General features: G+C 37.7%; 2 protein-coding genes, 1 non-coding gene and 2 pseudogenes across 5 annotated transcripts; 2 read left to right on the top strand and 3 right to left on the bottom strand.

The window, feature by feature from the left end:
• Positions 1–39,705: 39,705 nt before the first annotated feature.
• Positions 39,706–39,812, bottom strand: LOC127485015 (U6 spliceosomal RNA). Its single transcript, XR_007912222.1, has one exon. It is a non-coding gene; the product is annotated as a U6 spliceosomal RNA (small nuclear RNA).
• Positions 39,813–108,724: 68,912 nt separating this feature from the next.
• Positions 108,725–111,554, bottom strand: NAP1L3 (nucleosome assembly protein 1 like 3). The gene has a single exon (XM_008273001.4). It carries the CDS (start codon positions 111,081–111,083, stop codon positions 109,560–109,562), a length of 1,524 nt encoding a protein of 507 aa, XP_008271223.1. The 5' UTR covers positions 111,084–111,554; the 3' UTR covers positions 108,725–109,559.
• Positions 111,555–111,947: 393 nt separating this feature from the next.
• On the top strand, positions 111,948–155,839 carry FAM133A (family with sequence similarity 133 member A). 3 transcript variants are annotated; one of them, XM_070067142.1, is made up of 5 exons: positions 111,948–112,065; positions 112,471–112,539; positions 116,505–116,539; positions 136,901–136,994; positions 154,852–155,839. In XM_070067142.1, the coding sequence occupies exon 5, from the start codon at positions 154,955–154,957 to the stop codon at positions 155,702–155,704; it is 750 nt and encodes a 249-aa protein (XP_069923243.1). In that variant the 5' UTR covers positions 111,948–112,065; positions 112,471–112,539; positions 116,505–116,539; positions 136,901–136,994; positions 154,852–154,954; the 3' UTR covers positions 155,705–155,839. The 3 variants fall into 3 exon arrangements, with proteins under 3 accessions (XP_069923243.1, XP_008271224.2, XP_051683375.2); XM_008273002.4 differs by having other exon boundaries at positions 136,898–136,994; XM_051827415.2 differs by lacking the exon at positions 116,505–116,539 and having other exon boundaries at positions 136,898–136,994.
• An 18,125-nt stretch (positions 155,840–173,964) lies between these two features.
• LOC100340022 (26S proteasome regulatory subunit 4-like) lies at positions 173,965–228,267 on the bottom strand (annotated as a pseudogene).
• Positions 202,587–202,667, top strand: LOC138847755 (U2 spliceosomal RNA; annotated as a pseudogene).
• Positions 228,268–288,358: the final 60,091 nt, after the last annotated feature.

Here is a 288,358-nt window from a genome sequence, read left to right as displayed (position 1 = left end):
TTTCTATAATTGGGTTTTGTCCTTACCAACTGAAGAGTTTTAACTGTCTCCACAGGGTTGAAAACAATTACTGAGGGCTTTTCAATGTAGGTAGACATTGGAGGGAAAATTACCCAGTGATTTGGGGCTTAGTGAAGATAGGCCAAAAACAGGTGCTCTGTGGGACAGCTGTCACCTACAGAAGAATACCCTTGTAAGCATACCTAACGACTAGGTACTATCACGGGATTTTTCCAGATGCATACTCACTAAAGGGGAATATAGACAGATATATTTATAGAAGTGAGATGCTGACTGTTTCCATTTCAAAATAAGCCAAATCATAAAAAGAACTGAAGTAATTATTTTCTCAACATGTTAAGATCATCTGAAGCTTAGTCATTTCAATTGCTAAACAAGGTATGCAGACAATAATTTCATTAATTCATTCAATTAAATACCTCTTACAAAGAGATATTATGAAAGGTGCTGGAGACACAATAATGGATACAAAGACATACATCCCCTCCCTTCATACTGCTCAGAAGTATCGGGAGCCAGGCACATGAATAGATTCAGTATAGTGTGTGCCTGTAAGGTAGGGCAAAGATCTTATGGCAGTACTTAGGCAGACATTCAACCCAGCCTGGAGCTGGTTTGGAGAGATTTCCTCAGAGAAAATAACTTGAGTTAAGGTTTGGAATATTAGTAGCTTGCCAGTGTTTGGATGAGAGAGCAGTGTATCTGGGCAGAGTAAATAGCAGAGTTCAGGGATGGCATAAACAATGACTTGAAAGTCACAAACCCAAGGCCATTTAAAGCTACGTTTTAAGAAATATCATGGAAATTAATATGCTTTCTTTTTATATGCCATTTTACCTAAAAGTCAAATGAAGAACAATGCCAGTTTTCTGAGGAGTCTCAATAATTAAAGGTCTAACACACTAAAAATGAATTTGCAGAGGTCAATCTATAACTACAGTACATGAGATAGGATCAATGTTTTGTTCTTATTTTAAGAACATACAACTGATTGGGATGCAAGGCTGGATATCAGTAGCCCTAATTCAAGTTGTGTGTGTATGTGTGTATGTGTGTTTGTGTGTGTGTGTATTTACTAAAATTGTCGTTGTGTGCTTGTCAGCAATTTGAATTCACCACAGGATAAAGTGCATTGATCAGCCAGGCTACTTTAAAAATCAGTCCCCTCTATCTCCTTATTTGTCTCCCTCTCTCTTATTATATATAAAAGTTATAAGTCAGATTTTCTGTTTCTAAAGATGCATATAATACAGTATGATATCATAAACAAAATAACTGAGAATATGAAGCAAAGGAGAAATTAAAGCAATAAAGTAGGCCACAACTAAGAGTGTGAAGTTAGCCAACAAGAGCATTCCGTGAAGCCCTATATAATAGGAAATGATAGGCCACAGTATTGACTCTAAGATTTTTGGCATGCACAGTGAAGAAATAATATACAATTACATGATTCACAGTATCTACTGGGCAAGAACAAATCATTGTTCAGTAAAAGCACCACTTGTCTTATTCTTGATTTCTTTCATGGGAAGACACTGCACATTGAGTATATAAAAAATAATATAAAAAAGCATGGATAAATACACAAACTATCTTAAATTTCCAATGGATTTGTGACTATCTCAAACTTTTTTTCTAAGTAGGTGACTTTCTTTTCATGGGGTGGGTCCAGTTTCACTTTATTGAGTTCCAAGAGTTTGGTGATTTTCTATGAGACTTATTAAAAATCAAAATTTAGTATCCGGTGCTATGGTGTAGCAGGTTAAGCTTCCACATGCAATGTCGGCATCCCATGTGGGTGCCACTTCAAGTCCTGGCTGCTCTATTTCTAATCCAGCCCCCTGCTAATACACCTGAGAAATCAGCTGAAGACAGTCCAAATGCTTGAGACTCTATACCAATATGGGAAACCCGGAAAAACTCCTGGCTCCTGCTTTCAGCCTGGCCCAGCCCCAGCAGTTTCTGCCACTTAGGGAGTGAAAATGTGGATGGAAGAGCTCTCTCTCCCCCTCCATCTCTGCATTTCAAATAAATAAATCTTTTTAAAAAATAGAATGCAAAGTTGATTAGCATTACTGCATAATACTATTTCTGTGACAACAAATGTCAATGCTTTTATGCATTGGAATTCTTCCCCCATGATAACCTATATTTCTCCTATCACTTAGCAACTATCATCCTACTTGCATTGTAACTCAAGATTTACTGTGTGTGATTACGTTGTAGCACAGAAAAGGATGAAATAAAACGATGTGATATTTGTACATTGCCTAGCGATTTTTCTGCAGGATAGAAAGAAATTTAAGTAGGGGAATAAAACATATGGTAGGTGAAGCAATTCTGTTGTTGCTTTCAACCATAGTAAAGGGCATCTCATCACTATTAGGCACCAAAATTGTTAACTCCTATGAAAAAGGAAGAGGAGTAGGTGGATTGCAGAGAATGACTTTACATCTATATACCACACAAGAACTTCTTTAGTGCAGCAATCACTATGTTATAAGCACATTATCTCCATAGAAGACAAGATGATTCAGAAAATCAAATTTTTTACTTGAAAGTTTTTTTTTTCCCTTTCTTAAAATGTTCTGTCTACTTGAACAAATATTTTGATTCAAAGGTAAAAGGATACCTACAAACCTACTCCTAACACCCAGCAGGGCAAGCTGCAGGCAACAATCTGTCACAAATAGAAATCCTATATTAAAATAAGTGCATTTCACTTGTCAACTTTGTTCTGTGGCTTCTGTAGAGGGAATGGCCATATGGCCAGGGAGTCTTCAACCCTAAGAAATCTATACCTGTGAAAGTGAAACTTAGCTAATTAAAATGAGCAAAATGAGAACCATAAAACAAAGAAAGATATTTGTGCCCTGAGTTTTAAAACTCCTTAGAGTTCTAAGTATGCAAGATGATGTAGGTGCCTTTGCAACAGGCATTTGGAGGACTAGTTGTGAAGAAAATGTGAGAATAGGCCCACTGTTGCCCAAGGTAATTCTCAAACCCCTTGAGGTATGCTGAATGTGTTCCATTTGAAAGGGACGCCCAGGAATGCTTTTCATTCACCGCTTATATAAATTTCCTGACTAAACAGCAGAGTTGCAATATTCGGAAAATATATCTTTACCATGTTTAACATGGAAAACAACTTTTAAATATCCTTTTGAACAACTGATACATTTCTGTGTCTAAAGAACATTAAAGATTAGATTTTAAAGGTGACTCTTTACAGAAAGGTGAAGTTACAATGAATAAAGACAACTACCAATCAAGTCCAAAACGATAATTCTCAAAAAAATTCTCCTGATAGTTGTTCAAGGTGATAGGGACGTTCTCCGCTGATAAGTTGTTACAAAAACTGTTCTAGAAGGGACTAATTATGCAGTGGGTTATATTCATCATTAGCAATTTGTCTTCCATGAGCTATTCCATGTTCCATACCATTCCTGGTAACAAGTTACATGCTCATGGAAGCAACTCTCTCAATGAACTAACTTGAACATGATTATAAGTTGTCTTTCATTCCTGTGGTATTGTCTGGATTCAGGCAATACTAAGGGATCCCTGAACTGACTTCTGTCTTAAGCTCCTAAACACCTTGAGGGAACTAGCAAAATGTACCTGGCTGATTACTATTGCTCCCGTTGATTTAGAATAATAAGAATTTCAAATACTACTATTAAACTTGAATTTCTACCCCTGATATGAATTGCAGATACATCCTCTGGTTTTTTAAAACAGATGAATACATTTCCTACTGTGACTCATAACCTTTTGACTTATGTTAACAACATTGAGACTGGCTGGCATTAGGTAAACCTGGATGCCTGTCTTGTTTCAGTATCAGTTTGAAAGCAACCAGGTTGTCTAGGGGAAAAAAAAGGAAGGAACAGATGGGCTTTTCAGAAACCTCATGATCTTTCCTCTCATAAGGTTTCCCCTTGAGACAAAGGATAAAAAGTAATCCAGAAGAAAACAAGAATCACTATGAAATAAAACACACTATTACTATTTCCAGTTAGAAAGAGTGTATCTTTGTGAAACTGATGCATTACCAAAGAAGTCTCTGCAGGTACCAGGCTTAGTAATGAATCATGTAATGTGGATATTGATTTGGACTCAAATAATTACATCTAACTTGCTTTCTCTAGTTGACACATCTCTTCTTTCCCTGAAGGTAATTCCTACTGTGATAGGACAGAATTTAGGCCTCCAGGAAATAAAAGGATCCCTTTGCCTGCAAACTTATCTAGCAGTTCCTTGCATTCCTTTTGGTTTGGGACTCACCACCTTCTTTCAAAACAATTAAATGTGTCTGGTCCAGCTATTCTTGAATGACCCCTACCACTTCATGAAACTCCCTTTCCCATGAACAGTTGGGCAATATCCAAAATAGACCACTAGGAGGCAACTCATACATAATAAAGTCCCTGCTAAACTGTAGAACAGTTACCCAATTCCTTAGGTATCTCAAGGGAGTGCTCTTTCATGGAACTGCTCAATGCTTTCTGGAGTCACATCAAGGCTCTGAAACAAGCCTGAACTCTGTTTTTATATACTTTAAGATGTATCTCAAGGTCCTTTTTCCAGTTTTTCTAAACTGACTCAAGGCAGCATAGAGGGCAAAATTCCTTTTTGGCTATGTCATGAAACCAGGAGTCTGACAACTCTACAATACCTTTGCATAATTTTCCCCACAACCTTAAGGTATGAAAAGTATCTCTGGGATAAAGTTGGTTGGCATTAGAAATTGGGTGTGTAAGTGTCTACAGTTCCATGTAAATGGGGGTTACCATATATGGAAGAAAAGGGCACTAAAACCATCTAGTGATGCAAGTCAATACCCTAGAAATAATCCTTAACAGCCCCTATAATCCATAGTCATCTCTCATCACCAATACCCATTGATTTCACTGTAGAAAGCAATCTTGATTCTGTCCACTTCTCTCTGCCTCTGCTTCTAGCACCATCGTCCAAAGAACCATCCCTAATCAGCAATACAACCTCAGTACTTGTCTCCTAACATCTATATTTATTCATTAAAATCTATCCTCTATATTTCAACCAGAGTGATATTTTAGAATTGTAAATGTTTTAATGACTTCCAGTTTTTCTTAGGATGAAAATCAAAATCCTTAATTTGGCTTTTAAACGCCCTTAACAACCCTGCCTAGCTCCCTAAAATCCTGACTCTCCACACAGTTTTCTGTGCTCCAGACACATACGAATTCTGCCAGTTCTTTCAGTCCTCATGCTCTGATATTTCCCAGAGCTTTTGTACATTCTATCCCTTCTGCCTAGATTGCATGCCTGCACACCTTCTGTGCTTCATCTTTTTAATGTCTGCTCAGCGTTGAACTTTCTTCTAAAATGTCAGTTCTTTGGGGAGGTCTATCCTGAATCCCTTCCCTAAGAAAAGATCATGTCTCCTTGGCATATTTTTTTGACAGGCAGAGTGGCCAGTGAGAGAGAGAGAGAGAGAGAGAAAGAGAAAGGTCTTCCTTTTCCGTTGGTTCACCCCTCAATGGCCGCTGTGGCCAGCGTGCTGCGGCCGGCGCACCATGCTGATCCAAAGCCAGGAGCCAGGTGCTTCTCCTGGTCTCCCATGGGGTGCAGGGCCCAAGCACTTGGGCCATCCTCCACTGCACTCCTGGGCCACAGCAGAGAGCTGGCCTGGAAGAGGGGCAACTGGGACAGAATCTGGCACCCCGACCGGGGCTAGAACCCAGTATGCTGGCGCCACAGGCGGAGGATTAGCCTAGTGAGCCGCAGCGCCGGCCTCTTGGCATATATTTGTAATTATTTAAATTGATTGTTCATTTGCCTCACTAGAATATTATCTAAAGGCATGAGCTGTATTTTAATCACCATTTTATGTCTAGGAACACATAGTAGGTGCTCAATAGGAATGTGTGAATGGATTAACAGAAGAATAAAGGGATGGAAAACAAACAATGATACTCAAATGTGACCCATAGGTGCTGTGTGATAGTCTCCGTTGAGTTACAAATGAATACTCTTTTAGGAAGATGAGAGGCACAGACAAACTTCCATTAAGTTCACCAGGAAGCATAGATTTTTAAAGCAAAGAAGGAAAGCAAACATTACTGTTGTTATGAATTGTTGTTATTGTTACAAATGAAGACAATGAGGGAAGAATAAAACGCTCTGTCATATTTAAGAACTAGCAAGAGAGCAGGTAGAATATTGTTAATGTTAAGGAGAAAAACACAAAATTAGGTAGGTTCACATTTTGGAAGATTTTAAATGCTAATTAGTGAAAACACAGCCTACTGAGAATCAAATGTCATACACAAGCAGGTAATACAACTATGAATTGCATTGGAAATAGAGAGCAGATGGAGTCAGTTGGTTTGAATGTGACTGGTTTAAAATAGTCACTTATTCAAGACAGCCAAATACTGGAAATAATCCAGGTGTCCATCAAGAGGAGAATGGCTAAATAAATCGTGCTTTCTGTATGTGATGTAATGAAATACTATTCAGTAATAAAAATGAATGGCCTATTAATGTAAAAAAGCATTTGACAAAATTCAATACCATTTCCTGATTTAAAAACACTCAACAAATTAGGAACAAAAGGAAATTACCTAAATATAGTAAATGCTATATTTGAAATGCCCACAGCTAAGATCATAGTCAATATTGAAAGACTGAAAGTTTTCCTCCAGGATCAGAAACAATACAAGGATGGACACTTTCATCACTTCTACTCAACATAGTTTTAGAATCCCTGCCCAGAGAAATTAGACAAGAGAAAGACATAAAATCTTACATATTGAAAAGCAAAAAGTAAAATTATCTGTTCATAGATGTCATGATCTTATACATAGAAACCCCCAAAGATCCTACAAGTGAAACTTTCAGAGTATTAAAAGAGCTCAACAGCAACAGGTCATAAAATCAACATGCAAAAATCAGTTGAATTTCTATAAAAGAGCATTAACAATGAATAAGCAGCAAAGAAAATTAGGAAAATAAGTTCATTTATAATAGTATAAAAAACAACAAAGTACTGAAGAATAAACTTAATCAAGGAGGTGAAGGATTTGTACCATTAAAGCTAAAAGTACCCTGCTGAAAAAATTGAAGAAGACATAAATGAATGGAAAGACTTCTATGTTCATAGATTAGAAGAGATAACATCATTGAGATACTGATACTTTCCAAAGTAATCTAAAGTTTTAATGCAATCCATATCAAACTCCCAATGGCATTTTGGGTATAAGTGAAAAGAGAAAACCATTCTAAAATTAATCTATGTGTTAGCTTTTCATCCATATAACAAATACATGAGAGCAGCTACTTAAGAAGAAAGTTTTGCTTCAGCTAACAGTTTGGAGGTTCACAGTCCAAAATCAGGCAACACCATTGGCCAAGCATCTGATGCAGGCAATAGATATAAATAAATCTTTAACAAAAAAATGATTATTGAATTCCATCCGCCTTTTTCCCCCTGAAGTGGGCTATAAAACCTAGATGATTTGAAGTATGTCATAAGACCCTCATACCAAAGAGGTCCTCTATATACCTGAGGAAAAAGAATGAAGACAGAGAGATACAAAGAAGTATTTGAACAAGTTCCTCCTTCCAAGTTTATTACCAATTAGATCATACACATTTGTTCCCTAATCATACTTTTATGTGACTCTTCATAAAAATACAGATTTCCCAATTCATTTAGATCTTCATTTCTGAAGGCTCCCATGTCACACAAAACTTCTGTCATATATACATTTGTATGATTTTTCTTTTATTATTCTTTTATAGGCATTTCAGTCATAAACCTTGTGATTGGTTAGGAAAATATATTGCTTTTGCTTTTTCTTCCCTACAGAAACCAGAACCATATTTGGAGTTAGGGGATGGAGGGTTAGGGTTATGAGAAAGGATTGACTCGGAAGTGCCTTAAGGAATTTTATGAGGTAATAATAATATTCTAGTTCTTGGAAGGGGTTGGGTTAATAAGTTTTACATTTTATCAAAAGTTGATAATAATTATACTTAAAATAAATGCATCCTACTATGGAAATTTTAGCTTATATAAGGAAATAAAAACAAGTATTGAATTATAGTTAATGAAATGTATTCTTTGGAGGAAAGTGTATTGAGAGCTCCAACTTACCTTATATGCATTAAAGAATACAATACATTTTTTGGGTAGATAGTGGAATAGAGAGATGATTAGATATGTGAGAAAGCAAATATAACAGAATATTAACTGGAGAGTAGAGATGATCTGTACATATATGCTTATTATATAATTCTTGGAATTGTTTCTGCATAGTAAATTTTTTTCTTTATGAAATGTTGGAAAAAATACGGTTGTTTCATCCAGCATCCCCTGAAGGCTCACCTATGGGTCCTTATTTTATTTTATACAGACCTCTATCACAGTATTTACCAAATGTTATTACCTTTACTTCTTTGACCTCAATATTTTCACTATTCTACTGGAAGCCCATTGAAGACTGAGACCATGTCTTATGTCTCCGTATTCCTGATATCTAGCACACAATTATCCAGTGAATATTTCAAAATTGTATTAAACAAATCCTCAGAGAAGTGATCAGTAAATTACTGCACAGTCACTTAAATGACAAACATTTCTTTGGTTAATATAGTTTTCATTCATTGAGTGCTTACTACATGTTGAGTACTGTGATACTTTACTGGTGTTTCCTTATTAAAGTTTCAAAACAACTTACGACTGAGATTATTAAATTTTATGGTTAGAACAACTGGGGGTTTGGGAAATTCAGTGATTTATCAATGTAACCAGTAAATGGTGGATTTGGGGCTCACTTTATCGGTAACTCTCAGTTCCTGCCTTTCACCTTTATAACCTGTAACATTTCTAGTCAGTAATTCATATTTTCTGCCTTCTTAGAGCACTGTACTATGCACTGGAGAAGCCAGGAGAAATAAAAACGGTCCACGGACAAATAAATGTGTGTGTCTATCCAAGTTCTTATACCACATATAATGCACAGCAAAGCTGTCTTCAAAATTTCAAGGAATGTAGGAATGATGAGATTATGTGACCCTCCCACTACACACACACACACACACACACATTTCATATGCTTCCCAACTAATTGCTCTCATCAGCCAGTAAAATAGAATTTTAAAAAAGCAGGCTTCTCCCCTCTAGCTGTTCTGTAGCATTTAGGGTGGGCACTTGAATACATTCTTTTATAAATGATTGCTTTGCCTAGGGAGAGAGATTAATTGGTTTCCATGGTCAGCTACCTTCTTAGACAAAAATCTGTCAAGCAAGGAAAATGGGGAAAGCAAAACCCTATGTGTGCATCTTTTTTAGACAGTATTGAGTATCTTGGTTGAAAAATTTTGTGTGCATATGACAAATTTCTTAGTCAGCTTATTCTTCACAAAAAGGGATTTCAAAACTGGAATACAGGCTATTACATTCTGGAGTATCTAAGGGGCTAGTTTATTTCATTATATTAATTTGTATATTATGATACATTATAATAATTATAATAGGTAGAACTTATTGAGCATTTACTATGGACTAGGTATTATTGTACAGGTTTTGCAGGACTCAGCAATGTGATTTTCACAACATCCCTGTGAGGAAGGCACTGTTACTATTAGTCCCATATTACAAATTAAAACTTTTTGATGTCAGAAAAGTAAAAAGGACTTTCCCAGTATCACAAGGGAAGCAACTGAACCCACATTCCACCTAGTCCTAAATAATGTCACAGTCTATATGCTGAATTGTTGTACTACACAAAGAGATTGATTCACTACCATCCAGGACCAGTGCTGTGGTATAGTGGGCTAAGCTTCCGGCTGCAGTGCCAGCATGCCATATTGACACCAGATCCAGCTCTCTGCTATGGCCTAGGAAAGTGGTAGAGGGTGGATGAAGTGCTTGGGCTCCTGTACCCATGTGGGAGACCCAGAAGAAGCTCCTGGCTCCTGGCTTCGGATCTACCTAGTTCAGGCCATTGAGGCCATCTGGGGAGTGAACCAGTGGATGGAAGACCTCTCTCTGACTCTCCCTCTCTCTGTAACTCTATCTTTCAAATAAATAAATAAAATCTTTAAAAAAGCATTCAGCAACAACAAGCAAAATGGGAGAAAATATCTGCAGATTATATGTCTGACAAGGTAATTTTATCCAGAATATTTAAAGAATTTTTTTAATCACCATGCTATACATCATACCTCTAAGAGCTTATTCATCCTACATAATGGAAAGTTATAGCTAAATCTATGGATCTTTGGAATAAGTAGGTGATAGCTAAGAAGCATGGAGTTTCTTCTTGAAGTATTAAAAATGTTCTAAAATTAGATTGGGGTGATGGATATGCAATTTTGTAAATATATTAAAAAGCTCCGCACTGTATACTTTAAAATAGGTGAATTTTAATGTTGTGTGAAATGCATCTCAAAGCTGCAATAAAAAGAATGCAAACAAAAATATCATAAAGGTTTCTTCAATTCTCACTTTAATTGACCACTTAATCTTTTTTTTTTTTTAAGATTTACTTTATTTAGTTGAAAGACAATGTGAGAGAGAGAGAAAGAGAGAGAGAGAGAAAGAGAGAGAGATCTTCCTTCTGCTAGGTCACTCCCCAAACGGCCACTATAGCTGGGACTGAGCCGAATGGAAGACAGGAGCCAGGAACTTCTTCTAGATCTCCCATGTGGTGCAGGGACCCAAGTACTTGTGCCATCTTCCACTGCTTTTGTCCGGCACCAATATGAGATAGCAGTGCTGCAGATGGTGTCTTTACCCGCTATGCCACAGCACAAGCCATTCTCCCTCATTTTATAAAGCCACCAGTAATTAAATCATGGGGGCTATACCCTGAGGACTTTGTCTAATCCTAATCACCTCTCAAGGGCCCCATCTCTAAGTACAATAGTCTCATTAAATTTCCACACTCTTAAAATCTTACAATGGGGATTAAATTTCAATGCATGAAGCCTTGGGAGCATGTCACTTAGTATTCACTGAAACTAGGCTGTATTGTTATAAGATGCTATAGTTTGCTTATAGTGTGAGTGTGTCCCTCAAGGTTTCATGTATTGAAATTTAACCCTCATTATGAGATATTAGGAGGGTGCAACTTAATGAGACTATGATGTTTAGAGGTGAGGCTTTTGGGAGGTGATTAGGATTAGACAAAGTCATCAGGGCAGAGCCCCCATGATTGAATAACTGGTGCCTTTATAAGAAGAGAGAGATGAAAAGATAATGCATAGTATCAGTGAACACTAAGTGACACACTAATTTTTAGAGAAAAGAAAAACTGTGGTTCCAATTATCATAATGCTTCATGCACTGTAGAAGCATGGAATATATCTTCAATTGACAGATGCCCATTGTAATTTATATTTGAATATAGATGATTGAAAATGAACAAAAATCAAGAAGTTATAAAGGATGTGTGCATACTATTTGTAAATTATAACCTTTATAATCCTTAAAGCCTCTCTCTCAGGAATAATTATATCTATGGTGCACCATAAATTAGATAACCTTGACCATAGAAACCCTCTTCTCTTTTTTCACTTCATCCCCTTCCTCCATTTTCCTTTACAATCATTGCTACTTATGGGGTGCTTCCTATCTAACAAACACTGGCTAAGCACCTTATTGACAGCATCTCATCATCTCATTCTGCAACAGCTCTATGAGGTAGACACTATTATTATCACCATTTCACAGATGAGATGTGATTCACCTCATTGCCTAAATTCACACAGCTAACAAAGGATGAAATTGAGAATCAATTCTAGGCCAACTGACTTCCTAATAAATGTTTTAGCCATGGCCTTTCCTGTATGAGAAAACGATACCTTTTGGCAAAGTCACTGGCTGTATAGTCTTTACAAAGGTCTGCATTGTATTTCGCCTGTAGGAACAAAATTGGACAAAATCTGTTCAACCTCATCGTCGTGAACAGTTCCAAAAAATCCTGCTGCATCGTGTGTTTAACCTTTCACTTCCCTTTTAAGAATTGTGATTTTTTTTTCACATACACACAGAAGCTCTGCATTTCTGTGTCAGCAAAGCTTATCATTTCCCTTCTCTAAGTTATGCCTCAAAGAAATCTTCTCCAAAAAGATTTTGTTAAACAGATTACACTATTCGGTTAGTACTTCCCTAAACTCAGCATGTCCCCAGATTTTGAATTTATTAAATAATATATTGTTTAGGAATATGGGCTCTGGAGATCAACCACCTATATTTGAATTCTAACATTTAATACTTTGTATCTTTGAGTAAATTGCTTTAAACTTAAGCCCTTGGTTCTCTGATCTGTAAAATGAAAACAATCGTAGCACCTATCTCATTGAAGAGGGTGTGGTAATATCAAATTAGTTATTTACATAAAGCATGCAGCCAAGTTCTTGGCATATTATGAAGCTCATTAAATTGTAGCTGTTATCTGTCTATTCAAAAAATGAATCTTTTTCTCCACATATTCTGATCTTTCCATTCCCCTTTGGTTTTTGTCCTTCAACTATCCAAGGAAGTATGCAGCCAATGTAAAGGCAACAGCAACTGGAGAACACAGGAACAGATTATCTCCTGAGTTGAAGTAGTACGCTGGGCACTTCACCCATGCTTGACGAAGAACACATTTTCCACAGAGATTTCCATTAAACAAATATGCTGTCCTGCAGCTGTCGCTTTCTAGACAAGTAACAGTAGATACTTCAATAAGCACAAGACTTAACTAGATTAATAAAGGAAATTATAGTGATGACTCCCAACATTAGGACAAGAACACAATTGCTTCCTAGGTCTTCCTTGACCCTTGCAATTTTCATGTCACCGAGATAACTGAACTTCCCTTTAAAGTATATTTTAAAGTGCCACCCTTCCTCCCACATCCTGAATTCATTATCTAGAATAGACTGATAATCCTTCCTGTACTTTTGATAAAATTCCCTAGTCAGCAGAAGTAATGTTAATGAAACATGAAGAGTCAACATTAATTAGAGTTAATGAAAAATTAAAACTCTCTTCTAATTACTATGTGTGCCTGACATTTTGCCCTCCGTGAAATATACAAGAAAACTAATTAATGAGTTGAATGTTGTACTTTTCTTTGACTACATTCTTAAACTGGACCTGGCAAAGACTGCAAACACATCCAGATAAAACATTACCTTGAGAGCAGTTTTCAGCATGGTACTCTTTCTTGCCTGGGATGCATGCATATCTACCTGAGTAATGCTCATTGAGGGGTGGGCACATGTATGTTGGGATAGCCGTGGCCTAGAGAGTCCCTCAGTCTATACATACTGGAGGGAAATCCTGGCTTAGCCTCTGCACAATTATTGCACTTTTACTTCCATTCCTTTGAAATCTGCAAGATTTCAATTTGAATAGTAAATTGGATATAATATATGAAAATGTGTTTTTTTCTTTTTCCCCTTTTTTTGTATAGGCATTTTGATAAGTGAAGCAAAAGACTGATTATATTTTCTCTAGATTTTTTGTTTTAAGTATAGATAATAGAGATTAGCATGATTTCTGTCATAATTATCAAGGGAATTCCACTGAGCATACTAAGATTAAGTTATTCACCAGTAGGTTAGCTAGTCCATTGCCATATTTTTCTATTATAAAAGAGAGTTATGAATGTATTCAGCTAATGGTCTCAAGAGCAATTCTCTAAATATGACCTAAACATATTCCCTTCAAGCCATCCCTCACTTAGCACATATCATGCTTATTTAGGAGACAATGACATACACTTAACCAAGAAAAAGTTATCATTTTATTTATTCTCTTCTTCTTTGTATATAGCTTAAATTCATTTGCATTATCATTTTTAATTTTTTGAGCTTTTGCTGGTAGTGCCATTCATTTGAATTTATCCTTAATTTCCCCTAAACTCATAACAAAGTCTAAACCTTTTGATGTAAAATAAAAGCAAATCTAGGCTTAGGTAATAAGAAACTTTTTTTCAAAAAACTATCATAATAGGAAGTTTATCTGATAATCTGCAAGTGTCTCAAACAAAAAATATAAAAAAACTTGGCTTTTCTTTTAAAGGGAGAAATACTCAGGACTGCCAAGAAGTTTTGAGGGGAAATTACTCAAACAAATGTGAGTGAGAGTGAGCAAATAACACATTCAAAGTGGTCTCACAGGAACTGTTTCACATTATGGTCATAAGCCCGTTTCAATTCTCAGGATGCATTGTGTTAGGGTTTTCTAAAAGAACCAATAGGATGTGTGTGAATATGTGTGTGTGTGTATGTTTGTGTGTGCACACACAAAGAGCAAGAGAGAGAGAGAGATAATGAGAGAGAGAGCACGCAAGAGAGAGCGCTTAATGAATTGGCTTTCATGATTGGACAGGCTTGATAAGCCCAAAATCTTCACAGTAGACTGACAGCAGGCTGGAGACCCAGGGAAGCACTGTAGTGTGAGTTCAATGACAGTCTCTGCAAAACTGCTTCTTGCTCTGGGGAGATCACTCCTTGATCTGGCAAGGCCTTCAATTGATTGAATGTGGCCCATTCACATTATAGGGAATAATTGGCCTTACTCAAAGTATGTAGATTGGAGTGTTAATCTCAAACAAATAAAAACAAACAAAAAACATTCACAGAAACATCTAGAGTAATCACAGTTTGTATATTTTATCAAATATCTTTGATATATTTTGATATATATATGATATATATTTTATTTAATATCTAGGCACTATAGCCCAACCAATTTGATACTTAAAATTAAGCATCACAAACTATTATAAGGGAATGTTCAGCATTTTAGTGCTTGTTCAGAAAGGGGCAAGCCAATATTTATCAGTCTGTGGAAAGAAGAGCAGTATGACGAATATTCCGTCAAGATCAGGGAAGGCAAGAAATACAAACTGTGAACATTTGGTCACTTATTTTCTTTCAAACTTCAGTCTCCAGGATATATGTTTGTCAACTTCAGTGCAACTTGAGTAAGCTCTTGAGAAGACTGTTTACTGTAAAGATTTATTTATTTATTTGAAAGTCTTAGATTCAGAGAGTGAGGGAGGGAGAGAGAGAGAGAGAGAGAGAGAGAAAGAAGGAGAGAGAAAGGCCTTCCATTCGTTGATTCACTCCCCAGACAGCTACAACTACTAGGGCTAGACTAGGCTGAAATCAGAAGCCAGGAGATTCTTCTGGGTCTTCCACATGAGTGGCAGAGGCCCAGGCACTTGGGGCATCTTCTACTGCTTTCCCAAGACATTATCAGCGACCTGGATAGGAAGTGGAGGAGCCAGGACAGAACCTGCCACCCACATGGGATACTGCTGCAGGCAGCAACTTCACCCACTACTACACAATGCTGGCCCACCCAAAACTATTTTTACTATCAGAATTAGTAGGATTAAAATTTTCTAGCTTTATTTCCTGATGGATTACATGAGACAAAAGCATTGGAAGAGGTCACTGAGGAAGTATTTTGAAGGGAAGATACTTCAGTAGGTTAGGCAAGGAAATTGAAGCAGAAAGTAGATAGTTTCAATTACACTAAGAGGCTCAAAGTGCCTCAAAAACTCATAAACTAGCAGTGACACTGGATGAGCAATTTCATTAAGGATCACAAATGCTTATTTATTCAACCATAATTGTGTGTTTACTGTGGGCTGGCACTGTGTAAAGCAATGACAATCTATATAAAGATTAACAAAATGAAGACTCTTCCTTTCACCTTGTAAAGGTTACAATATCACAGGAAAAGAAACGTAAGTCAAATAATCACATATTTTCTTGTCACTGTGTGCCTCAAAAGACTAAATTGCTTTCTTTCATGTATGTGGTTGTAAGCATAGATATAAAGGTATAAATATGATATGTTTTTATAAATATATGCCATCAAGTATTTTATTGCAAGTCAGCTAAGATATCAATATAACCACTAGTTTTGAATAATAAAACTGTTCACATGACTAGAAGGAAAAAACAAACATTAAGGAAACAATTCTTTTAGATACATGATATTTTCTGTCTTTCACATGGAATATGCCCTTTGCCTAGAATACTTTTTCCCAGCTATATCTACCTGACAAAATCCTACTCATCTTTCCAGACACAATTTTCTGGAAAGATTTCCTTTATCATTATACAAGCAGTCAATTGTTCATTAATCTGTGTTTCCATAGCATTTCTGCATACAGAAGTTTTTATTACTTTTCATGTTAGGTTTTATTTATTTGCTTCTATACCTATCTCACTAAACTGCCTGAGAACAACAAACATGTCTTTCTGAACTTTAAATTAAGCCTTTCTCACTTTCACCTGATACATACTAAGAAATATGTTGAATGAGTGAACAAACGAATCTGTGTGTTCTGAAACTGAACTGCACTGCTGCTGGTATGTTTACAATGTTTATCAGTCAGAATCAGATTATGGTGTACAAACATCAGCTTAAAATAACAAAGGTTGGGGCCGGCACCGTGGCGCACTAGGTTAATCCTCCGCCTGTGGCACTGGCATCTCATATGGGAGCCAGTTCTACTCCTGGTTGCTCCTCTTCCGGTCCAACTCTCTGCTGTGGCCCGGGAGTGCAGTGGAAGATGGCCCAAGTGCTTGGGCCCCTGCACCCGCATGGGAGACCAGGAGAAGCACCTGGCTCCTGGCTTCGGATCGGCATAGCTCTAGCCGTGGCGGCCATTTGGGGAGTGAACCAATGGAAGGAAGACCTTTCTCTCTGTCTCTCCCTCTTACTGTCTGTCAAATAAATAAGTAAAATCTTTAAAAAAATTAAAAAAACAAAGGTTTATCGGTCCCTCACACTACATACTCATGTTGGATATGTAGGGAGGATCTTCTAACCATAATCACTCAGGAACAAAATTTAGAGAGAAGCAGTTAAGAGGAAAAGAAATGTTTAAAGGGTTTAAATGTTGTGCCTAGAAGGGAGACTTGTTACTTTCACTCACAGTTCATTGGCAAAATTGGCTAACAGAGCAAACCCAAACACAAAAGGGCCAAGAGAGTGCAATCTTATCACTTGCCTGTTAGAAGATAGAAAATATTTAGTAAGCAACACTAATAAGTTCTCTGCTCACCAGCTAGCAATGAATGCATTGCTTGGATTCAGGGAATATACTTGTATCTCTAGAAAATACATGTTTAAAAGTCCTCAGAGGAAGTAAGGAAGGGGTAAACCATGAAATACTATATTCAAATTTAACCTAAAAGCTCTATCTTTTCTATAGTACTGTAAAGTGATGTAATATTCTCTAATATTTATTACCATCATTTTTGGAATCATGTTTTTTACTGCAGTTCATGTCAATTTGGTGGGTGATACTAACTTTGCTAGAGTTTTCAACTGTAGTCGATAGCTTACAAAAATATTGCCAGAGTATCACAAAGCAAAGTATCACAAAATATCAATATATTATGAGACTGATCTAACAGGTAGTTAACATAATGTACTTTTTTTTTTTTTTTTTTTTGACAGGCAGAGTGGACAGTGAGAGAGAGAGACAGAGAGAAAGGTCTTCCTTTGCCGTTGGTTCACCCTCCAATGGCCGCCGCTGCAGCCGGCGCACCGCGCTGATCCTGGCAGGAGCCAGGAGCCTCAGGGACTCATTTAGGGCTTGAGTTTTCCATACAGTGTTGGGGTCTAATCTACTCAAACAGGTTTCTTCTACAGAACTTTTAACAGGGGAAATAAGAGTTCTACTTAGATCATAGAAGTCAAATCCAAGGTAACACAATATCTGCATCTCCCATTAAGTAGTTAGTACCATATCAAATAACCGAAAAAAGTGGAGGCAACACTTTCTCCCCAAAATATTTTACAGATATGGTAATACAATGAGGGAGTGTAATACAGTTAAAAGGATCCCAGTTGTGGTTCTAATAGACAACATAAAGAATTATTGAACTATAACTCAAAATGTGATATAAACATCCATGAGCCTATACTTACCCACATGATTAAATAAATAATTGGGATGAGAATAGACAAACCTCCCATACTGAATTCTAAATCACTTATATAGATACTCTGCCATAAAGTTGGGTGAACATAATTCCCACTTCTTAAACATGGATAGCACAGATCCACACTCATAAAAGTGGCATTATTTACACCAGTGGAAACAACTGAAAAGTTCATCAATAGATGTATGGATAAACAAACTACGGTATACACACACAATGGAATATTATTCAGCCTTAAAAAAACAAAAAAAAATTCTGATAGATGCTACAACATGGATTAATTTTGAGGATAAATTGCTAAGTGAAATAAGTCTGTGATCAAATTAAATATCGTCAGTGCTAAACCATGTTGATGCATTGACTACTGAAATGATGTGACAAGAATGACACTTTACTTCTGACTTCCAAAACACAACTCTAGTCAAGTCATGAGACAAACATAAATTAATCCTAAAATTAAAGGTATTCTATAAAATACATCAGCAGTGGTCTTCAAAATTGTCAAGCTCATCAAAACAAGGAATGTCTGAGAAACTGTTATAACCTAGGGAGGCATGACAACCAAAATAATGTGATGTGCTGGATGGGGACCCTGAAACAGAGAAAGGATGCTAGCAAAGACCTGCGAAAATTCAAATGAAGTACGTCTCCAGGTATAATGCATCAAATGGTTCTATTAGTTGTGACAAACAAGGAACTGGGAATGAGGTATATAGGGACCCTTTGTACTAAGGTTGCAACTTTTCTATAAATCTGAAATTGTTCTAGGATTTAATATTTTCTTAAAAGCAGGAAATATAAATGTGTCAGTGGTATTTTTAGCCAGGAGAAAAACATGTTTTCACATGCTATGCCTACTGTCTTCAGATTTAGTAGCTAAATTCAGTATAATTTAGGAAAGAATAGGCATCTTTGTTTAGAGTGTTAAGGTACACTTGAAATAATATGATTTGACTGGCTCCTTTCTATTTTTCTAGCTCCTACATCTGTGTTACCATAATGAATATATAAACTTGGTTCTGAATGTGCTCCATTTTTAAAATGAGCAAGAATGAGGGTTTTGTGTTACAATAGTAGCTAATATGTACTTCAAAAAGTACATGTAAAATTGAATTAAATACAAATTTGTTTATGCTAAAAATCTAAAATTGTGATTTCCATGAAGTTTTTATTAAATGTACGCATGTGTGTGTATGCAAGCAACTTAAAAATTTTGCATTCTTTATTTTTTTTTTAGTTGAAAAGTGAAGCGAGAGCAAGAGCAAGAGAGAGCGAGCTTCCCCCATGAGTAGCAAGCTGCATGTTAGCAGGAAGGTGGAATTGAGAGCAGAGCATATTCTTGAGCCTAGGTACTCTAATATGGGATGTAAGCATTGCAAGCAGTATCTTAACTGCTATGTCAAAAGCCTGCCTTGGGGGCTGGCACTGTGGCATAGTGGGTAAAGCCACGGCCTGCAGTGCCAGCATCCCATATCGGCTCCAGTTCAAATCCGGCTGCTCCACTTCCAATCCAGCTGTCTGTTATGGCCTGGGAAAGTAGTAGTAGAAGATGGCCTAAATCCTTGGGCCCCTGCACCCACTGGGAGACCAGAAGAAGCTCCTGGTTCCTGGCTTCAGATAGGCTCAGCTTCGGCCATTGCAGCCATTTGGGGAGTGAACCAGCGAGTGGAAGACCTCTCTCTCTCTCTCTCTCTCTGTAACTCTGACTTTCAAACAAATAAATAAATCTTTAAAAAAGCCTGCCCTGTTTTATTATTTCAATCTTCTCCATAGACCTATTAGGTGAATGCTACTACGGCCATCATAGAGATGGGGTTAAGTGCTGTGTTAGTTAAAAATTGTTCCCTCAGGGCCAGCGCCGTGGCTCAATAGGCTAATCCTCTGCCTGCGGCGCTGGCACCCTGGGTTCTAGTCCCAGTCGGGGCGCCGGATTCTGTCCCGGTTGTTCCTCTTCCAGTCCAGCTCTCTGCTGTGGCCCGGGAGTGCAGTGGAGGATGGCCCAGGTCCTTGGGCCCTGCACCCACATGGGAGACCAGGAGAGGCACCTGGCTCCTGGCTTCGGATCAGCGCGGTGCGCCAGCCGTAGCGGCCATTAGAGGGTGAACCAACGGAAAAAAGGAAGACCTTTCTCTCTGTCTCTCTCTCTCACTGTCCACTCTGCATGTAAAAAAAAAAAAAATTCATTCCCTCCCACCCTGAACAATGATGTCAGGTACTAAATCTCAGCATTTGCAAATGTTACATCCATGAAAATAAAAAAAAAATTTTTTGTGGAAATGATTAGGATCTCAAAATATTGAGAAGAGGGTATTGTGCTGCATTATCCAGATGGGCTCTAAGCTCAATCACAAATGACCTACTAAGAGCGAGGAAGATGGGGCTGCTGCTGTGGTGCAGTGGGTTAATGCCCTGGCCTGAAGTGCTGGCATCCCATATGGGTGCCGATTCTAGTCCCGGCTGCTCCTCTTCGGATCCAGCTCTCTGCTATGGCCTAGGAAAGCAGTAGGAGATGGCCCAAGTCCTTGGGCCTCTGCACCCGTGTGGGAGACCCGGAAGAAGCTCCTGCCTCCTGGCTTCAGATCGGTGCAGTTCCGGCCATTGCAGCCAACTGGGGAGTGAACCATCGGATGGAAGACCTCTCTTTCTCTCTCTGCCTCTCCTCTTACTGTGTAACTCTGACTTTCAAATAAATAAATAAATCTTAAAAAAAAAAAAAAAAACAGAGGGAGGAAGGAGATTTGTAACAGACAAAGCAGACTATGTGACCATGAAGGCAAAGATTTCAGTGTTGCAGCCACAAGCCAAGGAATGCCAGCTTTCATCAGAAAATCAAAGAGTCAAGGAAAGAATTTTGTCCTACAGTTACCAGAAAGGAAAACAACCCTGTCCACCCCTTGATTCCAGCCCAATAATACTGATTTTGGACCTATCCACTACTCTTGAGAATAAATTGTTGCTTTAAACAACTGAATGTGTTAATAATTCATTACAGTAGTCACAGGAAAATAACGCAAGGAAATCTAATAAGTGAGGGAGCTCAAATTTGTATATTTAGTAAGTGGAGGAGTTGGTTTAGCTACCATGCTTTCCACCCCCAGAGTCTACATGTTTAACCACTATGCTTTACTCTTTCTTAAGATAGCTAGAGCGTAGTTTATAAACTGGTAAATCACTTGGCTAGGGTCCACATACTATTTTTCCTAATCTCAGAGCTCCTACGATATTTAGATTGTTCAACAAATAGGTACTATTTTATTTTCAAAGTACAAAGAACAGGGGCAACATTCTGATGCAGCAGATTAGGCCACCACCTGTGAGGTCGACATCCCATATAAATTCCGTTTCCAGTCCCTGCTTCTCCTCTTCCAAACAAGCGCCCTGCTACTGTGCCTGGTAAAACAGCAGAAAATGGCCCCAGTGCTGGGCCCCTGCCACCCACATGGGAGACCCAGATGGAGTTCCAGGCTCTTTCCTTTGTCTTGGCCCAGTGCTAGCTGTTGGAGCCTTTTAGGGTTTGAACTAACAGGTGGAAGAGCTCTGTATCTGGCCCTCTCTTCTCTGAAACTCTGCCTTTCAAATGAATCTTTTTTTTTTTAAACTACAAAGAAAAGACATTGTCATAAGAAAGAAAGCTTTTATAGAAATTTTCACAAAAGAATTTCCACTTTCACCTACTCCACTCCTGGTGTTTCTAGATTTCCATACTGCAGTATTACATGTTCACTGATTAGGCACAAGAAAGAAGTCAGTTTTCTTCTCTCATAACCATAGATGCATGAAGCACATTAAGTCAAAATGTCAACTTATCATCTAATAGACACCCATACTTAGAATTTTACTGAGTTATATAAACCATCATATTTACTCTCAGCAAAATGACGGTAAAGATTGAATGTTTCTTTTTCATTTCCAAAAATATAGCTTATTTAATAAATATATCTTTGGCTGACTCTAATGAGCTTATAGAGAATAAAAGATGTCAGCAAATGCCCCAAATTTCCATCAGCTTCTCACTGAAACTGATGTGAATAACATATTAAAATCATGTTATGTAGCTATTTTTAATGTCAATCATTACCACTGTATCATTACTTAGTTTTTTCAAAATTATACAGGCTTCTTACATACTGTTATGTTTTCAGTGTTTGTCTCCTCCAAAATTCATGTTCAAATTTAACTACCATTGCAACAGCATTAAGAAGTGGGACATATAAGAGTAATTAGGGGGCTGGTGCTGTGACATAGTAAGCTGGGCCTGCACCTGCAGCGTCAGAATCCCATTTGTGCAACGGTTTGTGTCCCGGCTGCTCCTCTTCCGATCCAGCTCTCTGCTATGGTCTGGAAAGGCAATGCAGGATGGCCCAAGTGCTTGGGCCCTTGCACCCATGTAGGGGACCTGGAAGAAGCTCCTAGTAGCTGGCTTCGGATTGGCCCAGCTCCAGCAGTTGCGGTCATTTGACGAGTGAACCAGTGGACAGAAGCCCTCTCTTTCCGGCTCTACCTCTCTCTGTAACTCTACCTCTCAAATAAATAAACAAAATCTTAAAAAGAGAGGCAATTAGACCATAATGGATCCCTCATGGGTGGGACTCATGCTGTTATAAAAGCGTGAGTTTGGCTCACTTTTTCCTTTTTGCTCCTCTGCCTTCCACAATGTGAGGACACAGTATTCCTCGTCTCTGGAGGACATAGCAAGAATGCCTTCATCGGATGTCAGTACTTGATCTTGGACTTCCTTCCCAGCCTCCAGCACAGGAAAACATAAACGGCTGTTCTTTTTAAATTACCCAGGCCCAAATATTCACTTATAGCAACAAAAACAGACATATATATATATATATATATATATATATATAATCATATTGTATTTCTGTGACAATTCTTCTTTTAGGTTAAGAAGTGAAATAACACAATTTGAGTGATTAGCCCATTACTACCTTTATTTTGCCAATTTTCTAGACATACCGATTTACATGTTGTGGATGATGTTAGACTATTCAAGCTTAAGTAATCTTTGAATGTCATATGGTTAGGAACATACAAAATTAGGACCTACCACATGAACTGGCCATCCCACTCCTTGGAATTTACCCAAAGGGAATTAAACTGGAAAAAAAGAGCTGTCTTTACCTCAATGTTTATTGCAGCTCAATTCACAATAGCTAAGACATGGAATCAACCTAAATGCCCATCAACAGATGACTGAATAAAGAAATTATGGGACATGTACTCTATAGAATACTACACAGCAGTCAAAAACAATGAAATTCAGTCACTTGCAACAAAATGGAGGAATCTGGAAAACATCATGCTGAGTGAATTAAGCCAGTCCCAAAGGGACAAATATCATATGTTCTCCCTGATCGGTGACAACTAACCAAGCACCAAAAAGGAAACCTATTGAAGTGAAAGGGACACTGAGAAACAGTGACTTGATCAGCCCTTGTCCTGACTGCTGATGCACAATTTAATACTTTATCCCTTTTAGTATTTTTTTGTTCTAGTTAATACTATTGGTTGAACTCTGTAATTAACACACAATTATACTTAGGTGTTTAAATTTTAACTGAAAATTGATCCCTGTTAAATATAAGAGTGGGAATAAGAGAGGGAGGAGATGTACAATTTGGGACATGCTCAGACTTTCCCTGAATGATAGAGTGAGAAACGTGCATGGTGATTCCAATTCAATCGCATCAAGGTGGCATGTACCAATGCCATCTCACTAGTCCAAGCGATCAATATCAGTTCACAATTGATCACACTGATAGGTCTAAGAGTCAAAGGGATCACACAAACAAGACTAGTGTTTGCTACTACTAACTGAGAGAATCAAAAAGGGAGAGAACGATCCAATATGCGAAATGGGATACACAGCAGACTCATAGAATGGTAGATGTCCTAAACAGCACTCTGGCCTCAGAATCAGCCCTTAAGGCATTCGGATCTGGCTGAAGAGCCCATGAGAGTATTTCAGGCATGGAAAGCCAAGACACTCTGGGAAAAAAAAAAGAAGACCTAAATGAAAGATCTCTGTGAGTGAGATCCCAGTGGAAAGAACGGGGCCATCAAAGGAGGAGTTACCTTTCTCTGAAGGGAGGAGAAAACTTCCACTTTGACTATGACTTTGTCTAAAGAAGATCAGCATTGGTGAACTCAAAAGGCTTCCATAGCCTTGGAAACTCATGACTAGAGCCTAGGGAGATTACTGATGCCATAAACGAGAGTGTCAAATTGTTTAATCAACAATAGGAATCACTATGTACTTACTCGTCATGTGGGATCTGTCCTTAGTGTGTTGTCCAATGTGAAGTAATGCTATAACTAATACTGAAACAGTATTTTACACTTTGTGTTTCTGTGTGGGTGCAAACTGATGAAATCTTTACTTAATATATACTGAATCGATCTTCTGTATGTAAAGAGAATTGAAAATGAATCTTGATGTGAATGGAATGGGAGAGGGAGCGGGAGATGGGAGGGGTGCGAGTGTGAGGGAAGTTATGGGGGGGGAAGCCATTGTAATCCATACACTGTACTTTGGAAATTTATATTTACTAAATAAAAGTTTTTAAAAAAGAGGCATTTCGATAACTAGAACAAAAATAAGTAGAGCACAATACAGTTTACTAATAGACAATGGAATCTAAAATTTATATCTTCATATCAGATTTCTTTTTTGTGTGTGTGACAGGCAGAGTGGACAGTGAGAGAGACAGAGAGAAAGGTCTTCCTTTGCCGTTGGTTCACCCTCCAATGGCCGCTGTGGCCGGCGCACTGCGGCCGGCGCACCGTGCTGATCTGAAGCCAGGAACCAGGTGCCTCTCTTGGTCTTCCATGTGGGTGCAGGGCCCAAGAACCTGGGCCATTCTCCGCTGCACTTCTGGGCCACAGCAGAGAGCTGGACTGGAAGAGGGGCAACCGGGACAGAATCTGGCGCCCCGACTGGGACTAGAACCCGGTGTGCCAGCGCCACAGGCAGAGGATTAGCCTATTGAGCCATGGTGCCAGCCCATATCAGATTTCTTAAAACATTTTTATTTATGGGTAAAGGCATGTACATAAATGATTTGTATAAAGAATAATGGTCTAAATACCTGAAATGCCTTTAATCATCAATGACAGGTTTAATTATCTTCACTAGACTATCTAACTGGAGCAGAGAAGTAGACTAACACAGCTAAAACATAGTTAAAATGATTTCAGCAACAAAAAGTGAAATTAATTTTTCTTTTTAAATACTTGCATTGACAAAAATTCTGTTAACCAGGATATATATTCCTTGGAATTTTAATATATTGAGTTTTATTATACTTTTCACACAATATCCTACATTTATCAAAATATTATTGGCGATAAACAGCAAATGAATGACTGCTAATTTCTTTAGACCCTATCTCCAAGTACAATCACATTTTGATGCAGTAGTAGTTAGTACTTCAACATAAGAAATTTTGAAGTAATACAACTCAAGTCATGATAGCTGTCAAACTCTTAAATAAAATGAGGTCAAAAATTCAAAACATATACTTGATTTATTATGAATATATTGGTTTTAATATATTTGGCTTATTGTTACCTAAGGTATAAGTTATTTACTTTATAATTGCAATTTAGCAGCACCTAGTTAAAAATTTAACACTTTCTATTCCAACTATTACTGTACTTGCATTTATATTATTCCTATTTTAATCTTTTGATTTAAAATAAATTTAGATTTACAAAAATAGTCTATAGTGTTCCCAAATAATCTTCACCCAGCTTCCTCCATTATTAATATATTCATAGTAACATTAACATCATCATAGTACAATTATCTAAAATAAGAAATTAAGATTGATTGAACACTATTAATTACAAACTTTATGCAGATTTCACCAGCTTTGTCATTAATATCTTTTTTTCTGTTCCAGAATCCAATCTGGGATCCCACATTGCATTCAATTGTCGTTTATCTTTGGTCTCATCTAATCCAGCACAGCTTCAGTCTTTCTTTTTCATGACCTTGGCTCTTTTGAAGAGTACTAACCAGTTATTTTGAAGAAAGACTCTCATTTTAGATTTGTCTAATTTTCACTGATCCCTTCAGCTTGTTCATTTTGTGTAAGAGTATAACTGAAATGAGTGTGTTTCATGTTCAGGGCAGCTTAACGGTAGGTTTATGATGTCACTAGGTCTTATTATCATTGGTGCTATTAATATTGATCTCTTGGTTAAGGAATTTTTGCCAGTTATCTTCTCATACAAGTCTATATATTGCACAATATTATTATCGACAGTACATATTTAAAGAAACTGTGATTACTAGGAGTTGACTAACTTGTCTAAATACACAGTTTGTAAATAATGGAGGCCGTGTGTGGGTGTTTGGCATAGCAGTTACAATGCTGCTTAGGAAGCCCACATTCCCTATTTGAGTACATGGATTCAAGTCCTTGCTTTGCTCCCAATTCCAGCTTACTGCTACTGTGTACTCTAGGAGGTAGCAAGTGATGGCTCAAGTACTTGGGTCCCTGTTATCCATGTGGGAGTTCCTGGCTCCTGGTCTTGGCCTGGCCTAACTCTCTAGCTTGGAGGCATTTGGAGAGTGAACCAGCAGATGGAAGATCTCAGTTGTTCCTATCTATTCTCTCTCTCTCTCTCTCTCTCTCTCTCTATATATATATATATATGTGTGTGTGTATGTATATATGCATATATATATATCTGTATGTGTCAGTCTGTCTCTCTGCCTTCCAAATATATAAAAATAAATTTAAAAATAAACAAAAAGAAGTGAATTTCAAAAAAGAAACAAAGATCAAATTTGCATTTGAAGAGTCTAGCTCTTAAGCCTCCACTTTTAATCATCATTCATACTGCCTTCCTAACCTAAAAACAGTGGTTTACCTTTCTTCAAAATTCTTTTCACTTAGTCTCCACTGTTATTTCCACTCAGCTCATCGCTGCCAGTCAATCATGAATTATGTTACTTGAAAAGTCTTCCCTTTCAATTCAGATCAGCACAACAGACTGAAATTGGGTTTAGAGGTGGTTTCACAATAGATTATGAGATGAACTCAAATATCCATCTGTGTATCCTTATATACTCTACTGCGAAGGATCCTATGCACATACACACAAATGTATAAAGATAGATTAGGAAAGAGACATACAGACAGACTCAGAGTCACAAGCTGCATAACAACATTTCAGTCAACAATGGACCACATATGCAACAGAGGCCTCATAGGATTATGATGGAGCTGAAAATTCCTATCTAGTAATGTCACAGCCATCATAACATTATAGCACAATGCGTTAGCCACTTGTTTGTTGTCATGCTGGTATAAACAAAGCTGCTGTACTTCCAGTTACATAAAAGAATAGCTCATACAATTAGGTATAATATGCAGTGTTTGATGATATTAATGACTATATCATTCTTTTATGTATATAGTATACTATACTTTTTATTATTATTTTAGAGTACAATGCTACTTATATGAAAAGTTTATTGTGAAACAGTATGCCATTTTTGCCAGCAGCCTCGTTATGCATCTTGATTATGGCATCTCTTGATGTCATGAAGAGGCCTTGTGGAATGATTGACCTACATCATCCAGATGTTCACACAATGACAACATTATCTAGTGACACACTTCTCGGAAGTTATCCCTATCATCAAGTGTGGCATGACTTAATGTGTGTGTATATTTCTCATTGAATTCCAGAGGTAGATTTGAGAATCCACCCATGAACTTAACCAATAATTTGTGATTAGACAGTGGCCTTCACATTCCTTTAACATTAAGACTCCTAACCAGAATCTATTCCTTAACTGATGGCTCACTTACCTCTGAAAATCTGTGGAGAATAGGGTACTAAGAACAACAGAAAAGTTTGGGTTTTTGTTGTTGTTGTTCATTGTGCTTCAAATTATAGATATGTTCTAAAATAAAGATATAAAGGCACTCAAAATCCCAGAGATTTACAAGATAAATGAAATGGTTTTGGTTTGGACATTTTACTGAAATAGATGTTTTAAGTCATTTAAGAGAGTTATGGAGAACAATTAATGTTAGTACTTATTGAATACTTTATATTAAGTAATGATAATTCCTTAATACTAGTTTCCTATGGCTGCTGTCAACCATAACAAATTAATGGAAATTTACTGCTTTAAAATAGCATAACTTTATTATATTACAGCTCTGGAGATCAGAAACCAGATCTGGGTTAAGTATTGCCAGAACAATATTTATTTCTGAATGATCAATGGAAGAGTCTGTTTCCTTCCCTTTTCTACTTCCAATGGCCCTCTCCCATTTCTAAAGCCAGCAGCTGCAAGCTAATCTCTATCCTCAATTCCTTGTCTCCTTACTCTTTAACCTCAGCTCTCGATCACTTAAGATCCATTATTATTGGATTTAGAACCCACCCAGATAATCCAGAATAATCCCATAACCTGAAGATCATTAACCTAATCACATTTGCAAAATATTTTCTATCAAATAAGACAATAAATTCATAAGTTACAGAGATGGGATGCAGATATCTTTGGGGAACCATTATTCTGCCTTCCACATAATTTAGCAATTAGCAACTATAAAACATTATAAATTGAGAGAGGAGTGATTGGATTTAATGAATCCTAAAAGGCTAGTGATTTTTAGGAATGCAAACAAGATATGCATCAACAGTAGCTTTTGTTCTCTGAACAAAAGGCTTGTTAAATTGCAGTAAATTTCCTAAGCAGATTCTAATTTAGTTTGAATTTTAAAAAAGGCCAAGACTCAATTACCAGCTATATGACATTCTAAGTACATTAACCAACCTTCCCAGTGAGAACAACTGACAGTGATGGATAACATCTCTTCCTAAAGACCTTTTATTTATTAAAGGAGCATGTAGGAAATAAAGAATATTCAAGCCAAACTCCAAAAAACTTTATCACAATTATAAAATAATCCCTATTTAAAGCAACAATAAAATGGTCTCAATGTGAAAGAAAAATCACAAAACACACCCAAGAATAAAAACAACACTGAGTAAGAGCAGGAAAAAAATAGCAAATTCAGATATTCAAAGGATTTGGAAATTAAAAATATAAAATAACTAGGTTAAATGCTTAAATAAATACATGAAATTTATGAAAAAATGAATAAAGACTAAGAGACCATAAATAAAATAGACAAACATATTTGAAAAAGGACCAAATTTAACTTTTAAAATGAAAAAGAGAAGAACCTCCAGTAATTGTGGGTTGAATAATTTGGTTTAGCCCTCTGGCTGAAAATGCATACTAAATATGCTTCTAAAATGTTTGGAGATTAAAAAGTATTTTTTTTTTGTCCAGCATTTTATTGAAGATTCCCAAGCCAGGGCAACCCCTCAGGACCTCCCGAGTAAAGAATTTATTCTATTGGTTTCAGAGTGCAGAGATCAAGTAATTTACACCAGAAATACCAAGGATGGAGATGCTCTAGCTTCTGATGAAGATGCAGGCAGAGGTCCAACCAATTGGAAACTTAGAAAAATATAAATGTTTACTATATTATAAAAAGAGAGAGATAAAATAAGGGCTTTCAGTTCTGGACAAATTTATACAGACCCAGTATTCCCTGCTTTCCTCTCGTTAAATACAACTAAAAGCTGGACATATACTATAATCATGTGGATTCCGAAAAATGGAAAATCAAAAGGAGATTGACTAGAGAACTCAGGACCTTGGGACTGACATAGCAGTGGGTCCGCTGGGTTTTCTTTTTATCTCTCCCATATGCTGGCTGCTTGTTGAATTCTACCACCAAGAATACCACCAGGTTCAGACAAAAATACGTCCCAGGAAATGCCTGTTTTCTCTAGCCAAAGAACTGGGAAACAGCACAGCAGGACAGAAACCTTTTGGACAATACCTGCACAATGGCAGATCCCAGCCCCCATCAGGTGTCAGATAAAATGAAGCAGAAAGTCTAGGTCCCAATGCCCAAGTGGTAACAGGCAGCAGGAAAACACTATCCTCCCCTGAGCAGTAGAGATAAAATAGGGAAGTCTATATTCCTGGGAACTCAGCTGGTGGCAGCAAATAGCCCAGGGTGGCATTTTCTTTCTTTCTTTCTTTCTTTCTTTCTTTCTTTCTTTCTTTCTTTCTTTCTTTCTTTCTTTCTTTCTTGACAGGCAGAGTTAGACAGTGAGAGAGAGAGAGACAGAGAGAAAGGTCTTCCTTTTTTCCGTTGGTTCACCCCCCAAGTGTCCACTACAGCCGGTGCGTTGTGGCCGGCGCACTGCCGATCCAAAGCCAGGAGCCAGGTGCCTCCTCCTGGTCTCCCATGGGGTGCAGGGCCCAAGCACTTGGGCCATCCTCCACTGCACTCCCGGGCCACAGCAGAGAGCTGGACTGGAAGAGGAGCAACCGGGACAGAATCCGGCACTCCAACCGGGACTAGAACCCGGGGTGCTGGCACCACAGGCAGAGGATTAGCTTAGTGAGCTGCGGCGCTGGCCCAGGGTGGCATTTTCTACCCGTTCTCCCTACAGCAGTGACAGTGGAGAGGAGGCAAGCGGTAATGTCTGACTTTTTTCTCCCCGTCAGTAGTGTCAGGTGGTCTGAGGCAAAGCCTGGATAGAGCAGGGAGTTTGATATCACAAACCCCACAAATGTCAGTCAGTAGCCAAGGGAATTGTTTTCTTCTCTCACAGAAGTAGCATCTATAGAGATGGGGTGGGCAGTCTTGTTTCAGTACCTCATAAAGAAGTAGCATGGGAGTACTGTCCTCTCCTACTGCCAAGCATTACTGAAGGTTGAATGAGAGGTCTGGACTGGACTGATCTTCCCCAACCAGAAATAGCTGATGACCCAGGGCTCTACTCCTATGATACACGTTATAGCAGGAGACTAAGTGGGGAGTCTGGACTGGTACCCACTTACAATGTTACCAGTGTTACCAATTCCTCTCACAAATGCAGGGTAAAAGAAGGATGTCAGAGAGAAGGGGTTTGAAGGAAATGAATCTTTATATTTGCATAGGAAGATTGGGGAAGACTAAGGAAAGATTCATACCTGAAAGTGACTAGTAGCAACAGAATGACAGATTTGGGAACTGAAGTATAGCACAGAAAATCACTGTAGTTTCCAGAATGGCCTCCAAGTGGCACATGAACAAAGAAGACTGGAATAGCACTTCAAAGGATTCTAATATTGAATTTTCATTTGAAATAGAGCCCCCCAAAATCAGCTAGGATTGTAAACTACATACCATAAGGTGAATAACTGCTAAAATAGAATATGTAAATAGAATCTGAAGTCTTATATAATGACACACACAATGTCTAGGATACAGTCTAAAAGTATCATGCCCAAAAGCAAGAAAATCACAACTTCCAAAAAACAAAATAGGTCAACATGGGAATGACTTAGATGTTGGCATTACGTGACAGACATTTTTAAGATGTTTCAGTAAGCAATTATAAATATTTTTGAACTTGAGGAAAATAGAAAATCTTGACAAAGAACTGGGTGACATAAAATAGAGCAAAATACAATTTATAGAATTAAAAATACATTACTTGAAATAAAACTCACTGCATGAGCTCAACAGTAGATTGATGGTGAAAGAGAAAAGAATCTGTGAAGTTGAAGACAGAACAACACAATTTATCCAGAACAAACAACATGGAGAAGATAAATAGACTGAAAAAATTAACAAAACCTTATGATTCTGTGGGAAAATAACAAAAGATCAAACATTTCAATCATCAGAATCCCAAGAAAAGAGAATGAAGAAAATAAATCTAAAAGAATGATCAAAGAAATAGTGGCTGAAAACTTCCAAAATTTGTTTGTCTCTGTCTCTGTCTTTGTCTCTCTCTCTCTCTCTCTGCCTCTCTTTCTTTCTCTGTATGTAACTGTAACTTTCAAGTAAAATAAATAATCTTTAAAAAATAAATAATAAACAAACAAACTTTATTTATTTATTTGGAAAGCAGAGTTAAAGGGATTGAGGAGACAGATGGCAGCAATGGTGGAACTGGGCCAATCATAAACCAAGAGCCAGGAGCTTCATCTGGGTCTCTCATGTACTTTGGCCATCTTCCGCTGCTGTGTATGGTGCATTAGCAGAGAGTTGGATGTGAACTGAGCAGCTGGGGCTTTAACTGGCACCCATGAGGGATGCGGACATCGCAGGCAGCAGCTTTCCCCACTATGCAACAGTGCTGGCCCTGGAGTTAAGTTTTCTTCTGTGTGTTTTTTTTTTTTTAAGATTTATTTATTTACTTGAAAGAGTTTCACTGAGAGAGGAAAGGCAGAGAGAGAGAGAGAGAGAGAGAGAGAGAGAAGGAGAGAGAGAAATCTTCCACCCACTGGTTCACTCCCCAATTGGCTGCAACTGCCAGAACTGGGTCGATCCGAAGCCAGGAGCCAGGAGATTCTTCCAGGTCTCCCACGAGAGTGCAGGGACCCAAGCACTTGGGCCATCTTCTACAGTTTTCCCAGGCCATGGCAGAGAGCTGGATCAGAAGTAGAGCAGTTGGGACTTGAACCGGCGTCCATATGGGATGTCGTCACTTCAGGCAGGAGCTTTACCCACTATGCCACAGTGCCGGCCTCCTGGGGGTAAGTTTTTTGTACCATTGAAATTAAGTTAGTGATTATTAAAGTATGATGATTTTTAGTAGAGATTGTAATTGTGTCTCCCAAACCAATCAATAATAATATTATCTTTTCTAAAAATACAGTGAGCAAACAAAAGAATTGCAAAAGTACACTGAAAAAATACCTATATAATGTAAAAAAAGACAGAGGAACAAGAAGTTGTAGGAAAACTGGCATATGTAATACTGACAGGAATTACATTCAAATGACCTAAAGGAAGAAATTTACATGATGTATTAAAAAATTAGACAAAGAAAAGCCATTATGCAACCACATGCTGTCAAGAAGAGACATACTTTAGATTTACACATGCAAATAATCCAAAAGTAAATGAGTGAAAAATATATACTAAGGAAACCGTAGTAAAAAAATAGTTGAAGTGGCAATATTGATAGGTAGGTCTATTCCTGCAAGGAATATAAAATGGGACAGCCACTTTAGAAAACAGTCTGGTACTTTCTCAAAATATTGAACACAGAGGTATCACATGACCCAACAATTTTTAAGCGCAGGTATATTCCTAAGAGAGTTAAAATATATGTCTACACAAAAACTTGTACATGAATACTTATAGCATTATTATTCTTAATATTCAGAAAGTAGAAGCAGCCCAAATGCCCATCAATGGATGAATGAATAAATAAAATGTGATATATCCATACAATAGAATATTATTTAGCCATAAAAATAAATGATGTATTGATATGTTACAACATAGAGGAACTGTGACAATATTAATGCTAAATGATAGAACACAGTTACAAAAGACCACACACTATATGATTCCATTCATATGTAAGTCAACGGGAAAGTGTATAGAAATAGAAAGTAAATTAGTAGCTACCTGTGGCTGAGAAAGTGGATGTAGTACTGGGGGGCTGGTGCTAGCTAACAGACACATCATTACTTTGTGAGGTGATACTCATAAAATGTTCTAAAATTCATTTGATGATGGTTATACATATATGTGAATATATAACAAACCACCAAAATGTATACTTTGTCATTTTATTGAGGCTTCTTTTATTTTGTTTTGTTTTCAATTTCTGTTATACTTCGTCAAAACAATTGCGCAGGGAAAAAACACCTGGTATGTTTCTCCCAAACTGCCACCTTCCTCTTCCTCTGATACTTTCAGGCCAGTGATCGAGTCAAATTTTTCATACATATGGGGTAAAGAATGATGATGTTGCACCTGGACTTATATTACCGAACAAAACTTCCTATGTAGTCCTCTAAGTCTGAGTTTTTCATGTGAATCACATGGCAGAGTGAATATTATTCACATCGATCCTAGAATGACTGAGTCTAAGAGAAGAGAAGCCTATTAAAGATTACAAAATTCCAAAGTCCTTCTCACAATGAATTCCAAGCAAAAGGCCATGTAGTCTGTCAAGGCTCATTCTCATTTTGACAAAAAAAAAAAAAAAAAAAAAAAAAAAAAAACCTCTGTACTCTTCTTCTTTTTGCCTATATTTTAGGAGTGCATTAATACATTGCACTCAAAAGTATATCAAAACATTATGATGCCATATCAAGAGGAAGGGAAGAAGATAGCATACCATACAAGTGCTTGGACTCTACAGTCTGCTTGGATTCAGATCCCAGCGTATCCACTCACCATCAATGTAATGTACAAACACCCTAAATCTCAGGTTTCCCCATCTGTAAAGTGAGGATAGCAATAGCACCAAGACCATGAAGTTATGCAAATGCATGCTTAGATAAAGCATTTAGAGATAATCTTGGTACACAGAAAGTACCCAGTAAGAATGATCTAAAGTACTTATCATTATTATTATTATTATTATAAATAAAGGGATCATGCCTTGAACACAAATTAATTTTTCACTAATTATTTCTGGTAAGGATTAAAAAGGTGATTTTGCTTCGTAGTTCTTAAAAAAAAATTTTCTTCCTTAATTGAACAGGTATTTTTTATATACTTTCTAATCTTAAGGAAGAGAGAGAGAAAAGAATAAATCTTCTAGCCTTGATTCTCACAGCAGGATTAAAGTGCATGTTTTATATTAACATCAAGAATCCATGGATCTATACTGATCTCATATACTTTAGGTCATAACCAGCTCCTTTGACCAGTCAAATAAAAATGACATAATCTTTAAAATTTATTTTATGTGTTTGAAAGGCAGTGGGACAGAAAGAGACTGAAGAGATGAAGAAAGAGATTTTTCCATCTGCTGATTCACTCCCCAAACAGTCACAACAGTGGAGGCTGGGCCAGGCCCAAGTCAGGAGCCTGGAAATCCTTCTGGGTATTCTAGGAGGGTTGCAGGAACCCAAAATACTTGGGCCATCTTCTGCTGCTTTCTCAGGTACAGTAGCAGGGAGCTGGATTAGAAGTGGAACAGCTAGGACTCAAACTGACACTCTGATGTGGGATGTAGACTTAACCCACTGCAGCACAACACTGGCCCCAAGTGGCAGTCTTGAGCTGCCCATAATTATTACTCAGAAATGATGAATAGTTAAATAACTCCGATTGAATACTAAGATCTATTTTCTCCCATGCATTTCTTTAAGTCATCTCCTTCCGTCCTTCAGCAATGATCCAAGGTCACCATCTTCTCTTACATGAATTATTGAAAAAAGTTCCTAATTGGTCTTTTTGGAAACAGATTGAATCAGAAAAGACACCAATTATTGACAAATCACTGTGTTTCAGGAACAGTACTAAGTGCTCTGCCGTTATCAACTTCTGTAACTTCCATCACAACCCTATGAGCCAGGTGCCATAACCATCTTCATTTGACCAATTGTGAATCTGAAGAATTAGAAGGTGTTTAGCTATTTTCTCTGTGTTAATTGTGGGGGAGCAATTGCTTTAGGCCAAAGCATATGCTCTTATAAGCACTGCATGCTACCGACTGCGCCACTGGAGCATCCAAAAGCATATGCTCTTAAACCCTTTGCTATAGCTCTATTCCCCAAACTCCCTTCCTAGGTTCACACTGAAGCTGCAGTGATGTTTCTAAACCACTATTTTGGCCTGATTAGCTCTTTGCATAGATCTTTCTAGTAGTACATTGTTAACCTCAGGATAAAATCCAAAGTTCTGATTATTGCATGAAAAACAATATAATCTGGTCTCTGCCTACATTTCAAGCCTCCTGTAATGCCTCTCCACACACTGGGGACTACTTATGCTGAACACTTTTGGCTTCCTTGATAGTGCTATACCTTCTTGACTCGGAACATTTGCTCATGTTGTTCTTACTGCTGCGTGTAACTTACTCCACTACTCTGCCCCACAAAACTCATTATCTCAAAACAGAGGTCAAGTGCAAGTTCATTTTCTGGTTATCCAAAGCTGTGAACATCACTATCCAAAATGTTTTAGTCAATCCTCTATTTTAGAATCTGTCTTTTCACAGTGAATATTATTTATTCATCCACACTGGACTAGGAAGACCTACAGGGCTGAGCATATTTTATTAGCATTTGCATCTGCTATAGATTATACGATGCCTGACATAGAGTAAATAAATGTAAGTGTTGAATTCAAAGGTAATAAAACAGTTGATTGTGTAGGCCTACTCAATTACTTCTATTTTCACTCTTCTCTTTCCTGAATGTAGTCCCATTACAAGTAACTCTAAAATATCCTCATCATGAAAACATGCATTTTCAAAAGCATATCATCTAAGAGCAATCGTCACAGACTACAAACATATCCAAGTTTAAAATCTATATACAACTTCAAGCGTAACAAAGTTCCTAAGAGTGATGTTGTTAATTTCTTCATCCTTTTATCTGGGTGCATGTAGATGCAGTAGACAGCCTATATGATGGACTCCAATATCCTCCACCTTCTGTTGCCGTTGTCCTTGTTCCATCACCTCCAATTGAGTGTGGGATGGCCCCAATGACTTGACTCTAAGGAACATAAGTGGTAGAGTGGTGGGATGTCACTTCCAAGGACACATTATATAAAAATAAAAGTCTGCAACTTTCTGCTTTGATTCTCCTTATTTTCCTGTCCCTCTTTTTCTAAATCAAAGAGTCATGCTGTGAGCAGGCCCTTGGAACTGATATCTTCAGGTACTAGCCACATGAGTAATCTTGGAAGTGGGTCATCTCCCAGTTGAGCTTAGAGGGAATTGCAGCCATTGTTGACATCTTGATTGCAGCCTTAGGAGAGACCCTGTGCCAGGACCCAGATTCTTGCCAAATGCTTGTTACTGTTTTCACCACTAGTTTTTGTGGTAACTTGTAATGCAGTGTTCTAATACATAAAGCAGAAACCTAAAGACTAACAATCAGTAGGGAGGAGGCTGGAGGGAAGAAGAATGGAGTTGAGTAGTCATGAATGCAGATAGAGTAATGGAGAAGTGCCAAATGGGTCCTGTGACTATGACATCTTCTTGAAGAATAATTTATTTTGTGACAACTTATAAACTCTAAATTCTACCAAATAGAGATTCATTCACTTTCTCTCATTATAATACAATGTTCCCAAGAGTGGGATGGCTGGGTCATATGGTTGATCTAGTTTCAGATTTCTTTTTTTTTAAAGGTTTACCTAAAATGTAATGTTTTGGAGTGAAATTGACATTTTGAGATTGGATGATTGCTTACAGATCTTGTCTCTATTGTTGAGGAACAGTGTTTCTTTTTTTTCTTCATACTATTTGTTGAACTCTTATTTAGTGTAAGGTTAATCTTATGAGTACAAAGTAAAAAATAAGAGTGAGAATAGGAGAGGGAGGAGGAAGAAGGATGGGAGCTTGGGTGGGAGGGAGGGTAGGGTGAAAGTATCACTATGTTCCTAAATTTGTATATATAAAATTTATGAAATTTGTATACCTTAAATAAAATTTTTAAAAAAGACATTCTAACCAGAAAAAAAGATTTATTTATTTATTTGAAAGGCAGAGTTACAGAGAGACAAGGAGAGACAGAGAGATCTTCCATCTACTGGTTCACTCCCCAAATGACTACAATGACTGCGGCTGGGCCAGGCCAAAGCTAGGACCTGGAGCTTCTTCCAAGTCTCCTATGTGAGTTCAGGGGCCCAAGGACTTAGGTCATCTTCTGCTGCTTTCCCAGGCACATTATCAGGAGGTGAATTGGAAGTGGAACAGCCGAGGCTCAATCTGGTGCCCATTTGGGATGTTGCCACTGCAGACGGCAGCTTAACCATCTACATAATAGTGCCAGTCCCTATTTTCAGATTCCAAGGAATCTCCACACTGTCTTTTGTAATGGTTGTATGAGTTTAGATTCCTACAAACAGAGTGTTAGGGTACCTTTTATCTCTATGTCCTTGCTAGCATTTGTAATTTTTTTTTAAATTTTTGAATGATAGCCATTTTAACTGTGGGTAGGTGAAAACTCATTGTGATTTTTGTTTGCATATTCCAGATAGCTAGTAATCCTGAGAATATTTTCTGTGTCTACTGGCGATTTGTAAATGAAGCCAGTATATGAAAGAGGTATCTGTACCCCCATGTTTATAGCAGCTCAATCCACAATAGCTAAAATATGGAATTAACCCATATGTCCATCAAATGGTGACTGGATTAAGAAAATGTATATATACACAATGGAATACTATTCAGCCATAAAAAAGAATGAAATCCTGGCTTTCACAACGAAATGAATGCCATTGTAGACCATTATGCTTAATGAAATAAGCCAGTCACCAAAAAACAAATATCATATGTTTTCTCTGATTTGTGGTATTTAATATATAAAGTACAAAAAAAGTAATGCACATGAGTGAAATTGACACCTTGGTATTTGATTGTTTATGACCCTTGTCTACACTCCTGAGGAACAGTGATCTTTCTACTTACTACTTGTTGAATTCTTCATTTAGTGGAGGATTAAGCTTATGACTCTAAAATTAATTGAAAGTATGTCATCACAAAAATTAAAAGAAAAATAATGAAGGAGGAGGGAGGGTGAGAAGTATCATTATGTATTTAAAACTGTACATGCAATACATGAAATCTGCTTTATATGAATAAATTTAAAAAATATAATGTTCAGGGGCAAGTATTTAGCCTAATGATTAAGATATTCACATCTAACATTCAAGTAGCTAAATTTGATTTTAATTCCTGGCTCAGGCTACTGACTCCAGTTTCCTACTACTGTGGACCCTGGGGGGCAACAGATAATGGTGGTTACTGACACCCATGTTGGAGACCTGGACAGAGTTCTTGGCTCCCAGCTTAGGCGCTGGCTCAGCACTGCACATTAGGAGTATTTGGAAGCTCTCTCTGTGTGTGTTCATGTGTGTGCCTCCTAAATAAATACATTTTAAAATGAAACAAATAAAATTCAAAGCTATTCTTCAGGAGCCATAAGCTATTTAAAATTTTGAAACAGAGTAATATAATTACATACTTACCAAAATGAGGTCCAAAATAAACCTCAGTATAGAGATGGGGAATAGAGGATTTGAGAGTGTGAAGATATTTGGCATGGGCAAATGCCACGACTGAAAACAAAAAGGGGGCTAAGTAAATGAAGAATGAAAGGAGAGATTACCAAGTGATGGGACAAAGTCTTCACTATACCCATGAATCAGCAAAGGTTGTTTTGATGTGCATTTTCTGGCTTCTCTAGGATAAATTTTCCTTTGATTGTGAGCAATATAAAGAAGGAAGCAATTTTATGTATGCATGATATTTGTTTATGTAAGGAACAATTGTTTAAAGGAGTTAAGGGTCTTATTCCACATTCAAAAGTATTCCTAAAAGTGGCTCAGATTCTGTTGACAACAGTTATTTCCTCTTGCATTGGCCAAAATCTGAAACTCCATATGGCCTACAATATGACCCACAGGATGAAAAAATCATTTGGGACCAATTTTTGTCTCTCTTTAAAATTGTATATCCCACATTCTTCTTGATGTCATTTCAAACATATGTTGGTAAGAAAATGAACATCTTTATGATTATTTTAACTAGTAGGGCACAATATAGTGCAACATTTCTATGACTGGAAATACAAATAAAATTTGCACTTGGATTTTCAACAAGCAACCAAACATGAAATTATCTCAATTAAAATTCCCAGAAATAATGAAATAATTTTCATCAGGAAGAATGTACTTACCTAGTGAAGAGCTAAATATTTTGCATGTCATCCTTGCACAGGGGCCATGCTAATCTTCTCTGTATCATTCTTATTTTAGCATATGTGCTGCCAAAGTGAGCAAGAGGGCTAAATATTTTGAAGTTGAGCATCCAATGTATTGATATGGGACACACACTGTTCTGTGATGGACATATTCTTATTGACCTTGAGATGTGACTGTCACTAAACCCTCAAATGTGAATCTGTTCTTCTTTACCCTTTTTTCTCTTTACAGATAGAAACTAATTTGTCAGCATGCCAGCTTTAACTAGCTGAGATGAAGCTAAGCTAATTTAATAGGAACTGTTCAATAGCTTCGACCGAGCTGACACTGTCAGTTAAAGTGGCTGTATGCCCCACTGTCTTTCATTATTCCCAATTCTTTCTTCAGAATGGTTGAACACCAAGTCAAATAATATGCTTAGCAGTCAATAGGCCTGACTTTTTTTTCTCAAGGACATTCTTTTGGTGCCAGAAACTGTCAAGTGGAAAAACATGTACTGTGAAGGTGAGAGGACACTAATTAAATATACATAGCTCTAGCCAAAGAAGCATGAGGCACAGCCTGCTGAATGAAAACTCCACTGCCTGCTTGACTGAGGTCACAGCTGTTGACTTGCATAAGTTCCTAAGTTGCTGTTTCTCTTGGATGTGATTTCGCATTCCTGTATTTACATTAGGCACAGACCATCCTCAAGGAATACTGCACAGTTTCAAGTACAAATATTCTGGCTCAGTTAGGCACGTTTCATCCTTGGGTCATTGAACTTCGCTACCATTTTAGCTACATGTGCTGGTTTTAAAGTATAAAAACTATTCTGACCTGTGCTAGACAAGTAATGTGAGTAAGAAACAAACTTTGGTTGGATAAGCCAGCAATAGAGGAGTTGTTACTTGGCAGTCTATTGGAGTGATGCTCTATGGTCACGTAAACTTAGTTTGGAACTCTTAATAAGATTTTAATGTGGGCCTGCATCTATGCCTCAGTTTCCCCAGCTTAAACATGCTAATGGTTACAATTTCCTTACCTCTCAGTGTTATTGTGTTAACTATGAATACTACTAGCCTGATTTTATACTGTCACTATGTATATAAGTATGAAAATATTTCATTGTATCCTACAAATATATATAATTATTTTTCAGTAAAAATAAAATTTAAATAAATAAATTATAAATGCATTAGTTACATTGGATGTAAAAAAAAGACATCTTCAGGATAAATATTTGTAAATATTCTCGTCCTAACTTTCTAATGTGACTTAGTTTCTGTATTTTAGACAGTTCACGTCTTCTTTATTATTTTTAACTTTTTAAAAAAAATTTTTTTTGACAGGCAGAGTGGACAGTGAGAGAGAGAGACAGAGAGAAAGGTCTTCCTTTGCTGTTGGTTCACCCTCCAATGGCCACCGCTGCCAGCCCACTGCGGCCAGCGCACCGCGCTGATGCGATGGCAGGAGCCAGTTGCTTATCCTGGTCTCCCATGGGGTGCAGGGCCCAAGTACCTGAGCCATCCTCCACTGCACTCCTGGCCACAGCAGAGAGCTGGCCTGGAAGAGGGGCAACCGGGACAGAATCTGGCGCCCCGACAGGGACTAGAACCCGGTGTGCCGGCGCTGCAAGGCGGAGGATTAGCCTAGTGAGCCGCAGCGCCGGCCTTTTTTTTTTTTTAACTTTTATTTAGTAAATATAAATTTCCAAAGTCCAGTTTATGGATTACAATGGCTTCCCCCCCCCAACTTCCCTCACACTCGCACCCCTCCCATCTCCCGCTCCCTCTCCCATTCCATTCACATCAAGATTCATTTTCGATTCGCTTTATATACAGAAGATCAGTTTAGCATATATTAAGTAAAGATTTCATCAGTTTGCACCCACACAGAAACACAGAGTGTAAAATACTGTTTCAGTACTAGTTATAGCATTACTTCACATTGGACAACACACTAAGGACAGATCCCACATGAGGAGTAAGTACACAGTGACTCCTGTTGTTGACTTAACAATTTGACACTCTTGTTTATGGCGTCAGAAATCTCCCTAGGCTCTAGTCATGAGTTGCCAAGGCTATGGAAGCCTTTTGAGTTCGCTTACTTCAATCTTATTCTGACAGGGTCTTAGTCCAAGTGGAAGTTCCCTCATCCCTTCAGAGAAAGGTACCTCCTTCTTTGATGGCTCCGTTCTTTCCACTGGGATCTCACTCACAGAGAACTTTCATTTAGGTCTTCTTTTTTTTTTTTTTCCCAGAGTGTCTTGGCTTTCCATGCCTAAAATATTCTCATGGGCTCTTCAGCCATATCCAAATGCCTTAAGGGCTGATTCTGAGGCCAGAGTGCTGTTTAAGACATCTACCATTCTATGAGTCTGCTGTGTATCCCACTTCCCATGTTGGATCGTTCTCTACCTTTTTGATTATTTTAGTTAGTATTAGCAGACACTAGTCTTGTTTGTGTTATCCCTTTGACTCTTAGACCTATCAGTGTGATCAGTTGTGAACTGAAATTGATCACTTGGATTAGTGAGATGGCATTGTACATGCAACCTTGATGGGATTGTATTGATCCCTGGCACGTTTCTAACGCCACCATTTGGGGCAAGTCCGATTGAGCATGTCCCAAATTGTACATCTCCTCCCTCTCTTGTTCCCACTCATATATTTAACAGGGATCACTTTTCAGTTAAAATTTAAACACCTAAGAATAATTGTGTGTTAATTACAGAGTTCAACCAATAGTACTAGAACAAAACAAAGAGAAAATACTAAAATGGATGAAATATTACATTGTACATCAACAGTCAGGACTAGAGCTGATCAAGTCACTGTTTCTCATAGTGTCCATTACACTTCAGCAGGTTTCCCCTTTGGAGCTCGGTTAGTTGTCACCAATCAGGGAGAACATATGATATTTGTCCCTTTGGGACTGGCTTAATTCACTCAGCATAATGTTTTCCAGATTCCTCCATCTTGTTGCAAATGACCGGGTTTCATTGTTTTTGACTGCTGTATAGTATTCTATAGAGTACATGTCCCATAATTTCTTTATGCAGTCTACTGTTGATGGGCATTTGGGTTGGTTCCAGGTCTTAGCTATTGTGAATTGAGCTGCAATAAACATTAATGTTCAGACAGCTTTTTTGTTTGCCAATTTAATTTCCTTTGGGTAAATTCCAAGGAGTGGTATGGCTGGGTTGAATGGTAGGGTTATATTCAGGTTTCTGAGGAATCTCCAAACTGACTTCCATAGTGGCTTAACCAATTTGCATTCCCACCAACAGTGGGTTAGTGTCCCTTTTCCCCCACATCCTCTCCAGCATCTGTTGTTGGTAGATTTCTGAATGTGAGCCATTCTAACTGGGGTGAGGTGAAACCTCATTGTGGTTTTGATTTGCATTTCCCTGATTGCCAGTGATCTTGAACATTTTTTCATGTGCCTGTTGGCCATTCGGATTTCCTCTTTTGAAAAATGTCTATTGAGGTCCTTGGCCCATCTCTTAAGTGGGTTGTTTGTTTTGATGTTGTGGAGTTTCTTGAATTCTTCATAGATTCTGGTTATCAACCCTTTATCTGTTGCATAGTTTGCAAATATTTTTTCCCATTCTGTCGGTTGCCTCTTCACTCTCCTGACTGTTTCTTTTGTAGTACAGAAACTTCTCAATTTGATGCAATCCCAAATGTTAATTTTGGCTTTGACGGCCTGTGCTTCTGGGGTCTTTTCCAAGAAGTGTTTGCCGGTTCCTATATCTTGCAGAGTTTCTCCAATGCTCTCTCTCTTTTTTTTTTTTTTTTTTTTTGACAGGCAGAGTGGACAGTGAGAGAGAGAGACAGACAGAAAGGTCTTCCTTTTGCCGTTGGTTCACCCTCCAATGGCCGCCGCGGCCGGCGCACTGCGGCCAGCGCACCGCGATGATCCGATGGCAGAAGCCAGGAGCCAGGTGCTTTTCCTGGTCTCCCATGAGGTGCAGGGCCCAAGAACCTGGGCCATCCTCCACTGCACTCCCTAGCCACAGCAGAGAGCTGGCCTGGAAGAGGGGCAACCGGGACAGAATCCGGCACCCCAACCTGGACTAGAACCTGGTGTGTCGGCACCGCTAGGCGGAGGATTAGCCTAGTGAGCCGCAGCGCCAGCCTCCAATGCTCTCTAATAATTTGATGGTGTCGGGTCATAGATTTAAGTCTTTAATCCATGTTGATTGAATTTTTGTGTAAGGTGAAAGGTCGGGGTCTTTCTTCATGATTCTGCACGTGGAAATCCAATTTTCCCAGCACCATTTATTGAATAGACTGTCCTTACTCCAGGGATTGGTTTTGGATCCTCGATCAAATATAAGTTGGCTGTAGATGTTTGGATTGATTTCTGGTGTTTCTATTCTGTTCCATTGGTCTATCCGTCTGTTTCTGTACCAGTACCATGCTGTTTTGATAACAACTGCCCTGTAGGATGTCCTGAAATCTGGTATTGTGATGCCTCCGGCTTTGTTTTGTTGTACAAGATTACTTTAGTTATTCGAGGTCTCCTGTGTCTCCATATGAATTTCAGCATCATTTTTTTCCAGATCTGAGAAGAAGGTATTCGGTATCTTGATTGGTATTGCATTGAATGTATAAATTGCTTTTGGGAGAATGGACATTTTGATGATATTGATTCTTCCAATCCATGAGCATGGAAGATTTTTCCATTTCTTGGTATCCTCTTCTATTTCTTTCTTTAAGGTTTTGTAATTTTCATCGTAGAGATCTTTAACGTCCTTGGTTAAGTTTATTCCAAGGTATTTGATTGTTTTTGTAGCTATTGTGAATGGGATTGATCTTAGAATTTCTTCCTCAGCCGTGGCATTGCCTGTGTATACAAAGGCTGTTGATTTTTGTGCATTGATTTTATACCCTGCTACTTTGCCAAACTCTTCTTTGAGTTCCAATAGTCTGTTAGTAGAGTTCTTTGGATCCCCTAAATAAAGAATCATATCATCTGCAAAGAGGGATAGTTTGAGTTCTTCCTTCCCAATTTGTATCCCTTTAATTTCCTTTTCTTGCCTAATGGCTCTGGCTAGAACTTCCAGAACTATATTGAATAGCAGTGGTGAGAGTGGGCATTCCTGTCTGGTACCAGATCTCAGTGGAAATGCTTCCAACTTTTCCCTATTCAGTAGGATGTTGGCCGTGGGTTTTTCATAAATTGCTTTGATTGTATTGAGGAATGTTCCTTCTATACCCAGTTCGCTTAGAGTTTTCATCATGAAAGGGTGTTGTATTTTATCAAATGCTTTCTCTGTGTCTCTTGAGATAATCACATGGTTTTTCTTCTGCAGTCTGTTAATGTGGTATATCACATTGATTGATTTGCGAATGTTGAACCATCCCTGCATACCAGGGATAAATCCCACTTGGTCTGGGTGGATGATCTTTCTGATGTGTTGTTGCATTCTCTTAGCCAGAATTTTATTGAGGATTTTTGCATCTATGTTCATCAGGGATATTGGTCTGTAATTCTCTTTCAATGCTGCATCTTTTTCCGGCTTAGGAATTAAGGTGATGCTGGCTTCATAGAAAGAATTTGGGAGGATTCCCTCTTTTTCGATTGTTCTGAATAGTTTGAGAAGAATTGGGGTTAGTTTTTCTTTAAACGTCTGGTAGAATGCAGCAGTGAATCCATCTGGTCCTGATCTTTTCTTTGTTGGGAGGGCCTTTATTACTGTTTCAATTTCTGTCTCAGTTATGGGTATGTCTAGGTTTTCTATGTCTTCCTGGTTCAATTTAGGTAGGTTGCATGTGTCCAGAAATCTATCCATTTCTGATAGGTTTCCCTGTTTGCTGGCATACAAGTCCTTGTAGTAATTTCTGATGATTCTTTTTATTTCTGTGTTGTCTGTTTTACGTTTCCTTTTTCATCTCTGATTTTATTGATTTGGGTGTTTTCTTTTTTTAGTTAGTTGGGCCAATGGTGTGTCAATTTTGTTTATTTTTTCAAAAAACCAGCTCCTCGTTTGGCTTATTTTTTTGTAATGTTTTTTTGGATTCAATCCTGTTGATTTCTTCTCTGATTTTAATTATTTCTCTTCTCCTACTAGATTTGGGTCTGGTTTGCTGCAGATTTTCTAGATCCTTGAGATGCATTGAAAGCTCATCTATTTGATGCCTTTCCAATTTCGTGATGTAGGCACCTATTGATATAAACTTTCCTCTTAACACTGCTTTTGATGCATCCCATAAGTTTTGGTATGTTGTGCTGTTATCCTCATTTACTTCCAGAAAATTTTTGATTTCTCTTTTAATTTCTTCTATGACCAATTGTTCATTCAGGAGCATGTTGTTCAATCTCCATGTGTTTGCAGATGCTCTAGGCATTCCTGAGTTGCTAATTTCGAACTTCATTACTTTATGGTCTGAGAAGCTGCATGGTATGATTCTAATTCTTTTGAATTTGCTGAGACTTGCTTTATGGCCTAGTATGTGGTCAATCCTAGAGAAGGTTCCATGTACTGCTGAGAAGAATGTAAATGCTTTATGTGTAGGATGAAAAGTTCTGTAGATATCTGTTAGATCCATTTGGGCTATAGTGTTGTTTAAATCTACTGTCTCCTTGTTGATCTTCTGTCCTGTTGATCTGTCTATTTCTGAGAGTGGAGTATTGAAGTCCCCCAGTACTATTGTATTGGGGTCTGAGTCTCCCTTTAAGTGCCTTAACAAATCTTTTAAATAAACCGGTGCCCTGTAGTTAGGTGCATATACATTGATAATCGTTATATCTTCCTGTTGAATTGATCCCTTAATCATTATATAGTGCCCTTCTTTGTCTCTCCTAACAGTTTTTGTGGTAAAGTTTATGTTGTCCAATATTAAGATGGCTACATCCACTCTTTTTTCATTTCTGTTGGCCTTTCACTTTCAGTCTGCATGCATCTTTATTGGAAAGATGTGTTTCTTGTAAGCAGCAAATAGATGGGTTTTGTTCCTTAAGCCAATCAGCCAATCGGTGTCTTTTAACTGGACAGTTCAGGCCATTAATGTTCAATGTGATTATTGATAAGTAGTAACTTTGCCCTGCCATTTGCCAAAGATATTTTCTTACATATGTTTTGGACTTCCTGTGATCTTTTGCTGTGAGGTTTCCTTCCTTTACCTTCTTTCATATCGATGACCGTATTTCTGTGTTTCTGGGTGCAACACATCTTTAAGCATTTTTTGCAGGGCTGGATGAGTGGCGACAAATTCTTTCATTTTCTGTTTCCTGTGAAAGGTCTTTATTTCACCTTCATTCACAAATGAGAGCTTTGCAGGATATAATATTCTGGGCTGGCAATTTTTCTCTCTTAGTACCTGGGCTATATCTCGCCATTCCCTCCTAGCTTGTAGGGTTTCTGATGAGAAGTCAGCTGTGAGACTAATTGGAGATCCTCTGAGAGTAATCTAACATTTCTCTCTTGCACATTTTAGGATCTTTTCTTTATGTTTCACTGTGGTGAGTTTAATTACAACGTGTCGTGGTGAGGATCTCTTTTGGTCATGTTTATTAGGGATTCTATGAGCTTCCTGTACTAGGATGTCTCTGTCCTTCTCCAAACCTGGGAAATTTTCTGCTGGTATCTCACTAAAAAGGCATTCTAATCCTTTTTCCCTCTCCATGACTTCAGGAACTCCTAGAAGGCAAATATTGCCTTTTTTAATAGTATCCTGTAGATTCCCGACAATATTTTTTAGATTTCTAATTTCCTCTTCTTTTCTTTGTTTGACTGTATACTTTCCTGTTCTCTGTCTTCTAAGTCCGATATTCTCTCCTCTGCTTCACCCATTCTGTTTTTAAGGCTCTCTAACGTGTTTGTCATTTGATCTATTGAATTCTTCATTTCATTATGATTTCTTATCACTATCCCAGTTTCATGTTCTACTAGTTGTTTCATTTCATTTTGATTCCTCCTTAATATTTCACTTTCGCGAGAAAGATTTTCTGTCTTGTCCATTAAGGATTTCTGTAGTTCAAGAATTTGTTTTTGAGAACTTCTTAATGTTCTTATCAATTTTTTGAGATCCGCTTCTTGCATTTCTTCTATCTCATCATCTTCATAATCTTGAATTGGGGTGTCTTTTTCAATTAGGGGCATCATAGTGTCTTCCTTGTTCTTGTTACCTCAGTTTTTGCGTTTGTTGTTTGGCATTGTAGAGATATTCTTTGGTTTCTTCAATGTGGAGTTTTTTTTTTGTTATACTATGACTCTAGATTAAGTGGACTGTGTGCTTTTGATGGATCCTTAGAGGCTGTGATAGGTGTGGCCAGAGTGCTCTGTTTGGTTCTTCAGGGTTAAGGGTGTGTCACAGATGACTCACCCAGGTTGTTCTCTCTCTCTCTCTCTTTTGACTCAGAAGGGAAGTAATTCCGCACAGCTAAGTGGAATTGAGGGTAGTTGATGTATGAAATCTGGCCCCTGTGGGTATTCGTCTGCTCTTTCTACCCCAGGGACCGCACAAAGGTTTATGCAGCCCTCAATGTGGTCTCAAATTTCTCCGCAGTCTCTCACTGGGTTGCCAAGGTTACCGAGTTTGTGTACTCGATGAGTTCTCTTGCCCAACCTCAGATTTTCACAATCTCAGTTCGTTAGCTCCACACTTTCACTAGGTCCTAACCTCCTGTTATTTCTCCCCACAAGAGTCAGGTTTTTCTGCTTGGCTGATGGCGGGCGCCACTTTATGTATATTCAAAACGGCACCTGCTCTTTGTTTGCTCTGCTTTGTAAGGTGAGTGGAGAGAGAGGCTGGTGTCCATGCCGGTTCCCCTTATTTACTCATTTTTTTCTTTCCTCCAGTCAGCCTGGTGAGCTTTCCCCAGTGGGACTTTCGTTCCCTCTAGGCTCTTTCTGCCTTTCCCTGCCAATATCTCGGGTTACCGAGGTTTTTGTCTCACCTCCCCTTCCAGCGCTGGCGCGCAGACTCTGCGGCTGTCCTCCACGCCGTGGGTGATCTTGCTCTCCCTGTAGGTCCTCTGTGTCACATCCACTAGATCTGGGAGAGTTTCCTCTGCAATTTTTTCCCGAACCTTTTCCTGAGACTATAGTAACTCCACTTTTATTAAACTATCTTTTCCCTCACTATTCTGCCATCTTGGCTCTACCCCCCACATCTTCTTTATTTTTATATGCTAACAGTTTGGTTAGGACTAAATTTCTAAAAATCAAAAACTAAAGATCTACAGAACCATATATTAATCTTAACATCAGTAAACACAATTAAATGTCTTTTTAAAATATTTTATGTGTTTATTTGAAAGGCAGAGTTACAGAGGAGCAGAGGCAGAGAGAAAGAGAGAGAGAAAGGGAAGGAGGAAGTGGAGGAAGGGAGAGAGGTCTTCCATCCGCTGGTTCACTCCCCAGATGGCCACAACAGCCTGAGCTGTGCCAATCTGAAGCCAGGAGCCTAAAGCTTCTTCTGAGTCTCCCATGCAGGTGCAGGGGCCCAAGGGGCCATCTTCTGCTGCTTTTCCAGGCCATAACAGAGAGCTGGATTGGAAGTGGAGCACCTGGACATGAACCGGAGCCCATATGGGATGATGGCTCTGCAGGCAGCGGCTTTACCCACTACACCACAGCACCGGCCCCTAAATAACTGTCACATGTACTAAAAGCAGCTAATTGGATGTTTCTAGGCACCAAGTACTACGGCAAATTTTTTCATGGATTAATTTACTAAACCCTCGCGACAGTCATGTAAGGCAGGTACTAGCCTCATTTAATAAATGAGGAATCAGAGAGTTCAATAGCTTTCCAGCAGACAAATGGCAAAAGGCAATAGAACAGGAATCAAACCAAAAGAGGGAACAGTTAGAGCCCTCATGCATAACCACTCTATCTTAGTGTAAGAGATACTTGCTTGAACAAAACTATGTAGATGATTGATATGAAAAGACATAAAATATAAGACAATAGGTGGTATCATGAAGTCTACTACAATGAGATTTCAAGGCAGATATTGTAATGCATAAAAAATAATAATACAATAATGCAACAAATATTTTCTTAAGCATTATAGTATCTGTCACATTCCTGCTTTGCCCTCACAATTTTGCACAATTTTGTTTAAGTCTAAGTTTCCCAAGTCACGAATTTTTTTTTCAGTTTGTTTCTTTTTCAAAAACTACTAATAGTTACAAACTTTACATACTGTCAAAATGGTATCCTTTAGGTATCTGGTTTGGTACATAACAAGCCGAAGAAACAGAGAGAAAAGTAGTTTCAATATTATAAGGAAAAATGTTCCCACATACACTGTACTTTGAAATTCAAGTGCCATCAATATGCTTGCCTCCAAAAGATTACAGTGTATATATAGTATTAATCATACACCTGCAGCTTCAATACAGTTCTGTTTATTTTACTGTACCTGAAGAAAAATACAATATTTCTTACATTTAATAGCTGAAGGATAAAGAGAAAAGGGGAGGAAGAATTTCAATAAGATTTTAAGAAAATTCCTGAAAATCATGAGCTATAACAGTTTTTTTTTTAAATCTTTTAACTCCAGTAAAAAACAAATCCATTCTTTTTCTGGGTGAAATCTGATGATAGCCTGTATATATTAAAAAAAAGCTTAGTAGATGATAGATGTACCAAGCATGTCACTGAGATTCATGAACATCAAAATGGGACTCAGATATAGAAACCTTATAGTAATATTTTTCTTCAAGAAGAAGGTATAGTTATACTGCACATGAGAAAGAAAACAATCAAAATTAAAGAAGATATTAGAAAGATTTCTCAGAAAACTTATGTCAACAAGGTTTGAAAGGTTAGATGAAATGAAAAATTTCCTGGAAATATATAAATTCCCAAAGTTGACTTAAGAAGAAATAAAAACTGTGAAGATTCTGATAAATAAAATACAAATGAAGTAAATAGCTTAAAATATTTTCATAGTGTGTGTGTTTGGCTCAGAGGTGAACTCGCTGCTTGAGATGGCTGCATCATGTATTGGCATACCTGGTTCAAATCTTGGATACTTAGCTTCTTATCCAGTTTGCTGTTAATACATGCCTTGGGGAGGCAGCAGATCATGGGTCAAGTACCCAGAGTGTTGAGAGACCCCAATTGAGTTCTTGCCTTTGGCCTGGCCAAATCTCGCATCTTCTGGTTCACTCTGCCTGTGCCTGAAACAGCCAGGGCTGGGCCAGGCAAAAGTCAGAAATTTGGAACTTGAGCTGAATCTCCCACATGGTGGCAGGGATCCAATTACTCTACCACCCCAGATGTGCATTCACAGTCAGGAGTAGAGTTGAAATTTAAACCCAGGCACTCTGATGAAGAGAACATCCTTAAAGTTATTAAGAATATCTATAAAATTTTACGACATCATATGAAACAAAAATTTCAAAGTACTTTTAAATCAAAGCCAAGATATACATGCCCACTATTTTATCACATCAATTCAACATTGCTCTGTAGGTCCTGGCCAGTCAAATAAACACACACACACACACACACACACAAATAGTTAAAATCATGAGGATGCATGAGGATTTGGAAGGAAGAAAATAAAAAGCTTATTATTTATAGATGGCATGATTTTTTGTATGAATAAATCAAAATAATCTACAAGCTACCAGAAATAACAGAAGAGATTAGAAAATCAGCCAGATATGTAATGATAATTCACAACTGCAACACACTGTCTCTCAGGAACATTCACAAACTACATATAAAATTTTTCAACTAAATATTAGTATGGAATAGGCATTTGGCACAGTAATTATGATGCAGCCTGGGACACCTGCTTCCCATATCAGAGTGCCTGAATTTAAGTCCTGGATCTATTCGCAATTCCAGCTTCCTGCTAATGCACACTCTGGGAGGCAGGAGGTGATGGCTCAACTACTTGGATCTATGCCACCCACATGGATGACGTAGGTTGAGTTCTTAACTTTGGCCTTTCCTGATCCTGGCTGTTGCAGGAATTTGGGGGTGAATCAGGACATGGAAGATCTCTGTATGCTCAGTCTGTCTTTCTCTCTCTCAAATAAATAAAGATGGATCAATAAATAATTTAAAACATAGATTAGCAAATTGAATCAAGTAATATATTTTAAAGAGATCAAATTAAGTGGTTATACCCAAAGAATGCTAACATTTAAAAATTAAACAATATAATTTTCCATATCAACAGACTTAAAAAATATATGATCCTCACAATAGACTCAGAAAAGCATTTGTACAAATTCTATGCTCACTTATGATTTTAAAAACAGAAAGCAAAAGAAATCTCTCTAGAGACTATCCCTTACCCTGATAAAGGGCAACTATAAGAGCATAGAAGCTAACTTCATACTTAATGGTGAAAGATTGAATGATTTCTCCTTCAGATCATGAAAAAGGAAAGGATGCTGGCTCTCCACATTTATTCAGTATGGTGCTGAAGGTGGTATATAGTACAGTAACACAACAAAGAAAAAAGAAAATGCATGAAGACTGAAAAAGAGAAAATAAAACTAGTCACAGACAATATACCAAACAAAAGTTACTAAATAGGTGAGCTTAGCAAAATATAAAAATAAAAGGTCAAAATACAAAAATCCATTATATTTCTATATGTGAATATTGAACAAGTAGAAATTGAAATAATAGTAGCTTACCATAGCACCCAAAGTGTGAAGGTCTGACGTATAATTCTAATGAAATACATGTAAGAGCCGTATGTCGAAAACTATGAAACACTAATGAAAGAAATCAAGAAAACCTAAACTAAAAGGAAGATATACTATGTATATGGATTGGAACACTCAATATTGTTAAAATGTAAATTCCACTGAAGTTGATCTACATTTCAAGTACTATTCTAATAGAAATCCTGAGATGTTTTTTCGTTGGAATTGAAATGTTGCTTCCAAAGCTGATGTTGAAAAGCAAAGGAATTAGAATAAAGCAATTTTCAAATGGACAAAGATGGAAAACTCATACTATCTAATTTTTAAGATTTTCTATAAAACAATAGCAATCACAGTATGGAATTCGTTAAAAGATCAATTACATAGATAAATGGAACAAAAAAAAATTCCAGAAAAAGACCCATACATACGTGTCTAATCGATTGTTGACCGAGGTATTCAAATGGTATATTAGAAAGCCATATTCCATAAAATGAACCTTTGCTCATATACTGCACCACATAAAAATTTAATTCTAAATGAGCAATAGATGTAAATGTGAAACCTAAACTATAAAACTTTTATATGAATATACAAGAGAAAATATTTATGACCTTGATATAGGCGAAGATTTTTTATGTATGATGCCAAAAGCAAAATCTGTATGAAAAATAAATGGATTTCATCAAGATTCAAAATTTTTGCTCTTAGAAAGAAAAGACACAGAATAGGGAACATACTGGAAAACATATATATATCTCTTAAGTGCATGATATCTAGAATATATCAAATATTTTAAAATTTAATAAAATGTACTACACACAAAAAATGGGGAAATAGTTGAACACTTTATAAAAGAAAATAGACCAATATCAAATAAATGCATGAAAAAAATGTTAAATATTATTAGTCATTACAGAGACATACTTAAAACTTCAATGAGATAATCAGTATACATTTGCTAAAATAAAATTTATAAATAAAATGCCAAGCAAGGATGCAGAGCAACTGAAACTCTGTCAAAGATAAAGCAGTGAAAATAGATTTTTATTTAGTAACTGCTAACAATAAAGAAGAAAACTGAGCTGCATTCCAATTTATGCAGAGGTGACTGGGTGTTTTAAAGTGAGAATGAAGTAGTGGCTATCGAAGACATCAGGGCTCAATTTAAAAATTACAAAGAGCTGGTCAGTGTAATTTATAGATTAGGCCAGCTGTGTCTGCCAGTTGGAAACTGTCAAGTTAGGATTCCATTGGGTCACAGAGACTGGAAGAAAAAAGACTTATCTTTACTGATGATTACATTTCAAATGAATAGTTTTTTCAAGGATGCTTTTGAGTTGTAGGATACATATATGTATAAAAGATTCACAATTTTAAGTCCATTTCAGTAAATGCTCTAAGAAAAGGAGGTCAAGGACCTATCACCAGGTGTTAGCAAAAACAAACATTAAATTCTTCTGGCAGTATTGGGTTTCCTCAGGCAGGCATTTTATGGAGGGGCTGAGGTCGTCCTAAAGACACAAATTTACATCGCTAGAAGTCATGCTATAGAGCTGATCATCACTTAGCGTAGAGCTTTGGATGGAGTTATATGTCCAGAGTACTGCAGTTCTCATCTCTCACACATAACTGATGGGAATGCAAAAATATAGCCTCTATGGAAAACAGATTTACAGTTTGTTTTATAAAGTTAAACAGACACTTACCATACAACTCCTCAGTCCTACTCCAAGGAATTTATCAAAGATATAAAATTTATTTTCATAAAGAAACTTCATATGAATATCTTAATGGCTTTGTTCATAATTGCAAAAAATAGAAACTGGTGAATAGGTGAACAAACCGTATGTTACATCCAAACAATGAAATTCAACTCAGCAAGGAAATAGAATGCTCTACTGATGTATACAACACCAGACACAGATCTCAAATGCATTTTCCTAAGCTAAAGAAGTCTGAATCAAATGACTAACACACAATTTCATTTATATAGCATATTCAAATATGCAGAACTGTAAGATAAACAAAGGATCAGTTGCTTCCAGAAGTTTGAATTAGAAGCAGAAATTGACCATTAAGGGACATGAGAGGCATTTCAGAATGTGACTGAATTGTTGAAAGTGATTGTTTTACATACTGATTTTGTTGCTGTTTATTGAAACTCATAAAACTGTGCACTCTTTGAGAATGGAAGCTTTTATTCTATGTCAATTAAGCATCAATAATCCTGATTGAAAAGAGACTGATTTATGAATGTCGACTTTCCATTTATATATATGCATAAGCAAGAAGGAAGTATAATTTTTAAAATTACAACACTAAAAATAGAAAAATAAAAATAAAGTACTTGCAAATAAGTCTTACATATATTGCATGAAAAATATTTTAAAAGCATTGAAATGTATTACAGAACACAAATTAATGGGAAAATATAACATGCTCATGAATTGGAAGACAGCATTGTAGATATGTTTGTTCTCTAGAAATTGATCTATAATTGGATTGTAATATAACCTCACTCAAAAACCAACAGGGTATTTCTGTAGAACTTGACAAGTTTACTCTAAAATTTAAATAAAAATTGGAATGCTAAAGATAGGAATGATAGCATACCAGATGATATGTATAATTATGATACTATAATAAGCAAGTCACTGTAATATTGTCACCATAATTTTAAATATTTCCAATGGAATGTAATGAACACCCAGAAATAAATTCATTGTTATTTGGATATTGGTTTATGACCAAGATAGTGTTTATTGTTAAAAAATATTTATTTATTTATTTATTCATTATTTATTTATTGACAGGCAGCATGAAGAGAGGGGGGAGACCAAGAGAGAAAGAGTAAGAGACATAGAGATCGATCTTCCATCCACTAGTTCAGTACCTAAATGGCCATAATGGCCAGGGCTGGGCTGAAGCCAGGATCCTGGAACTCCATCTGGGTCTCCCACGTGGGTGGCAGGTGCCCAAGCACGCAGGCCATCATCTTCTTCTTTCCTAGGGACATTAGCAGAGAGCTGGAATGGAAGTGGACCAGCCAAGACATGAACCACATTATAATATAGGATGTAAGTGTCACAGGCAGCAACTTAACTCACTATACCACAATGCCAGCTCCACAAGGTAGTGTTTAATCTTTTATTTAATTTTCATTTTATTTGAAAGTTATAGAGACAGAGAGAGAAGTACCTTCCATTCACTAGTTCACTCCACTGCTTGCAACAGCCAGGACTGGACCAAGCCAAAGCCAGGAAACTGGAAAACAATCCAGGTCACAAACCTGGGTGGCAGTGATCCAGGTACTTGAGCCTTCATTTTCTGCTTTCCAGAGTGTGCACTTGCAAGAAGCTAGATGAGAAGTGGCACTCTATTTTGGGATGTATACATTGTGGCACAGCAGGTTAAGCCACTGCCTGGGATGTCTGCATCCCAAATCAAAGTGCTTGGTATCAACTCTCACCTCCACTTCTGAGACAGCTTCTTGCTAATAAAGCACATGGGACATAGCAGATGATATTACAAGTTCTCAGCTTCCTTTCACCCATGTGAAAGACTCTAATGGAGTTCTGCTAATGAGAACATTTACAGTGTGAAGAACGAAATGGAAGGCCTCTCTCTCTCTCTCTCTCTCTCTCTCTCTCTCTCTCTCTCCCTCTCTCCCTCTCTCCCTCTCTCTCTCTTCCAAGCAAAACTTTTCTTAAAAAGAATTAGTGTTCTTGAAAGATAAAGGGGATAATAGCATACTATTGATAATATATATACTTTAGAATTTTCTCCAGCAGACAAAAACAGCAATAATCCAATCTGGGAAATCCCAAAATGGCATAATAGGGAGGGAGCTTACTGCTTTAGGCTAGGGGAATATTGTTAAAAAAAAAAAGCAGAGACTTCCATGGTCTGGGAAAGCAGTAGAAGATTGCCAAATCCTTGGGCCCCGCACCCCTGTGGGAGAACCAGAGAAAGCTCCTGGATCCTTGATTCAGGTTGGTGCAGGTCTGGCCATTGAAGCCATTTGGAGCATAGACACAACACAAGACCCTACCAGCCAAGAGCCTCAGCACCAGCTTTGGAGAGTGAAGTGAGCAACTAGAATGCTGCAGCCAAAGCCACTGGTGATATTGCTGTGGGGAGAGCCTAGTGAGTCCAGCCTGGAACCCTGTGGGGAACAGAGTACATGCCAACCTATAAGGAAGAAACGGGAATGTTCCTCTCTCATCATCTCCCTAACAATGGAGACCTGCAACTGGCTGAGAGGTGGCAGGTGCCATTTTGGGCATATGTAACAGCTGCGCAAGCTTGTGTTCATATGCCAAGCAACCAGCCAAGAGGAGATGCCTGAGTCTGGCTTGAGGATTGATGGAGGCTGCACACCCATGTAGGACTGTGAGGTGCCCCCAGCTTCCCAACACATCACAGGCTCTGTAGCTTAAACTTAAACTGCCTAGGCAGAACACCCACAGGCAGCTGGATCTGGGAGCATGTCTGCCTCTCTGTGGACAGGATGGGCTGGCAGGGCAGAGCAGATCCTTAGTGCCCTGTGACTGTCTGAGCCTTGTAGACTGGGACTGTGGAAACACTATGGCTGTGTGGGAGGGTATAGGGTATTGATGGGTCTCTGGGAAATTGCTGTGTGCAGTTCTACACAAGCAGCGCTCCCTGATTGCCTGATGTGGGTCATTGAAGCAGGATCCTTGATCACACTGAAGACTGCACAGATCCTTTGTGTGGTTCGTGTGACAGCACGGATGAACATTGAACCCATTGAGGCTAGCACCTGGGCATTGATTAACTTGGAGGAGAGGAGAGATCAATGCCAACAGAGGTCAAACTGTGCCCTCTAATTAAAAAAAAAGAGGCAAACTACTACGCCCAACTTGGGTGTCACCTTGGATACTCCCCCAACCCTAGAGCATTGAACAGAGCTCCCTGTCCACACCAGCACATGCTTCTGGGTATTCACTGAAAGAGCAGACACCAAACTAAGCCTCCGAGGCATAGTTCACAGATAAAAGCCATCAGAGAAAAAAAAATCAAGTATCTCCACAATTGCCTAAAAATCAATGCAGAAATTCAAGAAACAAGAATAAGGAAGAAAACATCATGCCCTCAAAGGAACACAAAAAAAATTAAATAATAGAATGTGAAGATTTAAAGAATGATGAAGTGCTGGAAACAGAATTCAAAAGATTAATCATAGGATTACTCAGAAACAATCAGAAGTAAATTCATGAATTAAAGAAATCTATACACAACATGAATGAAAAATTTTCCCATGAAATTGAGATTTTAATGAGACATAAAAATGAAATACTAGAAATGGAGAAATCAGTAGATAAATAAAAATGTAGTAGAAAGCCTTAACAAAGGATTTAGTGAGGCAGAGAAAGAATATCTAAGTTAGAAGAAAAATCTCTGGCAATTTTACAGTAAGATAAAAAAAAAAGAAGAAGAAATGAGGAAAATTTAAAACAGTGTTGGAAATTTGAGGGATATTCTGAAACGACCCAACATACAGGTCTTAGGGTTCTGGAAGGTGTGGAAAGAGAGAATGAAATAGAAGGGCTATTTATTGAAATAATTACAGACAATTTCCCCAATTCAGAGAAAGAAAGAAACATACAAGTACAGGAAGTACATAGAACTCTGAATAGGCATGATCAGAAAAAAGGTTCACCCTGACACATTGTAGTCAAATTTTCCACAGTAAATCATAAAGAAAAGATAATAAAACATGGATGAGAGAAATGCCAGGTCACTTTCAGAAGATCTCCAATTAAACTCACAGCTGACTTCTCATTAGAAACCCTATAGCCTAAGATAGAATGCACAGATAGTTCATGAATTAAGAGAATAAAAGCTCATATTTATGAACGAATGTGAAATAAATAAGTAAATCAATATAAATAAATAAATAACAGAAATTGAAAGATTTTGTTACCACCCAGCAGTCTTATAAAAGATGCTTAAGGAGGTGTTACACACAGAAACACAGAAAAATAGTCACCACTGTGAAAAAATGTGAGGGCAGAAAATCTCCCAGTAAAAGTATAAAGGAAATCCAAAGTAACAATAGAAATATTTATGGAATAATGGTAGGGCCAAGTCATTATCAATAGTCACCTTGAAAGTAAATGGCCTCAACTTTCCAGATTAAAAAAAAACATAGACTGGCTGAATGGATTAAAAAATAAAACTCAGCTATTTGCTGCTTATAAGAAACGTATCTCACCAAAAATATGCACACAGACTGAAAGCAAAAGGATGGAAAAAGATATTCCATGCTAAAAGGAACCAAAAAAGATCTGGTGTAGCCATCCTAATATCAGACAAAATTGACATTAACACAAAAACTGTTACAGAGACCAAGAAGGACACTATAATGATTAAGGGATCAATTCAAAAGGAAAATGTAACTATTATAAATGTATATGCACCAAATTACACGGCACCTGACTATTTAAAGGAAATGTTAAGGGATCTAAAGGGAGACATAGACTCCAATACAATAATACTGGGAGATTTCAAGACCCTACTTTCAGCTACTGACAGATGAAGCAGAAAAAAAATCAGCAAGAAATAACAGAGTTAATGGACACTGTAGAACAAATGGACCTAACTGATATTTATATAACTTTTCATCCTACAAATGTAAAATATAAATTCTTCTCATCAGTGTATGGAACTTTCTCTATGATAGACCACATGCTAGTTCATATAGCAAGACTCAGCAAATTCAAAAAAAATTGAAATTGTATCACACATCTTCTCTGACCACAATTGAATGAAGTAGGAAATCAACAATTCAAGAATCTCTAGAACATGTGCAAACACATGGAGACAGAACAACATGCTCAAGAATGAACAGTGGGTCATAAAAAATCGAAAGAGAATCACAAAATGAAGACAACAATACAACAAATAAAAACGTACAGGATGCAGTAAAAGCAGTGTTAACAGGGAAGTTTAGAGCAAATGGTGCCTATATCAAGAAATTGGAAAGGTACCAAATAAATGAGATACCAATGCAGATCAAGGACCAAGAAAAACAAGAAAAAAAACAAACCCAAAATTTGTAGAAGAAAAGAAATAATTAAAACTATAAGTAAGAGCTGGCGCCACAGCTCACTAGGCTAATCCTCTGCCTTGTGGCGCTGGCACACTGGGTTCTAGTCCTGGTTGGGGAGCCGGATTCTGTCCCAGTTGCCCCTCTTCCAGGCCAGCTCTCTGCTGTGGCCAGGGAGTGCAGTGGAGGATGGCCCAAGTACTTGGGCCCTGCACCCCATGGGAGACCAGGATAAGTACCTGGCTCCTGCCATTGGATCAGCGCAGTGCGCCGGCTGTTGCGTGCCAGCCGCAGCGGCCATTGGAGGGTGAATCAACGGCAAAGGAAGACCTTTCTCTCTGTCTCTCTCTCTCACTGTCCACTCTGCCTATCCAAAAAAAAAGTAAAAAAAAAAACTATAAGTAAACAAAATTGAAAGAACAGCAACACATAAAAAGAATCACTGAAATGAACAGCTGGTTTTTTGAAAAAATATAAAATAAACAAAATTGATACACCATTGGCCCAACTAAATAAAAAAGAGAAGACCCAAATCAATAGAATCAGAGATGAAAAAAGAAATATAACAGATATCACAGAAATAAAATGAATCATCAGTAGTTAATACAAAGAGCTGTATGCTAACAAATCAGAAACATAGAAGAAATGGATAGATTCCTGGACACATACAACCTACCAAAATTGAACCATGAAGACATAGAAAACCTAAATAGACCAATAACCAAGATGCAGAAGAATCAGTAATAAAGACGCTCATCACAAAGACAAGCTCAGGACCAGATGGATTCACTGCTGAATTCTACCAGACATTTAAAGAAGAACTGATTCCAATTATCCTGAAGTTATTCAAAACAATTGAAAGGGAGGGAGCCCTCCCAAGCTTCTACTATGAAAACAGCATCATCTTCATTCCTAAACCATAAAAACATACAACAGAAGAGAACTATAGATAAATTTCCCTGATGAACATAGATGCAAAAAATCCTCAACAAAATATTAGCCAATCAAATCCAACAAAAAGTCAGAAGGATCATTCACCCAGATCAAGTGGGATTTATCCCTGGTTTGTGGAGTTGGCTCAACATTTGCAAATCAATCAATGTGATATGTCACATTAACAAACTAAAGAACAAAACCATGTGATTTTCTCACTAGATAGAGAGAAAGCATTTGATAAAATACATCTTTTCATGATGAAAACCTTAAGCAAATTGGATATAGAGGGAACATCCCTCAAACCAAATCAAGGTAATTTATGGCAAAACCATGGCCAGGATCTTATTGAATGGGGAAAAGTTGGAAGCATTCCCACTATGATGTGGAAGCAGACATGGATGCCTACTCCCACCATTAGTATTCAATGTAGTCCTGGAAGTTTTAACCAAGGCCATTAGACAAGAAAAGAAATCAAAGGGATACAAATTGGGAATGAAGAAGTCAAACTATCCCTATTTGCAGATGACATGATTCTATAAATAGGGGATCCAAAACACCACTAAAAGACTATTGGAACTCATAAAAGAGTTTAGTAAAGTGTCAGGATATAAAGTTAACACACAAAAATTAATAACATTGTATACACAGACAATACCATGGCTGACAAAGAACTTCTAAGAGCAATCCCATTCACAATAGCTATAAAAAATTAAATACCTTGAAATAAATTTAACTAAGAAGGTCAAAGATATATATGATGAAGATTACAAAACATTAAAGAAATAGAACAAAACATAAAAAATTGAAAAAATTTTCCATGTTCATGGATTGGAAGAATTAATATAATCAAGATGTCCATATCAGAGAAACAATTTACAGATTCAATGTGTTCCCAGTGAAAATACAAATGACATTCATCTCACATGTAGAAAAAATGATGCTGAAATTCATATGGAAACACAAGAGACTCTGAATAGCTAAAGCAATCTCATACATAAAGCAAAAACAAATCCCAAGGCATCACAGTACCACATTTCAAGGTGTACACGTGGCTGGCGCTGTGGCACAGTGGGTAAAGACACTGCCTGCACTGTTGGCATACCATATGGGTGCCAGTTTGAGCCCCGGCTGCTCCATTCTGATCCAACTCTCCGATATCGTCTGGGAAAGCAGTAGAAGATGGATCAAGTGCTTGGGCCCCTGCAGCCAAGTGGGAGCCCCAGAAGAAGCTCCTGGCTTCTGGCTTCGGATTGGTACAACTCTAGCCATTGCAGCCAACTGAAGAGTGAATCAGTGGATGGAAGACTCTCTCTCTCTCTATCTCTCTCTCAATGCCTCTCCTTCTCTCTCTGTGTAACTCTTTCAAATGAATAAATAAGCCTTTAAAAACAGACATACTACAGGGCAGTTATAATCAAAATATCCTTGTACTGGCAAAAACAGATGGGTAGACCAATGAAACAGTATAAAATCTCCAGAAATCAATCCACACATCTACAACAAATTTATCTTTGACAAAGGAAATAAAATCATTCCTTGAAGAAAGGACAGTCTCTTCAACAAATGGAGCTGGGAAAACTGGATCCCCACATGCAGAAGTACGAAGCAAGGCCCCTCCCTTATACTTTACACAAAAATCCACTCATATTGGGTCAAGGATCTTAATCTATGACTTGATACCATCAAAGTATTAGAGAAAATTGGGGAAACCCTGAAAGACATTGACACAGGCAAAAACTTCTTGGAAAAAACGCTAGAACCACAGAAGCCAAAATTGACAAATGGTATTACATCAGTCTGAGAAGCTTCTGCACTGCAAACAAAACACTCAGCAAAGTGGAGAGGCAACCAACAAAATGGGAGAAAATACTTGGAAATTCTGCAACTGATAAAGCATTAATATATAGGATATATGAAGAACTCAAGAACCTCAGCAACAACAAAACAAACAATCCAGTCAAGAAATGGGTAATGGGCTGGTGCTGTGGCATAGTGGGTAAAGTCATCGCTTGCGGTGCCAGCATCCCATATAGGTGCCAATTCGAGTCCTGGCTGCTCCACTTCTGATCCAACTCTCTGGTATGTTCTGAGAAAGCAATAGAAGATGGCCCAAGTGCTTGGACCCCTGCAGCTAAATTGGAAACCTGGAAGAAGCTCCTGGCTCCTTGCTTTAGATCGGCCCAGCTCCTGCCATTGTTGTAGTCATTTGGTGAATGAACCACAAAAGGAATACCTCCCTCTGTGTCTGTGTCTGCCTTTCTGTACCACTGCCTTTCAAATAAATAAATAAATAAATAAATCTTTTTTTAAGAAAGAATTGGGCAAAGGACTCAAACAGGCATTTTACAAAAGGGGAAATTAAAATGGCTAACAGACACATGAAAAATGCTCAGGATCACTAGCCATCAAGGAAATGCAAATCAAAACCACATTGATGTTTCACCTCACCTCAGTTAGAATGGGTTTCATGGAGAAATCAACAAACAACAAATGCTGGTGAAGACATGGGGAAATAGGTACCCTAATCCACTATCGGCAGGAATGTAAACAGGTACAGCCACTGTGAAAGATAGTATGGAGATGCCTCAGAAATCTGAATACAGTCTTACCATACAACCCAGCATTCCCACTGCTGGGAATTTACCCAAAGAAAATGAAATCAGCATATGAAAGTGTTATCTCTATCCCAATGTTTATTGAAGCTGAATTTACAATAGCTAAGATATGGAATCAACCCAGATATCTGTCAACTGAAAACTAGATAAATATATTATGGTATACGTACAATATGGAATACTACACAGCAGCTAAAAATGAAATACTGTTGTTTACAATAAAATGGATGCAGCAACTGAAATTATTATACTTAGTGAAATGAGCCAGTCCCCAAAAGACAAATACCATCTCATATGTTATCTCTGTAATGTGGTAACTAAGAGTACCTAAAAACTAATCTGTAGAAGTGAAATTGACACTTTGAGATGTGATAATTTTGAATAGCCTTTGTCTCAACTTTTTTTTGACAGGCAGAGTTAGACAGTGAGAGAGACAGAGAGAAAAGTTTTCCTTTCTGTTGGTTCACACCCACCCCAAAATGGCTGCTAGGGCTGTCGCGCTGTGCTGACCCGAAGTCAGGAGCCAGGCACTTCCTCCTGGTCTCCCATGTGGGTGCAGGGCCCAAGCACTTAGGCCATCCTCAAATGCCTTCCTGGGCCACAGCAGAGAGCTGGACTGGAAGAGGAGCAACCGGGACAGAAGCAGCGCCCCAACATGGACTAGAACTGGGGGTGCCAGCACCCCAGGCGGAGGATTAGCCAATTGAGCCACGGTGCTGGCTTGTCTCAACTTTTGAGGAACAATTTTTTCCCCATACTATTTACTGAACTCTTTACTAACTTTAAGGTTAATTGTTGTGTATAGAGTTAATTGAAAATATATCTTTGTAAAAAATAAAAATGGGGAAAGGAGAAGGAGGAGGAAAAAGTGTGGGAGTGCAATTGGGAGGTAAAGTAGGTTGGGAAGAATCACTATGTTCCTAAATTGTATATATGAAATGCAAGAAGTTTGTGTACCTTAAATAATAGTTTTCTAGGTTAAAAATAATCCAATCAGAATTCTTATTTAGCATATGAAAATATCTCTATTTCAAAAACTAGAGTTAAAAAAGAAAAATGCTGTGATTATTATATCTTATTTTGATTTTCATTTATTGAAAATAATAATTCACACTTGAAATTTTTCATTTGTAAATAATTTCCTGAGATTGAGCAATTAGCACAGTAGTTAAGATGATAATTGGGGCAACTTAATCTTGCATCAGAGTGCTAGGACTCCATTCAGGCCCACTTCTCATTCCAACTTCCTGCTAATGCACTTGCAAGGAGGCAGCGGGTGATGGCCCAAATAGTTGGATCCCTGCCACTCACAAGAGACCCAGATTGAGTTTGCAGCTCCTACATTCAAATTAGCCCAACCTTAGCTTTTACAGGCATTTGGGAAATGAAACAGCAGATTGGAGACCTTTTTATTTCTCTTTCTCTCTCTTTTTCTTTCTCTGTCTTCCAAATAGAATTTTAAAAATCTCCTAAAAATAACATCAGCTTGAAATCTGAGTTTGACAGCTCACATATCAGTCTTATATAATTAACAAAGTAAATTAGAGGTTGTGCATGGCTTGTTAAGTGGAAACATCATAAATTTGCCTTTGTGATTTGATATTATTAAATACAGATTTAAATGCACTTTATATACTAAATTTTGATAATAGATGTATCTAAAATAAAATATTTAAATTGAAAAATCAGTGTTCTGTGATATATCTACAGATAATGACAAAATGGTTTATTTAATCCCTAAGTGGACACAAGAAATTAGATAATAATCATTCAGCATTCAGCACATAATGAATGTCTATAATTTCAAGTTGCTCTAGGTGCTGAAGATACAGCAGTGAAAAAAAAACATAGAAAGTTCTTTTTATAGAGCTTATATTCAATTGAGGATGAAGAATATGTGATGATAAGTGTCAAGATGAAAAATAATATAGACTAATATGATGAACTGAGAATGACATATACATGGTCAAGGAAATTCTCCATGAAGAGGTGACACTGGAGAAGTCTGAATAAAGTGAGAAAATTATCATATTGATGTCTGGGATATAATGTTCCTGGCAGACAGAAGAGCCAGTGCAAATGCTCAAAAGCAGGAGCACGTTCATGGATTCAAGGAACAAGAAGGCATGTCGTCCTAATGGATTTAGACCGAAAAGTATGGGAAACTAGGAGTATTACATAACAAATGTGAATGTTTATGATTACAAGTAACAGGAGAATGGGGACCTTAGAATCCAAAAACAAAACAAAAAAAGCAATGTTTCCTAGATGTTCCTTCACAGAATGCTTATTTCCACTTGATCCTATAAATCCTCAAAGGCAGGAACTCTGTCCTACTAATTTCCCATAGTACATTTGCGATACCAAACACTTCATATATACAATAGATGAGTCAAATCACATGAAGAGTGTATCTAGACTTTCAACTTCTAGAGAACAGTTGATAATTAAGTTCCAAAGTCATAAACTTAGGTTCCAAATATGGACATTGTATTAGAAGTTTAGAGTCATTAAGGATGATGAATAGGATGCTTTGTGCTCCATAAAAGAAATAAGGACTTCAAAATATATGACCAAGATAAGAGGATTTTTTTCTGTAATCCACAACATAAATGTGACACATTACTATATGACTCTCCTGCAGGAAAATATTTACCCAATTTTCATGTTACTAGAAATTAATATTAACTTATAAATATGTTATGAAATTAAAATAAACTGAAATCTTATCCTTGAACTCCATGAATGCAGAGGAGTGCTTAACATATGGAGTCTGTGAGGCTTACCTGAGATTTAGAACATGTTTCTAGATCTCTGAAAAAAATACATGTACATCCTTGTTAAAAAAATTTTTTTACTGATATTTAGACACATAAAATTCATGTGAGTTTGGTTACGCAATAATTATCTTGAACTAGATCATCTCTGAATAAAATAACACCTCAAGTCTCTACAACTACAAAGCTTTGGACAGTTGTTCAAAGGAGACAATAATGAGGTTTTCAAGCTGTTTTGATAGACTATACTAAAAGGAGGTCGGAGTGTAAGAAAAGGTGGGCGAAAGTAAAGGAACTAGGAAAAACAAATAGAAAGGAGACAATGTGAGACAAATTTGGTGCCTGAACTGACAAACAACTTTTTAAAATATATGGAAATATAATATTCAATTTTAAATTATCTGTGATTTAGTTCATTGTAACATCTTTCATTGATAGTCCTGAATCTCCTTTTACTTTATACTTTGTTTACTTATTTATTTATTTTGGAAAGCAGAGACACAGAGACAGATAAACCTCTGACCTGCTGATTCACTCCCAAATGCCCACAAAAGCCATGGCTAGCTGAGGCCAAAACCAGGAGCCAGGAACTCAAGACTAGTTGTCCACATGGATGGCACGTGAAATTATTCGGTTCATCATCTGCTGGTTTCTAGGATGCACAGTAGCAGGAAGCTGGCATCTGAAGTGAAGCCAGGACTGGAATCCAGGTGCTCTGACATCAGGCATTCCAAGTGGTGTCTTAACGTCTGTGCCAAACATCCACCCCTAAATCTTTAATAAAAGCCCACAAGAAAGAGTTATTTCAAATGAGTGATATCCATGGGTGGGATGATATGCTAACAGTATTCCCTTCATTCAAGTTGAGGACAGACCGAATGAAAGGAAGACACAGAATGGAGAGTTAGAATTCATTAAAGTTGAAAATCAGAGTCAGAGTTGACAAGGAGAAATATCAGTCTCCAGGAACTTACAAAAATTTTGGCAAGGAACATTACATTTTCCATAAGATGAACAAAGAATATTTTAGCTGATCTAATCTCAGTTTAATGGGCAGAGTGGTCCCAGCTGACATCTGGGTTACAAATATTCAAAAGAACAGATTTTATTGCAACAAATGTTTATTACATGCAAGTCCTTGTGCAGGAGCCTTCAGGCCACAAAGTTGACCCTGTGCTGAGGGAATAGGAAATGCTGTGTTTCCAAAGACTGTGATTTTAGTATTGTACTTTCATAGGATAGGACTTGGCAAAGCTTGCTTTGAGAGTGTACTTGAGGCCGTAAGACAAACAGTATCATGATCCAAATGTAAGCAACTCAGTCACTTTGTACCTGAATCCTAATTGTTATCATTCACTTTGAAATGTGAGTTACAACAAAAACTTCCCTTATAGCTGTGTAACTATAGCCTCTTTACATAGGAAAAGTTATAATTTTATATTATTTTCAGAGGAATTATAGTAAATTCTAAATTTTCTGGGTGTTAAAAAACTGAAGGATTGTGACTTATCCAATAATGCAAAGAAATGGAATTAATAGGTTTAATGGTATTTAGTATATTGGATTGGCTATTCACATATGAGATTCAAAACAGTTCACTTTTTATTGCCCCAGTTCCCTTAGACTGTCACAAACTACCTTCTCCAACAAGAGAATGTAAGATACTAGATTACAACTTTTTAGAAAATTGAAAGCATAAAGTTTTACATTTATTGAGAAACAAGAGAAGTATGACATCAATAGCTTAAAACATAATTTTAAAAAAGCATTTTATTTTGAAAGCAAAGGAAACACCAGATTCAGTGAGAAGACATATAAAGTACAGGAAAACCAGAGATAATTAATATAGACAGAATAGATAATTAATAATGACAGATATAGAGAAGATTTAAAGAGTGAGAAAAATATATACACTTTTATGTCAATTAATTTGAAATTTCACATTAACTCAATTGTTTTCTAGAGAAATTTAAACTGTTTCAGAAGAGGTATGAAATCTGAACATCATAGTTAATATACTAGAAGTAATCACAATCTACCTGTCAAAATTACACCAGTGATGGGCTTTTGTGCAGTGGTTAAGATGTCACTTGGAATGCCTGCATCTCATATTGGAGTATCGAGGTTTGAATCCTGTCCTACTCTCAATTTTAGCTTCCTGCCACTGAACACCCTGGGAGGCCCCAGGTGACGATTCACGCAGTTTGGGTCCTTGCTATCCATGTGGAAGACCTGGCATGGGTTCCCAGCTCCTGGATTTGGCCCGGCCCAGCCATGACTACTGTGGGCCTATAGGGAGTAAACCAATAGATGGGAGATGCCTCTCTCCTCCTCCTCCTCCTCCTCCTCCTCCTCTCTTTCTCTCTCTCTCTCTCTCTCTCTCTCTGTCTGCCTCTCTCTCCATCTCTCTCAGTTTCTTTCCTTTTCAAATAAATAAAAGTAAATTTTAAAAATCATACCAGGATCAGACATCATTATTCCTGAACACAAAAACGATGAAAATCTATCCATTCATTTTATGAGACTACCAAAACACTCCTCTTCCCCCCAAAAAAGAAAGAATAGAAGAGAAGATGCTGAGATTAAAAGAAAAAAATATCGGGACCAGGTTAAAGCAGGTAAAGGCCCTGGCCTGAAGCGCCGACATCCCATATGGGCGCCAGTTCAAGACCCGGCTGCTCCACTTCCTATCTAGCTCTCTGCTATGGCCTGGGGAACCAGTAGAAGATGGCCAAGATCCTTGGGCCAATGTACAGGTGTGGGAGACCCAGAAGAAGCTCCTGGCTCCTGGCTTCAGATCAGCGCAGCTCCGTCCGTAGTGGCCAATTGGGGAGTGAACCAATGGATAGAAGTCCTTTCTCTCTGTCTCTACCTTGCTTTGTAACTCTTTCAAATAAATAAAATAAATTTTTTAAAAAAGAAAACAATAGTTGAATTTCATTTAGAAGCATAAATGAGAAAATATGAAATGCATTATGACTAAGTTTACCATATGAATATGAGTGTTTAAAAATTAAGAAAATGAAAGTTAGAGGGTAACATTCACACAAACCTCTTAATCTGTGCTGAAGCATTTAATAAAATTCTATACAATTGCTAATTATAAAAGAACCACAGGAACGAAAAACAAACAAGCAATCAACAAAGATAAGTAATAAAATATAAAGGCACTTCCTAAATATGATTAGTGGCACCTAGAGGAAAACCACTATTGTTAACATATACCTTAAAAGCATTCCCTTTAATACCAAGAACAACACAATAAAATTTTTCATGTTCAATAGACTTAACATTGTACAGAAAGTCATGGCTAATGCACTCAAAGATAAACTGGATGTTACAAGGTATAAATATGGGGAAAGAGGACAAGAAGCTACTTATTTGTGGAAATTATGATCACATTCCTGGAAAGTTCACGAAAATTAGTTGAGAAGCTGAAGAGCAATTGGAAGTAAATAAAAATATTTAAAATGTGTAAGTCATTAGTTCTCCTATATGCCAGGAATAATCAATTTGATGACATCATTGAAAGAAATCTCCATAGAAATGAATTGACACATAACTACTGCGGGGTTGGCAATGTAGTGCAGTGGACCAAATCACAGCTTGTGATGCTGACATTCCATATCAGAATGCCAGTTCAAGTCCTGGCTTCTCTACTTCTAATTCAGCTTCCTACTGATATGACTAGCTTTGGTGGCAATAGATCATCCAAGTACTTGGGATCCTGCAACCTATTTGGGAGACCAGGATAGGGTTCCTGGTTCCTGGTTTTGGCTTGGTCCATCCCTGGATGTTGCAGGCATTTGAAGAGTGAACCAGCAGAGGTGCAGACAGCTCTTTTTTTTTTTTTTTCAGTTTAATTCCCTTTGGGTAAATTCCTAGGAGTGGGATGGCTGGGTGGTATGGTAGGACTATATTCAGGTTTCTGAGGACTCTCCAAACTATCTTCCTTAGTGGTTTTACCAGTTTGCATTCCCACCAACAGTGGATTAGTGTCCATTTTTTATTTATTTGTCTTAAAGATGAATTAATTTATTTGAAAGGCAAAGTGACAGAGAGATGGGAGGGAGAGACTGACATGAGGAGGGAGGGAGGAAGGGAGAGACAACACAAATGACAGTTTACAGATAAATAGTTGCATACTGAAAACAAAACTGAACATAATAATGAAAATGAACTACCTCCAAAAACATGGGCAATTGCAAAAACATAGTATTAGACCCAAAAAAAAAGCAAGCCACAGAAGAATAAACAGATGTGATGTTTATTTTTATGTGTCAACTTGGCTATTGGGAACATGTAATTAATATGTTATTTTCGCATATATAGACAAACTATAATGAAAATCAAGATAATGACACAAAATTCAGGTATGGTTTACCTCCTGAGGATAAATCGGAGTATAAAAATCAGACATAGGCACATAGGGCCTTACAGCATAGTAGACCCACATGCCCACATATCAAGTAAATGGATTTTTTTCCATTATTATTCTTTAGCCTATATGGACATATTTTATACACAGACACACACGTGCATGAACATGCGAGTACACACACATTTTTCAAAAGAAAAGAAAAGGCATTAAAATAGTATGTAGGATATCTTTTTTTTATAATTCTAGGATAATCCTGGGATAGTGAAGATTTTTTTAAACTAGACAACAGATCCCAGAAATTGCAAAGGAAAGAATGCATGATTTGACTATACAAAGGTGTTATAATCTTTATATGATAAATGAGTAATAACATTAAAAGACAAGTGACTTCTCTATATCCATTACCACGCCAACAAAGGCCTAATATAAACAGAGCACATTACAGCTTAAAGAGCTGTGAGACTCAGACATATTTGGGAAGAAGCTCTGAAGGAACCTGAAAGACAACAGGGAACACAAAAGCAAGGATACAAAAGGGATTTGAAGCCTTGACACCTATAGCTCTGTGAAGCACTGCCCCACTCTTAGCCATATTAACAAAACTTCACACTAAAGATCTATTTATCTCATTTTTTAAAAAAAGATTATTTATTTATTTGAAAGACAGAGCTACAAAGAAGCAGAGACGGGTTGCAGGGGAAGAAAAGAGGTCTTCCATTCACTGGTTCACTCCTCAAATAGCTGCAATGGCCAGAGCTGAGCCGATCCGAAACCAGGAGCCAGGAGCTTCTTCCAGGTTTCCCACGCAGGTACAGAGCCCAAGAACTTTGGCCATCCTCTGCTGCTTTCCAAGGCTGTGGTAGAGAGCTGGATCAGGAGTGGAGCAGCTGGATTTCAAATCAGCGCCCATATAGGATGCTGACACTGCAGGTGGCAAATTTACCCGCTACACCACAGCACTGATCCCTATCTCATTTTTTTTTTTTTTATTACACGATACCTCATACCCTGGTTTCAGTAAAAACTTACAGGACATGCTAAAATACAAGAAGAAACATAATTTCCGGAGACAAAGCAACCATCAGACCAGATTCAGATATGACATACATTCTGAGATTATCAGAAAGGGAATTTAAAATAGCTGTAATTAATAGGTTACGGGTTGTAATAGAAGAACGTTCATGACATTCATGAACAGTCCAGTACTGTGAGCAGAGAGATGGAGACTTTTATGAAAGAATCAAAAGAAAATACTATAAATCAGAACCATTATAACAGAAGAAAAAGAAAAGCCTTTAAAAGCTTTATCAGTAGAGTGGAAAGGACCAAGGAACAAATAAGTAAGCTTGAAGACATATCAGTAAAATCGCCCCAAACTGTAATGTAGAGAGAAAAATTTAACAAACATCTGTATAGAACATCCAGGGAATGGATACTGTAATGCAAGTTTTAGAAAGAAAAGAAGATATTTGAAGTGATAATGTTTGAAAACTTTAAAATAATTAATGATGGGTACCAAACTACAGATTCAAAAAGTCAAAAAATTCAGACTATCAAAGAATTTACCTAAAACCAATCCAATCACACCTAGGCATATTGTATTGAAAATTATGAAAACCAGAGACAATGTCTGGAAAGAAGCTGAGTGGGGGCCATCTTAATTTGGAGGAACAAGAAAAAGAATCACAGTGGACTTTCTGTCTGAAACATAGAGAGAGTTGTCAAATACTGAAAACAGTGAAACAAGAGACAAGTGACAGTCTGGAAAAATTGTTTTCAATATATGTATTACATTTTTATAAAGATTTATTTGAAAGTCAGAGCTACACAGAGAGAGGAGAGGCAGAGAGAAAGAGAGAGGTCTTCCATCCGATGGGTCACTCTGCAATTGGCTGCAATGGACAGAACTGTGCCGATGGGAAGCCAGGAGCCTGGAGCTTCTTCCAGGTTTCTGACATGGGTGCAGGAGCCCAAGGACTTGGGCCATCTTCTACTGCTTTCCCAGGCCACAGTAGAGAGCTGGATGGGAAGTGGAGCAGCCAGGTCTCTAACCGGTGCCCATATGGGATGCTGGCTCTTCAGGCCAGGGAGTTAACCTGCTGCACCACAGCGCCGGCCCCTATATGTATTACATTTAATCCAAAGTTCAATATCCTTAACAGATGTCTACAAATTGTTGATAAAAAAAAATAAGCAAACTACATGGACAAGTATCCCAAGAAAAAATGCAATTGGCAACTTAAAATAAGAAAATATGCTCAATCTTATTAGCAATCAAGTTAATTACAAACTACAATAATACGGCAGAACATTTTTGTCATTCCATTGATTGGCAAAAATGTAAAAATACAAAGGCACCTCAAAAGTTTTGTGGAAAAATGGAATTAAAAGATAAATTCATTTTGGCACAAAACATTTTTAAATTCATGCATTGTTTCCATAATAAGCTCTATCAATTAACTTTTTGAAGATTCTTTACATGCATGGATTTCAAATTATTTTTGTTACATAGCTTATATTTTAATTTCATTCTCCATGATTTTTTGCAATATCTTCACATATTTTTTTAATTGGGCAGAAATGGTAAAGTCAATCTTAAATCTATATGTCATAAAGAAATGTTTGCACTCAACCGAAGGAATTATTTACAAACATATGAACTGAAACATTTTTTGTAAGAAAACAAAGAAGTAAACAGCAACAACAGCAAAATCTAAGTGTTCTGGGGCCAGCACTGTGGCACAGAGTGTAAAGCCTCAGTCTGCAGTGCTGGCATCCCACATGGGCACTGGTTCGTATCCCGGTTGCTCCACTTCCAATCCAGCTCTCTGCTATGGCCTGGGAAAGCAGTAGAAGATGGCCCAAGTTCTTGGGCCCCTGCACACACATGGGAGACCTGGAAGAAGCTCCTGGCTCCTGGCTTCAGATCGGCACAGCTTCAGCCGTTGTGTCCATCTGGGGAGTGAACCAATGGATGGAAGACTTTTACTCTCTCTGCCTCTACCTCTCTGTAACTCTTCCTTTCAAATAAATAAATAAATAAATATATTTTTTTAAAAATCTAAGTGTTCTTCAAAAGAGGAATGAATTTTGGTATATTAATATTATGAATTAGCATGCAGTAGTTAGAAAAAATTGAGGTATATCTGTATTGGCATGGAAAATTATTAATGGAAAACTAGGTTACAGAACACTGTACCAGACAATGCCATGGCCGAGGAAGAACTTCTAAGATCAATCCCATTCACAATAGCCACAAAAACAATCAAGTACCTTGGGATAAATTTAACCAAGAATGTTAAAGATCTCTATGATGAGAATTACAAAACATTAAAGAAAGAAGTAGAAGAGACAAAAAATGCAAAATCTGCCATGTTCATGGATTGGAAGACTCAATATCATCAAAATGTCTATTCTCCCAAAAGCAATATACAGGTTCAATGCAATACCAATCAAAATACCAAAATCATTCTTCACAGACCTAGAAAAAATGATGCTGAAATTCATATGGAGAAACAGGAGACTGCGAATAGCTAAAGCAATCCTTTATAATAAAAACAAAGCCAGAGGCATCACAATTCCAGACTTCAAGACATAATAATCAAAACAGCCTGTTACTGGTACAAAGACAGATGGATAGACCAATGGAAAAGGATAGAAACACCGGAAATCAATCCAAACATCTACAGCCAACTCATATTCGACAAAGGAGCTAAAACCAACCCCTGGAACAGGGAGAGCCTCTTCAACAAATGGTGCTGGGAAAACTGGATGTCCACATGTCGAAGTATGATCCAAGACCCCTACCTTACACCATATACAAAAATCCACTCAACATGGATCAAAGAACTAGATATATGCTGTGACCCCATGAAATTAATTGAGAGCATAGGGGAAACCCTTCAAGACATTGGAACAGGCAAAGAATTCCTGGAGAAGACCCCAGAGGCACGGGTAGTCAAAACTAAAATAAACTAATGGGATTACTTCAAATTGAGAAGTTTCTTTACAGCAAAAAAACAGTCAGGAAAGTGAAGAGGCAACCAACAAAATGGGAGAAATTATTTGCAAACTACACAACTGATAAAGGATTAACAACTAGAATCTATAAAATGATCAAGAAACTCCACAGCAACAAAACAAACAACCCAATAAAAAGATGGGCCAAGGACCTTAACAGACATTTTTCAAAAGAGGAAATCCAAATGGCTAACAGACACATGAAAAAGTGCTCAGGATCTCTAGCCATTAGGGAAATGCAAATCAAAACCACAATGAGGTTTCACTTCACTCCGGTTAGAATGGCTTACATACAGAAGTCAACTAACAACAGATGCTGCGGAGGATGTGGGGGAAAAGGGACACTAATCCATTGTTGGTGGGAATGCAAACTGGTAAAACCATTATGGAAGACAGTTTGGAGAGTCCTCAGAAAACTGAACATAGTCCTACCATATCACCCAGCCATCCCACTCCTTGGAATTTACCCAAAGGGAATTAAACTGGAAAAAAAAGAGCTGTCTGCACCTCAATGTTTATTGCAGCTCAATTCACAATAGCTAAGACATGGAATCAACCTAAATGCCCATCAACAGATGACTGGATAAAGAAATTATGGGATATGTACTCTATAGAATACTATACAGCAATAAAAAAAATGAAATCCGGTCATTTGCAACAAAATGGAGGAATCTGGAAAATATCATGCTGAGTGAAATAAGCCAGTCCAAAAGTGATAAATATCATATGTTCTCCCTGATCGATGACAACTAATCGAGCACCTAAAAGAAAACACATTGAAGTGAAATGGACACTATGAGAAACAATGACCAGATCAGCCCTTGTCTTGACTGTTGAAGAACAACTTACTATTTTATTCCTTTTGGTATTTTTGTTGTTGTTGTTGTTGTTCTACTTAATACCATTGGTTGAACTCTGTAATTAATACACAATTATTCTTAGGTGTTTAAGATTAACTAAAAAGTGATCTTTGTTAAATATAAGAGTGGGAATATGAGAGGGAGGAGATACACAGTTTGGCACATGCTCACTTGGATTTACCTCCAATGGTAGAGCTAGAAATATGCCAGGGGATTCCAATTCAGTCTCATCAAGGAGGCATGCACCAATGCCATCTCACTTGCTAAAGTGATAAGTTTAAGTACATAATTGATTAAAATGATAGGTTAAGTGTCAAAGAGATTTCACAAATAAAACCAGTGTCTGCAAATAATGAAGGATATAATTAAAAGGGAGAGAATGATTCTGCGGGGGAAGCAGGATACACAGCAGTCTCATAGAATGGCAAATGCTCTAAACAGCACTCTGGCCTCAGAATCAACCCTTGGGGCATTCAGATCTGGCTAAAAGGCCCATGAGAGTCTCGCAGGCTTGGAAAGCCAAGACACTGTGGCAAAAACTACCTGAATGAAAGATCTTGGTGAATGAGATCCCAGCAGAAAGAACGGGCCATCAAAGAAGGAGGCACCTTTCTCTGAAGGGGGAAGGAACCTCCACTGTGATATGGCCTTGACTAAATAAGTTCAGAGATGGTGAGCTCAAGAGGCTTCCATAGCCTTGACAGGTCATGGCAAGAGCCTCAGGTGTTTACTGACATCATAAATAAGAGTGTCAATTGTTAAATCAACAACGGGAGTCACTTTGCACCTGCTTCCCACGTAGGATCTCTGTCCTTAATGTATTGTGCTATGAGAATTAACGGTAAAACTACTAGCCGAACAGTACTCTATATCTTGTGCAGTTGTGTGGGTGCAGTCTGTTGAAATCTTTGCTTAGTATATACTAAGTTGATCTTCTGTATATAAAGATAATTGAAAATGAATCTTGATGAAGAGTGGGATGGGAGAGGGAGTGGGAGATGGGATGGCTGCAGGTGGGAGGGAGGTTATGGGGGAAAAAGCCGCTATAATCCAAAAGTTGTACTTTGTAAATTCACATTTATTAAATAAAAAAGGCACAAAAAAAGAAAAGTGTATTGGAAGCAAAGTAGCAGGCACATGAACAAGGCATTCCAATATACAATGTAGATATCTCCAGCAGTGACTTAATCATATGCACTGAATTCTCACGCTTTATTTTTTTTCTTATATATGTGACATAAATCATCTATAAAATTGTTAGACATGTTATTTGTATAATTAGGCATAAAATTTATTTACTTATTGTTTTTTAATGATTCTGGAACTATTTAAAGTTTCTATTTGTCCTTGAATGAATATGGTATTTTTTTTGAATGGTGTTCATTTCCTCTAGTTTTTTCAAGTTTGGCATAATGGTTTTCATTAAACTTTATTTAACCTTTTTTTTTTAAAAAAAGGAATACTGTGTACAAGATGTTCCCATTTGTGAGTATATATATATATATATATACACATATATATACACACATATTTGTGTGTATACCTATACATGAATATATATATATATATATACATAGGAAGATGTAATCTATCTGTTTATATATTTAATTTTACATGTATGTGCCCATAGTTATATAGGTAAAATTTTGTAAGAGTACAAACCAGCCTTAACAATGGCTACCTCTTAGATGATGGCAAGCATTGGGAAAAAGTGGCAGGTAGGGTTGAACATGTTATAGGGAAAGGCTCATTTTACTCTATAGGCTTACGAATTGTTTGACTATATTACAGTGCAAATAAGTTGTTATAGTACTTGTCTAACAAAATCTTTAATTAAAATAATAAAATATATATTGCTTTTGTAGAATTTGGAATGGAATCAAAGTGCAACAAATGCCATGGACTTTAATAGTGTGAAATGGTTGTCAATGAAAGCATTCGATATGTGATTTAAAATTAAATCTGAATGATCAATCATGCTTTCTCCTATAAGCAAGGAAAGCAACAAGATTACATTTTTATAAGCAGACTCTTTCCTGTCATGATTCGCTAATCTGTCATCCCCTTTTCAGCCAACACCATCATTAATGACTAGACCAATACGCTTGTCAATGAAACCAATTAATCTTAGCTCACACAACATGACTGCCCTTAAAAGATTCTGCATGCATTTTGAACTAAGATGCAGTGCTTTGTCTCTAACCAACCAATCCTTCAATATGAAATTGTCCTCTTCCTACTAACTTCTATCTCAGCATCCAAAATTCAGTTTAGCAACAGGTAAGCTAGGTCACGTAAGATTTTTATTACCTCAAATTTTTACATGAGTCATAAATTCATAGCCAATCATACTTAAGCAATTCTCAAAAATAAAGAAGATTCTCTCTCTTGTAACTATCTCGGCTCCTACTCTCTGCCAGAGCTCTAATTGCTGCTCAATAAGTAAAAATTAGTAAGGAATTCTTCCTAAATATTCTGCTAAGCGATATGTTCAAGGCTTTAAAAATATTTTTTCTTTATTGTAAAAGTAAAACATTATCTTAGCTAAATTATTGAAACTTGTAAATGTATAAAGAAAAAAATAAATTATTCAATATTTTACCATTCAGGCACAATCCCTTATAAAAATTGGTACGTATTTTGTGATCTTCTTTATAGAGTCAGGATCATATTAGTGATACAACTTTCCATAAGCTGTCTTGTTATTGTATAGAAATAGACCAAAGTTAATTCTCTCAGTATTACAAATGATTAATCATGAGCTTTAATAACTACACGGTAGTCCATTATACGTATGACAAGCAGCTAGCAATAGAAGATGGATTTTTGAGGAAAGTAATATTTCTGCTTTATCCTAATGGAATATATTGATCTGGTAGGGTGAATTGTGGGATTCAAAGAAAGGGAAAAGTATTTGAAAACTATTCCAGAATTACTTAGAAACAAGATAAGCAGCATTTTCTGAGAAATGCAAAACAGAGTACAGAGTTCAGGAAGGAGTGACAGGAAATAATGCCAGATAGATGGACAGGAGCCAGATCATAAAGGGAAAAAGGTAATGTTTACTATGTTAAGCGTTAGGCACGATTTTGGATGTGTGTGAATGGCTTTATATCCTCAGCTAAAAGTTTGAAATTCACCAGTAAGGCAATCAGGGGTAAGGATGGAACAGTCAGTGAGAGACTCTGAACTGGGAGGTTACATAATCAAACTGATAATTTAGAGAAATTCCTCCAAGAATTGTTCATGAAAAAGTTTTAAAATATGATATATATTAAGTGTAACAGATTGGAGGCTGCTATTCATGAGATTTTTGTGAGGTGCTGGGAGAACTACTTATTTATAGAAAAAGATATAAAAACAGTGCAAGAAGGATTGCAATGTAGGGAGCCTTAGGGCAAAAGGCTTTCTATGAGTTGCTTCCTACCAAAGAGGAAGAAAGAGAGGTAGAGTAGCAAGGGCACTGAAAAGGAAGTGGTCCAAAGAGGAATTTGAGAAGTTGTACTGAGGATCAGATTCTGCTAACTCTTGTAGCATCCCTAAAGGAAAACTTAAAAAAATGGGCTTTTATGGTCAGATTAAAGTTAGTTTAAATATAATCCTGTCATCGAAATTCAAGGCAAGATCAAGCCAGCCAGTTTTATGCAAAATAAAATCTGAATATATTATGATTAAAAATATTTAAAGAAATAGAGCAATAAATAATTCTTAAAAACATCCAAAAGTCACAGCAATTATTTCTAATAGAACCATATGCACTTCCTTCTTTCAACTTTTCTGTATTTTCCAATGAACAAAATTTTTTTTAGCACACGTGAAAATACATTCTCTCTGAAAAACATCTAGACTTAGGAGTCAATAGTGTATAAGCTACAGATTAGGTTAAGTATAGGGATGAGACAGTCTTAACAGTAAATTCGGTGAAAATCAACCCAATAACAACATTGAGGAATATTAATATTAAGGAACTCAGATGGAAAGAAAGCATATTACCAGAAAAAAAAAACTGGGGATAATAAGCAGTTAGAGTATTAGTAGGAGTGATTCCTTTTATCTACCTAGGGAAGAGAAAACTTTCAACAAGGGAATGATTAAGGGTACCAATTTTTATTGAGCATCTGTCATTTAAAATTAATTCAGAAAACTGTCTATCAGATTTGTTGCTTTTGGAGTCACTGGTGACATTTCCAAGAGCAGCTTAGAAGACTAAGTGTGGAAGGGACAAAAATGTCATGAATTGAAAAAGAAGGTTCATATTTTAGGAAATGTGGCTGTATTTTCACTAGGCATTAGTGAAATGAGGCAAGTTATACAAGGCTGCCACTTGAAAGCTATTTCATTTACTTTCACGGAAAAAAAGTACTGATAACTTTCTGTTGTTATTTTAAGCTATAATTATTTTCAAGAATATAACTAGTATTGCTCTGCATTGACATTATTATAAGGATTATAAAGATGCATTAAATGAAATATTAAACAGTCTCACACCAAACCTGATCGTACGAGAAATCCAACCAATATTTGTTTTCAAAAAGAACTGTATCAAAACAACAGTGATACTATTGGAAATATGATGGGTTTCTTTCCATTCTGTAGTGTTCAATTTTTCTAAAATCTATTTATATTTATATTTTGTTGTTTTTGTTCCTCATAAATATTAACATAAAAAAACTCCACCAAAAGTGAAATCTAATTAAGTTCTATGAAATCAAACAATGTATCTCATTGAATATTGGAAACTACTATACTGATATACATACAAAAAATCTAGGATGTAATGTCATGTTTCATACATAAAATTATTAATAAATAAATGAACAAGTGGAATAAATCTGTGAGTGAATGGATGAGACAGTGGAAAGTTGAATGAATGACAAAGTACATGAATTTGCATAAAAGCATTACAAAGGAGGTTGTTGTCCTACTTCCAGACCTGGCACACAATAAATCATGCAAGCTTTCTGAACCTCTAATACATCACTTGTATAATGGAGATAGTAATAAATATCTTATATACCTCTGAGGATGGCTTTGATGGTAAGTTAATCATTTCAGAAACACTTACTTCAAGCCTGTGTCGGACTTGAACCCTGGCTACCACCTAGGAATAGTGGTCAACCAAATAAATATCCACCAGAAAAAGCTGAAAGCAGGACCCTTATTCTCAAGCCTAATGGAATCATAAAGGGAAAGACTTTCCACTTCCCCTCCCCTGGAGAGAAACATATGGAAAGTACACTCTTCACCCACTCACTTGCTCCTCTGCAAGGAGAGGTAGAGCAACTTCCTTAATTGGTGATTTGAAGAGAAGAAAGTGAGTATGATTGGTTCAATGCTTTCTGGGGTCTGATTTTCTGTGGAGGTGCTCTCCAGAAAATACATGGAGGCTTTCAGTTATCTGACTATGACTATGACTGGGTCAGTAAGTTTATCTTCTGCAGGAGTGAAAATATTATGCAGCCCATTACAGCAGTATATATAAACCATGTCCTGTCCTCCAATGTTATCATGGATAGACATTTTGCTCTGTATCCCTCTTACTCCTTTTTTAACTCAGATGTGGAAGAAAAGTATGTTACTTATCCCCAGAGGATCCATTCCTATTCCCTACTCACAAAGCCAATCATTTGGGAAAATGTAGCAGTGTAGCAGAAACTTCTTTCACTTTGCTTTTTTAACCTTTTCTAAAATCCTGTTCAACCTTTCTGCCAAATAGCCAACACTTGCCTTAATTACTGGGAGTAACTGTGTTACTTAACTAGATGGGGGAGCTAAACTTTTTTTTTCACCTTCTCCACTTCCAGCTGATCTTTTGTGCTCATTGAATTGAGTCTTGGTCACCAAATGCATTACTTCTGATGGATAACTAACAGTGTCTCCAAGACATGGTAGATCAAGTCTGTTCAGGCAGCTCTTCTTCTGTAACAATTGAGTAATAAAATGCATTAAAATATACAATTGAAAACTTTTTGTAGGGCATACCCTCTTGTGTCTATTATTGATATGCTTATTCCAGTTTTACCCATAGCTCCCTGTATCCTTCCTTCAATACTTACACAGTTCACAGATAGAAATAATGAATACATATTTTCTCTTTATGTTAGATATACACTTGATAGAATAAGAGAATATCAGGAACTACTAAAGTGATTTATTTACATTATTTAAGGGAAATTGATTCTTGATCTCATAATTGTGTAAGTAAGGAAATGCAGGTTCAGGGAAATAAACATTCCAAGATCATTTAGTTTGAAAGTGACAGAACCATGAATTGAATTCATGTTTTTGCCAATGCTTATGGTTTTAGGTTCTGAAATGACTTTTGGGTTTTTTATTTTTAGTTTAATATTGGAAGCATTTTTCCTAGTATTTAATGAGTATTTTCAAACCTTTGGAAAGTTGAATTTTACAGTGAACACCAACATAGCCACTAACTAGGTTCTAGAATTAACACTTTTTCTACACTTGCTTTACCCAGTATCTGTGCACTCACCCATTCTTTTGTCTGCCATCCCACCCAATTTTATGTTTTTGATAAGGAGTTGTAAATGGCAGTATACTTTCCTCAAATATTGCAGCTTGTATATAACCAATTAGAGTTAGTATTTGTTTATACTTTTTTACATACAATGATATTCACCAATATTAAATGTACTATTGTAAAAATACCCTCAACACACACACACACACACACACACACACACAGAGAGAGAGAGAGAGAGAGAGAGAAGCATATAAGTATGTAATCCAAACCCCCATCAAGATTCAAAATGTTACTATCACCCTATGCCATAGTTTAACTATCCCCTAAGGCTTCATGTGATGACATTTAGTCCCCATGATAAGATATTAGAAGGCGGAAACTTAATCCAATTATGGTGTTTAGAAGTGAGGCCTTTGGAAAATGATTAGCATTGCATAAGGTCATTAGAGTTTTCATGATTGAATACTGGGGGGTGGAGAGACTGGACAGATACACATACACATGGTACATTCCCTGTCTCTTGCTATATAATACACTGTGCTGCCTTGGGATGCTGCCCGCAAAGTCATTGCCAGATTTGGTTCCTAGACCTTACTCCTTCAGAACCATGAGCAAACACAGACCTATTTTTCTTTATAGTAAGTAACCTGCCTCAAGTACTTTGTTATAGTAAAGAATAGCAGACTAATACAGCCTAAAAAGTTCCCTCACATCTGGTTCTGTTAAATCCCCATCCCCTACACCCAGAGGCAACTATTGTCCTGGTTTGTTTCCACTACGGATGAGTTTTGCCTTTTCCGTGATTTTATATCAATGTATTTATATAATACGTACTCTTGTTACGGATTCTTTCACTCAACATAATGTTTCTACAGTTTATCTATGTTGTATCTATAGGCAGTTGGGACCTTTATACTGCTGAGTTGTATTCTATTGTGTGAATGAACCACAATTGTTTATCCACTGTCTTATTCTTGGGCACCAAGCTTGTTTCCATATTTTAGCTATTGTGAATAAAACAGGTGTAAGCTTTTTGTACAAGTATTTTTGTGATATTAGAAGCATTTTAATAATCAAAGCTCATCTGAGAAAATGACACGCAAACAGGCTTAGCACATATGTGAGAGGGAGCAAAAAATGAGTTGAAAGTTAGGAAAGATGGTATATTGGTGTTTAAACATGGGGTGAGCTGTGACACGAAGACAGTTAATCAAGCTGATGCATGAGTCAGTCCTCAGTCTTTGCATTCCTTCTATCTAACTATAGAAACTTCACCTTCTCCAAGTCTGTTTTCTCAATCTGTCAAGTTGGGAAAACAGTACTTCTTCTCAGGTGTGTTATGCACATAAAATGAGATAATGCATGTAAAGTAACTCACCATTGTTTGCTTTTATAAAATTAACCATTTTTAAGAGTACAAGAGAGGGGCCGGCGCTGTGGCACAGTGGGTTAACACCTTGGCCTGAAGTGCCTGCATCCCATATGGGCTCTGGCTCTGGTCCTGGCTGCTCCTCTTCCAACTCAGCTCTCTGCTATGGCCTGGGAAAGCAGTAGAAGATGGCCCAAGTCCTTGGGCCCCTGAACCCACATGGGAGACCTGGAAGAAGCTCCTGACTCCTGGCTTCGGATAGGCGCAGCTCCGGCCGTTGCGGCCATCTGGAGAGTGAACCATTGGACTGAAGACTTCTCCCACTCTGCCTCTCCTCTCTCTGTGTAACTCTGACTTTCAAATAAATAAATAAATCTTTTAAAAAAAAAGAGTACAAGAGAATGACCTTCACGATGCTATGTTGATGAACTAGCTATATCTAGTTCAAATTTGGGAGCATTAATATCTATTAATTGAGCAATCACTTCATGATTAATCTATGAACTTTACTAATTAGTTTTTGAAATTTCACCTTCATTTAGGACTACTTACTTACTATATCCCAGGCCCTAACATGTCACAGTGAATAAGAAAGATACAACCTCACCCTTCATGACTCTTAGTAAGAGATACATAGAGCAATTTTTTATAAATGAGAGCAATGTTAATTAAACAAGCTTAGCAGATGTTTTGGAAAACACATATCTGATGGACATAATGTTCAAGTCTCTCAAAGGCTTAATTTTGTCATTTGCAGAAAAATGGATAAAACTGGAGGTATATCATGTTGAGTGAATCAGCCAGACACAGAAAGAAAAGTATTGCATTTTTTCCCTTATATGTAGAAGTTAATATTAACAAAATCCCTCAATCTGAACATAGAATGTTGATTACTAGAGACTGACAGAGGTGGGAAGGATAAAAGAAGTTTGGAATAAAAAAATAAGGGAAGCAGGGTGTGATACATTTGTTGTGACAAATGAACCAATATGAAATGTTAATAGGAGAAAAGAGAGAGAGATGGGAACTCTTTGTATTACTACCCCGCAATTTTTGTTTTGTAAACTTATAACTATTCAATAAAATGTTAAAAATTATATGCAATCCCTTAAAAAAGAGTTTCATAAAGTGGCAGGATATAAAGTTAACACATAAAAATCAATAGTCTTTGTATACACAGGTAATGCCATGGCTGACAAAGAACTTCTAAGATCAATCCCTTGCACAATAGCTACAAAAAATTAAATACCTTGAAATAAATTTAACCAAAGAGGTCAAAGATGTCTATGATTAAAATTATAAAACATAAAGAAATAGAAGAAGACACAAAAAATAGAAAAATCTTCCATGTTCATGGATTGTAAGAATCAATATCTTCAAAATACCCATACTACTAAAAGCAATTTATAGATCAAATACTATCCCAATGAGAATACCAGTGATATTCTTCTCAACTTAAGAAAAAAATGATGCTAAAATTCATATGGAAACACAAGAGACTCTGAATAAGTAAAGCAATCTAATACAACAAAAACAAAACATGAGGTATCACAATACCAGATTTCAAGACATACTATAGGGCAGTTATAATTAAAACAGCGTGGCACCATTAAAAAATAGACTGTAGATCAATAGAATGAAATATAAACTCCAGATATCAATCTGCAAATATATAACCAACTTTGACAAAGGAGCTAAAAATCAATCCCTCTAGCAAGGACAGTCTCTTCAATAAATGGTGCTGGGAAAATTGGATCCCTACCTGCAGAAGTATGAAACAAGATCCCTACCTTATGACTTAGACAAAAACCCACTCAAAATGGACCAAGAATCTAAATCTACCTGATACCATCAAATCACTAGAGAACATTGAGGACAAGCTGCAGCACATTGGCATAAGCAAAGACTTTTTGGAAAAGACCCCAGAAGCATAGGCAATCAAAGCCAAAATTGACAAATGGGATTACATCAAGCTGAGAGGCTTCTGCACTGAAAAAGAAACACTCAGCAAAGTGAAGAGACAATTGAAAGAATGGGAGAAAATATTTGCAAACTATGTAAGTGATAAAGGATTAATGATCTGATTCTATGAAGAGCTCATGAAACTCAACAACAACAAAACAAACAACTAGTCAAGAAATGGGCACAGGACTTGAACAGCCATTTTTCAAGTGAGGAAATACAAATGGCTAACAGACACATGAAAAAATGTTCAGGATCACTAGCCATCAAGGAAATGCAAATCAAAACCCCAATGAGGTTTCACCTCACCTCAGTTTGAATGGCTCTCATACAGAAATCAATAAACAACATATGCTGCCAAAGATGTGGAGAAAAAGGTACCCTTATCCACTGTTGGTGGGAATGTAAACTGGTGCAGCCACTGTGGAAGACAGTATGGAGATACCTAAGAAATCTGAGTATAGACTTACCATATTACACAGCTATCCTACTTCCTGGAAATTTACCAAAAGGAAATGAAATCAACATATGAAAGAGTGATCTTTTTTTTACCCCCATGTTAATTGCAGCTCAGTTCACATAGCTAATATATGGAATCAATTCAAATATCCATCAGCTGAAAACCGGATAAAGAAATTATGGTATATGCACACTATGGAATACAACACTGTGGTAAAAATTGAAGTCCTGTCGTTTGCAACAAAGTGGGTGCAACTGGAAACCATTATACTTAGTGAAATAAGCCAGTCCCCAAACGACAAATACCCTAAGTTCTCCCTGATCTGTGGTAACTAATAGTGTACCTAAAAGGAAATCTACAGGAGTGAAATTGACATATGGAGACTCAATGATTGTTTACGTACCTTGTCTTGATTATGGGGGGACAATGTTTTTTTTTTCTTCATACTATTTGTTGAATTCTTTACTTATTTTAGGGTTAATCTTATGAGTTTAAAGTTAACTGAAAATAGATCTTTTAAAATATAATAATTGTAATAGCCAAAAGTAAAGACTCTATCAGGTAATGTGAAATAATAAATAAATATTATTTATTTATAAATAAATGTTATAAATAAATATTATTTATTTCTCAGCCCATCTTGATGTTTAACAGTTCTTTGTCCAAGTAAATTGATTCTAGCAACTAATAATAATTTCATTTTAGTTTAGTTTTTTAAAGACTTATTTATTTATTTGTAAGGCAGAGTTTCAGAGAGCCAGAGAGAAAGAGAGAGAGAGAGAGAGAGAGAGAGAGAGAGATAGGTCTTCCATCCACTGGTTCACTCCCCAAATGGCTGCATTGAACAGAGCTGGGCCGATCTGATGCCAAGAGCCAGGAGCTTCTTCTAGGTCTCCTACATGGGTGCAGGAGCCCAATGACTTGGGCCATCTTCTGCTTTCCTAGGCTATAGCAGCAAGCTGGATCAGAAGTGGAGCAGCCGGGACCCATATGGGATGCTGACACTGCCAGCAGCGGCTTTATCCTCTGTGCTACGTGCCAGTCCCTTATTTAGTTTTTAAGTCATGAGTACATAAACACACTTAACTTCAATACTCTTAATGACAAGATTACTTTGAAATAAAAAGTCAATATGGCATACTATTCTGTTTAAATGGAAATATTGTTTTAGTAAGATTTAATTGTTTTAGATTTAGAATGTACAGGTGGGCTAACAGCCTTATTTATATGCCTCCACAATATTGCTTTTTCCAATATGCATCAAGAAGCATGTATATTCAAGGTGAAGTGAAGAATAATCCTATGTGCAGTGTTCAGAACAGAAAGTAATTCCTGGCCTGTTTTTTTTTTTTTTTAACTTCTAAGAGCTGCAGCTACCAATCCTGTCTCCACCTCACCTCCTATACTTAGTCATGGCATGCAATCACCCAGTACATATTTCCATGATGATTTAATAATATAGCCTCTTTTAGCCATTGTAAAATTTTACCAGAAAGATGTCAGAATATATCCTCACTTAATTAATACAATATGTTATAAGTTCTTGTCACATAAGAAATGCTCCATAAATGTTAAGTGAGTACATATTAGGTTTGCAAGAAATACTTTTAGAATAGAACCAAATGTATGGCTAACACTAGCTATTCAGTGTATCACGAAATTCAGTTGATCAAATTATGTCAAAATAACATTATGAACTCTTAATCATAATTTAATCATTATTTCAATTTCTTTTCTTTCTAAAATTCAAAAATGTAATGCCACATAAATTTTGAATATATAATTTACTATAATAAATGTTTTACTACAGTTTAACATTCTTAGCAATGGATTTTGTACTCAGTTACATATCAATATTTTAAAAACATGCTAAATTCAACTTGGTCAAACTAAAATGCACAAGTATGACTCAGAAAAATTGTAACAAAAGGCTGACAGTTTAATGTCATAGAGTATGCAGCAGACTTACGTTCTGGCAATATAAAAAGAACTGTGTGGCAACTACGTATGAATGTGCTGCTGGTTGTGTCCAATTTACTTGAGACTTGTGTGTTATGGGGTGTAGATGTGTTCATCTCTTTAGAAATCAAGATGACAGACATTACTGTATGCATATTCTTCTTCCTTATATATTTGTATTTCAGAATTTTAAGAGCAGTGAATAAAACTGTTGTGTTGAAATATTTTGTATTTCTTGACAGAGAGATTTCTAAACTTTAAACCTCAAAATGAAACTTGTTAGAGAGTTTTGAGACAATTAATATTAGCATATGAAACAACAGGGAAAGTGTCCAGTATATTATATGTAGATGAGAATATATCTATTTTTATAATTAAAATTTTTGATAGTACTTTCCTGATTAAATGGGAAAGTATCCAAAAATAATGTGTATAAAATCTCTGTACCTTTTTTAAATTTCACATTCTCCCATCCTTCAGAGTGGACACCACTGAACTATTATATACCAATAAAGTTTCTGCTTCCAAGGTTGAACTTTTTTTTTTTTGACAGGCGGAGTTAGACAGTGAGAGAGAGAGAAAGAGAGAGAGACAGAAAGAAAGGTCTTCCTTCCGTTGGTTCACCCCCAAATGGCCGCTATGGCCGGCGCACTGCGCTGATCCGAAGCCAGGAGCCAGGTGCTTCTCCTGGTCTCCCATGCGGGTGCAGGGACCCAAGCACTTGGGCCATCCTCCACTGCCTTCCCGGGCCACAGCAGAGAGCTGGCCTGGAAGAGGAGCAACCCAGACAGAATCCGGCGCCCCAACCGGGACTAGAACCCGGGGTGCTGGCGCTGCAGGCGAGGGTTAGCCTAGTGAGCCACGGCACTGGCCTCAAGGTTGGACTTTATCTCTAGAATTTTTTTAAAGATTTGTTTTAGTTATTTAAAAGCCAGAGTGACAGAGAGGGAGAGGCAGAGAAAGACACCTTCCATCCACCGGTTCACTTTGCAGATGGTTGCAATGGCCAAGGCTGGGCCAAGCCAAACCAGGAGACAGGAACTTAATACAAGTCTTCTACATGAGTGGCAAGGGTCCAAGTACTTGGGCCACCTTCCACTGCTTTCCCAGGCACATTAGCAAGGAAATGAATCAGAAGCAGAGCAGCCAAGGCTGGAACAGGCATTCTAATATGCAATGCGAGCATTATAAACCACAGCTTATCCCATTGCCTAACAATGACAGCTCCATCTCTAGAACTTTTAGTACACCTATTTTGTAGTTCACAACACTGATGAAGATTTAATGCAATAAAATGCAAGCACAAAATATACAGAATCACCAATTTTGTCCCTGGAATTGATATAAGCAGAGAAAATTGCCAGATTTGTGTTATTCCCAGACTGTGATACATTGTATACTAAAAACCAGTTCAATAAGTTCTTATCTATTTTATTCATTAAACTAAACTTTGACATGCTGGTTTTGCTCTAATATAAAGGAGTGCAAAATACCAATAACAATAAATTTGCTTTAACTGATAATTAAACTGAATTAGTTGCTTTTTTTTTCATTTTCTGTGGTCATTTTTCACCAACTAACCATCAGAAACTTCATTTTCAATGTTGAACCGTTGTATGATTTAACTACCCTGTACATGTCCTTCTGTATCAAACTGTAATCTGGTTATTATTTTCAATGTACACTTTTAGTAGGGAATTGTAACTAGGTCACCATCACTTTTTGCACAGGTATTCAAAAAATTCACAGTTATTCCTTATTTTAAGTATAAGTGGGCCAAAGCAAGCTAGTTTGTGAATAGAAAAGTAAAGCTAAGATACACACACACACACTTTTGGTATCTGTATGAATACATTTAGAGAAAATATATGGAGAAATGACTGAAATTCTTCTAGGTGAAATGTGGTGGTAACATGCTGCAACAGAATTATTGTATTGGATATTGACTAAAATAAATGAGTCCTTGGTTAAGATTTCAAATTTTATCATATAAACATTTCTATTGCAATAGAGATCATGGAAGAAGAGCTGACCTTTAACAGTGACAACTGTCAAAAGAATTCTTGATCAGCCCTCACCCTGACTGTTGATGAGCAACTTAATATGTTATCCCTCTTAGTATTTTTTTTTTGTTTGTTCTACTTAATACTTTTGGTTGAATACTGTAATCAATACACAATTATTCTTAAGTGCTGCAACTTAACTGAAAAGTGATCGCTGTTAAATATAAGAGTGGGAATAAGAGAGGGAAGAGATGTGCAATTCAGGACATGCTCAAGCTGACTTACCTCAAATGGTAGAGTCAGAAACATACCAGGGGATTCCAATTCAATCCCATCAAGGTGGCATGTACCAATGCCATCTCACTAGTCCCGGTGATCAATTTCTGTTCACAATTGATCATAATGATAGGACTAAGAACCAAAGGGATCACATAAACAAGAATAGTGTCTGCAAATACTAGCTGATAGAATCAAAAAGGGAGAGAATGATCAAACATGGGAAGTGAGATACACAGCAGACCCATAGAGTGGCAGATGTCCTAAACAGCACTCTGGCCTCAGAATCAGCCCTTAAGGCATGCAGATCCAGCTGAAAAGCCCATGAGAGTATTTCAGGCATGGAAAGCCAAGACACTCTGGCAAAAAAAAAAAAAAAAAAAAAAAAAAAAAAAAAAAAAAAAAAAAACCACACACACAAAAACAAAACAAACACCTAAATGAAAGATCTCCGCGAGTGAGATCCCAGTGGAAAGAACGGGTCATCAAAGAAGGAGGTACCTTTCTCTGAAGGGAGAAGAGAACTTCCACTTTGACCATGGCCTTGTCTAAATATGATCAGAGTCAGTGAACTCAGGGGGCTTCCATAGCCTTGACAGCTCATGACATGAACCTAGGATGATTACTGATGCCATAAACAAGAGTGTCAATTTGTTAAGTCAACAACAGGAGTCACTGTGCACTTACTCCTCATGTAGGATCTCTGTCCTTAGTGTGCTGTACATTGTGATTTAATGCTATAACTAGTACTCAAACAGTATTTTTCACTTTATGTTTCTGTGTGGGAGCAAACTGTTGAAATCTTTACTTAATGTATACTAAACTGATCTTCTGTATATAAAGAGAATCGAAAATGAATCTTGATGTGAATGGAAGGGGAGAGGGAGCAGGAAAGGGGAGGGTTGCGGGTGGGAGGGACGTTATGGGGGGGAAGCCATTGTAATCCATAAGCCGTACTTTGGAAATTTATATTCATTAAATAAAAGTTAAAAAAAAAAGAATTATCCAGAACATGAGACAAGTGCAATTTATCTCTTGGAAATTTGAAATGTCTATATATTTCATTTTATTCATAGGCAAACAAGCTAGCAATCTTTGAAGAGACTCAGCTGTATGACTTAGGGAAGGTGCTCTGATGACCAAGTGAACTGATCATTGAGAGACTGACTCAACATAAAGCTTTCTGGACACACTGGAAACTGGTGTAATTTTAAAAACAAATCATATTGTAAACAAGAGAAGGCAGAATAAAATACATCATGTTTGCTATTGCAGACTTTGTTAAGTTACATCAAAGCATCCTGCAATGATCTTTTTCTAAAATACTCCTAGAGAGTCTTTAGTATTTAGTACAGATTCCCGCACAAAATCCTAAGTGATTTAATGACTAGGACTCCAAAGTTCTAACTCTGCTCATGTGTATTCCTATGCATACCATGCAGACTCCCTAATTATAACCACTGTTAGATTTTACTGTTTGTTGGCTTGACTTCCTAACCCACAAAAGAGGTTTTTAGAGCAAAGGCAGAATCTTATTCTACTTTTCATGCCAGAAATCAGGCCCCATTCATAATATCAGAGAAGCACTCCACAAATATTTCCTGAATGACTGAACGAAGCCATTGCACTTAGTATTCTGTGTCAAAACGGGATTTAAAAATAAAGTATTTTCTATTATGGCCAGCGCCACAGCTCACTAGGCTAATCCTCTGCCTGTGGCGCCAGTACTCCGGGTTGGGGCGCCAGTTCTGTCCCGGTTGCTCCTCTTCCTGTCCAGCTCTCTGCTGTGGCCCGGGAAGGCAGTGGAGGATGGCCCAAGTGCTTGGGCCCTGCACTGCATGGGAGACCAGGAGGAAGCACCTGGCTCCTGGCTTAGGATCAGCGCAGTGCGCCGGCCATAGCGACCATTTGGGGGTGAACCAACGGAAGGAAGACCTTTCTCTCTGTCTCTCTCTCTCACTGTCTAACTCTGCCTGTCATAAAAAAAAGTATTTTCTATTGTGCAAAGTTCAATATTGAGTTGGATTTTCACATTATTATGAAAATAACAGCAAACAATACAGAAACAGTAATAATAATCAACACACAATGAAGTGTATTTACAAACAGTAAAGCCCACTTCCTCACTCAAGTAATTGTGTATTAACAGTTTCTTATGTATCCTTTCAGACATTTTGGTATTGCTATTAAACTCATACAATTGCGATTTGGTTCCTACCTCCGTAATTTGATGCTGAGCTCATTAAATGCAGGTTCTACAACATGAATTTTTTCCATATTTCTACATAGTGGCTAACTCTATACTGGACACCTAGTAAGTATGCAATAAAAATAACTTCATGTGTGATGGTTCTGTTGACTCTGTTAACAAAGACAAGTTGAAAATCATGCAAAATATTATACCAAACCAAGTTACGATTGCATGCTGAGTAAAAAAGTATAAGGCCTTGATGACATTAGTTGAGAAACCCCAGAGACATGCACTAGATTCTTTTAACAAATATCTGCAGAGGAAGTACTTGACTATATCTTGTGGAATTGCAGAAGCACAACCACCTTTGAGACAAACATTATCACTATCTCCATCTCACAGATGAAGAAACAGATTTAGAAAGATTAGGTATTTGTCCAGTATTAAGCAATTAGCAGGTGACCAAGCTGGAATTCAAATTCATACAAACTCCAACGTTTGTGTGCCTTGAAGGATAGAAATAGATTTGAAAGTTAGTATAAAAGAAATATTAAAACAAGTTTAGCAATGGATTCAGTTGGGATGTGTGTGAAAGAGAGGCACTCAACATGATTTTAAGTTTTCAAACCTAGATTTCTCAGGAAACAATGTGAGAAAATTTCCAAATAAGTATTTTAAAATACATTTCAATAGTGTATACCTTCCCTATGCAAATGTGAAAACAAAAATGTTATTACTTATCACTTAATTTTAAATTTATGAAACAAAATAATCACTTAATAGCATTACTTTATTTTCCCTGTATTATTCTAGTGCTTATTAAATATATTGTTATATTTTTTACCTACAATAGAAGTGATTATACCCTTAGATAAAGTTTATCTACTTAAGAGACTCGCAAGAAGTGGATTAAATGATTATTCCTTGGTCTCAGTGGTTAAAATCTTGTCAGGCTCACACAATCATGACAGGATCAAATGTCTGCCAGTCAAGTATCTTTCCTGTGGATTCCAGGCATTCAGCTTCATGTTAACTGTTGAAATGAATGAAAATACCAGAAATCCACAACACAAGTATGAAGAATTTTCTTGTACCAATATACTTTCTGGATCAGTGATTCTTGGATTTAGTGATTCTTAAAGTCTTTAGTTTTTTAATAGGTTATCCAGTCGTTCTTAAAAAAATTACGTATACCAATCTCAAGTCCAGCAACATTGAAAGAAATGTAACTACAGAGAAATTACAGGAATATTGTGACTTCCATAGTGAGTGAGAAATATGAAACACAATTCAGATTATAAATGTTCTTATAAAAGTATATGGTTACCTCTGACCTGTGAAAGAAGCCAGAACCCTTTCACTCTAGCAGATAATCCTTTTACTCAATCAAGAGTACTCTTCCCTTCCGTAGGAGGTATCTCCATGAATATTTTTCTCTAAATATGAAGTAATTCTCCATTTACAGAAAGCCTGTCACTTGCAGAGTTAGTTAAGTGAAACACACACACATACACATGCCAAGATATTTTCTGAAAATTGTTTCTCTAACCTGGAAATATTCAACTTGCAAGCAAATCTCTATATAGATTTGTACTCTAGAGACTTTGCAAAAGGTTTTAAGATACAACTCCTAAAAACAAGATTCATCATTTTCCCAGCATATCCCTATAATGTGGACTACTTCTATGAAACAGAATATACTTATCACAGCAGTATTAGAAGACTAAGAGAAATATGCTGTTGTTATTTTCACCGTGACACATATCTGATAAAAGGAATAAAATATTCAGCTGTCTTTTATAGTCATGGGATAGATCAAATCTGAGGGTAGCAAGGATCCATAGTTCAAAGCCACAGTGCCAACTGCCCTCCACTGAGTTGTCTTAAATGGCCACAGCAAATAAGTCCTGCTGGCCACATCCTTTAGTCTGAGTTGATAGTAAGCAGAAAATATATTTTGACATAGAAACATTTTAAGGAAAATATTTCATAAAGATATTTTGTTTAACATGTATGTTAGTTGCTTAGAGGAAATCTCATATCACGGCATTTCTGCATTTTCAAGTAAATGACCAAAATCATGCTTTGGGGCTGTCAAACTAATTTTGCATAAATAATATTCTTGGATGTCTAGAGCTCACTGCTAATAAAATTTTTCTAAAAATGTTTGTATACATGTGTCTGTGGATAGCAGAAATTTTAAAAGCTTATCCATGCATGCATTTTGATTTTTATTAAAAATAAACAAGCTATGATCTACTTGAGTAGCTGGAACATAATACCACTAATAACTTTCTCTTTGCTTAGAAATTCCCCAAGGACAGGGAATGTTTTATGATAGGTAATGATAAAGTTGTCTACTTTGAAAAATTATATTTGCAATTCCCACATATTTGATCAGCATTTTCACATAGAATATCTTAGGTATGCACTTTAAAATAATACATTTCATTGCTTCTTTTATTACCATAAAAAATTCTGCCTAATGTCTACCTAGATTCATCACATTTTCTAAGACATTAACTTCATTCATTGAAAACCCATCCTAAAGCTGCCAATCTATGTGTGTAATCTCTATAGGTAGAGGAAGACTAAATGAGCTAAATTTTCCAGAAAATCATTTCATATTTAAGATGAATAAATGTTTAAGATGAAAATAAATCTTACCAGGCAATAAGCTGGAGAGAATATGGATAGAATTTTATTGATTTCCTTAGTCTACTGAATAATAATAATAATAATTGAAACCATAAGTTATAGTTTATTGATCATTTGCTATGTTGCAGAGAACCTGTCCTAAGTATCTTGCCCATTATATCAGTTATTCCGCATAGCTATTGATAATACTACAATACTGATGGACCTTAGAAACATGCTAAGTCAAAGAAGCCAGTTTCAAAAAGGCATATTATGTGACCCCATTGATACTGCATGTCCAGAATAGGCAAATCTATAGAAACACAGATTAATTAGTGGTTGCCTATGGCTGGAGTAAGGAGGAGGGATTAGGGGAAAATAGGGAGTCAATGTTAATGGGTACAGTATTTCTTTTGTAAAATTTTATTTATTTGAGAGAGAGAGAGAGAGAGAAGAATTGAGAGATTTCCCATCTGCTGGTTTACTCCCCAAATGCCCACAATAGCCTGGGCTAGGGCAGACAGAAGACAGGAGGCAGTTTTTCAGTCCAGGTCCTCACATGGGTGGCAGGGACCCAAGTAAATGAGTCCTCACCTCAGGACCCAAATAAATGAACCAGCATGCTCAGAGTGTGTATTAGTATGAAGTTTGAAGGGAGAGGACAAAATGGATTTGAACCCAGTCACTCCAATATGGGATGTGAGCATCCCTAGTGGAGACTTAACTGTTTGCTGCACCAAATGCCCATCCCAGGTACAGCTTTCTTTATGGGGTGATGAAAATGTTTATTATGGTAATGGTTGTAAAATTCTATGAATATACTAAAAACCATTGACATGTATACCTTAAAGGTAAACTATAATTTTATGAATGGTATCTTAATAAAACTGTTATTTTCAAAGGAATAGAATAGCAAAACAATTTAATAATAGCTTTTGTGGGTTGGGGAAGGGAGGGAAGTTCTTGATTTTCCCTCTGTGATCTTGTGGCAGAAAATGAGGAAAAGGAGAAAGAAGTATTGGTTTCTTTTGCTTCAGTATTATTGAAAAAACAAAGTCATTGCATTGTCTCAAGGATTTAACAACTATAGCAAATATATCCAATTACTGATAAGATAATTGGAAGTCTTAGAATGTAGAGTATAAAAAGTATAAAATATATTCAGTATCAAAATTTATTCTATTTTGATTTCCATGCTTGGGATAATTGCAGTTGTTTATGTATTTTCTTCCAATGAAGGTGCTGCTGTTAATTAATTTTGTATCTTTATGAATTTATAGATATCTCTGTTGGATAGTCATTTCTTCAGCTGGGATTTTTAGAAACAGATCAACTTGATTGATATACTTACCCAATTTAGAAACAAAAACAGTCCCTCCCCCACCTCTACCCCAGCCTGAGACTTCCCATTCATCTTTAGAGATTATATGTACCAAAAAGCAGTAGCCAAACCAAAGTTGACTTAGCCATCTGTCCAGGAAGAAAGATACAAGAGAGCACATGACGCATAAAAAGAGAAGAGAGGGAGGAGTAGATAGCTAGAGAGAAAGTAAAATACTTGGGAGAGTGATAGAGATGAGCTGAACAAAAAGAGAATCAGAAGAAAAGATGGTTTTTGTGTCTTGTAATTCAAAATCCTTTTCTTGGCTCACCGAAGGAAATTCACATGGTCCACATATGCCTGAATAGCTGAGAAATCTGTTACTGCAACTACTTGATCTAGAACACGGTGGCTAGATCTCTTGTGACAAAGGTAGGGTTTTGGTTGAAGGAAACACATTTTTCAAGACTTTTGACTCAGAGTGGGAGATTCTCCTTTTTCTCTGATCCCTAAACAATGGAAACCTTGAGTACTGGTAAAGAAGGAGAAGTTCAAGAGGACTGTCAGTGGGGGAATAAGTTACCACTTGAAACATGCATGCCATTCCGTAGAACTGTAGGACTGTCATTAAGGGACCCCTATTAAAATCATAGACAAGGGAGCTCTGATAGCCAGCTCTAAATTTTTCCTTTTGTGTCTGGACGTTTCCTTCTGGTTTCCCCAAACCATCAATAAAATCTTGTAGTGAGACATTAACTGTGATTTGGGGGGAATTACTTCTTAATGTGATGTGTTAATTCACAGTGTTTTAATTCCTAATGTAATGTGGATTCGGGTAAGTGACAGCAGCATGATGTGTTTTTGAGACAGTACAATATGACCAACAGAAAAGACAGGAACCTTTAGGTGACAAGTAGATGCACTTTTGGAACATATAACGAAGCATGCATTCTCTATTGTTTCTCATTGTCAACTGTTTCTCAGAAATACTTTGGAATGAAAACTTGAATGCAGGTAGGTTATTGCTCAGGTTAGTTAGGTTACCTGGGGAAAGGAAGGCTGAGAGTAAGTTATTTGGGTAGTAAAGGGCAAAGACACTCGGAGTTACTGAGCGGTTAGAAATGTTGGGGTTAAGGGAAAGCAATGTGGTTTTGTAAATCACCCACAGTTGTTTGACCTTGGATAGTATTTAGATGCGATGAGTCTAAGACTTCTCATCTATAACATTAGGAAGTAATTAATCGCTAATATTGTGTTAGTTCCAGCATTATTGGTATAATTATTTGCTCTTAAGGTAACCCCTGTGAGGAGAACACTTGTGTGTATGCTTTTAATATGTTATTTTAAAAATCTGTCTCCAATATTGTATAGCCCAGATATAACATCTGCACAATTCTGAATCTGGTCTCTGACTGCAGGTCTTCATGATCATCTCCTATAATATACTCCTATAATATATATATCCTATATCTCCTATAATTCTAACATATATATCTAATATATATCTCCTATATCTCCTATAATTCTAACATGTTCCTGTTTTTCTCACTATATTTTTATCACAACAGAAAAATATTAAAAGTCATGAATAAAAATCACTTAAAATCCCATTACATATGACTATTATCAACATTTCCCGGTACTATACATTCCTATATTTTAGTGATTTTTTTCATTAGACAATTTAATTATCTTTCAAAGTCAGTATACCTCTACATTATTACTTTAAATGCCTACATGTTTTTCAATTTTATGGATAAGCCATAGCATAAAAACTGAGTCCCTTATTGCTGGACATTTAAATTGTTTTCCAATATTTCAGTGTTATAAGCAATACTGAATGGGACAGTATTATAATTGTTTTTACTCACTATAATTTCCTTAGGATAAATGCCTTGAAGATTCTGTCAAAGAGTATGCACATTTTTAAGGTTTTTTTAAGTATTACCAATGAAAATGACTACCATCATAACTTTCCTCTATTCCAGCATGTGACAGTGCATTTTCTTCACATGATGAAACAATCATAGAATTTTTGTCATGTTAATTTTGTCAAGAAACAGGAGAGTATCAGTAGCACTTTTAATCTCAATCTAAACAATTTATTTTGAATTGTAATTGCATATTTAATCTTTTTATTATTAGGTGAGAATTCCATATTTATTGGCATATTTATTGCATATGTGTGATAAATTTCTTTCATAAAGTTTTATTCTAAGTTTGTCATTCATCTTCAGTATTGTTTCATAAATGGTGTTAGTATGGTCCCTAAATGAGAATATCAAAACAGATTCTAAAATTCGATGAGTACTATCATCCAGTCTTCTCTCTTCTACCTTCCTTTTTTTTTTTTTTTTTTTTTTTTTTTTACAGGCAGAGTGGACAATGAGAGAGAGAGACAGAGAGAAAGATCTTCCCTTTCTGTTGGTTCACCTTCCAATGGCCGCTGCGGCTGGAGCGCCGCGGCAGGCGCGCCGCAGCCGGCGCACCGCGCTGATCCAATGGCAGGAGCCAGGTACTTATCCTGGTCTCCCATGTGGTGCAGGGCCCAAGCACTTGGGCCATCCTCCACTGCACTCCCTGGCCACAGCAGAGAGCTGGCCTCGAAGAGGGGCAACCGGGACAGAATCCGGCGCCCTTACCGGGACTAGAACCTGGTGTGCCAGCGCCGCTAGGCGGAGGATTAGCCTATTGAGCCTCGGCACCGGCTATTCTACCTTTCTTTAGGTACAAGTTTCAGAAGAATTAGCATTGCAATATGGCAAGACAGGCGAAGAAAAGATTCTTAGACACCATCAATTCTTGTATTTTAAAAAAGCACCTAATGCATTTTTTGGTAGATGGAAATATATTAAACTGCCTTAAGTAACAAAACTTGGACTTTTTGGCATTTTATTGTACATAAATCCTTTTGGTTATTTATAAAAATTTATTAATATTAGGACAATTGGGAGATTTGAGCCATATTTTATGTCAAATAAATGTTCTGCTCCAAACAAAATAGCTAAATGTTTTCTTTTCTTATAAAATATAATAACTAAGTTTTGTCCATAATTTGTGATTTCATTTCCTCATGAAAATATCCTTTTAAAAATTAGTTAATTAATTAAACAATTATTTGAAAGGTCTAGAGAGAGACAGAGAGAGATCTTCCATCCACAGGTTCACTCCCCAAATGTTCACAACTGTTGGGGTTGGGCCAGGCCAAACCCAGTAGACAAGCACTCAGTTCAGGTCTCTCATGTGGGTGGCCGGGACCCAAGTACTTGAGTCATCACCTGCTAACTCTCAGGGGGCTCATCAGCAGGAAACTGGATAATAAGCAGAGTCGAAAGGATTTAAACCTTGGTACTTTGGATATGTGAATATCAAGAGCATCATCTTAACTCTTTCCCCAAATGTCTGTCCCATCAAGAAATACCTTAAAATGAAAATCAAATTTCTGGCTTAACCCTTTCCAAACCTGTATCTTGATAAATAGCACTTGTTTTGTTCAGTCTTGTGAAGCAGTTATCATTGATAATTTTACTATGGGAATATTTAACAATACACAAAACTTAAACCTAAACATAACATTTGAAAAGACATAACTTATTTCCAAAACTGAAAATCAACCAGGAATTTCTATCAGCTTGAGAAATTTTCTGATGCTTTTCATTGTGCTGCTTACAGATTGTTCTCCCCACCCTAATATTTTAAAAGATTTATTTATTTAGTTATTTAAAAGGCAGAGTGAAAGAGAGGGAGTGACAGATCTCTCTGCAACAAACATGTCTGGGCCAGGACAAAGCCAGTAACCAGGGACTCCATCTGGGTCTCCCATATAGATGACAGGAACCCAAGTACTTGTTTTTTTTTTTTTTTCTTCCCAGTTGCAGTAGCAGGAAGCTGTATCAGAACCATGGAGGAGCTGAGGCACGAACCAGGCACTCTGACATAGGATGTGGGCACCCCCAAGTAGTGGTTAACCTACTGTACTATAATGCCAGCCCCTAGAGAGTGTCATTTTAATACAAACAGAAAACATTCAGAATCTATTTTCCTAAGGCTTCTTCATCCCTTCTGATTTGTAAAAATTGTTATGTTCATGATTTAGTCTTTAAGCCCAATAAAATACAGTTTTTCATGAAAGAATTTCAAACAATTAATTGCCAATACGCTGACAGTTATTATACTATGAAAATTCGACTCTCCCAACATTTAAAAGTACATTACACTTTTTGAAATGCTTTCCTTGCATCCTGAACCCAGCAAAAAGTAACAAGATTATAAACAAAAGTGATTTATGTATTATTTTTACACATTTTTGAATTTCAATAGAAAGACTGAAGAACTGAAGAATTCAATTTCAGCAGATCTAACAGTGGGATATTTTACCTGAAGTTGCAAATAATGGTGACAGTTGGCTGGTGCCGCGGCTCACTTGGCTAATCCTCTTACTGCGGCGTCGGCACCCTAGGTTCTAGTCCTGGTTGGGGCGCCGGTTCTGTCCCGGTTGCTCCTCTTCCTGTCCAGCTCTCTGCTGTGACCCGGGAAGGCAGTGGAGGATGGCCCAAGTGCTTGGGCCCTGCACCTGCATGGGAGACCAGGAGGAAGCACCTGACTCCTGGCTTTGGATCGGTGCAGCATGCCAGCCGTAGTGGCCATTTGGGGAGTGAACCAACAGAAAAAGAAGACCTTTCTCATTTCTCTCTGTCTCTTTCTCACTGTCTAACTCTGCCTGTCCAAAAAAAAAAAAAAAAAAAAAAAAAAAAGAATGAGAATGAGGCAGGCATTTGGCCTGGTGGTTAAGATGCTGGCTGGGGCATCTGCATCCCATATTGCAGTGACTGGGTTTGAGTCACAGCTGTTCCATTTCTGATACAGCTTCCTGCTAATGCACATGCTGCAAGGCAGCAGATGATGGCTCAAGTAGCTGACTACCTGCCACCCGTGGCTGAGACCCAAATTGTGTTCACAGCTCCTGGTTTCAACCTGGCCCAGTCCCAGCAGTTTGCGAGCATTTGGAAAGTAAAAGCAGGTGAATGCCTGTCTATCCATCTGTTTCGAACCTTCTTTCTGTATCTCTTCATTTCAATTCATAAAAATAGGCAAATAAAAATTAATTTTAAAACAATGAGAATAAATCAGCAATTCCCAGGAATCAGGAGACTGGTTAGTATAAGGGTGTTTCTCTGTCATAATGGAACAATTCTAAATCTCAGTGGCAGTGGTAGTTAACATGAGTCTATACATGTGATAAAATTGCTTATGAATACTTACATACTCACACATACGCACAAACACATATGCACGCACACACACACACACACATACAGAGCAGCTGAACGACTGAGTGCTGGTAAAATCTGGTGAAATTTGAAAAAGGCCTGTAGATTATACCACTGTGAACTTCCAGATTTGGATATTGTACTATGGCTACATAAGATATTATCATTGGGGCAGCTAAGTGAAAGGTATACAGAACCTTTCTGTACTATTGTGGTTATCTTCTGTGAGTTTTTGTGTCAAAAATATTAAAAAATTAGTGATTAAGAATTATTTTATTTATAGGTGAAAGTGGGCTAATTTATCCCTTTGGCCAAAGCCAATATTCACAAAGATAGAATTTCTGGAACACTATTCAGTTATGGAATTTGTTAAGTACTGTGCAGAAAAAGTTTTCTGAGACCAATACACTTAGATATCACCATATATCCCCTCTTGGATAGCCCTTTTAGTGGCTTTATGATTCTCAGTTCTGCCTATGCATCAACTTCATCTGCATAAAATATAAAAGTGGTAATGATCTTAAACGAAGCAAATAAGTAGCCACAATTCCAAGCCTCACACTGGAAAGAATATCTTCCAGTTATAGTGGAATTTGGATCAAATAATACAAGATTCTATTGATGCTTGCTTTCTTAAATCTCCGGCAGGGCACAGACCCCTTTAAGTGTTCAAGCACTGATCATTTGACTTAGGGCTGTAGCAGACAGTGAGAGCAGCAAGGAATGATCTCTTCAGGAAATTCCAAAACACAGAAGGGAACTAAGTAAAGAAGAAATTACACCAGCATATCAGCTTCATTTTTTGAGACCTCCAGAGACTGCTTCAATGTGAGGAGAGACAAGCAACGATTATACAGAGTTTGGCCATGGAGCAGAAATAAACTACAAGATCACTACAGAATCCCTGTCACGCAAAGACTGAGTCATGCTGATGCACAGCTCATTTCAAAGCTTATAATGGTACGGGAAGAGGAAGGAGAGAACACCTTAAATTGAGGGAAGAAATGGTCTCCCAACAGAAGACATGATAATTTGGAGACAGAATGACATGAGACAAATCTGAACTGAATCTTCTGAGATGCCCAGACTCATTTTCTCCCACGTCTTTACACATTGCACTTCAGCAGTTGCCCCCATTCAAAGGTGAAAAAAATGTTAAAGCTCAAACTACTCAACAATAAGAAAGAAAAGAGAATAAACAAAAGGTACACGACAGGAAGAAAACATTGAGAAACAAACTTTTTCTTTATTTTTTATTTTTTTATTTTTTTATTTTTTTTTTTTTTTGACAGGCAGAGTGGACAGTGAGAGAGAGAGACAGAGAGAAAGGTCTTCCTTTGCCGTTGGTTCACCCTCCAATGGCCGATGCGGCCGGCGCGCTGCGGCCGGTGCACCGCGCTGATCCGATGGCAGGAGCCAGGTGCTTCTCCTGGTCTCCCATGGGGTGCAGGGCCCAAGGACTTGGGCCATCCTCCACTGCACTCCCTGGCCACAGCAGAGAGCTGGCCTGGAAGAGGGGCAACCGGGACAGAATCCGGCGCCCTGACCGGGACTAGAACCCAGTGTGCCAGCGCCGCAAGGCAGAGGATTAGCCTAGTGAGCCGCGGCGCCGGCTGGAGAAACAAACTTTTAAAAAACATTCAGGAGATAGTTAAGATAGTTAACAAATATACTTTGTAGGGCCAGCAATATGGTATAGCCGGTAAAGCTGCCACCTGTTTACAAATAATTAGGAACTTCATATTTTTTAATTTTCTTATCTAAAGACAAGATATGTCTTTCCATTTAATTCAGCATTTTGTATCCTTCAGTAGAGTTTTAAAGTAGATTTGTGGTTTTTTTTGTTTTAAAGATTTATTTATTTATTTTGAAAGAGTTACACAGAGAGAGAAGGAGAGGCAGAGAGAGAGAGAGAGAGAGTCTTCCATCCACTGGTTCACTCCCCAAATGGCCACAATGGCCAGAGCTGCGCCTATCTGAAGCCAGGAGCAAGGAGCCAGGAGCTTCCTCTGGGTTTCCCACATGAGTGCAGGGGCCTGAGCATCTAGGCCATCCTTCACTGCTTTCCCAGGCCATAGCAGAGAGCTGGATCAGAAGAGGAGCAGCCGGGACTCGAACGGGTGCCCATATGGGATGCTGGCACTGCAAGCTTTACCAGATTTTTTGATTATTTATTTGAAATCAGAGTTACACAGAGAGAGAAGAGACAGAGGCAGAGAGAGAGAGAGAGAGAGAGGTCTTCCATCCGATGGTTCACTCCCTAGTTGGCCGCAAAGGCCAGAACTGCGCCAATCCGAAGCCAGGAACCAGGAGCTTCCTCCCAGTCTTCCCACATGGGTGGAGGGGCAAAAGAACTTGGGCCATTTGTACTGCTTTCTCAGGTCACAGCAGAGAGCAGGATCAGAAGTGGAGCAGCCAGGACGTGAACAGGCATCCATATGGGATGTCAGCACTGCAGGTGGCGGCTTTACCTGCTATGCCACAGCAGCGGCCCTATATCTTCCAGATTTTCTACAGTAAACAATTTATAGGGACTGGTGCTGTGATACAGTGGGTAGCTATGGCACCAGCTAGCATCCTATATGGGTGCCGCTTCCAGTCCCAGATTTTCAACTTCTAATCCCGCTCCCTGCTAATGTGCCTGGGAAAGCAGAGGAAGATGGCCCAAGTGCTTGGGTCCCTGTACCCACATAGGAGATCTGGAAGAAGCTCCTGGCTCCTGGCTTCAAATCAGCCCAGCTCAGGGCATTGCAGCCATTTGAGAAGTAAACCAGGGGATGGAAGATCACTCTCTCTTTCTGTAACTCTGCTTTTCAAATAAAGAATTTTCAAAAAGAAAATTTATAACCAGAATATTTAATAATATAACTTTCAGTGAAGCACAGAGCAAAGAAAATATGCTTAATCACTCCAGTTTACATAATAGAAAGTAAAAGATGAGGAAAACACTTCCAAACACTAACATTCATTAACACCACTATGGGAGGTAATAGCTTCATTTATAATTTTCTTTATCAATTCCTGTGTCTTTTAACATTCAAAATAATAGAAAAATCTAGAAAAATTATTGTGCTCATGAAAACTGTTAGTTCTGCATTACTTCATTCAACTGGTAAAATTTTGTAATGAACTATTGAATAATAAATAAGTCACATCTTTATAGTAAAATAAGGAAATCACATCCAATACAAATTGAATTAAGTCTTCCCACTTCTGTGCTTCAGTCAAAACACAAACAGGGACCAGTTTTTCAAGTACATTTTTCTCCAAGTAAATTTTATCTTCAGTGGAGAGTTCTGATTATTTTCACAGTTGCTATCTAATTGCTACATGACAACAAGTTATCATAAGAATTAAACTACACAGGCCTGCGGCAAGGCTCACTTAGCTAATCCTCCACCTGCGGCGCCAGCACCCCGGGGTTCTAGTCCCGGTTGGGGTGCTGGATTCTGTTCCGGTTGCTCCTCTTCCAGTCCAGCTCTCTGCTGTGGCCCGGGAGGACAGTGGAGGATGGCCCAAGTCCTTGGGCCCTGTACTGCATGGGAGACCAGGAGGAAGCACCTGGCTCCTGGCTTTGGATTGGTGCAGTGCGCCGGCCGTAGCAGCCATTTGGGGGGTGAACCAACAGAAAGGAAGACCTTTCTCTCTCTCTCACTAAATCTGCCTGTCAAAATAAAAGAATTAAACTACTCAGAAATGAATAAAAAATTGGTTGCTTTCTGCGTCTTTCTGTTGCTTTCTGCATTGAAGAGAGGTAAATCTAAATGCTATGTATTTTAATAAACATTCATTTCTGACAATTTAAAGATTCATTGTACAAAAATATCACAAATCATACAATTAAAAATAATGCATAATTATGCTGAAATTATTATACTGCTGATTTGTGCATTTTGCTTTGCCAAATGATATTTTTTTCTAAACTTAGATGTTCAAAGTATTTCCTAGATTTTGAAAACTCAGCTTTTATATCTCATAAATATTTGAGGCAGGATCTCAGCTATTCAGTTTGTGCCCATTCTTTGCTCACACAGACTCTCGTTTCAGGTGATTCTTATCTCTGAATTAGACAAGCATGTTAAGATCCAGCAATTACTCATAAATTAATATGGCTGTTTCACATGAGCTTCCACTTTCAAGCACTGGCATTTCAAAAAAGCTAAAGGAAATAAATAGGCTTTCAGAACTTTTTCACTTTAGATTGTACTATCCTATTTAAAATTTTATAATCTTAGGGCCGGCACTGTGGCGCAGTGGGTTAATGCCTTGGCCTGAGTGCCGGCATCCCATATGGGCGCTGGTTCTAGTCCCTTCCGATTCAGCTCTCTGCTATGGCCTGGGAAAGCAGTAGAAGATGGCCCAAGTCCTTGGGCCCCTGCACCCACGTGGGAGACCTGGAAGCAGCTGCTGGCTCCTGGCTTCGGATTGGTGCAGCTCCAGCCGTTACAGCCATCTGGGGAGTGAACCAGAGGATGGAAGATCTCTTTCTCTCTCTCTGCCTCTCCTCTCTGTGTAACTCTTTCAAATAAATAAATAAAGCTTTAAAAAAATTTCTCACAAATGCTTTAGTATCTGGTAAAAAATAGTTCTTATAAAAGCAGTAGAAGATGGCCCGAGTCCTTGGGCCCCTGCACCCCTGTGAGAGACCTGGAAGAAGCTCCTGGCTCCTGGCTTCGGATTGGCTCAGCTCCGGCCGTTGCAACCATCTGGGGAGTGAACCAGCAGATGGAAGACCTCTCTCTCTGTCTCTACCTCTCTCTGTAACTCTGTCTTTCAAATAAATAAAAATATATCTTTTTAAAAAATTTGATATTATTGGCTTTTAGAGGGGCTTTTTTTTTCCCTCTGGTAAACCTGACATTGCTTACAAAACCTATATTCTGAATGTTCAAAGAGGAAGGGATCATTAGTTCCCATATTCAGCATTTTTTAATGTATGTATATATGTATACATAGACTTGAAAGGCAGAGAGAATCCTCCATCCCCCGGTTCACTTACCAATTGGCCACAATGGCCAGGTCTAGGCCAGCTTCAAAACGGGAGCCTAGAACTCTGTCTGGATCTCCCCCTTGGGTGGCAGGAGTCCAAGCACTCCAATGGTCTTTGCTGCCTTCCCAGGTGCTTTAGCACGGAGTTGAATTGGAAGTGGAGCAACGAAGACTCCAACCAGCCCTCTGACGTGGGCAGCATCACCATATGAGACTATACTTTTAATACCTTAGTTTTGAAATATTTGTTTTGTTCAAAAGATATATGAATACAAACATAGGTAACTTTATTTATTTATTTTTTTGACAGGCAGAGCGGACAGTGAGAGAGAGAGACAGAGAGAAAGGTCTTCCCTTTCTGTTGGTTCACCCTCCAAATGGCCGCCGCGGCCGGTGCACTGCGGCCAGCGCACTGTGCTGATCCGATGGCAGGAGCCAGGTGCTTATCCTGGTCTCCCATGGGGTGCAGGGGCCCAAGCACTTGGGCCATCCTCCACCGCACTCCCGGGCCACAGCAGAGAGCTGGCCTGGAAGAGGGGCAACCGGGACAGAATCCGGCGCCCCTACCGGGACTAGAACCCGGTGTGCCGGCGCCACAAGGCTGAGGATCAGCCTAGTGAGCCGCGGCGCTGGCCCAACATAGGTAACTTTAAAAAGTCAGCCTATCCTCACCATTTTAAGAATTTTTTAAATCCTAATCCAATTTTCTCCTTTTCTATTACCCTTTTTTGTTTCTCAACTTTACCATCACCTCGTAATTCAGATCCTTATTCAAAAACTACAGGCACAACTCCACATTGCCCTCATATAGGCGCTGTTTATTCAAATGCAAGTGAGGTTTGTATTTTTTCCCAAAAGCTAGCAATTTCTGATCTGATTCTGCTACTATTTTATCACATCGTCCTTGAAGCTTTTTGACGGAAAACACACTATCACTAGTGAGTATGGCTAGTGAGGTACCAGCAGGTGTGGCATACTCTTGAAGTGTGCATCATTTGACAGTGTTGTCACTTTCTTCATTCAGCATAAGTTTCTTCCCTTACCTCTTCAGCAACCTTTGCTGTTGCTGCTGCTTATCAAAGTCCTGTTTGGAGTTAGCCACATTAAAGCAAAGAACATTTAGGCTGACAGCCAGGAATACTCAGGGCCCAACTCAACTCAGGACAGGAATGGACTAATTGAGGATATAGCACTAGCAACAGCAGCCTCCTCATGGGAATTCAGCAAAGCGGGCACCTGGCCTCAATTCTGAGTCACAGCAAAAGGAAACAGAGCACCAGGAGGAAGGTGTGGAAGGAGACTGCACTATGCACTTCTCAACCCCCTCCCCATTAGCTTCATTCCCTGGCAGTTTCTCCTTCTAATATCAGTCACTGGCTGAACAAGTGTGCTAGACACACATGCAGCCCACTGAATGTGCCAGCCCAAAAGTTTCCCGGCTCTACTCACCCTCCTCAACCGTAGAGGTGGTTGAAGAATCCAGCACAGACCAATTGCACTTCTGGAATCAAAATATTAATTGATATATAAATCCTTGGCACCTGTTCCCCTCAGCCCCCACACCTACTCTAAACTATAGCAGTAGCTGCTTTTCCAGTTAGCAATCTATTTGAATTTACCTTTAAATTTGAGTCAAGAATTCATGATAAAACCTGATCAAAAGATGGGCTGGGAGAAAATACACCACCCCACAAACATAACAATTCCTTAGTATACCTGTGCTTCTGAGTTTTTATTTTCTGAATTTCTGCTATTTTGCAAGTATTCTATAATAATTTGAATTCCTTTTAATATGGGCAACACAGAAAAGTAAGTTGGTAAATACTTTGGTTAGAGTTCTTTGATGGATAAAAAAAAAGTCTCGGAAATAAAACAGAAGCATTCTCACAAAAAGTGCACTGATATTGCTACAATCAAAAACTTGCTTCCTGAAATTATATAAACCATAAACAAGCTGAAGATGCAAACAAATCTAATTGTTTAATATGTCTTGGTTTGTAAATATTTTTATACTTATATACATAGAGGGAGAAAACTCCTGTTAAGCAGAGAAAAAAGCAAGAAACTAAACTATATATATGGTGGGATTTGGAAGACTATTTTATGCCTAGAGGTCTAGATATTTTCAAATGTGGTCTGCCTCCCACCAGAGTTCTTTCCTGTAATGTCATGAAGAAAAGTATGTGGCAAATATGAAATAAAGCACTTTCTTATCTGTTACGCTTGTGCCTTTGTGCTCAGTGCAAAGCTCCCTGTTAAACTGCTCCTCATATTGATTTCAAATCTCAGGATCTAATTATCCTGGGACCAGCTGTATGGTGTCACAGAACAGTTGAGAGCATATCACTGGGAAGATAAAAGCTAAGGTAGTGTCACCTCCTCCCAAATCAAGGTAAAGGAGGGCCCCGAGGCATGTGAAAACAACCTATATAACAGGCCTTTCTGCGTGAGACACTCTCTATCCCCTCCCTCTCCTGCCCTCACCTCCCTTCCCACCCCAACCTTCCCTTGCCCTGACCCCCATTCCTCCTCTTTCGCTCCTCCCCAACTGCTTCCCTTTTCCTCCTCCAGTACCCCTTCCTTCCCTCCCTTTTCCTCTTCTTCCTCCTCCCCTGTCCCATTTCCCTGCAATAACCTGAATGGGTATACTCCAACAGAAAAGCTAAGATCTGAGAATTATTATCAGAAGCTTAACAATAGTTATTTTTTGTTAAAATTTTCTTTCCCTCAGTATGTTCTACTTTTTTCTATATTAAACATCAGATTTTTTACAAGAGAAAAATGCTAGTGTTTTGTAGCATGGCACATTTTATTTTAACATGTATTTTGGGTTGCAAAAAAGGACATGAAAAAAGTATCAAATGATGTAAAGTGATCATTTTTAGAGAAAGGTAAGGAACATATTACAGAGAAAATGCATTAAATTTACAATTATACAATATAAGATGAGTAAACTTTTTAAAAAATACTATTTCACATTAACACTTCAGTGGTAAACAATAACTCCAATATGATTAAATTTATAGACGACTCTGTAAAATAAACAAATTCACAGAAATCAAACATGGCCTTGACAGACATTCTTAAAAGTATGGTCATCTTTTTTCAAGCAAATTTCACAATGCACTCTTCTAGTTAATATAAGTACTATATTTCTATAGCAAAGTAACAAAGGCACATACAGTGCAAGCAGATTTAAACCCTCAGTCTTCTGGGCTGGAAGAGAAAAAAAATGCATTGGTACATTAGGAACTTTTTTTTCAAGCAGGTATTTGTCTCAGTTAACAATTCTGACAATTTTCACAGCCATAATCAAATAGTAACATGACAAAAAGACTTCACAAAAATTAATACTCTGTAGCACCAAACTAACATGCTTTAGATAACTGACATAAGTTTACATATTTTCAAGAATATCACAGTTTAACAAACTGATACTTAGAAATTTTTGCAACAATTTTTAAAATCAAATACCAAGAAAACATGAGAACACAATACTGTAAGGGACAATAGTGCTCAAGTTATAGGTCAGGTTTTTTTTTTTTTTTTTTCTAAATGATATTAACCTGCTTCACTTCTGCTTGAACTTTTGCGATTCTTGAAAAAAATCTTTCAGCCAGCCTTTTTATTTTCGATACTTCCTGTTTCCATAATCTCTGCCATCATGATAGTAGGTACCATTGACTTCTCCAGTATAGTAGTAGATTGATTTCAGGATAACATTATCATGTAAAATTTGACCAATTTCGAAGTCCTCATCAAGGATGGCATCTTCCCGTGGTTCCAGCTTCCCGATATTAGGGATCTCAGGAGGGCTAAAGAAATTGAAGAATGATGCATTAGGAACCACTCTTGGTAAGATTTCAGTTTCTCCAGTAGCAGTTGTGCGGCTGTGGGTGGTTGTCACGGTAACGTCCTTTCCTCTTCTCCAGTCTATCTTGCAGCCTTTGCAGTCTTCAATTTCCCATCCCCAAGAGAAGAAGGGATCGTTGTGATCTGGTTTTGACTTTATTATGTATGTTTTCATGAGCAGCTCATTTCTAAAATATGGATTTGGTAGAAAATGAAATTCAAAAGTGTAGCTTATAGGCTGGCCAGGTTTTGAGAACTTCAGGCTAACATCAGACAAGAACTTCAGAATGGGCTCGTCATATTTCTGAATCATAGGCCCCAGCCTGTCAACATTCTTTAAAACATTCAGCCAATAATCAGGAATGCCTTTAGGATCTTCTCTTTTAGGCTTTCCCTTCCTAGCTCTTTTAAGATTCACTCTTTCTTTAGGCCTTGTCTCAGGAAGTCTTTTATGAGTCTCTCTCGCAGGAGCCCTTGCCTTCGATTTTGCTGCTTTGGGCTGTTCAGCATTTTCTGCCTTTACCTGGGGGACTGCTTTAGAGTCTTCCTTTACTTCAGGCAGTGTCTGCATACAAGCTTTAGAATCTGCTTTTTCCTCTCCTTGGGCCTTTGCCTCAGGGATTTCTTGGAGAACATCCTTTTCTTCAGTCTCTACCTCAGGAAATTCTTCAAGAACTTCCTCTTCTGCAGCCTTTACCCCAGGAACTTCTTTAAGAGCTTCCTTCTCTTCAGCTTTTACCTCAGTTGTTTCTTTGGGGTTATCTTCCTCACCCTCTAAAGGAGGCATTTCACTAGGGCTGTCATCCCGCACCTCCTCATCACTGCTGAACTCCTCGTCCTCGGAATTCCATTCACATTCTTCCTCTGTAGGCTCATATTCTGCATTGATGATCTGAAATCGCTTATCATATAGAGGCTTATTGAGTTCAGCATATTTTCTTTCAAGATCATGAATTGCCTTTAAGAACAGGGCATCTACCTTGTCACATTCATCTTGAATATTTCTGAGTGCCTGCACACGATTTCTAACTGCCTGAGGTAGCCTATCCACGAAATTTCTACGCAGTGGAGCCCGCTGAACCCCTCTGGAAGGCTCGGGAAACCTCCTCTTTTTATATAAGCGGCTGCGGCTGCTGCAACTGCTGCTGTTGCTGCTGCTGCTGCTGTTGCTGCTGCACCTGCTGCTAGAACTGCTCTCAGATTCTGCCCCAGAATCACTAGCCGAGCTAGCCATCTCCTCTTCAGCAACCCCCTCGGCGACAGGTTCCAAGACCATTTTAAGATCCGCTTCAGCCATATGGAAAGCCTGTAAACCTCTTAAGTGGTGACTACCGCAGAGAGCGCGCGCCCAGAGATGGGCAGAAAATGACTCACGGATGCTTGCGGCAGCGGCGGCGGCCGCGGGGAAGGCAGCAGCAGCAGCGCACGGCGGGATGGGGCTGGGACCGAGGCTCCGGCGGCGGCGGCGGCGGAGGCGAGACGGCAGAGGCACTGGCGGCCTGGACGAGAGTGGCGGCGGCAAGGCCTCTCCAGGCAGCAGCCACGGCCGACCTAAGCGTGCCGCAGTCGAATGGCGCAGTATGAGACCCCGAGATCTCTTCTCGCTTGGGATCGCGAGCCCCCTCCCCTTCACACTTAGACTGCCCGTTAATTTCCTACCCAGCGTGCCTTTAGTTGGCTCCTTATTTGCTGGACAACCTTGATTGACAAACGATATGTCCAACGAAAGGCCAAACGCAACGGTTCCCCCCGCAACACATACACCAAGGCTCCGCCCATCTTCCCAGACGCTCTTTGGTGGGTGAGACTCGAACCCTTGGAAGCCCCCCCTCCCAAAATTTATCTTTGTGATTTTATAATTCACAAAAAGCGCAGACACGAGGTTAAAAAAAAAATACAAGCCATAGTTTTTTAACCACATAAGAAGAGGAGTGTCTTCCTTCTATCCGCCCATCCTGAATTCCCGCTTGGTTTGTCACGGGCCTCTTGACAAAAAAAAAAAAAAAAACGTTTTGAAAAAATTGGATGAAAATTTTCTAAATGGAGTCAATGGGTAGTGTGACTATGGATGATTTCTTTCTTAGGAAAAGCGTTATTCCTCTGCTCTGTGAGCATCTACTTTTACACTGGGAGAAAAAGGGGCAGTCGTTTATTGGGACGGGGGAGGGGCTAGACAGCAGGCATATTGCATTCCACGTAGCAGATTTAATAAGTGCTGTCTGTGATGTTTGGCAAGCCTGGTTTGTATCCATCTACAAGGTTTGCGAACCCATGTTGCCGTGAGTCAGTTACACCATTTTTATTTTATTTCTATTTTCTAAGCTGGCATATAATATACCCCAACCTTGTTGCTAACGCGCCACATAGCCCTTCTCAAGGCTTGCAATAACCTTGTAAATAAAAAAGGGGTATTCAATATTGCTAATATTAAAAAGAAGACTGTTTGTTTTATACTTTTGTGCAGCAGGTTTCAATTCCAGGAACAGCAGGATGGGGGGGAGGGGGAATTTGTGCTAATGAAAGTGCATCCTCTGTCAGCATATAAAATGTAATCTGCCACCAGTTTCCTTCTAGTATTGTAAAATTCCAGCCATATTAAAGTATGACTTACAAGTCCAGTAATATGTGAACAAACTTTCGCAAAATGAAGTTTAAAGATAGATATGTGTTGTTTTTATTTACAGGATTCTTTTCTGCTACAGAACAACTCCCTTGGTAAACCCAAAAGACCAGTGTTTACTTTTCACTGAAAGGTAAGGAATGCATTTAGCCCATTTTTATGAATGACAGGGATAACCCATTTGTATTTGAGTAAAAATTCACAGGATAGTATTTTAGAGATTTAATTGGATGATATCTTGATATTTCTATGGGAACAGAAAAATTCACAGAAGTGATTTGGCATACTAATGTACAAAACAACTACTTAACCACATTCACTATATAAACTTGGTCATAGAATACAAGTAACAAGACATAAAATGTGATGAATTATTCATTTTGAATGAAACTATGTTAAAGTGAGATAATTTTATATTACATTTTTATAGAATTTGTGCTTTGACATTTAGTTACACATTTTTTTTAAAGTTAGGGAATGCTTTTAAATTTTGTAAATGCATTTACTTTTACTCCTTAGCGCTGATTGTAAAAGTATATGAACATTGTAAAGATAAAACCCCAGTAGAGAAAAATTCCAATGATTGGAAAAACACAATCTTAACAACAGAATGATAACTGTTGCTAGCATTTTGGGTGCAATTCCTTCTAGAGATTTCTTGTGCATATTTATAAACACCTGCATATATATGTATATAATTTTGTCTATGTGACATTTTAGTATGTTTTGTAACCTGCTCATTCATTTATCATTTAATTATGACTATACGGTTCATGGAAAATGATCAACATCTAATTTTTAAATAGAGGCATATTCCATGGAAATAGTTGTCTTAATTTATTTCATCTAATTCCTGTTGTATGGTAACTCTTTCCACACTATCTCTCCACTTATATCAATACTTTTTTACTTGTAAAAAATATTGCTCCTAGGCAACCAGAGCAGGTGCACTTATGAAAATTTGTAATAAGATAGATTACTAAGCAGGGGTGCTGGACTAAATTAAATTGTGTGTTCATTTTAGCATTTCATACGGACTGATAAACTCTCTCTAGAAAGATTATAACCATTTACAGTCCCACCAATAGTGCATAAGAGCTCATTTAATCATTCAACTAATATATTTTTGTGCTTGTCACGTACCAGGCACTCGTTGTAGTGGATGCCAGTATAATAGTGAGTAAAACTTAACTGGATGCATATGTTTTCATTTCACAATTTTAATGAAAGCATTTTCTATAGAACAGTCATTTAAATCAATGGGTTTTACCATAAATATTATTCTGCAGCTTATTATTTTCACGTAAAGTGATGGATATCTTTAAACAAATTCTCTTATGTTGATGGCTTTTTTATATATGTTAAACTTTGTACCATCAAAGATTAGTCTTAGAGTTAGTGATAAGATAGGAATCCAGATTACAGTATTTTAATGATTTTATATGCATGTTAGATGTTGTACTATTGGGAGTTGGTATTTAGGAGTTAGTGATGTTAAAGATCCAGATTTTTGAAGTTCATTTTTGTCAGCTAATTCTTTGAGTATCATTTATTTGAGAATATGTATACTCCATACTTATTTGAAATTCCAAATTAATCATATTAACTGATTTGCCTGGGTCCATTTCTTAATTCTCTCCTTTTTGTTCCATAGGTCAGAATTTTTACGCACAAAACTAATTAGGTAGTTTAAAAATAAGCTTTTATTTTGTGGAAATGATACATTAAAAATGTATATATTAACATGATATCATTAAAAAAGCTAGATAGAATAGTTAACTACTAAGAACTACAAAGGAATAATTAAAAATAACTATAAATACATGAAGAAGTGATTGCCATTCACATTTTTAGATGAACAACGCCAAATACATTTTTCAATATTATGTATTTGTATTTCTTATATTAGTAGTAAGACTGAATGTTTTTTCATGTTTATTGTTCACTGAATATTATCTATTCATGTTGTTTGATTGTTTTCCACTGAATTAGAAATTAAAAGGCGGTGAAATTCTAAAGGTACAATGACTTTGACCATGATAAGGCAACCATGGCTGCTATCAACCAAGACAAAATCAAATTAGTCATAGATAACTAATAATTACATTTATGTAATTACATTTATGACCATTACAGTCTGGGAGACAAAAAATTCAAGTAGCCTTGAAAATGTGCCCCGAAAGGGTGTGTGTTTTTCTAGCTTAAACTTCAAGGGGGCAGTTAAGTTCATCTCCTGTTTGTCAAGAATTATCATTCAGGCACTGGCAAGAGTTTGCAAGAAAGGGATGGAGAACAGTCTTAGGAAGTGAGTGGGATGACCTCACAAACTGCTAGAAAGATTAGGGAATTTCTTTACTGAAATTGCAGCACTCTTCAGTTCGTAAGGTCAGCATTTACCCTGGTATGGTATGTGCAGATACTTCAGTTCAAAAGTTCAACTTAAAAGTTCAACTGTGGTTGTACCTCACTTGTGGATGTATTTGGGACCTGTTTAATAAGTGCTTCCCAATTCCATTTAAGTGCCTTGAACCAATGCTATTCCACTTTATTTCCTTTACACACTTATAAAATACCTCTGTTTCAACTCATGATATTGCACAAGTGTGACTCAATTACAGATTTTATTATAAAGTTATCTACTTGGAAGGTTGTTTGGATGCTTTTCAAAGATTAGTACTTAATCACTCACACTGATACTGGAAAAGTTTGGAGAAAGAGGAAAAAAATGTGTAGCAAACTTATTCAAAAATAATGATAATGAACTAATGTGATTTTTCAATTTGGATGTATTTTATTTCCTAACTATAGACTATGAAAATAATTGCATGTCGAGACTGATTTCCAACCACAATATTTTTGTGTAAACACTGCCTTATGTATCTCACAACATCTTTTTATTTTTGTAGATTTTTGTCTATTAGTTTATTTAATTTTATATAGTAGGTCCCTAAAACAAAATAAACTTTTTCTTCATAAAATCAATTTGTTTGATTATGCCATAAATTTTCTATTGTGAATATAAGTATTAATTCTAACATATCATTTGCTTAATTTTCTTCATAAAGTTATAGTAGGGATCCTCAAAAGGCTTGTGGAAAACATGTGTTATGGAAATAACTGTGCATGAATTTCAAAACATTTTTGCACCAAAATACTCTCTTAATTCCATTTCAATGAACTTTCTGAAACACCCTCATGTGTAAATTACTTGCATCATGATATATTCTCTGTTCCATTATTTAATGCTATTTTGGGGAGAGAGTTGAATGTTCCTTCTCCTACATGAGATGTTTCTTAACACAGAATCTCTGAACTTACTCAAGCTGAGCATAGTTCTTTGATATGTTTGTACCTTCCCTGATATCAAGCTATACATGATCCCCTCCACCTTCCATCCCTGTGACACAAATACACATGCGAAATACACAATAACAAGTAAAGCAACATATTCTTTTGCCGGAGATATCTAAGAAATTAAATATAGCAGATTCATTCATTTTTAAACTCTTTCCTTCCCCTACCTTCCTTCTTTCTCCTTCTCCTTTTTCCTCTTCTTTTTTTGTTTTTGGTTCTTCTACAAAGGTTTTATATGAATACATAAGTTAATTGTCTTAAAAATAATTTTACTGAAGTATAATAGACACAAGATAACTGCTAGTAAAGTGTGTTATTTTGTAAGCTTTGAGAAGTGTATATATCTGTGAAAGCATCACCACAGTCAATAAAATGAAAATTTTCACCTGCCCCAAAAGTTTCATTATGCCCCTTTCAGTTCCTATCCTTTTTGTTAGGCATCATAGATCTCTTTTCTAATCCAATAATTCGCATTTTTTAGAATTTTATAAAAATGAAATCATGGAGTATACTTCTCTTTTTGCCTGTCTTCTTTCACTGGCATTATTATTTTAATATTCACCTATGTTGCCATGTATATTAATTTTTTTTTCTTATTTGTTGCTGAGTAGTTATCCATTACTTGGACATAGCACAATTCATTGATGGATATTTGTGTTCTGAGTTTCAGGCTTCTATGGATAATGCCGCTATGATCATTTGTATACAAGTCTTTGTACAGACATATGTTTTCATTTCTTTTAGAAAAATACCTAGGAGTGGAATGGCTGGATCACATGGTAGGTGTATGTTTGAATTTTAAGAAATTACTTGTTTCCCAAAGTGGTTGTTTTCCATTTCTACCAGTTATGTCACCTTTACAAATATTTTTTACTGAACCTGTGGATTTTCTTAGAACCCTTTTAACGTTGCCTTTGCTGTTTTCAGAGAGTGAAAGTTTATATACATATATATGTATATATATATAATTTTTACTTATTTGAGTGACACAGAAATGCACACACACACACACAGACACACACACATACAGGAGAGAGAGAGAGAGAGAGAACCATCTTCTCATTCACTCCACAAATGGCCACAGTAGCCAGAGCCCAGAAAAAGTTAGGAGCCAGAAACTAAATCCAGGTCTCTGAGGTGGGTGGCAGAACTTTAATTACTTGAGCCATCACCACTGTCTCCCAGGTCTGCATTAGCAGGAAGCTTGAGTCAGAAGCAGAGCCAGGAATTAAACCCAGGGTACTCTGATATGTGACACAGGCATCTTATTGGATATCTTTAAGTTTTATCCCTGAAAATTTGTAATTCTGATGAAACCATTTGTCTTCTTTTTTCTTCTATATAATTTAGTGTTATCTGTAAGAAATTTTTGCCTCCCCAAGGTCACAAAGTTTCTTTCCAGAAATTTCATACTTTTAGGTTTTGCATTTAGATCTCATCTTTACTTAATATGATACAAGTAGGGATTAACTATTCAATTGTTCCAGCTCTATTTGTTCAAAAGACTGTCCTTTCTCCACTGAATTGCCTTTTCTCATTTGTCAAAATTTAGATGTTCATATATGTGTTAGTTTTTGTTGGGCTCTCTATTGTGTTTCATTGTATATTGATGCTAATGACTTAATAATAGGTAGCTACCAGTCGTTAGATTTGAGAAGGAATGAAAACCAAATTGTGGGAAAATATAATTTCATTACAGTGAAACAGTTACAGCAGCTAGATTTTCATTGTTTACCTTTTTATTTCTGCTCCCATATGTCTGAGAGAAAGGGGAAGATGACAGCAGTAAAACTCTAGGAAGTACATGCAGACAAGTCATATAAATATTCTGTTTTGTGGAGTTGCCAATGTGTAGCTATCTACAGCCCAGCCACCTGAATGGTAGTAGCATTATTCGGAAGCAAATAATGTCTTAGTTGTTCTCACATCTGATACAAAATATCTTGCTAAAATGGAAATACAAAGTAGTCTCAATCTGCTAACAAATTATGATTTAAAAAGGAATAGTAAAATGTCAATTGTTTGGGGGTGGGTATTTGGCTCAGTGGTGGTTAAGATGCCTCATGAGATGCCCACATTCCATATCAGAGTGCCTGGGTTCAAGTTACAGCTCTGCTCCTGATTCCAGCTTTTTGCCAATGCATACCCTGGAAGGCAACAGATGATAACTCAAATGGTTGGGTCACTATACACCGTGAGAGACCAGACTGAGTTCCCAACTACTGGCTTGGTCTGCCCCAGCTCTGGTTGTTACAAGCATTTGGGAAATGAAACAGCAGATGGGAAATCTGTGTCTGTCTACCTGTCTCTGACTGTCTCTGCTTTTCAAATAAAGAAATTAAATAAAAACTTAAAAAAAATTGTTGTATTTTGCGTTGTTTTACAAGGTAAAGAATACTTTATTTAATACTCATTTCTATAATAAAGATGTACCCAAATGAACAGAATATGGTTTGTAGCTATCCTGTTTGAATTTTTTGAAAAGAAATATTTGAGAATTACAGTTCTGTCAGTAGTCCTAACTGTATAAATCTTAAAAAAACAGTTACAGTTAATGTAATGGCAGATAAGGACAATCAGTTCTTAGTTTAGATATTTGATGTAATGATAATTTTAACATTTTTAATTGAGTAAAAATTGTATATAGTTGTGACTTAAACATGATAAATACATTGTAGAAAAGCTGAATCAAGCTTTTAAGAGATGCATTGTCTCACATACATATCATTTTTTTTTTTTTGTGGTGAGGACATTTAAAATCTATTGTCAGGAATTTTCAGTTATATAATATATTGTTATTAACCATAGTCATCATGATGCAGTCAACCTCTTAAACTTATTCATTTGGTCTAAAAGAAATTTTGTGTACTTTGACCAATGTCTTCCCTATCCCCCACCCTCTGGTAACCACAAATTTATTATCTGTTTCTGTGAGTTCACTTTTTTATTGTCCACATAAAAGTGAGGCCATATGGTATTTGTTTTTCTGTGCCTGACTTCTTTTTCTTAGCATAATATACTGTATGTTCATCCATGTTGTCACAGATGATAAAATTTATTTAATTTTTAAAGGTGAATAGTAGGCCGGCGCCGCGGCTCACTAGGCTAATCCTCCGCCTTGCGGCGCCGGCACACCAGGTTCTAGTCCCGGTCGGGGCGCCGGATTCTGTCCCGGTTGCCCCTCTTCCAGGCCAGCTCTCTGCTGTGGCCAGGGAGTGCAGTGGAGGATGGCCCAAGTCCTTGGGCCCTGCACCCCATGGGAGACCAGGATAAGTACCTGGCTCCTGCCATCGGATCAGCATGGTGCGCCGGCCTCAGCGCGCTGGCCACGGCGGCCATTGGAGGGTGAACCAACGGCAAAGGAAGACCTTTCTCGCTCTCTCTCTCTCACTGTCCACTCTGTCTGTCAAAAAAATTAAAAAAAAAAAGGTGACTAGTATACTATTGTGTATATATACACCACATTTTCTTTATGCATTATCCATTGATGGACACTTAGGTTGATTCTCTATCTTAACTATTGTGAATAATGTGGGAGTGAACATAGGAGTGCAGATATCTCTTGACATACTAATTTCATATTCTTTGGATATATACCCAGTAGTTGGATTGTTGAATCATATGACAGTTTTTTAGTTTATTGAAGAATTTCAATACTGTTTTTCCATAATGGCTAAAGCAATTTACATTCCTTCCAGCAGTATACAAGGAGGTCTCCATTTTCCACATCCTTGCCAATACTTGTTATTTTGTGTTTTCATAATAACCATTCTAGATGGTAATATCTTATTGGGATTTTAATTCACATTCCCCTGATGATCAACGAGGCTATTCATGTGTTTTCCTTTGAACATATCTATTTACGACCTATGTTCATTTTTAAAAGTGGATTTTTCTTACTATTGAGTTGTTTGAGTTCCTTGTATATTTCAAATTTAAGCCCTTATTAGATACATGGATTACAAATATATTCTCCCATTCCACAGGTTGTTTCTTCACTCTGTTGATTATTTCCTTTGCTATTAAAAAGCTTTTTAATTTGTTGTAGTTTCATTTTTTCTATTTTGGCTTTTGCTGCTTGTGATAGTGTTAAACTTAATAATAGCATGCATTGTTCAAAAATGTAAAACCACATCACTTGGAATACTTTTACATGGACACTCAAAAATCTTTTTCTTGTAGAACTCATCTGAGGAATTCTACACTAAAATTAAAGCAAATATTTATAGCTACAAATTTGAAAGTATCTTATTTAATTCTAAAAAGGGAGGGAAAATAAAAGATTTCATTAATTAATGATGCTTATACATGCATTACTGCAAAAATATTTCTAAGCTTTTTGATTTATTTGGATACAGTAAAAATTTACATTGGCATTTTCTGAAAATATTATCCTGAATACTGAAATATATTTAGTTAATTTTATTAGCTTCCTCTTCTGAGGAAAAGTTAGTGTTGTGCTTCTGAAAATATTTCTGCTGGTGGGAACAAATACATCCACAGTTCTTCAGATATGATAGTCATTTTTGTACTAAACAGCATATATACAATTTACAAAACCTTTCCTTCAAGTTAAAAAGAAGAGAATGCTAATAATAATGAAATTTCAGCATTTGATTTCCCTCTGTAACATTATGACATAATTGATTTAGTACAGGCTCTGAAGTCAGAATTCCTGGGCTCTAATTAGATACTGGACAATTTATTTGCTAAATGGGGTTATTTGTGGCACATAAAACACAAATTCAATATCATTTTAATATTTTTATATTATTAGGATTTTGTATGACAAAATCTTTCTTGTTATATAGTCTCAAGTCACTCTCATCATTTTCTTCTGCTTATGCTGTCAATTACCTTTTTTTTTTTTTTTTTTTTTGACAGGCAGAGTGGACAGTGAGAGAGAGAGACAGAGAGAAAGGTCTTCCTTTTGCCGTTGGTTCACCCTCCAATGGCCGCCGTGGCCAGCGCGCTGAGGCCGGCGCACCATGCTGATCCGATGGCAGGAGCCAGGTACTTATCCTGGTCTCCCATGGGGTGCAGGGCCCAAGGACTTGGGCCATCCTCCACTGCACTCCCTGGCCACAGCAGAGAGCTGGCCTGGAAGAGGGGCAACCGGGACAGAATCCCGCGCCCCGACCGGGACTAGAACCCGGTGTGCCGGTGCCGCTAGGTGGAGGATTAGCCTAGTGAGCCGCGGCACCGGCCCGTCAATTACCTTTTGTAAGCAGTACGGGAATCTATAAATAGAGATTTTTGAATTTAATTACCGTGAAGTTGGAAATTTCATGGATGTGGCAACTCCTTGATACTACTACTACTACTAATAATAATAATAATAATCCTTACTGTTCAAAAGGCCAAATAGCTACTTATCCTGTTTGACATCATATGTTTATAAAATTTCTCCTCTTAAAAGAAGAGAAAAAACATACTTTAACATAAATGTATTGTTTTAATATTTTATGTCATATACATTCCCATTTCTTCATCAAAAACTTTTAAACCTGAATTTTAAAACTTTTAAATCCTGAATCAGACAACTATTGCTTTGTAAACCTCAGACCTGCTGTATCATGTTTATTTATGACCACATTATTTTTTATTACATTATGGAGGTGAAAAATATAAGAGTTGTATACAATTAACTACATGTACCTTAAAATATAACTCCAAATTTGTCAAATAATGTCTTCTGTTCTTGATAATCAAAAAAATTTTTTTTTACTTTTTAAATATGTGTTAAGTTTAGTGTCTTATGCCTTGTGGCTGATTTTTTTTTTTTTACGTTTTATTTATTATGAGAAATAGAGGCTGACTGACAGAGAACTCCCATCCTCTTGCTCACTTTCTAAATGACCACAATGACTGGGTCTAGCCTAGGTTGAATCTGGGAACTACAAACTCAGTCCAGGTCTCCCACATGGGTGGCAAGCTCCCAACTATGTGAGTTATCTGCCCCGGGGTACATTAGCGGGAAGCTGGAATTGAGTGGAGCTGAGACATGAACCCAGGATTTTGATATGAGAGCCAGTGTCTCAAGGTACATCTTAACTGCTTCACAAATGCCTGCCCCATGTTAATTTTAAATATGCATCTACTATTTTAAATTTAAATAATTATCTTAGTTTTTCTTATAATGATCCAAAATCTAACAATTGTGTGAAAATTTGTCCTTGTTGGGATGGGAGGGATTTTAGAAAACATCTGGTTCTATCTCCTTATACACACTGGGGAGACTGAGGCTTTCCTGTGGATGTATATTCTAGGTGTTTTCAGGTATTCATCACTAAAAACAATTCCGGTTAATACATCTTTACATATATCATTAAATATTCAAAATTAATTTTCATTAAATGTTACATTTTAGAGACAGATTAAAGAATAACAAAGGTTGCTCAGGTCCTCTAATAATAGATTATTATCCTAAGCATTGTTTAGTATGTGTTCACAACTGTCACTGAATAACACCAATTAGCTTAATCATTTTCAGTGTAGCCTGGGACCAAGTGTTATGCTTTTACTGTTTGATTTTAATGAACCCATTGAGGATTTTATTATTATCTTCATAGTATCTGCATACTGTCCTATGTAATGTTATAATCATATCAGTAAATAACTTGCTCAGGGTCACAGGTGATTTGACTCCAGATGCTGGGTTCTTAAACATTCTACCATATCATCCTTAATGAAAAAAGTGAACTAACTCCTGGACAGAAACACTGAAACTGGAGTTAAGGGACAACCATGGTCATTATTCCCCTCTCCCCTCTCCCCCTCCCTACTTCTTTCCTTCTCTCCTTCTCTTTCAAATAGTTTTTTAAAACAACAACAAAAACACAAATGTAAACAAAATTGCAAAACCATTCTATCGAGCAGGTTTATATGTCTTCTCTGAAAACTGCTTGTCTATCTCAAAGACTAATTTAGTAGTCTGTATTTAAAGGTAACCAAATACCCCACTAAACACTGTGTCATTATCTGATGAAATGATTTTGTGGCCAGACTTTTCTGTAAGAAAGATGCAATCTGAATGAAAGACCATTACGTAAATGATTATATTACTTGACCAGTATGCTTGCAGCAGCCACCAGGCTGCTTCTTAGCTTCTCATATCTAGGTACATATAGACTTTTGAAGCATTTTCCTGAAAACACTTATTGTGTCTCTGCTGTAATAACAAACATTTAGTCATATTTCAAACCTACATGTAAGTGCAGGCCATATCTTTTACCCTCTGGTGACCATGGGAAAATTTCTCAACTCCATGTACCTCAGTTTCCTCATCTTAAAACGAGGATAACAACAAAAACCCACCTTACAGAGCCATGGTGAGCTCTAAGTTACATACCAGTGTAACATGGGAAATACTCAATCAGTCCTTACTAAATGCACATTCTTCAGGAATGCTTACCCTTTCCTTCATGGCTAATCTACTCAGATTGTTTTAGTCTGTGTATGTTTTAGGAAAAGCATTAAAACAGAGTCCCATAGGTCATTTCTTAAGTGTGCTCATACTCATCCATTCTCTCAGTGCATTTTAAATTTCCCTAAGACAGGGACCAAGTTATGTTCTAGTGTATAGTCTGCTATTCTCAAACAGAATGCTTCTCTGTACAAGAACACACTTATTACTAATAAACTAACTTCTTGAACAAATGAACTGGTTTTCTGACAGCTGGACTGTTTTTACTTGTTGTTCAAGTAAAAACCATTTAGCCTTTAATTATGTCCTAATCTTATCTATCAGTTATCCTCTAAATGTGCCAGATTTACTGGTGCATAACTGCCACATACTCAGTCACAAACTAAATTGTCAGGCTTATATAATTAGTGTTTTAACAACCCTCTTCTAAATAGGAGCACCTCACATACTTCATTAATAGCTAGGAGGCCATGCAGAGTCTTCAGAAGAAACATCTTTGAATCTAATGAATATTCATATTTAATATTAAATTAAAATGTCTGTTTACTTAACTTTCTGTTTCATTAGTATTCTCTTTTAGAGATTAATATTTCAAGAAAGTGATTATCTGAAAATTGCTTTACATGTAATAGGTATATAAAGGAAAATATATATCAAAATACTAGTGGTTCTTTGAATAAATTATAAATTGTATATCTTGAATTTTCAAATAATAAACCTATTTCTAATTAGACTCATTTTAGAAAAATGGATAATGAACAAAATTTGGATTGTTATGTGATCAAAATTTATATAGAGTGCTGAAATAATGCTGTAATTACCACTTTTACAAAGTAGGAACTTTATTTTTTAAAAAATATATATTTTATTTATTTGAAAGGCAGAATGACAGAGAGGGGTAGAGACAGGGAGAGAAGATCTCCTATCTACTGGTTTATTCCACAAAAATCGCAACAGACAAGTTTGGGCCAGGCTGAAGCTTTATAAAGGCAGGAACTCCATTCTGGTCTCCCATGTAGGTGGTGAGGACCCAGGTACTTGGTCCATCCTCCACTCCTTTCTGAAGAACATTAGTAGGGAGTTGGAACAGAAGCAGCTGGATTTGAACCAGTGCTCTTAAATGGGATGCCAGCATCACAAGCAGCAGCTTAACCCACTGCACCACAGTGCAGCCATCCCCAGTAGGATGTTTATTTCACATGACCAGCACCCATATAGGTTAGTCTGAGGTATTATCATACATTTTGTGTCATGCAAATTGCACCACTTTCAGGGGTTTCATTCTTTATTTTGATTGATATTTGAATTTTTTTTTAAAGATTTTATTTATTTATTTGAGAGGTAGAGTTACAGAGAGTGAGAGGGAGAGAGAGAGAAAGGTCTTTCATCCGCTGGTTCATTCCCCAAATGGCCGCAACGGCCTGAGTTGTGCCCATCCGAAGCCAGTAGCCAGGAGCTTCTTCCAGGTCTCCTACTCAGGTGCAGGGGCCCAAGGACTTGGGCCATCTTCTAGTACTCTCCCAAGCCATAACAGAGAGCTGGATGGGAAGAGGAGCAGCCAGGACTAGAAGTGGTGCTCATATGGGATGCCAGCACCGCATGTGGAGGATTAACCTACTGCACCACGGCACCAGCCCCAGATATTTGATGTTTTTATTATGTAATTTTTGTTTTCTAAGCATGGTATTTTGTTGGGATGACTCTAAAGTTATCAGAAGCAGTACTGCCCACTTTTTCTCCATTATGTTCACAAAAAAATCTAAGTACTATAAATTTATTTCATTCAAATTATTTCCTTTACTCTTATTTAAAAGCTCCTAACCTTTTCCTTATTAACTTATAAAGCAATTTTTAATGGCAAAAATGACTTTTGCTCTCAGAGACTTTTGTTGCCTAGAAAATGAAGATCATGAGAGAGCCAGCTATTCTCCTGAAAACCTTATTTTTACACTTGCAAGAAAAACTTGAGCAAGGACCTACAAATATCTGTCTGGATTTTGTGATATCCCTCTTTTCCCTAGTTTTTTGATTATTTGAAGAAATTTCAAGCCATGAAATGTTGCCTGATAATAAAAATCACTAGGCAAAATGCACTTTTTCTGCAAATGATGTGCACCTAATTTAGCTGCAAATGATGTTCGCATGCTTAAAAATTTATAATATGCTTACTAAGAGATTCTATTTAGTTCAGCAAAGCTTATGCTTACTGGACTGAAATTTGAAATCATTGGACCAAAGTTATTATGAAATAGTAAAAAAGTTTAATGGGATATGCATTTCAGAGAGAGAGAGAAAAAAATGACAACTTATAGAGCATTCTAGTAACTGTTACCTTCTATACTTTGTTTCATTCCAGCTGTCATTTTACTATTCAGAATCCTGCCATTTCTCATCAAGCTTATTTACCTCACCTTCTTCATTTATTTTCCTACCTCAACTTCTCTTGCTTTCCTTCCATCCTATGTACTGTTGTAAAATTCACCTTCTTTTTCCTTTTTTTTTTTTTTTTAAATATTTATTTATTTGAAAGGCAAGGTTACCGAGAGAGAAAGAGAGAGAGAGACAGAGAGAGAGAGAGAATCATCTATCCTCTGGTTCACTACCCAAATGGCCACAGTACCCAGGTCTGGCCAGGCCAAAGCCAGGAGCCAGAACTCTATTCAAGTCTCCTGCTTGAGTGGCTGGGGACCAAACACTTAGGCCATCTCCTGCTGCCTTCTCAGGCACATCAGCAGGGGGCTGGATTGGTAGCAGAGCAGCCAGGACGCAAAGCATTGCAGATAGTGTCTCAACCTGCGGGGCCACAACACCAGCCACTAAGAGTAACCTTTTTAAAATACCATTTTCATCATACCATACCCTTCTTGAAAATTTGTGATGACTTCTTATTGAAAAAACAACATGGTGTAGGGAAAACAACATCAATTTTGAAGACTTAAAACTAGAGTTCACATCTTGACCATAGCACGTAGCCTCTACTAAGTAATTCTATGGAATTTAGATTCCATAGTCAAACATGCATATTTGCTACTTGCTAGCTATGTAATCTTGGGAATTACTTCATCTCACTTAATCCACAGTCTCCTTAACAGTAAAATGTGGAGAATAATACAGAACTCTGTCAATTAGGACCTTTTAGTTGCAAGAAATTGATTCTGGGTAACTTATGCAAAATTTAGTTCATTAGAAAAATAATGGGGTCTCACAAAATCTATGGGAAGCTGGTCTGAAAACAGGAAGAAATAGAAGTAGCTCTGGACACAAGGAAACAGGGAACAGAACAATGCTCCATAATTACAAGAGTCTAATCATGATACCAAATCTGAGATAACTAGAACTTCAGTCATTTTCAAACTACATGTCACTTGGGTACAGGAGGCTAAGGCTATAGTTGTAGTCCCAATCGACTCAAAATAAGCGTTCTATGAGAAAGAGAAAATGGATGTCCAGTATCCCACACACAACAAATACTCAGTATGCATGTAAAACACCAATCACATAGGTACTTAGTAAATGGCAATTTGAAGTTAGACTCCTTTAACAGGCATTCATGATTATCCATTTCCTAACTTCAACTTGTCTTTTTATACTAAAATTTATAGCAGATCCTCTGCCTAAAGTGAATTCCTACATCTGCCTTTCTTACTCAGTCCATTTCCCCATGCCTGAAATGCTATCAGCTGCTCTCACATTTTAATTTTCAACATCTCATCTAAGACTCAGCCTAACTCTTTTTCTGTTCCCTGGATCACTGATTTTCATTTCCCTCATTTACTTAGGCATTTTGTATTGATATGTTTTTGAATAGTCGTCCTATATTATTGTGTAGCCATTCATGTCCCTTCTTTCTCCCAGATATTTTGTAAATTCTTTGAGAGGAGAGATTGTGTATTATATACTCCTTTGTTTCTGTGATGGCACTTAAACCAGTATTATGCACATAGTGGGCAATCATAAACTCATGATAAATGAATGTGAATCTTAAATTTAAATCAACACTAATTGAATGATCACTTGCTATATACTCAACATTGTAGTGGTTGCTTTTGGGTATATAAAATAAAGACAAACTTGAAAGTTGCCTTCAGGGGTGGATGCTTGGCCTAGTGGTAAAAACCCCAGTTGGGACACCTGCATTCCACATCAGAGTGCCCTGTGTTCCAGTCCTGACTTTGCTACCAATTCCAGTTTCCTGCTGATGTGCACTCTGGATGGCTGAAGGAGATGGCTCAAGTAGTTGATTCCCTGCCAACCTCAAGGGAGACTTGAGTTGGGTTCTACTGTTGTGGGCATTTGGGAAGTGTAACCAGTGGATAGGAGCTTTTTGTCTCTCTGCTTCTCAAATAAATAATTTTTAAGTTGGTTTAGAATTAGTTCACACTCTAGGAGAGAAAAAAACTAAAAATGTGCACATGCACACACACACACACACATATAGAACCATATACAAAATTTGTATATCAGTACTAATAATATAAGATGTAAAAATCGGGAATTAACTAGATATATGTGGGATATAAGCAGATTGCCCTCTCTGGGTTAAAGTGTGTAAATTGGAAAATAATTTTAAAAAGGGTATTGGAGAATATTAAGGTTGGGAAAATCTTGAAAGAGAATGTGGATCATGTATTTTGTGCACCAGTTAAGACACCTTTTCAGGGACTGGTGTGGCAGAGCAGGTTAAGCTGCAGGCTGCAACATGGGTATCTCATATTGGAGCGCCAAGTCCCTGTTGCTCTGCTTCCTATCCAGCTCCCTGCTAATGCACCTGGTAAAGTATTAGATGATGGCCCAATCGCTTGGTCTCCTGCCACCTATGTGGGAGACCTGGATGGAGTTCCAGGTTCCTGGCTTTGACCTGATCCATCTCTGGTCATTGTGGCCATTTGGGGAGTAAAGCAGCTAGTAGAAGATCTCTATCCCTTTCTCTCTTTCTCTATCTCTCTATTTCTTTATGTGTTTCAAATGAAAGAAGGAAAGTTATAAATTTAGATTTTCTGATAGGAAACAGCAATGATTTTAAATGCTTTTAAAATTATTGATAAATATTTAATATTTATTTATATTATATTTAATGTATATCAAATATATAACATGTTTATATATTATATATTAATATTTAATATTTAATAAAATAGTTTATTAGACAAAAGAACACTACTGTCCTATCAGTAATGATAAATATTAATTGACTTAGGAAGATGATCATAATATAGTATTTAGTCATGAATTCAGGTTTTAAAAAATTATGTATATGAACTTGTTTCTAGAATAAAGTCTAAATTAAAATATCTGGACGTATTATCAATAAGATGTTGTTAAGTGTGCTTAAATGAAGGCAACATACTCCATGGTTACTTTTTGTTTATCTCTAACACTTCTTCAGAATGTATTTTTGACTAATGAAAAATATTTATACTTAAAGGCATTATAGAATTTAAGTGACAGTAGCAATATGAAAAAATATAACTTGAGATAGATTGCTAACGATATATAAGGATCTAAAACCAGCAAGACAAACTTGATTAGAAAATGAAAAGAGTACATTTAAAAGATGTTATGATGAAAAATTTGTTTGACTAGATTTCTAATTTAGTGTGGGATTAAGGTAGAGAGTCTGAAAATACTGAAGTTGCAAGTAATATAGAAAATATATAGATGTCACTTATGGGGAAAATTGAGAATGAACATTTATTGAGGCAAGAGGATAGGGAGTTAACTTTTGCAAGGATTAGTATGAGAAGTAACTGGATATATGAAATTGGAGCTGTAATAAGGCTTGGTAGTCAAGGGTGGAGATGCAAGCTTATGTGTAAGGACTGTTAGTATATACAGAAAAATAAAATGTGTACATAGGGTGGCCCTAATGAAAGCCAAGTATGGGCCTTAAAGAATATTCACCAAATTTTTTGATTTACTATATCCCTGTGGAAGTTTTAAAACGACTTTACTGTACATTGAGATTTAATGCTATAACTAGTACTCAAACAGTATTTTTCACTTTATGTTTCTGTGTGGGAGCAAACTGTTGAATTCTTTACTTAATGTATGCTAAACTGATCTGTATATAAAGAGAATCGAAAATGAATCTTGATATGAATGGAAGGGGAGAGGGAGTGAGAAAGGGGAGGGTTGCGGGTGGGAGGGACGTTATGGGGGGAAAGCCATTGTAATCCATAAGCTGTACTTTGGAAATTTATATTCATTAAATAAAAGTTAAAAATAAAAAAAAGACTTTGCTGAAATATAATGTCCATACCATAAAACTTAGTCATTGTAAGTAATTGTAATTTATAGAGTTGTGCAACTAACATCATAATTCAATTTTCGAATTTTTCTGTCTTCCCAAAATGTTCTGTGGTGCCTATTATCAGTTAATCCTTGTTCCAACACACAGGCTTAAGCAAACACTCATCTGTTTTATGTCTTTACAAGCTTCCATTTTCTGTAAATTTCATGTAAATGGAATCATGCACAATGAGGCCTTTGTGTCTGGATTCTTTCACTGAGCATAATATTTTTGAGTTCCAGTTATGTTGTAGTATGGATCAAGTCTGTTCCTTTTAACTGAAGAATAGTATTCCATTGTATGGATATATCACATTAGTTCATCTATCACTACATAATGAACAATTGGATTATTTTTGTTACAATTAATAATATTTCTATGAATATTTGCATATATATTTTTGTGTACATATATGTTTCCATTTCTCATGAGTTTATTCTTAAAAGTAGAGTTGCTGAATTGTATTGTAAGTTTGTGTTTAACTTTTTTAAAGTCTTCCAAAATATTTCACGAAGTGGCTGTACCATGTTACTTTCCAACCAGTGTGCACAAGTGGTCCATTTGCTCTACATCTTCATTAACATATTTTGTTTATAGCCATTCTAGTGGATATGTAGTATTTTCTTCTTGGAGTTTTGATTTGCAGTTCTGTAGTACTAATGATATTGAACATCTTTTCATGTCATTTTTTAGTCACTTGGGTAACTTTGTTGATGAAATGTTTATTAAAATTATTTGTCCATGATTTTAGGGACCCAAGCATTTGGGCCATCTTCTGCTGCATTCTCAGGGGCATTATCAGGGAGCTGGATTGAAAGTGAAGCAGCTAGTACTTGAACCAGTGCCAATATGGGATGCCTGAATTACAAGTGGCAGTTTAACTCACTGTGCCACAATGCTGTGCCCTATTTTTTCCTTAATAATTATTGAATTACAAGAGTTTTTCAAATATTCTGGATATGAGTCCTTTATCATCTCTATGATGTGTAAATATTTTCTCTTAGTCTATAGTTGTTTGTTTTTTTAATTTTAAAGTAACTTTTGTGGAGCAAAAGTTGAAGTTCAATATATCAAGTTCTTTTTTCTAAGAATCCATGATTTTAGTATGATATCTAAGAAATCTTTGCCCAACCTCAGCACATGAAATTTTATCCATTATTTTCTTTTAGAATTTTATCATTTTAACTCTCTTTTAAATTTTTAAAGCTTTATTTTATTTTTATTTATTTGAAAGGCAGAGTTAGAGAGAGAGAGAGAGAGAGAGAGAGATCTTCCATCTGCTAGCTCACTTTCCAAATGGCCACAATGTCTGGGTCTGGGCCAGGCTGAAGCCGGGAGCCTAGAGCTTCTTCCAGGTCCCCCACTTTCAGGTACCCAAGCATTTGGGTCATTTTTTACTTTCCCAAACTCATTAGTAGGGAGCTGGATCAGAAGTGAAGCAGTCGGGTCTTGAACCTGAGCCCATAAGGGATGCCTGCATCACAGTGGGAGGCTTAACCTATTAAGCACGATGTCAATCACAATAATTTTAACTCTTTACTGTGAAATAAATAAATATTCTTAAGCATGTATATCCAGTTTTCCCAGCACCAATTTAAAAAAAAAATCACCCCCCCCCATTGAATTGTCTTATTACTTTTGTAGAAAATCAGCTTACCACGAAGGGATTTATTTCTGAACTTTCACTTTTGTTCCATTTATCTGAATGCTTGTCTTTGTATCTGTATCACATTGTCTTAACTATGGCTTTGTGGTAAGTTTTGAAATTTGGAAATATATGAGTCCTCAATTTTGTTTAACTTTTTAAAGATTGTGTCTGCTGTTCTGGGTACTTTGAATTTTTATATGAATTTGAGGACCCACTTGTCAAATTCTGTCAAGAAGCCAACTGAGACTTTGATAGGCATTACATTTAATCTTACCAGCCAGTTTGAGAAGAATTGCCATCTTCACCATTTTATTCCTTTCTAAAAGCATGAAATGTCTCTCCATTTATTTACATATTCTTTAATTTCCTCAAGTCATATTTTGTGCACCTGTTGTTCCTACTCCATGGCCAGTGATTTTTCAAGTATAAATGATTCTCAATAGATATATGGTTTTGATCAATTTTCAGAGTACTGAAGGAGTCTACAATATTTCAAGAATAGTATATTTTCTGTCAATAGCGTAGGTATCAAAATGATAGGTGGAGGAAGGAAAAAGACTAAGGAAGAGACATAAGGGGAGGTGAAGTTAGAGAAACATTGAGACCTTTTTGCTGAACTAAGAAATTTGAGTGTAATAAATAGACATTAGAGAATGACAAAATCAAGAATGTGCTTAAAGGTAGATAACTAGGGCCGGCGCAGAGGCTCAATAGGTTAATCCTCTGCCTGCGGCGCTGGCACACCGGGTTCTAGTCCCATCGGGGCACCGGATTCTGTCCCGGTTGCCCCTCTTCCAGTCCAGCTCTCTGCTGTGGCCCGGGAGTGCAGTGGAGGATGGCCCAAGTCCTTGGGCCCTGCACCCGCATGGGAGACCAGGAGAGGCACCTGGCTCCTGGCTTCAGATTGGTGCAGCACAGGCCACAGTGGCCATTGGAGGGTGAACCAACGGAAAAGGAAGACCTTTCTCTGTCTCTCTCTCTCACTGTCCACTCTGCCTGTAAAAAAAAAAAAAAAAAAAAAAAAAAAAGGTAGATAACTAGAATTAGTATTGTGGAGATAAACTAATCAGAGAAAAGAGTAAAGAATATATGTGCGAGTCAGGCATTCCTAGTGCATAGCATTTACATAACAATTTGAATTACTAATAGGATCCTCCCAGAAGATAAATGTGAAAGAGAGAAAAGGAGGAGAGAGAAAGAGAGAGAGAGAGAGAGAGATATGTTTGTCACTAATATATATATTCCTTAATTTCAAAATTTACTTTTGAATTTTTCTTAAGTTACATGGCTCCCCCTCATGCCCGCATGACATCATAATAATTCTTATATTGGCAATTTTAACAATCTGAAATTATATCAGTGTGACAATTTATCTTTTTGTGATGTGTTCCTATATAATATCACTTTTGATTCTCACAAAATCCATAAACAGATCAACTTTCCTCATTTTACCATTTTGAAGACTAATTTCTTTGGTTACATAACCAGCATATGAGTTGCAGCGTCAGAACACAAAGCTTTTCTCAAGGAAGCACGTATCTATGTTTTTAGTACTAATTTTATTGTTGTTTATTTTTTTAATTTGACATATAAGAATCTCCCATCCACTGGTTCACTCCCCAAATGCCCACAATAGTCAGGACAGGGGCCAGGCTTAAGCTGGGAAACTGGAACTCAATCCAGGTCTTCCACATGGATGATAGGAACTCAACCTCTTGAGCTATCACCTGCTGTCTCCTAAGGTATGCCTAGGGCAAAGAATTGAACTCAGGCACTCCCATATAGGATGCGGGTATTTTAAGAGTTAGGCCAAATGACAATCCCTAATTATAAAAAATTAATGTTTTAAATAACAATCTTTTAACAAACTTTTATAAACTTGAAATAACTGTTAGTATTTGCTTCATTCTAGTTGCTTTTGGGAAGTATTTACATTAACTAAAAGGCCTGAATGAAGACTGGACACGAATTAACTAAATAAATATATTATAAGTATAATCTTCATTAAAATGTTGATTGTTTTCCAGTACAATAAGACCACCTGTATTTTAGACTCTTTTAAAATCCTAGGGATTATTTTCAGAAATGGAAAAATATGTGACTATAGAGATGAATAACATTGGGTAGGTAGAACAGGGATCATTTTACTGTATTTTGAAGGTAAAACAATGATAAAAAGAAATTGGGGAAGAAAAAAAGATGAAAATTGCAATATGACCATCTTTCATGAAAGGTGATATTGCACATTTGTTATTTCTAATGATCTTATTTGGGATGTCTCTTAACACAGTGAAACATCTTGAGAATATTCTCAATATTCTTTGATTACTATAACCCTTACAATGCAAAATGTCATCCATAATATTTTTACGGTGTAGGTATTACATTGAACTTTCTGAAGAACTCTTTAAAAGTTTCTTGTATTTTAAAAGTTCTTAGTGCCTTATAAAATCAAAACAAAGAGGTCTGAAACTCAAGGTGAAATTAGGAGAAATTGAAATCCCCAGTGAAATAAACTGCCAGTAAAATTAACACAAAAGACTGCTTGTGAATAGCTAATTTGATTTGGAAACACCCAGAGTTTCAGTTGAGTTTCATGGAGGTATGAATAGACAATGATTATAAATTGAAACGGCAAAATCTAATCAGGAAACTGAATTATCAGAAAGAATCTCTACATTAGGGAAAATTAGAGAGCTAGTTGTGGATTTCCAGCACTGACTAGGAAAAAGTTTGCCCTGATTAGCAAACTGAAATACTCCAGTTCCCATACCAATGGTGGAGATCTGTAAATAGATCAAATTAAACATTGAGGCAACAATCATTCAGAATATCTACTATCTCTCTTTTTAAATAATTCTAGGCTCACTAAGGATCTCTGATGATAATTTGTTTTGTGTGTGCATTCTCTAATAGAGACAGAATATGCTGTTTATCAAACTGAACATTCCTATTTACAGTATTTCCCATAATAGATGAACATTCTGATTTATACTAAGATATCTTGTGATTTTAGTTACTGTGAATTAGCTTCACTAATCCTGATACTACTGCACACTGACACAATGGTAGATAGTTTTTACATGAAAGGAAGCATATATTGTATAAAAGAGCATTGTCCATCCTTTTGCAACCAATAAAAGAACTAGATGATGATAGAAAATATGCATGTTTTCCTATTCTCTTGTTTCTTGGTAAAAAAAAAAATGTTCCTTATGACAATAGTTTTCTGATTACAGTTTATATAGTCACTTGAGGAAATTTCAAAATTATAAATTCCTAGAGTTGACTGCCAGAGATTCTGATACAATTGGCTCAGGATGGAGCACGGGAATCTATAAAAGCCACCCTGTGTGGTTCTGATCCTGAGAGTGAACTAAAACTTGAATAACACTGGTCAGTATAGGACAACTTTGATATCTTTCATAGTTCTGTAACTCTAAAAGTTTCATTCACTGCTTGGCAAAATTTTCAGGATTCATGCTAGGATTCTGTTAACTGGCAAAATGTTTAACATTGTAACCAGTTCCAGGTCTCTGACTGATCAGAACTGTGTATTCATTTTACGAAGATGATGGAAGAAGTAGAAAGCAGCTTGTTAAAAATAACTGATTGGGGGCAAGGCTAGGAGAGATAAAGTGGCTGCCAGCTTCACCCCACTGTGTGTCCCAATGTAAAGGATAGAAAATAATATCCTCTAAAGAGGCTGCCCTTGTCCAGTAGCAGAAAGAAACAGGTAAGTGGCCAGGAATGACAAGGAATAGATTGGGAGACATGATTTCCCAGCAGCATCTCCCCATCACCACCTCAAATAAAACAAACTAAGTGTAAGTGATGTTCTTCTTGTGTAAGTGCTGGAAGTACAACTTTGTGCCCTCTCTCCAAGACTGATTGCTGCCCTTAAACTCTTCTGCTAAGAATTGTCCAGCTTCCTCAAGAAATAACCAACTATTTAATTGAGGATGTGCAGTTGGAGAAGAGTTTAGGAGATAGGGCAGTAGGGTGATGAAGGTGTGTGTGGGGGGGATTGTGGGAGTGAGAGAGAAAGTGAGGAAGACAGAGGAGTGAAGACGGAGGAGTGAAGAGGGCTGTGGGAGGGATAATGTTGGGGAGGTGGGAGGTAGAGCAGGAAGTATAGAGAGGAGGCAGGAAGCAGTGGTGGGGCCAGACTACAGTGGGGAGGTGGAGAGTGAAACCGGGATCAGGAAGTAAGTGCAGGGTGAGGAATGTTTTCAGATTCCAAGGTTTATACATCTTCATTTGGTTTTTCCATCCTTAGTGTGCATAATATTCACCTAGGGACCATGTTAAAAATGTAAATTCATGAGCAGTCTCCTTATTATAAGTCTTCCAAAGCCTATATTTTAATGAGTATCTCAGTTAGAGAATAGTTAGTCATCATTTGAAAAACATTTTTTTCAGATCAGCGGTCCTCAAGGTTTTTGATCTCAGGATTCCCTTAATTATTTCAAATTACTGAGAGAGTTGGCCTTTGATGCAGTGGTTAAGACATTTTTTGGGGTGACTGAATCCCATATGGGACTGAAAGTGGGGGATGGGGGTTTGAATTCAAGCTCCACTCTTCATTCCAACTACCTGCTGATGTGCTCCCTGGGAGGCAGTCAGTGATGGCTCAAGTAATTTACTACCTGCTATACATGTGGGAGATTCAGATTTATTTGTGAGTTCCTAGCTTTGGCCTGGCTAAGTCATGCCTATTGTGAACATTTGGGGAGTGAGCTAGGGGATGGGTGATCTCTCTCTCTCTCTCTCTGAGCCTTTCATGTAAATAAAACAAAATAAATAAATTACTGAGGAACCAGAAGAGTACCTGATATGGTAAATGATACCTGAAGACGCTGGAGCTATTGATATTAATGGTATTGAAAACTAAAACCAAGAAATATTTCAAATTTTTATTCACTCTCTTGAAAACACCAAGAAAAAATCATGACATGTTAACTAGATAACATTAAAAATAACATTATTTTCAAAAGTAAAACTATTTAGTAAGTAGTATTATATTATATTTTCACATCTCTTTATTGCCTGAAAATTATTTCCATATATCTGCTTCTATATTCAATGTGTTATGATAATGATGTTTTGGTTGAAATATGATTATATGAAGAAAATCAAGAATCACACAAGTAATGTAATTAGTAAAAGTAGAACTTTGCAGACCCCTGAAAGTATCTTAAAGGCTCTCATTGGGTCCTGATACCTAACTCTGAAGTACTGTCTTATTCTGTTACTGCTATCAGAAATTCTGTTGAACAGTCCTTTTCATCCTTAGATTGTTTAATGTGGAGAAAATTATTTTTGCAAAAATTACCCTAAATCACCCTTATGTGAATTTACTTCATTAATTTTAAGGAACTATGGAAACAAACTAGAAATGTTGGGGCAGAATTTTGTTGAAAGAAATTGGGGTTTGGAACACTGATTCGACTGAGGGGAGAGGAATTTCATTAGGTAATTAAAAATAAATACATTAGATGTCCAATTAGAGGTAGAAAATATATGAGACCTGTAGTTATTTACAATTGAATAAGTAACTAATGGTGAGAAAGTGTCCATCACAACTTTTGAATCAAGTGACTTAGTTAGCCTGAATAAAATAGCCTTTTGTTCCTGTCAGCATAATTGTTCAAATCTGCTCACATTATTTATTACTTTAAGTTTTACTTCTGTAACATAAAACTTACTGCCAAGTTAGTGCAAAAATTGTAATAAACACTATACCATTTCTCATTTCTCTTTGGTTCAATCAGAAGATCCTGAAAAGAGAACTGGAAAACAGCTGGAAAGGTGAAAGGAAAACCAAGAAGTGTGTGTAATCCTGGAAATCAACTGAGGGATGTGTTTCAGGTAAGAGAGCCATCAACTCTGTAAAATATGCAGATTGATGAGGTTAAGGTGAAGAATTATAATTTTGTCATTAGATTTAGTGGCATAAAAGTCATTATTGATCTGAAAAAGAAAAGTTCCAATAGAGTCGTTGTGATGAAAGTCCCCATTGGTATGGATTCAAGGGACACTGAACGAGCCAGCGGTGTGGCGAAGCAGGTAAAGCTACTGCCTGCAGTGCCGGCATCCCATATATGTTCTGGTTTGAGTCCCAGCTGCTCCACTTCTGATCAAGCTGTCTGCTATGGCCTGAGAAAGCAGTGAAGATGGCCCATGTCTGTGGGCCCCTGCAACAGCATGGAAACTCCTGGCTCCTGGCTTCGGAACAGCCCAGCTCTGGTTGTTGGCTGCCATTTGGGGGGTGAACCAGTGGTGGAAGACTTCTCTCTCTCTCTCTCTCTCTGCCTCTGCCTCTTTGTAACTCTGCCTTTCAAAGAAATAAATAAATCTTTTTAAAAGTGGGAGGAAAGAGCTGAGAACTGTACAAATAATTCTTTCCTGGAGTTTTGCTTAAAAAGAAAGGAGAGATGTGGAGCAACATATGATACAGGAAATGGAGTTAAGAGAGGTGATTTCTCTTGGTTTTTAAGTGAGAGAAATAATAATGTTTGTGTATATAACTGTTGGGTTTTTTTGGTTTGAGTACTTTGGTAGGAAGCACAATAGATATGGATCCTTTCCATGTGAAGGAAAATGGCATTAAGTGATTACACACATAACTAGCTATAATTTTGAAAAACATTAGGTTCTACCAAAGCTTAAAGATCAGTCCTAACAATTTCAAGGACATTAAAAAGGTCTTCACTAAATAAATTGAAGTTGTACTTAGGGAAGGAACAGTATGTGCAAAGACCATGGGTGGAGGGAATATGGAATATTAGAAATATGTAAAGATAGAAGGCCATTGTAATTGATGTGCAGGGAAGGGGAAGGATGAGTGTAGCAGAAGTTAAAGCGAGAGAGGTAAGTAGTGACCAGATTATTTATGTTGCAGCCCATAGACTCAGTTAAGTTCTTTGGATTTTTTTAAAAAATATGTATTTTATTTGAAAGGCAGAGTTAGAGAGAGAGAGATGGACAGATCTTTCATCTGCTGGCTCATTTCCCAGATGGCTGCAATGGCCAGGGCTGGGCCATGCTGAAGCTAGGAGCCAGAAGCTTCTACCAGGTCTCCCACTGTGAGTGCAGGGGCCCAAGCACTGGGGCCATCTGCCACTGCTTTCCTAGGCACATTAACAGGATTGGAAGTGGAGCAGCCACATAGTGGACGTAACACACTATGCCCAGCACCAGCCCCAAGGTCTTTGGATTTTATGCCAAGAACATTGGGGATCCTTGATTTCATGGGTTGGTCACAACAAAAGTGAACCAGCCAAAACTGAAAGTAAAAGATGGAAAGTAAAATTGGGATAGTAATTGTGTAGAAAATATCTATTCTGCAGGCATGACTTTAGGCCAAATCTATATGTAGCTTCATAATAAATTACTTCCCAATATACTGTTTCCTGAGGATTTAGCAACTGAGAGATTTCTAACTGATTACATCATACAGTAAGAAGGTCCAATTTGCAAAGATGGCCAAGAACAACAGATTATGTCATTCCCTATTTAATATCTTAATCTCCTCAAATTACCCTTTTTATTCTTTAAAGTGCATATATTTTCAAATTTTTTATTACAAAGTGTTGAAACACCTAGAAAACCTAAAAGGCTATTACAGTAAATATTTGTATGCCCATAGTATTTCCTTCCTCAGTTTTTCTGTGCAAGTTAAAAGTCAGAGACTTCATGATGTTTTCCATGCACATATTTCAGTATTCATCTCCTAAAATAAGGGTTTCCTCCATAATCTCAATACTATCATATTTAAACTACTTAAAAATAATTCCCTGATACCATATAATATCCAATGAATTGTAGATAACTTAGTTATCCCCCCCAATTTTTTAATCAGCTTTATTGAGGATAATGTTCACATGAAAATCATTCCTTTTTAGTGTAAAATTCAATGATTTACCACATGTTTATAAAAATTGTACAGCCATAATGATACAAATTTAGAATATTTCATCGCTCCACACATACATGTTTTATATTGAATGAGGATAGAATTAAGATTTATATATGACATTTAATTATTCCTCTTAATCTCTTTTTTCCTAAAACAATCTACATTTTCCCACATAAAATTGCTTTTTAGGAGACACTTACTGTTTGTTTTATAGAATCTGCTACCATCTAGATTTTCTGTTTGTTTCCTCATTGTCATTTAAGTTGTTTCTTTATTGAACCTCCACCCCTCACTCACAATATTTTCTTTTTTTCCCTCCTTTCATTTCTTTATTGGACATTTGTGGAAATATCTTTTGAAATTCTTTGCCTATTTTTAAATTGAGTTAATTTGAAATTTTTTCTTTTCCTTTTTATTTATATGAGGAAAACAAATTTTATTTATTTTATACATAGTTTTAAGAGCATCATGATACATCCTACTTTATCCTCCCACCCTCCCTCCTTTTATCCCCCTCCTCCTTCTTTTATTATTTTTCTTTAAATTTTTAAAATAACATGCTTTCAATTTATAATCACAAACTTAATTCTCCACTAAATAAAGACCCCTAACTTACACACTATACAAAAATGAACTCACAATGTATCAGGAATCTAAATCTTAGACGTGAAACCATCGAATTACTAAAGGAAAACCTAGGGGAAACACTGCAAGACATTGATTTAGGCAAAGACTTCTTGCATAAGATCCCAGAAGCACAGGCAGTAAAGGCAGAAGTAGACAAATGGGATTATATCATCCTAAGAAGCTTTCCCACATCAAAGGAAACACTCAACAAAGTAAAGAGGCAACTAACATAATGTGAGAACATATTTGCAAATTATACATCTGATAAAGGATTAATATCCAGAATATATAAGGAACTCTCAGTTTTTTTCCATTAAAATCCTAGATAGACTCATCTGACATATTTGGAATAAATACCAAATTTGTTAATTTTCACCCTTCTCTAAAATGTAAATGTCATAAAACCATGGATTTTTGTCTATCTTGTTTAGCATCAGTGTCTGGCTCACAGTAAGATCTCAAAAACCTTTGTTGCAGACCCATTGTCGTGGCACAGTGGCAACTCTACCTTTCAAATAGATTAACTCACAAATGAGTAAATCTTGGAAAAAAATAAACTTTGTTGAGGAAGAGATAGAGAGCCATCTTCCATCCCTTTGCTCACTCCACAAATGGCCACAATGGCCAGAATTGGGCCAAGAGAACCCAGGAGCCAGGAACTCCATCAGGTATCCCACATGGGTGACAGGGGCCAATGCACTCAGGCCATCTTCTATTGCTTTCCCAGGAGCATTAGCAGTGAGCTGAATCAGAATTGGAGCAGCTGGGACTGGAACCCATAATCTGATATGGGATGTCAGTATCACAGGCTTCAGCTTAACCTGCTGTGCCACAACACCAGCTACTAGATTCAACTTAAATTTAAGATTATTTTTCAATTTTATTTAAAAAATTATAAAGATTTCATTATTTTGAAAGTCAGAGTTACACAGACAGAGAAGGAGAGGCAGAGAGAGAGAGAGGTCTTCCATCTGCTGGTTCACTCCCCAGAGGGCCGCAATGGCCGGAGCTGCACCGATCCGAAGCCAGGAGCCAGGAGCTTCTTCTGGGTCTCCCACATGGTGCAGGGCCCAAGAGCTTGGGACATCTTCTACTGCTTTCCAACGCCATAGCAGAGAGCTGGATTGGAAATGGAGCAGCCGGGACTCGAAGCAGCGCCTATATGCAGGCAGTGGCTTTATCTGCTATGCCACAGTGTTGGCCCTGATTTTTTTCAATTTTAAATTGTATTATTGTCAAAGTTTTAAGGCCGTGATTTGTTTTCTAATCCAGTCATTCAAATTGGTGAAAAGCGATTTGTATTTTATCTGTGTGTCATAAACATTGTGAGTGTCTTTCTAAATTTTTAGATATCAAATTTATTTACATGATGAGAATTTCAGGATGAGACATTTTGGAACTAGTTGTGTCAAATAGCTTACAAGATTTTGATTGCATTCCTTATCAGAACACTAAAGAAATTTCTTTTTTTTTCATTTCTTTTTTTTTTATTTTTAACTTTTATTTAATGAATATAAATTTCTAAAGTACAGCTTATGTATTACAATGGCTTCCCCCCCATAACGTCCCTCCCACCCCCAACCCTCCCCTTTCCCACTCCCTCTCCCCTTCCATTCACATCAAGATTCATTTTCGATTCTCTTTATATACAGAAGATCAGTTTAGCATACATTAAGTAAAGATTTCAACAGTTTGCTCCCACACAGAAACATAAAGTGAAAAATACTGTTTGAGTACTAGTTATAGCATTAAATCACAATGTACAGCACACTAAGGACAGAGATACATGAGGAGTAAGTGCACAGTGACTCCTGTTGTTGACTTAACAAATTGACACTCTTGTTTATGGCATCAGTAATCACCCTAGGCTCTTGTCATGAGCTGCCAAGGCTATGGAAGCCCCCTGAGTTCACCGACTCTGATCATATTTAGACAAGGCCATGGTCAAAGTGGAAGTTCTCTCCTCCCTTCAGAGAAAGGTACCTCCTTCTTTGATGACCTGTTCTTTCCACTGGGATCTCACTGGGATCTCACTCGCGGAGATCTTTCATTTAGGTGTTTTTTTTTTTTTTTTCTCCAGAGTGTCGTGGCTTTGCATGCCTGAAATACTCTCATGGGCTTTTCAGCCGGATCTGAATGCCTTAAGGGCTGATTCTGAGGCCAGAGTGCTGTTTAGGACATCTGCCATTCTATGGGTCTACTGTGTATCTCACTTCCCATGTTGGATCATTCTCTCCCTTTTTGATTCTATCAGCTAGTATTTGCAGACACTATTCTTGTTTATGTGATCCCTTTGGTTCTTAGTCCTATCATTAGGATCAATTGTGAACAGAAATTGATCATTGGGTCTAGTGAGATGGCATTGGTACATGCCACCTTGATGGGATTGAATTGGAATCCCCTGGTATGTTTCTAACTCTACCGTTTGAGATAAGTCAGCTTGAGCATGTCCCGAATTGCACCTCTCTTCCCTCTCTTATTCCCACTCTTATATTTAACAGCGATCACTTTTCAGTTAAGTTTTAGCACATAAGAATAATTGTGTATTGATTACAGTATTCAACCAAAAGTATTAAGTAGAACAAACAAAAAAATACTAAGAGGGATAACATATTAAGTTGTTCATCAACATTCAGGGCAAGGGCCGATCAAGTCATATCTGTATTTCATAAGTAATCTGTATGCTCATACTCAGGACTGTTGAGGAGTCTTAGGTTAGAATTGACTTTATCCAGAGATGAAAATGAGTTATATGCATTTGGGGTAATCAAGGAAATGCACAAGGGTCTTCAGATTCTTCATTTAAGGAATTATATGGGCTGATTAATTCTGTGTCAATATGTGAAAACAATTATGAATAGTCTAGGTAAAAACAGCTGACTTCCCAGTGTGGCCTTATTCTATATTACTGAATACTACATACAACAGCTGCTTGCAATGATATTGTAAATAGGCAAAAATATCTGCCAAGCTAGGTTTGGATGATGTGGTATTATCAAGTTAGCTAACTCTGTGACTCAAAATATTTTTAAAGACATGTGTACAGCATGGTAGTCTGGACAGTGCCAAGGCCTTTATCCTTTAGATCTTTAGGGATTTGCAATGCAGTAATAAAAGGAAATGACAAATGATAATATAGGAATATAAATGGCAAAAACATATACCACCATGCAAAGGAACACGAATAAATAGTAAGTAATCTGGAATATAAGAGTAAGAAACTTAGTAAAGTTTATAGAATATCCAGGTTCATTTTTGTTGTTTCCATCTCCTTTTTGCTGATTACAGATGTCACTGTTCCTTAAGCATCCCCATACCTGTAGGTGTGAAGCGAGAAGGGAAACCTTGAATCAGTTCATTTTAATGGCTCTGAAAATCAGGTTAAGTAAGAAAATAAATTTAAAATTACTTAATTGCTGTTACTGAGTTTTATGTACATTTCCATTTCCCAAATTATCCTCATCGTTGTCAGAGCTATATCCATCAACATGGCAATACAGAATACCTTGACTGGGCTGGACTCTCATCTGCATGTCAACCCTACAACAGGGATTTATGCTTCATATAATGGATTGATTCAAAAAATAGTGGAATATGCTTAGATTGCTCCAAATTATAGAAACTGATCTTATCAACCAATTTAAATTTACTAACATTATCCTGTCTTCTGCACTTGCAGGGGATAATTTGGCCTGAGATCTTTTGAATATGAGGTGTAGATATATAGCTAAAAATAAGCATTGCATTTTCACTATAGTCCTCAGCAAAAATTTACATTCACTTTTACCATTATTTAACAGTACAGTGTGATTACTATTCTTTAATAGCATACCAATCTGCTTGGGATCTGATCTTGGCTTTATTGCCTCCTAGCTATGAGATCTTGAAAAAATTACTGTACTCAACCTTTCTGATACTGAATTTCCTTTTCTTTCAAATAGGGAGCACAAGAGTACATACTTCACAGAGTTGTTGAGAATTAAATGAGATAATCCTTGCACACCACTTGAAAAGTATCTGTTCATATAAATAGCTATCATCATTGTTATATTATTAGTGATAATAACCAAAGGAGTATCAACTCTTCACATTTATGTAGACTTTTATAGTTCTTAAATAATGCTGAAAGAATATTTCATTTGAACCTGGAGATAGGATGAGATTATAAAAGAGAGTGATTATGTATCAACCCCATTTTGATATGAGACCTGAGACACAGAGACAGATCTTATGATTTGTCTAAGAGTACACAGCAAGTAAATATGGAAGCTAGGACCTCAAGTCCAATAATAATGAACTCTAATGATGATTTGCTCCATCGGTGAAGTTAATATAGTCTAGTGTATTTCCTGAGTTGCTTTATCTCCCTTCATCCAATCAACTCTTCCTTAGTGCCGTTTCTGGAATTGGGAACTGTGTTATCTCCAAGTGAGAATGAGTACTAAGGGTTATCTACACACATTTTTTCCAAATAACGTAAGTTATGAAAATGCAGTCCCTTTTGATTTCAGTGTAATAAAAATAATGTTTTTATAAAATTGTACAATTTGTGATGCTTCTTAATACTTCCTACTTGCTCCAAATTATAGAAACTGTAATTACTGTAACAAATCTGTAATTAGCCATCTGTAATTACTGTAACAAATAAATCTATAAAGCTCTGGCCTTTGAATTTTAGGGAAATGTAAATATGTAGTCATTTATAGTGTGAGATGGTATGTGACTCCTCTAAGTGTACCTAGTTTCAATAAATAACAGTGGTGCTATTAGCTATTTCACAGTCAGTATGTTCTTACACACATGTCAAATGATCTGTTCTCAACTTTGAGAAATATCCCAAAAATTCATGTGGGGGCGGCATGTTGCAGAAAGTAGTAACTGAGGCACCGATACATGTAAAACCAAGCAAGTGTTTACACCAGACATTATAAATAGATGGATTTTGAACTGTGTCATCTGGGGAAATAGTAAGGAGTGCTCTTGATATAAGCTTAGGGCCTTATCTTTTAGAAGTTGTTAGAAAAGTTGACAAGTATATCTTGGTACAACTGGATCCTAGGGAATAATTGACAGACTTCTGATTACAAATCACTTTAGATGTACAGTACATTGCCTGGAGAAGCATATCATGATCTTCTACTATAAAACATATCACTTGAGTTTAACATTAAAAGTGGGTAAATTTTTAAGCAATAAAGGGAAGGTGAGTTTTATCTCACTTTGAAAGTTTGAAATAATATTACATTTGTGTACTGGTGAAATGTGAATGAAATTGGGTTTAGTTGTTTAGTGCTGAACATAGATTTAATAGGCTTTATGATGTGAGGGATCTTGTCAAGGATTTCCACAAAATTTTCATTATAAAACATTTGTTAAATGGAATCTGAACAGTGGGCAGAATATAGGGGGCAAATCTTATTTTTTGAGGTATATTTTTACAGCAGTTGTCATGTCACACAGATGGAAAAAATAGTCATTTAGCTTTAATTCATGTAAAAGAACCCCTTCAAATGAGAAGCTGCGATTTTCAGGGCTCTAGGATATATCAGTTACCTCATTTATAGCCACACAATATCAAAACACAATATTCTGTTCTTAAATTACTTTACTTTTAAACTTTTGATTAAAATATAATACCTATACATTTTTATCACATATAGTGCAACATTTCAACACATATGCACAATATAAGTCAGTCAAACTGGCAATTAGCCTTTGCTGTTTCTTGTCTTTATTGACACAGTGTTCCAGGAAAGAATCTATTGTCAGAAAAATGAAGTTACTAATGTGTATCTGTAATATATCACATATGTTAACAATATTAGTACCTTCTTGGCAAATGCCTAGTTGAATTTGGTACTTATGTATACATTGGTTTTCTACAGAAGATCTACTAAAACATTAACACTGACACTATCTACACTATTGTTATTTCTCAGTTAGGATAAAGTGCTAAAGGGACAAAACAAAATTCGTGAATTTTATTTCTTATAAGAACATTTGATCTTTTCTTTAGACAATACTGATTGCTTTTTCAAACAATTACAGAAATATATGCAAGAGTGGACCATTCATAATGCCTGAGACATAACCATAACATGGACTTTGTTGATGTCACGTTCTAGTCAACACAGTGTTCTATATACCTTCTCTATATAATACATCTCTATAGGCCTGGTGTTGGGTACTTAGTTAAAACTTTATACGTGATTGATTTAAAGCATTTCATGTACTTCTTTAATTCTAGAAACAATAATACCCCAAAACATGGAGCATATCTAGCATCCGGATCTTGGTTTCTTTATTCTATAAAAGGAACTAGGGTGTCTTATAGAAATGGCTGATTGTCAGGCTAATTTAGGTTATATACAAAGTGATCCCAGAATATTTTTCAAGAGCTAGAAAATAAGAAAGTGCAAAAGTAATGAAATGATGGGATATATCAGTGGGTCATGAAAATTAACTAAAAGAACTACCAATGGCCAGAGCTAGAACATTTGAGCGGAAAAGTAAAGTAGTCTTAGAATATTACCCAAAATATAAATCAATATCATTAATGAATTTTTACAGGTAATTATTGAATATATTAATGCAAATAAATAGACTCATCTCTTGTATAGATGAATTACAAATAATTTGTGTAGGTACTCCTCCATCAATGAGGTAGAACATAGCTCCTCATTCATTATGTGTAGGCTGTCCATAGTGACTTCATTCTAAAGAATACAGTGTGCAAGGAAGAGTAATATTACACGGGAGGAAACAGTCAAGTGCTACTTCATTCAAGTGATCAGGGATAATAATATTAGTGATAAGTCATATTAGTGGTATGTTCTCTTGGTATCATTTGATAAGAATAATATTTTACCTCTGCGTTCTTTCTCCCAAGAGCTTACAAGCTAACTGTGTGAAAGAAAAATCAGACAAACCCAAATTGAAGAACATTAAAAAAAATCAATACCTGAAGATTGTTTTTCAAAACAATCAAGGCCATAAAAATCAAATTATAAGAAACTGCCATAATCTACAGACATGTAGGAGACATGATAACTAAATGTAGTGTGGAATCCTGGATGGCCTACTGGGACAAAAAAAAAAGATAAGAAGGACAATTTTAGCTAAAAACTAAAGAACTTTGGACAAAGAATGGACTTCAGTTAATAATAATATATTAATATTGTCTTATTAGTTTTAGCAGATGTTCTGTATCAATGTAACATATTAACCATAAGAGCAACTGAGTTAAGGGTTACAGGAATCCCTTTAACTGTATTGTAAATTTTCTTTTTTTTTTTTTGATAGTTATACCTTTTAATATGTATTAGAAAAATACATACATAGCACATTAAACCTGTGACTTCACAGCTATTACTACTTAGGGTGAAGCGGATGTAGATGACAATGGGAGACCTCAGAACACCTCAAGAAAAAAATACTGAGTAAATACTACAGGAGGGCAATTTGGAAGTTATCTCTGAAAAACAAACATATGCATTCCTGACTTCACAATTCCATTACGAGGAATAATCCCCCTCACCCCTTCTCTCTCTCTCTCTCAGACACACACACACTCACACACACTTTCACACAGGTATATGGATATTCCTGTGTATTATTTTGTAATAGGAAAAACTAAAAACAGTCTTAATGTCCACCCTAGAGAAATGGATAGTAAAATGCAGTAGGGTGATATGGTGATCCATACAGCAATTACAGAGAAGGGAATGATCTACACTTAGCAACATGCATAGATCTCAAACACATTGTTAGGCAAAGCAAGCAAACTGCAGAACAATTCAATATGCCATACGCATTAAACACAGTATTTCCAACGAACTTATCTATGTAAGAATGTTAAAACAAAGTCTAAATGAAGTATAACAGCAGGGAAGGGACAGGGTGGGGAGGAGCGGGAGGGGGGAGTAGTCGGTAGCTGAATGAGGCTTGTCTTGTCCCTTGTCTGTACAACCTAATTGCTTAAAAGGAGAATGGATTCCTGCATTACTTAGGTAACTGGAACCGATTCAACTCAAAACTGTTTAAAAAGTTGGTTTAGTATTTGAGGTGATGGGTGTGTTAAGCAACTTCATTTAGTTATTCCACATTGTATTCCTAAGTCATTATCACTTTATAACACATAAATATGTAACTATAATCTGCCAATTTTCAAGTGTAAAAATATATTAAAAATTGGTTTTAAAAGGTTACCAAAAAATCTAAACAATCACCATGATTTATTTTTCTGATTATGAAATCTAAAATGTACTACTATATTAAAATAAATAAGGGGTGAAGTACTCATTTCTTTAAAACAAACACTTGGATAAAATTTATACTTGGAGCTTCTGCCTTCACACAGCCATTCTTGTCTATCACTTGAATCTGTAATATTTTGTTGTTACTGTAAGCTTTCTGGTATCATTCTTAAGAGAGTTAGAGAGTGATTACTTGTTACTTGACAATCCTGTAGGATACCAAAAGGAAGTGATATTTTCAATTCTATACCGCTCCCTTAGAATGATGGGTACTCCAAGACTCAATTATGATGGGAGGTATTCACATGAGGTTTCAACACAGTTTTCTAGTATGTTTATCTCACTCAAGAACAATAATTCTTCCTTCAGAACAATCATATTAACAACTATTATAGGATGTGTTCATGTTTGAATTTTATTTAGCAGAAAGAATGTCATATTGCACACATTTGCTAGACCGAAATACTTAAAGGAAATTGTGAAGTATCATTAAATTTGTCCATAAACCCTCTATCTTTTATTTGGCCCGTGCTGTGAATTGGATTGCACTATGGTGGTTCTGTGTGAAATGGTAAAGTAGTGTGTGGTAATTAAATATATTGTTAATACATATGTGCAGATTATTATTTTATAACTCAGTGGACTCATTGCTCTCTTAAATCTTCTAAGCAGCTTCTTGAGAGAAATTTATTTCAGTGTCATAGCACTTAACTTACATGAACTTGTGTGAACAAAGAACATTAAAGTTTCCTTTTTAAAATAGGGATCTCATCTAAGTGTCCAGACCTTTGTAGAAGAATTGGTGAGTCACATTAAGTCTCAGAAAATGGCCAATTTTTTTAAAGATTTATTTCTTTATTTGAAAGGCAGAGTTACAGAGAGGAGGAGGAGGAGGGGGAGGAGGAGGAGGAGGAGAGAGAGAGAGAGAGAGATCTTCTGTTCACTCCCCAAATGGCTGCTATGGCCGGAGCTGTGCAGATCCTAAGCCAGGAGCCAGGAGCTCCTTCCAGGTCTCCGGGGGCGCAGGAACCCAAGGACTTGGGCCATCTTCTACTGCTTTCCCAGGCCATAGCAGAGAGCTGGATTGGAAGTGGAGCACCCAAGACTTGAACTGGCTCCCATATGGGATGCTGGCACTGCAGGAGGCAGCTCTACATGCTACAGCACAGCGCCGGCACCAGAAATATCCAATTCTTTTGAAAAAGATTTTCAATTTAAGTACATGTGTCTTTGAGAGTTAGTCTACAATCACACATCTCCCTGAAAATTCAATGAAATGACTTGTAAAATGGTGACATCTCTGAAATAACTAGCTTTGGTGGAATTTGCAATAGAAACATTAAAAGATTCATTGAATAAGCCTAAATTCATACTGACTTTTACTTGAAGAGTATTCATTGACAAATGTATAAATTCTTTGGAGAAGGAGAAATTGAGATGAGGACTATTATAAAACAAGACAATATTGTGAATAGTTTGCATTGGATTTGACTTTTTCTTTTCACCTCAAGACTTTAGAATCTGATATTCCTTCTGCTTGAAACATTACATAAGCTCTCACTATTTTAATATTTTCATTCTTTTTAACCCCTTCATCTGGCTAACTATAACTTATCCATCAGGTCTCTGACTATGTATCAGTATCACAGATTTGATCTTCCCTCCTGAATTAGGTCTGTCATTATATATTTCATAGCATCTTCTAATTTTTCTTCATCTTTCCAATTACTGTTGTAATTATCTACTCATTCATTTGAATTTGTGTAATGACTATTGCTATAACTAAAGCATAATCTCCATGTCATATAATATAGTGTCCAGAACATAATAGATGATCAAAAGGGGATTTTTTAAGAATCAACAAATATTCTTATAGCACTCAGATTACCAGGATTTCTGTCACAATGTATGTCTAATCTTGCAGAATATTAGCATATTTCATGCAAATGAATAGAAATACAGAGAATCACATTTCTCTTTGTTCTATAATCGAAATAGAGAGGCAAGCCATAATACTTTCAAACCAAAGAGTATTTAAGGAATACTTCATTGGGGCCAGCCTTGTGGTGCCACTGGTGAAGCCACCACCTGCAACACCAGCATCCCATGTTGGTGTCAGTTCTGAGTCTGGGTTGCTCCACTTCCCATCCAGTTTCTTGCTAATGTGCCTAGGAAAGCAGTAGAAGATGACCCAAGTATTTGGTCCCTTGCCATCCATGTGGGAGAGTTGGATGAAGCTCCTGACTCCTGACTTTGGCCTGGCTCAGCCCCAGCCTTGCAGCCATTTAGCAAGTGAACCAATAGATGGAAGATCTCTGTGTGTGTGTGTGTGTGTGTGTTTCCCTCCCTCTTAGTAATTCTGCCTTTCAAATAAATAAATCTTAAAATGAAATACTTTGTTATTCTTACTTTTTCTCTTTTCTCAATGAGCTTCATCTTTAAGTAAAGGAGCAAATAGATTCTCAGTTCTGACAGATTGCTATACTTACCTGGTGTCAGCAATCTCTTTCATTCCCTTCTGCTGTTGTTCCTAATTTTATTTATTAATCTAAAACATTCCTGTGTTGTATTAATCTTTTCAGATGATCTTGGCACCCACAATTGAATGAAAACAAAGGCTATTATATGAGAAACATTTACTCTCTCTCAGCAGCCTCAAAAAAAAAAAAAAAAGAACTACAAACATACTCTTTCTTTAATTCTTGTCTGTGCTCCTGCCACATCAGTTATTCCCCCTCTTACCTACATTTTTAATTTTTTTTTCTTTGTATTTTCTACTTCTAGATGCCCTGTGAATATGCTGAAGTTTCTGCCATGCTAAAAACAAACAACAACAAAAAATAATTTTCTTTAACTCTGCATCTTTGTCAACTGACTCTGTGTATTCTAGACCTCCAGGTTTTTACCTCCCATTAAATCTTTAAGCCACTGTCATCTGGCTTCTGCTTTCACTTACTGAAATTGTGAACGTTGTCAGTGAACGTTATCAGCTAAGTGTAATAGATATTTTCAGATCTTTGTTTTACTTGACCTATCTGTTACATTAAGATTACTATTGTCTATGACATAATTTTTTTAAAAAAGATTTATTTATTTATTTATTTATTTGAAAGTTACACAGAGAGAAAAGGAGAGGCAGAGAGAGAGAAAGAGAGGCCTTCCATCCACTGTTTTACTCCCCAATTGGCCACAATAGCTGGAGCTGAGCCAATCCGAAGTCAGGAGCCAGGAGCTTCTTCCAGGTCTCTCACATGGGTGCAGGGGCCCAAGGACTTGGGCCATCTTCTACTGCTTTCCCGGGCAATAGCAGAGAGCTGGATCAGAAGTGGAGCAGCTGGGACACGAACTGGCGCCCATAGGAGATGCCAGCATTGCAGGCAACAGCTATACCCTTGACGCCACCGCGTGGGCCCTTACATAATTTCTTTCCTTTTTCTGCATTTTCTAAGGGTAAATATAATATCTGCTTGTTTTTTTTTTCAAATAACACTGTAAACATTACAGAGTCATGAGAATTATTGTCATTAACTTACAACTTTATTCGCCCTGTGTTTCTGTGACTCTCACTTTTGCTTCCTCCTCCTAGTCTAGTTCCTGCAGCTTTGGCTGATTTCCTAGTGTTCTTTGTAGGCTTTTCTTTTGCTGTCAGCCCCTTGCATGTTGGTGTTTAATTGGATCCAACGTCAAACCTCTTTTCATTTAAATTCCTCCTGCTGGGTAATGTAATTTTCTCTCATAATTTCATCCATCACTCAGTGACTGGCAATCCTATATCTCTGTCAGGTCACTTTCTGGAATTCCAACAATTATTTATCTAATTTTGAATAAATTTATGGAGATTCATTCAGCTGTCTCACAGGCACTTTAAACTCTATACAGGTCCAAAATGGAACCTAGCATGTTTTCTCAAAATCCATGTCACTTCCTATATTACTTAGCCTTTGGTGTTGCCATTTATCTAGTGTCTCAAGCCAGACCCTTGCTCTAGATCCCTGTTTCTCTCTCATTCTTCACGTCCAATTGGTTACCAGTTTCAGTAGAAATCTCACCATGTCTCATTTATTTTCCACTCTTATTCACAATGTTACTGTTTTAGTTCAGACTCTTTCACTCTCATCTATATGATTAAGTAAGTAGTTTCATTGCTTTCAGTTGTACCTGATTCCAGTCCACCTTTCACTCTGTAAATGATCATCTCTTAAATACTCAAATATGACCATGTCACTCTCCTGCTTAAAGTTAAATCTCCCCATAGCTTTACTCCAAGTCCCAAAGACTAAATTTCACACTCCTTACCATAGCATCCAATGCCTTTGTGATCTGGCCTTTGCCTGGATTTTTAACTGATGTCAGGATTGAGTCTCAAAGAACTGAAATTAGAATGGATTATGCTATTCCAAGTATCAAGTAGCAGAAAGAATCAGCAAGTTGAATATGAACTAAAGTCCTCAAGGACTTTTGAAGGTCAAGTCTGGGAAATGATGATACTTGACAGGTCTTTAGTGTACAAGTAAAAATGAAAATGACAGAAAGACCTAAAGAAGAGCTGGACAGAACTAAGCGGGAAGGTGAATAAGATCAAGAACACAAATCGTATGCAGGAAACTGTCACCAAGAGTCAGTGAAATGTCTATAGCACGTAAATGTCAGTTGCATTAAGCTCATGAGGGGTAGGTATGTTAGGTTGACTTAAAGGGTCACACTGAAGATGCAGTCTGAAAATCTGTGATATGTCTGACTGTCTTTTTCTTATATTTAAGGGAATTTGTTGTCTCTCCTATCAATAATAGGGCAAAATTTAAGATTTTTAAATGACCCAGGAGTGCATCCATAATAAGGCTTCTTCTTGTTTATGTAGCCATACCTCTTTCCCCTACCATCTAGCTGTTTGACCTCCATCAACACTGAATAAATTTTGGTGCTGTTTCCTATTCCTATTTTTTTCACATGTCATTTCCTATGCCAGGAATGTCCTTCATTTTCTCATTTACAGGTGCATTTCTGTTCATCCTTCAAAATCCTTCACAAACATCACCACATCTTAGAGGCTCCCTCTGAATGCTTCTGTTTCCCATAGTTACTCAGACATCTACCCATCTATTCATGTGTTTGTTTGTTATTGAACAACCATTTGTTGAGTGCTCAGTATGGGACAGATGCTGTGTTATGTACTGTGGTGAATAAGATGGGTCAAACATGGTCTTTTACCTTCGTTGAGCTTACATTTACCAGTGAATACACACACAAATATATACACAGACACATAATCAAATAAAATCATTACCAATTTAATAAGTGCTATGAATAAAAAATGAGGAACTAGAGTACAGAAAGATCAGGATGAGTGGCAGACAGAAAATCAGCCTACTTTAGTATCAGGTTGAGCCGTATGAATTTGTTGGTATTTGAACTATTTGTCTCCTTTAAAATTGACCAGTTTATATATAGCTCAACAGTAGCCCTTCTGAAGAATTGACATTTAAGCTGAGATCTGAAGAATGAGGTTGAATTGACCATGTTGGTTAAGCTTGGCATTCAGCTTATTCCAAGAATCAAGAGAAGATAAGGCGATGGAATTGAGAAAAGGGGTGAGTGACTATAAATGAAAGTAGGAGAGAGAAACAGAGCAGATAATATGGGATGTATAAAGGAGTTTTGATTAATGTTCCTTAAGATGTAAAGCAGCTGGAGTGTTTTAATATCCTCTGATTGTAATGTGGGACTAGAATAGAAGGAAGTACAGGCAGAAATAGGACTACCAATTCAGAGGTTGATATAATGAAGAGATATAATAATGTTGTGTTATGTGTTTAGGGTTTGGAATCAAGCTGCCTTGGTTTAAACTTGGTTCCACCATTTATTAGTCCTTTTAATTTATGCAAGTTACACTTGAATAGAGATAATAATAAGATCAATGTTATAGGTTTTTTTAAATGTTTATTTATTTTCATCTAGTGAGAGAAAGGAAGAGAGAGGCAGACAGGCAGAGATAGAGTCCTTCCATCTGCTGTTTCACTCCCCAAATGCCTGCAACAAGGCTGGGTCAGGCCAATACCAGAAGCCAGGAATTCCATCTGGATTTTTCACATGGGTAACATAGACTCAATTATTTGAGTCATCCATTTCTGCCTCCCAGTATACATTAGCAGGAAGCTCAGTGACAAACAGGCTAGCCTGTACTGGAACCAGCTATCTGATAGGGAATGCAGCATTCCAAGCAATAGCTTACCCTTTGCAGAACAGTGGCCACTCCTTGTATGTTTTATTCTAGGAATTGAACAAGAATAATTCATTGCAAAGAACTGAATGCTTCCTGACAGATAATAAACACTTTAGATATTAGAGATTAATAGTTCAAGTGAGAGATGATAATACCCTTGACTATGTACATGACAATATATTTGGAGAAAAGTGAATGGACATGAGACACACTGTGGAAATTTAAACAGGAGAATTAGTAATGGATTAGATGTGAGAGTTGAAGGGAAAAATATTTTTAAGATTTTGACTACCAAAAGGAGTAGAGTAGATTGTTTTGCACTTTCCCAAGCTGGAGAATGTCCTCCTGGTACAGATTTTAGCTCTATAATTTTTTAGATATATCATATTAGGCAATAATGAAATGAAAATTGGTAAATATCATATGATATAAAAATAAATACTTATTAAACATATTACATACTTGCCAGAGCCCTACAGGAGGTAAATAAGACATTTTAAGTTAGTGTTATGTTCATACCACAGTACGTATAATATGGAACAATCTTAAAGTATGTGTGTTTATAAATCTTAAATGTTTGTTCCCAAAGCATAAGATTTTGGAAATCTCTGCTGTACTATATTATAGGCAGTGATAATTAAGCTTATGTGTTTATTTTGTCTTATGTTAAAGTAGTTGTGTAACCATTCCATCTTTCTTTCACAGAATGGAGCCTGCTTGGTATACCAGCAGATAAAGAGAATAAGGAGAGTGTCTATCCTTATTCTGCTTTGCAACTGATAAGCTACTCTGGGAACCATAAGGCATCATGGGGAAGCGAGATAATCGAGTGGCCTATATGAATCCTATAGCCATGGCCAGATGGAGAGGCCCAACTCAATCTGCAGGCCCAACAATACAAGATTATTTGAATCGGCCAAGGCCCACCTGGGAAGAAGTAAAGAAACAATTGGAAAATAAAAAGAAAGGTTCCAAGGCATTAGCTGAATTTGAAGAAAAAATGAATGAAAATTGGAAGAAAGAACTTGAGAAAAGCAGAGAGAAATTGTTGAGTGGAAATGAGAACTCATCCAAAAAAAGAGAAAAAAAGAAAAAGAAAAAGAGGAAATCTTGTCAATCTTCGTCCTCTCCTTCATCAAGCTCTGATTCTTCAAACAGTTGTTCAGAATCTGAGGATGAGGAAAAGAAACAAGGAAAAAAGAGAAAGAAAAAGAAGAGCCGTTCATACAAATCATCAGAAAGCTCTATGTGTGAATCAGAATCAGAGAGCAAAGAATCTGTGAAAAAGAAAAAGAAGTCAAAGGATGAAACAGAGAAAGAAAAGTATATTAGAAACCTCAGCAAAAAAAGAAAGAAGACTCATCCTGAGGATAAACCTTTGTCATCTGAGGCCTCATCAGAATCAGATTATGAAGAGGAAGTGCAAGCAAAAAAGAAGAGAAAACATGAAGAGCAAGAAAAAGCAATGGAAAAAGTAAAGAAAAAGAAGAAGAAACAGCACAAGAAACACAGTAAGAAGAAAAAAAAGAAGTCTGGTTCAAGTCATAAATCAGGATGACATCAAGAAAAAAAGTAAGATTTCCTTTAAAAAAAAGTCTAAAGGAAATTTCAACTGTGAAAATTAGGGCATAGTTACCAACACGCATGAGTTTCCCTGTGTTAGTAGAGTTGTTCCTGGACTCAAATGCCAGTAAAAAGCCACTGTGCCAGAAAGGGCCATAATTGTTGCCTGCAGCTTAAATATAGGATTTTGTTTGTTTCTTTGTCTTTCTTTCCAGTGGTTAATTCCTCTGGAAGGTAAAAACTCTGTTGTCATGTTAGTGGATAAAATGTTTGGAATTAAAATAAAATGTTTTAGATAATGGATTGTTTTGACCAAAAAAAATTGATTCTAAGGTTAAATGTATCTAATTTTTTTTGCAGACATCTTCAAAATATATTCAGACAACTGTAGTTCACATTTCTGAAGCAAAGACTTAATATTGATATATCAAAATCCTTACTGTTATAGATGTTCAGTTTATTTTACTTTTTTCCTTAAAAAAAACTTTTGTTTACATGGGGAAAGGGCTTGGGGGGTAGGGAGTGTTTGCTAATTACTTTGGCTAGCTGAATAGTGTGCCTTGGATCCTTGCACATTCTATTTTTGCCAGTGCAGCAGCCATCCATTCTTTATTCAATGAAATTCTGGGATGTTATTGTGTGCTGCTTTATGAACAACAAAGATAACAATTTACAAGCATGAGTAAGCCCCCATATTTCTGAAATTTACCTCCACTTCAGCACTGTTCTCTGTGCAGTACTGAATAATATTTAGTATTAGCATATTACATGATTTGAATTAACTTTGATAACATTTTCAAGGGGAATCATTTTAAATAGTCCCTGGTATTTTTTGATTAATAAAGATTCTGAAATTTTTTTGCACATTTTATATGGTTTTAATTTTCCAGCAATATTCTTTGTAACTAGTAATCCCTTTTTAATATAATTTATGCTTAGTATACAAGTGTCAAGTTTGTAGTTTCTTAATCATGCTGTATTAATTTCATTACTGTTTAATGCACACTTGACAAAATATTTAGCATGTAAAAAGAAGGTTTTCAAAAACCTTCTAATGCCTTCATATTGAAGCTGGTTTACTGAAAGCAAGTTGAGTGCCATCTGTCTAGTACTCTCTGTGTCTTGTTACATAAAACTACTGCCAAAATCTTAGTAAGTGTGCTGTTAAAGTTTGTTGTCTTAAGCATTGATACTGAATTGAAATAGAGGTTAAATATAGATGATAATGACGTCATTAATCTTCCTGTGTCTATATTTTACTAAGATTTGGTGCCTTGTGTCTGTTACTGATTCATATTTAACACTAATCTTAAAATAGCTAGAAAATTATTTTTACTTTACATTTTATATATATCAGAGTAACATAAATTATAAATTTATTTCTCAAAAATCACCTATTACAGAGGATGTACTAATTATAATATCATAGGTACGAACTATTTTGTCATGATGAGAGGCTCAATAGCTATTGTTTTTTAATTAGCCGATTTCATCTCAACTCCCTTGACTCATAAAATTATAAATATAGAAAACATGGTGAATAAATAGCATAATAACTCCCCAGATTTTTGCAGTGTAAATACCCAAATCTCCCAGTAAAATTCTTGGAGCATTGCAGTAACACCATGTTGGATCACCTTGGAGCTTCATAACTTTAACTATTTCCTAAAAATATATCTATATGTATATGTTGATAAAAGCTACAATGTTTTAGGGGTATTTTGTATCCATATAGAATTTTTCAAAATTATTGTTAGTTAAAATGTTTTTAAAAGCTTATATTATTTATGGAATATGGCAAAGACATTTACAGTCCATCATTAATCTATGTGCTCCTGTTCACTTCCCAACCCCCTGTGGTTAGGCAATGCCATTTGACTACTTCTAGCAGAGAGATTGTAAACAGAATTGATGTATTATTTCCAATCTGGAGCAGTACAGCGTCCTGCATGACCCTCCAATTCTCTCTTTACCTGCCACAGTCACCTGAAAGCATTGTGTGGCATATCTAGAAGATGGATACAAGGTGACTCTAAGTCACTATTGGAAGAGACTCACACTAAAAAGCTTGATGGAACTTGCAGTGGACGTTTTTGTACAGTGAGAAATAAACCGTTATGTGTTAAGCTACTGAGATTTGGTGTCTTTTTTTGTTACAGCAGCACCATGTAAGCTAATCTGAACAATATCAAAAAACTCTAGAATGCCTGTTTCATTATCTACATAAAATAGTTTACTTTTCTTCTACCACTTCTTCCTGTAACAGAATTGCTACATTAACCCAGAAGTAGATATTAATCTTGTATTAGAATCACATTAACCCAGAAGTGATAATTTATGGCCTAGTAAAAGGAAATGTGAATTTTATTTGCATTTGTTTTCGATAATGACCGTGGAAGAGGGTGCTATAGCATAATACTTTGTGATTATCAGTGATGCTGACTGTCTAGGAAATTAAACTACTCCATTATTCCTCTGATTATAGCCAAAACAGTGTATCAATAAATGCTTTAGAAAGGAAATTTAAAAAGCATTCATGAGGACTTGAAGAAGAGAAATACAATTTTTTAGGTGTAAGTATAGAACTTACAATACAGAAAAGTGCAACAGAAGTATGTAGAGGACAATAGATATGTAAATTTAAGGGAACATTTAATATGTATCTTCCAGATTAAAAGCAAAATAATCTTATTCTCCTGTGAAAAGCATTAAAGGATTTGCTTTATGTGATTAGTAAGAATAGCTTTAGCCAGAATATACAAATAGCTTTGACTGTGGGAAGGGAAGTAGTGAGAAAGTCAATAAGAATGAAGAATGAGGATGAGAAAATTGATGCAATCTAGATTAAGAATTTAATTGTGAGGTCATTGTTGTGGCACAGCAGGTTAAGGCACTTCCTGTAATGCTGGCATCCCATATGGGAGTTCTGATCCAGTTCCCTGCTAATGTGCTTGAGAAAGTCACAAACGACGGCCCAAGTACTTGGGCCCCTGACACCCACATGGAAGGCTAAATGAAGTTTGAGGCGCCAGGTTTTGGCCTATACCAGCTCTGGCCATTGCAGCCATTTGGTGAGTGAACCAGCAGATGGAAGATCTGTCTCTCTCTCTCTCTCAAATAAATGAATACATCTTATCAAAAAGGGAATTTAATTGTGAGCACAGAAAGAAAAAAATTAAAAGATCTCAATCTAAAGGTGAAGATTTAGATTGTAGATATGGAGAATAAATAAAATTGAGGTTTCTGGTTTTATATTTTCTGACAACTCCCTTGATAATTACACATTTATTTTGAAAAGAAAGTTGTGCACTTGACATTGTGCCATTCCTGTCATCATTTTCTCTCTGGCTGTGTTTATTTTTACAAAATGTAAGTATTTAATCTAAGATGTAGTTTTGTAGCCACTTTATATCATGAAAATTATAACCATACATTAAATAACACCTATGTACTTTACAGCTAAACTGCTTTTCTTATTCCTTCCTGATCTACCCCCCCCCCAAAAAAAAAGAACTTTTTTCATCACATGGATTTGACACTTTTTCTTCACTCTTTTATGGCCCTTACCTTAAATTTTCTTACATTATGAATTTTGTATACCTACGACTCCAGTTATGAGTGCTGGCTCTTAGCTGAAAACTGAGTTGAAATCTATTTTCTGCCATTCCTTGATATTAGACCCTAAAAACATTTTCACCTCTATGTGACCCTAATAAATCAATTTCCTCATGCTCAAATAAGGACAGGTATTTGGCATAGTGGTTAAGACACTACTTGGGATACCCAAATCCCCTATCAGTATGCCTGGGTTGCAGTGGATATGCTAAATTTCCCTCCAGTAAACCAATAATCTCAATGGTTTAATCAAGAACTTGATGTGGTATATTGAGGTCTTTTCCCAGGAACTGTTTATGAAACTCAAATGATTTTCATAATTAATAAGTTTGTCATTAGAATTTGCTGCTGGTTACTGTTAACATTTTATTGTCCAGATGGTCAAGGTAAATCTTTTGTTTCCTCTAAATTGAGCTGAAATCAGGTTTATAGTTATTTTCTATACTGCAAAATGATCAGTCCGTCTACCATCTGAGAGATAACCTAAAAAGCTGGAAACATTCTACGGAAACATACTATGAAATATCATTAGAAGCCAAGCTATTATCCATTAAAATAACTACTTATATCTCTTAAAATGGTGGCATTATTATCAAATATTTGCATATGCTTTATTTTTCAAAAAATCTTGATCACATGGCCATTGAAAATATGAACTTGTAAAAACCATACAAGGAGAAAATCCTGCATTTAATTTGTACATCCTACTGTGTGACAAGTCCAAAGACTATGCATTTAGTATTCACAACCTTCAGACCACATCTCTTGGTAGCTTTAGACTCTGTGAAATATGGGCCAGCGCCGCAGCTCACTAGGCTAATCCTCCGCCTGCGGCAACGGCACACCAGTTTCTAGTCCCGGTCGGGGCGCCGGATTCTGTCCCAGTTGCCCCTCTTCCAGGCCAGCTCTCTGTTATGGCCCAGGAGTGCAGTGGAGGATGGCCCAAGTGCTTGGGCCCTGCACCCCATGGGAGACCAGGAGAAGCACCTGGCTCCTGGCTTCGGATCAGTGCGATGCGCCGTCCGCAGCGTGCAGGCCATGGCGGCCATTGTAGGGTGAACCAATGGCAAAAGGAAAACCTTTCTCTTTGTCTCTCTCTCTCTCACTGCCCACTCTGCCTGTCAAAAAATAAAATAAAAAAATAAAAAAACTAGACTCTGTGAAATTTAATCGAATAATTTTAGACAACACTGCTGACAACTTGTAAAAGCTTTTATTTTTGTGACTTCAGGACTACAACCACATAGTACTTTGACAAGAAACCTGTTTCTCAGAAATTTCTAAAGAGCAATTTCTAAAAACTTTTAGTTTATACTCAAAATATTTTCTATCTCTTCCCCCCCCCTTTGTATGGTATTGCACCAGCATAACAATTTCAAATATGGAGTGTGCTCAAAAGACTACCCCTATTCCATGAAAGACTATATTGTAAGCAATCTAGTCCTATATGGAACAAAAAACTTAATTATCTTCTGCCAAACCTCGTGACAAGATTTTGGTTACATATGTTTATTTTTAGTTTATTTTTAAATAGATGAAACTTGCATATTTAAAGAAGTGCTAACACACTGACATAGGCAGAGAGGTGGCTAGCAAGGAAGAGCTGAGTTCACTGGTGCTTCCCTGCAACCTTGCCTGCATTGCAGCCCCCTCCTGCACCACCCATTCCGTGCAATGGAAAACAGCTTCTGCAGTTTCACTACTTAGAACTGGCAACAGCTAAAAATAACCAATCTGGCTGCAAGCTGCCTCCTTGCTATGACCTTGAGCTAATGTAAAGGTCGTTATAATAAAATTACCATGGCTGACACTCCCACTCCTGGTAAGCACCTGATGCCATGGCACTTCTGAGATTTCCAAAAAGTACAAAGAAATGGGTAGCTTTCAAGCTCCACGCCAAATTTCACCCCTTTGAATATTCAGTTAAGATTCACTCCAATCACTACTCCCTATGCCTACAGATCATATAAATGGATGGACCCAAATGTTGTGTGTAGCTCTTTTCTTGAGAACACCCACACTCCTTGAGTGTATACTTTCTTTTTTCTTCCTTTTTTGAAGATTTATTTGTTTGAAAGGCAGAGTTACAGAGAGGTAGAGATGAAGCCACGGCTCACTTGGCTAATCCTCTGCCAGCGCCGGCACCCCAGGTTCTAGTCCCAGTTGGGGTGCTGGGTTCTGTCCCAGTTGCTCCTCTTCGAGTCCAGCTCTCTGCTATGGCCCCGGAAGGCAGTGGAGGATGGCCCAAGTGCTTGGGCCTTGCACTCACATGGAGACCAGGAGGAAACACCTGGCTCCTGGCTTTGGATCACCGCAGCACACCAGCTGTAGTGGCCATTTGGTGGTGGTGGGGGTGAACCAACGGAAGGAAGACCTTTCTCTCTGTCTCTCTCTCTCTCTGTCTAACTCTGCCTGTCAAAAAAAGGAAAAGATTTTACCAGTACAAGAAAACTTAATAGAAAATGAAGAAGCACAGTTAAACCCCATTACATCTATCACAAATGAACAGTAGGGAACACAGTGGATAAAATCCATGACTTATATAAGTCAAACAATCTAATAATATACAGTACATAAAACCAAGATACAAGCAGAAAAATTAATATCCACCAAAATATGGAAATTTTTATTTTTAGAACAGATTTATTTACTTACAATTTGAAAGGCAGAGCATCAGAGAGAGGGAGAGAGTGAGAGATCATCAACCCCCTGATTCTCTTCCCAAAAGGCAGTATAGCTGGGGCTGGGCTAGGCTGAAGCCATGAGCCAGGAACTCAATATAGGTCTCCCCATGGTTGGTAGGGAACCAAGTACTTGAACAACCATCTGCTGCCTTCCCAGGCTCATTAGCACAAAGCTGGATCAGAGTGGAACATCCAGGACTTGAATTGGCCCTCCAATATGGGATGCTGGCAAACATTGTGCTGTGCCACAATGATGGCCTCAAAAGTTTGAAAATTTTAAAAATACATTTAATGGTTAATGCTCCTGTCTGACAGCCATGTATTTCTAGACCTATCCAATAATCTTATATGACTTATTTATCTAAACCCAATGGCCTTTTGTAATAAATATTACATATTTAAAAATCAAATACTTTTTAAAAGATTTGCTTATTTATGTGAAGGGGCGGGGAGAGAGAAAGATGCAAAGCGACAGCAAGAGATTTTTCACTCCCCAAATGCTTGCAATAGCCAGTGCTAGGCCAAGACAAACCAGGAGCCAGCAGCTGCATCCAGATTTCCTATGATGGTGACAGGAACCCAAGTTCATGTGCTGTCATCCATTGCCCCCTGCCAGACTCATTAAGGGGAAACTGGTTGGGAAGCATGGAGTAGCTGGAACTCAAACCATGCACTCTGACATGGGATGTGGGTACTCCAAGAGTGGCTTGACCTGTTGCATCAGAATACCTGCCCCAACAATCAAATTCTGCAAGTCAATTAACAGGATAAGATTTTAGTATCCCCAGTAGATATCTATCTATGTGCTGGTACAGAGTAATCCCTTAGATAATCGCCTGAGGCTATCTGGGATATATCCACCCTGCCAAGGAGAATAGGTGTACTAAGAGCACTGTCCAGGGAATTGTAACAAATAGAGATTCAATCATTTAACAAAAAACATACTCAAATTAGAATTTGAAAAGGGTTCATTTACAAAAGGGCTACTTAAAAGGTGTTGGGAAGAGTGCAGGAGGATGACAAGTGCTAGTGCAGTAGTTTAGAGATAGTAACTAGGAGCTCTTACTGCTTGTACGGCCAGAGGAGCTGTAACTGTGAAGGTGAGAGTTGTTTAATGAAAGACTACCTTGAGCTGGGTATAGTCAGAGTCAGCTTGCACTGACATTTCAACAAATACATACCAGGAGGTCATTTCCCTCCTTTCTTCTGAACATTGTTCTTGTTTTCCACTAGCTGAACCCGAGTGGAAATCAGAAGTCATGGAATCTCATTAATGCAGTTTGTATGTTTCTGACCTCTGCTGTTGGTTGATTGGACACTCAGAAATTGTGGTAGCATAGTCAGTTCAGGTAATGGAAAGGCCACATTGTTGAGACCATGTATAGCTTCTACCTATAACATGTGGGTCAGCATCCAGGGCACAGAGCAGGTTGAAGAAGGTGAAGAGTAGAGCTGGAGGGGCAAATGTGAGGAAAACACAGCACTGCTCACCTTTGTTTCACTTCAACATCTATTCTTATCCTTCAACTTGAGGAGAGTTTCATGTCTCCAACCAAGAGGCTTTGTGAAGTTCACTCAAGTTAGCATATCTCAGATGATGTTACTTTGATGGTACTTTACCCAAAATATTAGCCACTACTGTTATTATTCATTAAAGTAGTGGTAGAGTATGGGGAAGGGAGAGGAAAGGAATATAAAACAATCTGCTACATATTTTTCCCCTGTGACTATCAGCAACTGTAGCTGCCGTTCCTCTGCATTCCATGTCCCCTTTACCTTCTGCCAGCACTTATAGGGGTGGCACACTTTGGAAAGTCAAGTATAACAAACCCTCTTTCTTGACAGATATGAGTACTTTGGGTCCTGCCTTTACTGCATTATTGCAGTGTTTAGGTAATTAGGATAATTGGGAACTGAATAACAAGAGTCACTACAGTGAAACACCAGGATTTCAAATATAACACCTTTCACCAAATCATACAGAGGCAATCCAAATTCGCCCGAAAGTTGGAATCAATTATCTGGTCTAATTCAATGACTTCCTTTATTTGGTCATTGGTTTAGTGGCATGAAGAACCCAACAAAAGTCCATGGGGTAGTCTCAGCTTCCTATAAATCATACCTATGACCTTGTTTCCTGATGGAAGTATTCTTTCCGTAACATTATAATTTCCAAACCCAAGAAGACCAAAATTTGGTAATGGAAGCAAAATTTTTTCAAGTAAATTGTGAACTGTAATAGTAGGAAAGGCCACTAGGGAAAGCCATCTAGGGAGTGAACCAGCGGATGGAGGACCTCTCTCTCTATCGCTACCTTTCTCTGTAATTCTTTCAAATAAATAAAATAAATCCTTTAAAGAAACAACAAACAAACAAAAACAATATAATGGGCCAAAGTGATATTCTGGGGGATATCAAGATGTTCAAAATCTTTCTAGATTATATTTTGACTGAGAACAAGAGTTCACAATCTTGTATTGCAGTATATATCATTATTTATGCTATGTAACTATCAACTGCTTCTGATTGTCTTTACTAATTAGTAGCTCCATTCTAAATTCTAGGGTCTGTGTTGATTGCTTCAGTGAAGATATCATATTTGAGACCATGGTTCTCATTGGTATTACCTCCTGAAAACATGTGTGATAAATGACATTATTATTACAGGAATAATTTATTCTTCATCTATGAAGTCTTTGGTTTACTAACTGGAAGGTAGCTCACACTCTACTTTTTCTACCATAATACCTTCTCTGTATGAAACAGGGAGCTATGATGGAGATCCTACCAATAAATGAATATACTTATTCCAACTCTGTAGCCTGAAAGCAGCAAAATAACCACAGAATGGCTCCAAATTCCAAATTATCATGTCGTGAAATGGATGTGGGCCTAGACTGCCTCTCTCACCTGATTTTGCTAATCCCCTGCTTTGGCCAATGTACTACAACGGCCTCAACCCAAATTCCAGATAAGTAGCTATTAATTCCCAGAAGGCCAAGGTATTTTCCTTCCCCAGAGGCATAACAACTTGGGTTAAAGCCTGCAGGTTTCACTGGAGAATGACTCATTTAAATTTTATTGTGTAGGCCTGTGGCTGCATAACAACATCCCTCCTCAAAGTTTCAGAGTTTACTCTTAGTTGAAGGGCTTTGACCTGAATGATATTGGGGAAATGGAGAAGAGGCCATATATCTCAATGCGGTAAGTCGTTAGGTTTCTAAATGGACTTAGGGTTTTTCCACTTTTATTATTAGCAAATCACATGGTAGGTCACAGATTTATTTAATTTACAGGGACCCTGTGACCAGCTGGCAATTGCCACAGTTTTCTTCAGGTAAAAATATTATGACTATCATTACATCTCCTGAATTTTGAGAAATTGTAAACTCCTTGTCTTTAATAGTTAAATGCTGCTATTGACTTCTACCACAACAGGATCCTATTATTTCCAGTGACATTATGGAACTCATTTCCACTGCAATATCTACTGTTCCCAAGTTTATCCACTACAGTGCTGAGAATATACTTATAATGAACTTGTGCCAATATCCCCATTTCCCTGGACTTTTGGATTCTTTCTTCTACTGTGGCGGTTCTTAGGCATCAATGTGCATCCGAACCACCTGGATAGTTTGCTAAAACATACGTGACGGAGGACTTTTCCTAGAATTTCTGGCTAAGTAGTTCTAGGGTGGTACCCAAGAATTCACAATTATAACAAGTTCCCAGATTAGGCTGATTATTCTTAAAAAGGGACTACTTTTTGAGAACCATCACTCTAGTATATGCCAGGGAAATACTACCATTTTTACCTCACTGTAGGCCATTGCTGAATCCAGAATTCATTTGGGCAACATAGTACAATGTTAATGTTACTCTCAAGATATTAGCCAGAATATCAAATATTGAATCCTAAGTGAATATATCAAATGCAATGCATTCAACCCATTGAATCTTCACCCCACTCTCTACACTCAATTATGGGCTTTGGCGCAATAAAAGGTGATGATTCACAAACACGAACAGTTTGAGTTTGTGAAACAATCAGTCCTGAAGCTACAACTAAAAGTGTTTTATGCAAAGAGGCTGCCTCTACTGACAAGAGAGATTAAGGGACACAGTCCAAACTCCTTTCACAGAAGGAACATCAGGAGTATAAATACTCTGGGCACTCCTTGCTCCCTCTGTCTTATTTTTTCCAGGGTTCTCTTTTTCTAAATTCATTGGAAGCCACAGCACTGGAGACTACTGATGAAACCCATAACAGCATCTCAGGGAGATGTGGAGAGTGGAGCTGGTTGGACAAATAGATATTGAGCACAGATATCCATGTATTGGTGATCAGTCTACTCCTGTGGAAACTTGAGCCATAATTGGTCTTCTGCAGTCTGCTCTGAAGTCTTATCCATCTTGTTTCCAACATCATGAATCCTACTTGACACATCACCAGTTCACAACTTGACTGATTGTGTAAATCAATCAAATTCCTAGCTGCTTAATGTTGTTCCCTGGGGTTGGTAGTCATTAGCACTATTCAATATGTGTTTATGGCTCTTCTGAGCACATGATAAGATTGCACTTGTGTACCTCCTTCGAGTTTGGTGTCACTATGTCTTCAGACTAACGCAGATGCTCTCATCTGCATTCAAAAGTTTCCATAAACAAGAGTAGGGGCTGGCACTGTGTTCTAGCAGATTCTCTCTCTCCCCGTTGCTCCTCCCTATCTCTGTAACTCTGACTTCAAATCAATAAACAAATCTTTTTTTCAAAGAGTTAATAATAATCTCAACATTTATGTATAGAAAAATTATTTGTACGTCTACTTTGAGTGCTTATTTTATTTGTCAAAAAGATTTCTTAAAAATTAGATTTAAGAAAGAACCAAGAAAATTAATGATGGCGATGGAGACTGAAAAGAATTTAAGCCTCTTAAATTTTCAAAAGAAAACTAGGCTAACTAGGAGCATTAAAAATATGTTCGAGGGGGCCGGTGCTGTGGTGCAGCGGGTTAACGCCCTGGCCTGAAGTGCCGGCATCCCATACGGGCACCAGTTCTAGTCCCGGCTGTTCCTCTTCCCATCCAGCTCTCTCATATGGCCTGGAAAAGCAGTAGAAGATGGCCCAAATCCTTGGGCCTCTGCACCAGATTGGGAGACCTGGAAGAAGCTCCTGGCTCCTGGCTTTGGATCGGCACAGCTTCAGCCGTTGCGGCCAACTGGGGAGTGAACCAGCGGATAGAACACCTCTCTCTCTCTGCCTCTCCCCTCTCTGTATAACTCTGACTTTTTTTTTTGGACAGGCAGAGTGGACAGTGAGAGGGAGAGACAGAGAGAAAGGTCTTCCTTTGCCGTTGGTTCACCCTCCAATGGCCGCCGCGGCCGGCGCGCTGCGGCCGGCACACCGCGCTGATCTGATGGCAGGAGCCAGGAGCCAGGTGCTTTTCCTGGTCTCCCATGGGGTGCAGGGCCCAAGCACTTGGGCCATCCTCCACTGCACTCCCTGGACACAGCAGAGAGCTGGCCTGGAAGAGGGGCAACCAGGACAGAATCCGGCGCCCCGACCGGGACTAGAACCCGGTGTGCCGGCGCCGCTAGGCGGAGGATTAGCCTAGTGAGCCGCGGCGCCGGCCCCTGACTTTCAAATAAATAAATAAATCTTTAAAAAATATATATATATTTAAGATGATAGTTGAAACTATAAAATTTAAAACTCTGAGTTACAATAAAAACTGCAACATTTACAAAAGAAAGGAAAACTAAATTTTAACATAGGTATACAATAAAATAGTATAAACAATTTCATATTTTGCCTAGAAAGTTTTCCATAGAAATGGTAACCATCAGTGAGTAGGAAAAGCTGATTAGGGAATGGAATACAAAGCACAATTATTTTGTTATGTTTTATTTCTTAAACAATGTGATGGGTATAGGAGTATTTATGTCATATCATTTTACCTAACTTTTAAAATATTTAGCATATTACATAATAATAAACAAGACCTGCAATTATGAAAATCTCTGTCTCATTTATCATTATGTCTTTATTAACTGTTGAACAAAATTTTTGATATTTTGCTGATTAGCAAAGTAACTGCTGCTGGTATTGATGCTTCTAATAAGCTTTTGAATAAATATGAATCCAACCATATTGGGCTTTTGTTCTGAGTTGTGGTTATAGCTATCTTTTCCTTGTGCACAAGACACACTGTGCTATCAACCATCCAACTCATATTTATGCATATTTATAAAACATTTTTATAAAACTAACCTTGATATAGTCAGATCATAGTTAATTGTGACACAATCAATATGAGACTTAAAAATGCTTAGTGATACCAAATATACCTTTTAAGACATTCTTTATGTATCATTACCTAACCTTATTTCAAGCATTTAATTTAAAGAAATATTTTTCAAAATGTGATGGTAAGATTGAATGTATCATAATCACATGAGGTGCTTGTTAAAAATAGATTTTGGTGCAGTCGGTTAAACCTCTGCCTGCAATGCCACATCCCATAATGGAGTGCTGTGTTCTCAAGCCCCAACTTCACTCGTGATTCCGGCTTTCCTTTTAGTGTTCACCCTGGGAAGCAGTAGGTCGTTGCTCAAGTACTTGGATCCTTGCCACTCTTGTGGGAGACTTAGATTGAGTTCCTGATTCTTAGGTCCAACCTGGTGCAGCCTTGACTGTTGTGGAAATCTGGGGAGTGAATTAGTACATAGAAGTACTCTCTGTCTTTCTTTCTATGTCTTTGCCTTTCAAATAGATAAAAATAATTGAAAATTAAAATTAATAGACTTTGGAGGTGCATGCTAGACTTTCTGGATTAAACTGTATATGTATATGTCAGAGATTATTCATTCTTAACAAAGTTTTAGGCCAAATCTTGAAGACAGATTCTAGTTGAGAACTGGTTTGTGAAATGAAATGGAAACTAGTGGTAATGTTTGTTACATATTGGGGTTTTCGCATGAGAGTTACTGAAGCAACATGTTAATAAAATTGAACTTAACTAGGAAGAACACTCATTCATTACAGACTGGTATATAGTGTACATGTCAGATATTGTTATGAACTAGGAATAGAATGGTTATCATGACATGATCCTAATATAATGTAAATCGTTAGTTATAATAAACTATGATTAGTGAATTTATAGTGATAAACCCAGAGTAGGGACACCTAACCCAGCGACAGGAATTCAATAATGACTTTCTGGAAGTGGTGATACTTGAGCTGAATCATAAAGGATAGGTAGAAGCTGTCTCAGCAAAGGGAGAGAGTTATATGATATACACATTCTGAGAACAGGACATGAATGGAACATGTTGAGGCGTACTTATGGAAGAATGAAGCTTAAATCCTGGAAAGTTATGGGCAATTTTCCAACAGTTTTTGCTCTCTAACCTCTCCTTTAAAACTGCCACCTTTTTTCCTACTTTTTTTCCCACCTTTTTGCTACTCTTAGACTGAATTTTTAAAACTAATATCTTGGACACTGGCCATCTCCAGGGAGAGATTTGACACCTCATTCACGGTTTTCCCACTCATTTCTTCCCCATTATCCTTAGAAAATGTGTTCTCAGAAAATTCAAAATCATGGTGATGATTCGGCTACCAATCTAGCCTTCATTTCTGATGTCTGTGTCATACTCCACCAAATAGTCTCACAATACTCTTATAATTCCCTTTCATGACATCATCCTAGACCTTGTAAATATATGGAAGAATGCAAACACCGAATTCTTGAATTCTGAAACTGCTCTCTCTTACCACATTCTCATATCTTTCCAGTTCTTCCACTCTTGTTTCCAACTATTTGACCTTCCCTATCTGCCTGTGGTCCCTTCCAATTTTCTCAGTCTATCATGTCCTTCCAGACTGCTCTACCTTCTTATTCTAGCTGAGATAATTTGTCAGCTAAGCACAAAGCCCCTCAATTAGTGTTTTTATTCACCTAAGAATTTATCTGTTTTCAAAAAGACTTGCTTTTGTCATAACTGTTATATGAATATGACATAGTTTATATCTTGAAGGAGTTGAGTCTCATTTTAATAGACATATATGTAAATAGGTTGATACAACATATCAAGGTAAATTGTTTCTGCTGTTGACTAGATGCTGATGTCAGTCAGTTTTATAAGTCCAGCTATTATCTCTCTACTGTGCCTTGGACAACATTTTCAAGCTGCTGTTGTTTAACTCAATTTTTGCGTTCTCAGGGTCTTCTAATTCAAAATTCCCCAACTGAACTTATGTCCCTACGTAATGTTTTGTAGTTCTCAACTTGATGAGGTCTAGCTGAACAGCCATTAGTTGCCTTAACTTGGCTTTCTAAAAGTCTTTAAAGTTAATGAATTACCTCTGAAAATTTCATTAACTTTTATGAGCTAAACACACTTATATCTCATAGGGCTGTCGAAAGGAATAAATGGGTTAAAATATCTGTAAGGATCTTGAAACAATGCCTTATATATAGCAAGTACTACATAACTTATTATTTTAAAATGTTACTTTTAGATAATCAGATATTTTCATTTTTTTGACCAAGTCATTATTTAGGAGTGCACCATGTTTGGTTTTAAACAATTGCTCTCTCCCAATATTACTAATTTTATTTTTTTCTTATCAGAAGCCTGAGACATTTCTGTATTGCTAATTTCATGCAACATAGTTTAATAATTGTCAATTTTGTATGCAGAGATTCTTGAAAAGATGATATAATTTTAGTTAATGAGTTATACAATTTGAGCACAACTAATTCTATTTTAATAATTTAATTTTATTCGCTCTGTACTTTTTTTTTTTGACAGGCAGAGTGGACAGTGAGAGGGAGAGACAGAGAGAAAGGTCTTCCTTTGCCATTGGTTCACCCTCCAATAGCCGCCGCAGCCGGTGCGCTGCGGCCGGCGCACCACGCTGATCTGATGGCAGGAGCCAGGTGCTTCTCCTGGTCTCCTATGGGGTGCAGGGCCCAAGTACTTGGGCCATCCTCCACTGCACTCCCTGGCCACAGCAGAGAGCTGGCCTGGAAGAGGGGCAACCAGGACAGAATCCGGCGCCCCGACCGGGACTAGAACCCGGTGTGCCGGCGCCGCAAGGCGGAGGATTAGCCTATTGAGCCGTGGCGCCGGCCGCTCTGTACTTTTTTTAAAGATTTATTTATTCATTTATTTGAAGGTCAGAGTTACACAGAGAGAGGAGAGGCAGAGAAAGAGAAAGAGAGAGGTCTTCCATCCAATGATTCACTCCCCAGATGGCTGCAACGGCTGGAGCTGTGCCCATCCGAAGCCAGGAGCCAGGAGCTTCTTCCGGGGGGTCTCGCACTCAGGTGCAGGGGCCCAAGGACCCGGGCCATCTTCTAATGCTTTCCCAGACCATGGCAGAGAGTTGGATTGGGAGTGGAGCAGCCAGGTCTCGAACCGGCGCCCATATGGGATGTTGGCACCTCAGGCCTGGGCATTAATCCACTGTGCCTCAACACTCACCGCCCCCCATACTTTAAAAATTTTATTTCATGTTATTTTTTATATATTGATGAGTTAAACATATCATACTACAATTTTGTTTCTCTAATTTTATTTTACTTTCTAATAGTTTCAAAAGACTTGTGCTTCATGTATTTTTGTATTTCTTTATCATTTAGCTCAAAGCATATGACCTATTATTTTCATTTCTACTTCAGTTAGATATATTAACATGATTAGATGTATGAAAGCAATTTGTTGGGATAATCATTATAGTTTGCTGCAAGGTTAAATTATAGTGTGTTCATTTATGTATTTTTGTATTTGTATATGGGCACTCAGTGCATCTGTAGGACTGTAATCTGTTTTTTTGTTATGTGCAAGCTGGGTCAAGTGTTTGCTCTGGGAGGACACCTGCATTACATGCTTTCCATTTGCTCCCCTTCTGCAAAAGTCAGTTGACTCTCACACTTTAAATTTCTCTCACTTCTCTTTCTTTTGACTGACTCCATCTGTAAATTTAATTACATCTGTGTTGTCTCTTTTGCCAAATATCAGCATATTCATTTTTCTGGAAATAGTGCATTGATATCTTTGGGGATCATCCTACCTTATCAGATTATTTTAAATAAACTAACAAGTGGAGGAATAGGCTGGTGTATTTACTTTCTGGTAGCTGATTTTTCTATTTTTCCTGAGGTTTTAATTGTAATCAGTGGAGGTCATAGACCAGAGTTGACTTACTGTATCCTGGAAAGCACTAGATGTCCTGGTGGTTAGTTTCTTATTTTTTAATTTTTAAAGTTTTTGATTAACATGTAATACTGTACATCTTATGGGGTATAACACAATGTTTTAATACATGTATTAGTATAAACTGATCAAATCATGTAATTAGCATTTCTGGTTTCTTTGTGTTTAGATCCTACATGCTCTTCTCTTATAGTTCTTCATACAGTTCATAATAAATTATTGTTAACTACAATTGCCTTACTGTGCTGTGTAACACTAGAATTTACTACTTTTATCTCATGTTGGTACCTGTTATCCAACATCCCTCTACCTCTTCTCTCCACACCCTTCCTGGCCTCTGGTAACGAGTATTCCAATTAAGTTTTTTAAAAAGTGTTTACTGAATGCCTCCAATGCACTTGGCATTATGATGTACAAGGCAAAAATATGGAATGTTGTTATTGACCTTAAAGAAATGATAGAGTTTTCAGCAAAGAATAAAAGCTCATTAAATTTTGAGATTCAGGAAATCTGGGCTTTTACCCTTTTATAAAGAATGAGTTTTCTGAAACATGGCTTGATTCTATTGTCCTGTAGCTGTAGCTCATTAACAGGAGTTCATCAGAATGAGAACAATGTGACTCCCGAAATATCAGCATATTCAGAAAGAGTTAATATTTCTGACTGACCTTAAAAATCTGTACCAATTAGAACAATATCAAAGTCACTTGCAAACTGCTACTATCGAAATAGCCTTATTTCAGCATTTCCAAAAGGTTATTTGTGTGAGTCTGAGAGTGAACATTGAGGAAAGAATGAGATCTAAAAGAAAGACAGCACACATACAAAATAATTTTTATAAATATATGTGAGCATACTTCAAAAAGTTTGTGGAAAAGTGTAATTAAAAAAATAAGCATTTTGGTTTAAAGATGTTCAAATCCATGCGTATGAGCAGATTTCCAAAATTTAACAGCAAATGTGTATTATGAAAAATCTATGCATGGATTTGAAAATTGCCCAAAATATACTTACAGATTAACTATATTTTTCTACATGAGTTTTGAAGTACCCACAAGGAAAATGGAATAAAAGAGAAAGAATTATGTGGACATAAAAGAATGGGAAATTAAATGACCATATAAAACATTCTTCCAAGGCTGAAAATTAGTGGCTTTAGCTGTATAATAGATAAGTGTAAAGGAGACAGTGCCAGTTATTTTGATAACAGTTCACAGAAGAAATTAGTCATCTATTTTCAATATTGTAAGAGAAAACTTCCATTATTATGAATACTTCAGGAAGATTTTTCTAGTATTGTGTTCTGAGGTAATGAGGTTCCTTTTTTTAAGTATATGTGCTGCCGAAGCGTGCACGATATTACTCTTTAATATGACAAAGAGTACTATCTTTGATAGTACACTGCTAAGGACACGGTATTTGGAGATAGGTGGTCTGCATTTGAATTGATTCCAAATTCTCTGTGAACACTTTGCAAGTTACTTAATAGCTCAGTGCCTCGGTTTCCCAATTTGTAGAATGAGGTTAAAAATACTACCTGTCTCATCACATTGTGAAGATTGAGTTTTTATATGTAAATTTTTTTAGAATATTCCCTGCTATATAGTGAAAACAACGTAAGGTTTTTCTTTTTTTATGGTAAAGAGCACACTTTTTTGGGATACAGCGTGAGCAGTGACCAAAGGACATCTCGCACTCAAAAAGATACATAGGATGTTTGCTCATCAAAATCAACTGGAACATGGGTTCCTCCTGGAAGCTTCCCCGTCTGCACCTCCATCAGGGGTAGGGAAAACTCCAGCCATTATCCTAAAGGCAGCTCTGGTCCACTGGAACGCCTCAGGGGTGCCTTCTTGTTTTTTATAAAGAAATTCTCTTTAGATTTTATGAAGTCTTCATTTGTTACTTTCATTCCGTGTTCTCTCAAGGCCATCAGACCAGCTTCTGTACAGATTGCCTTGATGTCAGCCCTGGAGAGGTCATCGTTCGCCATTATCAAGTTGTCCAGTGTTAACGTCAACGGCCAGCGTCATCCTGCTCCTGTGAATCTGAAAGATGCGCTTCTTAGTCTTTTCGTCACGCAGCAGGAACTCCATCTTCCTCTCAATGTGCCCTGGTCTGGTAAGTGCTGGATCCAAGGTTTCTATTTGGTTTGTGGTCATAATAACTTTCATGTCTCCTCTTGAATAAAATCCGTCCAGTTCATTCAACATTTCCAGCAATGTTTGACTTTCTCACTGTCAGAATTTGAGTCATATATTTTCCCCCAACAGCATCAATATCATCAGTAAACACAATGGATGGTGCATGTTCTTCAGCAACGTGAAACAATTCCTGTAGGAGCTTGGGTTTGTTTTGCCACTGCTTTGGTCAACAAAGTTTTGACCCTCCTGAGGGGCTTTAACCCCAGCTCTTCGTAATATTCTGGGTGGGTGAGAGGAAGCTCCACAGATTCCTTAATTTCCTGCATTTGGTTGTCCAGTTGTCTAATATCAGCATAGGTCTCCTGAGGGGCCTTTTCCACTTTCATCACTGAGACCAGAGGATCTGTGTCATCCATCAGCATTCTTATCATAGCATGCACCTTGTGGTTGAGCCGGACCAAGCAGCCTGGTTCCAGCAGATCCTTGCCCACAAAGGAAAGGATGCTGACTTAGTGTTCTGACCCCACAGATGTCAACATGATGACGTGGTTGTCATCGATGTTCTGCAGGGTTCCTACTGACATTGAGGTCCCTATTAGGTCATCCACTCCACCTTTGCTCTTTCCTCTTTCTGCTTTTCTTCTAATGATTTCATTTGTTCCTGGTTTCTAATGAATTATTCCTCCATGAGAAGATAGTCTTTAATAATTGTAGCCAGCACTGAGTGTGAGGTGTCACCAGAGCCAGTTTGATGGCAGCATCTGGTCTCTTTGTTTTCTTCTTCTTTCTCCCCACTCTGGATGGCACAGGAGGTTAATATCTCTTTTTCTTGTCCTCATACTTCTTCTTCCCACCTCTAGGACCATGACCATCACTCTGAATTTGACCTACCTTGACTCAGCCACTCAAGCCACTGCTGTCAGAGTCACAATGTAAGGTATTATTACTGCAACCAAGTATCATAACAAGCAGGAGGTTAAGTCAGTTTATGTTTCTTTAGCATGCAGGCAAAATGCCTAGTAATCTCAATTTAGGAGACAATGTAAGGCAGCAGGAACTATCTTTGTATTTTTAGTCATGACCTTTGAGTATATGTGTGTGTATGTGTATGTGTGTGTGTGTGTGTGTGTGTGTGAGAGAGAGAGAGAGAGAGAGAGAGAGAGAGAGATACAATTAATAGACTGAGAGATTTTTACCAAGGTCTACTGAAAGATAAATTTCATAAAAATAAGGCCAGCACGGCGGCTCACTAGGCTAATCCTCCACCTGCGGCGCCGGCACCCCAGGTTCTAGTCCCAGTTGGGCGCCAGATTCTGTCCCGGTTGCTCCTCTGCCGGTCCAGCTCTCTGCTGTGGCCTGGGAAGGCAGTGGAGGATGGCCCAGGTGCTTGGGACCTGCATCCCATGGGAGACCCACATGGGAAGAAGCACCTGGCTCCTGGCTTTGGATTGGCGCAGCGCCAGCCATAGCAGCCATAGCAGCCATAGTAGCCATAGCAGCCATAGCAGCCATCTGGGGGGTGAACCAACGGAAGGAAGACCTTTCTCTCTGTCTCTCTCTCACTGTATAACTCTATCTGTCAAAAAAAAATTTATGAAAATAAGGATTTTGAGTTTTGTTCATTTTGTTTTGTTATTCAGTGTAGCAGGAGCTCTAAAAACAATGCCTGACACACAGTAGATAGCCACTAAATACCTGTTGAATTAATCAATGTTACAAGCAATTCTTAGTACTATCCCAATGCCACACACCCCAGAAAAATAATATTAAATAATTCTTTTGACATTGTGGTTGAGAAACAGTAGATGAAACTTACTTAAATGAGTGAAAATAATGAATTAATAACATTTGCCCATCAACCTAAAAATCTATCCTACCCAAAGCCTTCCTGTTGTCCTTTGATATTCCAGATAGGCCATACATTCTAATATTTGGCTACTTCTCTAGGTGATGTGAATGGTGCTCTAATTTAATTAACTGAAAGAAATAAAACGGAAATTATGCAGATATCTGCCCATTGAACACAATCAGGCCTTGAATTCATAATTCCTGTATTTTTACCTAAGTATTTTTCAGAACTTGGGCATGGATCAGAATTTCCTGTAGGCCATGTTAAAATATAAATTGTTGCACTTTAGTGGGTCTTGAGTGGAGCCTGATAATTTGCATTTTTAACAAATTTCAGGGGCTTTTGCTGCTCTCATACAGAGATTCCTAAGGAGTCACTAATCTAACAGAAAAGTTTGGTGCCAGCATACACCAGGTACTGACTTGTTTGTTGAAGATACAGTGGTAAACAACAATAAATTATATGTCCTCATGGAGCTTTAATATACTAAGGGATATAGACAAACACACAGTGTCAGGTAAGAAACATGCTATGAAGGGGGAAAAAGGATAAGGGCTTAAAAAATGTGTGGGGATGTTTTTGTAGACAGGGTAGTCAGGGAAGATCTTTGAATTGAGTAGCATCTAAGTAAACTGAATGAATGAAATTCCTTAAACCACTCCAGAATTAATCAATTTTTTTAACTTTTATTTAATAAATATAAATTTCCAAAGTACAGCTTTTGGATTACAGTAGCTTGTCCCCCCCATAACTTCCCTCTCACCCGCAACCCTCCATCTCCCGCTCCCCCTCCCATTCCATTCACATCAAGATTCATTTTCAATTCTCTTTATATACAGAAGATCAATTTAGTATATATTAAGTAAAGATTTCAACAGTTTGCACCCACACAGAAACACAAAGTGTAAAGTACTGTTTGAGTACTAGTTATAGCAGCAGATTTAATCAATTTTTTTATTATTCTAATATCACATTTCATAAATTGATGTCCATTTCAAAAATATAATTTGAATTCTTATGTGATAATTAACAGATGAAATACTATACATTTTATCTGTTCAAAGCAAAGGAAAACACATTTCCTCTATATATTTAAGATATAAATTAGATCAGTTATTTGTTCTCTGCTCCTGTATGTGGTGGCAATAATAGTTTTTATTGTATATAAATGAATGGATTCTAATAGGGTCAGACATGAGCTGCACAACAAAACCAGGATATTTTAGGCATCTCCTGAATAGTTTAGGAGACTCAAAAACATCAGCTTTCCTCAAATTGTTCCTCAACATTCTTGGCAAAGGGAGACTCCTGGATTCTCCAAAGGGGTGAATGGACTCTGGTCCACTATACTGTGTTGAAATGTCATTTTCCCCTGGCCCCAAGATGGCTCTCTATACCTAGATGTTTCTTCTTTGTGCCTCAGTTTTATTGATTATTTGAGTCAGCCCTCATTTATGATTTCTCAATCATGTGGTGTGCAATCCACTGCTTCAGTTCTACCTTCTTAAAATAAGCATAGGTAAATATGTGTGATTTACTAAGTATGCCACTGAGAAACATTTGTGTACGTCACAAGGGGCAGGATTCCACTCTGTTGTCCTGTATAAGTTATTTATTTCTTTTTTAAAAAGATTTATTTATTTGTTTATTTGAAAATCAGAGTTACACAGAGAGAGGAGAGGCAGAGAGAGATAAAGAGAGAGGTCTTCCATCTGATGGTTCACTCCCCAATTGGCCGCAACAGCCGGAGCTGCGCTGATCTGAAGCCAGGAGCCAGGAACTTCTTCCAGGTCTCCCACGCAGGTGCAGGGGCAGAAGGACTTGGGCCATCTTCTACTGCTTTCCCAGCCCATTGCAGAGAGCTGGATCAGAAGAGGAGCAGCCAGGACTAGAACTGGCACCCATATGGGATGCCGGCACTGCAGGAGGCAGCTTTACCCATTACGCCACAGCGCCAGCCCCATAAGTTATTTATTTCATCTAAGCCTATTCTTAAGTTTCAGAAATGAAGGTAAAGAGCTAGAAGATATTCTTTAAAATATACAGTTTCTTTGAGTAAGAGGATCCATGTATTTACTTATCTTCCCACAATCTGTATTGTGATTTGCTTCTGGATTGAACAATCTGCATGTAGGAATCAACCACATCTACACATAGACAAGGTAAGAGTGAACATTTTGATAGTTTTTCTCCACAGTCCTTTTCCCAAATGTCATCTTTTATCTTGATAAAAATAGGGGACCTTAATGAATTATCCAATACAAGCTCTGTTCCACGAATCTGCCCATCTAACATGCTTTTCTTTAGACCATTTCCTTTTATCATCAACCTACAGCCTTTTCTTTAGCTTTCTTCCCTTCTTGCCTTACCCAGTATTCACATGCAAGCAAATGTGCCTTTTCTCTGTTGGACTCCAGCTTTGTCTAGATTTCTCTTATATTTTCTGTTACTGAGACATTTGTTTTTTGCTCATTATACCATACAAATCCAAAAAAAAAAATCTTGCCTCGGTTGTTATTTGTCAGTGTTCTGCTTAGCTTACCAATTATTTCCTTATTTTTATGACTGATATTTTAAAATGCAACTATCTGGAGTGTTAAGATCCATATCAAGCAGTTTTTTAAACCATGTAATCATTTGAAAGAGAAATCCATTTGTCTTCTTATGTAGCTAACAAAAAGAAAAACATGTTTAAAAATAACTTCTAAAAGGTACTTGTTAGAACTAGTTGTTAGGTGCAATTGACTGAGACTTAAAATTCATTATTTTTCATTCTGGCTATTTCTTACATCAGTTTTCTGAAGCTTGGTAGTAACCCTGTTTCACAATTTTTAAACAAAAAACAGTTTCCTCAATTTCCCTTAATAATCTGAATTTCAGGAATTTGTTTAATTTTCTTTGCTTTTCCTTTATAATAACACATGTGTCTAAATTCTGTCAGCTCCAAAATTTTGTGCAGTTTGACAGTTACTCAGGCCGGGAAGACATTATGCAAAAATAAGTTTTTGCCTAAATGAGAAGAGCAGTTCTGCAGGATATTTCATGAAGTTAGACAATAACTTATGTTGCGGATCAAGTATGCAGATATATGAAAATATGAGACTAAAAATTTACATTCATATGTCTTCCATGTACTTCCATATTAAGTTGTTCACTGCCTAAGTAGAGGAGACATTATATGTGTACATACAGATAAAATTAATTTAGAAAAATATGTGTTTCACATTCTAAAATACCACCTGGGAACACATGAATATAGACAGAAAAAAAGATCTTTGTTAAAGATTTTCTTAGCCGGCACTGCGGCTCACTTGGCTAATCCTCTAATCCTCTGCCTGCATCTCCGTCATTCCGGGTTCTAGTCCCGGTTGGGGTGCTGTTTCTGTCCCGGTTGCTCCTCTTCCAGTCCAGCTCTCTGCTGTGGCCTGGGAAGGCAGTGGAGGATGGCCCAAGTCCTTGGGCCCTGCACCTGCATGGGAGACCAGGAGGAAGCACCTGGCTCCTGGCTTCGGATCCACGCTGTTCGCCTGCCATAGCGGCCACTTGGGGGTGAATCAACAGAAAAGGAAGACCTTTCTCTCTGTCTCTCTCTCTAACTCTGCCTGTCAGAAAGAAAGAAAGAAAGAAAGAAAGAAAGAAAGAAAGAAGGAAGGAAGGAAGGAAGGAAGGAAAGAAAGAAAGAAAGAAAGAAAGAAAGAAAGAAAGAAAGAAAGAAAGAAAGATTGATTTTCTTGTGAGTGTTCAGCTTAGTGGTTAAGCTCATATCCCATGGAGAACCTGAGTTTGATTCCTAACTCCACCTCCTGACTCCTGCTTCTGCTAGCACAAAGGAAATGTTGAAGGCTCAAGCGTTTGGGTTTCTGTCATTCATGTGAAAGACCCGGATTGAGTTCCCAGCTCCTGGCTTTGGCCCAAGCTCAGCCCTGGCCGTTAAGAGTACTGGGGCAATGAACCAGTGGATGGGAGTTTTCTCTCTCTCAAGTAAATAAACCTTTAAAAAACAAACAAACGATTTTCTGGCCTTTTAATGGTGCCTGATGCCAGGATTACAGAATCCTTGGTTCATGCTTTTTGTTTATATGACTGAGCAAAGGACATTACTTCAATACTCCATGTGTATATAAGATACCCAGGCATATGTTGGAGGGAGTAGGGTAGGATGAGGCAAGACTACTCATGATTAAAAAGGTAGCTATCATCTAATCCAAACAATATTTTGACACAAACATTGACTAAAATTTAAGTATAAGCCAAATCTTTGCAGGATGGAATATCTTGAGTCAGGGGAGGGTGTTGTAGTGAAGCAGAGTAAGCCTCCACTTGGGGTGTCAGCTTCTACTATGCGAGTGCCTCCTTTGAGTCTTGGCTACTCCATTCTTTTGATACAGCTTCATGCTAATGGACATGGGAGGCAGCAGATGATGGTCCAAGTGCCACCATTGTGGGAGACCCAGATGGAGTTTCTAGCACTTAACTTCAGCTTGGCCTGGTACATGCTGTTCTGAACATTTGGGTTTTGGGGAGTGAACCAATGTTTATGAAAAATCAATATATCTCTGTCTCTCTCCCCCTCTCTCTGTCTCCCCTACCCCCCGACACTGATCCATTCAGGTAGATAAAAATAAATAAATCCACAATTTTAAAAATGCATTGCGTCAGGGGCTGGTGTTGTGGCATAGCCAGTAAAGCCTCTGCCTGCGACACTGGCATCCCATATAGGTGCCTGTTCGTGCCCCAGCTGCCCCACTTCCAAACCAGCAATCTGCTAATGGCCTGGGAAAAGCAGCAGAAGATTGCCCAAATGTTTGGGGCCCTGCACCCACATGGGAGACCAGGATAAAGTTCCTGGCTCCTGGCTTTGGCCTGGCCCAAATTCTGGCCATCATGGCCATCTGTGGTGTGAACAAGAGGATGGAAGTTTCTCTCTCTCTCTCTCCAACTCTTTCAAATAAATAAATAAGTCTTTTTTAAAAATGCATGAGTCACATGGGGTAGAAATCATTAATTCATTCAATTAATAATTATAGAGTACCCACTGTGCACTAATTGCTGTGTTTGGTATAGTTGATACAATTATAACCAAATTTAATCTCTGACTTCAAGGAATTTTTGGCCTGGTAGAGGAAATAGAAAAGCATATGTGGCATTAAAATATAAGATGAACAGTATAGATAGATGTCATTAGCGAAATAAAGTTGGTTATAGAATCAGAGGACAAGGGCTGGCATTGTGTCATGACAGGTAAAGCCACAGTTTGCAATGCCAACCTTCCTTTTGGGGGCCAATTTGAGTCCTGGCTGCTCTGCTTCTGATCCAGTTCCCCGCTAATGCACCTGGGAAAGCACCGGAAGATGGTCTATGTGTTTGGGCCCCTGTAACTTACATGGGAGACCTGGATGGAATTATAGGCTCCTGGCTTCAGCCTGGCCCGGCCCTGGGACATTGAAGCTATCTGGGGAATGAACCTGCAGATAGAAGATCTCTTTTTAGTCTCTCCATTTCTCTATGTGTCACTCTTCCATTCAAAAAACTGTTTTAAAAATTCAGAGGAGAATCATTTAACTCAAAATGGAGACTAAGTGGTTCATGTCTCAGCTAAGATAAAAAGCACAGATAAAATCTAAAAATTGAATAGGAGTTCCTCCATAGAAAGATGAAAGATAGAGGAGGGATTTCAATAGTAGATTTTACTAAATAAGTCTTATAAAATGGATAAAGGAACTAGCAAGTAAATGGAGGACAACACATGAAATACACACACAAATAAATAAAATTCATTTTATATTTTGTTTTCTTGGCATAATATTTTATATTGGTCTCTAACCTTCATTTCCAACCTCTACTGTAATCCTTCCAATCCTAAACTTTGTCAATGTAGACAGTATTTTCATCAGAAAACAATTCTTAAGTAGTTTTTTTTTGTTATTATGTCTTTGTGTTAATTTGAGGGGCCTGAGATTTTTAAACTATTTAAGCTCTTTGTAGCATAAACTTCTCAAAAATTAAAAAAAACTCACATTCCAAAACAGAATATTTTAGGTCATAATTGTACAACCGAAAAATATTTAAGGTATAATGTTTTGTATTTTTTAAAAAAAGAGATGTATTGGGGCTGTCATTGTGGCAAAGCAGGTTAAACCGCCTATGATGCCAGCATCCCTTATGAGCACAAGTTCAAGTCCCACCTGCTCCACTTCTGATCCAGCTCTCTGCTAATGCACCTGAGAAAACAGCAGAGGATGGCCCAAGTGCTTTGGCCTCTGCCACCATTCTCCATGCTTCCATCTCCATTCGGATGGAGTTCTAGGCCCAGCCCTGGCCATTGAGGCCATTTAGGGGTGAAACAGTGGAAGGAAGGAAGATCTCTCTCTCTCTGACTCCCTCCCCTAACCCCGTTTCTCCATCTTTGTCTGCAACCCTGTTTTTCGAATAAGAAATAAGAGCGAGATGTATTGAACAACAATGTATTTTCAGGGCTTCAGAGATTTGCATCATAAAGAGAAAAATTTGGGAAACCTGTTAGCAATGTCCTCTGCCAGCCCTATAAGTGCTTTCAATGATTTAAATATGACAATTTAGGACATATGCATAACTAATTTTTATTTCTCAAACCATATTATCACAATAATAATAAAAAATCCTGGTGAGATATCACTACCCTCAACCAGAATAGTTAAAATTAGGAAATAGAAAGTTTTGGTAAAGTTGATGTGCAATTGGAAGCTTCATTCTTTGAGAGGATAAGAAAATGGTATATTCACCATGATAAAAAATTTGGCAGTTTCATAACTTTTTTTTATTTGACAGGTAGAGTTATAGACAGTGAGAGAGAGAGAGACAGAGAGAAAGGTCTTCCTTCCATTGGTTCACCCCCCAAATGGCCGCTACGGCCAGCGCACTGCACCAATCCGAAGGCAGGAGCCAGGTGCTTCTCCTGGTCTCCCATGCGGGTGCAGGGCCCAAGCACTTGGGCCATCCTCCACTGCACTCCCTGGCCACAGCAGAGAGCTGGCCTGGAAGAAGAGCAACCAGGACTAGAACCCGGTGCCCATATGGGATGCTGGTGCCACAGGCTGAGGATTAACCAAGTGAGTCACGGCGCCAGCCTCCATTTTTTTACTTGTTAAGCACACGCCTACCATAGGATCCAGCCAAGGAAATTACACAAAACGTAAGGGAGTACATATCCATACTAAGACTATGTGAATATTCATAGCAGCACTCTTCATAACAACCATGAACTAGAAAAAGCCTGGCTGCCCATCAATAGGAAGTGGATCTGGATATACAAATTGTGTTATATCCATACACTGTGCTACCTGTCAGCAATAATGCACAACAGCATAGATGAATCTTAAAATATGCTAAATGAAAGAAGTCTGACACAAAAGACAGCATATTGTATGATCCCATTTATATGAGATTCTAGGAAACACAGAACTATAGGGATAACAATCCATGTATCAGTAGTTTCCAGAGCCTGGAGGTGAGTAGGAATTTATTACAAAAGAGTATCAGGAAACTTTTTTAGGATGATAGAAATAGTTTTGACTATTGATGTTGATTACATGGTTACACACATTTGTCAAAACTAATTGAACTGTGCATTTTAAATGGAACTTTTTATATCAAGAATTTTTACTTCATTTTTTTAAAAAAGCTCTGAAGTGTGTATTTTTTTTTACTGTCTAAAATAATCTGTAAAAATTAGAGTCTGAATCCCCAAATAATATCTTGGGAAGTTGCATGGAGTAAATGTGTGACAATTGGCCTTGTAATTAACAACCCTGCCTTCTATCCTCCTCATTCCCTAGTATTAAGAAAGCGTGGTAAGGGGCCACCATTGTGGCACAGTGGGCTGAGCTATTGCAATGCCAGCACCCCATATGAGTGCCAGTTTGACTCCCGGCTACTCAGCTTCTGACCCAGCTCCCTGCTCATTCACCTGGGAGGGAGCAGAAGACAGCTAAAGTGCTTGGGCCCTGCCACTCGTGTGGGAGGCCCAGATGGACTTCCAGCCTCCTAGCTCGGCCTGGCCCAGCCTTGTGTGTTGCAGACATTTGGGAAGTGAAGTGGTAGATGGAAGATTCTCTTTCTCTCCTTTCAAACTACTTTTCAACTAACTAAATAATTTTTTTAAAGAAAGGGTAATAAGTAGGCACCTCCAGTTTCAGGATGTTTGTTGAGCAAAGTGCAGATCTGCTGTATGCCTAATGATAGTAGGAAAGAGGGGAAAGAAACATGTAACTCTGGAATGACATGTAATTATCTGATATTAATAATATAAATGCTATAACAATTGTAGGCTGTGAAATCTGCTTAGTACATCATACTTATTATTTTTTATTTTAAAATAGAATAAAAGAGAATTGAAAGTATTAAAACATATCTCAAATAAAAAAGAGAAAGTTGTTTTATGGATCTTTTGGTTTGTATATATACTTTCGTATGCATAATGGAAATAATTGCATGTGTTGTATATGTGTATATTTAAAGAATCAAGTTACAAAACACATTTTTACTATAGATTCAGTCAAAAAAGTTTATAAGCATGGCATTTGGGCGTTCAACATAGAGGTTAAGGCATCGTTTCAGACAAATACATCTCACACTGGAGTACCTGGCTTTGAGTCCCAGCTCTACTTCTGTTTCAAGCTTCCTGCTAATGTATACCCTTGGAGGCAGCAGATGATGGCTCAAGTGCTTTGATTTCTCTCAATCACCTACATTGAGTTCAAGGCTCCTGGTTCAACCTGGCCTAGCTCTGGCTTTTTGCAGGCATCTACGGAGTGATCCAGCAGGTGGGAGATCTCTGCTTAGTGGTCTGTCTCTATAATCATTTTTAAATACATAAAATAAATATTTTTTAAAGTTTAAAAGCTTGAATTCCAGTGCTCTAAATGCAATAAATTTTTGGTATTGATGTGGTCCCTCCCAAACTTAACAACATAAAAGGTAGAGAGTCTGTGTCTCCCACATCTCAAACTTGGCCAGGTCCTAATTCTGCATGGCCATCAAATATACAGTGGGCTTCTATGAGGAAGTAGTATGACAAAAAGGACTTGATCCATCAATGCATTTGTATCCTAGTTGGATCTAGCACATAAGGGATCACTAACGGCTTTGCAGCCCTGTAGCCCTAAGATTTCCTTTTCAAACCACTGTTGGTCAGAACTCACAACTAATAAGGTTGTAAGGACTAAACTGAGGACAAATGACCAGTTACATACAGATTATGAAAGGCACTGGGGAAAAACTGTTCCTCCAGTCTTTTTTTTTTTAAAGATTTATTTATTAATTTTAAAGTCAGAGTTACACAGAGAGAGGAGAGACAGAGAGAGAGAAAGAGAGAGGTCTTCCATCCACTTGTTCACTCCCCCATTTGGCTGCAACAGCCGGAGCTGCACCGATCTGAAGCCGGGAGCCAGGAGCTTCTTCTGGGTCTCCCACGTGGGTGCAGGGGCCCAAGGACTTGGGCCATCTTCCACTGCTTTTCCACGCCATAGCAGAGAGCTGGATTGGAAGAGGAGCAGCCGGGTCTTGAACTGGCACCCATATGGGATGCCAGCGCTTCAGGCCAGGGTGTTAACCCGCTGCGCCATAGCGCCACCCTCCCCCAAGTCTTTTAGATGAAATATTTCTAGGAGGGAACAATTAAGAGTATTTGATATATAGAACTTCTATTTTAAAGGTTTTATTTATTTGAAAGTAAGAGTTACAGGAGATGGTGGGCAGAGAGAGAGAGAGAGAGAATGAGAGAGAGATTATCCATCGCTGGTTCACTCTCTAGATGAACACACGGCTAGGGATGGACCAAACCAAAGCCAGGATTCAGGAGCTTCATCCATGTCTCTCAAGAGGATGGTAGGGACCCAAACTTGGGTCACCTGCTGTTTTCCCATGCCATTAGCAGGGGGTTGGATCAGCATTGGAGCAGTCGGGTCTCAAACCAGCACCCATATGGGATGCCAGCATCACAGGCAGTAGCCTAACTTGCTACATCATGACACCAGTCCTGACACAGAACTTTTTGATTGGTAATTATTAGGATATATGACACTTCATTTTTCTAAAGGGAAGAGACCCAATGCAGCACTTGATTTCTAAGAGATAAGAGAAATGGAAAGTATGGCAACAATTTTGAAAGATGATAAGATTGTCTGAATCAAAGGTCACTTGCACATAATTTATATTTTTATTCACAGCCAGTTATAGAGGTTGTTCAATTTATTTTCTTGAAGAACTAGTGACCTTATAGACACAGCAAGTAGATATCTTTAAACAAAAGTATCTGCTTTTGATTACAATGGCTACTGGGCAAGAGTATTGTACTCATGCACCTCCATTTAACTCCTCACACAATTGTGAATCACTCTGAACATAGTCTTTATTATCATTTTTATATATCAAAACTAGCTCATTCACAGAAAAGAGGAAAAGTGATCTTCCTAATGATTAGACATTGAATTGACCCAAACTCTCTGGTGGATACCACAATTTGTATTAACACATTTCTCTCATCTCTTCCTAGAGATAAGTGAAAATAACCATTACAATAGCATTTTTGAAATTCTAGTTGAAACAAACAAACCAAAGCATTGATTGTTTCTTTATGAATATGATATCTTGCTATTGGATTGAGCTGATGCTTTTCTTCTGAATTAAAAGTATATTCTTCTAATGTGTTTTTTCTGAGTGCACCTATTTCTATATGACATCAAGATGACTGATTTCAGTGATTCCACGGGATTAAGCTACTTAACAAGGTAAATGGCAACCCATTGTCTGAAGTGTAACCTCCTATAGGGTCAGATTTTTCTTTGAATGTCCAGTGACCAATGTGTGTCTGGCACAGTGTAGGAGAGCAAGAAATGTTTTTGATTTAACTCTTTTGACTGCTTTATTCATGGAGGGAGATGAAAATAAGAGGGAATGATGACTCTTACAAAAATAATAAGTCAAGGATACATTGTTTTAGTGAAGATGGAAACTAGTCTAGGGAGACTGCTCAAGAAAAAATAAATCTTAAGCCAAAAAAAGAAAGTGGATATACATGGTTAATTTTTTTATCAGTACAAAGTGCATTATTTTTGAGAAGGCTCTAGGACATGATGTTGAAAAGGAACATGCACTTATGTTGATGTAAAGAGTGAACAAAGTAAATGCCTGGGTCATTTCACTGTTCTTCCTCTTCAGCGGGTGGCAGGCAGAGGAAGGCACTGGAGTCCAGGGCTGCTGGCAGTGACAGAAGGGACACAGGTTAATATTGCTTCTTTATTGTGGAGGCAATCATGATGTAGAATGATTCTTTCATGCTGTGTGGACAGAGCATGGGCTAAAAGAAAGGAAATGTGTGTATGCATGTGTGTATTTGCCATTAATTCAATACTACCCCCACACATTGATTTAATATTTATGCGTTATTCTTTCTCCAAAGACTCCTAAAAGCAGTTTGGTTCTTCCCTTACCTCTCCCCCAAAGACAAACAAATAGACAAACAAGAACTACAGCAACCCTTTTTCCCCATTACTACACAGTAAGTAACTATATCTGGACTTGTGCCTTTCAAGTTGTCTTGCAAAGTGATTGCTCAAAAAGATGAGTTCTCACTGTGAGGCTGCAGGCGAATGTGGTGTTGAATTCCTAATGAGAACATGCTGCAGTTCTTTTTCAGGCAAAATCTGCCCTGTATGCAGAATGAGGATCAGCACAATTTCTTGTTCCAGTTTCCTACAGAAAAGCAGTTGAGGTTCAGGGAAGAGATGCAATCAATGTTGAGGTTTTAGAAAGCAATTAACTCTTTCAAGTCTCAGAAAACCTTAAAACCTAGTGCCTGACAATAGTGAATTGCATTTCTAGAGTGCTTACCAAATGCCAGGCATGTAGTTAATTGTCCACCATAGCTAGTTTCTTTTAATCATTGTAACTGTTAGTAAGTGTTTAACCCAAAATCCAAATCTAGTTTATATCCGGGGCTTAGGGCAAGAACAAGCAACTTCTGATTCCAACAGGTCAGAGAATAACTCGGAGCTGTTTGTGGATTTATATCTCCTTTATGCACAGTGATGGTGATAAATGCTCAAAGAACAGTCATTAGCTCCAGACAGCAGAGATGCCACAGGAGATATTCTCCTATGTGTCCATGGTGGCAGTCAGACACACAAACGCACAGAGACATCTACATACATCCACACATAGCCATGTACAACCACACAGCCACATATGCATGTCTAAATACATCTGCCAGCAGCTGTATCCACCTATAGCTATATCCACCGATAGCCACATCTACCTATAACCCCTAGTTGCTTATATGGGTTTACAGAATGGTAGTGGCCTGCAACCAAGCCCTTACATCACAGGGTTGTGGGCAGCTAGCCAATCAGGTGGGCCTTTCAGTAACCAGGACACCTGTTACAATAGAAGCACAGAGAGATGGGAGCACAGAGATAAGGGGGAAGGGCCAAATGCATGAGAACTTGATAATTTCATCTTCCCAAGTTCATCTCCTCAACATCTAGGTAGTCTGATTCTAAACTCCAAGTCTATCATCCTGTTCATATTGCCACATACATAATATTAGGTTCAGAAAACTGAATTAAAATGTGACCTTTGCCAATTTCTAGCTTTATAAGTATAAACAGATAACCTTAACCCTATTTAGCTGAATTTTTTTCAGCTGCGAAAAAGGGACATTGACACCTAGATCACAGAATTGACATTAGGTTTAAGCAAAATAAACCTCACAACTAGCATTTAGTGTGATGTCTAACACCCAGTAAACCTCCACACGTGGTAGCAATTATTATAAGCAGTGGAATGCAATCATATATTTATTACACGAATCTTTACTCAACATCTGCATAAAGAATGGTGATACTTCTTTTTTTAAGATGGAGGGAGCTTGCTGCTCTAGTCTGGGAGAAGATAGTAAAAAACATGGAGAGTTCAATTTCAGGGAAGAGTTAGGGAGAAACCTGCAGAGGAAACTCCATGCAAATTAGAGGAACACTGTGGATCTATATGGAGGATGTGGATGTGCACAACTCAGGATCCCAGCAGTTGAGAGCCTCAGCACCAGCTGTGGAGAGTGAGGTGAGACCAGACTGCAACAGCTCAAGCCACTGACAATAAAGCTGCAGGAAAAGCCTGGTGTAAGCTCTTTGGATCCCTGTGGGGGACAGTGTACCTTCCAACGTAGAGGGAAAAAAAAGGGGGGCATGTTTCTCTCTCCCTGACAACCCAGCACTGGTGTCCTAGAGAGGGTGGGTGCCATTTTGGACATAAGTAACATCTGCACCAGCTCATTTCAGCATGATGAACAACCAGCCCAGAGGAGATGCTTGAGTTTGGCTGGGAGAATTGACAGGAGGGCTGGTTGCTCATGACTGTGGGAGCCCTGTGTGCTGGGACTATGAAAACACTGTTATTGCATGTGAGGGTACAGAGTATGGCTGGATTTTTGGGCAGTCACTGTGGGCAGCTCCACATGCTTGGGGCCCCCTGGTTCCCTGGTGAGGGTCATTGCTCACATGGTGGACAGCATGGATCCTTTGTGTGGTTCTTGTGGCAGCATGGATGAACATTGTACCCACTAGGGCTAGCACCCAGGCATTGATCTTGGAGGAGAGAAGGTGAGTGTGAGACTATGCCAACAGAGCAGATTAAACCTTCCCTCTGACAAAATAAATAAATAAATAAAAAGAGATTTGTCAAGCCCAACTTGGGTGTCACCTTGGACATTCTCCTCACCATGGATCACCAAACAGAGCTCCCTGGTCACACCTATTACATACCTCAGGCTATTCACTGAAAGAGCAGACACTCCACTAAGCCACATAGGCACAGTAAAAAAAAAGGTTTCTCCACAAATGTCTAAAAATACATGCAGATTCAAGAAACAAGAATAAGGAAGACAACATGATGTTCCCAAAGGAACACAACAACACTTCAGTATGAGAATGGGTGCTGGGAAATTAGGCACATGAGGCAATTCAAAGATGGCACCCAAAAGTAATGTTGGTGGTACTCAAAGTTGTTTACCACCAAAGCTGATTGGCCATGGAGCATCAGGGGAGGTGACGACAACTGATGACAAGTGTACAGACGTATGGCTGGTCCTGTAAAAAATCTCCCCGTAAAATGACCTTTTAAGTAATTGGTTGGTCCTTATGCCCTGCCCCAATGACTCTGCAGTTTTGTGCTTTAAAAGGTTTTGCTAGGAGCACAAATAAGAGTTCTTGCTTGACTTGACTCCCCGCTGCGTCTGTCTCCGGGATCAGGAGGCTGGGAAACGGGCGAGCAGCGCACTTACCTTTCTTCGGACCCAGTCCATCCTTGTTCTGGTGGACTAAGACCCTGCAAATGGGAAGATGAAAGAGATTGATGAAATGCCAGAAATGGAATTCAAGAAATTGATCGTAGGATTACATAGAAGTAATAAGAAACAAATCCATGAATTACAGAAATCCATACATGACTTGAATGAACATTTTTCCATAAGGTTATATTTTAAACAGAAATCAAAATGAAATATTGGAAATGAAGAGTTCTATAGATCAAAGAAAAATGCAGTGGAAATCCTTAACAACAGACTTGGCAAGGAAGAAGAAAGAATCCAAGTTAGAAGACAAATCTCTGGAAATTTTACAGTCAGACCAAAAAAGAAAGAAAGAAAGAAAGAAAGAAAGAAAGAAAGAAAGAAAGAAAGAAAGAAAGAAAGAAAGAAAGAGAAATTAGAAAACTAAAAATAAAAATGCCATATGATCCAGCATAAAGATTATTTAAGGAATTAGATATGTTTATTGTGATTTGAACATTATATAATTCTTACGTGTTTTTTTTTTTAATTTGATAGGCAGTTAGAAGATAGAGAGACAGAGAGATGCAGAGAGATCTTCCATATTCTGATTCACTTCTCAGATGCTTGAAAGAGTCAGGGCTGTGCTAGGCTATAGCCAAGAGACTGGAACTAAATTTGGATCTCTTACATGGATGGCAGGGGCCCAAGTACTTGAGCCACCACCAGTTACCTCCCATGGAGTGCCTTAGCAGGAAGCTGGATCAGAAGTGGAGTAGCCAGTACTCGAATCAGGCATGCTGATATGGGATGCAGGCATCCCAAGTAGTGACTTAGCTGTTGCATCAAATTACTGCCCCATATACATGTATTGAAACATTGTGTGATGACCCATAAAGGTATACAATCTTTATGTATTGGTTAAAAATAAGAATAGAAAAAAAGAAAATAATTCTGGCAGCATAGTAAAGAGATGGACCTTTGAGTCAGAGAACATCAATTAGGTTACTGCAGCCACAGTCCAAAGAAGAAATATGGATTTGATATAAAGTATTTTTTTTTGACAGGCAGAGTAGACAGTGAGAGAGAGAGACAGACAGAAAGGTCTTCCTTTGCTGTTGGTTCACCCTCCAATGGCCGCCAAGGCCGGCGCACTGTGCCTATCCGAAGGCAGGAGCCAGGTGCTTCTCCTGGTCTCCCATGGGGTGCAGGGCCCAAGCACTTGGGCCATCCTCTACTGCACTCTCTGGCCACAGCAGAGAGCTGGCCTGGAAGAGGGGCAACCGGGACAGAATCCGGTGCCCTGACCGGGACTAGAACCCGGTGTGCCGGCGCTGCAAGGCGGAGGATTAGCCGCGGTGCTGGCCGGATTTGATATAAAGTATTAATAGGACAGAAATTAGAGAAAGATACCATAAAATGTATTAACTAGGCAGTATTGAAAAAACCTGAGGGTTGTTTGGAAAGGTGTGATAAGGGATATGGAATTAACAAGGGATATTAGTGAGCATTTGCAGAAAAACAGAACCAATAGAATGTGTGTGTGTGTGTGTGTGTGTGTGTTGATTAGATTGGCTCATATGAGTACAGAGAGTGAAAAGCTCCACAATGCTAATCTTCAAGTCAAAGCAGCTGGTACCACTGCTCAGTCCAAGACACTGGAAGCCTCAGAACTAGGCAGGCTGATGATGCAGCCACTCCCTTACCATAAACTTCCAAGCCCCTGTCCAAGTCCAAAGTCCTGAGTGTTCCAGGAAGTTATGCTGGTACAAGTCCAAAGTCTGAAAGACAAAAATTCTGAAGTCTGTTGTCTGAGGGCAGCAACACAACAGAACTTGTCCTGCTCTGAACTCAAGAACCAGAGACTCTCCCCTTTGTTCTGATTTCCTGCTCCATCATGGCCCCCAATGACTGGATGTTCCTTCCCCCAATTCAGGTTGAATCTTCCCCACTCAGTTTGCCAACCTACATGCCAATCTTTTCTGGAAACACCCTCACAGACATACCCAGAAGTAATGATATATAAATTCTTTGAATATACCTCAATCTAGTCAAGCTGGCAACCAAAATTAACCATCATACAGTATCACCCAGATTTCTGGCTTGTACATATAGGAGGATAATTGTTTTCACTGACTGAAATAGAGAACACAGAGGAGTGTGTATGTAAAGAGATAGCTGTACTTACATAATGATGGCAAGTTATAGTTTGGACATATAAAATTGAATTATCTGTGAGATAGCTGAATAAAGGTGTTCCTATTTGGAGGGTCAATTCAAAATATAGTTTGCTGCTCTAGAAACAAAGATGTGGCCTAGGGGCCAGCGGTGTGGAACAGCAGGTAAAGCTTGCAGTGCCAGCATCCCTTATGGGCGCTGTTTCAAGTCCTGGCTGCTTCACTTCTGATGCAGCTCTCTGCTATGGCTTGGGAAAGCAGTAGAAGATGGCCCAAGTCCTTGAGCCCCTGCACCCATGTGGGAGATTCAGAAGAGGCTCCTGGCTCCTGGCTTCAGATTGGCCCAGCTCCAGCCATTTTGGTCATATGGGGAGTGAACCAGTGGATGGAAGACCTCTCTCTCTCTCTCTCTCTCTCTCTCTCTCTCTCTGCCTCTGCCTCTCTGTACCTCTGCCTTTCAAATAAATATATAAATCTTTAAAAAGAATATGTGACCTAGAAAGATAGACTTGGAATAGGTCAAAATATTGGTTGTGATTAACATCAAAGTAAGGACCATGCTCCTAGAGAAGTAGGCTGAGTAAAATACTAGAACACATCAGTATGTGAGAGTTAGGCAGGGGGAGAGAGAGAGGTGATGAAGGAGATTAAAAAAGAGCATTCAGTCAAGTCAGAAGAGAAATATTAAGGGGAAAAAAATCATTGGAGACTAGGATTTCTAGGTGGAAAGAGGAAACAGCAGTGTCAGATATGACAGATATTGAATTAAAATTGAAAGTTAGTCATTGGATCTTGGCACATGTAGGTGCAGGATATCTTCTGTATGTGTCTCCAGATTGATTCACTCTTCACTGTTATTCACCTAACTTTAATCTGTGTATGTGGGGCCTATGTGCATGCAGTTAATCTATGGGCTTTGATTTAGCTTGAAATATTGGGAAGTCCTTGCAGGAGATATGAGGGAAGAAGAGTGAAGTTTGGCTATTTATTCCCTTTACTTCCTTCCTGTGGTAAACACACACTAGATATTTCCTATGAGAGAAAAGCACAGTTTCTATTACATGCCCATTTCAGGTAGTGCTCTCTCTTTCCAGGTTCTTATAACTCTTGCTTCTCTTGCCTCTTTGTGTTCAAGGGCAGTAAAATAGATCTCAGTAAAAAATAAGAGTGGGAATAAGAGAGGGAGGAGGAAGAGAAGTGGGAGTATGGGTGGGAGGGTGGGCATGTTGGGAAGAATCACCATGTTCCTAAAGTTATAATTATGAAGTGTATGAAGACTGTAAAGTTGTGTAGTTCTGCATACATTCCTATGGGCTTACTTCTAAGGGTACAGTTTAAAAACTTGCCATGGGACCCCAAATCCCCTTAAGCTGGGTGGTAAAAATACCATCTTAAGTGTTAAAGTGATCATATGGATAGGATTAAGTGTCTGGCAATAATAATAGATAGAATTAAAAAGGAGAGAATGTACCAACATTGGAAGCAGTCCACACAGCAGACTCATAAAATGACGATCACTTTAAGTAGCACTCTTATTTCAGAATCAGCCCTTAAGGCATTCTGGTCTGGTTGAAAAGCCCACGAGAGCGTTTCAGGCAAGTAAAGCCAAGATACCATGGCAAAAAAAATGCTATAGAAGGACGTTGGTGGGTGAGACCCCAGTGGAAAGAGTGGTCTTCAAAGAAAGAGGTACTTTTCTCTGAAGGGAGGAGAGAATTTCTACTTTGCTTATGGCCTTGTTTAAATACTGAAGGAGTTGTGGATTCAAAAGGCTTCCACAACCTAGGCAGCTCATGTCAAGATTCTTGGATGATCACAGACATAATACATAAGAATAATTGTTAAATTAACAACATGAGTCTGTCCTTAAAGAGTCATATTATAATTATGTAAAAGTGCTTGAAAAAGATGTGCCATTCTTAAAGTTAATTAAGTTTCTAAAAAAAAAAGTGAAATTAACTTCAAGATTCAATTACGTGAACAGCCTTTGTCTTGATGGTTGAGGAACAGGTTTTGTTGTTGTTGTTGTTTTTGTCTTTGTTTTTTCATGCAAAATTGTTGAACTCTACTTAGTATAGAGTTGGTCTTCTGTGTATAAAGTTAATTGAAAATGGATCTTGGTGGAAAATGGGACTGGGAATGGGAGAGGGAAGAGGAAGAGGGGTGGGAGTGTGGGTGGGAGGGCAGGTAGAGTGGGAAGAATCACTATATTTCTAAACTTGTACTTATGAAATGCATGAAGTTTGTATTCCTTAAATAAAAATTTTCTTTGGGGAAAAAAGACATCTCACTGTTACTAGAAATTATTCTGCAATTTTTCCCTACACCCCACCTACATCTTTATAAACAATGTCTTTATTAGGTTACATGAGATTACTAAATTTTATTGTGCCATCTATTTCTTTCTGACTAATGTAACACATAGTTTTGATTTAGCAGTGGGGAAAAAGGATAGAAACTAAAGCAAATGGAAAGCAATAGAAATAAGGTATGAAAGTCTTTTAAAATTAATATTTAAGGAAAGAGGAGAGAGGAATTAGTAGCTGGAAGAGGACATGACAAGATTTAATAATTTTAATGTGGGAAAGATTAAAATATTATAGGCTAGTAAAAACCAGTCAAAAAATAGGGAAGTATAGACTGAAGATACAGCAAAATGGGGAAAATACTATCAGAGCAGGACTTCAGAGGAGACAGGAAGGGATATAACCCAGAGCACATGGAGAAACATTCATATTGTAAAGAAAGAGCTTGGACCAATAGAAATGAGGTTACGTAGAGATAAAGATAAATTTGTAGGTTGAGAGTAGGCAGTAGATTTTATCTGAAGTCATCTATTATTCCCTGTGTGAATAAATAAATGTGAAAATTTGGACAAGATAATGAGGTAAATGGAAAAAGGATAGTTGTCGCTCCCCCTCTTCGTGGAGGAACGACACAGGACCCTGCGCTGTTCTTTCGTCTGCTCGGCCCTCCCCGGGTTTGCTGCTGGTTCTTCCCGGGTTGGCTACTGTCCCTTCCACCTCAGTGGAAGGGCGGTTCCCCCTGCCACATTCCCCACTTCCGCAGGGGAGCGGCACACCGCCGGCCGGCTCTCTGGGGGCTGCACAGGTGTTCCCCTTAGATGTTCCTGGTGCATGCCGTCTCTCTCCTCCTTTATAGTCCTCCTCCGCCAATCCTAACTCGGCTGCCCACACGCCGAGTACGCTGCTCTCCAATCAGGAGCAAGTCCTACAGTTTATTGGTTGAACTGGAGGCAGCTGTGCGGAAGCTGTTTACTCCTCTCCCAGCGCCATATTGTGGGAGAGCAGATGCATAGAATAAGTCTTAATTCCAGTAACTCAGTCCAGTCCGGGCTGCTCCCCACAGATAATCCCAAGGATACTTGTCCATATCACTTCTCTTTGCTGAGAGCCCAACTGTGGAATCCCTAAGTTTGTGATTCTATCAATACTCATAATTATGGGGAGATGGCCACTTTCAGTGAGTTAGCATGACATTGAGTTACTAAGTTGGATCCATACCAGTTTTGGAATTTACAGGTCAATACTAGTGTAAATGCACAGAGATAAGGGAGAGGAGGAAGATGCTAATAGAATAGTTGAAGTGATGGATCCTAGGGTCAGCTTTGAATAGGGAGGAAATTGTGATTATAAGGAGTCTGATGACTTGAGGAAAAGAAGATGAGGAGCCTGGAGAACTAGATGATCTCAAAGAACAATTAACAAGGAGGAAATATCAAGTATATATATATAAAGTACATATAAAGTCTATAAGGGGAAAAGGAATGAAAACAATAAAAGTCATGTTGGCAGGTTGCTATTCAGTGAGACAGCACTGAACAATGGTATGGTGCAATGTATGAAAATGAATAGGTAAATAACCTTTATCTATAAAATATCTCATTTAGTATTATGTTATTTTACATTTTTTCTTTTTCCCCCACATTATTTTGAGACTCTTATTTACCAATTAATTTGATAAACTTTTATACTAATGCTATTAATATGGCAAATGCTTTTTCTTGAATTCAGAATTATCTGTTATAATCTAGAAATGTGATGTTGGGATGTTAACTGATTATATCAAATTTCACACTGTTTTTATTTATTTATTTATTCATTCATTCATTTTTTCATTCATGCATTTCTTTGAAAGACAGAGTTACAGACAGAAAGAGAAAGACAGAGAGAAGGAGACTTTCCATCTGCTGGTTCTCTCTCCAAATTCCTGCAACAGCCTGAGCTGTGCCAGTTCAAAAACAGGAGCCCAGAGCTTCATCCATGTCTCCTACATGTGGATGCAGGGGCCCAAGCACTGAGTCCATCTTCCGGTGCTTTATCAGATGCATTAGCAGGGAGCTGAATTGGAAGTGAAGCAGCCGGGTCTCGAACTGGCTCCCCTGTGGCATGCCACTCTTGCAGGCAGTTGCTTAATCCACTATGCCCCAATGCCCACCCCAAAATGCACACTTAACAGTGTCTACGTGAAAAAAAAAACTTCCTAATAAATCTTTATTTATGATTTTTAAAATTGTGTAGATTATATGAAATATTACATGGGTGTATTTTCCTACCAGCATTTTGTGCCTTGTTAAGAATTAATAGTTTCATTTTGATTGGTCATGATTAATGAATAGCCGACTAATTGGTAGTAATTGAGATTCTCAAATAGTTAATGATCAATCTATAATATATGTCCTTTACGTAATTGATAGCTAGAGGTTAAAGGCCAAATCTTACTATTAAGGGACACTTATTCTTTAACCCTTTTGTTTTATGTCATATAGAGGGAGCTCCATTAGTGACCTATGTGGATAGTCATATTGGGAAAAAGAATTGAGCATGTGTGTGGCTCAGCAATTACTTAATGCATCCACTTTGGGGGCTGACCGTATATGCCTTGCAATAAGATTGGTGTTGCATGATTGCAAATTTTCTGGGCAGATAAGTCTGCCTAATTCAGGGATTCAGTGATAAGGACCACACTTTCCCTTCCACTCTAGTCAAGCTCTCTCTAGTATCAATTTTACACGTTATAAAGGGGGATCTTTTGAGTCTACTTTCTGCTTCTATTTCTTAGTTTTGATGATAGCAGCAGCCTTGGAAGGGAAACAAGGCATAGTAGATGAGAGTGGACTGAGAAGTTAAATTGACTGATTTTTGAATACCATTTGTATGATGCACTAGAACTGTTATTTTGAGCATTTTACTTCACTTCTATGTTCTTCAATTTTCTAAACTACAAAATGGAGATGACAATAGTACCTATTTCATATAGCCATGAAAACGAAATCAGATACATTTAAAGCACTTAGATCTGTGCCTGGAACCTTAAAGTGCTCAGTGAGTGCCATGAAGTGACCTATGTGATCTTCACTTCAGAAATAAAATTCAAGGGTTCAGAAAAAGCATGTGACTTGCCCACAGCCACCTGGCCAGTAACCAAACCAAGGATTCTGACCTAGATTCACACATTCTGTTTTAAACATTTATTTATTCTGTTTGAAAGTCATAGTTATGGAGAGAGAAGGAGAGACAGAGAGAGAAAGATCTTCCATCTACTGGTTTACTCCAAAAAACAGCTAGGGCCAGGAGCATCACCCAGGTCTTCCATGTGGGTGCAGGGGCCCAAAGACTTGGGCCATCTTCCGTTGCTTTCCCAGGTGCATTAGCAGGGAGCTGGATCAGAAGGGGAGCAGGCAGGATGAGACTGGTTCCCAAATGAGATGCTGATGTAGCAGGTGGTGACTTAACCCACTATGCTACAAAGCCGGCCCTACCTCTTTATCCTCTTGGCAAAGCCTGGTTCATCATTCATCTTGATTTGGAGACTGCGTTTCATTACTCTCTTAGGGTAAAGGCATGAAACCAAAACATCCAATCCACTTAGAAGCAAGGCCACCTGTGTATTGGCTATGAGATAAAATCCAGTGAGACTGGATGATATGATTTCACTTTTTTCCCAGATGCCTGTGTTTTGGCCTAGATTTACCTTCACAAAACTTAATACAATAGTTTAGAGCTCCCTTATCACTGTAAGTATAGTCAGGATCAGCAGCATCTATTGGAAACACAGAATCCTGGGCCACACACCAGACCTACTAAAACAGAATTTTCGATTTAATAATACTCAATACCACCTTTAATATATTTTACTGTGTGAGAACTACTGCTGCAGTTATTCAGTGGAAATTAATTTTTTAACGATTCATTTATATTTGAAAGGCAGAATTACAGAGAGGCAGAGGCAGAGAGAGAGAGAGAGAGATCTTCCATCTGCTGTTCACCCCACCCCCAGATGGCCGCAATGGCCGGAGCTGTGCCAATCAGAAGCCAGGTGCAGGGGCCCAAGGACTTGGGCCATCTTCTACTGCTTTCCCAGGCCATAGCAGAGAGCTGGATTGGAAGTGAAGCAGCAGGACTAGAACCGGCACAAATATGTGATGCTGCCACTGTAGGCAGCAGCTTTACCAACTATGCCACAGCACTGGCACCTAAATTCTTTTTAAAGGTTTGCTTATTGATTTAAATGAGAGAGAGAGAGAGAGAGAGAGAGAGGGAGACTCCCCTGATTCACTCCCCCAAAGCATGTAATAGCTGGGCCAAGAAAATGCCAGGAGCTGGGAATTCCATCCAGGCCTCCCACAAGGGTGGGAGAGGCACAAGTAACTGAGCCATCATCTGCTTCCTTCAAGGATGTATTAGCAGCAACCCTTGGGACATTCGGATCTGACTAAAAGGTCCACGAGAGTCTCGCAGGCATGGAAAGCCATGACACGGTGGCAAAAAACAATCTAAATGAAGGATCCTGGTGAACAAGACCCCAGCAGAAGGATCAGGCCATCAAGGAGAGAGGCGCCTTTCTCTGAAGGGAGGAAGGAACCTCCACTGTGATATGGCCTTGACCAAACAAATTCAGAGTTGGTGAACTCAAGGGGCTTCCATAGCCTAGACAGCTCATAGCAAGAGTCTCGGGTGATTGCTGACATCATAAATAGGAGTGCCAATTGTTAAATCAACAACGGGAGTCACTGGGTTCATGCTCCCCTCGCAGGATCTCTGTCCTTAATATGTTTATCTATGAAACTCAAAAACAACACTACTAGTGGAACAATACCCTATACCTGGTTCGGTTGTGTGAGTGCAACCTGTTGAAATCCCTGCTTAGTATATACTAAGTTGATCTTCGGTATATGAAGGTAACCGAAAATGAAACGTGATGGGGGGGGGGAGGGGAGAGGAAGTGGGTGAGGGGAGGGCCACGGGAGGGAGGGAGGTCGGGGGGAAGCCACAACAATGCAAAAGATGCATTTTATATTCTACTTAAAACTATTGGTTGAGCTCTGTAATTAATACACAATTACTCTTAGGTGTTTAATTAATGCTATAACTAGTACTCAAATAGTATTTTACACTTTATGTTTCTGTGTGGGAGCAAAATGTGGTAATCTTTACTTAACATATGCTAAATTGATCTTCTGTATATAAAGATAATTGAAAATTAATTGTGATGTGAAGGGGAAGGGGAGAGGGAGTGGGAGAGGGGAGCGTTGTGGATGGGAGGGAAGACAAGGGTGTGGGGAGGAGGCTATTGTGGTCCAGAAGCTGTACTTTGGAAATTTATGCTCATTAAATAAATTAAAAAAAATAAAAAAATTAAAAAAAGAAATAAATTGCACATTTGTGGTATACAATGTGCTATTTTGAAAAAAAAAAAAAAAGGATGTATTAGCAGGAAGTTGGATCATAAACATGGAGTAGCTGGGGCTTGAACCACACACTCCAATATTGGATGCAGCTTAACCCCCAGCACTAAGTGGGTTTTTGAAACATTAAATTTTCTGTTCATTTCTAGTCATATTTCAAAAAATTTATTTATCTTATTTGTATACGCAAGGATTTACTCAAGACTTCAAATTGCACGTGCATTTGGGCATCTAAATGCTGAACTAGATGCTTATTTTTCAAAGAAAGGTATAGTCAAAAGATTAGAATTTCTGCATGGCAATTCCATTTCAAATCATCACATTTCCTAATTTCTCCTGAACATCTGTGGAGTATAATTATAGTTAAACATGCTTTGAATATTACTTGTGTATGTGTCATTAAAATGTTAGAACAAAGTGAATCAATAACGTAGCATATCCTTTTTACTTAAGAGCTCTGCCAAGTGTTTCAATCATTTCTTTCAGATTTCTTCAAAGAAGAAAAGCATTGCTAATAATTGAGTGTCTTGCTTTTTCCAGTAAGTAAAATAGGAATGTAGGTATTCTGGCCGAGGGTGGGTGGTGCTATGTACCAGTAATTTTCTAGAGTAAAATAATTGCACAGTCTCACCATATATTTCTTAAAATGTCTCTGAAATCCAAATATAATAATATATCTTCATGAGATTATTTATTGTGATATTTTTATTCACTATATTAGGAAGATGTGGCAACATTTGCATAATTACTTCACTGAAAATGAAAGACTGCAAACCAATGTTTCAGACTCCAGTTTTTATTCAAAGACAACTTGACAATAATGTTCATTGATTTACAAATAGAACTTAGCAATTTACAAATGGCATTAAAATGACCCAGAAACACCCACAATTTAGATGAAGGAAATTGCCATAATAACAAAAATAAGGACTCAGTAAACTCAACGAATAGAGGTTGATTTTTTAAAACTCAAGCTCTTAGAATTTTGTTATCTCTTCTATAAGTGTTTATTTTTAAATATTTGACAGATTTTGAAAAATTACATGTTGAACATAATGAAACATGTAAGTTTAATTTATAGTTTTTGTCCAAAACAAAATGGCAACAAATATATTTTCAAGTAGATTCTATTTCCAAACAGATAAATCTTATACAGACTTTGGTAATATTTCCTTCTTGAACTATATTTTCTAATAAATAAAAGCCTCATTGTATCTTGAAATGTTGTAGGTATATTTTATGAAAAAGGAAATTTTATGAAATTTATTATAATTCAATCTACAAATATACTAACAAACATCTCAATATTTGCATATATTATAATAAACACACTTTTATATATTAGAACAGCAAATTCAGTCTTTATAAAAGGTTATGGGTAGACAATGACAAGAGCCAAAGTAATATTATATACAGAGAATCATTAATAAGAAAAGTTATAGTATAAATTCACTGTTTAACAGATACGTATTATTATGGTTAAGAAATCCCACCTATAGAGCATGATGGTGAGTCCACGTACATTATCTTATGTGATTTGATCAAATAATTTGGGAAAGGGTCTAGCTAGACAGATTATATACACTCCATTTTGCAGGGGAGCAAGCTAATACTGAGAGTTTAATATATTTGTCCAGTTAGATGGCCAGTAAATGTCAGGCTAAAGTCAAAGGAGGATTACTTAAATACATATGTAATACATGATTCGTTTTATTTGAGATCACCTGAAATCAATATTTTTAAGGTTTCAAAAGAGGACGTATGCATTTACTCTCTTCTTCCAAATTTTCATATAAATAGGAAGGCTTATTTCTATGGATGATGACAGTTTCTTGGGTTAAAAACAGATCAGAAGGGCCAGCATTGTGTCCCAACATGTTAAGTCACTGTTTGTGACACCAGCATCCCACATGACTGCCAGTTTGAGTCCCATGTCCTCTGCTTCCAATCCAGCTACTTGTTAATGCAGCTGGGTAAGCAGTGGAAGATGACCCAAGTGCTTGGGCCCCTGAAATCCACATGAGAGATTGAGTTGCAGGCTCTTGGCTTCAGCTGGTCCAGTTCCAGTGTTGTTTCCATTTGGGGAGTAAACTAGTGAAGGATGATCTCTTTCTGTCTCTCTCTTTTCAAAAATATAAAATAAATCTTAAAAAAAAAAATCAGAAACCTTGCTGCATCACTTCTTGGCCTTTTGGCTAAGATCAAGTGTAGTACCTTGCTGGGTCTTTGCAAATGTCAATTAAATATCCACATTTTTACATGTCTGCACTGAGTGCTAATAATACTATGGGAAGAAAAGGCAGGAGTAAGAATGAGGAGGAGAATTTTAACTGTCTATGGTGTCAAATGCTATGTTAGCCACATCGAGATGCTATCTCACATTTTTGTTCATTTCTACAGGCAGCATGCTGGTCCAGTATTTTTTCCAGTATCTTTAAGATGAGTCTTTTATCAGAGCTTCCCATATTAAAAGAAAATGGCTAATTAAAAAGATCCAAGGTGGCTAAAGATGGAATAAAATAATGGCATGTAGGACAAGTGTTGGTGAAATATTGGGTTTCAGAAGGTGAAACACTGGTAGTAGATTGGCATAAAAGAATCAATTCCTTCAACAAATAGGAATTGAGCTTCTACAGTTGCTAGACACTATTCTCTACTCAGGAGAACATTAGTGAGCCAACACCTTTTTCTAAAGGAGGCTAAGTCAGGGATATGGAGGGTGTTTGCAAACATACCAATCAATCAGAAAATAAACTACATAATTAGCTTTCCAATTGAAAATAGCGATAAACTATTTAAAATCAAGTAAACTAAGAGATTTCTAGAGTTAAATCAATTTCATATAGAGAAATTCTTAAATGCTGGAATTGTTAAAAGTGTGCATATTTATGTAATTGTAAAGGAACACAACTGTACTACAAATACTGTATTTCAACATTTTTATAACAGATTTTTTCTATTTTTAGTTATTAATTTTGATTTTATTTGAAAGGCAGATTACAGAGAGAGAGAGAAACAGAAAGACAGAGATCTTACATTCACTGGTTCACTGCCTAAATGCCTGAAAAGAGCAAGGGTTGGGTCAGTCAGAAGCTAATTGTCCAGAATTCAGTGCAAGTCTCCCAGGTGGCTGGCAGGGATCCAAGCACTTGAGCCATCATCTGCTCCCTGCCAGGGTGTACATTCCCAGGAAGCTGGATCAGAAACAGAGCCAAGACTCAAACTAAGTCCTCTGGTAGGGTGTCCCAAGCGGCATATTAGCTGCTATGCCAAAAGCTAGACCTGATGTTTCATAATATTGATGAAAAGGGAGCACTGAAAGCATATTCTGGAATATTAGAGAGTCAAGGCTTGTCTCGGTGGCACTTCTACTATTCACAAGGTAACTGGATTTATAACTCTGTATGTTGAACTTCCTCTTCTTACAACTTACTGTAGGTTTATTTTTTGTTGTTCATAAACTGTTGGAACCAAAGTGGTTGTGTGAATTCTCCCTTAGCATCTTATTAATGAATGCTTTGAATTAAAATTCAAGTACATGGCAGGATTTATCATGCCCAAAGATATATTTTCCTAAGCCGGTTCTTGAAACAAGCAGAGAAAACACAATGAAGCTAATTAAATTCCTTATTTTAGAGGAAAAATTCATAAACAATCTCAGTTTTCCATATGAGAAATTTTTGCACATGGATGAACACTTCATTAGGAAATAGATTATGAAATGTTTCAAGTAACTGAATAGAATGATTGCTACCAAATGGAAATGAAAAATAAGGATTTCTAGTACATGTGCTATTTTGGGCACATGGTTATTTGAATGGTGTGAAATTTCATGGAGCTTCAATAACTTACTGTTTTATACTAAATACCTGATTATATAAATTATCTCTAGCTTCATTTATTTTCCTTCCTGTATTTTATCTATGGCCCAAGTAAAATGTCTCAGTTTCAAAGGTGAGGAAACTATGGCACAGAAGTTAATTAACATGTCCAATTGTGTATTACTATGTTTATTGAAGACCAAACATCAACAGTTATGATAGTTAAATTGATGCTACAACTCCACAAAGCACAGTAGATATATTTAAGCAAACATAGTCTGGAAACAGTTGACATTTTCAAAATCCACATGATATTATCTCCATTAGTTACTGTAAATTAATTGTATTTCTTCATATAAAATCCCTACATTTCTTGTTTAAGTCCTAGTGTTTCATAAACTAAACCCTCTTCCTCATTGTAATTTTTATAACAGCACAAAAGAGGGATATTTTTGTTTGTTTGCTTAGGTTTTGCATTTTATATGCAGCCACCTAGCTAAATTCTCTTGCTAGATCTGGTTGTTATTGAGTTGATGTTCTTTCACTTTCTAGAGTATTCATTTACAGTATTGCTACCTCTCCAATTCAATAGTTATGCAGTTTAACTGTATCTGCCATAATTTGGCAAAACCGGATCTTATATAGAATGAAGCTATGATTTTTATTTTCATATGTATTATTTTCAATATTTTGAACTATGAATGAGTATTTCCTTTATAATAAGAGAAGCCAATATAGTTATTGAAAATTTTATCTGCTCAGTTTTTAATATGGTGGTGCCAGTTGCTGTTCATTGTCCTTGGCCAAATTTCTGAGTTCAGCTGAGATTTACTTCATAAACCTGTTACAGCTACCTGGTTGTTTCTTCCTGCTGGAGAGAAGCTCAGTTTAGAGGTGAAGTTGATACAGAGACCTGAGTGGGAGTAAAATTACTAATGGCAGCTGCATCTTTATAGTAGAGAAGATGCCTACAGATTTCTGTATTAGGAAGGCTAATCAAATGGTCTTCATACATTTTACTCACACATTTCCTAAAACAATTATGAAAAACTACATACCCTTTTGCACATTTTCAAGATGAATTTTTATTTTTTTTAATTATAACAGTTTAGTTGTAAAGGATGTGATTTCTATCAGTCTGTAAAATTTAGTCTTACCTTTTAACTTTTTGCTGAGATATCCATAAATAAAATAAAGTCCAGAGATTTTAAATATAGAGTTACATGAAATTTTCCATATGCCCACCACTATGCAGTTCTGAAACTCCCACCTCTACAGGGTATTTCTATGCTCTAGAAGACTCTTATACCATTTTCAGTGAAAACACTCCAGAAATGACCACAAGTTAGGCCTTTAACACAATGCATTAATCTTGCCAGTTTTTGAAATTCATGTACAACAGTGTACAGATAAACATATTGTGTCACTATTATAAAGGTATCAAATATAAGCTAACTACTGGAATGGAGCCCATTATTTAACAACTGGAAATCCTAGTTTCCTTCTTGCCACAACCTTTTACTCTTCCATCCACAGAATTTTTTTTGAAATATTACTACAGTGTATTTTTTTTAATATTTATTTTATTTATTTGAAAGAGTTATAGAGAGAGGTAGAGTCAGAAAAAGAGAAAGGTCTTCCATCTGCTGGTTCACTCCCCAGATAGCTGCAACAGCCAGAACTTAACTGATCTGAAGCCAGATTTCTCCGGGTTTCCCATGTGGGTGCAGGGGCCATACTCTACTGCTTTCCCAGGCCTTAGCAGAGAGCTGGATCAGAAGTGGAGCAGCCGGGACTCAAACTGGTGCCCATATGGCATGCTGGCACTGCAGGCTGGGGCCATAACCGGCTGCGCCACAGTGCTGGCCCCATTACAGTATACTTTAAACTGTGCAAGCTTTTGTTGATCTCCCTATCACACTGCTGGAGACCAACCATTTGATATGTAATCTTTAAATAACTTCTCATTATAAAGCTCTAAGTTAATTTTTATTGGATTATCTTTGTTCATACAACATTGATTAAGGCAATCTAGAATATACAATTTTGATTAGCAATCATTAAATATTAAATCTAAACATAATTTTAAATGCATTTTAAGTGTAGTGGATTTTGTACTTACGTATATTGTTAATATTATTAATTTGTATGAGACAGTTCATCATCAAACATCTCTTTTGTTATTTTTATAAATGCAAGTAAAGTGGAAATTTACTCAGTAGATGAGTCTGCAAGCAGTTGTGGTATAGCAATGTCAACAATCCTTTAACCACTTTCAGCATTTTGTGCCCCAACTTAAATAATTACGTATCATCAAGAATTATTTTTTACTTACCTACCAGCATCTAAATGAATGAAATAATTTCTTATTGAAAGCAAAGAACTGAAAGTGTCCTGGATTGCAAATGGATTTGTTCCCACACATTGTCCTCTTGTTTTGCAGCTTGGAGTTTTTTTTCCCCAACAACTTTATAAAGGGTTAATTCACACCTCAAAATTTCACCCAGTTTCAATGTACAATCCCACAATTTTCAGTAAGTTTTAAAAGTTGTGAATTACCATCCCAGTTTATGTTTGTTTTTAGAGCTAACCCCATGATCTTGGTGTCATTTATTTTGACTTATTTATTTGAAAGGCAGAGTTACAGAAAGGGGTGGGGGTGGAGAGAGAGAGAGATCTTTCATCCACTGGTTCACTCCCCAGATTGCTGCAACAGCCAGGGCTGGGCCAGGAAGAAGCCAGGAAATGAGAGTTTCTTCCATGTCTCCCATGGGGGCACAGGGGTACATGTACTTGGGTCATCTTCTGCTGTTCCCCCTTAGCACCTTAGCAGGGAGTTGGAACAGAAGTGGAGCAGTGGGACATGAATTGGCACCCATATGGTATGCCAGCATCACAGATGTGCAGGTGCCACAACTCTGGCCCCCACTGTTTACTTTTAGAACATTTTTGTCACTCTCAAAATTTCTGCTCCTACCCATTTGTCATCAATCACTGCTCCTAACTCCAGGTTCAGGCAACCATTGTTCTGCTTTCTGACTGTATGGATTTACCTTTTCTGGAAATTTCATGTAAATGTAATCATACAGTGAGAAGTCATTTCTGTCAGTTTTCTTTAAATGAACTAATTTTTTTGGAGTTGACTCATATTGTAACATTCTTTGGAGGTTGTACACCAAGGGGCAATCACCATAAATCAAGTTGTTGATGAGTGAGAGATACACTTTTTTTCTGTAAAATGGAAGACAGATGATGGTGCAAGGAGACTTGGTAAACAATATTGGAGAAAAACGTATGGAAGTCGAGGTTCTAGAAGCGATTTTTTTTTTAAATAAACTTGATTTTGCTCCCTTGGAAATTCTTCGTGTACACTTGGGGTATATATACTGCAATTTGAAGAAAAGTACACTAAATCATTTAGAAGAAACCAAGAGTGGGTTAGAATAGGAATTTCAAATGATGTTCTTGTCACTCGGTCTCTGTGATTCAATTTACTAATCTGAAAAGTCAGCACAATCATATCAACTTTATATTTTTGTTGTGGGAATTGAAGAGTCTGAGGATTGTAAGAAGATAATTGAAATTATTGTTCAGATATTTCTGTTGCATCAGTCAGCAACTGATTTTAAAGAGCTTCTGACCAAGATATTTCATTTCATCTCAGCCTGACTCTTCCACATTGTAAGGGATCTATCTGCCTTGGGTCTTGCCTGGCATCACTCTTAGGATCCAACCATCTCCTCTATAGTAGCTGATCTCTGTCTTTGGCTCAATGCTGGTATAATAAAGATATACTTGAAACTTGAAGTATTTATATACTGAGCCTAAAGATTAGAACGTACAGTGCCTTCGAATAAGAAGGGGATTTTCTTTTCAAAAGACCACAAAGCCCATGTCATTACTATTTCAAAACGGAATGTAATTTACTTGTAAAAAGCCTACATGACCTATTTGTATTGCTATAGAGACTCCCTGTTTCTTATCCTCACCCATCCACCCCTAGGCTCCCAAAGTAACTAGATAGAGGTAAATTCAGTCACAGTTATGTTGCTCAACCCGAATTATGTCAGTTTTTATAGGCTTTCGTTTTGAATGTGCCCTGATAATTTAACAAGGGTATTGAGTCCTGAGCAGACAGAAGAATTGAAGTCCGTTTTTCAAGAATGGTAATAACTATGCTTTGTCAGTGACTTTAAAGTATTCATGAAAATGAAGTAGAGAAAGGAATAAAGTTTTCTGTAGTCAAGCTGATTTTAATTGAATGAATTTTCTAATCATAACTGGAAGATGAATTCATCGTCAGTAATGACGATGTTGGCACGATTGCCTAGCAAAAGGGGTACTTGACGTTCAGAGTTCCCTACAGGAACTGCTGCTGCTGCTTTCCTGCACTAGCAACGGAGGCAGACAAGTAAGATAGAGGAATAGTAATTATTGCTGAATACCCCAAAGACGGGAAAGGAGCTAAGTAAGTTCCTGATGCACGTTTTCAGAATCCTGCTTGGGAACTGCTAGATGTACAGTATTTACCACTAAAATAAATGCTTCTTTGTAACAATGCTAAGTTGATGTCAGCAAAATGGATCTCTTTTGCTGTAACTTAGCTTGATTTCACACTCGCTGTCTCTTAAAGGGATACCAGGAAATCCCTTTTCTAGTGCTTCAGCTACTCAGCCCATTCCTCAATGATTCTCCAGTTAGAGTTCTTCAGTATCTAATCAAGTATTTTGGTTGTATACAGTGTCTGGAAGACTGTCTTCTCAGATTGCATGTTTGGGGCATTGAAGAATCTCTGTGCTGAACTCCAAGAACGCCACATAATTGTTGAGCTCCTGTATGAGCACATTTTCCAAGGTTACATTTATCTGCTTGTGCCACCAACCTCTCCATCTAAGATAACAGATCACAGTGGGAATACAGTAAAGCAGGATCACTATTGTGTATTTCCCCCTGCAGGCAATGAAGCAATTGTATGCAAATTATGGCTAATTTATTGGGACATTTCTATAAGGATAAAGTACCAGTGCAGGATATACCAACTTTGGGAGAAAATTACTTCTACATACCTAAATATTGTTTAAACTTTCTATTATGAAACATTTCAACTATACATAAAAATAGGAAATAGTATTATAAACCTTCCTATATGTATCTCTCAGCCTTGATAGCTATCAAGTCATGTCTCAAATTGTTCCTTATATACTACTATCTATTTCTCATCCCTAGGTGTTGCTTTGAAGCCAGTCCCAGACATTTAATTTTATATATCACTATTTCAGGATGTACCTCTAAAAAGGACTAAAGTCAATGTCATCACATCCACAAAAAGTTTCCAGTTTCCAGTAAGTCCTTAATATTGTGAAACAGAGTTCAGTTTTCCCTGATTATATCAAAGATCAGCACTTCTCAAATGCTAATGTGAGTAGGAATCATCAGGAGATCTCAAGAGGGGGACTATTAGGGGATTGTAAAAGACTCTGATTCAGTAGATCAACAGAGGAGTCTGATATTCTGAATTTCTGACAAGTTCTCAGGTGATGCCCATGCCATTACTCTGTTCCTCAGACCAAACATTGATTAGGAAGGTCATATTTTTTAGGGTTTTGTTTTAATATGTTAGAGTATATTTCCCTTTAGAGGTTAATGTGTCTAAAGATATCACACAGGGGCTGGCACTTTAGCATATTAGGTTAAGCTTCTGCCCATGGCACAGGCATCCCATATGGGCACCAGATCGTGTCCCAGCTGCTTTTCTTCCGATCCCACTCTCTGCTATGGCCTGGGAAAGCAGTAGAAGATGGCTTACTTGCTTGGGCTCCTGCATCCATGTGGGGGTCCCAGAAGAAGCTCCTGACTCCTAGCTTCGGATCATCCCAGTTCCAGCCATTGGGGCAATTTGGGGAATAAACCAGTGGATGGAAGACCTTTCTCTCTGTCTCTCCCTCTTTCTATCTGTAACAGTACTTCTCAAATAAATAAATCTTTAAAAAATAAAAAATAAAGATATCAAATAAATTCATAATACTACTTTTTAAGAAAAATTTGTTTATTTGCATGGGAAAAAGAGAGAAAAAGAGAGAGATAATACACTTCCATCTGCTGCTGGTTCACTCCGCAAATGCCAAATGCCTAAAATTGAATGGCTAAGGTTAGACCAGAATGAAGCTGGAAGCCAGGAACTCAATCCAGGTCTTCCATGGCTAACCAGAACCCAATTATTTGAGCCATAACCATTGCCTCCTAGGCTCCCCATTAGCAGGAAGCTGGATCCAGAGCTGGGACTTGAAGGCAGGTACTCCAGTATAGGACATGGATGTCAACCTGTGTCCTAAACATCAAGCGAAATGCTTGTGTTCATGATACTATCTTTGATCACTAATTTACTTGAAAACATCTTTAGTGTATATTTGGCATTCTCCTAGGCATTGGGACTGGAGAACTTAGTGAGATACAGCGTTTCTTCATCTCTGGTTGCCTTGTAGCTTTCCCAAAGAGTAGAAACAAAATGCCCACAGCATATCTATGTTGAATTTCTGCCCGTCTATCTCTTATGTACACATATTTGTAAATAGGTATGTATAACATATCTCCTGTGAAAGGACTGGTGTGTTTTCTGTGGCTGCTGTAACAAATTAATATTGAGTTAGTGGCTAAAACAACAGAAATTTATTCTCTCACTTTTTTGGCAATCAGAAGACATGGTTCCCTCACCCTATGGAGAGTGAGGAGATTTCTGTTCCTGGCTTAGGCTGTAAAGCTGATGGGGAAGCTGACAGGAGTATACAGTGTGGTGTGGCCCAGTGGGGTGAGAACATGATGAGAGTTAGGGAATCTGACAACTAGAAATTCATATTCCAAATATGAGTTGAGTGTCACAATGATTTCCCCAACATTAGTACTTCTATAAGTGAATACAGTAAATTGACATATCAACATAAAATTGTATTCGTAAGGAAAATGCCCAACCTATCATTTACAACACCTGATATGTCAGGTGCCACCTTGTTATTATTAGTTTCATTATTACAATTATGCACATGATCAGTGGTCCTTCAGCATTTTATTACTTTTTAATTACGATTCCAGATTTGAAAACATCATCATCCTTGATTCATAAGGGAGAGGGAAGTACAAATTCATGCAATTCTTGAAATTGCTGTGATCATCTCTTCTCTTAATTGTGAAAGATCTGCAAGAAGAATGCCAATTTTGTTTCCACTTAGCAGACATTATTTTGCCCCTTTAAAATAAGAAGATTCAGGGTCAGCAATGTGGCACAGTGGGTTAAGCTGCCTTTTGTGATGCAGGCATTCCATTTTGGAGTCCTGGTTAGAGCTATGGTTGCTCAGCTTCTGATCAAGCTTCTGTCAATGTGCTTGGGAAGGCAGCAGCAGATGGCCCAAGTACTTTGTCCTCTGCCTCCCATGTGGGAGACCAGGATGGAGTTCCTGGCTCATACTGTTGGCCTGATGCAGATCTGGCTGGTGCGACCATTTGGGTAATGAACAAGTGGCTAGAAGATTCTCTCTCTCTCTCTCTCTGTCTACCTTATAAACAAATCTTTTTAAAAATTTAAAAAATCTACTATAATTACCCCACACTTGATCCTACTTATATGGCCATTTTAACACTTAATCCTATCTATATGTTCACTTTAACACTTAATATGATCACTTTAACTTTTTTTTATTTGACAGGTAGAGTTATAGACAGTGAGAGAGAGACAGAGAGAAAGATCTTCCATCTGTTGGTTCACTCCCCTAAAGGCCTCTATGGCCGGCACTGCGCCGATCTGAAGCCAGGAGCCAGGTGCTTCCTCCCAGTCTCCCATGCGGGTGCAGGGATCCAAGTACTTGGGCCATCCTCCACTGCACTCCCGGGCCACAGCAGAGAGCTGGACTGGAAGAGGAGCAACCAGGACAGAATCCGGCGTTCCGACCAGGATTAGAACCCCTGGTGCCGGCGCTGCAGGCAGAGGATTAGCGAAGTGAGCCATGGTGCCGACCCGACTTTAACATTTAACATGACATTTTTATCACCTAGCTCAATGGGATTTGGGATCCCATGACAAATTTTTAAACTGTACCCTTAGAAATTAGTCCTTAGGGATGTATGCAGAACTATGCAGCTTTACAGTTACAAGCTTCCTCTTCCCTCTCTTATCCCCACTCTTATTTCCTACTGAGATCCATCCTCAGTTGACTTTATACACATATGATTAATTCTATGTTAAGTAAACAGTTCAACAAATAGTATGAAGAGAAAAAAAAAAAAACAAAAAAAACCTGTTCATAACCTGGGATAATTCAAATATGGTTCCCAGGTTACTTTATTAGCACTCTGATCAAATTACAAAATATTACCAGAAATCCAGTGATCATTAATGTACTCCCTTCCAGTCATGGCTCTCCTTTCAGAATAACCTCTTCCCTAATGCTAATAGCACAGAATATTTTTGCCAGTTTTATATTTTGTATCAATGGAATCATACAATATTGTTTGTAGGTGTTTGCATTTTTCTACTCAGCATTATGTTTGTAAGAATGCACTATTTGATTTTAGCTGTAGATTGCTCATTGTCATTGCTCTATAGCATCCCACTGTGTGAATAGAACATGGTTTATTATTTATTTGTTATGCTGATGGGCATTCAGATTTTCAGTTTTTTAGCTATTCCTAGTAGATGTCCTTTGTTGAATGTATGTCCACATTTCTATTGAGTATATTCCTAGGAGGGCAGTAGAAGGATCATAAAATATGCAACTATTCACCTTTAATACATACTGCCAAAGTGTTTGCACAAATTTACATTCCTATCAGTAGAATAGAAAAGTGTCAATTTCTCCACAACTTGCTAGCTTTTTATTTTTTTCTTTATAGTCATTGTCCTGGCTGTGTAATGGTACTGCATTGTGGTTTTAATTTATGTTGTTCTGGTGACTACTGAAGCAGAGGATAGCCTCTTTATGAAGTATGTGTTCATGTATTTTGCTCATTTTTCTATATGCTTTTGAAAAATCCTATGACAAATGCACATGCTACAGATAACTTCTCCCACTCAGTCATTTGCGTTTTTGTTTCTCGCATATTCCTCCTCTCTTCCTTAACTAAACTGACTAGTTTAGTTTATTATCCCTCTTTTCTCAGTTTAAGCTTCCTCCACAAGTTTTTCTATATTTCTTCCCAGAAACTGCTTCTTGTATCATAGATTTTTTTTGTCATTTCATTTTTTATTCCTGTCTGGATAGTCCCTGAAGAAAAGAACTGTTTAATTCTTGGTCCCCATTGCATATCCAATGGTTAACTTACAATAATAACATTAATTTAATGGCAGGCAATAATCTGAAATTTTAAAAAGATTATCTCCCTGCAATTCATATAACTACTCTATGACATGGGTGTTATTATTATCCCCATTTTATCAATTAGTACAGTGAAGCACAGGGCAGTTAAAATATCTGGTCTATTGGCACACGCAGCTAGTGGATGGTGAATACAGGATCTGAACGTAAGTAGTGTGATTTCAGAAACATGTTCTCAGTTACAATGCTGTACTCTTATAGTAGGCAATTAATAAATGTGTGTTGAATGAATAAATCATAATTGGAAAGTACCACGGAAATATTCTAATTCAACAAGTTTATTTTTAAGAATAGGCTAAATGGGATCAACAGATGAAGTGACTTGTTTGTGATCACACAAGTAATTAATGTAAAAATTAGGGCAAAATTCCAAGTGTGTTGGCTGCCACTGCAGTATTCTTTCTCCTGCCGTGTTCTCAATCTCTGTTTACTTCTTTTTAAAACCCTGCTAAGCTCTGCTGCCTTCAAAAGATAAACATGGACACAAGTCATTTCTAGTGATAAAAACTGTCACTTAGAAACATGACATGACAGCTGAACAAATTGCATGAAATCATAGACTCGTGGACTTAACTGTAGAATCATATTGTTATAGTTGAGTAAATCTAATATCCTCCTGCAAAGTGAAAATTGCAAAGACTTTGAAATATCTGAATGTTTCTCATTATGAAACAAAGCTGAAGTTTTCATTTTTCATGTGCCTATTAGACACTGTGGCTAGGTTTCAGGCACCCTTGCTGTTCACTGCTCTCATTTCTTTTAGTACTCTTCTTTCTTCCCCTCCTCTGGCCAAATATGACCCTCTGATCTTATCTCAAAGGGGACATGCAGGCTGCTAACTAAGTCTGAGTTAAGATAGTGTAAGAACTAACAGCTATTTCTAGTTCTATTTCTTTTTTGGTAATTTCATCAAATACAAACGTATCAGGGAGATCAAACGGTAACAGCTTTGGAAATGGGAGATTCTGGTAAGTGTGCCAATATTTAACTATTTTTCCATTCAGTATTCTTTTATCTTTTATTATTTATTTATTTATTTGACAGAGACAGTGAGAGAGAGAGACATAGAGAAAGGTCTTTCTTCTGTTGGTTCACCCCCCAAGTGGCCGCTATGGCCGGAGCTACGCCTATCCGAAGCCAGGAGCCAGGTGCTTCCTCCTGGTCACCCACGTAGGTGCAGGGGCCCAAGCACCTGGGCCATCCTCTACTGCCTTTCCGGGCCACAGCAGAGAGCTGGACTGGAAGAGGAGCAACCGGGACTAGAACCCAGCGCCCATATGGGATGCCAGCGCTGCAGGCTGAGGATTAACCAAGTGAGCCGCGGAGCTGGCCCCCTCCTATTCAGTTTTCACTTCCTTTCCCATGTTATATTCTGGGACAATATCCCACATGATTCTGTAACATACCCTGGGACTGTGATGAAATATCAGAAAAAAACCTACTGATTAAGATGAACATGCAGGGGCTGGCGCTGTCTCTCAGTGGTTGAAAGTGCTGGCATCCCATATGGGCGCCGGTTCGAGACCCGGCTGTTCCTCTTCCAATCCAGCTCTCTGCTATGGCCTGGGAAAGCAGTAGAAGATGGCCCAAGTCCTTGGGCTCCTGTACCTACATGGGAGACCTGGAAGAAGCTCCTGGCTCCTGGCTTCGGATCGGCACAGCTCCGGCCTTTGCAGCCATCTGGGGTGTGAGCCAGAAGATGGAAGACCTCTCTCTCTCTCTGTCTCTACCTCTCTCTGTAACTCTCTCTTTCAAATAAATAAAATCTTAAGAAAATAAGATGATAGGCAGGGCCTGCACTACGCCCCTCATTAGCAGAAAGCAGTTACAAAAGAGATGATTTGATGTCCATCAACTTCCCTTAGGATTAAGGGATGGAGTCTCTGAGGGGGGAATGAAGTAGGCAGGCATATAGGTTAAAACTGATTAGGTTTGTGAGCTGGAAGACCATGCCTTCACCAGTCACCTGTGTGACTGCACGTCCTACCTGGCCACACCTGGGTACCCACTAGCCAATCAGGTTAATTAACCACTCCCCTTTGGAAGTGGGTTAAAACCTGGGACACGGTGTGTCCCGCCCTTCTTCTTTGCCCTGGCTTCTTGCCAGGAGGAGGCTGACTGTAGCCCTGCATCTCCAGGCCTGCATCTTCGGGCCACGCACCCTAGGCTTCCTGGCCTAGATGCTCCTCCACGTGGCTGGTTCCTGGTGCTCAGTATGAACCCAGATTTACCTCTCTCTCTTAAATAAAGCTCCAACTCTCCTATGCATCTTTCTCACTAAATAAAGGCTTAAAATGTAAAAAAAAAAAAATAATAAGGTGAACATGCTAAATAAACAATAGAGAAAGAAGATATATATTTAACTCAAATCAATGCAATTTATGTTGATTTCCAATTTATTATACTGTGACTAAGGTTCTTAATTTAACATTTTTTACTTCGACAAATAACACTATTTGACTATTGAAGATCCTGAAGTTTAGAAGTGTTCTTCATGGACTTTGAGAAGCGAATTGGTTAAGGTAGTGATTTATATGAAGGTGAACCTGTGTTTATCATCAAAATCTTTCTGTATTAAGTTTAATCCCATATAGAATATGCATCACATAGTGCCTTAAAATCAGCTAATCTACCTTCTAAGGTCTTTATGCTCGAGTTTCTTTTATATTTTTATATTATATGTAAGTGAAGTCCATTTTCTTTAGGAACACTAGGCTTCTGACTGCTCCTTCCTTTACCCTCATTGCTCTATGCAGTCTGCAGTCTAAAACTAAATGGGATATATATCTTGTAGTTATGGAAAGTTACAAACATGTGCAAAAATATAGAGTATATTGTAATGAACTCCTATGTAAACTTCACTCAGCTTTTAACCATTATTAACTAAAGCCAGTATTGCTTCAACTGTAATTCTACCTTCTCCCTGTTTGGATTTTTTTTGAAAGCAAGTCCTATAAAATATAAAATTATCCATAAAGTTTTTAATATGTGCCTCTAAACAATAGAAATCCTTTATTGTAAAAAAAAAAAGAAAAAGCCAATTATCACAGCTAGAACAAAAATCAATAAATTTCTCCTTATCAAATGTCCAAATGATGTTCAAATTTCCACAAAATATTTATACCTTTTTAAATTGTTTCATTGAATCTGGATCCAACAAGTTCATGCGAACATTGAATTTGTTTTACTCATCTCTTGAACCTCACTTCCATCTTTGTTTTTCCCCCTTACAGCTTACTTAAGTAACAAAGATTCGTCTTATAGAGTTCTTGATATTCTGGACTTTACTGATTCCATCTCTGTTTTAGTTAGAAAAACAAGTACCTCCATCCTCTGGATTTCCTCTAAAACCAAAATTTAATATACAGATTTAAACAGATTCATTTTTATCTGGTTTGTTTGTTTATTAAGAATACTTAATAAATATTATTTTAACCTTCACATTATATTACACTGGAAACTATCCAACATATGTGTACCTCTCTTTTAGTCATGTTAAGATTGATCATTTAGGTCAGGTGTTGCCACAAATCCTTGCAATAAATAAATTTCCATTGGCTAGTCATTTTATGAGGAGATTGAAGTTAATGATATTCCAGGCCTATTATATTATTTTTTATTTATTAACCAGAATTCTAAAATTTTATTAGGAAGTTCTTTTAGGGTGTTCTTTTCCTATCAACTATTTGGTTTGCTTCTGCACAGACCATCAAAGAAAGTTAGAAGGGGTGAGCATTTTGCCTAGAGGTTACTATGGTGTTTAAGATGACCACATTCCACATTAGAGTATCTGAGTTCAAAACCCAGCTCCACTTCCTGACTCCAGTGTCCTGCTAACGCAGACCCTGGGAGACAGCGGTGATGGCTCAAGTAATTGAGTTCCTGCCAACCATCTGGAGATCTACATGGAGTTCCCAGATCCAGGTTCATGGACATTTGGGGAGTGATCCAGAGAATGAGAGAGTGCTCTCTCACTCTCTCTATCTCCCTCCCTCTCTCCCAAATAAACATTTTAAAAAGAAGTAAGAGTAAATTCCTAATTCTAAATATGAACATCACTTTTTAAATACTGTTTTATTTATGTTAGATGAAGACATTTCATGTATTTTCATATGTACAGATGTAGGAACATAGTGATACGTCTTACCATATTCTCCCTCCTGCCCACGTTCTCACCCTTCCTCCTCCTTCCATTTTTATTCTTTCAATTTTTACAATGACACACTTTGTTTTACCTTATTTTATTTTTTAAAGATTTCTTTATTTATTTGAAAGGCAGAGATACACAGAGAGAGAAGGAGAGGCAGAAAGAGAGAGAGAGAGAGGTCTTCCATCCACCCCCCAATTGGCTGCAACGGCCAGAGCTGCACCCACCTGAAGCCAGGAGCAGGATCTTCCTCTGGGTGTTCCCATGAGGGTGCAGGGGCCTAAGGAGTTGAGCCATCTTCTACTGCTTTCCCAGGCCATAGCAGAGAGCTAGATCTGAAGTGGAGCAGCCTGGTCTTGAACAAGCGCCCATATGGGATGCTGCCAATTCAGGCGGTGACTTTACTCGCTATGCCACAGCACCGGCCCCTAGATTTATTTTATAATCATAAAATTAACCTTACACTACACAAATAATTCAACAAAAAATAAGAAAAAAACCACTGTTCCACAACAGTGGAGACAAGGGCTGCAAATAACAATTCTCAAAATGTCAATTTCACTCATATACATTTCAGTTTTTTGTACTCTATGTTAGTTACCACAGATCAGGGAAAACATATGGTATTTGTCTTTTCGGGACTGGCTTGTTTCACTAAGCATAATGGTTTTTAGTTGCATCCTTTTTTAATGAAAGAGATTTCATTCTTTTTATGACTGACTACTATTCCATGGAGTATACATATCACATTTTCTTTATCCAGTCATTGATTCATGGGCATCTTGGTTTATTCAAAAGGAGGTCTAAATTTAAAATCTCATATATTTATCCACTAAATTTCCATTTCCAGTTATTTTTGTTTGTTTAGCTGCAAATTTCCCTCTGGTACCATTTTCATCCTGCCCAAAGGATTTCATTTATCATTTATTGTAATGCATGTATGCTAGTAATGAATTCTTTTCAGCTTTTCTGTACCTAAAACATATTTATTTTGCCTTCATTTTTGAAGAGTATTTTTATTGGGTACACAATTCTAGATTGAACTATTTTTTTCTTTCATTATATTAAAGATATTGCTCCACTCTCTTCTCAATTGTTTTGTGTCCAAGAAAAAATCTGCTAATGCTTTTATCATTGTTCCTCTGTATATAGATGTCTCTTTTTCCTCTGGATATTTTAAACACTTTTCTCTCTATTACTGAATTAAAGAATTTGATTTTGATATAGTTTTATTATTATTTCTTGTGCGTGTCTTTTTTTAATTAAAATTTATTTTTATTTAGTAAACACAAAGTGTAAAATACTGTTTCAGTACTAGTTATAGCATTACTTCACATTGGACAACACACTAAGGACAGATCCCACATGAGAAGTAAGTACACAGTGACTCCTGTTGTTGACTTAACAATTTGACACTCTTGTTTATGGCGTCAGAAATCTCCCTAGGCTCTAGTCATGAGTTGCCAAGGCTATGGAAGTCTTTTGAGTTCGCCGACTTTGATCTTATTCTGACAGGGTCATAGTCAAAGTGGAAGTTCTCTCCTCCCTTCAGAAAAAGGTACCTCCTTCGTTGATGGCTCCGTTCTTTCCACTGGGATCTCACTCGCAGAGATCTTTCATTTAGGTCGTTTTTTTTTTTTTTTTTTTTTTTTTTTTTTTTTTTTTTTTTTTTTTTTTTTTGCCAGAGTTTCTTGGCTTTCCATGCCTGAAATACTCTCACGGGCTCTTCAGCTGGATCCGAATGCCTTAAGGGCTGATTCTGAGGCCAGAGTGCTGTTTAGGACATCTGCCATTCTGAGTCTGCTGTGTATCCCGCTTCCCATGTTGGATCATTCTCTCTCTTTTTGATTCTATCAGTTAGTATTAGCAGACATTAGTCTTTTTTGTGTGATCCCTTTGACTGTTAGACCTATCAGTGTGATCAATTGTGAACTGAAGTTGATCACTTGGACTAGTGAGATGGCATTGGCACATGCCACCTTGATGGGATTGTATTGGAATCCCCTGGCATGTTTCTAACTCCACCATTTGGGGCAAGTCCGATTGAGCATGTCCCAAATTGTACATCTCCTCCCTCTCTTATTCCCACTCTTATATTTAACAGGGATCAATTTTCAGTTAAAATTTAAACACCTAAGAATAATTGTGTATTAATTACAGAGTTCAACCAATAGTACTAGAACAAAACAAAAAAATACTAAAATGGATAAAGTATTACATTGTACATCAACAGTCAGGCAAGAGCTGATCAAGTCACTGTTTCTCATAGTGTCCATTTCACTTCAACAGGTTTCCCCTTTGGTGCTCAGTTAGTTGTCACCAATCAGGGAGAACATATGATATTTGTCCCCTTGGGACTGGCTTAATTCACTTAGCATAATGTTTTCCAGATTCCTCCATCTTGTTGCAAATGACCAGATATCATTGTTTTTGACTGCTGTATAGTATTCTATAGAGTACATGTCCCATAATTTCTTTATCCAGTCTACTGTTGATGGGCATTTGGGTTGGTTCCAGGTCTTAGCTATTGTGAATTGAGCTGCAATAAACATTAATTTGCAGAAAGCTTTTTTGTGCATGTCTTACAATGAGATTCTAACATCTAGTGATTAATGTTCATTAATTTGATAAAAGTTTGATCATTATTTGTTCATATATTTTTTCTCTCACCCTCTCTAGCTCTTTCTCCTTTGGAGACTCCATGGCCTGAAGCTGTTCTACAGGGTCTTCAACCCTGCTCATTTATATTTTTTTTTCAAAAAAAGATTTATTTATTTATTTATTTATTTATTTACTTGAAAGTCAGAGTTACAGAGAGAGAGGAGAGGCAGAGGCAGAGAGAGAGAGATCTTCCATCTGCTGGCTCACTCCCCAGTTGGCTGCAATGGCTGGAGCTGTGCTGATCCAAGGCCAGGAGCCAGCAGCCTCCTCTGGGTTTCCCACACAGGTTCAGGGGCCCAAGGACTGGGCCATCTTCTACTGCTTTCCCAGGCCATCGCAGAGAGCTGGATCAGAAGTGGAGCAGCCGGGTCTCAAACTGGTGCCTATATGGGATGCTGGAACTGCAGGCAGTGGCCTAACCCGCTACACCACAGCACTGGCCCTTCGCTTGTTTTGAATAGTTTCTATTGCTATGTCTTCAAGTTCATTAATATTTTTTCTTCAAAATCTAATATGCCATTAATCCCATCAGTTTATTTATTTATTTTTTTGACAGGCAGAGTGGACAGTGAGAGAGAGAGACAGAGAGAAAGGTCTTCCTTTGCCGTTGGTTCACCCTCCAATTGCCACCACGGCCAGCGCACTGCGGCCGGCGCACCGTGCTGATCCGATGACAGGAGCCAGGTACTTATCCTGGTCTCCCATGGGGTGCAGGGCCCAAGTACTTGGGTCATCCTCCACTGCACTCCCTGGCCACAGCAGAGAGCTGGCCTGGAAGAGGGGCAACCGGGACAGAATCCGGCGCCCCGACTGGGACTAGAACCTAGTGGGCCGGCGCCGCACGCGGAGGATTAGCCTTCTGAGCCGTGGCGCCAGCCCCATCAGTTTATTTTTCATCTAAGACACTGTAGTCTTCTTTTTAGAAGTTTTATTTGGTTCTTTCTTACATCTTCCAGATCTTTATCAACTTAATTATATGGAATATAGTTATTATAAACTGTTTTCATGCCCTTGCCTACTAATGATAAGATTTGTGTCAGTTCTGGGTCAGTGTCAATTGATTAATTTTTCTTCTCAATATGGGCCATATATTGCTTTAAAAGATTTACTTATTCATTTGAGAGGCAAAGTTAGAGAGAGAGAGGGAAGGTGGGATAGACACTGGTTCACTCCTCAAATGGGCACAATGGCTGCTGCAGCCCAGGCCAAAGCCAAGAGCCTGGAACTTCATCTGGGTCTCCCACATGGGTGTCAGGTGCTCAAACACTTGGGCCATCTTCCACTGCTTTCCCAAACATATTATCAGGGAGTTGGATCAGAAGTGGAGCAATCAGAACTTGAACCAGTGTTTGTATGGGACGTTGGTGTCACAGGCAGTGGCTTAAGCTGTTGTGCCACGAAGCCATCTTCACATTTTTTTAAAGTGTCATACATTTTTGCTTCCTGACATGTCTAATATTGTTTGTTTGGACACCAGAAATGTGAATTTCATTCTGATATGTGCTTTTATTGTTTGATTTTAGTTTTACAAAATGTGTTCTTGAAATTTGTGGTAGTAGAACTTGGTAAATTTACTTGAAAATTCTTAGATCCTTTCATATCTTGTTTTTAAAGATTTGTTAGGCTAGCCAAAGAAGTCAATCTAAGCTGTTCTCCAGAAGACTTTTCTGACAGTCTCCTGAATGCTCTGAGGATTTTGCAATCTAGCTGGTGGAAACAGGCACAATGCCTGGCCATGTGTGAGTTTTGGCCACTTTTGCCTCTAATCACACCATTCTTTCTCTGGATTTTGGTAATTTTCTTATATGCGTGATTAGTACACATGTAGATACTCAAGGGAGATCATCTACATATGTCTCTGCACAGTTGTTTCCTCTCCAGTACTTTATCCTGTGGAACTGAGCTGTGCTGATGGAAATTAGCCATCTGAGTCTCCTTGGAGTTAGAAGTCTTGCAGTCTCCACCTATGATCTGCTTTTCTCAACTGCAGTCTGAAAATCCAGTGAGGGGAGTAAATTTGGGCGTTTGCAGAGATCATCGTGTTTGTTTTCTATTTCTCTCAGTGATCACTCTTTCCCATTGCCTGATACATTGTATCTTGAAAACCATCTTTTCATGTATTTGTATTTGTGGTTTGGTTATAGAGCAGGATTATAAATGCAGTCCCTATTATCTGATCTTGATTAAAAGTGGAAGTCAAGGGGCCTGCACTATGGCATAGCAGGTAAAGCCTCCGCCTGCAGTGCCAGCATTCCATATGGGCGCGGTTCAAGTCCCGGCTGCTCCACTTCTGATCCAGCTCTCTGCTATGGCCTGGGAAACAGTAAAAGATGACTCAAGTCCTTGGGCCCCTGCACCCACATGGGAGAGCTGGGAGAAGCTCTTGGGTCCTGGCTTTGGATCAGCGCAGCTCCGGCATTGCTGCCATCTGGGGAGTGAACTAGCGGGTGGAAGACCTCTCTCTCTGCCTCTGCCTCTCTATAACTCTGCCTTTCAAATAAATAAATAAATCTTTAAAAAATGTGGATGTTAATTTAAAAAATATAATTATATTGAAATTATGGACTTTCAGCATATTTGATATGTTTTAATTATAGGTATTAATGTTAATGCTAAAACTATTTCCATTTTGATCAGTGAAAATCCCTTTAAGTTTGCTTCTGAAAGACACCAGGAGTCCTTGGTTTCTTGTCAGCAGGATGTTTCATATTAATATCTGTACAGTTCCCATCTTAAAGTAGTAATTTATTTCAGGATCCAGGAAGAATATTTTGAGACAGACAAAGGAGTGTCCTAGGTATGTGATAATGAGAATACCCAAGTAGAGTATTAGGGGATGTTCTAGAATCATGGAAATGTATGCAGAAAATACCTAAAATCTTAACAAATCAGCCTCAGGACTGTCATTTCTTTAAGCATGTCTCTCACTGTCTGCACACGCACACGCACACACATACATATCTTGTTCACATGAAATGACAAGGTAATTCTGTAATGTTGATTTCTCTGGATATTGTGAGCAATGGAAATTGATATTCCATATAGACAATTACTAGCATTAAATATCCATTCAAATTTTCATTTCAAACAATGGACTTTTAGGTAACTATTTTTATTATAAGTCTTCTAATACAAGTGGGTAAACTCCATAACAGATATAAAAAGTGAAATATTAAATTCGGTGGTCCTAAATTAATCGCTTAACTTAATATTTTGGAAAAGAAGCTGGTGTTGTGTTGCAATACTAGCATCCCATATCAGAGTGCCAGTTTGATTCCTAACTGCTCGGCTTCCAATCCAGCTTCCTGATATTGTTCCTGAAAAGGAAGCAGAAGATGGCCCATTTGTTTGTGATCCTGCCACCCATGTGGGAGACCAAGATGGAGTTTCTGGTTCCTGGCTTTGGTCTGCCCCAGCCCTGGCCACTGAGACCATTTGGGGATTGAAAAACCAGATGGAAGATCTGTGAGGTGTGTGTGTTGGTGTGTGTGTTGTTTTCAAATAAATAATTTTTAAAGATTTATTTATTTATTTGAGAGTCAGAGTTACACAGAGAGAAGGAGAGCCAGAGAGAGAGAGGTCTTCCCTCCGCTGGTTCACTACCCAATTGGCAGCAATGACCAGAGCTGCGCTGATCTGAAGCCAGGAGCCAGGAGTTTCTTCCAGGTCTCTCACACAGGTGCAGGGGCCCAAGCACTTGGGCCATCTTCTACTGCTTTTCCAGGCCACAGCAGAGGGCTGGATTGGAAGTGGAGCAGCCGGGACTTGAACCGGTGCTCATATGGGATGTCAGCACTGCAGGTGGCGGCTTCAACCACTACACCACAGCACCGGCCAAAAATAAATAATTCTTAAAAACAGAAGAAGAGAAACTGATGAGATGAAATATATGAATAATTTAATCAATTCTATTTTAAAACCATGTTTTCATCCTGTGTTTCAAGCAAAAATCACCACCTTTAGTAAATGGAACAGATCTGATTATTTCATTTTTCCTTCTCCTAGGTTTATTATTTTCGAATAGTTTAGAAGCCAAAAAGGCAGATGATGCAATAGCAATGATTGTTGTGCAAAAAGGATAATAAATTGCCTCTAGTTACCAACAAATCATGTAGCTCATTGGATAATACAGGTTCACAAGAATGTTTAAACAAACTTCTGTCTCCTGTGCCTCATCTTACATTCGCGAGATTATTTCTATCATAACTGCAAAAGTCTTTGAGAAAGCTAAAAGCAGTATAATTCTTGTGACTGTTGAACATTGAGACGTAACTAGTGTTAAATTGCAACGTATAGGCTATAAGTCATAAACTATTAGTCAACTTCAATCTCTTTTTCCTGTTCAGATTTTGAATTAGTGCAGTAATTGTCCCATCTATGATCATTTCAATTTAAAATTATTGATACTGAGAGGACAAATCCAATGTGTTCCACCTTTCCTTTATCTACTACTACGAAAGGTATAGCAAATCATAGATAATCCATCCTTCCCTAAAAACTTCTGTAGTGACCAGATCTTTGTTTATGTTCACCCATATCCATGAAATTCTTTTCCTCTTATAAAGATGGATTTTTTTTTTCAAAAATTTTTACTTATTTGGAAGAATTACAGAGAGGGAGAGGGAGAGGGAGAGGGAGAGAGAGGGAGAGGGATGGGTCACACCAAAGACAGGAGCCTGGAACTTCATCCAAGTCTCCCACATGGCTATCAGGGGCCCAAGCACTTATGCCATCTTCTGTTGTTTCCCAGATGCATTATCAAGGAGCTGGAATGGAAGTAGAGCAGTTGGGATTTGAAACAGTGCTCACAGGGGATGGTGGTGTTGCCAGCAGTAGCTTAACCCACTGTGCCACTACACTGGCCTCATTTAAGCAATTGTGATGCAAATAATATTCATTCAAGATTACAATTAAAATTTAAATAGATAAAAATGAGATAACTATGCACATAACCCAGTAGTCATAATATGAATAAAATTCTAACCATATTTTACTACATTATTTTACTCCAGTAATACATATTCAACGTAAAAATGTTGGAACCACATTACAATAGGCAATAAGAAAATATTAAAACCACATAGGGGCTGGTGCTGTGTCATTGCAGGTAAAGCCGCCACCTGCAATGCCAACAGCCCATGTGGGTGCCGGTTCGAGTCCTGGCTGCTCCAATTCTGATCCAGTTCTATGCTATGGCCTGGGAAAGCAGTAGAAGATGGCCAAAGTCCTTGGGCCCCTGCACCCGTGTGGGAGACCCAGATGAAATTCCTGGCTCCTGGCTTCAGATTAGTGCAGCTCCAGCCATTGTGGCCAATTGGGAAGTGAACCAGCTGATGGAAGACGTCTATCTCTCTCTGTCTCTCCTTATCTCTCTGTGTAATTCTGACTTTCAAGTAAATAAATAAATCTTTTTTAAAAAAAATATATACCACAAGGTGATTACTGGTAACATATGGAAACTTTTCTTATAGGAATGTAATCATTTTTTTAATTCCATATTTTTAAAGCATTCATACTGTGCTTTTGGGCTTCTAATTTTAAAAATAGTCATATATACTTATATAGTTAAAATTCAAATAATGCAGTAAGTTATAAAATGGCAATTACATGTCAACCTAGGCTTACTTTGTGGATACATATAGTCATTAACATTTTTAGAATTATTTTAAAAATAATTTACATGTACACCAGCATAAACTCCCACATGCACATATGCATTATTCCTGAGAATAAAATAATGGTAAACCTACAATTTTATGCCTTTGCCCTTAAAATTAATAATGATATTAATGAACATTATCTCTGGAGATACTCTCTTGCAAGTCAATTTATATTTTTTCTAGTTTTTCTCCATTCCTACCAAACACCATTAGTCATTATGAAGATTCTTCATTAAGTTCATGGAAAATACATATTATGAATATACTATATGGATTTCAAAATTGTTCTGTACCAAAATAAATTTACCTTTTAATTTTATTTTTTACAATATTTTCAAGTAGCTTTGTATGAGCAAAGCAGGACTCAATAAGTCATGGAAAAATAATTTAAATTCCTTCAGTGAAAAAAAAAAACACATCTTTTCTGGTAAGTAAGACAAATTGTCACTAATATCACAAAGAAAGTGGTGTTTTCAATACAGTATATTAATGAGAAACACACAAATATAATAATTATAAAATATCAAGCTATTTGAAAAATGTAAAAGCAAAATAACAAATGATTGTGAATCTGCACACATTTTTTAATGAATAAAATTTATGTTACTTTCAGTTAATTAAATTATTCTCCATAGTGCTATGGAACTTCAGAAAGTTTGTACAAAAAGTGGAATTAAAGATAAATTTATTTGGTGCAGAAATTTTTGAAATCCATGCAATTTTCTTCACAATGTGCATTTTCATGAACTTTTTGAAGGTTCTTTTTATGCATGGATTTCAACATTTTTCTTCACTAAAATAAAATTGTCTTTTAATTTCATTTTCCCAAGAAACTTTATTTCCCTCCTATTATTCTTTGAACATGCATATTCTTGTAGAACATCTTACCACATTAAGTTTCTGTTCCCACCCCTCTCTAATCTACACACACACATCCACACAATTTTGTTTTTTCTTTTGCTTAGACTACTCTGATGAGCATTCTTATATCAAATAGAATTCAGAGATAGTGTCAGTGGAAACAGTGTGAGTGTGTAGGGGAACATTAAGAGATACATCAGTGTACATAAAAATTCAGATTTGTGTTTATCATAAGGCCTAATGATTGGACCAACCTGCCTTCTTAGTAAGTGATGAGTAAACACGGAATCCAGTATCCCCTACTGCATGTAAACAAATTTGTAAGCACTCCAATTTTAATCACACTACACTGAGCCCTCTTGAATTTTAGATACTTCTCGATCATTATAATCAAATTTCATCTGTTTCTAAATGTTATACACATCACTAATATAAAGATCTAAAGAGGAGGATCACTAGCTGACAGCACTGTGAAGCCAATAGGAATAAGGAAAAAAAGTCTAGTTTTTGACTTTTATTTCTGTTCTTCACTTTTAGTCTTTGTGGATGCTATATCCAAAATAAATATTTGGAGTTCTATTCAGAATGCAAAGCACTCAGAAAAGAGTTGTTGAGCATTTCTACCACATATTCTGTAGCCATTTTTGAAAAGATTTTATTTATTTATTTAAGTGGTAGAGTTACAGACAGAGACAGGGAGAGATGGAGACAAAGGTCTTCCATCCACTGTTTCATTCCCCAAATGCCACAATGGCCAGAGCTGGGCAGATCTGAAGCCAGGAGCCATAAGCTTCTTCCAGGTCTCCCACAAAGGTGAAGGGGCCCAAGCACTCAGGTTGTCTTCTACTGCTTTCCCAAGCCATAAGCAGAGAGCTGGATTGGAAGAGGAGCAGCTGGGACATGAGCTGGTGCCCATAAGGGATGCTGGCACTGTAGGCAGAGGCTTAGCCTACTACACCACAGCACTGGCCCCTCTGTAGCCATTTTGATTTTACCATTTCTTTCTTTCTCCTGAGAGCTTTGAACCATTTGCTCACTGAACTGCTTACCATATGTCTTCTTAATCTAAGACTTTCTCCTGATGTCAAACTCTCCCTGATATTCTTTTTTAACTTTATTTTTTAAAATCAAAACCTTTATCTTATTTAAACCATCAGGCTCTGGCTCAGTGACTGTTGGGAGCCTCAGTTTCATAGGTTCTGGATTTTCATGCTTTACTTGAAAGTAAGACTGCAAATCCTGTGTCTGGGCTGCCAACAGCCTCATCATCTTCACAGCCCAGACAATGACACCTGCCTCTTTTTTAATATCTGCAACAGCTCCTACACGTTCATACTTCCTCATGCCCTTCAATCTTGAGTTTTGCAATTTGAATTTGTGAGACTTTAAGTCTCCATATAAACAATCTTTTTTTTTTCCAGGTTTCTCTGTTGTTGCTCTGTTTGCTGCTGTTCCCCATAAACTCCGGCTAAGGGCCACGTGGATTCACTAAACCTATTTTTACTCAGGATCAATCTATAAGGCTCTGTAACTCTGGTACTGGAGTTAGTGTTCCTTGGTGATGTGGAAAGGGTAATAGGGAAGATGTTCACCCTGGGCGAGGCTTTCTGTGATCAAGAACATGAAATGCTCAAATGTGCACTCCTAAGAGCAAAAGGTAACTTCATGTTTTTGACGCAATGAAATGTTAAGGTCAGATATCTTGGAAGGGAAGCTTTGTGGCAATATTCTCTAAAGTGAAATAGCTACATTTAAACGATAACATTTTAGATGAAGAGTAAGAACTCTTCATAGTCTCGTAAATGTAAGTATGACAAGAGCACTTCTCAAATGATTTCCAATAGGAATTTTCCTGTTTGTTTGCTCCAAAGAAATGATTGAGAACATTCAATTCACCAAGAACGTAGTAGTTTTTATTTTTCTTTCCAGAATGTCAGGATGTTACCAACCCTAGGTTTTTTGGCTCACTTGCAAGTAGAAATTGACAAAACAAAACAATGTGCAACCCGGGCAAAGCTTATCGGCAACATAAGAGAGACAGCGGGGCTGGAAGAGGTTTTGGCCAGTGGCTTCAAGAGGGCAACTGGACAGGATTTTTTGCTGGGCGGGAAGTCATGGTGGTTTTCTCTGGGCACACCTGAATTTAATCTGAAAAAAGTATAGAGATCTGACTCCTGCCACTTGGCTCTTGGCACCTTGATTTGCACCTGGCTCTTTGTTTGGCATAGGCATGGTTCTTTTGCACAAAACATATTAAAAAATGTCAGTACTGTTTACTGTCATTCCAGGAAGGTCATACACAAGTTACATTGGACTGTTCTGGGCATGTGTACAAGTCCTGGAAGTCCCTAACAGGTTAGTAGGGGATCTTTCGCAGTTAAAATCTGGATGCTTCTTGCTCCTGGTTGGTTTGGAGCTGGAGATGAATACATGTCATTTGGGGGCTGGAGGAGCACTTGAACTTGTGAGTCCTATTTCTGTCCTTTCTCACGGAGAGGGATCATTGAATTATTCTTTTTGGGAAATGATCTCTCTCCTTGCTTTACACATGATGTAATATTAAATCTCAAATTCTGAATTAGTGATATAGGTCTTTCAAAAATGTGTTCATTTTGCCATATTCTCTTTCATTTGTTTGAAGAACTGACTAAAAATACTTACAAGCATTGCAGTATTTGGGATGAACAACACAATATCTAGGATTTACTATAAATAATTCAGCAAAAGAAAAAGGGGGAGGAGACAAAACAAGAGTGAACAGGAGTGATTAAAACATTCAAACTGAGTGCTGAGTGTGTGGTGGCTCAATGTAATCTTGTCTCTACTTCTGTATCAGTCTGAAAATTTCCATAATGAAAGCTTTAAAAATCTTGAGCATTCTGCTCCATGTAACTAGAGAATCTCTAGCAGTATCTGAAATGGGATGTTTAACCTTCTTAAGTAAACCTTTCTTAGTCTGAGGGTTACAGACATCCTTCTTAATAAGCAAGAGTGCAAAAGACTGATAAGAGCATTGAGTGGGATTTTCTTCCACGAACTATCTTGCTTACGTAAATTATTAGCACATGTTTAAAGTGAAAACCGAGACTGTATAATAGTGTTCATATAGCTAGTGTTTCCAGAATTGGCCTTGCAATCATTGCTGTAGCTGACTGGACAGTTAGTGCCATACTGTGTGACCCTGGTTGCACTTTCCTTTTGTTTTTAAACAGCAAGGGGCTGGCTTAGAATAAAAACATAAACACTTCAGAGAAGGGTAGGCAGAGGGTATCTGACTTGACACAGTTGTGCCTAGGTTAGAATTTTTCAGAGAAGTGCTCCCTGTTTATAATTCTGCTACCATAAAAGATAAAGGACCACTAAGGAAAAAGAACCAGTGTCTTTTCTGGTCTGTAGGTTTCACAATCTGCTGTTTCTCTGCTGCTGTTTATTAACTTTCCAGGGATCTCTGTCTTGCCAGCAAGGTTTGAAGCTGTACATCACTCTCTTTTGAATAATCTTTATTCATCTCTGAAGCAGTTCTTATTTCTAATAATCTTTAGAGGTGCTAATGCTGTGAATGCCCAAGAATAAATTACCCCAGGCACTCCTATTGCAGCCTGTGGAGATACTCTGATTACCAAGAATCTCTCAAAATAGAAGCTCTTTTTTTAGTCTCTAAACTTGCTACTTTTGAAGGAACTTGTTTTCCCACTTTTTGGTTTCAATCTGTGAGGTGTCTTACTTCCCGAAACAGTTACAATGTTAAAGCACAGCATTGATAAGATTTGGTAGATGTCTTTAACGATTTTTGATAGAATGCACCTAGAAATAACCTCCTTTCATCTACCTCCTTGCATAATACTTTCTTAATAGTTAGAAAACTTACCTAGCAGATCTAACTTAAAGTGACTTGCTTTGCTCTTTTGGATCAAATAATCAAATTTTTCATCTCATGACTTAACAGAAATATTTTTGGAAGTCTTCCAGTTTTGTAGTGAACCACCAGGCTGATTATTTTTCTTAAAGATTCAATCTTTTGATTTGATTTGTTTCCTTTCTGTGAAGTCAGTGTGTATGGTACAAACTTAGGATCATGCATTCAGAGCAGTCATTTTTTTTTTTTTTGACAGGCAGAGTGAACAGTGAGAGAGAGAGACAGAGAGAAAGGTCTTCCTTTGCCGTTGGTTCACCCTCCAATGGCCGGCGCAGCGTGCTGATCTGATGGCAGGAGCCAGGTACTTCTCCTGGTCTCCCATGGGGTGCAGGGCCCAAGCACTTGAGCCATCCTCCACTGCACTCCTGGGTCACAGCAGAGAGCTGGCCTGGAAGAGGGGCAACCGGGACAGAATCCGGCGCCCCGACCGGGACTAGAACCCGGTGTGCAGGCGCCGCAAGGTGGAGGATTAGCCTAGTGAGCCGCGGCGCCGGCTGAGTCATGCTTTTAAAAAGTGCTTTTAGTCGGCCGGCGCCGCGGCTCACTAGGCTAATCCTCCACCTAGCGGCCCTGGCACACCGGGTTCTAGTCCCGGTAGGGGTGCCGGATTCTGTCCCAGTTGCCCCTCTTCCAGGCCAGCTCTCTGCTGTGGCCCGGGAGTGCAGTGGAGGATGGCCCAGGTGCTTGGGCCCTGCACCCCATGGGAGACCAGGAAAAGCACCTGGCTCCTGGCTCCTGCCATTGGATCAGTGCGGCCGCAGCAGCCATTGGAGAGTGAACCAACGGCAAGGGAAGACCTTTCTCTCTGTCTCTCTCTCTCTCACTGTCCACTCTGCCTGTAAAAAAAAAAAAAAAGTGCTTTTAGTCAAATAAATAAGATGCAACTTCATTGAAATATTTTGAAACTAAACGGGCAAACAAGCCTAAAGGACTGTGGACATCCTTCTCACTGAATTACAAGGAGCACAGGATTAACTCTGGGAGGTTGTTCCTTCCTCCTCACTGGGGAAAAGGTGATGAGAAAGTATCATAACTTTTGTTTTTTACTCCCTTTTGGTTCACTAAGTTATTTATCTGTAATAAAATTAATCAACATTAAGTACACAGTTTGATGAATTTGGATAATTTGTGTAATTTTGTAAACAAAGTAAAAATGACAGCAAATGCATGGTGAGTATGGAAACGGCATAAAGAGAAAGTACAGGGATTAGGCAGAAGAATAAAAAATAAAATCTAAGACATGGTCAGTCCTGTAGAACATCCCTTTGCCACTACAAAATGGTTGTATGTCTGTCAGCTGCCTGTTTTTGCATTCTGGAATTGACCTTCCCAATAAGAAGCATTTCTGACCAGTAAATGTGGATCACGCAGATATCTTCCTTTTCTCTACAAAGCTGCTCTGTGTGACCCTGCTCTTCTGGCACTCAATACTGACATAAAAGGAAACCTCAGAGAAATATTCTACTTTATATGCATGTTTTTATATATTTGTTTAATGATTACCTTGGATTATAATCATCCATATGCACTACTATCACCACTGTAAAAAGCTAAGCCAAAAAAGAAATGATAAATATAGTTTATGGCAGAAAATATTTGAAATATTGATAAATAATAAACAAAATATAGTCACTCGGGGAAGCTCCATAGTGCTGCATCAGCTTCTTTATATCATATGCTGAGTGAGACCTTTGCCTTTTGCCATATTTTTTCCAGAAAATCATGAAGTTTGGTAGAATTATGCTCTCATTAGACCCCCAAGATATATATTTTAATAAAAGTAGACCATCTTGAAGTTAAAAAATTGCTTGTAAAGACAGGCAAAAATGATTAATAAGATTGTTTTCAATAAAATAAAACAACTGGGATGGAATTAAAGTCAGATTCTTTATAAAGGAATTACGTTTGCCTCATTCCTTCTCATTTCTCTAATGGTTAAAGGCATTAAAATTTGGATTTCTGTTATTAACTTTCTTCTTTATTAAGTCAGAATTATTCAGAATTCATGAAATAGACATTATCAAGAAAATTTTCTTTAGTAAATGACAATGATGTAATTATCAAAAAAGTGAGGACAATTTTTTTGTTGTTTTGTTTTGGTCAATGTCCAGTTATGATAATTAAACTAAATTCTTGTGTGTAAATAAGATCAAATCTGTTTTCTCTTTTTAAAACTTTTCATTAATATAAAGAGAACAGACGACACATATTTCATATTTCCATCCCTCCCTCTCTGCCTCCTCCCTCCCTCAATTCCCTTCCTTCCTTCCTTTTTTTCTCTAATTTTCACAAAAAACATAACTTCAATTTATTCTATAATCACAGGCTTAATGCATCCCTAACCATAATATTCAACAAGTAAAAAGTAGACATCACACAGTTATGAAGAAACTTTCTAGGCTTAATCAGCTTCTTGTTGAACTGATTTCCAGCTACATGATATTTTGGGTAGAGTAGCTGCCCTTTTTGAATTGCCTACTGGTTTTGTGGCCATATTAATTTTCTAGATCTCCTTCATATATCCTCTGTGCTGTCTCTTGGCTGTTCAGGGCCCAACTTAATCTTCATTTTTCACATCAAACCACCATGGTCTTGACCTATTTTACCCACTCAGGCACCGGCACCCTGGGTTCTAGTCCTGGTCCGGGCGCCGGATTCTGTCCCAGTTGCTCCTCTTCCAGTCCAGCTCTCTGCTGTGGCCAGGGAGTGCAGTGGAGGATGGCCCAAGTGCTTGGGCCCTGCGCCCCATGGGAGACCAGGAGAAGTACCTGGCTCCTGGCTTCGGATCAGCACAATGCGCTGGCTGCAGAACGCTGGCCGTGGCGGCAATTGGAGGGTGAACCAACGGCAAAGGAAGACCTTTCTCTCTGTCTCTCTCTCTCACTGTCCACTCTGCCTGTCAAAAAAAGAAATGTACCCAGTCTTCCAGCTCTGGTTTCCTTAGATATTCCATTAGAATTTTTCACTAAATTTTAGTGAGTAGGAGTAGGTTAATGACATAAAGTAATCCGTTACAGTGTTAATGGGTTGATGAGTTATTCCACCCAAAGAAGATAATAGCTGTCTCAACAAATTGAATGTACTAATGAATGAAAAAAGTGTTTCTTCTTTGGCAAAATTTAAGGCAATATGATAGTCTTGTGAAGATATTTTTAGAGCCTTTTTTGCTTCCCCAATCATACTACATAACCCTTATTATAAAGCTGCTTCCATTAAATTGCTAGGTATCCTTCAGCACCAGCCCTGTCTTTTAGCCTAATGAATCCATCATAATCTTAGCAAGTGAATTTGTGATCTGCTATGCACAAGAGGAAGCAGTTCTAATTTGTTCTTGCTACTGCAAAAATAGTTCTTATATGTCTATATGAATCTGGAGAGGATAGTAAAGATATGGCATTGTGGAATCTAGGGTGCATTTGAATGTTAATAGCCAATCAAAATTCTGGATTTCTAGAGACATTTGAATATTGTACAAAAGTATCCAGGTTGTCCTTTTGAGAAAACACAACACTTTTGTAAAAACTGCACTTTACATATCCATGAGGCTTTGCAGCATAATGTACTTTTATAAGTATTATTTAATTTGAAGTTCACAATAGGTCTATGAGATAAGAAACTCTCATTTCCACATAACAAATACTGAAGTGATTTGTTCTCATTTTCCCAGCCACTTTGTGACAGAAGCTGTGTCCTCTGTCCTCTCTGTGTAATTCAATTTATAAGTGCCAAGCAGATGCGCGATCATTGCATTCTGACAGGGAGAGGATATTTGATTTTATTTCCTCTTCCTGTCTTACTCCTAAAAGAAGTGAGGTTATTGGTAAAAACTATAACACATCAAATGTTTGCAATCAGGTTTATTTAATGAAATTAAAAATATCAAATAATCATCCAGATTTCTTCTTTTTGATATCACATATTTAAACATATATTAACATACAAATTGACTTGCCTTTATTCTTCTTATACTTACGAAGATTCTGTATTTTTAAATGATATTAACTTTTTATTCAAACACAAAATATTACAATATGCATACATACGTTCCTCATTGATAAACTAAATTGTCAGTGAAGATTTAACCTCAGAGGGTTCATAGTATTAAGTTACTAAACTTATAATAAAGATTTGAATTCACTAGCAAATTCAAATACACCATCTTAACTTCTCCAGTAGATTTTTTTGAGAAACGAATTTCCTGCTGTGAACAAGTGCACCCAATGTTGTTTGATAATGGATAATTCTCTCTTTTTAAATTTTATTTAAGGTAAACAAATATCATATATTTCATATATATAGATTTAGGAAAATAGTGATACTTCCTACCCTACCCTCCTTGCTGCCTACAATTCCACCCTTCCTCCTCTTTCCTTTCTTGTTCCTTCTCAATTTCTGCAATGATCTACTTTCGGTTTATTTTATACTCATAAGATTAAGACCTTCACTTGGGAGTGGAGGCATTACAAGAATAACTCTGTGAAATATTCCTTTACCCTACAAATATCTTTTTGGACATCTTCACATAAGAAGAAAGAGTAAAACAACATAATGGGGCAGAGAATTAAGGGAGTGCAGGCAGTATTTGAGGCTATTTTAAGTAGTATAGTTTGGGAAGGCTTCTTCAAAGAGGTGGTATGTGACCTGGATTCTGAGTGATAAACTGTGGGGAGAACATTCCAGAAAGATAGAACAATAAGCACAAAGACTCTGTGGTAGAAATTGATTTGATGTCTTCATGAAACAGAAGGACAATGTGATTGGAGCACGGAGGGCAAGGAGAGAGTGGTAAGATATAAAGTCAGAGAAGAGGTAGTGGACAGATGTGTTTGGGATTTATTTTATAAACAATGAGAAGTTATCACATGATTTTAAAGAAAAAGTGATTTGAGGGGGAAATGTTTTTTGGAATCTATTTGGATTCAGCACCATTTTGTCTTTTTTTAAAAAGATTTATTTGTTTACTTGAAAGTCAGAGTTACACAGAGAGAGAAGGAGAGACAGAGAGAGAGGTCTTCCATCCGCTGGTTCCACTCCCCAGATGGCTGCAATGACTGGAGCTGTGCCGATCCAAAGCCAGGAGCCAGGAGTTTCTTCCGGGTCTCTCACACGGATGCAGGGGCCCAAGGAATTGGCCATCTTCCACTGCTTTCCCAGGCCATCGCAGAGAGCTGGATCAGAAGTGGAGCAGCTGGGTCTCGAACCGGCACCCATATGGAATGCCAGCACTGCAGGTGGTGGCTTTTACCCGCTATGCCACAGCACTGGCCCCTACCATTTTGTCTTAAATGAACACATTCTTCCAAATCCTTGTGGAGTCTGAATTGTAAGTTAGGATGTAGAATGTGGTGCCACAAGAAACTTGGTGTATTTTACTATAGGAGTTATCTTCTTTACCAAAATTCATATTGATGAATCTAGTGTATTTTTTTCCTATGAAAGAGGCATTTCTTTCTGTAGACTTCTGAAATATCTAAGTTCACTCTGGTAAATTTTTATTTCCATTATGCTTATCTCCTGGAAGCATAATGAATCCATATCTTTTGAGGAGGGTAGGGTGTACTCAGTGAGGGGGAGGAAAGGTATGTTAAAAGTTCTTTATTATTTGGCTCTAGAATTGAAAATATTTAAAATTTAAAATATCAGTGCTGATATGGAGATGTGTATATATATATATACACACACACACACACATCTCTGTGAAACAACCTGTGAACGTATTTTTATCTAGGCTGTCAGACACAACTGCATGCATTATGTAATATTAATTCCTGACCACATCACTCAAAGAGTTTACATTAAATGTGTACTTTAACTTTCAGTTCCACTAGTTCAAAACCTCTCTTGCCCAAAGGGATAAAAGTGTCTAAATATCAGTTACAAAGGACAAAATATTTCTTATGCTATCTTCAGATAAAAAGGTAACCTCTCTTCCATAAAGGCAACATTTCTTCTTTCACATCCTTTAAAGATTTCCTTTGTAGAAGATAAAACCTTTTCTTCCCCTAGAACCTAGTGCTTAAGGTGTGCTGAAATTTAAAACACACACATGCATGTGTGCATGCACATGTACTCACACACACACACACACACACACGACTTCTTTCCAGTGTGCTTTTCGATTGCTTTCTTCTTTTGACTCAGATTATTAGTGATGGCTATGGAAACAGGTCTCTTGGATAGCTAAAGGGAAATGTAGTACCTTAGACAAAAGGTGTCCCTTTGGGTTTAACCGCAGTTTGGTTTGACTTTATTTGACATTTTTTCCATCATAGTATGAGAATCTTTTCTTTCCTTTTCATAGAGTGAAATAACAGTTTTCCCTTTTTCAAGCTGCTGCCCTGTTCTTTGCTGTTCAAAAGGCAATGAAGATTTTCTTTTTATCTTTTTTTCTTAGCCTCTGAGTAGAAGGTTTACCAAGGGTGGGGATTGATAACTGTAGGAGATTAAGAAATGTCTTCAATTCACAAACAGCTCTGTACTTGCAGTTCTTCAACCCTAGCAATAAGCTAGAGTTATGCTTTTTGCACTTCTGGTATGGGTAAAGAAATTACTCACTGATTTGCTAGTTTCTACATCAAGGACATTTTAGTTCAGGAGAATAGGATATATTGGTGAGGAGAAAAGAAGAGAAGGCATGCCTCTTACAGAATCAATAAGTCTTGCTTCTAGCAGCAAGAGAAAACATCTCTGCAGTCAGACTGCAGCTATCTGTTAAATGATGAAAAAAGAACAGTTCCTGAATGCTACTAGGTGCTGAGCACATTGTCAGATATTTTGCATATGCAACTGCAATCTTACAACAATGTTGTAAATTGGATAGTATTATCTTCCATTAACTGAGGCTTAAATAATTTAAATGATTTGATCAGCATCATACTGCTAGTGAGTTTTAGACTCTGAATTTTAAAACAAGTTCACCTGGACTGTTTTCTACTGAATTAATGCTTTCTGTTTAAAGGATGCTTACATATACATCAACCAGTGTGTCTGTATATTCTGTCAGTCCTAATCACCAGTGCCTTCATTTGGTGCTGTGTATCACCATGAGTCTATAATATGCACTAGCTCTTTGAGAATAATAGTGGTATATCTTTCATGATGCATTAGAAAGGAGAGTTCATCTGGCTTACCCTTGTGCATGTACATACAAACCATCCCACAACATACATAATAGTAAAAATAGTAGCTAACATTTATTGAGTACTTAGAATATACCAGGCACTACCAGGCACTCTGTTTAGAATTTTTGAAATATCTAATTTAATATCCACAACAATATAAGGAGTGAGACATATGATATTGTTATTAGTATTTCAGGAAGGAGAAACATAAATACAGCAATTGCCTTGTACAAGGTTCCAGAGATTTTAAGTATCAGAGGTAGAATTAAAACTCAGATAGGCTGTCTTCATAAACTATGGCCTTAACCAAAGGACTAAAATGGTTGTTATATACATAACAGAATACAGAAGGAAGAGAAGTCAAGCAAGACAGAAAATACCAAGATTGAATGATATTCAAATGTTATCTGAGAACTGTACTAATGCTTTTAATGTCATTGGACAATTGTGCTTCCCAATTCAGTGTTATTGTTTCAATAGACACAAAATCAAGTAATGTAATCATATATTCCAAATCTCACATCACCAGCTAATATCTGTTAAGCTTGGTTTATATTCTTGTTATTTCAGTCAAATTTTATATAGTTAATATAAAGAAGCAGCAGCTCCACTGCCACCCCAACTTGCCTAGACACCATTGTGAGTGCCAGTGTCATAAACCTACACCTGCAGATGTTTCAATGATGGACGAATTTCGCCTGACTTTTATTAATTAATTCAGGTCTACTTCCACTATGGCATAGTCCCTGATCATTTCCAGCCACTGTCTGTCTGATGGAGCTTGCCTTTCGTGCCCTGAGCTTTGCTTCTTGCTCTTCCATAGAGGACTTAGGCTTGGACTTAAATGTCTGGCTCTCCTTACAATGCATCTACTACAGATAGGATTTGCTCATCCAAGTTGTGGCTCATTTAAAAATAACAAGCCCCATTCAATATGGTAGAACATGTGGAAGTTTGTTTCAGATACTTGCATATGAGGACTTTGGTAGTATCTGACCTTGATGCCTAGTGGAATAATACTTGGACTATGGGGTGAATGTGGTACTGGGTTTCACAAAGAGGGATATGGAAAAAGCCTATCTAATCACCCATCAGGCCATTCTTTGTTCTAAGTGCAAAGGGAAAGTTCTGTAGCATCTAAGCTGTCCAAGGTAAGAAAAGTCTTCAGGAGGGAGCCACAGCACAGAGTGTAATGCAGAAAAGTTGCAGAATATCTGACAAACTAGCATGCAGTAGAATGCAACTGTGTTCCTGAGAGGGCTATCCAAATCAAAAGGAAAGTGTACAAAGACCATTTTTATTTATTTCATTTCTTTTCCTTAATGGTAGCTTTGGGATCCACAAGGAGGAAGGCCTATACTTCCAGGAATGGAGAAGTCCCTACCTGTACTTGCGGGGAAGAAAAGTCCTTGTCAAGGTCCCTGCAGGTGCCTAAAGGTCAACCAATGAGGATCAGACCCGCCTCAACCTTTAACCCCCATGCCCTGAATCTATAAAAGGAGCTCTCCCAATCTCTGATGTGTGAATTCCCTGGCCCCTGCTCTGTTGCTCTGTTGGGACCATGGAACCTCACCCAGGAATTGAACCCCAATAAAAGCCTGTGAATTAATTGATTCATCTGCCTGGGAAGATTTGTTATGCGCCAGACACCTTGCAGATGGTGCCGAAACCTGGGAGCTGAGGTTGGTGCCTCCCCTTTCTGGGTATGAGGCCCCCTCGCTCCTTGAACCTGTCTGGTGCCCCAGGCTGACTGCAGACCATGCTCAACCAACTGTAAGTAACTCCTCCCTTGCTCTCCCTCCCTCCTCTGGGTTGGCCCAGTCTCTGCGATCTTTGGCTAGCTCTCCATCCGGACAGAGACTTCCAAATCGTGTGCATGTGGGCTCTGTTCTCCACTGTTTAGCCTCCCAGTGGCTTGTGGAGACGTCCCACAACTGACTTGGCCCCATAGAGGACTGATCTCTAATCCATCTACTGAAGTCCAGGACAGGGGACACCTTGACCTAATTTCAGTAGATCTGGGCTGCTGGAGAAACCATGGGATCTGGCTAATCCCAAGGGTGGGACTCAAAATGCCCTCTGGCCTGCCTCCTAAAGAACTTGAAGAAACTGGGACTGGCCCAGGACCTACAGAGTAAACGCCTAATCTTCTACTCCACCCAGGCATGGCCTAATTACCTTGAGAATTTCTGCCTCAGGGAGAGAAAATGGTCAAAGGTCCCATGTGTCCAGGCTTTCTGAAACCTCCGCTCCAGTCCTACTCCCTTCTCCCTTACTTTCCTCTCTGCCTGCTCCACAGCCCAGGTCTTGCTGGCCAAGATCGGGCCCCCTCCTTCTAAGGGTGCCTCTTCTGTGTTACTGCCAAACTCTCCACCTTCCGCCTTTTTGGACCCTCCTGAGTTCCTGGGGACCCCACAGCTAGCTAGGAACCTCCCACCCCCAAATGCGCATTCCTCCGCCTTGCCCCACCCCATGTCCTGCCTCTCCCTGCCACCATTGCTGGAAGCCAGGTAGCCACGTGGCCCAACCACCATTGTCAAGCTCCACCCCCATCCTAATAGGATACTCCTGCTTCCCTGGCTGCCCTCCGGCAAAGTTTTAAAAGGACCAATTCCTGAACACGTGGCTCTCTAGACTCCTCCTCTGGTTTCCTTTCTTTGAATCTAGGAAGATCACTACCTTTGAAAATATTGCTTTGTAACTTGCTGAGCTTATTTTTGCAATTTATTTTAACAGGTTTCCGGGTAATCAGTACTCAATGAAACAGCAATGGGTAATTAGTACTTGTTTTAGATGAAAGAATTTTAATTTTAATTGAATTCAAGTAGAGATATATCATATCAGCATCTTAAGTCATTTAGGTGTAACTGCTAATTTATTGTAAACTCTTGTATACTCAGCATGTTAAATTTGTGTTAAAAATGTTATAGAAATGTGCATTTGGTAAGGAAGGTTAAAAGGAAAGAGTTATTTTGAATAAAGAAAGGACAAAGTTTGTAAGATTGACTTCATCCTGATGGCTAGTTTACTCTAGACTGGAATGGAAATGATGGAATGTTTCAAGTAAGTTGAAGAGGGTGTGTGGAAGTCACAGAAGGTTATGAAAGAAATCTTGGATCTTAATGAGGAAGCCACAGTGGCCTAAAGAGTTAAATGTTCTGTAAAATCCTACAGGTGCTTTCAAAAATGCTATATGAAGTAAGCAAGTGCCTTTTGTTGAGTTTATAATGAGTTTATAATTTTAAACGTGGCAACTTAAAGTCTTTTGTCATCCACAGTTTTATATATCAGATTTGCTGCTCATAAAATTAAAGCATTGTTGGTTCTGTGCTTAGCTGTCCTCCTATTGGTTCCGATGGACTTTTTCCAGCCACTTCTATTTTATTCAGTACTTTGGGATGGCTCTGTAAACAGATGAAGCCAATAATGTATTATAGGTACCAACTGAAGGTATGGTTAGCTGAGGTTACTAAGAGCAGAAAGTAATTCAAATCAATTGGTAAATTAAAAAACAGGTAAAGTTTTAAAAAGCTAGTATTGAAACTGCTATATTTTTTATCTAATGATTTAAACTGCTTTCTAAGTTTTCATTTGATATTGCTATTGTCAGTAAGTGATCTGGGACTGGCACCCCCTTGACTTGCATCCTCTGGTCTGCTTTAACAAAAACCAGGAAGAAGAGAAAGCCAGGCATCAGAAATGGAAAGATAGGTGGCAGCCTATTAATGGCTGTTCTGTACAGTGATCTGCCTTCAAGGAGACCCAACAGGCCAGTCCACTGCAGTGGCTTTCAGTGTGGTAAGCCTGGGCTTCAGCAGAAATCAGCTTGTGGAGAGCCCTGGCAGCTCTGCCAGCCAGGAGTTGGATCACTGGAAATGGACCTGCCCTGGAGTCGAAGGACTTCAGGTCAGTGCCACAGATCTTATTGGCTCTAAGCTGAAAAGCCCTTCACTCAGCCCAGCTTCCAAGGTGACCACTGCTGCTGAGAGGAGACGGCCAAATAGGGTCAGCAACACTGCAGGCAGAACTGTAAATTTCCTGTTGGAGATGCCACCTGCCTTCATCTAGCCAGCTCTCCTCCCAGGCCAGCTAGGTAATGGAAGTCAACAGGATGTCTTCCCCAAGGAGGTTCACACCTCCCTTAGGATGTACCCTATGTGAAGAGATAGGTCTGGACCTCTTAACTTATAAGGCCTAAAGTCCACCAGATCAAGCCCCTTCTGTCAGGTTCTATTTGCCTCTCAATCAGCAAACTTAGTTGTGGCTTAGCACCTTTCTGGAGTCCTCTAATAATGACCCTGTCCTTTGTTCTAGACCCTGCCTAGCCCACTTGGGTCTCATTCCTTTGTAATCATAGCCTCTACTCTAACATCAATGACTCTACTCCCAACCTGTGTGTACTGATGGTCATCTCCTCCACTTAATGTTGTATGATTATTCAGAATTTCTCTACAGACAAACCCCTCTACCTGCAAAAGTTGGGTGGCCTTTCTCCTGGTCTTGGCTGGGATCAGATTTAAACCACGTCCATCAAACAATCCTCACAAGGGTACAGGGACCCCCTATTTCCTCTCCTCTATGAAATCCTTAAATTACCTGGTTAATGCCACTCTTAGGATCATTGGTTGCCATTCTCACCCTGACTTATATACTACAGTGTCTGTTTAAGTGTTTACAGCAGGTTATAATGGAATGAACCATGGCCTTCAGCAACCAGGCAGTCAACCAGATGCTTCACCATCCATACATGCCTGTCCCTGCAGAGCCCCAAGATACCCCCAGCAGGCCCTTGTAGACAACGTCCCCAGTCAGCAGGAAGTAGCCAGAGAGACAAATCGTTGCCCCCTTTCCTATCATCAAAAGGTCGGGATGATGGCTTTGGGATCCGCAAGGAGGAAGGCCTATACTTCCAGGAATGGAGAAGTCCCTACCTGTATATGTGGGGAAGAAAAGTCCTTGTCAAGGTCCCTGCAGGTGCCTAAAGGTCAACCAATGAGGATCAGACCCGCCTCAACCTTTAACCCCCATGCCCTGAATCTATAAAAGGAGCTCTCCCAATCTCTGATGTGTGAATTCCCTGGCCCCTGCTCTGTTGCTCTGTTGGGACCGTGGAACCTCGCCCGGGAGTGGAACCCCAATAAAAGCCTGTGAATTAATTGATTCATCTGCCTGGGAAGATTTGTTATGCACCAGACACCTTGCACTTAAGCTGGCTCTTACTCTAAAACTCATTAGGTGACATAGGCAACCAAAGGCTTTATGCAAATTGTCCCGTCATGTTAAAGACTGGGAAAGATTATACTAATCAGATAAAACCACCCATGTTGCATATTTATGTGAAATTGGTACCTAGTTGAAGTGACTGGCTTCTTCTCACCTAGAATTGAGTGTTAGGAGTTAGGGAAGGGTGAGAGCACAGGAAGAGCAGTGATTATGACAAATCATTCATCTAGCCAACACATTTTTATGGAGTGGCTCCATTCTACTCCACTATGCACCAGGAATTCAGAGATGATCAAAACAGAAGCACCCTGCTCTCATTTGGTTGTAGTCTCCTAGGGGAGAAAACCATAATTAAATGAGCATACATTGTGATAATTGCTATGAAAAAGAGTTTCATGGTGTAATGAGAACAAAAAATGGAGGGAGGTGTTTGTGTCTTGATTAGTGATATCTAGAAATGTTTCTCTGAGGAAGTGACATTTGGTTCTGATATAAGGGCAGGAAGAGAAATGTGTTACTACATGGAAGTAGGATAGGATGTGAGGTTAATAGTGTTTTAGGTGGAGAAAACAGTTTAGTTGTAGAGACCTCAGACCTTGAAGAGAGACAACATTATAGATTAGGGTAGAGGTCACACTATGGAGGGTTGTATAGGATATCCTAAACATTTAGGTTTTTATCCTGAGAATAATGGAAATCTGTAGAGTCTATTAAGCAGATAGGAAGTGAGAAGCAAAAAAACTGATATAAAATTAAGCATACATACTTTTGGACTTCAAATAAACATGTAGATATCTCACAGGTATAATTACCCAAGGTTAATTAAAGGAGAGCATGCTTTAAAAAGTCCATAATAGGCATATTGAAAATAAAGGGATTATTCTGGCACCTTCAAGAGAGAGCAGATGATTTTATAAACCTTCAAAGCATGGTTGGTAGTAGTGAAATGTGTGAGTCAAAGTTCACTGCATTTTCTAGAGAAGCTCATTGAATCTAGATGACATATAAATGGGATATGAGTGGTGTGATATTCCATTAGGAGGAAGAGAAAAAAGTCAACCAGATCACAGAAGAGTGAACTCAGTGAATTTTATCATATGTCATCTAAACCTCAGAGTTACAGTTAAACCAGCAATGAAGGATGGTACAGGTTCCATATAGCGTAAAATCTACCATAGGCCATTGGTGCATTTTAAATTCCAGATTTAATCAAACAATGGACATAGGGAAGAGTTCTTGTCAGCCAGTTTATCTAGCTGTATCATAGGCAGTGTAGCATAATGGTCAAAAGAGATGGCTTCAGGGTCAATTGTTTGCATTTGAATTATAGTTCTTTGTTTGACCTTGGCAAGTTAGTTTTCCTCTCTGTGCACTAATATTCTCACTTGTAAAATAGTATTTACTTTATAGGCTTGAGCAAGTATTGATACGGCTAACACATACAAAACATTTAGAACAGTGCTTGTCACATAGTAAAACACTAAATTATGATAACTATTATTGTTATTTTGTTACTAAACACAGTCTTTGTAAGATTTGTCTAAGATACCAAGTAACTGAGCTTCTAGATTGTGAGACTTCAATTTCTAGGGTCTTTGTATATATGTGAACTGCACTTACTATTTATTTCATATACTATGAAGATGTTCAGAAGCAATAAAATATTTTTTTCTCCTTTTGTTTTCAATATGCTCACTATGACCTTAGAAAACACGTTTTTGTTGACAGTTTTCAAAAGTTTGGTATTTTCCTATTTGTCACAACAAATTGAACTTTTTCATTATTTGGTATTCTTTTATAAGACTGTGGTGTTGATTTTCTTTTTTAATTTTACTTTCCTTTGGAAATAAAAGAGCCTGAATGTATAATGCATTTTGGTTATACTTAGCTGGACACAATGCTTTAGTGACTTCATGAATATTACCATTCATATTCAGTAGATTTTTTTCTTCTCCTTAAATGGATAAGTGTGACTTTGTTACAATTAGTTGCAATTGAAGATCATTTAATGTTTATCTGAGAGATGAAACCTTTTAATATTGAAAGTGGAGGAGTTAACAAATTTGAGATGAGGAAAAAATATCAATAAAACCAGCAAAGAATGACCATTTATAAAGGGTTAGAAAATTATAATTTGGTAAAAAAGGAACATGTTGTTGCTCAGAAATAATAAAGCAACCTTTAATTATTTTTCTAATACCTTGTGATTAACTGCTGTACAAAAATGAGTATTAATATTTTAACCTAGAGGAACAGATTGGCACTGCAGCTAATATTCTATTATGCATGTATGTCCTACTGGCCTTGAGGAGTTGTTTTCCAATCTGTGCATGAGCTGTTCTTTGTCTTGAGAACTGGAAGTACAAGAAGCAATCTACCTACCTCTGAATTCTTTGGCTTTGTTTGATGAATAGATTTTAAATTTTTAACTTTCAACTTCACATGTAGCCAAACTCTTACAAGCATTCTTAGAAATACTGCTATAATCAACACTCATGCCTAATATTTGCTGATTTTGGAGAAGCTGATTATACAACCTATACTTTGAACTTTTAGTCCTAACAAGTTTATGTGCTTTGAAATGAGCATTTCTTTTTTCCTTGCTATAGCATCACTTAGATTCATAAGTAGTATGTTGCCGCCTTGCTAGTAGAAACATGCTGATGGAGCGTATACACATTTTGCTGCAATCAGTTTCATTAGTGAACATCAAGAAATGCGTTCTCAAAGTACTTTTTGCGAGATGAACTCTCCAGCTGGTAGAAAGTATTCGGGAGGGGGGGGGATGAAGGTTCATTCCTAGTGCTAGCTGTGTAAGTAGTATTTGTAGTATTACATCTGGTACCATTAAAAGAGTGGGGAGAGTCTGACCTCAAAGCATCTATTCTTTCTGCTCCTCGCTGACCTGATAATCATAATGGTAGCTGAAATGTTCAGCTTTTCTTTGTTCACAAAATTATTTATTTTAATAGCTTTATCAATATGTCAATCATGTATCACACAACTTAACCTTCTGAAGTATACAATTCAATAGGTTTTATTATGCAGGGTTGTGCAAACATCCTTACTGTCTACTTTTAGAACATTTCCATCATCTCCCACAAAAGCCTTGTTTCTCCCAAAACCCCTCCCAACCAACCCTTGTCAACTACTAATTTACTTTCTGTTTCTAAGGTTCTGTATATTCTAGATATCTTATTTAAGTGAATTCGTAAAATATATGGACTTTGTGTGATTGATTTCTTTCATTAAACAGTGTTTTCAAGCCTCATCCATATTTATCATGTATCAGCACTTAATTTCCTTCGTGTTTATCCACGCATTAGTTGGTGATCATCCAGACTGTTTTCACCTTTTAATTATTATGAATAATATTGCTATGAAGATCCATGTACACATTTTTGTGCGGACATATGTTTTCATTCCCTTTGGGAACATACCTAGGGATGGAATTATAGGCTTACATGATAACTCACCGAAACTAAAATTTTTCCAAATGTTTTCATTTATCTAATATTATCATCACAAAACTTGTGGAAGAATATGGGATAATTAGTTATTTCCTCCACTTTTATCCACATAGCCCTAGAACCTTATGTCATTAGCCAACAGGTTATTTCCTTAAGATAACAGAATTAATGAATGGGCAAGTTGGGCCCATGGCTTCCAACCATCCAGTATAGTTTTTTTAGATTTATTTAATTTACTTAAATGGAGGAGTTACAGAGAGGGAAAGACAAACAGAGAGAGAGAAGTCTTTCATCAGCTCCTTTACTCCCCAAATGGCAGCAATGACGGGGGCTGGGCCAAGGCAAAGCAAGGAGCCTGGAACTCCATCTGGGAATCCCATGTGGATAGCAGGAGCTCATATCCTTGTGCCATCTTTTCCTATTTTCCTATGAGCATTAGCAGGGAACTGGATCAGAAACAGAGCAGCCAGGATTCATGGCATTGCAGGATGTGGCTTAATGTGTTGATCTGACCCCAATCCAGTGTAAATTTTAAGATAAATGCCCACACATACTTAGAATCTCCTATTTACAATCTCAGACAACTCTGCATTGCTATTTTTTTAACTTTTATTTAATGAATATAAATTTCCAAAGTACAGCTTATGGATTACAAGTAATTATGGCTTCCCCCCCATAACTTCCCTCCCACCTGCAACCCTCCCCTTTCCCGCTCCCTCTCCCCTTCCATTCACATCAAGATTCATTTTCGATTCTCTTTATATACAGAAGATCAGCTTAGCATATATTAAGAAAAGATTTCAACAGTTTTCACCCACATAGAAACACAAAGTGAAAAATACTGTTTGAGGTCTTCAAAGAGGGAGGTGCCTTTCTCTGAAGGGAGGAGAGAACCTCCACTTTGACTATGACCGTGTCTAAACAAGATAAGAGTCGGAGAACTCAAGGGGCTTCCATAGCCTTGGAAACTCATGACTGGTGCATAGGGAGATTACTGATGCCATAAACAGGAGTGTCAATTGGTAAAGTCAACAACAGGAGTCACTGTGCACTTACTCCTCATGTAGGATCTCTGTCCTTAACGTGCTGTACACTGAGGCTTAATGCTATAACGAGTACTCAAACAGTATATTTCACTTTGTGTTTCTATGGGGGTGCAAACGACTGAAATCTTTACTTAATGTACACTAAACTGATCTTCTGTAAAAAAAAAAAAAAAGAAAGAAATTATCAATTCCCAACTTGACTCTCACTGGGATTAAACATGACAATAGGTCAGATCTGATTTCATCATCATTTAAAAAAAATCATCTATTATTTTTCACTTTATGTTTCTGTGTGGGAGCAAACTGTTGAAATACTTACTTAAGGTATACTAAGCTGATCTTCTGTATATTAAGATAATCGAAAATGAATCTTGATGTGAATGGAAGGGGAGAGGGAGTGGGAAAGGGGAGGGTTGTGGGTGGGAGGGACGGTATGGGGGGGGAAGCCATTGTAACACATGAGTCGTACTTTGGAAATTTATATTCATTAAATAAAAGATAAAAAAAAAAGAAAAATACTGTTTGAGTACTAGTTATAACATTAAATCACAATGCACAGCACATTAAGGACAGAGATCCTACATGAGGAGTAAGTGCACAGTGACTCCTGTTGTTGACTTAACAAATTGACACTCTTGTTTATGGCATCAGTAATCACCCTAGGCTTTTGTCATGAGTTGTCAAGGCTATGGAAGCCTTTTGAGTTCACCGACTCTGATCATATTTACACGAGGTCATAGTCAGAGTAGAAGTTCTCTCCTCCCTTCAGAGAAAGGTACCTCCTTCTTTGATGACCTGTTCTTTCCACTGGGATCTCACTCGTGGAGATCTTTCATTTAGGTCTTTTTTTTTTTTTTCCAGAGTGTCTTGGCTTTCCATGCCTGAAATAGTCTCATAGGCTTTTCAGCCAGATCTGCATGCCTTAAGGGCTGATTGTGAGGCCAGAGTGCTGTTTAGGACATCTGCCATTCTATGGGTCTGCTGTGTATCTCGCTTCCCATGTTGGATCGTTCTCTCCCTTTTTTATTCTATCAGTTAGTATTTCTGCATTGCTATTAACACATTATTTCCAAAGCCCTTTCCAGCTCTAATAGTACTTAAGTCTATCTAAACTGTAACATGGGGCTCTGAAAAGTGATGGTTTGGGTTTAGATACTAAGTCAATAATTTACTAGCTACTAGCTACTAGCAGTGCAATTGTCCTAAAGTCAATTAAACTCCATGAGGATCAAATCTCAGTCTGTAATTTTTATTTTTTCATTTATTTTTAATTTTATTTAAGAAATATAAACTTCATGCAATTCATATATACAACACCAACCCCAATCTTTAATGCTTAAAATAGGCATAAAAACCATTTCAGAAGGCTCTTGGGTGGACTTAATGAAGTAAAGCATGTACTATATGGGACTGGTGCTGCGTTGCACTGGTTAAAGCCCCAGCACGGCATCCCATATGGAAGCCAGTTTGAGTCCTGGCTGCTCCACTTCTGAACCAGCTCCTTGCTAATGCACCTGAGAAAGCAGTGGAGGATGGCCCAAGTCCTTGGGCTCCTGCATCCATGTGGGAGACCCAGAAGAAAATCCAGGCTCCTGACTTCAGATTGGCTCAGCTCCAGCTGTTGAGGGCATTTGGGGAGTGAACCAGTGGATGGAAGACCTTTCTCTCTGTCTCTACTTCTCTCTGTAACTCTTTCAAATAAATAAAATAAATCTTTTCAAAAAGCATGTAATATTGTTAACATTTGCTAGATACAAAAAATAGGTAAGTGCAAACTATATATGCTCAGGAAGATATTCACATTTCTTATTTGGTCCCCATCTCCAAACCTGGGGACTGTCTACCATGCCAATATACACTCAAAGCAGTTTTGGAAATTATGCAAATTTTGGAGTTGATGGATTTGGCAAGTAGCAACTCAAAATGTTTTCATTAAAAATGAAATACTTTTCCCTGTGAAAAATACAAAGCAATTTGATCACTTGTTTGCTAACTGACATTTTTCTTTGTTCTGCACCAAATGTTTTACCATCTCTTGGCTGTATATTTAGGTCTCTGCAATTTGCAGCTCAGAAGTAACTACTAAATCAGACATCTTCCATATCATGAAAGGTTTACTTAATTTTTTTCCCTTTTCTTTGAATGTATGCTACAGTAACAGAGCTGGTTGTTAATAATAGCTTTAAGCCAAATGATTAAATCAATATCTCCAATGGGACACAGACAATTCAATATATTAAGTGTCTTCCAACCATACAAGAGTATTAAACTTATCATCTTTCACATTTTACAGCATTTAGTACATGAAAGATGTTTCACAATGAATCTAGATCAAATTGAAAAGCAACCAAAAATTAGTCTGAATTTATGATTTGACTTTGCTGAAAATTTTCCCAACCATCTTATTTATTGTTATTATTTTCCATGTATTTGAGTGTCTAGATATTTATTTAGACACAGTCACTTATGTTTACAAAAAACTTGAGATTAATGAAAATTCAAAGTATTACAATAAATACAAATAATCTAAATAAGAGCAAGTAACATTTACTGAACATATATACTTGTCAGTAAGTGTTCCTAGTGAGATACAGTTCACACACACACTCTTACACACACAAAACCAATGCACTAATATTCTCAAGTATTTCATTTTGTGGTTATATATTCTATATGATTTTGAACTTGTCTGTATCACAGCAAAACCTTCACACTGAAGTCATGAAATATTCAGAATTTGAGACCAAATTTAGATATAGATGCTTTCAAAATATGAGGTCTGTTTGCCTATCTTTATGCTTTGGCTTAGCTGTTCGTCTCTGAATATCAAAAGTGAAGGCATTTAAATGCCTCTAACTTCTATCAGGAATAAATTATTATACAGACTCAAAAAACAGCTATTTCCCAAATGGATAGAATATTTATGAAGAAAGGTTATCAAAATGCTTTATGACAATTCTTTGGTTCTGCTGGGTTTATCAATTTGAAATTAGAATATGTCAGGGAAAGTGTGCTTTTTCCTTCTTATCCTGATAGGTGTAAAATTTTATCAACATAGGACTGCCTGAGGCAGTGGTGGTGATGTAGCACTTGCCAGTCACTACATTTTAGTGTAAATCAAATTTCTATCTCTATAGCCCTGTGGGCTTAATCACACACACTCCTCAAATGTGGGAGGAATCAAACTCCACAGTTTTCATTCGAACAAATGATACAATATAATAATCTTTTAAAAAGGGAGCTTTGAAAATGTCCTCACTCTGAATCTTTTTAGTTCTTCTTTCAAGTATTCAGAACGAAAATCAATTATACCTTAAAATATCTTCAGATGTATTAAAAATCAATAATTCCCCTAAGGTGTGATATATCATCAGAAGTGTTGAAATCCCACTTCAGAATACTTATTACATTAGAATTTAATGTGTAAATGAAGTAAGATAGATAAATAATTTAGGTCAATTCTCAATCTCTGTACTATTAAGCAAAAATATGCTACTTAATGGCAGGAAAAAAATATTTGATATGAAATTCAATCAATGAAAGAGAATCAGTGCAAAATATGGGTCATTTAAATGCTTTTTTTCTGATTCTGAATGTACTTTAGTGTTCATTAACATGGTCACTGCCATACACATCTCTTTTACTCTCAGCCTGTTTCCCCAATGTTGTTCCCCAACAGCACTTATATAACAAATCTGTTGCACTTCACATTTTCTTATCAAATATATGCCTTGAATCTGTGACTGAGGCAATAGTCTCAGAAGTAAATTACCTGGAAAATATTTATGCTTAAATACTGATTTGAGGACTATCAATGGCATGTGTGTATAATTTCCTTCCTGAAATCTCATGGGTTAATTCCCTTCAAAAATTATTTGTCCTTTTAGTCTACAATAGGAAACTAAATTTTATTCCAATATGCACTAGGCTTTGATGTATCATTTTATTCTTATTTTAATCAAAATTCAATAGATTCAACTTTTTAATGTTCATAAGACTCTATAGATACATTGAATCTCGAGTGGAACAACATTCTCCAATACATTCCATGTTGTTGTCATTTCTATATTGCTTAACCTTCTGAACAAATGAAATTTAATTTCATTTCTTAAGATGTCATCTCAACGTGTATGCCCTGCTGATATTAATGTGTAGAGAAATTCTTTGTTGAGGGCACACTATTTATTTCTTAAACAACTAATAGGGATTTAGAATTAACAGATTACTTCTTAGATTAAATTCAACTTCCTTTTATTGATGTATTTAAAATTAGTTGATTTGTGATACTGAACTTTCTTCTTGAAGCAAAAATATTTCTTAGATTTTATATACAAATAAATCTGAAATTCTAATAGGTAGTAGTATAGAGATTGGAAATAAGAAGAATTAATTGAGTGACTTTAGGTCAATCATTTTATATTTTTTAAAATTTGTTTTTTAACCTATAAAACCTGAATTAGATTATGTATTTCTAACATCCATGTAGCCACAATATTCTAAGCAGTATAACAAAAATACAATATGCCTATCAGAAAGTAAAATTGGCTAATTCCAAACAATTTTACTATTTTCATCAAAGGAATTATTATTTTAATAACTTACTAATTTTAATATTATGAAGTATCTTAAGAGAAATTAAATAATTTTGTTATTGGAAGTTATCATGATTTTAAATATGGTAATATCTCACTTACTTTCAGCAATCTCAAATCTCTAAGAATTATAATTAGCAAGTAGCCTACACACAGTTTACTCTGAAAAGATTGACTGAACTCTCATGAATATATTTATTTTGTTACTATTCTTCTGCTTATGCATTTTTTAGTTTGAAAATCCAATCTAGAGAAGGGTTGAAAAAAATAGAACAAGAAGTACCATATAATCTTTCTCACATAGATTCACTAAGTATTAATTTGCTTCCACTGTTGCATTTTATTTTTCTCTCCAAATATAAACAGACACATTTAATTTTTGAAACTTTTGAGAAGTGAATTGTCCACATGACAAGCTTCATCCCTACATATTTGAATTAGTATGTCCTAAGAACAAGAACTTCTTCCTATATAGTCATATGCAACTGATAAAATATTAATATCCAGAATCTATGAAGAGCTCGAGAAACTCAACAACAAGAAAACAAACAATCCAGGTAAGAAATGGGCAAAGGACAGGAACAGGCAATTTTTGAGAAAGGAAATCCAAATGGCTAACAGACAAACGAAAATATGTTCAGGATCACTAGCCATCAGAGAAATGCAAATAAAAACCACAATGAGGTTTCACCTCATTCCAGTTAGAATGGCTCTCACACAGAAATCAAAAAACAATCAATGCTAGCAAGGATGTATGGAAAAATGTTTCCTAATCTACTATTGGTGGGTATGCAAACTGGTATAGTCATTGTGGAAGATAGTATGGAGATTCTTCAGAAAGCTGAAAATAGATCTACCATATGACCCAGTCAACCCACTCTTGGGAATTTACCCAAATGAAATGAAATCAGCATATGAAAGAGTTATCTGTATTCCCATGCTTTTTGCAGCTCAATTCACAACAGCTAAGATATGAAACCTACCCAGAAGCCCATCAACCAATGACTGGACAAAGAGAATGTGGTATATAAACAATATGGAATGAATATTACTCAGCATAAAAAGAACAAAATCCTGTCTTTTACAACAAAATGGATGCAACTGGAAAACATTATACTTAGTGGAATAAGCCAGTCCCAAAAAGACAAATACCATATGTTTTCCCTAATCTGTGCTAACTAACAGTAAAAAAAATGTAATGTATAATTATTTACATTGCAATATACATAAAATTATTCCTGTGTATAAACTGTTGAGACACACTGTCTTAAAGTCTAAATGAACTTAATTATTATCTTATAATCACATAGGAAATATTTGGATGTTACATTATCATTGATTCTATTTCATAGAAAGAAATTATGAATGACTAGTTGACCAAAAAGAAACAGTATATAGGAGAAAAAAAATTCAAAAGTGGAAAAGATCTTGTATACTATACCAACCATATTCAAATGTTCCCTGTTAATCTAAAAATGGATTTTATGGTGGTTACTTTGAATTTATTTGAAATCCAATCCAGCATTAACATTTTAGGAATTCAGGCCACTTTTTTGTCTTAATTTTATTTATTTGACAGAGAAACAAAGAGAGAGAAAGAGAGAGAGAGACAAAGAGAGAACTCTCATCTGTGGTTTACTCCATGATGTCCACAGTATCTGGGGCTGGGCCAGACAGAAACCAGGAGTCTGAAACTCACCCGAGTTTCTCACATGTGTGGAAGCAAACCAAGTACATGAGATATCACCCATTGCCTCCCATGGTGTGCATTAGCAAGGAGCTGGAATCCAGAGCAGAATCCAAACTTGATCACAAGTACTTCAATACGGGTTATGGGCATCTTAACCAGTGGCCTAACTGCTAGGCCACTATACTTTCCCCTCAGGCCATTTCTTTGGTAAAAATAGTAGGAACTGGATATTTCTGTTTCTCATTATTAAGTTCAGTTAAACACTTTTGGTAAGATTAATACATAGGTGATATTTGCAAAACACCAGAAAACACATAATGACAATTTGACTGATTACTGGTTATATGGAGTTTATTGATATCGTAAATACTGTATACCTCTAAAGGTACTTTTATCCCCTATAGAGAAACATTTTTACTCAGAAATTAATTAGTAAACTGTAGAATAATGCTTTGAAGCCATGCAAATATCTTGTTCCCTGGCACCATTTCATCAACTGACTTTAGCATGCCTTAATGACCCTTGCCTAAATTAGTCATTACATTGTGGATGCAAATGGTAATTACCTAGTTTCATTTTCTTTGACCTTTATTAACTGGCATTTTTCTTATAAAACTTTTTAAAAAATTTCAAAGATACATAAAATGGAATACTACAACAAGCTCCCATATAATTCTTCACCTAGCCTCAACAGTTATTATCTTTTTTTCAGTTTTGTTTCATTTACATTTTATGTTGGCATGTGCATTTTGCGGAATTATTTTAAAGCAAGTTTCAGATGTCATGTCATTTCACCCTTATATAGCTCACCCTTCTTGGAAGAAAAAGCCACAATTGAAGTAAACAGTTTTATGTTTTCTTACTAGATTAGAAGTAATAAAATTAACTGCTAGGCCAAATCCCTGCCCTTTAGGCCATTTCTTTTTGGTGACAAGCAACAAGAGAGCAATGAGTATTAATAACTTGTAGTGGAAGAGTACCAACAATACAATGTGTACACAGACTACAATTGTGTGTTTTAGTAGAGCACAATACTGCACGTTTATAATAACATCAGTTTATCAGGAATAAAATTGCATATAATTAATACCACTTGTATAAGAAGACAAGTATGGATACAACATATTTAGGAAAGTTACTTGTAACCTATAGGTAGAAAATGCTTAATAAAGGATATTTAACTTTATTTATTTCATTTATTTGAAACGTAGAGAGACTGAGAGAGAGTTGTATACAGAGAGAGATCTTTTGTCCACTGATTCATCCTCCAACTGCTGGGTCTTGGCCAGACCAAAGCCGAGAATTTTGCTCAGGTGTTCCACATTGGTGGCAGGGATCCAAGTATTTGAGCCATCACTGCTGAATTCCAAGGTACACATTAAGAGGATGCTAGATCAGAAGTGGAGGTAGAACTTAATTCCTGACAGTGATATAGGATGAGGGTGTTCTAAGAGGAGGGATAACACACTGCACCACATCTCTCAGTACAATAAAAGATTCGAAAATAAATACAGGGTTTTGTACTTGAATGGGTCATCAATAGTACCTAGAAAACTTACCCATAAGTAAGATAAATGAGACAGTCTTGTGCATTAAGAAGTAATAAATATAACAGTTTCACTTTAGGCCCTGATACCTAAAGTGGAAATAAAATGTTCAGACAGAGCTATAAAACATGTGAAGATGTATCATGTATGGTTCTCAGATATCAACAGTCAGTGTAGATGGATTTAGGAGTGACTGAATCTGTTACTGGGTCTGGATAATTTAATAGTGTGAATCTTAGAAGCAAATTGCAGGAATACTAAGGTATTAGGCCAGGCCAGGGTGGAAGAGCCATAAATGGGAGTTAAGTTCAGTCAGACTAAGTGTATATTTACTGGGCATATTATTTTGGAAGGTCACTTTTTCATTTGATACTATGTTTCCTAATTTTTAAGATTTATTTATTTAAAAGGAAGTGTGACACAGAAAGAGGAAGGAAAGGAGGAAGGGAGGAAGGAAAAGAGAGAGGAAGAGGGGGAGAGAGAGCTCTTCCATACATTGATTCACTCCTGAAATGTCTGCAAGAGCTGGGTCTGGACCAGGCTGAAGCCAGGAGTCAAGCACTCCACCCAGGTCTCCCATGTGGGTATCAGGAAACCAGGTACTTGAGCCTTCTTGGTGTGCATTAACGGGAAGCTATATCACAAGTGGAGGCAAGATACAATTTCAGACACTCTGATATGGGATATGGGCATTCCAAGCAGCTGCTTAATTTGCTGTTCCACAATGCCCACATTTATATATACATATAAATATGTATTCACAAAGAGGGAATCAGATTGTCCAATACATATCTTAAAGGATACATAGCCTTACTATAAATCACAGAAATGAAATGCAGTCAGACATCAGTTTACAGTTATAAAATTGAGAAGATGGTAAATGATTAACAACAGAAGTGTTTCATGATTATGGTATGGTATATATATACATATACGTTGATACATATACATATGTGTTGATAAATGTACTAGTTGATTGTTTTCAACTAGTAAGTAATTTTGATCATACGCCTTACAATGAAATTACAAATGTATTTATACTTTTCCTATTAATAGGTATTTCATTTGTTTCCTTTAAAAATTAAATATGAGTTTTGATGAAAACCCCGTCCATGTGTTTGTGTAAACAGGGGTGAAATTTCTTTCTGATACTGAGATACTGATTTAGAAGTAGACTTTCCAGCTCATAAATGATTATGCTTTTATCTTCATTAGATCATCAAATCATCCTTCAAAATTGCCTTAAGAATTCATAAACCAATGAATAATGTACAACAGCTCAACTTTTTTTAAGATGTATTTATCTATTTTGAAAGGCAGAATTACAGACAGGGAAGGAGAGCCAGAGGGAACAAGAGATATCTTTCATACTCTGCTTCATTCCCCCAGGTGGATACAATGGCCAGGGCTGGACCAGGCCAAGGAAAAAGCCAGGAGCTTCATCCAGTTCTCCCACATTAGTGGCAGGGCCCCAAACACTTGGGCAATCTTCTGCTGCTTTTCCCAGGTTAGTAGCATGTAGCTGGATCAGAAGCTCAGCATCAGGAACTGGAATCCATGCTCATATGGGATGCTGATGTACGAGGCGGCAATTTTACCTGCTACACCACAGCACTGGCTCCAAGAGTTCAATTTTTTTAACATAGTCATGAAACACTTTTCTTGTTAATCATTTCCAGTCTTCTCAATTTTTTAACTGTAAACTGATGTCTGACTACACTTCATTTTTGTGATTTATAATAAGGTTATGTATCCTTTAAAATATGTATTGGACAATCTGATTTCTTCTTTGTGAATTTTGTTCATTTTTGATGAGTAGTTTGTGTTTTATCGTTTGTGGGTTTTTTTAATATCATTGATAATATTGCTTTTGTCAGCTATATGTGTTGCAGTTATTGCCTCCCAATCTCTCTCTTCCCCTTTAGCTCAGTTTCTGGTCTATTCTGTAGTTAAAAAAAGAGATAATGGTGAGCAAGGGACTTTGCAATATTCTTAAATGACTTATTAATTTGAAAGGCCAAGTGACAGAGAGAAAGGGGAGACAGAAGAGAGATCTTCCATCCTCCAGTTCATTCCCCAGATGGCCACAACAGCTTGGGCTAGGCCAGGCTGAAGCCAGGAGCCTGGAACTCCATCAGGATCTCACACTTAGATGGTAGTTTAGTTGCTTTCCCAGCCACCAATAGCAGGGAGTTGGATGATAAATGGAGCAGTGAGGACTCAAACCAGCACTCCAATATGGGATGCTGGCACAGAGAGAGGCTAAACCAATTGTGCCATAATGTTGACCCTAAGAACTTTGCAATATTGGTAAGTTATTTAGGTGCCTTTTAGTACTATTTATTGAGCCTCTGCTGTGTTCCAGGAACTTTTCTACATTCTATGTATATACAAAGAACTAAGCAAATAGACATCTACATAAAATAACATCACAGTGGTAAACATAGTACAAAAAGGTAAAGCTAGGCAAGCTGATATATAATGAAAAGGAGTGGAAGGTTATTTTTGATAAGGTGGCCCTACTAAGAGGCTATATTTGATTAAAGAACTGAATAAAGTGATGGGGTGAGTGACATTCACAAGTGAAACCCTCCAAGCTAATTCTGCATGCAGAAACATACATAGAGCTTTTGAAGTTGTAGTGTTTCTCAGTTGTTTGAGTAAAACACAGCAACCAGCATGGCCGCAGTGCTGTGAGTGAGGGAGAGATGAGGCTGGAGTGATAAGGATTAGTGGAGTAGAAACTAAAGATTGAGGGATATTGCACTCCATTGGACTTCTTTCATTTTAGTTGTATCTGGTTGCCCTTTTAAATGAGATGAACTGTATCTGTTCAAATTACCCAGACTAAAATGGACACCAACCAACCTGTGAACTATGTGGTATTATTATCAACTTGTTTAAAGATAAGAAAACAGAATATTTAAGTACCTCATCAAAGATAACAGAACACGGGGTCTTGTTCCTGGGCCTTTTTGCTGTGTGTTCTCATTTTCCAAAACTATGAAGGACAAAACCATCACAAAATTCGTGTACACAGTAGTTACATGGGGTGTTTGCTTCAAGTGAAATCTACTGAGCCCCATCTCAAGAGATTCAGATTCAGTAGATCTGTGATGGGGTTCAGGAGCCTGTATTTAGAAAAAAGCACCATCCCACTCATGATATCTGATTGGGAGTTTTCCAGGGACCACATACTGAGAGAAATCAGTTGTGCCAATAAGTCAGGTTTAGGTCCAGAAATTTTATACAGAAAATACAGAGTCAGTGGTAAGATCCAAATAAATGGTGAGATGGCAAAAAGATACAAGTCATATATATTGGAAAAGTTACAGGTAAATGGGCAGCACTTGTTCAGGAAGGAAGTGTCAGAGATCTATCTAAAAATAGCTGAGCTATCTCAAGATATCTAGGAACAGTGTTTCCAAAATATTTACCCAAATCATAATCCCTGAGTATCTTTAAAGACAAATCTGTATAGATCTCCATCGTCCACAATAAACCTTAGTTAACAATCCTTGGGGAAGAAAGAGAGTAGTAGGAGGGACATAAATACTCTGAAGAGCAGCTGTTATTAAAATCTCTAGGGATTTAGTAGTCATTGAGAGACTGGGCTGTTGTAGATCAAAATCCCAGCTCGGAGATATAGAAACAACCCTCCAAAAGAAAGGCAGGTGAACAAAGAACAGAGTCAAGCACATTAAGGCTAGAGTAAGGCAGTAGCAGTAGGGACCTCAGGTTGGGTTAGAGATATCTTGAAATAGCAGCTCAAGTGCTGAGGTAGGACTCAGCCGTTATGAGAAGCAAAATAATCCCACTTGCTGAGTATAGAAGAAGCTAGGATGGGGAACAGGCATGCTGGACAAAATGATTCATTTGATCTCTCTTTAAACTCTAGGATTTTTTTTGGTTTTGATTTTTTATTCATTATTTTGTCTGCTAAAAGGAGAAAACAGAGAAGGGAAATATTCTTTCTTTATTGAAATATGTATTTGCTTTCATGTAAGTTATTATATTGACATGCTAGGACTGCTTTCAACAATTCTCTTTGCTCCTTTTGTTTTTACTTGCAGAATTTAGAGAGATAAGTGGATCAGACAGCAAGCATTGCTGTGAGAGCTTTTATTTTGATAAAGCCTGCACTGCACCATTCAGTGTCCTAAGGATATGGACTTTTTTCTCCTTCATCCTTGTGATGCTGTGGATACTCCCCACCCCCTTCCTCTGTAACCTTCTCTCTGGATTCTTCTATATTTATCTCATGCTTTTTATTTCACGGAGACTAGTCCATTCCCTTCAGTTTATTTAAAGCTTTTAACTGTGTAAAATATTGTAGGTGTGTTTGGCATACAGAGTGAAAATTGAATGTGCAGGATATGAAATGTAATAAAACTCATGATGTAGCTGTATATGTATGAAATCTAAGAAATAAAAGATAGAGGTATTCAAGTAGGAACCAAGGTGATTTGCAACTGGTTTTGGTGTCTTTGTTTTATTGTTGTTGGGCTTTCTGTTGAACTGTCAGCTGAGGAATCCATTCCTTTGAAACTGATCCAGAGTATTTTATGCATGGAATATTTGCATGAAAATGACAACCAAATTGCCCTTTTCTCGAGTTCCTCTATTTTAACCTTATTTCTACTTGATTCACATTTTAATATTCACAGCCTAAACATCTCTTCAGCACCATATTTTCAATACAAGCACAATAGATATTAACATAATTGATCATATTTTTCAAGTGATTCCCATGAGCAAATCTTAATGTGGAGAATTGTTTTTCATTAAGTTTTAATGAGAAAATCATGCGAGAATATCTTGCATAATGAGATTTTACCAAAATAAGGATTGTAGAATCCTGTGCCTAACTGGAATGAAAATATAAATGTGAAAATCCATAGCATTGTGTTTTTTGCCCACAGAATGACTCAGCAGTCCCTTGATACACATGCTGCCAATGCTGCAGTTTCCCTATTGAATTGTAGGATTATTGAACAGGCATGTGGCCAGGTCAGTGCAGGTTCCCTACTGACAAAGGGCAGGGGAGAGACCTCTTCTGGTTAATGGATTGCTCTTTCCTTTGCTTCCTCTTCCCAGAAGTAGTTACGGATTTTGCACTCATTTATATAAAGCAGTCGCCTCTTATCTGCTGGAGATAGATTCCAAGATCTCCAGTGAATGTCTGAAACTTCAAGTAATACAAACCCTGTATTTACTGTGTTTCATTCTTACTGTAGACCAGAGCAGCCCCAGCATATATTTTTAATTATTATTTAATAGAGCACTTTCCCCCTTTTATTTTAAAGGAATCACTTTATGATTTCTCTGTGGCACATCTGAATTGTCAGCATAAATACTTCTGTATATGGGCTATTATTAAATAAAATAAGGGTTCTTTGAATATAAGCAATGTGATATCATGATAATCAATCTGACAACTGAGTCAGCAACTAAGTGACTGAGGGGTAGGCAGCTTACATAACCTGGATGACTGACAAAGGAATGATTCACAACCTGAGTATGACAATGCAGGGCCACAGAAGATGTCATCACACTACTCAGATTGGTGGGCAATTTAAACATATAGATTGTTTATTTCTGGAATTTTCCATTTAATATTTTCAGACCTTAGTTGACTGCATTCAGATATTAGTTTAAGTGTGGAATCCCTACCCCCAATAGGCCCGTGTGTTAATGGTTTGGTCCCAAAAGTCTATGTTAATGGTACTGAAGTAGGTAGGCATATAGGTTAAAAATGATTAGGCTTGTGAGCCTTCACCACACCCCCGTGTGACCCACACCCTACCTGATACCTTTGCCACGCCCCTGTGTGACCTCATCCCCCTACCTGGCCACACCTGGGTGCCCACCAGCCAATCAGGTTAATTAACCACTCCCCTTTGGAAGTGGGTTAAAAGCCTGGGATACTGTGTGTCCCGGGCCTTCTCTTCTTCCCTGGCCTCTGCCAGGAGGGGCTTGCTGTAACCCTGCACCTCCAGGGGCCATGCTCCCTAGGCTTCCTGGCCTAGATGCCCCACCACGTGGCTGGTTCCTGGTACTCGGTATGAGCCCAGATTTAGCTCTCTCTCTTACTAAAGCCCTCACTTTCCTAGATACCTTTCGCACTAAATAAAAGCTTAAAATGTACCATGTTGCCTCATTTATCTGTGCCGGTATTTAGAATTCTTCTCTAAATATTAGGCAAAAACCCTCTTGGGCTTATTAACATTGGGGATTTATTAATAAGCATATGGTGAAATCGTATGGCACCCTAAATTCCAGTAGCACATATGGCACCCCAGATAGCACTTCTGGGGAACTTTAAAGGGCCACATTTTTGTGTAGATTTTACGGGGTCATGTCTGATTTCAGTACTAACAGGGTGGAAACTTAATACAATTATGATATTTAGATATGGGTTCTTTTGGAAGTGATTAAATTGAATTAGCTTGTTAGAGTACATCCTCCATGATCAAATTATTGTGTTTTTATAAGGAGAGACATAGACAGACACATGTCTCCCTCTTTTCAACTCAGGACTCTGACAATAAGAACATCATTGCCAAAGGACAAAGCAGTTAGGCCACCCAATCTAGGATTGTGAACCATGAGCCAAAATAAACATTTTCTTTTTTTTAAAATTAGCTTCTCTCAGGTATTTCACTGTAGCAATAGAAGCTGATTGATATACTTTGAGTAGCCACTGGAAAGTGAAGCCACACATAAGAGGGGGCTATTGTAGCATCAAAGGACTGTGCATGAGACTTAACATTTCACTCTGACATGGGTCTTCTCTTGTTTCTAATGTTAATGACTGCTCCTATATAACAGTTAGGAGTTCCTGGGTAGCTACTCATGTTCCTGTTTACTAGAAACAATGACTTGAATAATAATCCTGTCTCCCCAGATTTGATAAGTAGATTTCATAATCCCAAGAGAAGATATAGGTTATTTACATCTATTACTTTGAATATCAATTGTGTTTTGAAGTTCAATTTATCTATAATGCAACACACCCATTTTGATAATATAATTTGATGTGTTTTGACAAGCGTATTTACTCATGTAACATCTCATCATGATATAGAGTGTTTCTATAAACCCTAAAATCTTTGAAGTCAATCACCCATCCCCTGCCCCAGGAAACATTTGATCTACTTTCTATCACTCTATATTAATTTTACCTTTCTTGCACTGTAATATGAATGAGAACCACACTGTGCATTTTCTAGCATCTATCTCCTATTTTAAATGAATATTTGAGAGATATAGGGAGAGAAGCAGGGAGAGAGAGAGAGAGAGAGACTCTGAGGGAGAGTTAGTTCATTTGAGGACTTGATACAGCTGAAGCCAACAACCAGGAATTCAATCTAGGTCTCCCAAGTAGGGACCCAAGTACTTGAGTCATCATCTTGTGCCAACGAGGGTGTGCACTACCAAGGAGCTAGAATTGAGAGTGGAAATGGAACTCCAATCCAGGTATTTCTACATGAGTATCAGGCATTGTAAGTAGTGGCTTGAATGCTGTGCCAAATGCCTGCCCACTGACACAGAGCTATCTTTTTTCACTCAGTATAATTTTTTAAGATTTATTTATTTATTTGAAAGGCAGAGTTACAGAGAGGCAGAGGCAAAGGGAGAGAGACAGAGAGAGAGAGAGAGAGAGAGAGAATCTTCCATCTGCTGGTTCACTATCCAAATGGCCACAACAGCCAGCGCTGAGCCGATCGGAAGCCAGGAGCCAGAAGCTTCTTCCGGGTCTTCCACGCAGGTGCAGGGCCCCAAGAACTTAGGCCATCTTCTAGTGCTTTCCCAGACCAAAGCAGAGAGCTGAATTGGAAGTGGAGCAGCCGGGACTCGAACCGGTGCCCATATCAGATACTAACACTGCTTTACCCACTACGCCACAGCCCTGACCCCACATGATGTTTTTGAGCATTGCCACACCACTGCATATGTTAATAGTTCATTCTTTTTTCATTTCTAAGTGGTATACCTTAACCTGATTTTGTCATAAATTATTTTTTCTAGTTTCCTGTTAATGAACATTTGATTGTTTCCAGATTTTTTACTATTAATAAAATTGCTATTATTATCCACTTACAAATCTATCTGTAGACATATGTTTTCGTGAGTATGTGTGTGTATATATATATATATATATATGGAGTTGCCAAGTTATAGGGTCAGTGTATACTTAATTTCACAAAAAGTCACAATTCTATTCCAAAGCAGTTATAGCATTTCATATATCTGCCCACAATTGAAAGAGAGTTTCAGCTGCTCACCGCCTTAACAACACTTTTTATTGCCAGTTTTTTCCCATTTCATACATTCTGATATTTTGTGTTACCTCAAAATTTAAGTTGACATTCCCCTAGTAAACAGATTTGCAATATATTCTATGCATAAATTGGTTACTCATATATTTATTAGGTAGGGGTCACTTAGTCTTTAATTGAATTGGTTGTCTACATTTTATTAAGCTGTATGATTTATGTATATATACAGATCCAAGTGCTTTGTCAGTTAAATACTACACAGATTTACTACCGTACTCTATAGCTTGTCTTTTCCATTTCTTAACAATGTATTTAAAATGGCAGATGTAATACAATTTTGAGGAAATCCAGCTTTTTTTTGTCGTTTCTGAATACTACTTTATATATCTAAGCAACAACCTTTTCCTTATCCAAGGTCATGCAGATTATTTTATCATATAGTTTCTTCTAGGTTATTTTTACAGTCTGTGTATGAGATGAAGTAAGGATTGAGATTCGTTTTCCAATGTGATGCTTATATATTTTTAACATACTTAATTTATTTAACCAAATGCATTTTATGTTCCATGAAGATAATTTGGAATGCACAGAACAATATAAAAGGAAAATAAATACCCATAATCACAATGACCTAAAACAACTGTTCACATTTATCTGTTTGTCTTTAATAATTTTTTTGCCTATATATTCATGCACTTTTTTCATTTAAAGTGGTATAAGACTATATGTAGTGTTCCGTAACCTATATTTTGCATTTGTCCGTGGGATGTTTTGCTCATTAATATTCTCTGGCATGCTTTTTAATGTCTGCATTGCACTTCATCGTATATATTCCAGTATTGATTCATTTAATCACTTCTTGATTTTTAGATATTTGGGGTACTCATTTTACTTATATGTATATATATTTTTACCATAATAAATCCAAAATATTAAATGCAATGTAATTAATTTTTAAAAATTGTGTCATAATTACAGAAATTTTGGGAAGAAAAATGAGGGTACATCAAATAGTTTGAGGAAAATGAAATTAAAAGATAAGTATTTTGGTGAGAAATTTTGAAATTTTGAAAAAATTTTTCCTAACACACATATTCATAAACTTTTGAAGACTCTCATACTTATTATACTCCTTTAGGTTCCCCATTAATATCATTTTACACTAGAATGATATGTTTGTCACAACAGTGAATCAACAGTGATACATTTTTATATGATAGAATCTCTACCCTGAGATACACTGTTTTCCTTTAATGTCCTTTTTCTGTCCCAGGATCCCATTCAAAACATTATTTTATGTTTAGTCTTCAGTTTCTCCTTAAAGTCCTCTTGGCTATGACAGTTTCTCGGACTTTCCTCATTTTTGATGACCTCGAGAGTTTGAAGATAATGGATCAGATATTTTATAAGATGCCCTTCTAATGGGGTATTTGATGCCTTTCTCATGATCAGACACTGCTTGTGTATTCTTCGGAGGAAGATCACACAAGTAAAGTGCCACTCATATCTTATCAGCATGATTTATGACTCTGGAAGTTGACTTTTTCACCTAGCTAAAATAGTATTTGTGTGGTTTCTCCTACATAAAATTGCTCTTTGCTTCCCTGACTCATAATGTTGGATAAACCCATACACTACAACCCACACTAAGAAGGTGGAGAGTAGGAGCGTATGACTAGTTTTTGTATATGCATCTATACCTGCACATATTTTTTTCCTTAAAATCAGTTCCTAGATACAATTTTATTTGTCTTAAGATTTGGGGCATCTTTAAGGATGCTGTTTTATTTTTTCAAAGAATATTAAACAGAGGGAAATGCAGAAAGTAAGAGAAAAATATTGGTTTCTTCTCCTTTCATTTACAAGAGTTTGGTGTATAGTCTTCTAAATTTTGTATGCCCATTGCACTTGTACATGCATGTGTGCACATACACACAGAAATCACCTCACACACAATGAATACTCTTCATGCTTCAAACTTTGCACACACACACACTCACACACAATTGTAAGAAAAATATATAGGGAAGTGTTTCACATAGCAGTTAAGCATCCCATATCTGGGTGCCTGAGTTCTAGTCCCAGCTTCTCTGTTTATGATTCAGTATACTTTTAATGTGTATCCTGGGAGGCAGCAGATAATGACCAAGTACTTTGGGTCCCTGCCATCATTTTTGGTTTCGACCCAGCCTGCCCTTTGCCAATGCAGGCATTTGTAGAATGAGCCAGTGGCTGGAAGATCTCTCTTTATCTGTATCTTTGTTTCTCTGATTCTCTTTGTCCATCTGCCTTTAATGTAAAATAAAAACAATAAAAATTCAAAAAAATAAAAATTATGTTGTTTTGCAAGTACTTTTTTTTTACCTGCTGTTTTAACAGTAGACTGTAGTACTTAAATGTGTAGGCTTTTTATGAGTGAAGTTGAACATCTTTTAATTTGATTATTATTTATAGCTCTTGCCTATTTTCCTGTTGGACTGTGGTCTTCTTACTTTTTATTTGTTGAATTCTTTATTTAGTGGAGTCATTAATCCTTTGACTATAATGTAAATTAAAAATATATTATATCAAAAACAATGAATAAAGTACTGTTTCTTAAAAAATGTGTAGACTAGTACTAGTCTGCCTGGATTTTAATCCAGGCTTTGCCATTCGCTACCTATTTGACCTTGGATGATTTGTTTTACTTCTCTGTGTCTGAGTTTTTTCACAGAACATATGAGATGATTAAATGAGAACACACATGATGAGTTCAGAATAGTGCCTGAAATAAAGTAAATTACCAATAAATGTTTTAGCTATTTTCCATCATTGTTACTTTATATTTTCACATAATTATATGGGGGCCAGCGCCGCGGCTCACTAGGCTAATCCTCTGCTTGCGGCACTGGCACACCGGGTTCTAGTCCCAGTCGGGCCACCGGATTCTGTCCCGGTTGCACCTTTTCCAGGCCAGCTCTCTGCTATGGCCAGGGAGTGCAGTGGAGGATGGCCCAAGTCCTTGGGCCCTGCACCCGCATGGAAGACCAGGAAAAGCACCTGGCTCCTGGCTTCGGATCAACGCGGTGCGCCCGCCGCGGCGGCCATTGGAGGGTGAACCAACGGCAAAGGAAGACCTTTCTCTCTGTCTCTCTCTCTCACTGTCCACTCTGCCTGTCAAAAATAAAAAAATAAAATAAAATAAATAAAAAAAAATAAAAATAGTTATATGGGATCCTATTTCAGACAGCATGGTATTCAATGGCATAGACATATTAAATATATGTAACAATATAAAAAATAATAAAGATAGAGGAAAAAAATCTCAATTAATGTGACTGCCTTTCTTTCTGTTTTAAATTAGATTTTAATTTTTTAGACTGAATATTTAACAAAATTTATTTGTGAAAGCATAGCTCATTCACATGGTCCCACTCAAAGTAAAGGGAAGGCAAAAAACTGCAAATTGTATTGAAATTGAAAAAATAGATTTTGAAAAACATATAAACAGTCTCTGTCAAAGAGGATTACTCCTTTGAGTGGATTCTTTAATACCCAATGAGCTGTTATGTCAGCAAAGAACTTCTCTTTTATTTATTTATTTATTTATTTGAAAGAGTTACTTTGAGAGGTGAGAGAGAAAGAGAAAGAATCTTCCATCCACTGGTTCACTCCCCAAAAGGCCACAATGGCCAGACTGGACCAGGCCGAAGCCAGGAGTCAGGAGTCTCTTCCAGGTCTCCCTCATGAGTGCAGGGGCCCAAGCACTTGGGCCATCTTTTCTAGGCGCATTAACAGGGAGCTGGATAAGAAGTGGAGCAGCCGGGTTTCAAACTGGCTCCCACATTGCAGGCAACAGCTTTACCTGCTATTCCACAATGTCGGCCCCAAGTTTTTCTTAAAATAATTTCTGGACATTATTAAACAAAAATAGAAACTTAAATAATCCTAAATAATTTAAAGCTAAAAATCCTTACTCTCAGAGGTAAACACCTTTAAACAGTTTCTGTATTTCTGTCTTGTTAATGGCAGCAATTATATATTTATTTAATGTAATTTCATTTCTATTCATCAATATATCAATGTTAAGTACTCCATGTTGACTGTCCACTATAAAAAGTGACAATTTATTGTATTACATAACCTCACATCTCCCATGGTGAGATCATAGGGAAGGAAATGTTCTCCTTTATCATTTTTACACTATCTTTTTAATATGAAGGAAACAAATTTCATTTATTTCATATATACGGTTTTAAGAGCATAATGATACTTTCCCAGCATACCTTCCCTTCCACTTTTAATCCTTCTTTTCCTATAATATTTACAACGACAAGCTTAACCCTCCACTAAAATAATTTAACAAATACTAAGTAGAAGAGCCACTGTTCCTCAAGAGTACCAACAAGGGCTATAAACAGTAATCAAATCTCAAAATATCGATTTTGCTCACATGCATTGATTTTTTGTACTCTTTACATTAGTTATCACAAATCAAGAAAAACATATATTTGTCTTTTTGGGACTGGCTTATTTCACTAAGCATAATGGTCTCCAGTTGCATCCATTTTCTTGCGTATGATAGGATTTCATTCCTTTTATAGCTGAGTAGTATTCTATCGTGTGTAAATATATAAACCATATTTTCTTTATCCAGTCATCAGCTGATGGACATCTGGGTTGACCTTGTGTCTTAGCTATTATGAATTGAGTTGCAGTAAACATGGGTACAGATAAGTGTTTAATAAGCTGATTTCATTTCCTTTGGGTAAGTTTCCAGGAGTAGTATGGCTGAGTCATATGGTAGATCTATTTTCAGATTTATGAGGAATCTCCATATTGTACTTTTGTTTTAATATTTACAATGATCTAGTTTCAATTTACCTTAATCAGATTTGTCTCCCAAACAACAGTGTCCCAAGTATGCACAAGGGCAATGAAGAATCTTCTTAGATTTCACATCTCCTTGCTTTGTGCAGGTCATATTGAGCTACTAATATTTCCTACATTTTTATTATTTATAATATTCATGTATCATATTATTGAACCACTCTGGAGAAAGATTGTACTAGTTCATCTTCCAACAAGTAGTTTACAAGATTGACCATGTCTATCCACTCCTGAAAATATTTGTATATATAATTTTTCTTTAAAAATTCCTGTTTGTATACATTGTATAATGATCAATTCAGGATAAATTGCATAACTATCACCTCAGACATTTATCATTTCTTTGTAGAAAACTTTCAAAATCCTCTCTTACAGCTCTTTTGAAATCTATGATTCATTATTAACTATAGACAACCTACTTTGAAATAAAATGTCAATTCATTATGTATCAATTAAAAGAACAATTCAACATGGGAAGCGAGATACACAGCAGACTCATAGAATGGCAGATGTCCTAAACAGCACTCTGTGGGGAGCAACTCGGACCAGACTAAGTTACTGGAATTAAGACTTATTCTATGCATCTGCTCTCCCACAATATGGCACTGAGAAGAGAGAAACAGCTTCTACACAGCTGCCTCCAGTTCAACCAATAAACTGTAGGACCTACTCCTGATTGGAGGAGAGCAGCGTACTCGGCGTGTGGGTAGCAGAGTTGGGATTGGTGGAAGAGGATTATAAAGGAGGAGAGAGACAACATGCACCAGGAACATCTAAAAGGAACATCTATCTGAAGGAACACCTGTGCAGCCCCCGAGAGAGCCGGCCGGCGGTATGCTGCTCCCCCGCGGAAGTGGGGAAAGTGGCTAGGGGGAACCGCTCTTCCACGGAGGTGGAAGGGTCGGTAGCCAACCCGGGAAGAACCAGCAGCAAACCCGGGGAGGGCCGAGCAGACGAAAGAACAACGCAGGGTCCTGTGTCGTTCCTCCACGAAGAGGGGGAGCGACAGCACTCTGGCCTCAGAATCAGCCCTTAAGGCATGCGGATCCGGCTGAAAAGCCCATGAGAGTATTTCAGGCATGGAAAGCCAAGACACTCTGGAAAAAAAAAAAAAAAAGACGACCTAAATGAAAGATCTCCATGAGTGAGATCCCAGTGGAAAGAACGGAGCCATCAAAGAAGGAGGTACCTTTCTCTGAAAGGAGGAGAGAACTTCCACTCTGACTACGACCTCGTGTAAATATGATCAGAGTCGGTGAACTCAAAAGGCTTCCATAGCCTTGGCAACTCATGACAAGAGCCTAGGGTGATTACTGATGCCATAAACAAGAGTGTCAAATTGTTAAGTCAACAACAGGAGTCACTGTGCACTTACTCCTCATGTAGGATCTCTGTCCTTAATGTGCTGTGCATTGTGATTTAATGCTATAACTAGTACTCAAACAGTATTTTTTTACTTTGTGTTTCTATGTTGGTGCAAACTGTTGAAATCTTTACTTAATATATGCTAAACTGATCTTCTGTATATAAAGAGAATTGAAAATGAATCTTGATGTGAATGGAAAGGGAGAGGGAGTGGGAAAGGGGAGGGTTGCGGGTGGGAGGGAAGTTATGGTGGGGGGGAAGCCATTGTAATCCATAAGCTGTACTTTGGAAATTTATATTCATTAAATAAAAGTTAAAAAAAATTTCAAATGGCTGTTTTGTAGGTGTGGGAATTTTGCATTTATCTGATTACTAGTGAATTTGAACATAATATTATTCTTTTACTGGTATTGCAATATATGATACTGATCAAATCTCAGAAAAAAGAGACCTGAGCTCAACTGCCAGTGCTCTGTGATCTCAGAAAGTGAGTTTATCTTAGACTCAGTTTATTCAATAGGCTAAACATGGATAATTATAATATATCCCTCACAGAGTTGTGAGGGCCAACTGAGGAAAGTCTCACAAATATTCTGAGCAGAATATCTCATCTATTACAAGGATTCAATAGACATTGAATTATTTCATGTGCATTACTTTTTTCATCACCTTTTTGTGTCCTTTGTACACTTTACCTTTTATTGACTTATAAAAGCTCTTTTTTATATTTAGGTTATTAAATCCTTATCCCAAATCTGAATTTTTCTCCTGATTTGTAGCTTGAGTTGTATGTGTGTGTGTGTGTGTGTGTGGTGCTTTGATAAGGGATCTTCAAAGAGTTCATGGAAAATATGTATTATGGAAAACCATCAATTTCAAAATTTCTTCTAACAAAATCCCACTGTTCCATAAACTTTGAGATACACTCATGTGCAAATTTCAAATTTTTCTGTTTAGGTTCGAAAAGTAATTTTTCAAAGTAAATATTTGATTGCTTACTTTGCTTTTGGGGACAAATGAATTTTCATTGTAGCAAAAGCCATGTGCTTTGTGGAAGAGTTAAGATGGCAAAATACATTTATTTTGAAGATTTATTTATTTGAAAGACAGAGTGACAGAAAGAGAGAGAGAGAGAACAGATCTTCCATCTACTGGTTCACTCCACAGATGACACCAATGGCCAGGGCTGGACCAGGGAAAAGCCAGGAGCCAGGAAATCTATCAGGGACTCCCACTTGGGTGACAGGCGTCCAAACAGTTACATCATCTTCTCGTACTTTCCCAGGCACATTATCAGGGAGCTGGATTGGAAGAAGAGCAGCTGGGACTAGAATGGGTACTTTGGTATGGGATGCAGATGCCGCAAGCAAGCAACAGCTTAACCTGCTGTGCCACAATGACATCCTTGGTGAAGTACATTTAAATGAAATTTCTGGCCATAGTTTTTCTCCCATTCTATGATGTTTCTGGTTATTTAATAATTCTGAACCTTCAATGAGTAAAATGATTAAGTTCTAGCCACGATGATATTCTATGTGGGGAGCAGCTTGGACTAGACTAAGTTACTGGAATTAAGACTTATTCTATGCATCTGCTCTCCTCTGTGGGGAGCAGCTCGGACTAGACTAAGTTACTGGAATTAAGACTTATTCTATGCATCTGCTCTCCTACAATATGGCGCTGGGAGAGGAGAAAACAGCTTCTACCCAGCTGCCTCCAGTTCAACCAATAAACTGTAGGACTTGCTCCTGATTGGAGAGCAGCGTACTCGGCGTGTGGGCAGCCGAGTTGGGATTGGCGGAGGAGGACTATAAAGGAGGAGAGAGACGGCATGCACCAGGAACATCTAAGGGGAACATCTAGCTGAAGGAACACCTGTGCAGCCCCCGAAGAGAGCCGGCCGGCGGTGTGCCGCTCCCCTGCGGAAGTGGGGAATGTGGCCAGGGGGAACTGCCCTTCCACGGAGGTGGAAGGGATAGTAGCCAACCCGGGAAGAACCAGCAGCAGACCCGGGGAAGGCCGAGCAGACGAAAGAACAGCGCAGGGTCCTGTGTCGTTCCTCCACGAAGAGGGGGAGCGACAATTCTACAAATATTTAAGATGTTATTTTACTGTTATAAATGAATTCTAGGCCGGCGCCGTGGCTCAATAGGCTAATCCTCCACCTGCGGCGCCGGCACCCTGGGTTCTAGTCCCGGTTGGGGTGCCGGTTTCTGTCCCGGTTGCTCCTCTTCCAGTTCATCTCTCTGCTGTGGCCCGGGAGTGCAGTGGAGGATGGCCCAGGTCCTTGGGCCCTGCACCCACATGGGAGACCAGGAGGAAGCACCTGGCTTCTGGCTTCAGATCAGCGTGGTGCGCTGGTCACAGTGCGCCGGCCACAGCGGCCATTGGGGGGTGAACCAAAGGCAAAGGAAGACCTTTCTCTTTGTCTCTCTCTCTCACTGTCCACTCTGCCTGTCAAAAAATTTTTAAAAAATGAATTCTAAACACTTCACAGACAAAATTAAAAATACAAATAACATTTAAGATAAGAAAATATAAAATTTTGCTATTGTAACACAACTAACATAATCCTATATATATTAATAATTTTGTGCTTGTTAATGCCAAAGTTAATGTACTATTTTATTTGTTAATTCTTTCTTTACTATGTTTTAAACCTTCAAATAGTATAAACTTAAGAATCATTTTGGGGGAAAACTTCAGTCAACTGGAGTTAGTGATGAACATTTTGTCTGGCATTAAGATAGTAATACCGCCTGCCAAAATAATCCCTGATATTTTGATTGCGTATATCCAGTTCGTGACACTTGTGTGCTAATTCTGTATCCATATGACCACAGCTAAATTATATTGGAACTTTTAAATGCTGAACCAATTTGGTAGGGTTTGTCATAAAGCTCTGTGCTTCAAGATTATCCTGTGGGGCAAGCTATAGAAAATTGGACCAACTCACTTTTCAGTTTGGTTTTCTGTCTTCTTTATTGTACTGCTTTTGCATTAAATGAAGGAGTAGGGAACATAAACACAGGTCAAGGAGTTGTGGGTGCAGTCATAAATCAGGAAACAAGCAGAAGGGAACCGAATCATGTGTGGAAGATTTTTTTTTAAATGAGAAAAATTAAAAGAAAGATAAAAAGAGACTCACAGTAAAAAGAAGGGAAGCCAATAACAGCAAAAAAAAAAAATAAAATAAAGTAGTAGGAAAAGGAAGACATAAGACAGAGAATAACATCGTTATATAGGTAGCTCATTATTGCTAAATTATACTTAAAGTAATTTTTCCTAGCCAATACATTTCAGAACAAAATTCCATTTGATGTGTAATGATTCATGAGAACTGATCTAATACAAGCTGTTTTTCAGAAGCAATGCAATTTTGAGCCTTGAAAGATTACTGTGAACTATTTTCTGCCTACTCATTCACTGTATTCATAAAGCTACATTTTAATTAGCATTTTTCACTAACAAGTCTATAATGTCTACATTTGTTCACTAAAATCAACAAGGTTTTCCTTTTAAGATGCATTTTCAACTTCAAAACAGTGTTTTTATGAATTTTAGAGTTTCTTTTTTCCCTAAAAATAAGCTGTCCTATATCAAGCTGTTTTATATTTTTTTTTTTTTTTTTTTTTGACAGGCAGAGTGGACAGTGAGAGAGAGAGACAGAGAGAAAGGTCTTCCTTTGCCGCTGGTTCACCCTCCAATGGCCGCCGCTGCAGCCGGCGCACCGCGCTGATCCTGGCAGGAGCCAGGAGCCAGGTGCTTTTCCTGGTCTCCCATGGGGTGCAGGGCCCAAGCACCTGGGCCATCCTCCACTGCACTCCCTGGCCATAGCAGAGAGCTGGCCTGGAAGAGGGGCAACCGGGACAGAATCCGGCGCCCCAACCGGGACTAGAACCCGGTGTGCCGGCGCCGCAAGGTGGAGGATTAGCCTATTGAGCCACGGCGCCGGCTCTATATTTTATAATTAGTGAATCAGTTTATTATTAATGAAAATGCTTGCTACTTTTAAGTTTGATTTGGAGTCTCTCTTTAATTAGCTAGACCTGCATTCATCCTTTCTGCAGTCAGCTAACTGACACTGCACTAGATAAAAAGTAAAACAGTTTATAATGGGAAAATATCTGGTTGGGGGAGAGTAGTGAAGCCTCTAGCTGAAGGTTGAGCAATGAAAGGATCGCTTTGTTCTTCATGACTACATCTGTTGTACTCTGAGTTTCTGCACGCCCACCTCCACACAGAAAGAAGCAGCCTTCTGCAAAAACCCATTTCATTTTTGTTTGGTTTTTCCTTTGCTAAAAAGGAGCCAAAGATCCTCCAGGTCAATTTGCCTCTGTGAGTTTACCTTGCACTCTCTAATACCAGGGTACTCCTGCTTCCTTCTGTCCCTGCCATCTCCTCTCCATTAACCCCATTTCTCTCACACTGACACATAAATCTTTTCATCTGGGGGTCGCAAGGATGTCCTTGTTATTAAACAATTATTATATCACTCTTCTCCTTTTGATTTTGTTCTATTCCCACAGCTTTTTAAAGTTAGTTTATTTTGTTTAACCCTTACAGAGTACACCTAACACTTGCAGAGTATATACTTTGTCAGGCTATCTTGGCACTATACAAATACTAACTCATGTGCCTTGGTTTGAAGGCCCTTGTTTGGCTTTGCATCTCATTTTCATTCTGGTATTGATACTGCCTTGTTCCAGCAATATAGCTTCTGTGATAAGATCCCTGACTTCTTTATCAGAGTTTATCAGATAGAAGAAGAGAGACAGAATCTGAAACAGAAGATAATAAGGTTGTTTACCTCTTTTTCATTAAATAACATGGACTTTTTGTCTTTGATATAGATATGGCACTGAGGAAAGCAATATTGCTAATACTGATGTTACTCTTAGTCCTTTCATTATGATCAATTGTGAACTGAAATTGATCACTTGGAATAGTGAGATGGCATTGGCACATGCCACCTTGATGGGATTGAATTGGAATCCCCTGGTATGTTTCCAACAAGTCTAGTATCTGCTAACACCAACCGATAGAATAAATAAAGGGGAGAGTGATCCAACATGGGAAGTGAGATACTCAGCAGACTCATAGAATGGCGGATGTCCTAAATAGCACTCTGGCCTCAGAATCAGCCCTAAAGGCACTCGGATCTGGCTGAAAAGCCCATGAGAGTATTTCAGGCATGGAAAGCCAAGACACTCTGGCAAAAAGATCTCTGAGAGTGAGATCCCAGTGGAAAGAACAGGTCTTCAAAGAGGGAGGTGCCTTTCTCTGAAGGGAGGAGAGAACCTCCACTTTGACTATGACCGTGTCTAAACAAGATAAGAGTCGGAGAACTCAAGGGGCTTCCATAGCCTTGGAAACTCATAACTGGTGCATAGGGAGATTACTGATGCCATAAACAGGAGTGTCAATTTGTAAAGTCAACAACAGGAGTCACTGTGCACTTACTCCTCATGTAGGATCTCTGTCCTTAACGTGCTGTACACTGAGGCTTAATGCTATAACGAGTACTCAAACAGTATATTTCACTTTGTGTTTCTATGGGGGTGCAAACGACTGAAATCTTTACTTAATGTACACTAAACTGATCTTCTGTAAAAAAAAAAAAAAGAAATTATCAATTCCCAACTTGACTCTCACTGGGATTAAACATGACAATAGGTCTGATATGATTTCATCATCATTTAAAAAAAATCATCTATTATTTTTCACTTTATGTTTCTGTGTGGGAGCAAACTGTTGAAATACTTACTTAAGGTATACTAAGCTGATCTTCTGTATATTAAGATAATCGAAAATGAATCTTGATGTGAATGGAAGGAGAGAGGGAGTGGGAAAGGGGAGGGTTGTGGGTGGGAGGGACGGTATGGGGGGGAAGCCATTGTAACACATGAGTCGTACTTTGGAAATTTATATTCATTAAATAAAAGATTAAAAAAATACTGATGTTACTATTTATATAGTATTTATATAGTATAGTTGTTTGTTTTAAACACTTGAAATACAATATTTTTTTATCTTGACAACAACCACCCAACGTAAATGAGACAACCGAGGTTCATAAAGGTTAAGCAAGTAAAGCAGGGATTTTAGTAGAGTTGGCCAGACTCCAAAGCCGATACTCAATCCATTTATTGTCAGATTCATTTCACACATGCAAAAACTGTGGTATAGAGAGTAACCAACATTTACTAATGCTAACTCCAAACATGCATTTTCTCAATTGTCTTATTAGCAACTTTATGTGGTAGGCATCGGTGACTTGTCAAGATCCCTAAATAAGGGACAGAGGCAGTTCTCTAGGTGAGAACTTGGGAACAGCTCTGAATATAATCAACTCTTGGTAAATGCTCTAATCATACAAAGGTCTCACAAAGGATGGCATTACATAAACTGAGTTTATGTGGTATTTGAAAAACTTTTTTAAAAAGATTTTTTTGACAGGCAGAGTGGACAGTGAGAGAGAGAGACAGAGAGAAAGGTCTTTCTTTTCCGTTGGTTCACCCCCAAGTGGCTGCTACGGCCGGTGCGCCGCGCTGATCAGAAGCCAGGAGCCAGGTGCTTCTCCTGATCTCCCATGCGGGTGCAGGGCCCAAGGACCTGGGCCATCCTCCACCGCCCTCCCGGGCCACAGCAGAGAGCTGGACTGGAAGAGGGGCAACCGGGACAGAATCTGGCGCCCAGACCTGGACTAGAACCCAGGGTGCCGGCGCCACAAGGCGGAGGATTAGCCTACTGAGCCATGGCGCCGGCCCAACTTTTTTTAATTTTTAAAATTATTTTTTAAAGTATATTGCAAAGATACAGGTAGTACATCATGACTGCTATTTTGTTGATATCATTCCCTAAGACAGATACATGGTTTTTAAAGCTAGTCTTTTTAAAGAAATTTCTTAAGCAAGTCATAGCTCACACAATGCAGACTATGGCAGAAATTGTGAAGATAATATTCACATGAGTGAAGCCAGGGAAACATTAGATTACATCAGGACAGATTTTATGGATGGATAAATGGGAAAAAAAGGTTAATGAGTTACGTAAGACTATGAAACTGACTTAGAAAGAGACTATGGAAAGTCTTGCACTTAGGTAAACCCTGAAATAAATGGACACAGAGGGAAAAGAGTGGCATGAATATGTACAGAGCTATTCCCAAGTTTAGAAAATGTGTCAAATTGGATTTGGTGATAGTCGGTGAACGTATACAAAAAGTCTCCTAATAGTTCAAAAAAAAATTTACACCAAGATAAATTTATCTTTCCCACTTTTCAATGAGCTTCTTGATGCCACTTTGTATTGCTGCAGTGACTGGCAGCAGAGTAAGGATTCCTTCTTTCAGAAAGAGGCAATGGCATGCAAGAAAGTCAATTCTTCCCAATCCTCTCTCCCTTTTTCTCTCCCTTTCTTCTCTTTCCCTGAGGCTAGTATGCTTGTCTCCTTTAGGCTGTTCTTGACATTCAAGGTGACCTGATTTTGTATGTCTAAAAATGTTGGCCAGGATCATGAAGGAGGATAAAGAACAAAATGTCACTTGTCCTGAGGCTTTATACATACCCTTTCTTCTTCCCCTTGGCCATCTCTGAAAATGGCTTTTCAGACGATAATGTCTGTGCTACAGAAGAAAGAAATTGCAGTTCTTGTGTGCTTGTGCTCAGGAAAGAACAAAGTAACCTCACTTAAAGAATGACAGGTTATATGTCCAAGAAACATTCAAAGCAAATGGGCTTGTAAAGAGATTTATTGCAATTAAAGAACAAATGTCAATTCAGAATTAAAGCTGCAAACAGCTTTGCAAGTTAAAGATGCCTCTGAGCATTTTCTTGGCAGATAACAAAATGTCTGGGTGATTTTTGGCAACAGAGGAAGGTTAATCTTTATTTAAGGATAAACCATTCCTGAATATGTTCTCAATCAGCTTTGTTCAAACAAACTTTCCAGCAGCATCAATTATGGATTTGCAAGTCTGCTTTTTTCTTCTCTGGTGCATTTGGAAAAAAACCACCTAAACAACACCATTTCTGCAAGGACATTTTTTAATATGAAAAACTAACAGCGTGTTTCAGGGCCAGTCAGCCCATGGCAAAATTGGGAAGCAGCAGAGTTTATCTTGAGTGGGTGACCTCCCACTAGCTATCAGGAGCTGCATTCATCAGAGCCTTTCTCAGAGAGAAGAGAATCTGACAAGTTTAGTCACATTAAAGTGTGAATCACTTAATGTGTTGATCTCCTTGGGGAATTGAAATTTTAATAGAAATTTTACCAAAAAGAACAGTGCTTAACAAAGAAGACCAAATCTGTGATATTGTTATAGGAATCACTATAAAGGAAAGTATGTGTGTGTGTGCATGAGTATGTGTGTGCGTGTGTGTGTGTGTGTGTGAATCAGAGAGGTGGAAGTGGCGATGGAGCATTGGTTGTGAGTATGAAGATCCCGAAGTTCCCTCACAAAACACAATTATGAGACTAGTCCTGACAATTCTTGCTTTAAAAGTGGCTATTCTTCCTCGGTTATTGAGTATAAATACAATTGTTGAGTGACTGGTTAATTTACAGAATGCACACTCTATTGAAAGTCCACTTTGGAAATACACCAGATAGAAACAATGGCACAGGCTTCAGAGAATGATAATAATGTTAACATATTTCAAGGATTTACCGTGCCAGGTTTTGTTGTAATAAGATTAAAGTAAATCTATCATTTCATTTAATGTTCAAAGCATACATAAGAAGTAAGAGCTATTATTTTCTTTCTTTTTTTTTTTTTTTGACAGACAGAGTGGACAGTGAGAGAGAGAGAGAGACAGAGAGAAAGGTCTTCCTTTGCAGTTGGTTCACCCTCCAATTGCCGCCACGGCCAGCGCGCTGCGGCCGGCACATCGCGCTGATCCAAAGACAGGAGCCAGGTGCTTTTCCTGGTCTCCCATGCGGGTGCAGGGCCCAAGCACTTGGGCCATCCTCCACTGCACTCCCTGGCCATAGCAGAGAGCTGGCCTGGAAGAGGGGCAACCGGGACAGAATCTGGTGCCCTGACCAGGACTAGAACCCGGTGTGCCGGCGCCGCAAGGCGGAGGATTAGCCTAGTGAGCCACGGCGCCGGCCCGCTATTATTTTCATACATGGAAATTGAAGCCTTGAGGTGCTAAGGCACTCACACAAGGTCACACAGTAATTGTGGTGCTAGTAAATAGTATTTATACTTTATAGAGATACATTACCTTAGAAATCACTTAAGTAGAAGTAAACTTATATACACCAGATAGAGAAATGACTTGCATTAAGAAAACCTTATAAACTGGTAGAAAATGTACAGTTAGTGAAACTGGGCAACAAAGAATCTCTCTCTCTCTCTTTCTCTCTTCCCCTTTTATTTTCCCTTTCCCTCTCTCTCTCCATCTCTCCCTCCTTGCTTAACAGCAAGCTTTTTTTAACTGCTTAGAATACCAATACACCATAATAGTCAGTTGATGGCTTCAACCCTACATATTTCTGATGAATCAGACATTGCAAGAATCACACATTGCAAGCCCTTCATATGTGTGATTCTCGTACTACCAGAATTCACCTCTGAATTTTACAAATGCACCTAATAAGGGATGTTGTGACTCCAAAGTCTCAACTGACTCGTTTCACTTAACACTACCAACTGGCTGTTTTTATATCTCAGCAACCTTTATAAAGCCTTCTTTTGACATCTGAGACATGGACATTACAGCTCATCATGGGAACCCTTCAGTATGGCCCTAGGACTGAAGGCATTAAACCAACAGAGAATGCATTGGGTTATTTTCATCGTAGTAACAAATACTCATTTATATCTTTTAAGAATTACTTATTGATGGAAGGAGTATGTGGTGCAGCCGCTAAGATGTTGCTTGGGGACTCCCTCATCCCATGTCAAAGTACTTGGGTTTGATACCTCCTTCTGGTATCTGACTCTAGCGTCCTGCTAATGCACACTCTGGGAGTCAGTAGGGGATGGCTCAAATACTTGGGTTCCTGCTAATGAGAATAGTTGTGAGCCTTCGGAGAGTGAACCAGCAGATTGAAAATCTTTTTTTCCTATCACTCTTTTTGCCTTTCAAATAAATTAAACAAAACAGACTTACTTATTGAGAAAAAAGTTAAGGAGAAAAAGCTTGGATTAAAGTGTGTGTGTGTGTGTGTGTATGCTTTTTTTGACTTCTGGGTTTTAATGTAATGGAGAATTCTTAATTTACCTCAGAATTAAGTGTTGGGAGTTGGTGTGGTCACACTCACTCCATCTCACAAAAAGTGGTTCCTGTGCTTATGGTAGGAGGAGAAGCCACTTTGCATTTCACATTGTAGAATCAGAACCAACTTTTCACAAAAAATGTCAAATGTTAGTGGTTGAACAAGCACTCCCCTCTTGGGGTAGATTCCCTTTTATTCTGTATTCTTAGTCCTAATCTGCTCATCATTTCATATTGCAGTCTTTGGAAGTGTTGCATTAGCCTGAACTGTGGGGAGAGCAGAAGCATATGTTTCTCTGCACATTTTCTGTGCTGTGTTAATTAGAAAGAAAATAGGTTATCTCAAGGTTATCTATTCTGTGTGATTTAAAGGACATTTTGTTTAGTATTTAGTTAAGTTTGAGTTTTTTGAAAGAAGACCAATTATTACTGGAGTTTATGTTATACTTAGTGGGAAAGAAGGACAGTTTAACTTGGTAAGCAATTCCTAGTTGATGAGGAAGAAGCAGTCCAAAAAAAAAAAAAAAAAAACCAGAGGAAGTAAAGAAATTAATTTGAAAATGTCAGTACCCCAATTAAAGTAAAAGCCAGGTAGACAACAAAAATGTTCATGTATTGTATAATTATGTTGCTCATCCTTTAACCTTCTGTAATCTCTGATGAATGAATGTATATTGAGACAGAGACTATATATATATTATATATACTATATATATATAGAGAGAGATAGATATTGACTATACAGTATGTGAGAGATGTATTTATGACCAAATTTGGCATTTGGGTAATTAGGGAAACTATTTCATTAATTGCATGCAAGGCAGGAATTCTCTCACAGAACATGAAGTACACCCTAGCTGAATCCTGGGATTAATGACTTCTATTTTTAATATGTTAACATAACTTTTGAGATAAAGTGTCTGAAATATGTGAAATACAATATAAAAAATATGAAGTGTTTACTTATTTCAAGATAAAATGGACATTAGAAAGACATTAATTTTATATTGAAAATGTACAAAATATGAATTTTGAGTACAAGTTACAACATTATAAGATTAATAATAAAAATAATTTTTCGATTTTGGAAATACAGCTATTTTGATATTGAATCTTTTTTTTTTTTTGACAGGCAGAGTCAACAGGGAGAGAGAGAGAGAGAGAGAGAGAGAGAGAAAGGTCTTCCTTTTTGCCTTTGGTTCACCCTCCAATGGCCGCCACAGCTGGTGCGCTGCGGCCAGCGCACCGAGCTGATCCGAAGCCAGGAGCCAGGTGCTTCTCCTGGTCTCCCATGGGGTGCAGGGCCCAAGGACTTGGGCCATCCTCCACTGCACTCCCAGGCCACAGCAGAGAGCTGGCCTGGAAGAGGGGCAACCAGGACAGAATCCGGCGCCCCGACCAGGACTAGAACCTGGTGTGCCGGCGCCGCAGGCGGAGGATTAGCCTAGTGAGCCGCGGTGCCGGCCTATTGAATCTTATTGTAATATCACCATCTTACCAGTAAGTTAACAAAAGTATGAATTTTTCCGGTAATTATTGACAAACTGAATGTGAAAATTACCCTCGAATACTCAATTTTCCATAATGGAATGTGGTAAAATGGCATAGGTCAGTCAATGAAGGAATTATATTCTTATTTTCAGTAGCTTGTGAAATTTGATTGCACTTTTTCAAGATTGAGTTAGGGAAATTGGGGCAAAAGAAAGACATCTACTAATATCTTACAAAAATGATGGGCATTTGCTTTATTCGATTTTACCATTTTGTTTAAAAAGTATGTCACCCAGTAGGCCTTCAATATGTGTTGGTTGAATGAATGAATACATGTCAGTCTTAAGTCAATAATTCCCAACATGAAAAAAATATAGGCCAAGCTCACATCAGTGATCTGTATCATCTCAGAAAAGATTCTTGACTGCAGAGGGAGATATTTCTTGAGAGAGGACAGTTAAAATTTAGGTTAGGACACAGTGGGGTTGGGCAGTGTGTAGCCTGAGAATGTCCCCTAGAGGAATTATGATACATGGATTCTCCCACACAGAAAATGTCTGGTTTAAACAGTATTCTATGACAAATTACCAGGAAGCTAATGTTTCCTGTGCTTTTAGAATTCATGTTCTTTTAACAGAAAGAAGTAAATAAAAATCTGTAATCATAATGGATTTCAATTACTTTGAGACCATGATTTGATATCTATCTGGCATCAACGTCAGTAATGTGACAAAACATGCAGTGAGTTTAGTTTCTTTAGAGAATGAATCCAATAACATATCGAAAGCTCATTTGTTCTGAAATTTTTGGATAATTCTTACAAAATGCATGAAGTTTTATTTTTCTACGTGTGTGTGTGTGTATACCTGAATTCTCTTGATATTCTCTGAAGTTTGCAAGTCAGCTTCAGGGATGTGATTTACAATTTAGTATGACAGGAACAAGAAAAATGTATGGGCAAGTAATAAGTTGGGGGGTAGGGAGTAATCGGAGGTCAAAGCTAGGAGGCAGTTATTGAGTCACCAGAGCTGAAGCCCACTAAACAATCAAGGAGACGGCAGCAAAGTAAGCCCAGGGTCAGTTCAGTACAGCTGAAAACTAGAAAACTGATTCTTATATATTTTTGAGAACTCAAGGGACTAGCCAATCTAGAGTTGATGAACAAGTACTCAGGAGGCTGGGGCTGCATGATGCCTAATAGGAGAGATCTTACAAATTGATGCTGATTTTGTGGATATAGTTTTAATTGTTTAACAAAAATGAAAGCTTTTTCTCGCTATTCCATTCATTGGATTTTCAGTCCTAAGGCATTATCCAAGTAAAAATCAAAGATTTATTCCTCTACCTAATAATGGGGGCAGAAGAATGTTGTAAGAATTGTACTAAAAACATCCATGTGCTTTTATTGTGTAGTCTGTCACAATTTTGAATAAACAACCACGAACCACTCTGGGTTATTGCTGCTCCCTGGTGCTTGGTTTATGCAATTCAATCACCTGTAAATGTTTTTTTCTTTTTCATTTTCCCGCAGGTTTTGTTTTGTTTGATATAGATTTTCGCAAATGACAGCACCTTAAGCAAACATGCGTTTTGCACATATTCATAAAGGGCCCGTTTATATAGACCACTCTAATAAATCAGATGGTTTTTGAACTTTCTCACTAATGAGTTGTTGACAGATGGATCAATCGACTGACCTTTAAATAGGAGGAAGAAGGGCCAAGAAGTGAAATTGTCCAATTTCTATGAGCAGTAACCTCCTTGTTCAGGGGAAGAAATGAAATGTTCAGAGTCACCTCCCCAGTGCATCAGGAAATGACTGAAGGGTGCGGATACGGCTCAGGCATTGCATAATACTGTTTCTGAACTGTTGAGAATAGCTAGTATAAGGCATCATATCTGAGAGGAGCCAAGGACCATATTGCCTAATGTTGTGTGACTAAAACTGCTGAATGATGGCTAGTATTTTTGAACACTTGCATCATTCCATTTCATGCTTATGCTAACATTTCTATTTTTACACATTAAGAAACAAATCTTAGGGTTAATAAATAACTTGTTCCCAAATACAGAGAAAGAAACTAAATTTTTCCAACTCAGGATTGTCTGATTCCAAATTCACCAGTATTATCCATTACCTACTAACTGCTCTTATCCACTACAAGAAGTTTACAGTTAGTTGTTCCTCCATGGCCTTCTGGTATCCATTAATGGTTAGGTGAATTATGGGGCACAAAAGTTAGGGGACAAAAGTTTTGCGCCAAGCACAACACTGATAACACCCTGAATGAGATGATTATGCTAGGCATTTGTTGCATGTGAGTCTGTTTACTAAGCTCTTGTCTCTGTACTGAATAGAAATAACTACCAGGAAAACTTCTGCATCCTTCCAGTAGGTGACCAGGATGATGAATCAGTGTTGTTGACAGATTTCTAAAACCTTCTGTGATACATTTATAAATTTTTTTCTATGTAGCTAACATCCAATCAATCAGTGAGTCTATGATGAATCATGAAATACATTTGTTGACAAATAAAACTTTGTGTTCTGTGCCAATCAATCCAACTGTGCCACCACTGTTACAGTTGCCAGCCATGAAATATTACTTTGAAACATGGAATTTATGGTTGGAAACAGCCAGTATCAATCTAGTTATCCTGCTGCCTTTCAGCAGGTGCATCTTGCTATTCAGCAAACATATCCAACTATATTGATTCCAAGTGTATATTCATCTCCGCCTTAAGCTCATTTATGCTGCCTACTCTGAATATATTATGTACTATGCTGTTCCCAATGCCAATATCTTTCTTGGCGATTGGACATTTTTTAAACTTAAGTATAGGCTATACTTTTCCTTGCATGACATCCAGGCCTGTCCTTTCCATATTACTTAAAAAAATAGACACAGGTCCATGTGCTAGATATTTGTGTCAATTTAATATTTTGAGAGGGAAGGATATTAGCTCAAACAAAGAAAGTATCAGATGCTCACAAAGAAAGCTATACATGAAAGGGATATTTGAACTCAGGACTTTGATGTCAAAAATTAAATTTAAAGAGAACTAATCACTTTCATTTTCAACTCAACCAGATGAATGTTCTTCAAAAATAGATAATTGGTTATAAAAGTATATATATTTCCTGTGTGTGTAAGAAGATTGGTTGTGGGCTTTGCATCCTTTGTAAAATACTAGTTCAATTAACAGTCTTAATTGCATGGTAAGAAAATGGATGAGTAGTTTATGCTCTGTCACCAAGAATATTTTTGTGCAGCTTCCTGTGACGGAATGGTAACAAATATGGTATTCATAATCTAATTGTTACAAAGTGATACTGTAACAGTGATACTGTAACGGCATTTTGGTAACAAAATCAAAATAATGCTAATTATGAATTCTGACCCATTTTAGTGGCTGCAGAAAGTATGCAACATCCTACAGTGACTCCAGAACATGATTTTGCACTCTAATGATTATTGTGACAGGTCATTGAGAGCTTTTTTTAAAAAATAATTCTTGCTTATGATGTGTAGTAAATTTCACTAATTTTTGCTGACACCATATTTAACAAACCAATTCAGCATTAGAGTAGGACGGAGACACTAATTTCCGTATTATATACTTCTTTTAGAGTTGTGGTATGTTGATCACAGAGTAACACATTTTTCACATAGATGTAGCCCTTGACAAAGAATATTAATTTCTTGGTGCCGGCACTGTGGAGTGGTGGGTAGTGCTGGTTCAAGTCCTGGCTGTTCCACTTTTGATCCAGCTCTCTGCTAAGGCTTGGAAAGGCCACGGAAGATGGCCCAAGTCCTTGGGCCTTTGCACCAGTGTGGAAGACTCAGAAGAAGCTCCTGTCAGATAGGCACAATTCTGGCCGTTGCTGCAATCTGGGGAGTGAACCAGCCCAGCGGATGGAAGACTTTCTCTCTCTCTCTCTCTCTCTCTCTCTCTAACTCTGCCTTTCAAATAAATAAATAAATCTTTAAAAAAAAAAAGAATATTAGTTTGCTTTGCAAAATCTGCTTTTTGTGTTTTACAACTGGACATTATGCTGAAAGGTCCAAACTAAGGGTCCCATTTGTGTGGTAGCTAACCATCGTAAGTTCAACAATTACTAGTGAAACTATGGTGAATTACAAATTATTTCTATGTATTCACACAGCTTTCAAATCCAGCCCTGATCATCCACTTTGCTTTTTTTCCTGTATTTTCATCTTGCTGCAGGATTTGTCATGCTAATTGTCTCCCTCATTTCCAATAAAGAATACTCTATAAGACCCAATTATCGTTCTCCAAAAACAGCGACAATCCAAAATGTGCCTGTCCTTTTGATTGCACAAATTTCTGGGTTTTCTAGCTTAAAAGTCTTGGAGTCATCACTTAACATCAGATTTTGTTATCTATTCCTTTTCTCTTAACCCACTTTTCACGTCTCAACATATAGCCATTTCTATGCTAATTTGTCAAGTGAATCACTATTTAATCTTTTATTGCTCAGTCCAAACCTTATATCATTCAAGAATCTTTTCTGATTTTATCCATTTTTCAGTCAGATGTCTATTCTTTATTCTCTCACACTACCTTGAGCATACTTGAATCACAGTGTTGAGGTCATTGTATAATCATAGTACTGGTTTTGGTAGGTAGTCCTTGCTCAGAAAATGCTTGTCAAGTGATAAAACGTGTTAGCCTTTTCTCTTTAATCACATTAAAAGACCAGGAAAAGTTTTGTTTACTTTAATATTTTCTATAGTACTGCATTCACAATAGATGCTTATTAAATATTTGACAAATTTTAAAGGCTATAATTTTTTAAAAGTTATCTTTATTTATTTGAAAGGTAGAGCTACAGAGAGGCAAGAGGCAGAGGCAGAGGCAGAGGCAGAGGAAGAGAGATAGAGATCTTCCGGAGCTGAGCCAGTCCGAAACTAGGAGCCAGGAGGTTCTTCCAGGTCTCCCACAAGGGTGCAGGGGCCAAGGACTTCGGCTGCCTTCTACTGTTTTTCCAGGCCATAGCAGAGAGCTGGATCAGAGTGGAGCAGCAGGATCTTGCACTGGCACCTATATGGGAGGCCAGCAGTACAGGTGGTAGCTTTATCCGCTATGGCACAGCGCCGGCCCCTAAAGGCTATAATTATAATGCTTCCCTTGTCTTGAATCAAGATTTCTGTACATGCAATGATGTGTATTAAATATGTAACTTTATTTTTTAAAGATTTTATTTATTTTAAAGGAAGAGTTAAAGAGACAGCAAGATAGGTAAAGATAGAAGCAGATAGATAGATAGATAGATAGATGGGTCAATTAATCTTCTGTTTGCTGGTTTATGCCCCAAAAGGCCTCAATGGCCAGGGCTAGTCCACGCTGAAGTTAGGAGCCCAGAACTCTATCCAGGTCTCCCAGATAGGTGGCAGGGACCCAAGTACTTGGACCATCTCTTGCTGCTTTCCTAGGTGCGTTAGCAGGGAGCAGGTTTGGAAGCAGAACATCCAGGACTTGAACCTGTGCTCTGATATGGGATGCCAGCATCCCAGCCAGCAGTTTTACCTGCTGCACCACAACACTGGATCCTGAAATATATAACTTTATAATGTCACAAATCTCAGTGAAAGAATGGGTGTTTGGTAGCCAGTGTTTTTTTCTTTATGTTGTCAACAGTATAGGTTGGTTGGGTGTTAGTGGAAAATTGAAACCAGTGTTGAAGAAATTTTTATTTTTGTTAGAAAATAGTCATATTCCTGCAGTCTTTGGAAAGGAGTCTCAATGTTGATCTACAAAAGTGATTGTGTTGAAATTGTAACAGATAGGGCCAGCTCCATGGCTCACTTAGTTAATTCTCTGCCTGCGGCGCCAGCATCCCATATGGGCGCTGGGTTCTAGTCCCGGTTGCTCCTCTTCCAGTCCAGCTTTCTGTTGTAGCCCAGGAAGGCAGTGGAGGATGGCCCAAGTGCTTGGGCCCTGCATCTGCATGAGAGACCAGGAGAAGCACCTGGCTCCTGGCTTCAGATTGGTGTAGCTCCGGCCTTAGCGGTCATTTGGGGGGTGAACCAAAGGAAGGAGGACCTTTCTCTCTGTCTCTCTCTCACTGTCTAATTCTATCTGTCAAAGAAAAAAGAAAAAGAAAGAAAGAAAGAAAGAAAGAAAGAAAGAAAGAAAGAAAGAAAGAAAGAAAGAAAGAAAGGAAGGAGGGAGGGAGGGAGGGAGGGAAGGAAGGAGCTGCCGCGGGGCTCAATAGGCTAATCCTCCTCCTGCGGCTCCGGCACCCCGGGTTCTAGTCCCGGTTGAGGTGCTGGATTCTGTCCCGATTGCCCCTCTTCCAGTCCAGCTCTCTGCTGTGGCCTGGGAGTGCAGTGGAGGATGATCCAAGTGCTTGGGCCCTGCACCCCATGGGAGACCAGGAAAAGCACCTGGCTCCTGGCTTCGGATCAGCGCGGTGTGCCGGCCGCAGCGCACCAGCCGTGGCGGCCATTGGAGGATGAACCAATGGCAAAGGAAGACTTTTCTCTCTGTCTCTCTCTCTCTCACTGTCCACTCTGCCTGTGAAAGAAAGAAAGAAAGAAAGAAAGAAAGAAAGAAAGAAAGAAAGAAAGA

Source organism: Oryctolagus cuniculus, chromosome X (assembly GCF_964237555.1).
Source record: "Oryctolagus cuniculus chromosome X, mOryCun1.1, whole genome shotgun sequence".
Taxonomy (NCBI): Eukaryota; Metazoa; Chordata; class Mammalia; order Lagomorpha; family Leporidae; genus Oryctolagus; species Oryctolagus cuniculus.
This window is presented reverse-complemented; position numbering and strand designations above follow the sequence as displayed.

What these genes read in the sequence shown, in the direction of transcription:
- NAP1L3 (XM_008273001.4), bottom strand. Translation starts at nt 111,083, where the DNA reads ATGGCTGAAGCGGATCTTAAAATGGTCTTGGAACCTGTCGCCGAGGGG.
- FAM133A (XM_051827415.2), top strand. Translation starts at nt 154,955, where the DNA reads ATGGGGAAGCGAGATAATCGAGTGGCCTATATGAATCCTATAGCCATG.